This window comes from Ranitomeya variabilis, chromosome 2 (assembly GCF_051348905.1).
Source record: "Ranitomeya variabilis isolate aRanVar5 chromosome 2, aRanVar5.hap1, whole genome shotgun sequence".
Lineage (NCBI taxonomy): Eukaryota > Metazoa > Chordata > Amphibia > Anura > Dendrobatidae > Ranitomeya > Ranitomeya variabilis.
In genome coordinates, this window is record NC_135233.1 from 83,169,731 (window position 1) to 83,418,983 (window position 249,253).

Below are 249,253 nucleotides of genomic sequence, written 5' to 3' on the forward strand. Positions count from 1 at the left end.
ACAACAAGCACTTTTCGCATTAAAAAGTCGTATATGAATCTATACTAACCTATACTCGTCATCAATTGTTGGGTAGGTTTTGCTCATCACGATTGTACAAGTGTGTGCCATTTATTTTTTTAATTATTCAACCTAGTATTATTTATTATGCTTTGCTTATATAGCGCCATTATATTCCGTAGCACTTTATAGACATTATGATTACTGTCCCCATTGGGGATCACAATCTACATTCCCTATCAGTATGTCTTTGGAGAGTGGGAAGAAACCAGAGAACACGGAGGAAACCCACACAAACATGAGAAAATATACAAACTACTTGCAGATGTTGACCTTGGTGAGATTTGAATCCTGAACCCTAGCACTGCAAAGCAACAGTGCTAACCACTGAGCCACCATGCTGCCCAATAAGTAAGATCGCATAGCCAGAGGCAGAACTTGAAGCGTGCAGGACTCAGAGCAAAATTTCTAACAGGACCCCCAACTATCACAGTTCTTTAATAGTAATGGTCTTCTCAGAAGGGCTTTAGGAGCCCCTTTGGGGGCCACACTAGGCTGCTGGGACAAGGTGCACCTGCAACCCCTTTGCTCACTATAATGACAACATCTCTGTGCAGAATTAATTTCTTGGCCAATTTTCCAACTCTCAGTTCAGAATTTTGTCATAATGTATAAGAGAATGAAACTGGATGGTTAAACTAGAGGCGGCATCTAAGGTCTGGACTTCTGACAAAGCTTCAGAATATTTATCAATACATTTGGAGCCTAACATCCCTACAGTGCTCCAAGACAGATTGTATGGTGGTGATATTCTCCTCAAAGACACGACTGGTGTCTGAAAAACTGGATCCATAAGACATTTTACATTTGTATGCAGGGCAGAAATAAAGGACTGTGGAATCCCCAACACAAAGTGCTATGTGAGATCCCCTTTCATCTCATGAAAAAAAACAATATTGTCCAGTGATCCATCACCCATAGGTTCACATGATAACAAAAGGTGTGTGTAAAGCATAGCTTTTTTTGTGGATGGCTGTGACAGGTGTCTCTGACAGACGACATATTTTGTCCATTAACAACCTATTTACGCTCATGTAAAAAAAAATTTACTGTACACATTTTTACTGGCTGATACAAGATTGTATTGACTTGGTATAATGGCAAATTGTATTACTGTAAGAGGTTGGCCACTGCTACAGATCTGTCCTCCAATCTGTCCTCAACTCTGCTGCCCGTGTAATTGATCACTATCCTCATTACTCCTCCGCTTCTCCACTTTTCTAATCCCTTTATTGGTGTTGAAATTTCCCAGCGTATCCAGTTCAAACTAACACTGACCTACAAAGCCGGCCATAACCTGTCTCCTCCATATATCTCTGAACTAATCTCCCGATATCTTCCCTCACATCATCTCCGGTCCTCCCAAGACCTCCTTCTCTCCTCCACACTTATTCGTTCCTCACCCAATCACCTCCAAGACTTCTCCCGAATATCCCCCATCCTCTGGAATTCTGTTCCCAATACATCCGATTGTCCACCACATTAGGATCCTTCAGACGGAACCTGAAAACCCATCTCTTCAGAATAGCTGCAATGACCACGCTGCCACCTCAACACCATTGGAGCTACTGCAACCCCCGACCTACTGTCTCCTCCTCCCCATCATCCTGTACAATGTAAGGCCACAAAAATATGGTCCTCTTCCTCTGTACCGGTCTATCATTGCTAGTTTGTCTACTGTAAGTGACATTTGTATTTTGATGTAACCCCTTCTCATGTACGGCACCATGGAATTAATTGTGCTATATAAGGAATAATCCTTAAGAGAGACAATCCATATCTGATCAGCTGCTACTGGCACCGGCCCATAGTTCTCAGATACTGCCACTAGGAGAAGTTTGCTGCACACTGTACACACCGAAAACTCAATAATGCCCCAGTATACAGTAAGCTCCCCCTAGTGGTGGCTGTAAGCAGACAGAATATTGTCATTTATAAGATGATATATTAAACAATCCGTACGAAAAATTGAACCTACAAATAGAACAATGGTGTAAAGAAAAAACGGAAAGTGCACAATACTTACAGAAAAAGCCAAACAAAATCATCTGCAGAATGCGTCTGCATTTAGATGGCATATTTAGAACTTGCAGACACAACAGGGAGATGCTTAGTGTGCCATGCCTTGCCTTTTTCCCTCCTAGACCCCCTACTCTGGGTACATTTTGCCTGTTTTCAGCCGATGACCATGTAAGGGAGTCCATTTCTTGTATTACAAACCTGTCGTGTGTTTATTTCTTGCAAAGAAACACATTGTCTGCATTGTCTGCTTCCCGAGGCTGACAACCAGGACCAGCTGGTTTCCATTTGCTGCCAAATATATTTTGTTACGTAGTGTCACGCCAAGAAAATTGACAACTTTTTTTTTTTTTTAAATACTAAATATAAAAAATACCCCAAAATTATAACAGACTGCAGGCGACATTTATTGCAACTCATCTAATTTTCCCCGGCAAGAGAATTGACAGCATCAGAAAGTGACTAATTCAGTTTAATCAGAAGAATGTCAAACCATGGGATTGACAATAGACGGCTCCAAAATTCTTATGAATCCCAGATTGCAGAAGCGCCGGATGGCAGAGCTTCAGTCCCAATCAGCGCACAATGGAGCCACGTTCTCAGAGCTCTCCTCTGACCGATGTAAAAAGATTACATTAAATCTAACACAAATATCTGCACTTTATACAAATGGCTGATATGGGTTAGTAATAAAATCCTTGGCCCAAAGGACAGGAAAGCAGGAACTCATCCTGGTGGATTTTTCCAAAAGGATACGATAATCCTTTCATCTGCTGTTCCTACCTCTCTGGATTTGCACTATTGTGCAGTAATTAAAGGAGCTTTCTACCCCTTCATGATATTCGTGTCCCGGATTGCACAAACTCTCCTCTGAATAAATTATTTTCTTTTTTTACTTCTCTGATATGTTTTATATTGTTTGACATGTATTTATTTTCACAAAAGACATGTCCGCATTTCTAGAGGATATATAATTAGAGGCAGATCGCAATCTTTTAAGAAGCAGTGGAAATAAATAATTCCGCCATATGAGCCATGTAAATACATTACATTGACATATCTTATAATAACGCTGGCACAAAGGAAAATCTGGAGGTGGACATTTCCAAAGTCACTGAAGAATAGAATCATTGAATCATAGAATGGTAGAGTTGGAAGGGACCTCCTCCTGGGTCATGTTGGAAGTACAAAGTCACTGTGCAAGATGCAGGGGTGTGCTCCGATTTGTGTGAGACTTTAGGGAAAAAAAAGATAGCGAAAAAAGGTTCTGCTTTTTTTCTCCACTTTTTCCAGCTCATCCTCCAGAGCTGCCATTCATTCACTATAATAAACTTGCCAGTCCTGCAGGAGCATAAAATGCAGGTAGCTCCCAACAGCAGTGTAAAGCAAGGCGGTGGTGGGAGGTCTGTGCATCATGTTGACTTCTACTAAGTTTATATTAACAAGTGTCTAACGGCAGGTTCTGGTGGTCCCTTCCTTACTTCAGCAGCACAGCTGTGATTATCCTCCTGCACCCCCTGCTCATAGGAAGGGGAGCAAACCACAGAATATCTCTCACATATTCCTAAACAATGCCATAGTCCACACATGATGTGCTACACCACCAGGGATGTGCCCGTTAACCTTTCATTGCTTTTCACCTCCAGATATGCGCACAATAACCCCTTAAGGGTACTGTCACACAGTGCAATTTTCGTCGCTACGACGGCACGATCCGTGACGTCGCAGCGTCGTATGATTATCGCTCCAGCGTCGTAGACTGCGGTCACACTTTGCAATCACGGCGCTGGAGCGATGCCGAAGTCCCCGGGTAACCAGGGTAAACATCGGGTAACTAAGTGCAGGGCCGCGCTTAGTAACCCGATGTTTACCCTGGTTACCATCGTAAACGTTAAAAAAACAAACAGTACATACTTACATTCCGGTGTCTGTCCCCGGCGTCTCAGCTTCTCTCCACTGTGTAAGCACCATAGCCGGAAAGCAGAGCGGTGACGTCACCGCTGCGCTCGCTTTCCGGCCGGCAGGCGCTTACACAGTGCAGAGAAGCTGAGACGCCGGAGACAGACACCGGAATGTAAGTATGTACTGTTTGTTTTTTTAACGTTTACGCTGGTAATCAGGGTAAACATCGGGTTACTAAGCGCGGCCCTGCGCTTAGTTACCCGATGTTTACCCTGGTTACAAGCGAACACATCGCTGGATCGCTGTCACACACAACGATCCAGCGATGTCAGCGGGTGATCAAGCGACGAAAGAAAGTTCCACACGATCTGCTACGACGTACGATTCTCAGCAGGATCCCTGATCGCTGCTGCGTGTCAGACACTGCGATATCGTAACGATATCGCTAGAACGTCACGAATCGTACCGTCGTAGCGATCAAAATTGCACTGTGTGACAGTACCCTAACTTCTAGGAATCCATTCATTAACCCGATTATTAATGAAGAACTCCAGAATGCTGGAAAATGATAAAAGGAGTAAGGCCACGTTCACACGGTCAGTATTTGTAAGCCAAAACCAGGAGTGGAACAATCAGATGAAAAGTAAAAGGCTGTGTTTCCACGTTCAGTAAACGCTGCAGGTTTGACGCTGCATACAGCTGCATCAAACCCGCAGCGTCCAGATGTTACAGCATAGTGGAGGGGATTTCATGAAATCCCATCTCCACTATGTGTTCAGAGACGCAGGCGGCAGACCTGCGTAACCGGACATGCGGCACGTCTTTCCAGACCGCAGCATGTCTATTTACGATGCGGAGACGCTCAGTCCCCTCAGCCTAAATTTCCCATAGACTAACATTAGATGCGGTAAAACCGCATCTAATTATTAGTCGCATGCTTAATAACTGCGGAAATGCAGCTTGCTACATGTGTACTAATTTAATTATCTTACCTTGTGACCTCTGGAAGTTAGCGTCCACTGCAGTTCTCGCGATGATTGAGCTCACCACGAGAACTGCCGTGCACGTGACCTCCGGGATCTCCGGTCACTAGGCAAGTAAGTTCTGACGGTCAGCTGATCGTGAGAATTGCAGTGCAGATGACCACTAGAGAGTTATCACCGGCGGTCATCGACAAGTTCTGCTACATCTGGATGTCAGGCATTGCCAGGCATCCAGATGTAGCAGAGCTGAACTCATCGTGGGACACTCGTTATTTAGGACTACGTCTGAACAGGGAGTATTTGTGTTGGTTTAATTTTAATTTTTTTTTTTGCAGGAGATCGAGGGCGTCGCATGGATTAGCTGCATAATAAAGATGGGAAAACTGTGTAGTGTTTTATTTCATTAAAATACTTTATTCTGGCTGTGTCTTTATTTAACCTGTATCAACTATAGGATTAGTAATGGATAGGTATCACATTGACACTTCTCCATTACTAAGCCGGGCATGATGTCACCTTACAATACAAAGGTGACATTAACCCCACAACTATTACTCCACCTGCGACCGCTACAGGGCAAGTGGGAAAAGTGAGGCTAAGTGCCAGAATTGGCGCATCTTAGAGATGCACCATTTCTGGGGTGGCTGAGAGCTGGTGTTTGTGGCCAGGGGAGGCAATATACATGGTCCCTTCCTAGGCTATGAATATCAGCCCGCAGCTGTCTGCATAGCCTTTGCTGGCTATTAATTATAGGGGGACCCCACGTCATTTTTGGGGGGATTCCCCTATTTTCATAGCCAATAAAGACTAAATACACAGCTGTGGGCTGATACTAATAGCCTGGGAAGATCCATGGGTATGACCCCCTTCCCAGGCTGTAAACATCTGCCCCCAGTCTCTGGCTTTCCCTCTGCTGGATTAGAAAATTTTGCAGCATTATTTCTTAAATTATTTTAGTAAAAAAAAAGGAAAGGACAGTCTCCCTGCTTTCAGGAACTTCCTGTGTGGTTGATGTCACACTTGCGAGTGTGATGTGAGAAACCCGTGGGAGTCTCTTGCATCAACACCCGGCACTGCCGGGACCCGCGCTAGTTTCTCACATCACACTCGCAAGTGTGACCCCGGCCTGTCAAGGTATTTGCGGATGTGACACAACATTCAACATATGTAAATTAGTACACATGTGTAGTAAGCTGTGTTCCTGCAGTTATTATGCATGTGACAAAGAATTAGATGCAGTTTTACCGTATCTAATCTTAGACTATGGGAAATTTAAGATGCGGTGACTGAGCGTCTCCGCATCGTAGACATGCTGCTGTCTGGAAAGACGCGCCGCATGTCCGTTTACGCAGGTCTGCCGTCTGCATCTTTGAGCGCATAGTGGCAATGGGATTTCTTGAAGTCCCATCCACTATGCTGTAACATCTGGACGCTGCGGGTTGGACGCTGCGGATGTACGCAGCATCCAACCTGCAGCGTTTACTGACCGTGTGCACATACCCTATCTGCAAACAGGAAATCACTTTTTTTCCTTCCCAGAAACCAGCTGTCAATAAGCTTTATTTCAAGTGACAAAAGAAACACAATGAAAAACGCATGTAAAAAACGCATCAAAAATGCAGGTGTCTTGCCAGTGACCTCAGATGCAGATTTCACCTTTCAAATCCTGAGCAAATATTGAGCCAATCCTGACCGTGGAAACATACCCTAATAGAAACACGTCACCACTTCTGGATTTATCACCCACTCCTGGGTTTGGCTTACAAATACTGATGTAAAATACTATACTGACCAAATACTGAACGTGAGAATGTGGCCTTATACTCGCCTTACAAGTCACCTGCCATTCCCGTTCCAACGGTTCCTGTTCAGATCAGATAGGGGAGGCAATGACTGGTGTTATATGTGAGGGTCGCTATGTGTCCCCCAGGAAGTGTAAGGAAGCATAGCGAGGCCATGGGAGTGCATTGCAGTTACAGGCCTGTGATTGCAATGCAGAATAAAAGTGAGTGTTAATCTTGGGCAAGCTATGTGTCCAAGGCAGATTTTGGAAAACTTGCCATGGGATTTTATTTTTGAAACGAACTACAGGAAGGTAGTCTGGCGGTCCGTTTCTTCCCACGGCCTGGGTTTTCCATGTGGTCTGCGGCCACAAGTTCTTTGGTAAGAACCCCTGCAGCAGAGTGTTGGGTGTATCAGTTTTGGTATTGCAAGCGTGCAGAGCAGAAGGCTCTGCAGAGCTCAACCTGTGTGAGGCAACACAGGGCCAATCAGAGCCAAAAGGCCTGGTAACCTCAGAGTACACGGCAGTGCAGTCGCCCACGACAAGTCATGGACTGTCTTTGTTTTACCGGCTGCGATCCAGAGGAACAGATTTACTTTCTGTTTGTGAGTAGGCTGATCATTAAAAGAGACTTTACTTTGAACTTTTCCTGGGTCACTGCCTCATCACTTCACAGTGTGGACACCGCTGCACTACAGGGAGTATGGTGGGTTTTTTTTATTGTTTTTTTATATTACATTACAGCATTCACTGTGGGTTTTTGCCCCTTTCGTGCCCCAGATCATCAGAGAGGTGCCTGGTTGCCTCTTAAGCCAACAGATCTCCTAAGTATTGACCAATACCTGACTGATACTTTCTAGGGCTCAGTTCACACTTGTGTGAGTGACCAATGTCTTTAAAGAAACCTGGCAATTAGTTGGTTGCATCTGAAACAAAAATTACTATATTGCTCTTCCTATTACTTACAAGGGTTTTCCTCAACTCTTTTATTTTACATATGGTCCGACTGTCCTTTTAAAGCAGTAAGTTGCTCACCTATCTGTGACTATCTGATTGCTGACCGGAAAGATGGAAAACCTCTTTAAAATGATTTCACTGACAATATGGCCTCATTCACATGTTCCTGGTCAGGAAAACCCAGTACTGGTGAGATCCGTGGTCCGTCCATATGTGACATCTGTGTATCTGTTTGCTGTCCATGTGTCATCAGCGTGACACATACCGGTGTCTGGGAAAAGCAGTACAGTTTGCGCTGTTCCAAGGTGCCGGCTGATGAAGGCAGTTCTCAGCATTATTGCTCGGTCTCCCTGTGATCAGCGCGACCAGGCGACAATGATGGGAGTTGTATTCAGCACCTGCTGTGTACATTCTGTGTAAAATTAAGAATTAAATAACAAAAATGGCTTGGGCTTCTGCAAAAAATTTTTAACATGTTGATGTTGGTAGCCTGAAAGGGGGGTGGGGTGGGCAATATCTCTGGCCCCTTCCCAGGCTATTAAGATCAGCCCACAGCTGTCTGTTTAGCCTTTGCTGGTTTGAATTTATAGGGGGACCCAACGTCATTGTTTTTCTGTGGTCACCCGTAAATTCACCAAGAAAGGCTAAGCAAACCTGTGAGCTGTTATTAATAGCCTGAAAGCCTTATGGGGTATTGTCCCTTGCCCCAGATTATTAACATTAGCTTTCCCTCTGCTGGTTATGAAAATTACACGGTAGCCCACATATTTTTTTTTTAATTTAATTCTTAATTTTACACAGAATGTACACAGCGGACGCTGATTACATCTCCTATGATTGACACCTGGTAGCGCTAATCAAAGGGAGACCAAAAGCTATAATGATGAGAACTGCCTTCAGCAGCTGGCATTTGTGAACAGCGCAAACTGTACTGCTTTTCCCAGGCACCGATACGTGTCCCGCTGATGACACACAGAGGTCATGGGTCTGCACGGCTCGCATTTTGTCCACGCTGCGCAAAAAAAAATTACATGTCTGCCATCATATTCCAAAATAATTTGCAGATATGGTCATCGTTGTCCTATTGGGGCTTACAATTTAAATTCCCTATCAGCACGTCTTTGGAGTATGGGAGAAAATTAGAGACCCCAGAAGAAACCCACGTAAACACGGGGAGAACATACAAACTCCTTGCAGATGTTGTCCTCAGTGGGATTTGAACCCAGGACTCAGCAAAGCCACTGTGCTAACCACTGAGCCACTGTGCTGCCCCTTTTATTGATTAATCCTGAAATCAGGTTGCCGTTTTTTTTTCTTTTTCTTTGTCGAACAGTAAACGACACCAGCGGAGCTCACAAGTGACCATCAAGAGAAACAAAAACTGAGTGACTCCAGAGTGAATAGCACCTTAAAAAGTTATTTCATATATCAAGGTTATTTGGATTAGTTGTAATATTGGCTCATCAAAAAAACTAATGTCCCTAAAAGTTCCTTTTTATTAAGTATTTTAAAAAAACAAACAAAACCACAAAATTATATAGTGAAAAACAACCAAATAGAAAAAAAAAAATCTATTGCCGATCTGTGACCTCTAGTTGATACACAAACAGGGGTACTAAGAGCCTGTATGACCCTAATTTGACGTGACTGAACCCCTGCCTGACAGCGGAGGTTGGCACCCACGCAAACGGCGCCCCCACTCAAAGGCAGCTTGCCCTAAATTCCCTAGAAATCCCTATGATAGGGTAAGCCACTACAAACATATCACAATAATTACCAAACCAACAAAAAATATATTACAGTCCAGGGAATAGAGATGTTGGACTAAAAGGTAATAAGCCACCGTGACAAAAATAACACTAGGTACCAAAGAAAAAACCAAAGACTAGATAGATGTCTTAACAGTGGTGAGTTTATTATAGTTCATTAAGGGGAACCCAAGGAAGTGGGAGGGGGCTATATACTTCTTATCCTCCACAATCCCTATTTTCAGAGTCCCTTCCTGGCAGCGGAGGTTGGAACCCTATTCAGACACACTCAGTGGCGCCCCCGCTCAACGAAGACTCACCCTTTGTAACCCTGTAACTTTCCCTTTATTTACTACCCATAATACGGGGATATGAAGAAGGGAAAAAAAATGGGTTCAAGACAGTATATCCAGAATATATGTCTGTTCCCGGACTGTTGGTTGATAAACCCCTTATTCTCCCTCAGCCACTATAAATTATTTTCTATAAGGCATAGTATGGTGCAATTCTGATAAATTACTGTACATATGGCAAACCTACAGTACAGTACTCTTTATTGGTGCATAATCATAATGCTCAGTTGACTAGTGGCACTTATACAAGGGTTAAGTCTTGACCCAATCCCAACAATATGGGGGTTAGTCTATAATGTCACCACCCCCTTGGAACTCATTGACTGCACATCACTGCCACTGCGTATTTCCTATGCCAGCCCATACACATCATGCCTCTATTGCAAAATGCCCAAACAGATCAGCAATCTGATAATATCAATATAAAACTTAGCTTGAACATATTAGCTCAGCATTGCCTCGACGCGGTTCCCTCCCATGATGCAAGTTCCTCAGGAGGCCCATGGTAACTTCAGTGTTCATTCAGAACATCATGGATGTAGATGACGCCTGGATGCAGGTGCAAGCGAATTCCTGGTGCCATTATATGGACACCGGGTTTGTTAGGCCAAATTACAGGGCCTTAGCCACATACATAGACAGTACTCCATGTCCACCGAGGGAACATAACCTGAGATGACAACGACCTGTTTATATCTAGAGGACATTTTGCACATAATGATTAGTATCTCTGCTCATTCATTACGCCTCAGCTATGACCTGCAGGTGCGTACAATTTGTACATTGCTCCATGCTCCCCCATATTAGCATATATCACAGTCAGGGTGATAATGAATTCCAGAACATGCGGCACACACTATAATTATAGGATTACGTCCTGACTATTGTTTCCATAATACTCTATATAGGTATATAGAAATAGATATCCAGCCATCAGATGTTACATTAAAACCACTGCCAAGTGAAATAAATAACATTTATTATCTCGTGACAATGGCACCAGTCAATGGGTGGAATACATTAGAAAGCAAGAGAACAATCAATTCTCCCAGGTTAAAAAAGGGCAACATGGTAAGAAGACGAGTATGAGGAATGAAGGCTGGCATGTCTGAAATGCTCCCACAGAAGAACTAGTGTAACAAACTGATGAAAAAGCCAATGCTGGCTATGCCAAAAATCGAAAAAAAAACATTGAGCCAGAGCATATGTTGGTATCCGGCTACGTTCACAACGCAAACAAAAACGCAACAAAACGCATGCTAAAACGCTGCGCTTTGCGACGCATGCGTCCTTTTTTGCCGAAAGTTGGACGCAAAAAAAATGCAACTTGCTGCGTTTTCTGCGCCCAACGCTTGCGGCCAAAAAAACGCATGCGTCGCAAACCGCAGCACAACGCATGTCCATGCGCCCCCATGTTAAATATAGGGGCGCATGACGCATGCGGCGACGCTGCGGCGCCGAACGCTAATGTGAACGTAGACTCAGTGCAATGTATAGGTGTGCATTCACACTGTGGCCATTTAACAAGCAGAACCTAAGATAAAAACAAAATGAGCAAATACCCTGTAGGAAGAGAGATTAGGAATAGTGCATGTAAATAACATTGGGTACTTACGGTAGTTGTTTTGATAAACAATAATGTAAAAGCCATGCCACCATGACCAGGTGTACCCCAATCGGGATGGTACATGAACAGTCTGGACCCAGATCCTCCTCTGCCCTTATCTATTTTTACATCTGCTGACTATTGATGAGCGAGCGTGCTGCGATAAGGCGTTATATGACATGCTCGTGTGCTAACCGGGGTCTTCGGTGTGTTCGAAAAATATGTTCGAGTCCCCGCGGTTGCATGTCTCACTGCTGTTCGACAGCCACAACACAAGCAGGGATTGTCTAACAAACAGGCTATCCCTGCATGTGTTGCATGCAGCTGCGGCGACCCGAATACATTTTTGAAGCACGCCGAAGACACTCAGCACCCAAGCTGACACATAGTCAGGTGAACTACAAGAGATAGTTACTAAGAGGTAATGTTTCTCCCTGTGGAGAGTGACAAGCCAGGCCTGGCGTGTCAGAGTGAGGAGACTTAAATCCCATGCATGTTCTTCTGAAAAATTAAATATGCAAATGTGGCAAGGCTCGTTAAAGGGTTGATATTGACATTTAGGATTGCTACTTCCAATAGGTGGCGCTAGAGTTCTAATCCTCTTCCTCTCTGACGAGGCAATTTGCATATCACACTTATTTTCACATTAACGGGAAGGCCAGGTGTGTGCGTTAACTTATCCGGAAAAGAAAGGGCATCAGGATGCATTTTGGGAAAAGTACACGCTGCCAAAGGTAATGTGATCTGGGCAATGTTCTGCTGAAAAACTTTACGTCTTGACTTTTCTGGATGTTACTGTGACATGTACCACCCAGCCAAACATTGCTACAAACCAAGTACTTCTATTGTTGGCAGCGGTATTCCCAAATGGCAGTGGCACTTTTCAGCAGGATAATAGTGTTGCCGAATTGCAAAAATTTGCAAAAAAGAAAAAAAAAGTATTCAAGGTGTTAACGTGCCTCCAAATTTTCCAGATCAGAATCCTATTGAGCATCTTTGGGATGTACTGACAAAAGCAAATGAAATAGGTCCGAACCATACAGGTTGGACAAATACTAATATACTGTAAGTCATTAACTTTCTTCGCTTCCTTCTCTCCAAAACACAATACTGCTGATTAGATGTCCAGCTTATTCTGCTTTACCAACACAATCATAGCAGGCCCGGGGGGGGGGGAATAGATGGACGCATGAGATAGTGTGCCTTCAGGACTAGTAACTATCACTTCTGTTGAGAGGCAGATGATGGCTGTGTAACACAGTCATTATCTGCCAGAAATGACGCAGGCTCAGTATCTGAGCCTGCATCAAAGACAGGAAGTTACAGGATCTGCTGCTGTGTCGTCTTGGGAAGTCCAGATCTTGATGGGTCAGAGTTGTTTTAGAAGCACAAGGGGAATTCATAGTATTTAATATAAAAAAAGAAACTGGTCAAGATGCAAATTTTCTAATCAACCATATCTTGTCTGCCGCTATAACTTATCCAGTTATACCAATGTATATTTATATGGATGTAGTAACTGAGTGATTTCAGGTAAGTTCACGGTGTACTGTGCCGTAAGGCAAACCACACAGTGTCCTGAACTACATGGAAAGCCACCAGTGACAGACAGCAAGTAACACGGCGTCCGTACAGCAATATTTGTCCTCGAATGACGTTTCGCATTTTACTAACTTTTAGCACAGAGGAAACTTTGATGTTAGACCCGTTTGGCTGCTTTGTCTTGGTAAAATGCTAAGTAAACAAGCGTTTGTGTTGTGAATTTTAAGTTTCCACAAATACATTATAATATATATATATATATATATATATATATATATATATACACACACACGTACATACATACAGCATGCTATATATTGCAAGAAAGAACAGAGATGTAATAAATGTTTATTTAAAAAAAAAGTCAAAAAACGTAAAACAATAAGGCATCTGTCAGCAGACACAGCACTGCCCGGACCACGCAAGTCCATGGGTGTAGCCACCAAACATCCCATTCTCTGCTTGCCAAAGGTCAGGGGTGATTAACGTGGGGCATGGCAAAGTAATTAGGCTGAATAGGTCATCTCTCAGATCCACCAAAGCACAGGCATAACTTGAAGGTCCTCTATGTAACAAGGCGCCCCCTATAATCACGTCATTTACATTTCTACTTTCTGCACATGGGCCAGTGGAACACTTTTTGGCCCACTCATCCTTCAGGGTACCGACTCTATGAGGATCTCCTCAATGAGGATCAATGAGCAGGCCTAATGTATAATGAAAAGTTATTCATTTTTCAATATACACCATGTTAAAGTTATGTATTTGATGCCAATGGAAAAAAAAACTTGTCTTTTTTTTTTTTACTTAAATGTATCTATTTTTGGCTAAAACACATTTCTGCAATAGGGTTTCAATAAAGATTTTATACTGCTTTACTTCTACAGCCTCTATGTATCCCAATACATAGACAAATCTCTAACGAAAAGCTTTGCACAAGGGCCAGGGTTACAAAATTCAAATTGTTATTAATAATAAATATAAAAAATAATTTTCCATATATATACAAAATCATACAAAAGAAGTGAGACAAACCCCTGGTAAGGCACTAGGTGGGTACACCCAGAAAAGTATGTATAGCATCCAGTGTAATATGCATAATAGTTCCCAGTGCAAATGCAGCATACAATGATTTCCTAGAATAGACGTAAGGTGACAGGCACATAAGATTACCTCAACAGGAGCTTTGGGGACCCACCACACCTGAGGCGCGTTTCGCACTGATGCTTCGTCAAATATACACCAGGGACCCACACACCGGACACGTGTTTCACTCTGAAATGCTTTGTCCAAGGGTCAACCCTGGGATGAAGCATTTCAGTGCGAAACATGCGTCAGGTGTGGTGAGTCCCTGGTGTATATTTGATGAAGCATCAGTGCGAAACGCGCCTCAGGTGTGGTGGGTCCCCAAAGCTCCTATTGAGGTAATCTTATGTGCCTGTCACCTTACGTCTATTCTAGGAAATCATTGTATGCTGCATTTGCACTGGCACGAATATGAATATTACACTGGATGCTATATATACACCTTTATCTATTAGCCAGCCTCTCATTATTGACAACTCTGAAATTATTATTTGGCTGACATCGGTATTAATTTAGACATCAGCACAGATGATGGGGCATGGTTTAGTGATTTCCTGACTCATGCATTATGGTTTCTTGTGCAATAAGGTTTATTGTATGCATATAAGCAATCATTGAATATTGTTATTATATCCTGTTATACTCATATTAATTTACATATGGACTTGTTCTGTGAATGGTGGACAATGCATTTACAATGATTAGAAGCAATTAATATTGCGGCAATATTCTGCTATCAAGCACAAACCCATTTTTACTTATTCCGGGTGTATCCTCCTAGTGCCTTATCAGTGGGCTGTGTCAATTCTTTTGTATATATATGGAAAATTATTTTTTATATTTTTTAATAATCAAAATTTGAATTGTATAACCTTGACCCTTGCGTAAAGCTTTTCTTTGGAGATTTGTATGTAGTTTGCTTTATGTTTAGAGGATAATTAGTGTGGTGTATCCAATACATAGACAGCACAATTAGTTAACCCGTCTCAGACTCCGAGAATAAAGTTAAGGGTCACAGACCCGGCCAATAGACTGACCGTTCCACCACACTCATTCTGCAGTCAGCTATGTACTGTGATACAAGGATGTAGAAGACAAACAGTCAGACATATTTTGTCCAAATTTGGTGAAAGGGTTGATATAGAAAAAAAACTTTTTTTTTTCAAGCATCTTTTTCTTCAGGCATGTATGTGCTTAATATACAAATTTATGCTATGTTCACCTTCCAGCACAGGCCGCTCTGAAAGCGATGCCTACTCCATTCGGAGGTCAGAGGACCACTGCAGAGGTCATGTGACTGAGCAGCAGTCCTTTCGATTTCACATAGAGCGGGCATCGCTTCCGAAACCAGCCCAGACCACTGGGGCAGCAAGTTCTGGATCTGCAGGTGGGCTAGAAGGCGAGTTCTTTATTAGTTTAATTGCATACATGCCTGAAACATTTTTTTATTTGTCATTCCCCCCTGTAAAGACAACCTGTTGTGAGGATTGTCCACCTCAAACTAATGACATGTATGTACATGTGCTTACATACTGATCAAACCCAAACATTGATTATAGAAATCCGTTTAGCAGATTCTGAGAAATTCACACTAGAAGTAATATGCAAATGAGCCACAAGTTCTTCAGGGGTGGGACTTTGCATTTGCAGCTCTCTTCCCTCTCTCCTTACCCTTCGCCCGCCGCCTGCCTTATATGTGTGACTGACAGGTCACTGAAACAAGAGTGACAAGAGTTAGACATAAGAGGAAGGTGGAGGGCAAGGACTGGAGCTGCTAGTGTAAAGTCCCACCCCTGAAGAGCCGGAAGCTAACAGTTGAGAAGTGGTTCTTGCCAAGGCAATCTCCTGAACACAGAGTCAATACAATATGTGACCCACATGGATATATTGTAGCAATTCAGCAACAAATGAGAACAATTTACTGATGGAGAGGTTATATTAATGAGATACAATATGTACCAACCTCTCAGCTATGCGCTAATACAGTGTTCCCCAGCTCCAGCCCACATGAGCCAGCAACAGATCAGGTCTTCAGGATTTCCTTAGTATTTCCCAGATGTTATTTCGATCACTGGTGCAATACTAAGGAATTCCTGAAAACATGATCTGTTGGTGGCTTTCGTGGACTGGTGTTGGGGAACACTGTACTAAAATATTAGACAGGTTTATTAGCCTTTGGATATAAATAAAAATGTTTATATTCACTGACAACAAAAGATCTTGAAAATGGCGAGGACCTGAAACACAATATTAGACAGTTTTATAAACATCCATTACACAATAATTAAGCTTCAGTTGAAGAAACACCTATAATTCACATTAGTTGAGTAACTACATACAGTACATTACATACTTATTTGTACAGATCCCGGGTTACAGCCTAGAGCTGCATTCACAATACTGCAAACTTAAAGAGATTTTTCCACAAACAAAAGTTAATTTTAATCAATAGGTCTTGGAACAACAATCATTTCCACAATTGGATATGATTAAAAATAATGTTCCTGTGCTGAGATAATCTTATAAATGTGCCCCTGCTGTGTACTGTGTAATGGCGGTGTGTGACCGTGCAGGAACATGGTCTGATCATACCACAGCTCTTGGGCAGGGGAGGAAGCAAAAGAGGATACAGACATTACAGCACAGGATTGGAAATTATTCTTTCTTTGAAGTAAAACATAGTTAAAAACAGGCAGGGAAATACTAAAAAAAAAAAAAAAAAAAAAAAAAAAAAAAAAGAATCAGCTGTGATCCCATGCTGTAATGTCTGTACATTTTTTTTGCTTCCTCCCCTGCCCAGGAGCTGTGGTGTGATCAGACCATGTTCCTACATGGTCAGACACAGCCATTACACAGTACACAGCAGGGGCACATTTATAAGATTATCTCGGCACAGGAACATTTTTTTTTTAAAAAAACATCCAATTGTGGAAATTATTATTATTCTAAGATCTATTGATTAAAATGAACTTTTTTCATGGCAAAACCACTTTAAGAGCTGAAATCTGCAAGAATTACTTGCTCGGTCACTGGCTGCAAAGAGCATATTGATATGCATATGATAGAAAATGGATTTTCTATATACATTGTGAAGCACTGTATGCTTTTTTCTAGGATTTTATTTCTTTTTTGTGCCTAGCTCTAGTCACTATCAGGGTAGTTGGGTCTGAGTTTTCGTCTATTGAAAGGTTGGCTGGATCGGTGCAGGGATGCTCGGCAGTTTTGTTACCCCGTGTACTCCCACCAAACCTGGCGAGGGTCATCATGCAATATGTGCTGTATTGGTCAGCTTAAGTAATATTATAGGTTGTGCCAGCTCTCTCATTTTAGTCTTTAGGCCTCAGTCACACATCAGGGTTTTTTTTATACTTTTATGCCAAAAAGCACTCATTTTCATCAGTTTTGCATTACGTTTTTACCATTTTCCCTGTGCGAAAAAAACCACAAAACTTACGGAGGATCCCCAAGCTTCTTCTAACATTAGTCAGTAAATAATGGAGCTCAGACAATGGCATCCGTGTACTGCCCGTTATTTCTCACACCCATTTTAAAGAGTGCATTTCATACAAAAACTGGATGAAATTCAGACAGGTCTTCATTTTATGGTGGGTTTTTTCGCTTAGCGATATGTGAAAATGGCTACAGACTATAATGGGTACTTGTTCTATATGCAAAACAAAACAGAATGAGTACATGAAAATTGTATACATGAATGGGGCCTTATACGAAGCAGTCAATCTGATTACAGAAAAAAATGGCTGCATTGTCCTATAGCACGAAGATATCGACTTCTTAACAGAATCCAGTAGAATTGTGAATGCAGCTCTGGAAGTGACTAAACTTAATGTGCATTTTCTTTACATGTAAATGTTAAAATGGGATCTATATATATTTATATAAAAACTAAGAAAATCTATTACAAAACAGGAGGCTGTAAATAGTACCCTCGTCTATCTCTACTCTAAGGGAGGCAAATCAAGGTTTCTAACAATGTGACCAATGAGACTAACTCAAAGACTTTGAGGAGAAATGTTCATACACATAAGTAGAAATCTTGCTATGGGCCAACCATTATATATCAAAATAAAGGTTGACTTACCAGCTGCAGACTTTGGTTGAAGATTTTGTTCCGTCAACGCTTACATCAATTTTTAGCTAATAAATGGCAAAAGTTGTGAAAATTCACAGCACAAATTAACAAACTGTATATTTTAACTCTGACGCATCGGACAATTTCTGCTGCGGGTTTTCTCAAGATTTCTCCACCTGGAAAATCCTCTGCCTATCCGTCCCATGTGTACATATCCTAAGGGTTTTATACAATAAAGAACTGATGGTGAAAAGTGAAACATGTGGCTGGCTGTAGCATTTTAACAAAGGAGGATCGGCGTAATGCTCGTCCGGGTTGCCTAGAGTGAACATTTAAAAAGCGCCTTTCTATGTACAAAAGTTCCACTTCTATGACAAAGGTATGGAAGAGCACAGGGGAAGAATTTGAGTGAAGGGCATTTTGCATAAATCCTCTGGGGATCCATTTTGTAGGTATCGGGATCGATTTAGAATAAGTTTACACAGCGAAAAAAATCAGCTCCATAAGTTTGACCCAAATCCACAATAAATACGCATGTGTGATGTAGATTTTTCATCTTCATTGCAGATTTATCTCGTTATAGTAAAAGGCGTAAAATCTGTGGTGAAAATCCGCAACAGAAATTGACACGCTTTGAATAAAAATATCTGTATCACATGTCATTTTCCGTTACCAAAAAGTCTGCCTGGTACTGTAATCTGCAGAGGATTTTACTTATGCAAACTCTGTCCTGTGTAGACTTAAAGAGGTTGTCCACTTTTTTTTAGGATAGGACATCAAGTTTTGATTGGCTGGTGTCTGACATGCGGCATCCCCGCCAATCAGCTGTTATCGGCGGCTGGAAGTACTCACTTACCGAGCTGCTCCACCTACTTCTAGGGGCCATGGCTGGGTACTGCACATCCGCCTCCAAATCAAATCAATAGGGGGCGGATGTGCAGTGCCCTGTGGCGGCTACTGCAAGTAGATGGAGCAACTCGGCAAGTGAGGCTGCTACTACTGATAACAGCTGATGGGGTGGCGGACAATGGCCGATCAGACATTGATGACCTATCCTAACCAAAGTAGTGGACAACCTCTTAAATTTCAACTCATAACAAAAGGCCCCTGTACACATTAGACTAATGGAGAGTGTAGATAATATCGACACACATTAAGCTGACTTTAATGTGTATGGGGGCGCCAGTAAACTGATCATCGGGGGATGTCGATTGGATATGTACGATTTTGGACTGCCAATCGCTTTGTTCTCCAGGAGATAAACTCAGAGAGGTTTGTTGGAAGATTTTTCATAGAGAATGTACGGGCGTTTGGCTAAACAAGCGATCCTGTATATGGGAGATGGCTGTCGGTCAAGCAATCGTCTGAAGCATCACTCGGCCGACAGCCATCTAATGTGTACAGCCAGATCATGAAGCTCAATCAATGCAACTTTTTTGGCCTTTGGAGTTTTAATTTTCTAAGTTGGCCTTGTGTGGCCGTCGTATTCTCCTCGAGGTTTTTCTTTACAAGAGTGGCATCTGATGACTTGAGGAGCTTGCTGGCATCAGTGACAGCCACATGTTTAACTGTTTGTTCTACTGTTTGTCTTGCATCACCTACAGAAAACTCCTGAATACTAAGGCTCCTTAAAGCTGAAGGCACTAAAGGGTTTTCTATCGGCCTCATAAATGTATCATCCCTCAAGTCTGCTTTCTTACAGCTGAATGTCGAGCTCCTTTCCGAGCTGTGTCGTCTCCTCTTCTGTTGCATAATACTTGTTCGGAGGGATTGTTTTTGTTTTAACAGCGCTGACTCACAGATCCAGGAAAGAGCCTCGGTCGGGTCTTGTGTCTGTAACCACTCTGCAGATTGGGGTTTGTGCTGGCTGCTAGTCCTGCGGGGCTGTCTGCTATTAACATCATTTTCCACTTCGGCATCAGGAAGCTCCAAGTTGTTGTGAGTGGTATTTACGCAATCTTGAGCGTGATCCACACTCCTACACTGCGCTTCAGATGGGGTATTAATCTTGCTTCCTTTGTCAGAATCCCCTAGCCCAAGGCGAGGGCACGCTTTACAGTCCCTACCGGATTCAGGGCTGGAATCTTTTGTCTTTTTCGCTCTGTAATTTAGAAAACAAGGCTTGTTCTTCTCACTGCTCATGTAATTCATTACGAGTTTAATAGGCTCACAAAACATCCGTCCTGTAGAGCAACAAAGCTGCCATACAGACATCACCATGACAAGAAACATTGTTTGTGGGGAGGGAATGCTATCATACTTCATCCTCAACGGGCACGGATATACATATATACATGTTTAGTCACTTGGCTATGGAGAGGTTCGCAGTGTGCCGGCTAAATTCGTTACAGATGTTAAGGTCAATATTGCTTACGAGGATCGAGTTTCGAGTTTCAGTGGAGGCTGAATAAAATATTATAGCATAAATAGGGCTTTCTTAGGAATTCATCCCAAGGCACTTAATGATATTACTCAACAGCCAGTGCCATAATTTACATTGCGTATAGGAATGAAGAAGAAGCCTCTAGAGGCCTAGCCCATCAATCTAGGTTATCGAGAGAGTACGTCACATGCCAAACTCTTACATATCCTGAAAGAGGAGCCATGCAAATGAGTGGCGTCAAGACGTGATGGTGGGGGGAAAGCATGACGTCATCTGAGAACAGCTGTCCCCGTCTAGTTCCCTTTATATGACACAATGCAGCTTAGCATCGATCCCGTGCAGATCTGCCTGGCAAGCGTTAACTATGGTAGGCCCAAATTCAGACATCACCGTCACCTCATGATATCGTCACCTCAGAGGAGAGCTTACATGTTCTTCAGGGCGGCTTGCTTCTTCAGTGCAGAGGAGATGATGTTGTTTATTTCACATTTTCTGTGATCAGCAAAATACTCGGACGTTCCGCTGGAAGACTCCATCTACAAAATTGAAAAAGACAATAAAAACGGTAATAAAATTAGACATCACTTTGGAAGCAGACCCAGGAAATTCTATATGACAAGATGAAAGTTCAGCTCGCTGCGTCCAAGACTCACAGATGTTGCTTGTTGCATTGTTCAAAACTGCAGAAGGATGGACGCTTTTCAAGCCAATCCTGGTAGGGGTGAGGTAATACGCAGGCCTGATGCAAAACTGTCATGTATGCTAAGGGGGAGTTTTTAAATGACTATTGTGTTGTAGATTATATGACTGGAGGGGCACATGGGGTAACAATTTGCAGAAATAAAAATGTACTGCACTTTTTGTAGTATCTGCATAAATGCCTGAGTTTTTGTTGCAGATTTTGCAGTGTGCTAATTTCACAGATTTGACCGTATATACTACAAAGGGTTAAATCTGCGATTTAAAACCCTTTAAATTCGGCACCATAAATTGAAAATTTACACAGCACCTCTATTTCCATTTTTTTTTTTTTTTATGTGCAGCATTTGGATGAGATCTGTTAAAATCTCATCTGTTTCGCTGTGGAGTTTCCCCCAACATATTTACTCCACGTGAACATACCCCAAAAAGCCCCATGAGCAAATAACGCTCCGATAACAGAAGAAACTTCTAATAGCTGATTTCTTTTTTCTTTTTTTTTTAACTGATAGAAATCCAGCTTCTAAAAATTCCAGACTGTATTTGAAAAAGCTTTGAGAAAGAAGGTCGGAAGGGTGTTTGAAATGCGTTGCTCTATGCATAGATCACCACAACACTTGTTTCCATGGGCTTTTTTTTTATTTTTTCAAATAAAGTCTGAAATAAAGAAGCTGGATTTCTATTGTTTTTTCTGCATATAGCCGCACATATCCCTGTTTCTTCACCCCACGGGTTATTTCTACTTACCGTATATCACTGGCCCATTTCTTAGTCCTTCATTTGCGTTACATGATGTGTTCTTTTCAACAGTAATGGTTTAGCAAAAATTATCCAGTTTGGTAATTTGTAAAATCTTGTTAAAAGTGGTATTAAACTTTCATGGAATGACTATTACAATTTGGGAAAACATTAATTCTGCACCAGCGTGCCGTAGGGCCTCCACCTACAGTACCATAGGCCTTTATTAGTAGTGGTCTTCTCATTTGGATCAAAGGGACTTTTGGTCCCCCCAATAGACTCCAGTGTCGATTGCAACCCCCCACACCCACTATACTTATGCCCCTGTTCTGTACTACCTCTTTTCAGTCCAATTATAGTTTCTAAACGCTGACAACAGTGTCCTATACACAGAAAGTAAAATCAAATTTGTGGCTCACTCTCTGTATGCATCAGGACCTGCCTAGTTTAAAGGGGGTTGTTGTGGATTAGACGAAAGACTGCAGTCACTCCATATGCCGACAGACTTGTGAATCCTCACACCAAACACAGCGCGTGCTGTCAGGATTCTCCTGTGCCAGCGGTGAGACCACGTGGTCACGTGACCAGACGTATGCGATAGGTTTACGTCCGTATGCATATTGCGGTCACATGAGCACCCGCTCCTGGCGCCGGTACCAGAGAATCCTGACAGTGCACGCAGTCAGGATTTAGAAGTCTGCAGTCACATAGAGTCCATGCAGATTTTTGTGCTAGACCTGGACAACCACATTGAGGTTCCCTACACAATCGACAGTAGTCAGCCAAACAATAATTTGGCTGATCGTTCGGCCGCCAACTCTCCCATACACAGAAGCGCTAGCTCTGCTGATTGCTCATATGTTCTCCATGAGAAAGCTCCTGCCAGACTCCTCTTACCTGGCCGAGTACAAAAGGATTGAAATCAGACACACTGGTTCCTCATCAACCCCGATATCATGTCTTGGAATAAATTCCACTGAGCCGGTTAATATTGGCAGGTTTAACAGACGCCACAAAAGTGGTCATGTTAATAATGTTTTTTTAATCATTAAAATTCCTTGAGGAGCAAGCTTTTTTTTGTTGGATGATATCCGTTTATAAAATGGAGTGCCCATGTTCAATTAATACTTTTTGTATACTGTAATCACAAATGAAGGCCCAAATTATATAGATCGGGAATAGACCATTTTCATCAATCAGAGAGAATAGCTTTTGTTTGGTCTGAGAGTGCTCAACGAAGGGAAAGAGTTCACATACACACAATCCCTTTAAGAAACAGGAAGCTTTTCATGAACCCAAAGAGTGGAGAAGTGTAAACAAAGGTGATCTTTTTTTCTTCTCCTGTCTGTTATGTTGATTTTTATTTATTCTTTGATTAAAAAAGGTGTGACCGTCGTACATCCGCGCGTTAAGCATTTTACACTCTTGAGTTTCCATTCAGCTTTGGCGACTGCGGAGTTAAACTATAAGGCTCACATTTGGATGAGCACGGTTTGTGGTTGTTGGCTATACTTCCTCCATGGACCGCAGGAGATTTCATTTTGTCCACGCTAAAGAAGGGCATTACTGGAGAGTGTTTGTTTAGTGTGAGCCGAAAAAATACTACGAACGAAGCGTCTAATTTCACCCGGAGACAGACAGCCACTGGCTACATCGCAGATTTCAGTGTTGCAATAGTTTTATTAGCTTGCTCCACTTACTTGTTTACTTCAAAGAAACACGAAAAAAGCTTCATGGTCTCTGGGGCGTGTGTTACACAGGGCCACAAGCTTGTACTTCTGGTTAGTTGCTTCATGTAACACTTGGGCTACACAACATACATGGATTGTCCGTGGAGGACACAACACAGACACTACCGTTTGTCTTTGCTGTATGTTCAGAATTAAAGCTTTAACCCCTTAACGACCGCCACTACGCCTTAACCCCTTTACCCCCAAGGGTGGTTTGCACGTTAATGACCGGCCAATTTTTACAATTCTGACCACTGTCCCTTTAAGGTTATAACTCTGGAACCCTTCAACGGATCCTGATGATTCTGAGATTGTTTCTCATGACATATTGTACTTCATGATAGTGGTAAAATTTCTTTGATATTACCTGCATTTATTTGTGAAAAAAATGGAAATTTGGTGAAAATTTTGCAATTTTCCAACTTTGAATTTTTATGCCCTTAAATCACAGAGATATGTCACACACAATACTTAATAAGTAACATTTCCCACATGTCTACTTTACATCAGCACAATTTTGGAACCAAAATTTTTTTTGTCAGGGAGTTATAAGGGTTAAAAGTTGGCCAGCAATTTCTCATTTTTACAACACCTTTTTTTTTAGGGACCACATCTCATTTGAAGTCATTTTGAGGGGTCTATATGATAGAAAATACCCAAGTGTGACACCATTCTAAAAACTGCACCCCTCAAGGTGCTCAAAACCACATTCAAGAAGTTTATTAACCCTTCAGCTGTTTCACAGGAATTTTTGGAATGTGTAAAAAAATATTTCACAAAAATTATATTTTAGTATTTTCCCAAGGGTAACAGGAGAAATTGGACCCCAAAAGTTGTTTTCCAATTTGTCCTGAGTACGACGATACCCCATATGTGGGTGGGAACCACTGTTTGGGCGCATGACAGAGCTCGGAAGGGAAGGAGCGCCATTTGGAATGCAGACTTAGATGGATTGGTCTGCAGGCGTCATGTTGCATTTGCAGAGCCCCTGATGTACGTAAACAGTAGAAACCCCCCATAAGTGACCCCATATTGGAAACTAGAACCTCCAGGGAACTTATCTAGATGTGTTGTGAGAACTTTGAAGCCCCAAATGTTTCACTACAGATAATAACGCAGAGCCGTGAAAATAAAAAATCCTTTTTTTTTTCCACAAAAATTATATTTTAGCCCCCAGTTTTGTATTTTCCCAAGAGTAACAGGAGAAATTGGACCCCAAAAGTTGTTGTCCAATGTTTCCTGAGTACACGGATACCCCATATGTTGGGGTAAACCCGTTTGGGCGCACGGGAGAGCTCGGAAGGGAAGGAGCACTGTTTTACTTTTTCAATGCAGAATTGGCTGGAATTGAGATCGGACGCCATGTCGCGTTTGGAGAGCCCTGATGTGCCTAAACAGTGGAAACCCCCTAATTCTAACTGAAACCCTAACCAAACACACCCTTAACCCTAATCCCAACCATAACCCTAAACACACCTCTAACCCTGACACACCCCTAACCCTAAACCAACCCTAATCCCAACCGTAAATGTAATCCAAACCCTAACCCTAACTTTAGCCCCAACCCTAACTGTAGCCCAAACCCTAGCCCTAATGGGAAAATGGAAATAAATAAATTTTAAAAATGTTATTATTTTTCCCTAACTAAGGGGGTGATGAAGGGGGGTTTGATTTACTTTTATAGCGGGTTTTTTAGCGGATTTTTATGATTGGCAGCCTTCACACACTAAAAGACGTTGTTTATTGCAAAAAATAGTTTTTGCGTTACCACATTTTGAGAGCTATAATTTTTCCATATTTTGGTCCATAGAGTCATGTGAGGTCTTGTTTTTTGCGGGACAAGTTGACGTTTTTATTGGAACCATTTTCGGACATTTTTTGATCGCTTTTTAATCCGATTTTTGTGAGGCAGAACGACCAAAAACCAGCTAGTCATGAATTTCTTTTGGGGGGTTTGCCGTGTTTGGTAAAATTGATAAAGCAGTTTTATTCTTCGGGTCAGTACGATTACAGCGATACCTCATTTATATAAATTTTTTATGCTTTGTCGCTTTTATACGATAAAAACTATTTTATATAAAAAATAATTATTTTTGCATCGCTTTATTCTGAGGACTACAACTTTTTTAATTTTTCGCTGATGACGCTGTATGGCAGCTCGTTTTTTGCAGGACAAGATATCATTTTCAGCGGTACCATGGTTATTTATATTCGTCTTTTTGATCGCGTGTTATTCCACTTTTTGTTTGGCGGTATGATTATAAAGCGTTTTTTGCCTCTTTTTTTTACGGTGTTCACTGAAGGGGTTAACTTGTGGGACAGTTTTATAGGTCGGGTCGTTACGGACGCGGCGATACTAAATATGTGTACGTTTATTGTTTATTTTATTATTTAGATAAAGAAATGTATTTATTGGAACAATATTTTTTTTTTCTTTATTTAGGAATTTAATTTTTTTTTTTTTACACATGTAAATATTTTTTTATTTTTTACATTGCCCCAGGAGGGTACATCACACTATAGTGTCAGATTGCTGACAATTTGCACAGCACTGTGTCAGATCAGCGATCTGACAGGCAGTGCTCCTGGCTTACCAGTGCTTGCTCTGAGCAGGCGCTTGTAAGCCACGTCCCTGCAGGACCCGGAAGCAGCCCCGCGGCCATTTTGGATACGGGGCCTGCAGGGAGGAGGTAGGAGACCCTTGGAGCAACGCGATCACATCGCGTTGCTTTGAGGGTCTCAGGGAAGCATGCAGGGAGCCCCTGTGCCTCTGGAACGCTGCGATCATCTTTGATTGTAGTGTGCCGGGGGTTAATGTGTCAGGAGTGGTCCGTGACCACTCCTGGCACATAGTGCCGGATGTCAGCTGCGGTAGTCAGCTGACACACGGCCGCAATCGGCCGCGCTCCCCCGTGAGCGCGGCTGATCACGCTGGATGTACTATTCCGTCCATGGGAAGTAGGGCCCACCCCACATGGACGGAATAGTACGTCCAATAGTAGAAAGGGGTTAATCCTCAGCGCTGCATTTTAACAACCCTGAGAAATAAGTCAATAGCGCCCCCAAACGTAGAGGGTATTTGAGAACCTAGAGAACATGATCAGGGCCAGTTTTTCTTGTCCTCTGTCACGTGATCACCATTATTCACCGAATAACAGCAATCACGTTAAAAAAAAGTAAAGTCCGATTTAAAAATCATTTCTCTCTCCTCTGACATGATCTAACATGTAACAGGAGAGAGAAATTATGTCCCCAGGGCTTGGTACTGGCTACACTATCTCCTGGCTCTCCTCCTCATTTTAAAGTAAAATGGTGGGCGTATGCGCATTGCACCTGCCGAGATCTGCTGGCCGGCTCCCGGCAACAGCGGGGAGTTTTTCTAATGGTCCCTGACTTTTGATCACTGTGACCACAGTGATCAAATGCCAAATATTTGTAATCCCCCCCCCCCCCCAGGCAGATTAAAAAACATTTTCTTTTAGAATTTTTCTTTCTTTGCCTTTATTTAGGATTAGGGTTGGGCTTGTGTTAGGGATGGGTTTAGGGTTGGGCTTAAGGTTAGGGGTGAGCATAAGTTTGTGCATTAGGGTTAGGGTTCATGCCAAAGTAAAAAATATAAAAAAATGAAACAAAAGATTACTATTGTTACATTGGATCAAATAGTCTTAGATTAGGTTAGGCTTACTAGTGTTCGATTAGGTTTGTTTTTTTTTGTTAGGCATTCGTACAAATAAAAACAATGGCCCACATAACGTTTACCGCAGAGCAAGCATTCATCCTGCTTTGCTCCGGCAGTGAAACTGAATCTGCTTATGAAGCAGACAGTGACGACTCCTCTTCCTCCATGGGGTCCCACACCCTGATGGAAGTATGGCAGGTCCATGTTCCGCAGTCCCCCCCCCTCCATTGTGGTGTTCCGACAATGCATTTTCCCCTCAAATTCCGAGCTTCTTTGAGCACCTCTGTAATAAAATTAGATGTCACCAATTTTAGCCCATTTGAATTTTTACACATTTTTGTTATCCCACAAGTCCTAGAATGAATTGCCCACCAAACTACTTTATATGCCCTACAATGTATTTCCCTAAACCCCATATCTTTTCATTCCCGTTCATGGATCCCCACAAATGTCCCTGAAAGAAAATTTTGGGCCTTACCCTCAACATGGGTTTAGTAAAACAAATCCACTCTATGTTTTTATTGGGCAACAGAATTTGTCCACAGCACCCCTTTTATTTGCAGCTGTCATGTCCTGAGCCCACTATGAATCCCTAATGAGATTACTTCATTTTAGTGATAATTCCCAAGCCCTCCCCCCCAAAAAAATGACCCCAACTATGATCGCCTTAACAAATTGAGACCCCTAATTTTTCTCCTAAAAGATTAATTTCTAAATTCCTATTCCCCAGAGCAAAGTGTTGTAGTCGACGAGTCCCTCATGATTTTCAAGGGCCGTCTCTCATTCCACCAATTTATTCCTTCCAAGCGCGCCAAATACAGGTGTAATAGTATTCAAAATGTGCATGAGCACAACAGGGTACACGTGCAACTTTCAAAGTTATGAAGGTAGGGACCGCCAAATTAACCCACCAAACTGCCTCCAGACAATTGGCATCCTGAGTAACATTGTCTAGAATCTGATGATGCCATTTCTTCACCAATGGTACGACTTATACACAGACAATTACTGCAAACACTAGCGCAATAAAATTTGAGGTGTGTTCCTCAGAACGTACAAAAAAGATGAATGAAAGTGACAGTGGAAAAAAAAGGCAAATTGTGATTGTTCAAACTTGTGTTGCATCAACTGCATAAAAAATGGTGGAACAAAACTACTCGCTGCCTTCCTAGATAAATACTTTAGAAGGTAAAATTGACAAATAAGACATTTATGGGGTTTTATGTTGCTCCTGAACCACACGGGCTCTCCAAATATGACAATCTATTCCAAATAGAGCCAAATTTAAAATTGTGCCCCTTCTGTTTAGAGCTCTGCCCTTTGTCCAAACAGAACTTTTTGAAAGTGGGTAACAAATTGTGGGGTCCAATTTTGGTGGTATCCCTTGCAAAAGTGAGAAATTTGGGGCTAAAGAAAGATTTTTGTGAAAAAAAAAAGAACGTTTTCAAAGTAACGACTTAATGTTATCCAATTCTGTATAGTACCTGTGGTTTCAAAATGCTCACTGTACCTCTGGATAAAATCCTTGAGGGATGCAGTTTCCAAAATGGGGTCAGTTTTGGGGGGCTACTGCTGTTAAGGCACCTTAAGGACTTTGCAATTGTGACATGATGCCAGTCATCGCTTTCAGCCAAATTTGTGTTCCAAAAGTCAAATATTGCTCCTTCCGCTCCAAGCCCTGCCGTTTGTCCAAAGAGAACTTTTTCACTACATGTGGGGCATTGCCACGCTCATATAAAAGTGGGTAACAAACTGTGGGGTCCCCTTTTTGGTGTTAACTCTTGCAAAAGTGAGAAATTTTGGGCTAAAACAAGATTTTAGATGTAACATTTACATTTATTTTTTTTTTCATTCCACTTTGCATTAATTCCTGTGTAGCACCTGAAGGGTTAAAACATTTCCTGACAACAGTTTTGAAGTATTTGAAGGGTGCATTTTTTATTTAAATGGTATCACTTTTGGGGAGTTCTCAATATATAGGTCCCTTAAAGTCCACTGAAATCTGAATAGGTCCCTAAAAAAAAAATCGGTTTTGTAAATTTGCTGAAAAAATGAGAAATTGCTGCTAAAGGTTTAACCCCTTTAACATCCTACCCCAAAAAATTAATGTTCCAAAAATTGTGCTAATGTAAAGTAGACATATGGGAAATGTTATTAACTATTTTGTGTGGTATATCTATCTAATTTATGGGCATAAAAATGTAAAAGTTTGAAAATTGAAACATTCTCTAATTTTTTTTTTTTTTGTCAAATTTTCGATATTTTCATAAATCAACGCTAATCATATCGACCAAAATTTGTCACTAACAGGAATTACAATATGTCACAAAAAATGACCGAGATCCGTTCAAGCGTTCCAGAGTTATTACCACACAAAGTGACAGTGGTCAGATTTAAAAAATTTGGCCTGGTCATTAAGGTCAAAATTGGCTCGGTCACTAAGGGGTTAAGACCATGAGTCTTGGCTCAATATGAAATTTACAGTTGTTGTACAGGAAGTAACATATTGATGACCAACCTAAAGGTCATCAATATCCGATCATTAATATTGAATCAGTGGGGTCCTATGTGTGACACCCCCACAGATCTGCTGGCAGAGGGCGAATGTACATTGTATGAGGCTGAACAGATCCATAGTGTTTAGTAGCAGATCCCAGGTACTGCACTGCAGTTTCCATTCACTTGACAGTGACAGCAGCAATACACAGTGTACAGAGCCACGCCGCTCCAGCTCCATAGACTGTTTAAATAAGGCCGCTGGAGGAGCAAATAGCAGCTGATGGTGGGGGTGCTGGGTGCTGGACCCCAAAGACCCGATATTAATGACCTATCCATACAATAGGTCATCAATATGTTACTCTTAGACCATAGTATTAAAGGGAATCCGTCAGCAGCATTTCACACCCCAAACTATTTATATCCACATGTAGCTCTTTCAACAAGTACCTTTCCTTAGCCAGTCCTATCCTTATCTAGATCTGAAACCTCTGCCACTCCAACTCTATTCCTCACCCATCTTCTCCTGCTTGAATGAAAGCCTCTATGCTGTGTGACTTCAGGCAAAGTAGCTGTCAGTCAAATAGAAGGAGGCGGTGCTGGGCAGGGAATAGAGCTGGAGTGACAGAGGCTTCAGATCTACCATAGTCCTTCAGCCTCATTTACATATCAATTCAAATGCTGATTTCTCAGTAATGGAGGAACAGACTGACCATGTAAAGGTATTGTTGCACTTGTGGTTGAAATGTGCATATGAATAGTTTAGGAGGGTGGGGGATGAAATCCTGCTGACAGATTCCCTTTAATACACACTAAAGTATGTTCTCTCATGCAAAAGACTTGGGCAGATTATGCTAATGACAGTTGGCTTAAACTCTGTCTAAGTTTGAGTAGAGTGTCATTTGAGTGAGATCCGTTTCTGTCAGATGAGATAATCGCAGCACGGGTGTAGAGAACATGGAGAACATAATTTCTCCATCTTCTTCATTGTCTCTGTTAGCGTACATTGGACTGCACTCGGATAACATCTGAGTGCAGTCGGATGTTTCACACACACACACACCCAGACTTGTATGGATGAGTGTGATCCGACTATCGGAACCACTCACAGAATGCTGCGATTGTCATGCTGAATCAGCATGAGTAAATAATCGCAGATCAGCACTGCCCCATAGTATAACATTCGGCCAAGTGCTCTCCGATAACACATCAGATTGCACTCGGCTGTGTGATTGAGCCCTAACGGTGATATTACACTTCTCCTTTATGTAGGCTGTGCTCTAGCCAGCCAGCCTAAAGATAGCAGACATGAGATAACTGGTGACCACATATCAAATGTTAATGGTACTTGCACAGGTAGATGGTTTGCGGCAGATTTTCTACAGTGTATCTGGAGCAAAATCTTCCACAAATTTAATGCAAAATTTGTCAACAATCTGCCACTAATCTCTTATCCAATTAGCTAATTCAACACTACTGTGTATTTTCTGCAAGCAAAACCACTAAAAATACGCAGAGTACTTTTTTTTGTTAAAGATGACCATACACATTAGACAGAAGATCGGGTAATAGTTGAAAAGCCATTGAACAATGATCATTTGATGAACCATCATTGCACCAAAGCAGCCAAACACATTAGTGACCATTCACCATCTCAGTTGTTCCAATTGGCCGATGCGTGTACAGTGACTCCATGTGACAGGTAATAGATCTTTCCCAGGAACACCAGAGGACATTCCTTAATGGAAAGGTGGATGTTGAACTATCATTTATGATAATCAGATGGTAACGGTCTGTCAAATCATCTTTTACTGAAAAATTTCACCTGCCCAACAATTATGTTGGTTGAAATAGTCTGTTTCAATCAACTTTACACTAATTTACATGGTCACTGCTAAGGTGCTCATATAACTTTGTTACACCTTGCTGTAGACCAGGGGTGGGGAACCTCAAGCCCCAGTGCCATTTACGGCCCTTGATGACCTTTTATCAGGCCCTCGAGCAGATTCTCAGGGACCGCATTCTTGGGCAGGGAGCTGTATTTTGATTACAACCAGCGCATTAATTTCTTCTTGCTCTGTTAGCACACACACAGTGTTCACTACTGAACACTGAAGGGCATGCAATGAAAGATTACGTCCTGACGCCAGTGCCAGAGTCAGGATGTACTTTGTGGGTGGAGTTTGTACGGCGCCCGAAGGACGGTATAAATATCCAAATGGTCCTTGGCAGAAGAAAAAAAAAAGATTCCCTACCCCTCCTCTAGACCCACTATGATCTGAATATGGAGACTGGAGTATGACCCTGCAAAACCACTTTGGAGGCAACCTACTTACCCCGAAAACATAGGATCGATCATCTAGCAAACCAACTTACCCAAAGGAGAGTTGGAAAGTCCTCATACACATAGGACAGTCGTCTGGTCGATGTCCAACATTTTCTCATATATATGACCACTTTTTGCTAAACTTTCTTTCATCTGGGGCAAAGATTCAGTTTATTGCTGTAGTGTAAGGCTACGTTCACATTTGCGTTGTGCGTCGGCGCCGCAACGCACAACGCAAACAAAAACGCAGCAAAACGCATGCACAGCGCTGCGTTTTGCGCCGCATGCGTCCTTTTTTTCATTGATTTTGGACGCAGCAAAAAATGCAACTTGCTGCGTCCTCTGCGCCCGGACGCAGGCGCCGCAGGGACGCATGCGGCGCAAAACGCAAGTGCGACGCATGTCCATGCGCCCCCATGTTAAATATAGGGGCGCATGACGCATGCGGCGACGCATGCGGCGACGCTGCGGCGCCAACCGCAAATGTGAACGTAGCCTAATATCTAAATACCCAATGAAGGCAGAGTCTCTCGTTGGCAGCCCTTTTAGCACCTAGTCCGTGCCCTGTTCTCCCTCTTAGTTTCATATTCTTCATTATTTCCCAACAAACATGCACCTAGAGCAAATCTGGACAAGATCATATCACTTCTTTCAAAGGAGGATGGTAGATTATCTCTTGAATCCTGTGTGAATCTCAGCAGATTTCTCACAATGAACTGCTTCTCTAGCGACAAAAAGCCAACAAAATTCTGAATGTAACCTCCTAAGGACCATGGTAAATTTTGACCACACGAGCCACAATTAGTTTTGTTGATGCAGCAATAACAAATTTTTATTTAAACTTCTTGTAATTGGGGATTGCAGAAAAATGTGGATGGTTGAATCCTTCAAACAAACAAACTGACAAATGATTGCTCAGCCCCATTCTGGCCAATCACAGTCTTATGTGTATGGCCAAGTTAAAGGGTTTTCCGCTACACAGATTATTAAAGCATTGCAAAGTCTATGATAAATAAAGAAACTTCATAATTTACTTGCTGTTAAATTTCTGCTTGGTTCCTGCACTGTCACATGTGGTGATGTGACATCTGACTCTCTCTTTTCTACTACAGTCTATTCTAAGCACAGGGCAGAGATTTCCCTTCTGTGCTTTGAATGGCAGTGAGTGCTTAACAGTGATGTCATGGGGGCGTGGCTTGTGATCCAGAGCAAGATTACAGTGACTGGGGATGTGCACAGGGAGGAAGAGCACAGGCACAGGCTCAACACAGAGCAAGTAATCCTAATGTCAGCTAATGACAGTCGCCAGACGGGCTGCTGCTGGACGTTCCAGAATGATGGATTAAATTACATTAAATTACATGAATACATTGTATTACTCATTGCTCCCCTACGGTACACTGAGCCTGTGCGGTGCCAGTGTCATTACCGGTAACATTATTGTCTGTGGGAGAGTCTCAGGATAGCACATAATACATTAAATGGCAGGAATGTTAGAAGGAGGAAACAGTGTGCCCAGCGATTTATCCATCTTCAGACTTTACATGAGTCTCAAGATGGTGCTTTTTAGGCACAGAGGGTAGAAGTGTGTGAAAATGAGGCAGATAGAGTTCTGCCTCTTGGAAAATGCAGTCTAGAAGGGCACAAACGGATAACAATCTGCAAACAATAACCAACCACAAGGATGGCTGCAGGGGGCTCAAGGAGAGCCACGAGATGAAAACAGGCGACACGGTAGTTTAGGGACTCATTACAGGGCAGGCAATTCCTTTTTGTGACCCTTTACGGTATTGCCCTAACAGGCACTAACCTTAGCCAGGCCTTGGGGCAGTACCTAGACCCCACTATTAGGCTCTGTTCACATTTCTGTTTTGACATTCCATTGGTTCTGTTTTAGGTACAGACCATTGGAATAAGTGATCTGCTGCATCAGTCATGGAAGTGAAAGCTGACGGGCTCCATTGATTATTATGGCATCCATTTGGTGTCCCTCTTTTAGAATAGGGAAAAAAGTCATCCATTCTAAAAAGAGGAACCCAGACAGACCGCATAATAATCTATGGGGAGGCTTCTGCTTTCATTTTCATACCTGATGCAACAGATCACTTATTCCATTTCTCTATTCTTAAAATAAAAAAAAGGACAGTGACAATGTCTGAAAAGACAAGTTCTGCGCGATTATTGTGAATAATCGTAAGTAGGAATGCTCATTTCATGTCTAAACAACAAAACAAGCCCCCAATGAACGAGCAAAACACCTGATGATCGGGAGAAACGATCTATTGGTTTGCACAAAAGGTCATCATTCTCGGCAGCGATTCACCCTGTGTAAACAGGACCTACGCTGCCGAGAACACCGCAAGCCTTCGCGCACTGAACGATCCATTACTGATCGTAAAGTGCACATCTGACGCAAACTCGGCCCGTGTAATCCGGTTATTAAACGGCCACCAAGCAGGTTGCCAGCTGGCCTTCATTTCATGGAGCTCATGGTGGTATAAGAAAGGAAATCCCCTCTATTTCTTTACGGTCCTTATATATTTTGCTAAATTAAGTTTGTGGAGGCAACAAGCAAGTGATTTTATTGTAAAAAATGTAATATACACCCATTATATATACATATATTTTCATTAAATAGAAAAATGACGTTTGGGCAGAAAGAAAGTGATCTAGTAGTCAAATGGTTAAGTCCTGTGTACGCCGACCCCCAGACGCACTTGTGTAACCCAATAACCACTTCTGACACTTGTCTGACATGCCGCTCACCTCTTGTTCATTAGGACACAGCGGTAAATTCACCCAAAGCCTCGGCGAGACCTGCTGCAGCAGAGCCGCCTGCCAAGCTCCCACTGTTCCAGCATCTATGGTTACAGCATATTTACAAATAATTATAGGTGTCAATAGGTCTTTTCCTTTAATTAGTAAACTGTCCTGGAAACACTTTGCTTGTTATGTTGTCTTGAGGAAACAGATTATAAAAAAACGTATCATTGTTTTACAGGCTGCGTTACACATACTATAACCCGGTAATCCGATTATCGGCGCAATCATCTTATTATAACATCAGACGTTACATTAAAGTGTTAAACACGTGCAACAGTTACTCCAAATGGTCGAAGAAAAGAAATATGTGATAAAAAAAAGTGCAATATATTCACCAGTGTGATTCAATCCCATAAAGCCGAACTTTGCTCCTTTTTCCAAAATGGTCACTAATCTCCTAATTATTTGGGACAAAGACCGGCTACAGCCTCACAAATAAATATGGTTTACTCAGAAATTAAGTGCCGTATCTTTGTAAACTTTGTAAACTTTGTACAGGGGGTCTGGGGGGAGGCTGACAGGTTACAGGGGTTGGGTCCCTATTTGTTTCACCCCACCTGGCGCTGCTTGATTGACAGGTCTCTCCTTGTGGATATGGGGAGAGACCCAAGAAGACCGTGGAGGCCGCCCAAAAGGACTAGTCAGTTCAATCACCTTGTTCCAGGACCCCTGTTCAAAGTATGCTTTCTTTGAAACTCTGTGTTGTTTGAAGGGGACTCAAAGATATCTATGACTCTGACCCTTATCCAAGCAGGGAATAATGTGCAATCTGTCAAAAGGGAGATCTTGAGAGCTAGTAATGTCCTGTGATTACAGCAGCCTCAGCACAGTCTCTATAGAGTATGGGTGCATAGTTTGTGGCCTGCGATGCCATTGTTCGAGACCTACCGTATTTTTCGGACTATAAGACGCACCGGACTATAAGGCGCACCCAGGTTTTAGAGGTGGAAAATAGGGAAAAAAAATATTTGAAGCAAAAAAATGTGGTAAAATATTTAATAACATAAATAACATACTATTATATGTGGTGTTATTACATATAATAGTATGTTATTATGTTGGAAGCTGCAGGACCAGTGTGGTGTCTGTACAGTACTATATGAAGATGCTGGAGGGTGAGTATAAGAATGGGGGCACAGGGCTGATATTGAAAGCACCACTCCAGCACTGCAAAATCGCACTGGAGTGCTGCTTTAAAATCCCATGGGAGAACTATAACTCCCAGCATGTCCTGCAGATCCTATGACATGCTGGGAGTTATAGTTCACCACAGGAGTGGCAGAGTGCTTTATTGTGTATTGTAAAGACTAACCTCTTAATTGTGGCAGCCTGCCAGCCTGTGGTGAGGTAAAAGCATCCCATGACTGCACACAGAGCCCTCCCTCTTGTTGCCTCTCCACAGCACAGGTTTTGAGGAAGCCTGCAGATTCTAGTGGAGAGCCTGAAGGACCTGTGATGATGTCAAGAAGAGGGAGGGCTCTGAGCTGCCATGTGATGCTCCAGCCCGCCCAATCCTGACATCGCACAGGTCCTGTTTGTGCACAGCACTCGGCATCCAGGCATGGCAGGCAGGTATACAGCAATCTCCTCTCCGCTCTGGCCCCTGCTGCTGCTGCCTCCTCCCCAGGACACACAAATCTCCCTAGCTGCTGCAGCAATCAGCGCTGAGGGAGCCATGCGTGTCCCTGCTTAAGTGCAGTATTCATTTGCTGCTCCCGGCTCACCGCTCAGCTGATCGGTGGGCGGGGAGCCGCTAATGAATATTCACTGCACTTAATCATCGGGACCACATGGTTTTCCCAGCGCTGATTCTGGGCAGGGGAGACATCCTGAAGTGGGATAACAGTGCGATCCCACTCACTGCTGCCCCCCTCCCCACATGCTACATCCGTACCATAAGACGCACCCACACTTTCCTCCCAAATTTTGGGGAAAAAAGTGCGTCTTATGGTCCGAAAAATACGGTACCATCTGGACAATAACATGTATTTTTTTTATATAAGAGAGAACATTGTACACAAGACTCTGTATGTGCTAAGTCTTACTAATGCTGTGTCCATCTCTAAACTGGATGTTTTGACCATACATGTGAGCAACTGTTTGTTCACTGTATTTTTATGGCAGTAGAGAAACTCATATTTATTTTAGAAACTAACAAATTACACTGGCCAAGTCTACATGCACAGACTGATCTCTTCTAGAATGTGGACAAGGAAGGAGACCCTAATCTCCTAACCGATCAGTGAGAGACCTGGAAATTGAGCAAGGACAATATCAGACATTAAAGAGAACCTGTCACCCCCAAAATCCAAGATGAGCTAAGCCCACCGGCATCAGGGGCTTATCTACAGCATTCTGGAATGCTGTAGATAAGCCCCGATGTATCCTAAAAGATGAGAAAAAGAGGTTAGATTATACTCACCTATGGGGCAGTCCCGCTGCGGTCCGATCTGATGGGCGTCATGGTCCGGTCCAGCGCCTCCTATCTTCATCAGATGACATCCTCTTCTGGTCTTCATGCTGCAGCTCTGGGGCAGGCGTACTTTGTCTGCCCTGTACTGCGATGCGCAGGCGCCGTGAAAGGTCAGAGAGGCCCAGCGCCTGCGCACTACAGTACTTGGCTCTGCCCTCAACAGGGCAGATAAAGTACGCCTGTGCCGAAGCCGCAGCGCGAAGACCAGAAGAGGACGTCATCTGATGAAGATAGGAGGCGCCGGACCGGACTGCGACACCCATCAGACTGGACCAGCAGCGGGACCGCCCCTGGGTGAGTATAATATAACCTCTTTTTCTCATCTTTTAGGATACATCGGGGCTTATCTGCAGCATTCCAGAATCCTGTAGATAAGCCCCTGATGACGGTGGGGTTACCTCACCCTCAATTTTGGGGGTGACAGGTTCCCTTTAATGTCATGTACATGCCAACAAGTATCTGGTGGTGATACTCCTTTATGTTTCACTTTGACCTTTGAGAATAGCTCAATCCAATGATGCTAGTACCAGAACTATGATACAAGGTTGTTGTAGCAGATAAAAGGGCCTTCGAACATTGGCATTTAACGACATGTCAAAAAGAAATGTCATAAGGATCAATCATAAACTCTGTCATAAGAACGCTTTATTAACTTGGTGACAACCTAACTTCTATATACTTCAATGGAGGACAGCTTTCCAGGACTGCCCTTTACAAGTGCCCAGTAACCAATCGGTCTTGTTTTCATGGTGGTGGAATAACACCAGTGTTTTAAAACATACAATAAAATAATGTGGTGAAAAAACACTTTAAATTAAAAGTATAGGGAAAAAATGGGGCTTAAGGGGTATTGTCTTTCATTGTGGAGGGTAACATGCCTGACAGGCCAAGCCAGTGTAAGGAGACTTATAGGCCATGGAAATAAATTAAAATTCTTTTATTTTACCCACCCAATTTATTTTACTCAGAGTCCGGTAAGGTGCAGATTTCAGAGATTTTCCAACTACCGGTATATTATTTTTTGAAAATGAAACTGCAGTGCACAGAATGTTATCATGACTTACCCCATTAAATATATGACCCCTTACAGACCCATCACTGGAATGTATAATGAGAGTTGAGCTTAAAAAATACCCAAAACATTCCTTCCATGAACAAATCATGATTCAGAGGAGTAATATTTGATTAATACGATTGTCTGCATTGCCCTTTGAGTTACCCTTTAAAAAGAAAAAACCCTCAGGGTTATTCTGTAATCTTTGATAGGTTTTGACCACTGGTAATTTTTTTAGGCTTGGCCGGCTCTCCAGGTAAAGTGGCACTACCAGTATTGGATCATACTAAGGGTAGGTTCACACGACCGTATTAAAAAATCATCGTTTCATGCAGAAAAATGGGACAATATTTTTCTAACTTGTCTTCCTTGTGCAGTCCACATGGCATCCGTTTTTTTTACAGCAGCAGCTATTGTTCACAGGACCATTTATGGTTTCCTATGTTACAGAGTTGCAATGTAAAAATTGGATGCCATATTGGCCTCCGTATGACATGGGATGTTTTTTGCGCACCCATAGATTTGAATGGTTGAGTCTCATCCGATTTACGGGAAGAAATGAGTGCATGCCGCGATTATTTTCACATGTAGATTTGGTCAGTGAAAAAAACAATTGTTCATCTGCATAGCTCTATTGAATAACAGAAAAAGGATATACCGCACTCCTGGTAGAGCGTCTCTGGTGTTTTAGTAGGGTTCCAACCCGTAATCCAATAGTAGCAATAAACCTGGCAATCAAGATAGTTTGAACGCATATTAATTTATTTTTCAATTCACAAATTAACGTTTCGGTCTGTTTAGACCTTCATCAGAACTGATTGGCGTGTGGGAACTGTCAGAGAACGGCGCTGACAAGGGCAATCCGAGGACCTACTTTCTACAGTGATTCGGATTGCCCTCATCAGGGCTGTTCTCTGACAGTTCCCACAAGCCAATCAGTTCTGATGAAGGTCTCAACAGACTGAAACGCTAATTTGTAGATTTCCAAATAAATCTATTATACGTTCAAACTATCCTGAGTGTAGCGCCTCCATCCCGTTCCCGGTCCACTCCTCAGTCCTCACCTGTTGTCTTGGGCTTGTTCGCCGCTCTCTTGGGGTTCACCTCCCATGTCCCGTGCTGCCGGCTCCTGCTGCTGCTTACGGGATGCCACTAAGGGCACTCCCGGTTTCTTAAAAAGACAGCACACCATTTTCAAAGATACGTTTCGGCCAATGACTGAGTATCTCATACTATTTCAGGCACCTCTGCCCTTAGGGAGGTGCCTGAGCAACAAGTGCTTCCTGTTGCTAGTTCCCAGTGCCTGAGTGTTCTGCCCTGCTTGCACCTTGCTAATTCTGGTTTGTTTTCTCGGTGCACCTACCGAGCTTTCCCACGCCTACCGGGCCTACGCCTGTACCACCTGCCTCTCTCTGTGCCAGCTATCGCCTGCTACCCGCTTTAGCTGCTTATCTCTTGCCTGATTCTCTGCTAGAGTCAGCTGCCACGTACCCGGGGTCTACCTGGAGGTAGCACCTTACGTCCCCCGAACTTCCATTCTGGCCCTGTTTGAGGGGTCTTACTACGGGAGTCCGGAGTTTGCTTAGTCACACTCCCTTCAGAGCCCCCTGGGTAGTGGTCCCGTGGTTTCACGAAAATTTCAATAAACAAATGTGCACATCACCATCTGTGCCTCTGTTTCTATTCGTTACACCGAGTGCCAGGTTTATAACTACTACCCCATTGAGTAACATTGATTCGAGTGTGGTGCGGTATTTTTTAATGGATAGCACCATTAATACGGTAGTGTGCACGAACCCGAATACACCCTGTTGGTGTCCAGCTGCTGTGGAACATGGAATTCGGAGAAACTTACATCAGAAATCCCCTTTTGTGTATTTCTATAGTTGCCTTAAAGCTCATTGACAATGAGAAACCATAGCTGAATTTTTTTCTACATAACTTTGTAGGAGAAGGGAGGGGGAGATAAAAGAAGTAACCTGGTCTCTGCTCCCCTGCAGGCGAATACACATAACTCCATCCCTGACACCCGCACACGCTGTATCCCTGACACCTCATACCGCCGCTGGCATGTCCCCGGAGACTGACAGCGGTGAACAGTGCATGGGAAGGCAGTGGTGGAAGGTGGTACTTCAGCTTCAAGTTGTGTTTTTTAGTGGAAGCAAAACATGATTTATGTGTGAAACATTTCTGAACATGCCCTATAAGTACAGTAGACTTTCCTCTCTGGCCACACCCTCAAAGTGCTGAATTTCGAGAACAATTAACACAGACCGTGAGTCAGGCTTTTGAACAGCTCTGTGGGAACCAAAGTCTCAGCTATGTGCAGTGATGTAAACTCCCTAAGGCTTCCACAGCCTACAAGACAACTCAGAGACAGACGGAAAGAAAAAAGGCGAAGCGCTGCGTCCAGTCACATTGTGAGAGCGCCCCGGCGTCACGGGCTGCGCGCCCTTGTTTATCTGGAGCGCACATGTGGACTTTCCCTTCCACCGAGCAATGCATGAACGCGGGTACGAGAACCTAAACATGTTGAGGTATTCTATCAACAGTGGAAGAACAAAACCTTGCAACTAACAAGATGTCCTCTCCCCCGCCTCCCTTCCTTAAATTAAAAGCACATTTCTTGGCATATTTACACTTTTGTGAAGACTGGCCGGGCACGGCCCATTACCAAGCTTTTCCAGCCCGTGGACTGTCACTTCTCATTAGCCATTCGGAGCGCTGATTCCTTATTTTTGACTGAGAAAACATGTGCTCTTGGGAAGGGTTAAGGCCCTGACATCCCTGAGGGAAGGGAGATTAGGAGAAATGAGAAGGTCTCCATGATACCAAGAAACTTCTAAGTGATGTAAAAAGTCTGGAAGTCAATTATAAATGGTCTCTTGATAGATTGACGTATCACTGATACAGGAGACCAGACGAGTAAATCAGTGGCGTTGGCCTAGATGAGGCTTTATACACGACTGGCTGTTACTTAAAGGGGATCTCTGCTTCTGTGCAAATAATAATTATTAACATTCTAAGTGAAAATATCTACAACCTTCTAATTTACCGTGTATTGCAATTTCTCATCATTTTTAAGATATCTGATAATTAAATTCAGAGGCAGCAAACCTGTACGTAGACCCCTAAATACATCATACATCAGCAGAAACCGCTGTGCAGATATTCTCCTAGTTTGCTACAATGCGTCAGTCTGCAATCCAGGTTATTTGGCTTAAAGGGACTCTGTCGCACAGAATGACTGGTGAAGTCCCGGCGCTCGGTGCTTCATGGCACGGCCAATCATTTAACTACACCATCACACCAGCTTGTGGTTCCTCCATCTCCACCCCATCTCCTTTGATTGACAGCTCTGACTTCATAAAGCCAGAGAAGGTGGAGAGAAATGTAAACCAGGCAGGTGGAATGGTATAGTTAAATGATTGACCCCACCATGAACCACCGAGCGGCAGGACTCAGATTCAAGAGTCATTCTGTGCTCATAGAATGCTAGAGGTGGAAGGGACCTTCAGGGTCATCGTGTTCAACCCCCTTTTCTCAATGAAGGATTTACTAAACCATCTCAGACAGATGTCTGTCCAGCCTCTCTTTGAAGGCTTCCATCGAAGGAGAACTCACTAATTTTTGTGGCAGCCATTTCCACGCATTGATCACCCTGTGCTGACAGAGACCTTTTAATTGTGTGGACTGGAAACAACTGTACTTGATCTAGAGGAGATCGACCTATATAGCATATAAATGATAATATATAGTGTTTAAGCTATATTACACAAAAACAAAAATAGCCATCATTAAAAGTTTGGTAAAAATTGGGTTATTTGTTATATAAAAAAGAATATACGCTGACAGTCTCAAACAATATATGAAGTGTCAATCATCTCCCTCCCCGAACCACACCGTAATCCAGCTGAGGAAGTGATCCCAGGACTGACTCCCGAGGGTTACACGATCGTCTCGTATTATGGCCTGAGGCAAACTCTTCAGGACCGTTGTCCAGGTTCCCAGATGAGTCATGGTAATATCATCTCTTCTCACAGTCCTGAGCTAAGATATATGACAAGAGAGAGCGGCAGCCATCGGAATTTCTGCACTTGCACCTACCAGGACAAAAATCTCATCAGTAGATTACAACATGCACGTAGCCTACGGAAAGAAATATCTTCATACCTGCGATTAGAATACGGTTTTAGACAGCATAAATCACTTTCAACTTTATACATTTAATGCATTGATCAAAAAGTAACTAAGGGCCTGTGCACACGTTGCAGATTTATCCCAAAACCTGAAGGGTTTCCTGACACCAGCAGAGTGAATGCGATTCCTGAAGTCTCGGGCACACGTTGCTTTTAGTGATCTGCAGACTTGGTGCAGATTGTTATCTGCTGTCTGTCAATTCTTTCAGTGTTGGGGAAAATCAGCAGCAAAAAAAAACACTTCAGAAACGAATAAAACATTTTCTCTGCCAAGAGATGTAGAAATGGTTCAGATATTTCTGCACTAAACACTTTCCCTATGCACATACCCTAATCCTTAAAAAAAAAATCATCAATTACCATCTTGTTTGTCATAAATTTTTGACCCTTCACTGATTTTATGAGAAACAGATAATCAAATGGGGCCAAATCAGAACAAGGTGGATGGTCAACAACTACAAAGCCAATTTCTTTGAGTTTTTGCAGGGCTATATGATACTTATGGGTTGGCACATAAGGACAACCCTTGCAACTTGTCTTAAAGGGAATCTGTCAGCAGGCTGGTGTGACTCCATCTGAGAAAAGCATTATGTAGGGGTAGAGATCCTGATTCCAGTGATGTGTCGTTTACTGTGCTGCTTGCTGCAGTTTTAATAAACTCCCTGCTTTCTCTGATGTAGATGTAGCAGCGCTATGAATGCGGAGCTGTGTATAACTCCGCCCACACCCCTCATTGGCAGCTTCCTGTGTGCACTGTGGATTATCAGCAAGCTGCCAATCAGTGGTGGGGGCGGGGTTACACAGATTAGCTGGACTGTCTTGCATGTGACACCTAGTCCAGCAGTGATAATCTCCTGCTGATAAAACACTGATTATATTGAAACTACATCAAGCTGCAGAGCAAGTGACACATCCCTGGTATCAGACTCTCAGTCTCTACATCATGACACTCTGAGATTAAATGGCAAAACCCTGCTGACAGTTTCCCCTTAATCACAATTTCGAAATGACAGAAGCTTTTCAGCTAAACTTAGCACGTGTATTACCAAAGTTAATACTTGTTTCCACAACAATGGGATTTATTTTTGTCTGCCAAAAATACTCAAGGCCAAGTACGGTATATCAATAGCTCCTTGTACAGTGTATGTGTCACATGTGTTATAATCTACATGAGCTAATCTCCAATCCTTTATATACATACGCACTCATGGCATATCTCTCTAGGGTTGATGGTGATGGGACAGGATCATCGACTAATCCTTAAAATGGCGATAAACTTCATAGCATTATACGTAGAAATCACTCACAAAAGTCTGTGCCCCCAAGAGGCATCAAAAACAAATCCACGCTAAGTTAGAAAAGCCAATGATGGTGAGGTTCACATGTTGTGGATACGCTGCACTTACTTTCTAAAGCTAGTATACTTTGTGAAGTCTGCAGCAACACATCCAGCCCAAATCATGTGGAGCTGATTGCCAATTTCCCTACAGTGGCTTGCAAAAGTATTCACCCCCTTGGCTTTTTACCTATTTTGTTACATTACAATCTGTGTTTAGATATTTTTGAAATCCGATAAGTTAATAAAGTGAGAAAAATATAGGTATAAATTAAATTTACGGGATCAGATAGCAAAAAATTGGCATGTGCATAAGTATTCACCCCCTTTGCTATGAAACCCCTAAAAATTTCTGGAGCAACAATCCTCTTCATAAGTCACATGCTTAGTGAAAGGAAGTCCCCGTGTGACACATGGGCAGTCAGCATATACACTTTACCACAGGGCGTTTTTTTGCTGCTTTTTTTATGCTAATTTTCAGCTGCTTTTTACAATACCAGCAAAGCCTATGAGATTTCAGAAATCTCATGCACACACATTGGTTGTTTGATCAGTATTTTGTGCTTTGCTGCGTTTTTTGGACATAGGGCATGTCACTTCTTTCAGCGTTTTCGCTGCGTTTTTTCACCCATTGACTTGAATGGGTGTTGAGAAAAATGCAGCAAAAACGCAGGTATCATTATTTGCTGTGTTATTTGCCCTGAAAATTGAAGGACATTAGCATGGACAAAGAAACAAAACGCACCAAAAAAAGCATTAAAAAAACGCACCAAAAACGCACCTAAACCGACGTTTTTGACGCAGCTTCTTTCCTGCCAAGATGATCAGGTTTTGCTGCAGAAAAAAAAGCAACACAAACGCCCTGTGTGAACTTACCCTTAAACTGATTAACATAATACCTGGGGTGAAAAAAAAATCTGTCTTGTGGTTCTTGTGTAATCCATGTTAGAAGTTTTCAGTTAATGAGATTCTTGTGCTCTGGGTCGGGCCTGTGGGCAGAGTTTTATCTTCCTGCTGTAAGCCAGAGAAACCAAGGAGAGACCTGCCCACAAGCCGCCCAGAAGCACAAACATGTTCCTAATCATAGAGACAGAGAAAGACTGTTTGTGCTTCATGAAGCCTTACAGCAAGAGGCACCACTAACCAAACAGCACCATGAAGACCACGGATTATATCAGTGTTTTATCAGCAGGAGATTATCACTGCAGGACTAGGTGTTACATGCCTCCTGGTCACCCAGGCTCCAGCACTGACTAGTAGCTTTCTACCTCTCAATCTATACAAAAGCTGCCAATCAGTAGTATGGGCGGGGTTATAAACAGCTCGGCATTCAGAGAACTGCAAAATTGCAGCACCTAAAACAATGATTTTATCAAAACTGCAGCAAGCAGCCCAGTAAGTGATACTTCACTGGAGTCCGGGTCTCTGCCCCTACATTACAATGCTCTCAGAATACATAGTGTAACACCCGAGGGTCCTGGTTGTTACAGTGGCATTGCTTTCCTCACAGGGAGAGTGATGTCACGCTTGGAAGCAAGGGAAGATCTCTTCTATCAGGTAAACACAAACCTGCAACATGTTCGCACTCCAGGCCAGAAGGGGAGATCTGAACCTGGTTTTCTGGGGAACTGCCCTTGATATATATTCTGGCTGGAGGGGAAGTGAGTGAGTAGTCTGTCAGGAGGACAGAGAAGAGAGCAGTCAGACAGTGAGTGTCAGAAGGACTGAAGGGACCGTGCAACCAGAGTTGCTGCAGCTCCTGGGGAAAGAGAATTGAGAAAGAAGAACAACGTTTAGTGAGCGTGTAGGAGAGCGAAGCACAGGAGAGAGACACCTGGGGAGGATAGCTGAGACTGTGCTACCTCCCTGGCCAAGCGCAGATTCCGGTAGCCGGAGACAGAGGTTGTGTTGGACTCTAGGAGGCACAGTAGAAACCGGCAGGACAGCTGGATTACAAATCACCTGTCTGCCTTAATACCCAGGAGGCACAGTGGCACGTAGAGCCTGGGTCGTGATAGAGACCCTGTAAAAAGGCTCGAGCCACCTGTCATATGGGTTTGTGTCCCACCTTTATGGAGGACAGAGGGAAGTGTGAGGACCTTGCCAGAAGCCATAGGCAGTAAGGGACTACAATACCACCACCACGTGATGAGGAAGGCTTTCATCTCCACCTGGTAGAGGGAACTCTGGATTCGCTTCCAAGCCGGCCGGACCCTGCCTGTACCTGTGATCTGGTGCCCTGGACTGTGGCTGCTGAAGTCTTCAGTAAACAAGGTAAAGAGACTGCAAACCTGTGTCCTCATTCTTCACTGCCCTTCTCACCATCTTCCTTCTATACACTGGGAGCCCTGGGGATACACTTCACCTGTGGGAAGTTATACCATCTAGCTGCCATAACATCACCCCAGAGGACCACTTTAAGCAGCGTCGGTCCCCACTGACCGAATACCACAGGTGGCGTAACGAACACAAGCTATTCAAAAACCCCTCTAAAGACCTTTCTAATTGGGCGCCCAGGGCCACGGACCGGGTCGCAGGCACTGTGACATCCCCTTTTAGTACCGAACCTGGTACCGAGTACCCCACAGCCCTGGCGGGCGACTCACATAGCATAAACCTGGTGACAGATTCCCTTTAATATACGTAAAAATAAGATCCTGGTCAGAATTAAACTTAAAGGTTTGTGTCCACATAACATCTCAGCTGCAGAGCTCCTGCGGCGGTAACAGCAGCGGGATTTAGCACTATGTACAGTGTTGCAGAAATCTGCAATGGATCTCATGCACTATGCTGTAAATGTGTTTTTCCCCAAAAGAGAATACTGTATACAAAGAAAAATCCACTTTAACAATATAGGGATGTACCATAACACAGACTAAGTTAGCAATATTTTATACCTACAGCCTTACAACAGGATCAGCACCCACCCTCCTGGGAAAAGGCTAATTCCAGGCAATTTACTAGTCCTTTAAATTACAAATGTCTGTGCACAAATGAATATTCATGCCATTAATGGCTACCTGTCCCTGGTGAGAGAAAATGGTCTCCACATGTACTTCTACATATAATTAGGACTTCTGGTAGCATTCATGCCAAAACATATGTCTCCAACTTCTGAATATTTCTTGGCACTTTCCAAATGAGTGTGGTTAGCATAAGGGAAATCCAAATCGTCCTCCCCAGGGGGGAATAAGCAAACACCTCAATACAAGGGGATCAACTACAGGAGGGAAATCATTTGTAGCAACCACCTGAGCTACTGAGAATCCGTGTGGGAATCAGATTGTGTTAGTCTTACAGTCGTTATAGAATATCTAAAGTCTTTTGATTAAGTGATTGATGAAGGATGGATGAAAAGATATATGTAGAATTTAAAGTGAATTTCTCACCAGATTTCACAATTCTTACATTTCTTAGACCAGTTGTGACTGGTCTACTTATTTTGAAAATTTAATGTCAGAATGGCTGTATAATAATTTTTAAAAGTTTCCCTGCTTAATCAGAAATTGAGCATTTCATGAATGCAGCTCGTCAGAGAATCGCAACTAGAGGTTGTATCTCAGATCCAGCTGCTGTATCATTGGAGCGAACAGCCCTCTGCTGCTCCCTATGGTCCGGACAATTATGCGATTGACCCATGAACATCGGAGGAGGCCACAGACTGTTTCCAATAATAGGCCGGTTATTGGGAAGCTAACAGTGAGCATACGGTATATAAAACTCTGATTCCAATGTATGGAATATACGTATACGTATATCGACACCTAATTTCGTGTAACGTATGGCTTTGGGGCGCGGTTTACAGAACAAAAGGAACAGAACTATTACATTTTATATTTAATCCAAAACCCTCGAGGCAGTGTTTCTTAAAATTATACAAAAGATTTTACAAAGCGAACAAAACAATTCAGCATATACAGTTACATAAAATAAAATGGATGACACAAAAGAAACTTACTACACCGATCACAGATATGTTTCGGCCTAGCAAAGGAAGGCACTTTAGTTGAAGAGCATCCAGTGGAGGGGAATCTTGCAAACACAGAAGTGTATCTCTCTACACGAACCAAGACCATATTTTGGCTTGACCTTTTATCAGTACCTGAGTTACACCCCCCCTTAATAACCTCAGTTGGGAAAGCTTGTGAATTGTTCATAGCCCCTCAGGATTTATGAAATTCTCAACCTATGTGATAACTTCATTCCGGATGGTCGCAGAAGTTCGAGATCACATCATATTTTTTATTGGGATTTTACCATTACCCAGAGATCAAACATGACATGGCCACTATTGATTTGGAGCTTACAGGCAGGTGTCACAGTTATGAAAAAATATGCATATTATTTCCCTATTCACTCTGAAGCTCAAAATGTATGTCCCATGACAATCAGATTTATACAAACTCCAATTCTCATAATTTTCTTTCGAAAAAAGTTGAGTTGGTTATTGTAGCATTTCCCTTTCAGTAAACCACAGTGTCACTTAAATTCAAAATGCATTTCCTGGGGACAAAGACAGTTCCACTTTGCTATTATGTGTAAACACGGGTACCCTATTGCTGTCCTGCCCTTTGAATAGAATTCTCCTGTTTCAGCTACCTTTCCAAACTATTATCTCATCTATTAGGCAACTTGGATACTAGTCTATTCAGCAGGATTTACAAGGTTTTCCAAACCCTCGTGTCGCTTAGATTCATTTTCCAACGAATAAAGGGGTTTTCCCTGCTCATACCAGTGCTGTTATGCAGATTTATATTAGGTTTTCAATATCTTATGGCACTTTTTGGCCTATATTATTGTCCCATAGTCATGTGAAGATAAAGTTGTATAAGCAAGCGCCAATTAATGGTTTAACAGCTCTAAAAGCTATGTAGACCCTTGGAACAGGTTTTCAATGATTTTAGAACAGTTTGGGACTAAACTAGCAGAACAGAAAAGCATCTCTGCCTTTAATTCTGCTCCTCTGTCTCCAGCACGTACAGCACACCCCATGCATCTGTTGAGAACAGGCAGTGGATTTGGGCTCAGAAATGACCACTAGGAGCAATGAACCTCTCCGAAGACGAGTCCACAGCCGGCTGTTGGGTGGTCACACTCTGTTCATCCTCCCTTTCTTCCAGGCGTACTTCATTTTTCCCTATAGAAATGGGAGGATGAGTGCGGTTTAAGACCTGGCTTGCAGCATGCAAGCATAGCAGAGAAAAATGATCAGTTTCCCCCAGGTCCAAATCCACCCACGGCCAAGGATTCCTGCTGTAATTCCGCACGGCTGCTCTTGAAGTTCTCCATGGCAGGAGGCCACTGGTGTGTTTTTCAGTGATCATAGGATCCCATAAGGACTGATATGGTTACATATCTTTAAGGAAACCAACTGTGAATGTTCAAGGAGGAAATATCTCTGTGGCACGAGTCCAGCCTTATTCATGGAAAACACACAGGGCTCACTATAAATAAGGTGATGACATAAACAATAGAACATTCAGATGGTCGATTTAGAAAAATATTTTCTTAACTAAATTTTTGCAAAGGAGGAAAGAAATGTAGGCGGAAAGCCATTTTGGAACAGAATTTGAGGACGATTTCATCTCTGGAAAGAGCACAGCTACCTTTTTAATTATTATTGCGTGTCAGAAGAGGTGACGCTGGCATTTCTCCCATCCACAGTACTCGAATTGTGTCTGGATTCTGCTTTTTCACATTCCAAAACTACACAAATAACCTCCACTTCCACAAGGCTAATGGTCTCTAGTACGTTTCTCCGTGTGATACCAAACCATATTGAAAGAGTAGATGAAACGAGATAGACTTGTGACTGCTCTTTAGCTTTGTTTTATGCCATTTGTAATGGTACAAATGGTCCATAGTGGTTCTTCATTTTTAGGCTAGGACTACACGGTGACATTGGCCATGGTACACATCATGGGCCAAAGACTGAACTATGGCAATATAAGGACACGGAACATAGTCACATGCAATTCACGCATTACTGCAACCATAGCTGTCCTGGATTTCTCATGACTGGTATGTTGCGGTTGTGGCAACTGAGGGTCTCCGTTTTGGAAAAACCATGGCCACTTCTAAAGAATAATCCTGCTGTATTCACATCACATAGTGCTTTGTCCATGGGCCTTCACCATATGAGAGTCTTAAAAGGTAATGTTGATTTTTATTTAAGGGTTTATATCTTTTAAAGCACCTGTTCGCTTCTATCAGTCTCCAGCGAAAAGTGACCTGTCGGCAGCTCCATTGTTTCATGGAGCTGCGCTGAGGTCATTTTCAATACATCTCTATGAGAGCTCCATTCTGGCCTTGTTCTGACTTTCATAGACTTGCATTGAGAACTTGTGATGTAGCTTCTGACTTCCGTCCAGTCAGACGCTGTGCTAACCAAATGGCGTTGCTGGACTGGAGAGTAACTGAAAAACGGAGAAGACGCCGGAAGATGACTATATGCCCAGGGGGGCAGGGGGCTTATATTTAAAGAGTCACACCATTACTGGAAAAATACAAAATGCTGGAGTGGTGCTTTAAGGCTAGTTTAACACATCCATGAAACACAGACCATTTTCAGATTGGAAGACCGGGCTGACTGCCGGGTCTCCTGGTGGGAGAAAACTGCCTCATTGGCCTATATAAGGCAGATAGCTCAGGTCAGGAGACCCGGAGATCAGGTCTAGTTTTCCAGTCTGAGAACAGTCCATGTTTCAAAGACGTTTGAATCTGGCCTACAAGGTGAGCCTTTCCCTCATACAGGCATATCAACAGAAGAATAGAAAACTTATGGCTCTCGAAATCAGACAGTGGAAAAATTGCTTGGTCCTAATAAGGGTTACCTTATGAATAAAACTCATGGGAAATTCACAGCATAGGTTATAAAGGTTTGACAGGTGGTGGTTCCAGCAGTCAGACCCCCACCGATCCCAAGAAAGTGGGGACCGCGTCCAAAATGAATGGCGCATTAGTATGCATGCGTAATCACAACCTTCATAGACAATGAAAGAAGAAGTACTCCCGTTGCACACTACAACTCTATTCAGACATGGAACATGGCACTGCCATTTTCGTGATGAATGGGGGTCCAAAAATCGATATACTCACGGTCACTATCATTTATGCTGTGGGCAAGGTGGATAACCCTTTTAAAGGTCCAAGGCACAAAGTAGTAAGGAGTTAAAATAGAAATGCAAACTAAAACAGTGCCCTTATAATTTTCTTTGGATCTTGCCTTCCATAAAATTTCGGACAGATTACTAGTAAATATTTCTTTTAGAGTAATTTTAACTCTGGGTCTACCATTAAAGGTCTTCTTCCAAAACCAATATATAGGCATTAGAATTTCCCCGTGTGTAATCTACACTCACATTCGGCGCCTCTTTGCAACATTATCTGTCCACCTAATCAATTGCATACAGGAAAATTTTCACATAGCTATGCCTAAATCCCGCAAATTTGCTTAAATCCTGTTAGAAGTAAAGATCCATGTGTGGTGGAGTCTCCAAAAGATCAAGGCTAGTTTAGTAATCACATACTTACCGTACTGGAAGGTTTAACGGTGTCAGCGGCCCACGTGTTGGAATGAGGTTCGAGTTGACTTACACAGACCACAAATCTGTCTGGAAACACATACAGCTCTGTACAAAGATAAAGATTGAAGAAATTATTTACTAGTTCAACAAGCTTAAATGTTCCACTGGCGTTCTGCAGTTTCCTATATATCCTATGTCTGACGTGTCTTTGTTTACACAAGTAGATTCTATGGTTTGATCATTTTTTTTTGCCATTTCAAATACAAGATGGATCCATGTAATAAATGTAAGAGATACTACATTGTTTCATCTACGTAGACTGAAATTACGGCTTATGTTGAACATCTTATTAGGAACTGTGGGCGAAGGGGCATTTAAATTGTTAGATAATTGTAAATGAGTGTTGTTAAAAGAAATGCTCACAGTTATCTTTTTGAATAAACAGGATGAAATGATCTTTTGTGCAGCATAAAAGATCATCGTTCTCGGTGGTGCATCGACCTGTGTAAACCTGAGAACCTTGGCAGCCTAGGCAAATTGAGTGATCTATTATAGAAAGCTCAGTGCGCATTGTTTACTTGGGTCTGCCTGTGTAAACAGGTCACCAATCAGTAAATGTTTACCGATGGGCAGTCCTATCGTGCCACCGGTCAGAACCTGTAAACAGACTCAAACTTTAAGATTCTGTAGTCTAGGAGAAAGGAGAGGAGGGTGGTTGAATAAAGGGTGTTAAAAGGGGACTCAAGCCCTTGAAAAACATAGATGAGGGTACATTTGTTCTTTTATAGCCCGACTAGCTACCCAAAATATTAATGACCTCTGTGCCTTTATAACCGGAGGAAAACAAAGATTAGCTTACTGGATTAAGTTTTTAAAGATAGGAAAAGAATGAGCCCGACAATTGTAATCAATAGTACAGAATACGCACACTAGATGACCTACAGGGTCTACCAGAAGAGGTGCCTATGGCATCACTGGCACTACTCGTTTTCAGATCCCACATGTCTGAACAGATGAACTGGCGATAGCAAATGGTCCTGATACATTCCAACATTATGAGAAAAAGTAAAGACTAATCCATGTTAGACTTAAAATTGTATGAACCCCTCAATGAAGGATTAAAGGTTAGGGCATACGTTCTACATATTTAGCGGTGGTTAGCTTGGGTGTTTAAAGTGTGAAAAGCATAATATGAAGGCAACTTCTTCAACACTCAATGAGAAACAATAAACTAAAGAAGTGCACAGTCTCTTTGGAAGGCAATGGTAGACTCTCTTGTGCTTCGAGAACATCTACATTCAATTAGGTCATCGCTCTACTGGATGAGGATCACAATGGCGTACGACCCAGACCTGTATAAGCTGAATGCATTATTATCATTGATGCTGCATCATCACGTGATCATGAACGCCTCACAGAAGCCTGAGAAAAAAGACGATTCCCTTTGATAGCACCACCTAAAGTTGGTTTTGGGTTACGCCTGACCAATAATGACAACAATGTGGACTCGGGTTTCACCAGCTCGGAGCTTTGCTACAACATTAGTTAGATGCTGCTGTCCAGCTGATATAGCCTGAAGGCTGAAATGTATCTCAGGTGAAACTCAGCAAGAAATAGCTAAAGTTTTTACTGTTGTCTCCGTAAGCCAAATATCATTACATTACATATATGTCCATGTTGGCATTCTCATCTGTGGCCTGTCAAAACTGGTTCCCACCACATCTCATAAAAAACAATATCTCTGTCCCACGAAAAAATACAATTTATCAAATGTAATGGCATCTGTAGAGAGATTACATTACCGTAAGTTATTGTATGACAGCTCTGATATGACAGATGAGTGTAAAAATAACCAGCGAGAGCCGTATAATGTTTCACACACCAGTAAAGAATACTATTTATCAGCTACAAGTGGGAATAACATGGAAGACGCTAGATATTTATCGTGTGACAGTACATTGTAAGCGTTTCTACCAAGAGACCATTTTCATAGTTAGCATTTATAGAAAAAGCCATGTTTTTTTTGGTTACCGCTGGAACCCTCGTCTGCTTCCTGAACAGGAGTGAAGAGGTTACTCTCACTTACTCTCATCATTTATTTCAAATGGGAGCTTCGAAAAATGATCACCGTGCATAAACCTCCCCATTGGGAATACCTCTTTAACACCTTTTATTACCTATAAATATTAAATACTGTAAAGCAAATATAATTATGTGCCCCATCCAGATGTTCTTTTCAGTATTAATATCATTATTCATGAACTAAATATACATTTCCCAACACCATTCCTAACAATATAAAGATCCATATAAAACAGCTGGAGAACTTCATAATTTGATATCAGTCTGAGGGTGCAGTCAGTCATCGCAATGCTCGGACTGGCCGGCGGCTCTCCTGACCCAAGCATGACAGTGTGTATTTCTATGCAGCTGTAACTCCTGGGTCAGGAGAGCCACCGGCCAGTCCGAGGATCGCGATGAAATCGTCATCCGTGCTGTAACTGATTGTGCTCTAAAAAGTGGCCATACACCTCCAAAAGCTCTTGGTCAATGTTTGTTCTTGCTTACCACCTCACACACTTGTATGCACCATTTGACCACGCACCCATGCATTTTCAATGATCGGGGTAGAGGAAGACAGGGGCTGTTGTGGTTTTCTTATGTGAGAACAAAGGTATGTTCAAGTTGAAACTCAACAAAACTATTTTTTATCTGTGATATCTGCAAACACATGTCCAATTAGTGGTTCCCATGCCCCATTTCTGGCTCCGTGCCAACTCGGTGTGACCTCCCACTAGTTCCAAAAAACAAAAACCTCAAGAGATAAATTGGAATATACGTTGGAGTGCATGCAGTGTGCAAGCGCATGCTCACACTGGCCACTAAACAGACAAAACCTAAGATAAAAACAAAATAAGTAAATACCCAGCAGTAAATAAATTGCAACAGTGCATGAAAATAACATAGGGTACTTAGCTAATATAAAAAATTATTTAAAAAAAATGTAAAAGCCATCCCCATCACTTACTGGTGACCCTATTCGGGATGGTCCTAAACTCTGACATTACAACTTTAGCATATGTCCTATATCTTCAGTTTTGTCTGCTTAGGTTTCTTTCACACTTCTGTCTGCTGTCGAGCATCGCAATGCGTTGTTGTGACGTATCGACGGACATCGTGAAAGTAGGTAAAAACGTGAGCAACGCATTCAGTGTTTTGACGGATGCGTTGTTGCCTGAGTTCAATGGAGAAATTTCGGAGGAAGAGAGAGAGAGAGAAATGTGCGTGATTTTCCCGGACTTGAAAATCCTTCCGGGCATGCTCAGAGTGGAAAAACGGGATGAGTCGCTGGATTCCTGTTTTTCACAGTCAGCGACGCATCCTGCACCCATAGGCTTCCATTAAAGCCAGATGGTTTGGGGTGAGCTGGACCGCAGAGTGAAGGCAAAAGGGCCAACAAGTGCTAAGCAGCTCCGGGAACTCCTTCAAGATTGTTGGAAGACCATTCCCGGTGACTACCTCTTGAAGCTCATCAAGAGAATGCCAAGAGTGTGCAAAGTAGTCATCAAAGCTAGGATTCGCCTCCAGTGCAATTCCAGGACCACCAGGCACTTGAGAAAAACTGTATTTGAAAAGTCAAGCTGTCATTTATTTGCAACTTATACGTGTATTTAAGCAGCTCTTCCGCTCTCCTATTTACTCCTGACATCAGCAGTCAAAACTGCTGACAGCTTCCCTTTTATAATTTGGTATACCAAAGGTGGCTACTTTGAAGAACCTAGAATATAAGACATCATTTCAGTTGTTTCACACTTTTTTGTTAAGTATATAATTCCACATGTGTTAGTTCATAGTTTTGATGCCTTCAGTGTGAATTTACAATTTTCATAGTTATGAAAATACAGAAAAATCTTTAAATGAGAAGGGGTGTCCAAACTTTTGGTCTGTACTGTACATGCTGCATTCACACGCACTAACATTCCAATTTATCTCTTTTCGATTTTGTTTCAGGTTTTTTGCACTCTGTGTAAATAAGGGTGTTGCCTCCATTTTCCTTGAGCTGGACATTACATTCATATAGTTCCCCATGGCTGGGTGTCCATTAGCCGGGTCTCAGTAATTCTCAGCCCTTATTCACACTACGTCATATGACACATGGTAAGGTTTTAATACTAGCGGTTAGGACCGTCCCGAGTATGGTCACCATGACGGGGTAGGATGGCTTTTACAGGGTTGTTTTTTTTATCAAAATGATGCTAACTAAGTACCCTATCTTATTTTCATGCACTATTGCTATTTATTTACTGAAGGGTATTTGCTCATTTAGTTTTTATCTTAGGTTTTGTTAGATCCCAAAACAGTAGAAATCCCAGGGAATCTAGGGCACCAGAGACAGTTCGTATTTAGAAATAAAGGTAGCATTTATTCCATCCTTAAGATCACATACTGACAATACAAAAGTGGAGTAGACGATGCAACGTTTCGTGTCGGGCACAATTATGTTTTCAAACACATTAACATTCGAGGCATTGAAGCTCCTTGGAACGTTCTTACAATATGGATGATCATTGGGTAGGCTTCAATAGACGTATGAATGAATATAATTATAACGGCTAGTATTAATAGTTCATTAATGGGGATAAATCCCCTGATCATGGCCTTCTCACCATGGAAGACATTATATCCATGCATTCTATAGATACGCTATTGACTTCATCATACACTGCTTAATGACTTGTTATTGAAAAGTGAAATACCCAAAACTGAAAATTTTCATAGAAGACAAAAATATTTCAGATTTAAAAAAATAAAATAAAATATTTTTACTACTCCAGGTGAGAAAAATAATGATTACAAAATATGGGTCAGTGTACACTCATCGTGGAATTTTATGGAATTTCAGAGGCAGTAATAGCAAACCCATTAGTAGTACAATCATAACTTACCTCGATACTGATGTTGCGCCACACAGCGAAGATTTACCCATCTCTTAATAAAATAAGCTGCAATCCGCAACCGAGTTCCTAAAGAAAAACAACAAAATTACATTAAATTTTTGACACCTACATGTAGTAGGCTGAGAAAACAAAGCTGATGTTAAATTGACAGCTATTGTTAGAATGAATATTGCACAAGATGTGGGATGAACGTATGAGGGAAATCCGGTACGCAGTGGACAAGATGCGGCAGAGGACAACACTTCATTCTGATTTATAACTGCTCCTCTGAGAACGGCATGACATTTAATATGTGGGTATCAGGTGCAATGTACTGAGGACTAGGTAGGCATAAAAATATGGAATAGTACATACGATTTTAAGAAAATACTTCCCTACCCCCCCTTCAAAAAAATAAAATTCAGTTACTATAGTCATGGGTAGATGAATGATGAATGATGTCTTGATGAAGTGTGCAAACTGCCTCTTCCGAGAGGAAGAGGACTTAAACTCTAGCGCCACCCATCAGAAGGAGCAATCCTAAAAATGACTTCATCGACCCTTTAACAAGCCTTGTCACATGACATAGGATAAAATCCAAACCCAGCACTCTATTTGCATACACATGTTTCTGGGTGTTTGCCTCTTATCAGTGCAAAGCAAGAGGACTGATTTGGCCAGATGAGAGGCCTCTGATGGTAATCTAAGGAGTAATGTCTCTCCTAGTAGCGAGTGCCAAGCCAGAGTAAAAAGACTTATAGGCCATGCAAGGCTCCTCTGGGAAATTAAAGAGGTTGTCCACTACTTTTTCTGATCAGCCAGGGTCCGACACCCACGCTGATCAGCTGTTATCTGTGTCGGCGGCCAACGTCCGGAAGTACTCAATAGCAGAGTTGCTCTTTCTACTTATAGTGTCCGCCGCAGGGTACTAAACATCCACATCCTATTGATTTAAAAAGGAGGCAGATGTGTGCTACCAAGCCCTGGACACTACAAGTAGACTTCCTGCCACCGACATCAATAACATCTGATCAGCGGGGGTGCCGGGTGTCGTACCCCAGCTGATTAGATATTGATGCTCTATCCTAAGAACAGGTCATCAGTGAAAAAGTAGTGGACAACTTTACGATACGTCATCAATTTAAAAGTAGTGGATAACTTCTGCAAATGTATAAATTGTCTCTTCAGAGAGGAAGAGGACTAGAACTGTAATGTCACCTATTGGAAGTAGGAACGCCAATGTTTTACGGTGTTTTCCCCTCTTCCGTACAAAGCAAAACGTTCTGATTTGGCTGGATAAGAAGTTTCTAAGGGGTAATAACTCTCCTTGTGGAAATGGCGCTGGGCAGGAAATAGAGCTGAAGTGACCGAGGCTTCAGATCTACAAATAGCTCTTCAGCCTCATTTGCATATCAATTGAAACACTGATTTTTCACTATTTGGGAAAAGGACTGGCCATGTCATAGTATTGCTGGACTTGTCTTTGAAAGAGCTGCATGCCCATATGAAAAGTTTTGGGTGAAAACCTGCTGATAAATTATCCTTTTACTTTTCTATTTTGTAAGCAGTGGTAGGGAAAGCAATGTGTGAAAGGACTAGTTAAGGAGTAGCGCTTGAGATACACCGGACTCGCCCCCCGAAAAAGCTGTCACAGCAAAACTCAGGGTCGCTCAGGAGTCTGGCGTGCCACTAGGACTCTATACTTTTATATATATAACCATGTTTTTTCTTCTTGTTTGTGAGTATATGATAGTAAGTAATCCAGAGGTTACAGACTCCTGAGTTTCGCTGTCACAGCGTCTTCGGGGGTAAGTCTGCTATGTCTCAAGTGACACAACTTCATACAAGACAGAAATATTTTCATATTTTTGTGTAATTATATTCACATGGCCATCACGGAGGTTACCTCACTCAGGCTCTCTCTCTTACCCAAGAAAAAGGGTAACTTAAAGAGGTAACATTTAAAGGGATTGCACCCAGCATGGGTGTGCCCAGTACGGCAGCTCAGCATGATTTAGCAATGCAAAATAAAGGCGTGGATAAAATGGCACTGTTATACAGAATAAATTGATACCTTTAGGGAAGAAATCCAATTAGTGGATGTTCTTTAAACCTCATTTGAAGTTTTAAGGTAATAATCTTTAGGTGCATAGTGGCCGGACTATGGGGAGGGTTTTTGGCTCCAGCCCCAGCCCCTTCATCTGTGTCTGGTGTCTGTATGACAAGTCACTGCTTTGGGAATAACCTGCCTCCTTGAAATTTTGCATCGGCACTGTCCTTGCATGGGCGGCACTTGCGCAGATTGATCTCCCGGCAGTCTCCTTTAGAGATTTTATTCAGCCGAGATCTAAATCTGTGCATGCACCACCACCAGCGCCATTTTATTGAAGACTGCCGGGAGGTCAATTTGTGCACTCACTGCCGGCGGCAAGGACAGAGCAGCATGAAATTTCAAACTGGAGGCAGGCCATTCACAAAGGCAGTGACCTGCCATACAGACACCGGTGGCAGGCAGAGGGGCCGGAGCAGAAGCTGAAGACCCTACCCACAGTCCTGCCCATGAGCACCTAAAGCTTATAACCCAAAAACTTCAAATGCAGATTAAAGAACAACCACCATAAGGATTTATTCACTAAAAGGTATCTATTTAATCAGTCAGTATAACAGTGCCATAATGGCCATGCCTTTATTTTATATTGCTAAATCACACCAACAGGTCCTCTTTAAGTGAATGTGGTGGACAACAATACCATACACAGTCTATTGACAGGTGTGGTGCTGTTTCTCAAGGAGAGCAGCCATGTTTTTCTAATTCTTCACAACCCCATTAAGCATGTGCATTCCCCTAAGTGTTCTATGCGTCCCTTGATTGAGCATGGTAACTTTGAGGTTAGCAACTCTCATTTTGCAAGGTTCTTGATTCGAATGTGGTAAACGACAACATCAGCATGAAGATTGCATGTTCTCTCCTTGTTTAATTGGGTTTCTGGCTTCATCCTACATATCGCTAGATGGAAGAGTGTCAGGGAAATGAGAATGTCAAATACAAAAAATGAGGTTCTCGTAAAGGCATTAAGATCAACACGAGCTGCAGAAGAATTGGGGAAATAGCAATTATGACATGTGTACCCTGATTGACCAAGATGTTGAAGTTCAACCTGCTGGATCTATCTGTCTCTGGAGAATTGGGAAGCCACTATACACACTTAACTGTCAGCTGATCCACAGAAATTGTCTGGTTCGGCCGACTGTTCTCCAATGTGTATTGGGCTTTAGGTGTAGAGCGAGCAGCCTGACAGAGCAATGTGAACATTGGCCTTAACAAACAGCTGATTGGTGGTGGTGCCAAGAGTTGGATGACAACAACCCCTCGGCCTCTGTGCTTGATTGATGGCTGCAGTGGGCATTTGGTTGGCCACAGCAGCAATCAATCAAGCACAGAGGGAGAAGGGTTGGGGAGCGTGCATTACAGAGGCCAAAGTGCACTTGAGTGCTAGGATTCGCCTCCAGTGCAATTCCAGGACCACCAGGCACTTGAGAAAAACTGTATTTGAAAAGTCAAGCTGTCACTTATTTGCAACTTATCAGTGTATTTAAGCAGCTCTTCCACTCTCCTATTTACTCCTGCCATCAGCACAGTCAAAACTGCTGACAGCTTCCCTTTTATAATTTGGTATACCAAATCCTGTTCTTCGCCCTTCCATGTAGACACTTTGACTGCATACACACCATGTTTAAACTTGTTCCCGGTCTCGGCATGGCTCCACTAATGTGTTTCAGGTTGATACATTACAAACATTTAATAAATCGTCAGCTTTCCGGTGTTGCTGTTTATTTATAGATTATATGATTAAGTACGTCTGAGGACCTGTGAATATAGAGATGTTGTCCTTTCTTTATATAATAGCAAACTGTTTATTTTAGCATTAGTGGTTTTGATTCAAGTAGGATTCCCCTGCTAACTAATTTAAAAAGCACTTGACAGCTACTGCAAGCAGGATACACTTGTCTCAACGGAAATTCAACGTACAATAGCCAATTATGGCATCTAGGTGGCCATAAAGACAGGTTGATAGAAAACATTAGCAATCAGTGAGAATGGCAAATAATGAGATTGGCAACCAGTGGGAGTCACAGATTAAGATTTTTTGTCATGTCTCAAACTTGAGCAAATCTTCTTGACGGAGGTGAAGAATATCCTTCAGTTTTTCTCTTCAGCCTTCTTTGGGATAAAGCTTCAAATGCAATATTAGGACATTCTGTTAAGGCTCATTTAGACATCTTTGCGAATCGGTCCTAGAACAGACCACAAAGTACGGACTGGCCAACCAAGATGTGACAGTTTCAAGATTTCTTTGAGGCGGTCATGCTCTGTTCAGGATCCATCCATGCAGTTTAATAGCAGATCGATTTGCACAGATATCTGCATGAGCCTTTAATCAGAAGTTCTTGACCAGATTGCTGGATTATTTTTTATTTGCATTGGGCAGTGATTTCACTTATTCCAGTTTCATACATCCAACATTCATAGAACAAGTGTGCAACAAATAGTCAGGACTGGCCATGGGTCTCCTCACCCAAACGCAAAAGCCTCAGACATACCGATGAAACTGTGGAGTTCAGGTCAATCTGGAAATCGAAGTCCATATTTGGACCGTGAATTTCGGACTTGTGAAACTGACCTTACAGTAATAATAAAGTAGATGTAGACAAGATGAGTAGGAAAAATCAGAATCAGTCCATTCCCTGTGCTGGCCCTCATTCCTCATTACCAGGGCAGAAGGCTTGAAAACATAGTACATCGACTCCACCATCAATTTTTAGGATAGAAGGGCGACTTGACCATTTGGACTTTGTATGTTTATAGTATTTACTAAAGCTCCATTGTAGAGACTGGAAACCTTACAAAGGATCACGCAAAAGTGCTCGGATAAGGTGCTATCCGAGCATTCTCAGGTGCTTACCGAGTGTCTTCACCGGGCTCAAAAAATATGTTCCAGTCCCTGCGGCTGCATGTCTCACAGCTGTTTGACAGCCACAACACATGCAGGGATTTCCTGTTTGTTAGACAATCCCGGCAAGTGTTGCGGCTGTCTAACAGCCACGAGACATGCAACTGCAGGGACTCGAACATATTATCCGAGCACGACGAAGACATTTGGTTAGCACAACTTACCAACAATTTATCCAAGCAAGTTCGCTCATCACTAATCTCAAACTGTGATGGCGTTGGGGCAAACTCATGTTTGGGCACACAATATCTATAACACTAGTAGCAGCCACATTGATTGTCTAAGGTTTGCCCTTGAATATAAATTTTATCTAAAATATTCATCTTCTTTTGGGAGTATGATACAATCTGCCAGATGCGTCAAACCATTTCCATCAGAAAGTTAACCCAGGTCATTGTGATGATGTCATATTCACACAATTATGAAATAATGAAAAAAAGGCAAAAATTTCCCAAATCCCAGTCCAAATTCATATGTGCTGACAATAAAAAATATCTTTAAAATGATTGAGACAAAACCATAACATAAAACTAACATAAGTCTAGATTTATGGCCATTTCCTCTAATTGTGAAGCCCACGGTAAAAAGTGATTCATTGTCTGTGTATTCCGAAAAGAACAAAGAAGTGAGAGGAGCCTTTGCATGTGTGTAGACAGACATGGCTTTTCAGACAGTGCAAGGGCATCCAGACTTGGGATACAGCTCAGAGACCAAATGTCATAGTGCCGCCTTATGTCACACATTCAAACAAGGCATGGATAAAATGGCAACGCACTGTCAAAGCATCGGATTGTTTTATAGAAAACAAGATTCCTCTTGTGTCCACAATCTTGAATGGAATTAGAAGATTACGAATTGGCAAAGTAAAGAGGGGCACACAAAGAGGTCTTGGAAAAGAGCCGGACATCTAAGTTCCTCCAATTTCCCTACGGGAGGAAACGCCTACTAAATTATTAATGTGAGAACAGGTGAGCCTTGTTTCACTTATTCACATTTTGATATTTTCCATAGAAAAAGCTATTTAACCCTTTAATGCCACAGCCATTTTTCAGCCTAAGAACGTAAACAATCTATATGGTTTTTGCTTCCACAGCTTCAACACGTTTGTTCGGTTAGTAGTATGAAATGTATTTATGTGGATGAGTGGTATATTCTGGGGGCATAAATTTAATTTACACGTGAATTGGTATTTAATTTGCTTTTTGTTTTTTTTGTAAAGGTGAAGGAAACAAATCCCATAGATAAGTTGTAATTTCTGAGATGTGAATACCTCATTTAGAAGTTCTCCAGGGTAGATGATAAAGGTTGGATTGCTAGGCCTTAAAATCAGTGAGGCCAAATTACCATGTAAATTAAGCTTAATGAGAATATTCAACCATTGCTGTATTAAAAAGTATCTAAAGTTTTTTTCTTCATTTAATTTATCCTGCAGGCATTGCAAAGTTATGAGTTGTTATAATATATACTTTATTACCTTAATACAGCTCCTTCTGTACCAAACACTGGGCTGCACTGCTCTTATAATGCTCAATTTATGCTTCTTTAGAAGATACTTCCAACTGCTGCTTAGCAAGAATCCCCATAGAGCATCTTTGTACAGAACTTTCCCTCTTTAACCACGAGGAGAAACACAAGAAGCTCACAGATGAATGTCATGTAAACCGAGTGTTGGAATATACACTGTGTGCTCAATTACTAGGCAGGCAGGGAGTATTTTGCCTATATTCATTTTTATGTTTCCAACTCCGCGCTCCATAAACCTGAATGCTTGTTGAAAGAAGCAGATCAGGTGATGTGTATTGGTGTAATGAGGAGGGTGAGGCCTAAGGATACAATACCCTTTACCAAGCTGTGCAGAATTATTATGCAGCTTATTTTCATCAAGCAAAATCAGCCCCAAAAAAGAGTTTCATTTGACTCAAAAATTGCTACAAATCTTACAGAGCGACACAGAAGTGTTGAAATTGCTAAGATATTGGGGTGCGATTGCAAAACCATCAAAACTTATGTTGAATAGTCAAAACGGTTGCAAAATCATGTTGAATAAAAAAGATGCACATTAATTGGCAAAGATTTGAATCCTCCAGTGCTGTCATATTCCAGAAGTACAAGGTGTTCAGTGCTCAGAGACATGGCCGAGGTGAGGAGGCTGAAACCCGACCACCACTGATCAAGACACAGAAGGGGAAACGTCAAGACTGGGCCAAGAAATATCTGAAGCCAGATTCTTCAAAGGCTTTATGGACTCAGGAGATGATAGTGACTCTTGATGATGAGAGGAGAGTGATGGACCAGTTGGACGGGACTGTGGCTGGATTTAGTAATGGGCACAGACCTCCACTTCGACTAAGACACCAGCAATGTAGAGGTAGGGCACTGCTATGGGATGGTATTATTAAAGATGAGCTAGTTGGTCTTTATCAGTTTTAAGATGGACTCAAAATCAGCTTCCAAACCTACTGGTGCTTTTTAAAAGAAACGTTCTTCAAGCAGTGGTACAGGAAAAAGTCGGCATCTTTGAAGAAAAACTTTGATTTTTATGCAGGTCAATGCTTCATCCCATGCAACGAACTTCTCCACTGTTTGGAAAGACAGGAAAGGACTTAAGGATGAAGGAATAATGACCCTCCACCTTCCTCATCTGACCTAAACCCTCCCGAGAACTTGTGGACCCTTCTTAAATGAAACATGAAGGAAAAAGTCATCTCTCTGACCAGTGGTCTGGGAGGCTGTGGTTGGTGCTGACCAAAAAGTTGATCAAGAGATTAAGAAACTGACAACCTCAATGGCGGTTATTGAAAAGAACAGCGGCTATATTAGGCACTATTCTTTATTAAATGTCAGAAATGTCATTTTGCTTTGAGTTGTTTGGTGATTATTCTCACTTTAACAGATGAAGAGAAACAAATGAGATGAGAAAAATTATGTTTTTCACTTAGTTACATAATAATTCTGTACACTAATAGCTGCAAAATAATTCAGCAAACAGATATTCTCCTAAGAAAGACAAAACCGCACTTTTACTTTCCTCAATATTCAGGTTCAGATTAATTAATCTTTTGCATTTATGGCAGACTTGGCCCTCTCCTAGTTTATTTGAGATGGGTCGCTGCCATCAATTGATAAAGGAGTTTTGTTTTTTTTTTAAATTAAAAAGGAAGAATGTCCGACATTCACATTCTCATCTGCGGTCTATGGTTTGGTGTGAATAAAGTATAAAGCTATAAGACATTTCCAAATCACTGCACTCTTGATTTCTTTACATTTTACACAGCATCCCAACTTTTTTGGAATTGGGGTTGTACGTTAAAAGGCATCCTCACAAGATCACCTTGTGGCTTTACAGAGGTCCTCTGCTGAATTATTTTATATGTGATGGTTATCATAAAGTGACCTATTACACAAGGTTTATAGTCAACCGCAACTTTTCATGCCTCGAGCACTTTGGGCGTTGAGCTTAATGGTGCATGCAAGGTCACTATTTATCACATCCCTAATGGCGCTGAATACCTGTTATAGAAACTCCTACAATAAAAGGGTTTAGTTTACATCCATACTACAATAACTACTGCCATTACTGCAGCCAGGGAATTTTAATGGCAGATGTACAATCTTTATCTACACTACAGAATAAATCCTCAAGAAACCTAAAGGTGCTGTCTAAGATTAGAAAAAAATGTCTGCTTTTCCCCTCACCCGTGTCATGGGCTTATTATAGTTTTACAGCTCAGCTCCATTAAAAAAGGCAGATCTTTTTTCTAATCTCACATAAGCCCCTTAAAATCATAGCTGCAAGGATCCTAAAACAGGACGTATCTGAAAAGTGCAATCCCTTCTTGCATTCTAAAAGCAAGGGAACTTTAATTTAAGAATAAAAGGCGGAGACATGCTTACAAGTTTTATCTTTATGTTGACTGCGTCCAGAGCCACTGGTGTAAAGGATCATGTACTATATAGGTCTGGCATGTCAGTATGAGGAGACTTAAATGCCTTGCATGCTCCCCTGGGAAATTAAATATGCAAATAGTCTCTCCAGAGAGGAAGAGGAATTTTACTCTAGTGCCACCTATTGGAAGTAGCAATTCTACAAGTCATTATCGACCCTTTAATGAGACAATTGGCATATTTTATTGCCAAAGGAGCATGCAAGGCGTTTAAGTCTCCTCATACTGCCATGCCAAACCTGGCATGTCACTCTCCTCAAGGAGAAACCTTACCCCTGAGATCCCAGTCTTAGCCCCTCACACAGCCAAATCATATCTCATACTTTGTATAGACGAGGACCAATAGCCGAAACACCAGGTCAACAAATTGCGATTCTGATTTGTCTTTTATACTAAGTCATGCTTCAAAGTTCGATAATGACTTGTAGGATTGCTACTTCCAATAGGTGACACTAGAGTTCTAGTCCTCGTCCTCTCTGAAGAGACAATATTCATATTTAAATTTCCCAGAGGAGCATGCAAGGCTTTTAAGTCTCCTCATACTGGTGTGCCAGACCTGGCATGCCACTCTACACAAGGAGAAACCTTACCCCTTAGATATAGGATATATAATACATGATCCTTTACAATAGTGGATCTGGACGCAGTTGAATACGGAGCCATAAAAATAAAACTTGTAAGCAAGACAATTTCCATATATACCCTACAGGTACAGAGCTATTTATTTTCCATGGGAATCAGCTGCCACAATTTTCCTAGGGTCTGTTCACATATGTGAGACATCCGTATACAGTGGAAACTATGACGCGGCGACAGATTGGTGATACAATAAATCAGTACAGCACTTAATGGATCCCAATGACTTAGAATTAGGGATGAGTGAATACATTTGTAAGACCCACTCCATTGGGCAGGTCAGCATTCTGTGGCCAATGGACGGGAGTCCCGCAAACAACCTCCCATTTGTCGACATCATGTCTCCTCCCCAGATTAGCCAAGCTGGCATGATGTTGTGTGTGCCAGGCCACGGGAATGCGACTTGATTCGTTCACCTCTACTTCAAATTAAGTCTTTTAAGGTTTCCATAGTTTTGATTGGAAGGAGAGCTCTATATCCAGTGATATTATTGCAGTCAAAAATTGTGGCTGGATTTCCCAAACCGCCAAAAAGAAAGCTTAGTAGAGTTAAGCGAATTTATTTGGATTTGGTTGCCGAATCTGAATTTGCCATATTCCGGCCATATTCGAACCCTATTTGTGCCGAATGTATGTTTGATGATCGGTTCCGAACATATTTGGTAATTTCTACTCCCATTGACTCTAATGACGTTCAGCTGCGTTCAACGAATATTGCAAAGCAATATTCGATGCCGATCGTATTCAGAACCGAATCCAAACAAATTCACTCAACTCTAAAGATTAGAAATTTAGAAATACGATTATATGATATACTTCAGGGTGAGTGCCACGATAGTGAAGGAATCTCATTTGGGTCAATATAAAAATAATGTTACAGCCATGGCATGAGTGATTATCTATGAAAGTAAAATGCAACCTGAGCTCGAGACAGACATGTTCTAGAAAAGGACTTACTGAGTAGATTCATATATATTTTTGTTGTAAAAGACGTGATCTACTCTTATCAATTCCTGTTCATTCTGAGTTTTGGAGTCCACTGGGTGGTCTTACCCGCTCAATCACCATTAGGACCACCCACAGGACTCCTAAGCCCAGAAGGGAACTCAGCTCCTTCTGCCCTATAAATGCTGCATAAAGCTCAGCCGACCTGTTCAATGCTCAAGGTCTCTTCAAAGTCTTATTAATAAAAGATCTATCATATATATGATGGGATGGCCCAGCAGTATGACATATAATTAACAAATTTGCATTATGACATAATAGTGAAGTAGGTGCCCCAAAGCCAGGGGTCCAGTGTGTCACCACTGCAATCAATCATTGGCTGCAGGGGTCTTGCATGGACCATGCAGGAAAAGGAGAGAAGAACAGGAGTGTTACTGCCATAAGTGCAGAGAAGCAGCAAGGAAAGCTATATGTGTGCTTTTTATTACTGTTAGAGCACATTTGTGTCCTGGGCAGATCAGTATATATACATAAACCTATGCAAAGCTAAAGGGAGGAAAATGTGAAGACTGTGAGGAATCAGACTCTGCAGAACTTCTTTATACACAGATGATTAGTAAATGAGCAGCAAAGCTCCAGCTTGACATTTACAAATCTATTATAACACCTCGGAAAAATCATCAATAAAAAGATTAGGTGCATGTTCTGTAACCAAAATTAATTTAATTTCCATGGTTCTACAAGTATTATGTAAAAGAGTTTGTTGGTTTAATCTCAGTTTTGGACACTTTTCAAACAGAAAAACAAGGCCCGTAATTCCAAGTAAAACAGCGTAACACTCCACGGACAGTTAGCTAAGAGAATACCACACTGCAGCTCTGATTGTGAAAACGCTGCGACTGCCAAAACTACAACACTTTGGGTGGGCAAGCAAGCTAAGTGAACTCAAGGAGTGACTATAAAAGGCTGATCACTTTCAGATGCTCTGGATGACGGGATTCGCGGCCTTTCATGACTCACACAAGTGCGTACGTTGTAGGTAGTGACATTTCAATATATCCTATAATAATTGGGTTTAATTATGTGTAGGAAAGTGGGATCAGGCAATTGAAATTTGAATACTTGATATTTTTGTTTTCAGGGGAGATGAGCCACTGCCAGAGCCGTCTGGCCATGACTTTCTTTACTCCTCATTGAGAACACATTAACACTCTGCAGAGTCAAGTATTTGTGTATAGGGGAGTTGTGAGAGACAGCGGTCTATGCAATGAACCTTCGGCATATGCTAAACTGTCAGATGCTTTACAATCCAGAAGAGGAAGTCCTTGCACCTGAAAGGCTGGTAAGACAGTATCAACACACAGATTTCTGGCCAAGATCAATGTTGTAACGAGTCCATCTATGCTCATTCACGGCCCTTTTACACAGTACGATGCAAAGTGTATGGGGACCAGACAATTCTTTCTACAGTCATTCAGGTCTAATACAGCATGCATATGGCTGGCAGCACATCGTCTATACTGTGAGATGTGCTGCCGACAACGAAGAGTTTCAGGCTCACATAAACAATCCAATCAGCTTAACCAGTTAAATACAGGGCCATTTTCCCCCCATACAAGACCTAGCATATTTTCATACATAAAATCCATCTTTCGTTCGAAAGACCAGCACTTAAACATTTGAATACGTTCCTTAGTATTGCAGATTTCCTCTGTAACTGGGGCTGGCACATTTGTGACAGTTACAGAGCAAATTCAACTATTGAGTAACACTGTATAACCATCAAACTGATCTGGGGCTGCTGAGAGCTGGCAGCTTCTGCTCCCTCCTAGAGCCTGGCGATGACATGAGCACTAGGATGAGAGGAGTAAGAAATGGTAGTGTTTCCTAAACTTTATCTATAGAGCAGGTTAGTTCTCAGTATACAGCAATTAGGAAGACAGAGACAGAAATACACCATATCTGCCTTTTTTATGCAGAGTTCATCTGACAAATTGTGTCCACGCTGCTCCAGCTACACGATGTCACAGGGTTACCGCAACAGTTTGGAGCCAGAAGACTGCATCTGATTGCTCCTACTGAAATACGCATTTTATACAATAGAAAAACAGAACCTAATATTTCGTACAGAAACCTTTGTTTGCAATTACGTCTCCTGTAGTTCTTGATCAAGTTTTCGCACACTGTAGCAGGGATTTTGGCCCACTCCTCCATTGTCCAGATCTTTCAGGTTTTGGGGTTGTGACTGGGAAACATTGAGTTTCAGCTCCCTCCAAAGATTTTCTATTGCTTTCAGGTCTGGAGACCTTGAAATGCTTCTTACGGACCCACTCCTTAGTTGCCCTGGCTGTGTGTTTCAGCTCAAGACCCAGCCATGACCCATCTTCAATGCTCTTACTGAAGGAAGGAGGTTGTAGGTCAAAATCTCGCCATACATGACCCCATTCATCCTCCCTTCCTTCAATACGGTGCAGATGTCCTGTCCCCTTTGTGGAAAATCACCCCCAGAGTATGATGTTTCTCTCACAATGCTACACGGTTGGGACGGTGTTGTTGGGGTTGTACTCATTTTTCTTCTTTCTCAAACACCGAGTGGAGCTGACACCAAAAAGTTCTATTTTGGTCTCCTCTGATTACATGACCTTCTCCCATGCCTGCTCTGGATCATCCAGAGGGTCAATAGTGAACTTCAAACGGGTCTGGACATGTGCTAGCGTAAGTAGGGGGACATTTCATGCAGGATTTTAATCCATGATGGCGTAGTGTGTTACTAACAGTAATGTTTGAGACTGTGGTCCCAGCTCTCTTCAGGTCTCTGACTAGATCCTCCCGTGTTGTTCTGGACTGATTCCTGACCCTTCTCAGAATCATCCTTACACCATGAGGCAAGATCTTGTATGGAGCCCAAGACCGAGGAAGATTGACAGTCATCTTGTGTTTCTTCCATTTTCTAATAATTGGTGAGAAGTCAACAACTGTTGGCACAAACTGCTTGACTATTGTCCAGTAGCCCAGCTTTGTGCAGGTCTACAATTTTGTCCGCAGTGTTCTTAGACAACTTTTTGGTCTTGGCCATGGTGGAGAGGTTGGAGTGTGATTGACTGAGTGTGTGGACAGGTGTCTTTTATACAGGTCACACGTTCAAAAAAGTGCAATTAATACAGGTAATGAGTGTAGAGTAGGAGGGCTTCGTAAAGAAAAACTAACAGGTCTGTGAGAGCCAGAATTCCCACTGTTTAGTAAGTGATATATATACTTATTTCACGCAAGAAAATGCTATTTATTTATTTAAAAATTAGATTCTGTTTTTTTCCTTTTAGATTCTGACACTCACAGCTGAAGAGTACGGTAAAAATTACAGACCTCTTCATTCTCTGTAGGTGGGAAGACTTCCAAAATTGGCAGTGTATCAAATACTTATTTTCCCGTATGTATGTATTGTAAGATTGCACTTACTAAGTGTATTGGGGGACACTCGCTTGGCACGGGATTAACGTAGTCAGGCCCGGTTTTTCCAAACAAAACAGTCCATACGGTTTATTAAAGCCTCATAAACCGCACCGTAAGCCAGGTTACATCATCAACAGGATATCACAAAGGCCATAGAACTTTACACGTTATGGCTTTAACTCATTAGCCACACATTATCCATTTGCAGCAACTAATCACGCTGGTCCTCTCCTGACCAGTTGCCGTGGGTTACCACACAGTTCATAGAACATCACAAGCACCAACAGTCTGTATAGGTACCTGACGGGAGCTCCTGCTCCACCTGCTGACTCTTTGTCAGTCCTCTCTTCCGGGAAAGCTGCCTCACGGGGATCACCAACTTGCCTGGGCGGCACACCTTAGTCAGTCCAGACCCACCGAAGGACGGTAGCTTCCCCAACACAGACCATCCAGGTCCACAGTTTCACTGTGCGCTGCTCAGGGATCCGGTCCTACTCCCAGGACCTCCCAACACACAAGCATGTGGCCTGTCCAGGTGCTATTCAGGACTTCGTCCAACACCCCAGGCATGTGACCTGTCTGGGTGCTATTCAGGACGTTAGTCCAACACCCCAGGCCACCAGGTCCAAAGCCCCACCATGTGCTGTTCAGGAATCCTACTCCCAGGACTTCCAACACAGGCTTCTAGGACCTTGCACTTTGACCATTCAGATCCAAACACTGGAACCACACAGGAACATGTGACCCACACCTTTAACCACTCCCCTGGGTGGGAGTGTGGGTGTGTGGCTAGATTATCCCGCCCATCTCACATAACTAGCCCTGCCAGCCTCCCATGACTATTATACAACACTATACTTGTAGGACTACAGGTCCCAGAACACCACATCGCTTCAGGCTGGCATCGCAGAGTCTTCTCCTCTGCAACACACATATCGGCCATTCACCACAATGCCGGACTTTGTCTTATTACCACAGCCATGCATGCAACTGCCATGCACTCTCATGGCCTCAATACACCTCTGTGCGCATACTGGGGAGACCATGCAGCGCCCCCTACCTGTTACAGGGGTCACTGCATCACAGTATATATAAGTATTGTGGGCCTTTTTTTGGGACAAAGTAAGGTATAAATTGCCAAATATCTCTAGTAAGGGACACATTTCACCAGGCACGTCCTTTACCCATTCCTCATGTAATCTCTCTGTATACAGCTTACTCCTTTCAGACACTTCGCCGTGGACAACAGATGGAGAACAGAAGACAGTTTTCCTTTATGAAAGCTTGTATTTATATGTTAGCATTGAATGTTTCAGAATGAGTAATCGTTTGTAGGGAGTGGTAATCTGCCCTGCTTGTTATAATTCACGGTCCCAGGACAGTGAGAGGAAATATCAGAGACTAAGTTTTTGCTGTAAAATTATCCAGCAACACTTGTTTTCCAGTGCAGTCACAGCCAAGCTGACTCGATATTCCTCATGGCTGCCAAATCGAGTCTGTGGTACGGTGTAGAGCAGTGGAAAGCCCTCTCCCACGGCTATTAGTGACCATTCATTTTGGAGCCTGGGAAAGTGCCTCTGAGCTCGCAGCTATCTGGAGTTGCCTGACAGGTGCCTGCTTCTCACAAAATTCTGGCACCTGCTTAACCCTCTTGGAGCATAAAGTTAGGTCTTCCCAAAAGCCTGACCTTATTATGTCAGCCATTTTACATTTCTACGATGTGGGCCTACTGACGTACCATCCACGTGGTCAGGTAGCAGAGCGTGTACCCCAATGGGTACAATTACAAAGGCTATAACTAGATGGAAAGGGAACCTGTCACTATGAAAATGCAGTCTAATTTGTAGGCACCGTGTTATAGAGCAGGGAGAGCGGAGCAGATTGATATATAGTTTTGTCAGAAAAGATTCCGTAAAACCTGTGATTTAATCATGTAATCCTCTGCTCTTTCTGGGATTTTATGTCCAGTGGGCGATCCTACCAGTGACTGACAGCGATCTCTGCCTGTACATTTATACAAGGAAAACTGTCAGTCACTGATAGGACTGCCCACTAGACTGAAAATCTGAGAAAGAGCAGAAGTTTAAATAACTAAAAGGGGTAATCCAGAGGGCAAAGAAATTTCACTCTAAATTACTATTTGATGCCGTAATTTAAACTAATAATAATAATCATTTTTATATAGCGCTAACATTCTGCAGCGCTTTACAGTTTGCACACATTATCATCGCTGTCCCCAATGGGGCTCACAAGCTAAATTCCCTATCAGTATGTCTTTGGAGTGTGGGAGGAAACCGGAGTGTGGGAGGAAACCGGAGTTCCCGGAGGAAACCCACGCAAATACGGGGAGAACATACAACTAACTTATAGTATGCTTGCATGATAAGTTCCCTAACTACACTAACAGCTATCGTACTTTTTCCCGACTTTCTACTGCACTGGGATTCTCAAACGAAGCGTTACCCACAGGAAGTAGGGCAAAAAGTCAACAGCAGTTAGATAGTGTAGTTTGGGAACAATAGGGAATTTTTAATGCAAGCATATTAGAAATTAGTTTAGGTTACAGCATCAAACAAATAGGGATTTAGATTTTAATTTCTTTGGCCTCTGGACCACCCCTTTAACCTCTTCACCTCCGAGTCTGTTTGCACCTTCCTGACCAGGCCAAATTTTACAATTCTCCTTCTCTACTCCCCTCTTATCTCCTCTTCCCACAATCGCATACAAGATTTCTCTCGCATATCACCCCTACTCTGGAACCCTCTACCACAACACATCACACTCTCGCCTACCACCGAAATCTTCAAAAAGAACCTGAAGACCCACCTCTTTCGACAAGCCTACAACCTGCAGTAACCACCGATCAACCAAACCGCTGCATGACCAGCTCTATCCTCACCTACTGTATTCTCACCCATCCCTTGTAGATTGTGAGCCTTCGCGGGCAGGGTCCTCACTCCTCCTGTTTAAGATTATTGTACTTGTTTTTATTATGTATACCCCTCCTCAGATGTAAAGCGCCATGGAATAAATGGCGCTATAACAATAAATAATAATAATAATAATAATAATTCTGACCAGTGTCACCTTATGTGGTAATAGCTCTTCAAAGAATCCAACCGATACTGAGACTGTTCTTTCCTACTATTGTACTTTATGTAAGTGGTAAAATTAAGTCGAGTTTTTTTGTGATTACTTGTGAAGATATTGGAAGTTTGGCCAAAATTTTGAAAAATTTGAATTTTTCAAACAATTAATTTTCAGGCACTTAAATAAGAGTTATATCACACAAAATAGTAAATAAATAACATTTACCATGTCTATTTTACATCAGCGTCATTTTTTAAACAATTTTTTTTGTTAGGAAGTTAGAAGACCTTAACGTTTATCAGCAATTTCTAATTTTTCAACTAAATTTACAAAACAATTTTTTTTAGGGACCACAACACATTTGAAGTGACTTTGAATGGCCCATAATACAGAAAATACCCCCAAAATGAAACCATTTTAAAAACTACATCCCTCAAAGTGTTCAAAACCACATTCTAGAAGTTTATTAAACCTTTAAGTGCTTCACAGGAATTAAATTAAAGCAATGTGGAAGGACAAAATTAACATTTTGCTTTTTTTCCACAAAAATCTTGCTTTAGCCCCAAATGTAGCATTTTCACAAAAATGAGAAAATGGACCCCAAAATTTGTGTAATTTCTCCTCAGTACGCAGATACCCAATATGTGGTGGAAAACTACTGTTTAGGTTCACGCCAGGGCTCGGAAGCGAAGGAGCACCATTTGACTTTTGAAACACAAAATTGTCTGGAATCATTAGCAGACACCATGTCGCGTTCTCACAGCCCCTGATGTGCCTAAACAGTGGAAACCTCCATCAAGTGACACCATTTTGGTAACTAGACCCGTCAAGGAATTTATCTAGATGTGTGGTGAGCATCTTGAACCCCCAGGTACTTCCCGGAATTTTATGGCATTGAGCCGCGAAAATAAAAAATCTAATTTTTCCCACAAAAAAAATCACTTTAGCCCTAAATATTTTATTTTCAATAGGGTAACAGGAGATTACGGAAACTAAAATTTGTTGTGCAAATGCTTCTGATGAAGCCCATACCCCCATATGTGGTGGAAAACTACTTTGGGCGCAGGGCAGGGCTCGGAAGGGAAGGTGCACCATTTGACTTTTGGAGAGCATAAGTGGCTGGAATCGATAGAGGATGTCATGTAGTGTTTGCAGAGCCCCTAATGTGCCTGAACAGTAGAAACCCCCCACATGTGACCACATTTTAGAAACTATACCACTCAAGAAATTCACCTAGGTGATAAGTGAGCATTTTGAAACCTCAGGCGAGTCACAGATTTGTATAACATTGGGCTGTGAAAATGGAAAATTACTATGTTCTCCACTAAAATGCTGCATTTGTCCAAAGTTTTTAAATTTTCAGAAGAGGTAATAGGAGAAAACGAACATTACAATATGTTAAGCAATTTCTCCTGAAGTCACACTGGAAGAGCCCCTAAGGTGCCAGGACAGCAGAACCCCCCATATGTGACCTTATTTTACAAGCTACAGCTCTCAATGAATATATCTGCAGTGATCTTATGGACACCATGGGTGTGTCATAGAATTTTATAGAACTGGGTGGTGAAAAAACAATAATTACATTTTTACCACAAAAAAATTGTTTTAGCATCCAATTGTACATTTTCACATGGGAAAATGGGAAAAATGGCACCAAAATATGTGACACAATTTCAGCACAACGTGGCAATACCCCACATGTGGCTGTACAGTACGGCTTAGCCGCATGGGGAGACTCGAAAGAGAAGGAACAATATTTGACTCTTGTAGAACAAATTATGGTAGAATAGTTTGCAGACTCCATAAACAGAGCTCCTAAGTGCCAAAAGAGGAAAATTCCACCCTCAAGTGACCACATTTTGCAAATTACACCACTCTGAGAATTTATCTACAGGTGTAGTGACAATTTTGAATTCATGTATATTTTTCAGAAACAAGCAGCAACGGATGAAAATCTGCCATTGTAGTGTCCATACATTGTAGTGCACAGTACATTGTGACCAACTCGTGCTTCTGGAGACATAGACCCCATAAATGAAATGCCAAACATGTGGATGCTAAGTGCAATTTAGGCACACTGTGGGGCTCAGAAGAAAAGAGGCATTAGGATTTGGGAATGCAAAATTTGCTAGGTGAGGAGTAGTGATGAGCGAATATACTCGTTACTCGAGATTTCCCAAGCACGCTCGGGTGTCCTCCGAGTATTTTTTAGTGCTCGGAGATTTAGTTTCCATCGCTGCAGCTGAATGATTTACATCTGTTAGCCAGCATAAGTACATGTGGGAGTTGCCTGGTTGCTAGGTAATCCTCACATGTAATCAAGCTGGCTAGTAGCTGTAAATTATTCAGCTGAGGCGATGAAAACTAAATCTCCGAGCACTAAAAAATACTCGGAGGACACCCGAACGTGCTCGGGAAATCTCGAGCAATGAGTATATTGGCTCATCACTAGTGAGGAGCCATTTTGCTTTTCTAGAGCCTCTGAGTACCACCAACGTTGAAGCCCCCGAAATATCATGAAAGATGATGGACCTGAGTGGGGACTTGTTTTCTTTGTGGATTGAGCTGAAGCTTTTATTGGGAACATTTTACAAACAAATTTGGATCATGTTTATCCTGTTCTCTACGCTGATTACTTACATCGGGGTTTCCATCTAAATCTCCGAATTACGTGGTTCAGATGAAACCCCTGAGGGATCAATTCACTAAAATGATGATACAGTTACTGTGGACACCATCTGGCCTCTGTCCAGCAGTGATTTTCTTTTCAGAGGTGCACAAAACTGTAGACGACTGCGCTTTTGTGTATGTCTAAAAAAAGGACACCGCTAGATCATAGATCAGACTTCATCAACAGTGTCTCCATCTGCCTCATTATAGGGAATCTTCTGCTGGAGGTTCCGTCTAAATCACGTTTTCAGAGATTTACATGCAAATCCTTGTGTAAGTGCTCAGTGTAGAGCACAGAATAAATGTGAGCCGAGCCTTACTGCAATCTTTGGGAGGCAGAATGAACAAAGTAACAGCAGGTGAAGAATTGGATTTATTTTTACGCCATTCCTCCTGTGGCATAAGTGATTAGATGACTTTATTCTTCGAGTCGGTGCAATTACAGAGATATCAGATTTATCAGTTTTTTATGTTTTGCTTCTATCACAGACTAGATTTTTTTTTTTTTTTACTAAAACAGGTTTTTGTATCACCAAATTCTAAGAGCTATAATTTTTCTACATTTCTGCTGACAGTGATGTGAGGGATTGTTTTTCGCAGGATAAGTTGACGTTTTTATTGTTACCATGCTCTCAGCATGGTCTAACAGGCTTGGTGCGGCTGACAGACCTGGAAGTTGTCCTGACGACCTCAGGTTGCTGTGGCAACAATCAGGTCCTCTCGATGGCACTGTAAGGTCGCCAATTTTAAAGGAAGCGGGAGCCCTCTTCTAAATTTTACGATTTCAGTATTTAGTGGGTTAAATAGCCCGGGGTGGTGCGGGCACCGCTCCTGCCCGTGAGTGGGAGCTCAGCTATAACTTACCCAGAGCTCTCAGTGGCGACTGCGTGGGCACAGCACCTGTGCCCGCATGATAGCCATGAAGTTCACATCATAGGTCGTGAACCCCTATCTGACCATGACGTAAACTTATGTCAAAGGTCACAAAGAGGTTAAAATAAGCTATACTGAATCTTTTCTGACAAAACTACTATTTATATCAATCACCCCAGGTTCTTCTGCTCTAACAAGGTGCCTGCAGATTGAACTACATTTCCATGTTCATGGTGACAGGTTCCCTTTAAAACTTGTACGTCCATTTATAATTACAGCATTTTTGTTTCCTACTGAAGTTAACTGAAGAGCTCTAAAGCGATTTGGGCTTCTGTATGCTTTAAACCCATAGCTCAAAAAAAAAGAATAATAATTCTTTATAGCTCATCATAATTTTTAAAACATTTGCCAAGACTTCTCAAGCAGGTCTATACAAATATTAACATTTTTTTTTAGATTGAAAGAAAACATACATTTTTACAATTGTGCATTAATGCTGGGTCAGTCGCCCAATTCTCTCTTTGTAATTAGAGTTGAGCGAATTTGATCGGGTCAGGGCTTATTCGGCAAGCTATAGCACTTACCGAATAAGCTGCAGAGGGAACCTGATCGGCGCCGCAGCTACATGTGTCGCGGCTGTGACAGTCAGGGTTAGGGCTAGGGTTGGAGCTAGGGTTGGGGCTAGGGTTAGGGTTGGGGCTAGGGTTAGGATTACATTTACAGTTGGGATTAGGGTTAGGGGTGTGTCAGGGTTAGGGGTGTGGTTAGGGTTATGGTTGGGATAAGGGTTAGGGGTGTTTTGGAGTTAGGGGTGTGGTTAGGGTTGGGGTTAGGGGTGTGGTTGGGATTAGGGGTGTGTTTGAGTTAGAATTGGGGGTTTCCACTGTTTAGGCACATCAGGGCTCTCCAAACGCGACATGGGGTCCGATCTCAATTCCAGCCAATTCTGCGTTGAAAAAGTAAAACATTGCTCCTTCCCTTCCGAGCTCTCCCGTGCGCCCAAACAGGGGTACCAGCGTACTCGGAACAAATTGGACTACAACTTCTGGGGTCCAATTTCTCTTGTTACCCTTGGGAAAATAAAAATTTTGGGGGCTAAAAAAACATTTTTGTGGGACGGCTCTGCGTTGTAAACTGTAGTGAAATACTTGGGAGTTCAAAGTCCTCACAACACATCTAGATAAGTTTCTTGGGGGGTGTAGGTTCCAATATGGGGTCACCTTGGGGGGTTGTTACTGTTTATGTACATCAGGGGCTCTGCAAATGCAACATGACGCCTGCAGACCAAATAATCTAAGTCTGCATTCCAAATGGCGCTCCTTCCCTTCCGAGCTCTGCCATGCACCCAAACGGTGGTTACCCCCCACATATGGGGTATCAGCATACTCAGGACAAATTGCACAACAACTCGGGAAAATATAAAACTGGGGGCTAAAAAATAATTTTTGTGGGAAAAAAAAAATTATTTTCATGGCTCTGCGTTATAAACTGTAGTGAAACACTTGGGGGTTCAAAGCTCTCACAACACATCTAGATAAGATCTTTAGGGGGTCTACTTTCCAAAATGGTGTCACTTGTGGGGGGTTTCAATGTTTAGGCACATCAGGGGCTCTCCAAACGCAACATGGCGCCCCATCTCAATTCCAGCCAATTTTGCATTGAAAAGTCAAATGGCGCTCCTTCCTTTCCGAGCTCTCCCATGCACTCAAACAGTGGTTTACCCCCACATATGGGGTATCAGCGTACTCAGGATAAATTGCACAACAACTTTTGCAGTACAATTTCTTCTAGTACCCTTGGGAAAATAAAAAATTGGGGGCGAAAAGTTCATTTTTGTGAAAAAATATTTTTTATTTTTACGGCTCTACATTATAAACTTCTGTGAAGCACTTGGTGGGTCAAAGTGCTCACCACACCTCTAGATAAGTTCCTTCGGGGGTCTACTTTCCAAAATAGTGTCACTTGTGGGGGGTTTCAATGTTTAGGCACATCAGGGGCTCTCCAAACGCAACATGGCGTCCCATCTCAATTCCAGCCAATTTTGCATTGAAAAGTCAAATGGCGCTCCTTCCCTTCCGAGCTCTGCCATGCGCCCAAACAGTGGTTTACCCCCACATATGGGGTATCCGGGTACTCAGGACAAATTGTACAACAACTTTTGGGGTCCATTTTCTCCTGTTACCCTTGGTAAAATAAAACAAATTGGAGCTTAAATAAATTTTTTGTTTAAAAAATTAAATGTTCATTTTTTTTAAACATTCCAAAAATTCCAGTGAAACAACCGAAGGGTTAAAACTTCTTGAATGTGGTTTTGAGCACCTTGAGGGGTGCAGTTTTTAGAATGGTGTCACACTTGGGTATTTTCTATCATATAGACCCCCTCAAAATGATTTCAAATATGACGTGGTCCCTAAAAAAAAATGGTGTTGTAAAAATGAGAAATTGCTGGTCAACTTTTAACCCTTATAACTCCCTAACAAAAAAAAAATGTGTTTCCAAAATTGTGCTGATGTAAAGTAGACATGTGGGAAATGTTACTTATTAAGTATTTTGTGTAACATATCTCTTTGATTTAAGAGCAAAAAATTCAAAGTTGGAAAATTGCGAAATTTTCTAAATTTTCGCCAAATTTCCGTTTTTTTGAAAAATAAACCCAGGTGATATCAAAGAAATTTACCACTATCATGAAGTACAATATGTCTTGAGAAAACAGTGTCAGAATCACCGGGATCCGTTGAAGCGTTCCAGAGTTATAACCACATAAAGGGACAGTGGTCAGAATGGTAAAAATTGGCCCGGTCATCAACGTGCAAACCACCCTCGAGGCTTAAGGGGTTAATCTTTATTTTCAGTTTTGAGTTAATGAGAGTTTCGTGCTCTGGGGCGGCCTGTGGGGGGTCTTCATGTGGTGCTCTGATTAGATATTCATCTGTATGGCTGATGACAGGTCACTGATCCCTGACTGACCTGCCCCCTAGGTCACAGAATGAATATCTGTACATACTGCAAGGAAAGAAAACCCTTCTGCAGGAGGGGCGGCGGTGACACCTGCGCTGCAGCATAATTTCATGTTTACTGTGTTAATAAATGTGCTTGAGGTTATCCACAAGACGGATTTTATCAACCCAGGTATCATTGTAATCAGTATAACGGCGCTGACCTGACACTGTGTGCAGGTTACTGTGCACAATCCTGCTGGCAGCTTCCCCTTCTGTCTAGACAGAGGACAATTACCGGATATTTATTTTCCTCAGTACACGGCAGCTATGTAGCTCTGCTCCATTAGGGCGGAGCTGTGTCAGTGACTGCATCTTATATACAATGCCTACAAGGAGTCTGCGGTAGTCTGAGCCACGCCCCCTTGATCATCATTGGTTGATTGCTATTTCCCACCCGCTGCTGCTATAGTGTATAAACACAAGTGTTTCCGAGGCCCACCAACAACACAGACAGCGCTCAGAGGGCGGGTCGCTAAACCATCAGTGAGGCAAACACTATAATGAAGAATTTGCCATGCAAATATACTGAGGACAATGCGTCTTAGAATTGTGGAGCTTCAAGGGCCACTTTAAACAAAAACTTATTCTTGCACAGCTTCCTCTTTTTTTGTCTTACAAAATATTAGATGCAAGAAGCAGCGGCATTTATCTTTTCAATTCATTCATGTCCCACATTATTTACCTGGCATGTGTAATGTTTTGGCTCCTAATATGAGTCTTTCTCAAGTTTTAAAGTGGTCTTGTCATTTAGAAAATACATTTTCGTGCACCACTCTTGGTATTCAGAGTTAATAGATGGGGGTCTCATGTTAAAGGAAATCTATCAGTACGATCAACCCTCCTATTTGGGCACGTAGGTCATAGAAAGTTGAATACAATTATCACATGATATTTGCTATCCAATGTTTTATTTCTGAGAAATCCATGTTTTTCTTAATAGATAAATGAGCTGTTAAGATCTATGGGCCAGACACAGATCTATCTGAGAATCTAAGTGCATAGCTTACTTTGAATGAAAGGACGTGTTACCAGTGTGAGACATGTATAATGACAGACAGTCTGCTCTTCTGATCTCACTGCAGACCTGTGCCCGATTACAACTAACAGTACAGCAGAGTTGAACTTTGTCTCATTACAAACACATCTGCAGCTCACAGTGCTGTCAGCTCTGCTGTACTGCCCCTCGCTCCACACTGGCTGCCTGTGAGATGGAAGCTGAAGTGCTGATGGGACAACTGTAGCCTCAGATGTGTTTGTAATAAGACAACGTTCAGCTCTGCTGTACTACGTTATATGTAATCACATTAATGTCTGTTCTACTCCAGGCACTTTGTAATCACACTCAGCTTGTCAGTGAAATCAGGAGAGAAGTCTGTCAGCCATTACATATCACACTGGTTACACCCTCTTTCATTCAAAATAAGCTCTGGGGGAAGGTCTTAATATCCCCCGTGAGAATAGCACAGCAGTGATCATATGGGACCACTACGTGTCACAAAGAGACTTTAGACCTACTGTTCTGGTTGGGGGTCTCAGCAGTCGGACCCCATTAATCATACAATTATTTATCCTGTAATGGGATGTCTATGTAATACACAGATATACAAAATCCTCCAAAAAAAAAAGAAAAAGTCTCTTTGTTGCCACTTTGTGCTTCAAGTACTTGGTGAAGATTTTCAAAAAGGGACAGCTCACTCCATGACCTCAGAAAACATTAAAAAGGGCATTCAAAATGAGGTTTTATTACAGACAAGCCCTCCTAAATATAACCCATGTGCTGGATTATCTGAATATTAGAAAGGCATATCTATATTCCATACATATAATACTAAAAAGTAACATTAATATCTAATACCAGGTTCCCGGATGTCTACAAGGACTGCTCTCATAACAGCCAGTGTTTGATGTGCATACTTAGCAAAAGCATTTCGTTTGGAATCTTAAGCTCTTAATAAAGTGTGAAAGTGTGAGGTCATGACCCGCGGATCCCGGAGGACCTACCTATGTAACTGGAGGTAAGAGTAGGTACAATACCCTTGAAAGCAGGATGGCCCATATGTATACTGTAGTCTTTGTATATTTGGAAAAGGTTTTAGACTGGAATTCCTATCTAATCTCACAGTAAACCAATAACATTGATGACTCCAGAAGTCGAGGTATAATGACTATTAATTAACAAAGCCCTTAAAAATACCTTGAAGTATGATACGCCTTGGGGGAGTTTGTGTCTATTACATAAAGAATGGGCAGGGACAGTTCAGACTCTCTGGTGTCCACCATACTTTCAGTTTAATGCATAGATAACGCTGTCAATCAGGAATATGAGGACAATAAGGATACGCCTTCATCTACTCCACATCATTTAATCAGACTAGAAACCTTCCTTTCAGATTTTTAGTATTGGGACAAAACAGAAAAAAAACATTAATCTGAACGATTACAGAAGTTCATAGTAATTTGAGAAGACCACCCCTTATCCAACCAGAGAACACGGGATCGTATTTCCATTGCCCACATATTACTTCCACAGGGAGATATTTTGATAACACTTTTTACCCCCCCCCCAACTTATGAAAGTAAGTCCAAAGATTCAATAAGTGGGAACTAAAGAAGGCAGAAAGTAACAAAATTCAAATTCGGAAGATTCAGTAAAAGGTGGCAGGACAATTTGGTCAGCCTAGATTTTTTCTAGCAAGAGTCCAATTGAGTTTGAAAGAAGTTGGTTTTGCTTTGAGGATTTTCTTGACCTCAATCCATAATAAATGGAAGATCAATAATGAAAATTGAAAATAATAAAATATAATACTCTCCCTAGCCCTTCACCTGTCCTGCCACCGGAATGCCAGACTTCGTCCTCTGCTCGCTCCCATCTTACAGTGCTGACTCCTAGCCCTCTGGCACATCCCACACTGACTACGTGGTGCCATGGTCACGGGGCCACAGAGCAGGAGAGGGGCGTATAATATTTTATTTGTCAACCCCTTTTGAGCAAAATAGCAGTTCCAATTTTTTTTTTTTTTTTAATTGTCATTGAATAGATTTACTAAGACTTCTTATGCCTAATTCATACGTTCGCATACGTTCATCTGTATTTGCATAAAGATGTGACACGGATGACATCTATTTCAAATGCTGATCACATCAATTGGATTGACAACATTTGTCAGCAAATCAGACGTGTCCATTTTTTTCCTGGACCATTGATCCGAAAAAAAAACCCCGAAAAAACCCAAAGAAATGTGTCAACACCCAGACTATAATGCCAACATATAATAACCAAATCTGCACAAAAAGATCAATACTATTAATTACCAAAAATAGAAAAACACTTAAAGAGTACCCAATACAAAATTACAGTTAGGTCCATATATATTTGGACAGAGACAACATTTTTCTAGTTTTGGTTATAGACATTACCACAATGAATTTTAAACAAAACAATTTAGATGCAGTTGAAGTTCAGACTTTCAGCTTTCATTTGAGGGGATCCACATTATAATTGGACGAAGGGTTTAGGAGTTTCAGCTTCTTAACATGTGCCAACAAATATTGTCTCTGTCCAAATATATATGGACCTAACTGTACCTATAAATCATTCCCTAAATAAGACTAAAATAAGACTAAATGTCAATTTTTTATTAATATTAAATATAAATATATACACAATTACTTAAAGGGAATTGGTTACTTGATTTTTTTAAAACCTCATTTGAAAGCAACATGGTGTAGTAAAAGAGACTCCAATTCCAACGATGTATCACTCAGTTTACTGGGTGCAGCGGGTCTGACACAATCAGAGTTCTTAGATACAGAATGAAGCAGAGCTGAGAAAGCTAACCCCGCCCACACCAGGCTCTGTATGTACATTGTCTATTGACAGTGAGCTGCTTATCACAGGAGGGCGTGTAGTCGAACAACTGCTCATGAGCCAGATAGTCACAGAAATGATAATGTTCTAGTGATAAATCCTTCATTATAAATCAACAGCACACAGCTTGATAGGTGATATATCGCTGAATTCAGTGATTCAATCACTGCTAGTGATGAGTGAATGTGCTCAGATAACGTCTTAGGCTACTTTCACACTAGCGTCGTGCACTGCACGTTGCAATGCGTCGTTTTGTAGAAAAAACGCATCCTGCAAAAGTGCTTGCAGGATGCGTTTTTTCTCCATAGACTTGCATTAGCGACGCAGTGCGATGCATTGACACACGTCACAACCGTCGAGCGACGGTTGCGTCGGTCCGTCGCCACCAAAAAACGTTGCATCGAACTCTGCCCCCGCCTCCCCCCAGATCACAATGGGGCAGTGGATGCGTTGAAAAACAGCATCCGCTGCCCCCGTTGTGCGGCGCTTTCACTGCTTACGTCGGTACGTCGCAACGACGCAATTCGTCGTGCGTCATACGACGCTAGTGTGAAAGTAGCCTTATCCATGCATGCTCGCGATTTATCCGAGCTTCTGGGCGTGCTCGTATATTATGTTCGAGTCTCTGCAGCTGCATGATTTGCAGTTGTTAGACAGCCTGAACACATGTGGGGATAGCCTGTTTGTTAGGGAATCCTCACATGTGTTGAGGTTATCCAACAGCCGCAGGGACTGGAACATAATACACGAGCATGCCCAGATGGTCGGATAAAACACGCTATCTGAGCACATTTGCTCACCACTAATCCCTGCCTCATGCGGCCTCAGATTATCCCTACCTGCTGACAAATTCTCTTTAAAGAAAAATGTTTAAAACACCCCATAAAAGCCAGAAAAAAGGGTTAGTGTGGTCAGTGGTAGATCACACAATTCCTCAATTTTTTTATTTTTTATCAGTTTCATCAGTTTTTCTCGGATGAAAAAAAGTTTCTCAGGCTTCTCATAGCCTGAGAAAAATAGACAGTACAAGGATGGCTTCAGAGTGCGGTCTGATTTTTTTCATGGATCCATAGACTTGCATGCAGACTTGGATGCAGCATGGGTGAGACCGTCATGGCAAGGCGCCTCCAACAAAATTCTTCAAAAGTGAAGAGTGATGTAACTTACGCCAGAAATCTACTCCAGTCCCTGACTGGAGTAACATTTCTGGAGAAGTATATGGAGGTGCAGACCAGTGATACTGCGCACCTAATTCATTATGTGGCACCTCTTACGCCATCCCACCTCTTCATTATGACTGGCGTGTATAACAGCTGTCTTAATGAATCTGGCCCTTAGCGTATCTGTAGTATCTGAATGTAGTGGGGATATTCATCTGTATACAGGGAGAAGCTACAAAAAATGATTCCAATAGTCTCCCTAGGGCAGCGGTGCACAACGTTTATCAATCTGAGGGCCACATTATGAGACTGTACCACTCCCAAGGGCCACATTAAAATCTACAGGGGTATTCTCATTTCAGGGATACATTGACAGTACTGTATATTCCACACATCTAATAAGCTGGGGTGCAACTTATGGAATTTTGTGGACAAAAGGAGGCACTCTGTTCCTCTTTTAGGAGCTTAAAGAAAATATGTCTCTTGATTCATGCTGCTCAAACCACGGGCAGCATGAATCAGAGGCTTGGCTGCACGACTACAGCGAGGTGTAGCAAGAAGATTCGGCCAGAGACTAGTCCATTGCCACCTCTGTTTGGTTTCCACCTGCACTCTCTAGGTGATGGACAGGCTTCTCGCTATGAGATAGTGGTAAAACACCTGGAGTAATGCTGGGCTAAGCCGGCTGGGGACCATAGGGAGAGACAAGACTAGTCCGGATCTTCTAACTATACTTTTCCTGAGACACCAGAGCAGATCTTGTAGCCAGGCTCTGATTCACGCTGTAGTTGGTTTGGGCAACATGAGTTGAATGATAGGTTCTCTGTTAGAGATAAGGAGTAAGGGTTCCATAACCCAAACTCGCACTCCCATCTCCAAGACTTCTCGAGCTGCATCAGTTCTCTGGAATACACCGCCATAGACAAAGCGTAATTCCCAGTGTCCACAGTTTTAAGTGGGCTCTAAAAATACATATTTTTAGACAAGCCTATAACATCACTAATCTAACTTCTCAGTTCTCCCTTCCTGTATTTTCCACTTTCTATGATTAGTTTCCCACACTCCATGTACTTAGTAGAACTTTCTATCTAGACATATACTGATACCAGATGATGACCGGCTCGAAAAGCTTTACATTGATAACCTTATTATAAAAGATGACTGGACCATACAATACAAGCAAGATTTATCTTTGTGTCCCTGATATTTCCTTATAGACTGTAAGTTTGCGAGCAGGCCATCACTCCTCTTGCTTCACTTGCTGAATCATGATTTACTCGGTAATATATGATATTGTTTGTACATGTACTGTGTAGCACCGGTGTCCCTGCACGCTGCCCATCTCCCCCAGCAGGGATGCCAACTCACTCACTGCTGCTGTCCCCGTCCGGCTCTTCCTTCTTCCTTGTCTGCTGCCGCCCGAAATGCACAATGCAAAATGCCGCCACACAGCGTGCAAATCCCCAGGCATGGGCTTAGGGTGTGCGCTCCCCCTTCTTAAAGAAGCAACACGCGCAGTCCTAAAGTGTCCCCAGCCAATGGTGCCCATGCAATGTTAGTCTGTTCCTAAACACACTTGCTAATTCTAAGGTTCCAGTCTGCTAGTTCCCACTAGAGTCTGTCCGTCCCTAACCTTCTTGCCAGTACTTGCCTTGTCAGTCTGTGTATCAGCCGAACCTGCCTACACCAGTCGTGCCAGGTTGTATAGCAACCTGATCCGCCTGCACTTGCCGTGCCAAACTGTATCAACCGGACCCACCTGCACCAGCTGTGCCAGTCAGTATATCAGCTGGACTCGCCAGCACTTGCTGCGCCAACCTGCATAACAGCTGGACTCGACTGCATTTGCCGCGCCAACCCACATAATAGCCGTAAGCGCCAGCACCAGCCATGCCAGTCTGTATATCAGTCAGACATGCCGTGCCAGTAGTACCAGTCCACACCTGCCTGCATCAGCTGTTCTTTCCCTCTGGGCCGTTCCAGCTGCCAGTTCCTTGGGGGTCAGCTGCCGTGTGTCCGTCACCTGTCCTGGAGTAGCACCTGGTGTCCATCAGGAGCCAAGACTAACCCACCATCAGGGGCTCTAGTGAGGGACTCAGCTAGCCATGTCCCTCCAGGCTCTCCTCGGACCACGGCACAGTGGTTCCACCACTCCCATTATAGTTTGTATTGTACTGTACAGGGCTGTATTGAACATGGTGGACCGATCTAAGCTTGCACAAGATCGACCTTCCTACAGATCGCTCATCCATCAAGTCGCCATGGCTCGAGATCGCGCCGAAGGCCGTTAAATAATAAACTGTAAGCGTTGTAGCGTGGCTAAAGGTTGGATAGTCGACGAGAGGTATGTATCACAGAGAAGGCTTGTCGCTGTGATGTAACCCGGAGTGTTTTCTGTAATGCACATAAAGCAATAAGGAATTGTTTGGTATATTTGGGTCCGGGTTACGGGTAGCTATGAGAGATGGGAGGGTCTGGCTACCCATATACCTCACCCCTGGGTAAGGGGCATAACCATGCCTATCTATGTTTGTTTCAGGACCTGTGGTGATGTCAGAACCACATGTCTAATCATGTGACAGGTACCTGGGTGTGGTTTCAGGCTACATAATGGAGATGTGTTTGGCACATGGCTGTGAGTGTTTTGGGAGTCTGTGAGTGTGGACAGAGATCCCTGTGTCCAGGCGGGACACTACAGACAGGAGTCTGTGTGTGTGGAGGAGAAAGCCCCCACAGTGTGTTAAGGCTCCAGGACTGGGCCTGCGTGCTGGACATAGCACAGTCTGTGTGCCTACAGACCTGAGAGAGCGGAGCTCTGTTATGGACATTGAGATCTCATCCGTCTGATGTAAGACTGTTTACCCGTTGTTCATGTTGCTATGTGGTTTATGGAGCAATAAACCCGGTGAATTTTTAAAGGAACGTGTCTCCTGCGTGTCAGCCGTTGCACCTGAGCGAGTGAACCCCTACAGCGTCCAAACCCAATTGTGGAGATTTATAGAAACAGCCATGCCTTTAATATTCTTCATAAATTTTAATGAAAAGGGCCACAATAATGCATAACCATTTCTTCTTTTCTACCAGTACTGAACAACGAAGAGTCCTAAATATTAAGGGTGCCAATGGCCACAGCTCTGTTTTGATATTATATTCTACAAAAAAAATGTATATTTGCATTACTTTCAGAACCGTAGAGACCGGTGGGTCCATGCTTAGTATATACGAGCCACATTTCCATCTGTGTGGAAGACGGAGATTAATAAAAGTGAGCAGAATAAAATATTAAGAGATTGATATTTGTAGGTCATTGTTTGATAGTACAGTGAATTTCCCTTTTTTATTTAGCGGAGAGAGAACATCCTGTGAAAAGCATATATCTAGATGACACGTCACTCAGTGCTATCTGCTGGAATATAATTTCCTCAGGACATCCATATGCGGGAGAGTTATGGGTTCGGGGAATTTTTGCATTTATATGTGTGATAAGATAGTATTATTGAAACAGGGGTGGAGAGATAAAGAAAAGACTAAAGTTAATAACGAAGAGACTTCTCATGTTCAGAACGTGAACTCTTTGATCCGAGCGATAGGCGCACAATGAGATCTCATCCATTGAAAAGTGGAGGACTGGACGAGGTCTCAGGTTCTCACACTTTGGCTGAAGCCAACACAATGCATGGAGGAAATTGTGCCGCAGAAAGGTCGCAACATTTCATTTCCAGGTCCCACTTCTGGTTGCAATTATGTAAATTCTTATTTTTTAGTAATGGTCAGGTTTCACAAGGGCTTTGAGAAAAAAAAATACTTTCTTGATAATACTGCACTTATTGTGTGAGGATTTTAATAGCAATGATATAGAATTTGGAATCACGGGGACAATTTTTCAATCGACGGACTCGCAAGTTATTAGTTATGTCTGCCGAAATGGAAAGAGGAAATCCAGCTTGTCACAATATTGACATGAACAACAAACTTTTCTTTTTCTTTAATGCCCTAATGACTCGCACAAACTCCTTACTTTGGCTTCCAGTTGAACCTGTCAAGTCACAGCGTTCCATGTTAGCCGGAGAGAACGGCCAAATCTTTAAAAAAAATTTATGAGAATTGTTTAACACCGATTTACACGTGTTGTAGCATGTGCAAGAGAACAGTGCTTGGTATTGAGAATTTTTTTCAGCTTTTCCTATAAATTAAAGATTTAACTTTAATTCTTTCTATATTTACTTGTCTTCTTTGATACTCTTGAGCTGAAGACAAGTGAAAACTTTTGTTCCCCCAAACACTGGCGCGATTCCAAAGCCGCAATTTTTTAATGGGCTTACGTCTTTATAATGTTAACGGATGGAAAATAAAACACCCACAGATGTAATTGGACGTGCCGTAAAAACAAACAAAAGGAAGAAAAAGAAAAGGTTAATGAAATGTTTCTTCCACTACAAACTTTCATTAGATTCCCCATAATGAAGGGGAGTTCTCTGAAGACCTTCAAATCTATACAGGCCCTCGCATCACACCCAACAGATCATCAGTGGGGGATTAAACACATATTTCGCTATCCTGTGCCCATAGCGCTACTTTTTATCCACATACTATAAAACTCTGCATATAAATGTGCATTATAACTCCTAAAGTACAGTTAATTGTGTATTTGTGTATAGACCCACGGCGTAAATACGGGTTTTAAACTATCTGAGGTTTGCGGCTGTGAGTAGTTGAGTTTTATGTCACTTATTCTTGGGAACTGTGTCAAGTTTGTGCTCATATATGTTACTAATTAAAAGGTTATTCCTAAAATCCTAAATTATCCCCTATCCCTTTGGGTTATTCCCAAAATTGTAAGTTCACCACTGTCCATTGGGAACACCAATGTGTGCGTTTTCTGTAGCTGGCATTGACAACTTTGGTACATGATCATTTATTGATTTATTTAACACAATCAACTACTCCGGTGATATATGTGGTACATGTTTAGTGATGAGCGAATATACTCGTTGCTCGGGTTTTCCAGAGCACGCTCAGGTGTCCTCCGAGTATTTGTTAGTGTTCGGAGATTAAGTTTTCATCGCCTCAGCTGCATGATTTACAGGTATTAGCTAGGCTGAGTACATGTGGGGGTTGCCTGGTTGCTAGGGAATCCCCACATGTAATCAGGCTGGCTAGTAGCTGTAAATCATTCAGCTAAGGCTGAAAATTTAATCTCCGAACACTAACAAATACTCGGAGATCACCCGAGTGTGCTCGGGAAAACCCGAGCAACGAGTATACTCGCTCATCACTATACATGTTCAATTAAGATGGGGTACTTTTTTTTTCTTAGTCATAACAGTACCATGTTCTATTGGCAGTTTTTTCAAGTACATTTTGAATGAGCTCCAACACTCACACGAGGATGAACAAACCAGGGAAAATGTTAAACCTGCACTTCACAATTTAATATACAGACTAGGCAAATGTTTAACCTGACCCAGATTTGTCCCTACCTGACCGAGGAGGTTGGCAACCTAAAATTAAGCAATGGCACCCTCACTCAATGTCGGCTGACCCCGAGTGTCCTTAACTGCACCCTCAAATATACACAGAGTGTAACCCAAAACCACAACAACAGGACGTAGTGCAAGCAGACAGATGGTGAGACACAAAGCTAAAGACGTGTTCACACAGACATAGTAGAAAGACGGAAGAAAAAGAAAGGAACCCAAAGACACCTCCGGTATACGTGAAAACTCCTAGACCCTGAATGTAACAAAATGGAAAAAGTGCTGAGAAGGGGAACAAGCAAACAAACTGCCGGAAAAGCAATAGAGAAAACCACAGTAAGATAATCCTTGACTGGGGAGCTGGGACTCCAAACATCCATCTAGCTAGGAATATAGCCAGCAAAGACTGCATGTGCCTGGAGAGTACAAATAGTCCCTCCCAAGATGTGATAGGACAAACCAAACGAGGAAGAGAAAACACCTGCATAGAAGCAACACTGCAAAGCAAAGACAAGAGCATGATCAACCGTTGGAAAGATACAACACAGGCTGTGGTCAAACAGAGAGGGAAACCAACCCACAGTCAGAGGTCACTGAATCAAGCCTTGAAGTTGAGCCATAACAGGTACCAGGATTTCTATATAGTGATTTGGCTTCACATCAGACATTTGAGTTCCATTTTCAGACTACAGACTGCTGTAAACTGTCCTAGATTAACCGTGCAGCCAACTTTCTTGATCTCAACCCCATAGAAAACCTTGTTGAAAGTCCGTGTTGCCCAGCGACAGGCCCAAAACATCACTGCTCTAGAGGAGATCTGCATGGAGGAATGGGCCAACATACCACCAACAGTGTGTGCCAACCTTGTGAAGACTTACAGAAAACGTTTGACCTCTGTCATTGCTAACAAAGGATGTATAACAAAATATTGAGATTAACTTTTGTTAATGACCAAATACTTATTTTCCACCATAATTTGCAAAATAAATCTTCGCAAATCAGTCAAGGTGATTTTCTGGATTTGTTTTCTCATTTTGACTCTCATAGTTGTGGTCTATCTATGATGTCAATTACAGGCCTCTCTCCTCTTTTTAAGTGGGAGAACTTGCACAATTGGTGGCTGACTAAATACTTTTTTCCTCACTGTATCACTGTATGTGCTCAGAAAAACTGCCAGAAATCATTCTCTGTGAACACCATGTAAACCACGAATTCAAGTTAGAGCTCTACAGTAGCATGTAAAAGTTTGGGCACCCCTAGTTAAAATTACTATTAGTGTGAGCAGTTAAGAAAGTTGAAGATGAAGTGATCTCTAAAAAGCCTAAAATTAAAGATGACACATTTTCTTTGTGTTTCAGGCAAAAAGAAAAGAGTAATTTTTACATTTTAATAATTACAAAAAGGAAATTGGACAAATGCAAAAATTTGGGCACTCTTGGAGATTTGTGTACTCAGATAACTTTGACCAAAGTTTCAGACCTTAATTTGCCTGTTATGGTTATGGTTTGTTCACCATCATTGCTAGGAAAGTTCAGGTGATGCAAATTTCCCATCTTTATAAAAACCCATCCTCCTCTAACCTTATGCCAAAAAACAGCAGCCATGGGTTGTTTGAAGCAGCTGCCTAGCAATCTGAAAATGAAAATGGTGGAGGCTCACCAAGCAGGAGAAAGCTATAAGAAGATAAACCCCTTTTCTAGTTGCCCTTTCCTCAGTTTGAAATGTAATTAAGAAATGTCAGTTAACAAGAACAGTGAAAGTCAAGATAAGGTCTGGAAGACCAAACAAAATTTCAGTGAGAGCAGCTCTTGGGATTGCTGCAGAGGCAAATCAGAACCCCTGCTTGACTGCAAAAGACCTTCAGATAGATTTAGATTCTGGAAATGTGGTACATTGTTCTACTGTTTACAGATACCTGCACAAATATGGCGTTCACGGAAGAGTCCTCAGAAGAAAACCTCTCCTGCATCCTCATGATAAAATTCAGCATCAGAAGTATGCAAAAGAACATCTAAGCAAGCATGATGCATTTTGAAAACAAGCCTTGTGGATCAATGAGGTAATAATAGAACTCTATGGCCAAAATGATCAAAGGTATTTAGGTGTATCAATCATGCTTTGGGGTTATGTTGCAGCCAATGGCACGGTAACATTTAACAAGTAGAGGGAAGACTGAATTCAAAATCTGTGGCTAGACCTCAAAATAGCAGTCCCTGAAAAATGACCCAGGAATCTCACAGAACTGGAAGAATTTTCCAGGGAAGAATGGATAAAAAATCCCTCAGAGAAGAACTGAAAGACTCTTGGATGGCTACAAAAAAGTGTTTACAAGCTTTAATACTTTCAAAAGGGGGCGCTACTAGGTACTAACCATGCAGCATGCCCAAACTGTGAATTGGCACATTTTCCTTTTTATAATTTTTAACATATATATTTTTTTTTACTAAAATACAAAAGAAAAGCATCATTTTTAACTTTAAACCTTTTAGAGATCATTTCATCTTCAACTTAACTGTTCACAATAACTAATTTTGACAAGGGACGCACAAACTTTTACATGCAAATGCAGAGGTGTATCTAGTGTTTCTGGCACCCGGAGCAAGAATTCATTTTGGCGCCCCCCCCAAGGACATATGCCCCCCGTCAACCCCATCATTGTCCTCTCCTCCTCCACCATCCCCATCATTGCTCTCTCCCCGTCAGCCCCATCATTGCCCTCTCCTCCCCCCACACACACACCATTCACTTCTCTGCACATTCCCCTGTGTGCGATACACACACACACACACACACGCAATACTGAGCCACACACACACACATACACTCACACACACACACACACATTCACACACACCTCTCACCTCTCCTCGCACTCTGCCGCAGCAGCTCCATCGCCTTCCTCTGACACGGCCGGCCGCTGAATGATGACATCATCCAGCGGCGCGTCTGTGTGAGAGGAAGCAAGAGGAAGCAGGAAGACAGATCGCTGGGCAGCGGAGCTGCAGGGATTTCTCCCTGCTCGCCGCAGCCACTCTGCAGGGGCTCCCCTCCCCCTCTGCACACATTGGGAGCCGGCACTCTGCAGCTTCTCTGTGCCGGCTGTCAGCTTGACAGTTTGCACAGAGAACGGCTGACTCCCAGTGTGGGGGGAGGCAGAATGCAGCCACCGGGGGAGACACTGCAGACCGCCGAATTAGGCGGCCCGACTGCGCCCCCCTTCCGGCTGCGCCCGGGGCACATGCCCCGGCTGCCCCCCTAGATACGCCACTGTGCAAATGTACCATGCAAAGAAAAAGCCATATATAAAAACAAACCTGAAACACTGCCATTTTATCTGGACCAAAGCTCATTTAACCCCTGAGTGACAGAGCCAATTTGGTACTTAATGACCGAGCCAATTTTTACAATTCTGACCACTGTCACTTTATGAGGTTATAACTCTGGAACGCTTTAACAGATACCGCTGATTCTGAGACTGTTTTTTCGTGACATATTGTACTTCATGATAGTGGTAACATTTCTTTGATATTACTTGCGATTATTTATGAAAAAAACGGAAATATGGCAAACATTTTTAAAATTTTGCAATTTTCAAACTTTGTATTTTTATTCCCTTAAATTAGAGAGATACCGGTATGTCACAAAAAATAAATAACATTTCCCACATGTCTACTTACATCAGCTCAATTTTGTAAACAATTTTTTTTTTTGTTAGGGAGTTATAAGGGTTAAAAGTTGACCAGCAATTTCTAATTTTTACAATACCATTTTTTTTTAGGGACCACATCACATTTGAAGTCATTTAGAGGGGTCTATATGATAGAAAATAACCAAGTGTGACACCATTCTAAAAACTGCACCCCTCAAGGTGCTCAAAACCACAGTCAAGAAGTTTATTAACCCTTTACGTGCTTCACAGGAACTGAAACAATGTGGAAGGAAAAAATGAACATTTAACTTTTTTTTGCAAACATTTTATTTCAGAACCATTTTTTTTTATTTTCACAAGTGTAAAAACAGAAATGTAACCATAAATTTTGTTGTGCAATTTCTCCTGAATACGCCGATACCCCATATGTGGGGGTAAACCACTGTTTAGGCGCACCACAAAGCTTGGAAGAGAAGGAGCGCCGTTTGACCTTTTTCAATGCAGAATTGGCTGGAATTGAGATCGGATGCCATGTCATGTTTGGAGAGCCCCTGATGTGCCTAAACAGTGGAAACGCTCCACAAGTGACACCATTTTGGAAACTAGACCCCTTAAGGAACTTATCTAGATGTGTGGTGAGCACTTTGAGCCCCCAAGTGCTTCACAGAAGTTTATAAAGTAGAGCTGTGAAAATAAAAAATCGCATTTGTTTCACAAAAATGATCTTTTCGCCCACAAATTCTTATTTTCACAACGGTAAAAGGAGAAATTAGACCACAAAAGTTGTTGTGCAATTTCTCCTGGGTACGTCGATACCCCATATCTGGGGGTAAACCATTGTTTGGGCGCACCGCAGAGCTTGGAAGAGAAGGAGTGCCGTTTTACTCTATCAATGTAGAATTGGCTGGAATTGAGATCGGACGCCATGTCGCGTTTGGAGAGCCCCTGATGTGCCTAAACAGTGGAAACCCCCCCACAAGTGACACCATTTTGGAAACTAGACCCCTTAAGGAACTTAACTAGATGTGTGGTGACCACTTTAAACCCCCAGGTGCTTCACAGAAGTTTATAATGTAGAGCCGTGAAAATAAAAAAAATCGCATTTTTTCTACAAAAATGCTATTTTTGCCTCAAAATTTTTATTTTCACAAGGGTAACAGGAGAAATTAGACCACAAAAGTTGTTGTGCAATTTATCCCGAGTACGCTGATGCCCCATATGTGGGGGTAAACCACTGTTTGGGGGCACGGCGGAGCTCAGAAGGGAGGGAGCACCATTTGACTTTTTGAGCGCAGAATTGGCTGTGGCGTTTAGAGACCCCCCCTGATGTACCCCCTAACCCTAATCCCAACCCGATCCATAATCCTAATCACAACCCTAACGACAATCACAACCCTAACCCCAAAACAACCATAACCCTAATCAGAACCCTAAATCCAACACACCCCTAATCCTGATCTCAACCCTAACCTCAAACCTAACCCTAATCCCAATACACCCCTAACCCTAATACCAACCCTAACCTTAACCCTAATCCCAAACCTAACCCTAATCCCAAACGTAACCCTAATGCCAACCCTAATCCAAACCCTAACCCTAATCCGAACTCTAACCCTAACTTTAGCCGCAACCCTAGTCCTAAATTTAGCCCCAACACTAGCCCTAACTTTAGCCCCAACCCTAAATTTAGCCCCAACCCTAACCCTAGCCCTAACTTTAGCCCCAACCCTAATCCTAGCCCTAACTTTAGCCCCAACCCTAACCCTAAATTTAGCCCCAACCCTAACCCTAAATTTAGCCCTAACCCTAACCTAAACCCTAAATTTAGCCCCTAACCCTAACTTTGGCCCCAACCCTAACCCTAACTTTAGCCCCAACCCTAACCCTAATTTTAGCGCCAATTCCTCTATCTGCCGGCCGATCATGGCGGGCGCACTGCGCATGCACCCGCCATTGTCTTACCGGGGGAAGAAGCCGGCGGCCAGGAGGGGACACAGGTGGACCCAGGGACACCGGTAAGTATAACAAGGTCCCCGAATCCCCCTATTTCTCTGTCCTCTGATGTGCGATCACATCAGAGGACAGAGAATTACACATCACTTTTTTTTTTTGCGGTCACCGGTACACAGTTAATTACCAGCAATCGCAAAACAGGGGTCGGTAAAAACCGACCCCGATCATGTTCTTTGGGGTCTCGGCTACCCCTGGCAGCCGAGACCCCAAAGATCTTCTGGGTGCCGGCCGGCGGGCGCAGAGCATTTCTTGGCCAGAACAAGATGGCGGCGTCCATCGGGAGCCACGAGCACCGGGGGAGACAGGTGAGTATCGGGGGGCGATCGGGAACCCCATTTCTCTGTCCTCTGATGTGCGATCACACCGGAGGAAAGTGAAATTAGAATGGGAAATCGCTTTTTGGGGTTTTTTTTGCGAACGCCGGTAAACGGTTAATTACCGGTGATCGCAACCCGGGGTGTTGTGAAATTGGATTTTGGGCTCCCCCGGTGGCCACTGGTGGAATTGAACTGGTGTGCATCATCCTCTCTGTTCACCTGTTTCCATCAGGATGTGGGAGTCGCTATTTAGCCTTGCTCCTCTGTCACTTCCATGCCGGTCAACATTGTAATCAGAAGCCTTTCTGTGCATGTTCCTGCTGCTAGACAACTCCCAGCTAAGTTGGACTTAGTCCTTGTTTGTTTTTGCATTTTGTTCCAGTTCACAGCTGTAGTTTCGTTTCTGTGTCTGGAAAGCTCTTGTGATCTGAAATTGCCACTCTGATGTTATGAGTTAATACTAGAGTCTTAAAGTAATTTCAGGATGGTATTTTGATAGGGTTTTCAGCTGACCATGAAAGTGCCCTTTCTGTCTTCCTGCTATCTAGCGGACCTCAATTTTGCTAAACCTATTTTCATACTACGTTTGTCATTTCATCTAAAATCACCGCCAATATTTGTGGGGGCCTCTGTCTGCCTTTCGGGGAAATGTCTCTAGAGGTGAGCCAGGACTATATTTTCCTCTGCCAGGATTAGTTAGTCCTCCGGCCGGCGCTGGGCGTCTAGGGATAAAACGCAGGCTACGCTACCCGGCTACTGTTAGTTGTGCGGCAGGTTTAGTTCATGGTCAGTTTAGTTTCCATCCTTCCAAGAGCTAGTTCTTATGTTTGCTGGGCTATGTTCTCTTGCCATTGAGAACCATAACACCGGGGGTCAGTAAAAAAACCCCGAATGATGTTCTCTGGGGTCTCGGCTACCCCGGTAACCTAGACCCCAGAGAAAATCTGACTCTGGGGGGCGCTATTCACTTTTTCTACTTTTTAAGTACCCTTAACTGCCGCCGTTAAAAGGCGTATCGGCGGTCGTTAAGGGGTTAAAATGGACTGAGGCAAAATGGAAAACTGATCTGTAGTTGGACAAATTAAAATATGAAATGCTTTATGGAAATCACAGATGTTGTGGCCTGTGGACCCCAGAGGAGAGGGACCATCCAGCTTGTTATCAGTGTCCAGCTCAGAAGCCGGCATCTCGGATGGCATGGGGCTGCATTAGTGCCTTTGGCATGGGCAGCTTACACATGACAGGCATTATCAATGCTGAGCTTTAGCTTTATACAGGGTTTACAACATATGTTCCCATCCAGACACCATCTATATCAGGGAAGGCCTTGGATATTTCAGCAACACAATGCTAAACCACTTACTGCACCCATCACAACAGCGTGGCTTCACAGAAGAAGAATTGGGCGGAACCGGACGCCTGCAGTCCAGACCTTTCACCAATGGAAAGCATTTGTCACATGGAACAAAATGTCCGACAAAGAGCCAGGATTGAGGAGCAGCGAGAATCCTTCATCAGACAAGCATTGGACAACACTCCTCTCCCAACACTAAAGCACTTGGTCTTCACTTTTCAGACCTCTACAGACTGGTATAAAAAGAAAGGATGCTACACAATGGCAGACATGGCCTGTCCCATCATTTCTGAGATGTGTCGCTGCCATCAATTTGTAAGAGAGTTTCAAATTAAACTGAAAAATGTCCAACGTCCACCTTCTGATCTGTGATATGTTGTGTTGGGAGAGATTTCCAAATCATTGCATTTTACCCATCGGCCAAACTTTTTTGGAATTGGGATTTTATTGTTTTAAAAAAAATCTGTTAGTAATGATATGTTAAGAAAATGTTTTAAAAAAGACCTGCCGGAGTCTAGGATTAGAAAAACATGGCTGCATCCTTTCAGAAGTAGCACCACCCCTTATGATGGGTTGTGTCTGGTATTACAACTCAGCACCATGGAAGTGAATTCAGCCCAGTTGCAGTACCATACACAACCCATGCTCAGAGGTGGCGCTGTGTTATTCTAATCCTGGACATGCCCTTTGAGTTTCTCTTGAGTATTGTGAACAAACCTGCTAAACCTGTTATTTGCTAGACCTATGTAATATTGTATACTGCTAATAACAACTAAATGTATAGTAACCAGTGATGAGCGAACGTGCTGGGATACGGTGTTATCCGAGCATGCTCATGGGCAGGCCGAGTGGCTTCGGCGTGCTCGAATAATATATACGAGTCCCCACGGCTGTTCGACAGCAGCAATACATGCAGAGCTTGCTTAACAAACAGCCAATCCGTGTATGTGTAGCAGCTGTTGAACATCCGCGAGACATGCAGCCGCGGGGACCTGAACATAGTATTCGACCACGCCGAAGTCACTCGCCTAGCACACGAGCATGCTCAGATAACACCTTATCCCAGCACGTTGGCTCATCACTAATAGTAACCTGTAGGAAGATGCGATCTGGTGTAACTGGGCGTCTTAGATCTTTTCAATCATATGAAGTGCACTAGACTATATAAAAATAAAGATTATTATTATAATAACTGGATGAGTTCATCCCAAATCAATCTATCTGCTAAAGAATCTTCACTTAACTTCTTGAGGACAAAGACATTGTTCTTTTTTTCCTCCCATTATTCCAAGAGCCATAACTTTTTTCAATTTCTCTTCCATCGACACAGCCGTGTGAGGGCTTGTTTTTGCAGGGGAAGGGGAGGTGTATTTTTGAATGACACCATCCATTTTATCATGTGATGTACTGGAGAGCGGGAAAAAAAAAAATCTAAATTTGGCAAACTAGCAAAAAAAAGCCCCCACAATTCCGCAATAGCTTTTTGAATTTTTATTATTTATTATTATTGTTTTTATTATGTATACCCCTCCTCACTTGTAAAGCGCCATGGAATAAATGGCGCTATAACAATAAATAATAATAATAATAATTTTTTTATTTATAGCGTTCATTTTATGGTAACAATGGCCTGGCAAAATGATTCTACAGGTCAGGCCGGAGTCACACTACCGTATAATACGGACGAGTGCCATGTCATAAAAAAATAGGAATAGCACTCTGGCTAATCTATGGGGCAGCTCCTATCATCCATTTTTTTCCTGTCCGTATTATACGCGTGAGTGAAATCGCAGCATGCAGTGATTGTCAGCGTATCTCGGCCGAGACTCGCCAATGAAAGTCTATGGGAGCGAGAAAGACTCGCACACCACACAGACCATCACTGACTTGCGAGAAATACGCGCCGGTGTCCTTTAGGGTAAGTTCACACGGGGCAATTTTTGCTGCGTTTTTTTGCTGCTATTTTATGCTAATTTTTAGCTGCTTTTTCCATTACCAGCAAAGCCTATGAGATTTCAGAAATCTCATGCACACACATTGTTTTTTGTGTGATCAGTATGTCACTTCTTTCAGCATTTTACACGCATTGACTTGAATGGATGGTGAAAAAACACTGCAAACACGCAGGTTGACTTTTCTTGCAGCGTATTTGCTGCAGAACAGTCAAGGACAGCCGGATGTGACCTCACACTCGGCTCTGCTAAATCTAGATGGCAGGCTGCATGGTGCACCCATACAGCCTGTCATCCAGCAGAGCGGACCCAAACCTCATTCACTTGAATGGGGGGCCCGACAATACAGTGTTTGACACGCTGTCATATGCATGAAAGAACGGCAAACACCACTTGTGATCGGCGGGGAAATCCTCCCTGCCGGTCAGAGAACCGTGGTTCCCACGCTGTCAGAAAACATAGGGAGCGCTCAGCTGTGATCAGAGGTATAAACTTTACCTCCGGTCACTGGTGTCAGCTGATGGGACTACTGCTCCCATCATCTGACACCTGCTAATGCTAATTACACTGAGAGCAGGAGCGGCGGATGGGAGTATTCATCTGCCGCTCCTGCGATATAAAGAAATAATTTATTTTAAAAAAAAACCCGGCGTGGGCTCCCCCCTGATTTTGATAACCAGCCAGACAAAACTCACAGCTGGGGACTGCAACCCCGAGCTGTGAGCTTCAGCAAGGCTAGTTATCAAGAATAGAGGGGTCCTCAAGCTTTTTTTTTCTATTATTTAAATAAATAATTTAAAAAAACGGCGTGGGGTCCCCTCTATTTTTGACAACCAGCCTTGCTAAAGCTCACAGCAGGGGGCTGGTATGCTCAGGCTGGTAGGGGGCCATTGATATTGGCCCCCCAGCCTAAAAACAGCAGCCCGCAGCTGCTCAGAAAAGGCACATCTATTAGATGCGCCAATTCTGGTGCTTTGCCCGGCTCTTCCCACTTGCCCTGTAGCGGTGGCAAGCAGGGTAATGAGGGGTTAATGTCACCTTCCTATTGTAATGTGATATTAAGCCGGCTTAGTAATGGAGAGGCATCAATAGTAGTGATGAGCGAATACACTCGTTACTCGAGATTTCTCAAGCATGCTCGGGGGTCCTCCGAGTATTTTTTAGTGCTTGAAGATTTAGTTTTTATCACCGCAGCTGAATGATTTACATCTGTGAGCCAGCAAAGCAGTCATCAAAGGAAAAGGTGGCTACTTTGAAGAACCTAGAATATAAGACATATTTTCAGTTGTTTCACACTTTTTTGTTAAGTATATAATTCCACATGTGTTAATTCATTGTTTTGATGCCTTCAGTGTGAATTTACAATTTTCATAGTCATGAAAATACAGAAAAATCTTGAAATGAGAAGGTGTGTCCAAACTTTTGGTCTGTACTGTACTTATGCTGGCTAACAGATGTAAATCATTCAGCTGCGGCAAGAAAAACTAAATCTCCGAGCACTAAAAATACTTGGAGGTCACCCGAGCGTGCTCGAGAAATCTCGAGTAACGAGTATACTCGCTCATCACTAGTCAATAAGACACCTATCCATTACTAATCCTATAGCAGTTAAAGGGTTAAATAAACACACACACACATGCAGAAAAAAGTCTTTTAATGAAATAAAACACCACACAGTTTTACCATTTTATTATTCTGCCATTCCAAGCGAAGCCATCGATCTTCTGAAATAAAAATAAAATAATAAACCAACAGTATACTCCCTGATCCGTCGTAGTCCAATATATCAAGTGTTTCACACAGTATCTGGGGGAAATTAGCTAATAAAGCTTACAACCAGGAGTGCTGCTAATGCAACCGCTCCCGGCTGTAAGCGACTGGGGAATGAAGGAGACGCAGCGGGCGCAGGCTCCGTAAAGTGCAGTGATGGCACCGAGCCTGCGCTCCCTCACAGCCTGACCTGAGGTAACCTCTGCACCGTGGGAAAATGTCGGGGAAGAGGATACCGCAGGTAATGTATCTAGTCTATCTATCTATTCTATCTATAGGAAGTTGTTCTTTTTTTTCCCTCTGAGTGCACTCAACTTTATTGGCAGGCACAACGAGAAAAAAAAAAGCATGGAAAAAAAAACCACCAAAAATGTGGCAAAAAATGCCTCAAAAAACGCACCTAAACCTAAAGACACTATTGAGCCTCTAAGCCCACAGACCACCATAACTGAGCTCAACAAGTCGACCTGGTGTCATTAATACCATCCAGGTACGTCTATAGTGAGGAAAAGAGGTAAACTTGCAGTCTCCCATATCAATAGTTCAGGCACGCGCTGAGAGATTGTACAGCAAAGTCTGGTGCCCCCTACCGGTAGATTGATTTCTGAAGGTAATTATACTGGTACCATGGATTAAGGAGATTGCGGAGTGGCGACACTTGGTTACCTAGTAATAAGCATGTCTGGATTAACATTAACACCAGTTACAACTATATAATGATTCACTATTACAACACTACTGTGATGTTACCTGAATGCTCATCTCATGTCACAAAGCTTGATACTTTTGGCATAATATATAAGCCTTGGGGGCACTAGTCTGTAGTCACTGTGTGTGACTGTAGACTTGTAAATCCTCACAGCGCGTGCACTGCACACTAGGAGGATTCTCCGATGCTGGAGCCCGGTGGTCATGCAACGCAGGTTTGCGATTTACATATTTCCGGCCACATTACAACTAGACATGTTCAGACTCACTAAATGCACTGGCATTGAGTGTGGCAGCGCATGTCTAGTCGGCACATGACTGGACGTATGCAAATCACATACTTGCGGTCACGCACCGCCGCTCCTGACACCGGAGAATCCTCAGAGCGTACAGTGCGCGGGCTGTGAGGGTTCACAATTTTGTAGTCACATAGCGTCACGGCAGACATGCAGGCCAAAGACCACAATGCAATAAAACTCTGCAAAACTACCTCACTGAGGTGCCAATTCCATACCCAATTCCTTATTTCTGAATATTCTCATTTCACCTTTCTTGTATAAGATCAATTTCCAAAGTAATTTTAGATGTTCATCACAAGGATATTTTATTGGGGGGAAAAAGCTATTGCCTATTGCAACAAGATTTCTATTTAAAAGGGGTTGCCCACTATTTTAGACATTGATGGCTTACCCTTAAGGCTCATTCACACAACCGGATTATCAGTCCAAGTGCTAGCCATGAAAATAACAGACAGCACTCGGGCCAATGCTATTCAATGGGGCACTGCAGAGGAGTGATTTCTTTTCACTGACTGAATCTGTAGGTGAATATTTTTTTTCACGATTTTCATCCGAAAAATTGGATGAGGCTCACCCATTCAAGTCTATGGATGCAAGAAAAAAAAAATCAGATTCTGTACGGAACCACAGTCTAGAATTCGACTTTTACAGATACATTACAATTCTGTAACATAACAAACTGTAAATGGTTTTGTAAGTGATTAATAGCTGCTGCATTTAAACAGATTGCACGCGGATGACAAGTGAGAAATTATTTGTCCCACTTTTCTGGATAAAAATCATACAAATTGTTTACACCGTCATGTGACCCCATCCTTAATATAGGCAATTAAAGAAGCACTCCGCCTATCAAAGTTTTTATTTTCTTAATATATTGCGGTCACTATATTATATAGCACTGTGTACTTACAATTGCTCATTTTGCCTTTCTACCCAGCTATTATTCTCTTTGCTCTATGTAGAAAAAGGAAGTTTCTTTTCCCTACATTTATCATCTCCCTCTTCAACTCCTGACCCAGCTGCTCCCTCCCCTCCCTGCCAGGGACTTTTGCAGCTACTTCTGACTCATGCAGGGAAAATTGATCTCCTGTTTCTACACAGAGCTTAGGAGGATTCAGCTTGTCAGTTTTTAATCACGTGAGGTCATAGGCCTAATGGAAAAGAGACGACTTAGCTGGGTAGAAAGGCAAAATGAGCAATTGTAAGTACACAGTGCTGTATAATATGATGACTGCAGTATATTAAGAGGATAAAAGTCTTGATGGGAGGAGGAGGAGGAGTGCTTCTTTAATATCAGATCAGTGAGAGTTTGACAATCGGCTCATCCACTTAGCAGCTGTTTACATCCGCCCATCACTGGCGCTGTAAACAGTGTAGGGAGCCAAAAGAACACAGCTCCATACACCGAGTAGTGGCCGTTCTCTGGTACTGCAGCTCCGGACCGGAAAGGTTATCAATATCCAAGTAGTGGGCATCCCTTTTATTATCACAAATACCCCATTGTGGAGTCACAATCAGCTGCTCCCAACATAAAAGAAATAAAAGTGTACAGTTCTTTGATATAACATGTGCTGGACAATGTATATCAGGCTATCTAAACGTTGAACGTCTCAGGCATCAATAAAATTAAAAAAAAAAAGTCCTGTTCTTTGCTGTCCTTGGTCCCTTTCCTTTCCCACTTACGTCATCCCTTGGCACAGTTTGTGTCAGTCTGGTTCACAACCCATTGGAAGATCTTCATTGAGAGGTTAATGTAGCTTGAAGGAGAATTCCTGAACGCCGGGTATTGAATTCCAGTGTTAATAAATTCCTACGGGCAAATTCCTTGTAAACAAAGAAAAATGCTTAAACCGGTTCATTATATTATATTTGTACGTTTAATCGTTGATGTTGTCACAGCATTGTGTTTCCGTTTCGCTCTGGGCCGTACTGTAGCCAATGTGGCTCCCAAGTCAGGAATGACAGGAGCCTGAAGACTGTTCTCAGCCCCGGAGAGGAGCGTTCCTGCTCCGCGGTCCCACACTCCCAGTATCTAACACTTCTGTGCGCTGAGTGAGCAGAGATCTCATTACCCGGCTGGAGACCCAGCGTGCTGCTTAATGGCCTGATATCTGCATTAAAACAGCAGAGTAACGCTCACGGTACACAAACGGTTTTTGTGAGTTGCAATCTTTTTTTTTTTTTCAGTCCCACAGATGCCAATGAAATAGTTAATTGAAAAAAAAAGATGCATACATTTTACGTTTCTAAAGGTTACCTCCTCTCTAATTAAAATAAATATATAGCTCAATTAAAGGAAAGAAAAATTCTAAATCTTCAACACTAAAACATATCCAAAATAGGTTAAAGAGAATCTGTCAGTGGGTTTTTGCCACCCAATCTGATGCAGAGACAGAGATCCCGATTCCAGTTATGTGTCACTTATTGGGCTTCTTGCTGCAGTTTTGATAAAATCACTATTATCTGAAGCAGATCTACCAGTTCTCTAATAATAATAATAATAATAATCTTTAGTTCTCTAAATGTCAAGCAGTTTACAACCCCGCCCACACCACCAATTGGCAGCTTTCTGCCTATGCAGTGTATACAAAAGCTGCCAATCAGCGGTGGGGGTGTGGCTGGACTACCTGGCAGCAGGTTTACTAGCCCTCTAGTGATCTACATTATGCTGCTCTCAAATTAGGTAGCAAAACCCAGTGACATATTCCCTTATAAAAAAAAATGAAGGGGTGCACTGATTTTTTCACTCCAGTAAAAAAAGAAATAGAATTACAAGGCAGCAGTTTAAAATATGAAAATGAAATACAAAAGCATTTTCTTATTAGCAAGGGTGTAAGAATTAACAAGGCAACTTTTGTGTCCCTGAAAAGCAGACGCTGGGCCCAGGTTGGCTGCGGAGAACCTGTACATCTGAATCCTCTGGTGCTGAGAATTCATCAAAAAGGATGGAAAAGAAATGGGGGTCACCCAAGCACAGAGTTCTACTGTCCCAGATGGTTACTGGTGTGGTACTGGTAACCAGCATTACTGTATAAAGGGGCTCCATTATAATTCTGGCTATGGGGCCCTCATCGATATGTACACCCTTCCCCTTATGGAATGAAGGAGGATGAATGAATGAGATGCATAGTGTGCACAGAGAAGCGAGCCAATACATGTCACCTCAGTCCAGCATTGCCATGTCAGTGAAATTCTGGACAAAACCTCAAAGTTCACAGCATAGGACTGAATTTTGATGCATCTGTTGAATTGAACTATGGGGACCAGTAATATTTTGGTGGAATTCCCAAGGTAAATGAGACTTTCATATTTTAAGAATGAATGACTAAATACTGAGTGATGACATTCACATTTAGATTTTCAGTCTCAATCACTGACAGACAAACAGGCTTTGCTCAAGAATATCTCTGTATTTCGCACCATCCATCTTCCCCTTTACTCTGACCATTTTCTCTGTCCCTGATGCCGAAAAACATCCCTACAGAATGATGCTGCCACCACCATGTTTCACTGTATGGATGGTGTTCTTGGGGTGACGAGCTGTGTTGGTTTGGTGACAAACATAGCATTTACCTTTGTGGCCAAAAAGTTCAATTTTGGTCTCATCTGACCACAGCACCTTATTTGATCCCATGAATTTTTATTTATGCCCATATTTTTCCCACTTCACCAACTCAGACTATTTAGTGCTGATGCGTCACACATAAATCGGATTATAAAAATATTTAAAAACAGGTTGTAATGTAACAAAATAGGTAAAAAGCCAAAGGAGTGAATACTTTTGCAAGCCACTGTACATATACACCTTTTGTCTCTGCCGAGCGTGCATGTGTTGTCAAAAAGGAGGGGAGAAGAGGCCGCTGCCAAACAAGGATTGGGCCTGTTGAAGTACATCTACCTGATCCTTCTTTTTACAAACACATGTTGTCAAGGGAAAGCCAGGACTCTGCACACATTATTAGAAGGTTGATCAGTCCCACCGATACTGGAGAATTCATTGCAGATTGGTTTGCAGTGTATGGCCACCTACAGCCTCATCAGTCCTATGAACCAACAAATACTGTAGCATTCTGTACTACACTTTTTGAGGCCAGCAGCAAGTAGTAAGAGGGGCTTATTCTGCTGATGGTTCTTCCAAGAAACGGAAAGGGATTATTTTGGGAAATTTACAATATTTGAGAACAGAGTCTAAGTGATCTCTCTGAAGGCAAAGTGGGGAAGTACTGCCTGATCTACTGATTTCACACATCATCTAAAAAAAGAAGAAACTGCTGAATATAATAAATTGCCCCTACCATTGCCAAACAAGTTTCCTTCCCTATGAATTCTAGAAGTATTAGCAATATCAGTACTTGGAGAATTTAAAAAGCTTTATAAAGCATAAATTAAAAACAAAAAATCCATGCAAATATCTGTGTAATAAGTAATTATCAGTTTCGAAAATGTTTCAGCTACGAATATAGTTTACAAAATAGTTTAGTATTTCCCATTGTAAAAAGGAAAGAAAGGTCCCGCCACAAACATTAAGGGAGGAAATTATCTCTGTAATTACGGTCAAAGCCTCCAACTAAGTTTTGGGTTTCAGACTCCACAGGTCTCTATAGGTTGTCTGAATGGCAGAAAGTCCCGAGTTAGGTCATGTGCATAACTAATGACCCAGATGCCTTGGGCAATGATGTGGAACAAATGTATCATATGTTCCAAAGCCTCCTTCATGCAGTTTACCAACAAGGCCGAACTGCTCCCTTGGGTTGATTATTATATCAAACACATCAAGAGTGTTCATTTCATCGGTAAGAAAAAAAAAATGCTTATGGCTTTGTAGTCTGGTGCAAAGAAAGGGACCATCGTCCAGTCTATTCTTTGATATTGCGGCAACACATGTCAATAGCAAGGTCAAAAATCAAAAAGACCGCGAGGAAATCTTATATAACTATAAAATAATAGACAGCAGTTTCACATTTCAGTAGTCGCATCTATAGAAGCCGTCTCCGCTTCCTAATTAGCTTCTCAAATGGACAAAATCTTCAACTGCGCTAATAAATAGGCAAGTCAGAAACACAAATAGTAATAGCAAGTATGTTCTGTCATATCACGGATCGTCTATTAGGACATGCTGCATGCTTTTTATGGGTCAAGTTCTTCTAAAGTGGTTGGCCACTTTATTTCAATAAATGTGCTAAGAACGTGACTTTGTGGCAAGCTTGTATGTTCTCCCCTTGTTTTAGAGGGTTTCCTATGGGTCCTCCTGCCACGCTCCAAAGATAAACTGAAAGGCCGGGATCACACATATGCGAGATACGGCCGAGTCTCGCAGGTGAAATCCCAGCTCTGGCGCCGGCACTTCGGAGCGGAGCGTGCAGCCGCACAGCAATACATGGAGCTGCACGCTCCACTCCCAAGTGCCGGCGCCTGAGGAGGGATTTCACCTGCGAGACTCGGCCGTATCTCGCGTATGTGTGATCCCGGCCATAGAGAACTTAGATTGTGAGCCCCAATGGAGTTAATGGCGCTGTACACCAGTAGGCGAGTCAAATAAATAATAAATTTCCATATACCGTATATACTCGAGTATAAGCCGAGATTTTCAGCCCAAATTTTTGGGCTGAAAGTGCCCCTCTCGGCTTATACTCGAGTCACTGTCGGCGGCAGGGTCGGCGGGTGAGAGGGCGCTGAGGCATACTTACCTAGTCCCGGCGATCCTGGCGCTCCCCCTGCCCGTCCCACGGTCTCCGGGTGCCGCAGCTCTTCCCCTGTACAGCGGTCACGTGGGACCGCTCATTAGAGAAATGAATATGGACTCCACTCCCATAGGGGCGGAGCCGCCTATTCATTTCTCTAATCAGCGGTAACTGTGACCGCTGACAGAGGAAGAGGCTGCGGCACCGAAGACCAGCTGTCCAGGGGAAGGAGCCAGGGATGCCGGGAGCAGGTAAGTATTACATATTCACCTGTCCGCGCTCCACACGCCGGGCGCCGCTCTGTCTTCGCGTCCTCTTGCTCTGACTGTACAGGTCAGAGGGCGCGATGACGCATATAGTGTGCGCGCCGCCCTCTGCCTGATCAGTCAGTGCGGAGAGACGCCGGGACGGGACGCTGAGGACCTGCAAGCAAGAGAGGTGAGTATGTGTTTTATTATTTTTATTGCAGCAGCAGCAGCACAGCTTTCTATGGCACATCTATGGGGCAGTAATGAACGGTGCAGGGCATTGTATATGGGGCATCTATGGGGCAATAATGAACGGTGCAGAGCACTATATGGCACATCTATGGGGCAGTAATGAACGGTGCAGAGCACTATATGGCACAGCTATGGGGCAATAAGGAATGGTGCAGAGCACTATATGGCACAGCTATGGGGCAATAAGGAATGGTGCAGAGCACTATATGGCACATCTATGGGGCAATAATGAACGGTGCAGAGCACTATATGGCACAGCTATGGGGCAATAATGAACGGTGCAGAGCACTATATGGCACAGCTATGGGGCAATTATGAACGGTGCAGAGCACTATATGGCACAGCTATGGGGCAATTATGAACGGTGCAGCGCGCTATGGGGCAATTATGAACGGTGCACAGCTTTCTATTGCACAGCTATGGGGCAATTATGAACGGTGCAGAGCACTATATGGCACAGCTATGGGGCAATAATGAATGGTGCAGAGCAGTATATGGCACAGCTTTCTATGGTACGGCTATGGGGCAATAATGAATGGTGCAGAGCACTATATGGCACAGCTATGGGGCCATAATGAATGGTATGGAGCATCTATTTTTATTTTTGAAATTCACCGGTAGCTGCTGCATTTTCCACCCTAGGCTTATACTCGAGTCAATAAGTTTTCCCATTTTTTTGTGGCAAAATTAGGGGGGTCGGCTTATACTCGGGTCGGCTTATACTCGAGTATATACGGTACATTGTCTCGCACCATTCAGAAGGAGAAATGTTCCTCATTAAACTACAGGTTCTTCTCCTGTACTTGTTAGTGCCACCTTCCTCACTGCACAGTTCTCCTCCCTCCATACAGTGGAGGAGCATGTGACCAGGCCTGTCCATCTGCTTTCTCCATTAGGAAAACACTTCACATGGGAAACTGTTTTTCCATTGGAAGAGGCTGATGGTCTGATCACATGCTCTTCCACCAGCAGCCATTGTATGGAGGAGAACTGTGCAGTCTGTGAGGAACCAAGTACAGGAGGAGATCATGTGATACTTATACATTAGAAAGCGACAAAAAAATCATGTCCAAAATATACAAAGCAGCATCACAATGATCAGTAGGAGGAGTACGCCAACACTGCCCATTGATAAAGTGGCAGAGTGAAACCAGAGATGAAAGCTATATTGCCCATGTTACAGCTTTAACGTTCCCCACACATATTAGAAATCTATCTATCTATCTATCTATCTATCTATCTGTCCCAATTCCACCTTACACAACAAAAATGTTTGGCTCAACTGAGGGATCTTGTGTTTATTCTGGTAGAGAATTATCTTCCCACTGGAGAAAAGGGTCTTATATTTCTATTTCAACCAGGGGGAGTTGGGAGGCCCCCATACACAATAAAAGGTAGAACGAATCCGCCAAAATCAGCACGTTCGGCTGACTCTAATATGCATGAGGACCTTAAGACTGAATTTAATGATCTCAGAGGGGTGAGAGATTGCGCGAGTCATGTTCTGAAACAGATTTTGTCACCACGAGAACTTGTCTTCTCAGATACCCATAACCTGCATCTTTGGATGTGACTACATTCTCAACCATAATCAAGAAGATCAGGGAAATCTTTCACAAACTAAAATTTACCCAAACAAATTACCAGGAGAGAACTCTTTAAATTACTATGGCCCTAATAATAGTAAACTAATGAGGGTAAGTACACTGCTAAGCAAGGAAAGGAGAAAAATAAAGTGTGCAACACAAGGCAAGAAATATACAGCTCTGGCAAAAATTAAGAGACCACTGCAAAATTTTCAGTTTGTCTGATTTTTCTCTTTATAGGTATACTAGCTATTGAACCCGTTCTACGCCCGGGTGGAGAGCATTTATATTGGTATATGGTCTCCATCCTGGTATGTGCTGCTACCATCTTGCCCCCTCATCCTGTCATATGCTGCTCCCATCCTGCGCCCCCTTCCTGTCATGCGCAGCCCCCATCCTGCGCCCTCATCCTGTTTGTGCGCCCCCATCCTGTCATGTGGTGCTCCCATCCTGCACCTACAGCACCCCAGGTGACCAGTTGCTGCAGTGATGTTGCTTTACCTTAGGGGAGGGTAATGTCATGCTAAGATGCAATGGTGTTCTCTTCACCAGGTAAAACACATTCTGAATCCAGGCCAGAGAGGAGAGCTCAATACCCACATTCAGGGGAGCTTCCCTAGGCTTTATGTATCCTGACCTGGAGGAGGAGCTAGTTAGTTGTTCAGAGACACTGAAGTAGAACTGAGTGCAGACAGAGAGGCCTGGCAGCCACGAGGGAGCTGCAGCCTCTGGAAGGAGAGATAACCTGGAAGGTTGAATGTGGAGTAGCCAGAAGGGAAGGAGCACAGGAGAGGAAGAGAGCTCAGAGGGGAACTGTGACAGGGCACCCTCAGAGCTGAAGCGCAGTACCGGGAAACGGGAGACCGAGGCTTTTGTGGGACCCTAGGACACAGAGAAGAACCGGAGGGCACGACACTACACGTTAAATGCCCGCACCATGCCTGAGACGCAGCAGCACCTGAGGAGCCCGGGGCATGTTAGAGTCCCTGTAAAACTGCTCAACCTGCCCATCATGCAGGTACCTGTCCCAGGACAGGGGGGAAATTAGAGGACTCTTTAGGAATCTTCAGGCAGCAGGGACCTCACCTTTAACAGCGCTAGTTGGAAAGGCTCATGGACCTCTACTGGAACAAGGGAACTCTCTATTGCCTCTGAGCTGGCCGGACCACCATCATCCGTGCCTGGTACCCTGGGCTGTGACCAGCAACATACAGTAAACCAGGTAAAGACTTACAATTTGTCTCCTCTATTTATTCACCGACACATATCATCTTAGCCACACACCATAGGACCCCTGGGTACCCCACTTCACCTTTGGAAAGTGTAACATCTGTGCTGCCGCAACATACCCCAGGGGACTCCTTGAATGCAGCGTCGGTCCTACTACTGACTGAACTCCACAGGTGGCGTCATGACAAACTTTGAACATTTTCCCCTTTAATGTTGAGGCCCAGGGCCATGGACCGGGTCGCAGCCACCATGACATCCCCCTTGCGAATGGACCCGGTACCGAGTACCCTACTGCCCTGCAGGCGACTCACACCCCCATGCTGTCATGTGCTGCTCCCATCCTGCACCCCAATTCTGGTATGTGCTGCCCCCATCCTGCGCCCCATCCTGTCATGTGCTGCTCTCATTCTGCGCCCCCATCCTGTCATATACTGCTCCCATCCTGCACCCCCATTCTGTAATGTGCTGCTCCCATCCTGCATCCCCATTCTGTAATGTGCTGCACCCATTATGTGCCCCAATTCTGTCATATGGTGCGCCCATCCTGCACCCCCATCTTAACAAGCGCTGCTCCCATCCTGCGCCCCCATTCTGTAATGTGCTACTCCCATCCTATGCCCCCATTCTGTCATGTGCTGCCCCCATTCTGTCATGTGCTGCTCTCATCCTGCGCACCCATCCTGTCATATGCTGCTCCCATCCTGCGCCCCCATCATGTCATGTGCTGCTCCCTTCCTGTGCCCCCATCTTGTCATGTGCTCCTCCCATCCATATGCCCCGTATGCTGCTCCATAAAGGTTGATGGCCCCCATAAGATGCTCCATAGCATAGCAAACAGCAATAAAGGATAACATATTATGCAACCTGGGAAAACGGGGTCACAAAACAAAATTATCAAACACATAAAAACCCTAGATGGTGACCCCAGTGCATATATGGACAATTGCAGGACTAGCTGCATAATTCAACAAGACAGAAACAAAGCACCAAAAAGCAGTTTTTATAGTCCAAAGAGGTAGATAAAAAAATATAATTTATTTTTAATTGTAAAGCAAATTAAATTCACGGCGCAGGGTTTGAAGTTCACTGACTGTATGTTTACTACCAATTCTCCCTTTTAGTGACATCTTTTTTCTTTTCTACTGATGTGTTAGCGCATATACTTTGATGGAAGCCCACTGTAGGCTATGATATGCTTTGACTGCGTCTGATCTATATACTATTATTGGTGGAATTGGTTTGATATCTATGCATTTGATTGACTCCCTGTGCTGTTCAACTGCCCTGGTCTTTTTATATGCTGCTTTTTTGTGTGATTTTTTTCCTGCTATGCCTTTAATCTGTTTGCTATACAATTAAAAATAAATTATATTTTTTTATCTAACTCTTTGGACTTAAAAAACTGCTTTTTGGTGCTTTGTTTCTGTCCATAGCATAGCAGTATGCTGCTGCGAATTAAAAAAAATTGACACTCACCACTCTCGCTGGGCGCCTGGTCAGACGCCGCTCAATCAGCCAAACTACACCATGTTCCAAATTATTATGCAAATGACATTTTTCTCTGATTTTCCTAAATGGTCAGTGCAAATGACAGTCAGTCTAATAAAAGTCATCACCCGTTAGAATATACATCGAATTTTATTGAAGAAACCTCCCAATGATAACAGTATAATCTCCAAAATGAACAAAAACTTAAAATGCACTGTTCCAAATTATTAGGCACAGTAGAATTTCTAAACATTTGATATGTTTTAAAGAACTGAAAATGCTCATTTTTGGAATTTGCAGCATTAGGAGGTCACATTCACTGAACAAAAAAGCTACTTAACTCCAAAACATCCTAACAGGCCAAGTTATATGTTAACATAGGACCCTTCTTTGATATCACCTTCACAATTCTTGCATTAATTGAACTTGTGAGTTTTTGGAGAGTTTCTGCTTGTATTTCTTTGCATGAAGTCAGAATAGCCTCCCAGAGCTGCTGTTTTGATGTGAACTGCCTCCCACCCTCATAGATCTTTTGCTTGATGATACTCCAAAGGTTCTCTATAGGGTTGAGGTCAGGGGAAGATGGTGGCCACACCATGAGTTTATCTCCTTTTATGCCCATAGCGGCCAATGACTCAGAGGTATTCTTTGCAGCATGAGATGGTTTTCTCCTGAAGGCATGTTTCTGCTTTTTATACCATGGAAGAAAGTTGTCAGTCAGAAACTCTATATACTTTGCAGAGGTCATTTTCACACCTTCAGGAACCTTAAAGGGCCCTACCAGCTGTTTCTCCATGATTCCGTCCCAAAACATGACTCCTTCACCTCCTTGCTGACGTCGCAGCCTTGTTGGGACATGGTGACCATCCACCAACCATCCACTACTCCATCCATCTGGACCATCCAGGGTTGCTCGACACTCATCAGTAAACAAGACTGTTTGAAAATTAGTTTTCATGTATGTCTGGGCCCACTGCAACCGTTTCTGCTTGTGAACACTGTTTAGGGGTGGCCCAACAGTAGGTTTATGAACCACAGCAAGTCTTTGAAGGATCGTACACCTTGAGGTTCGAAGGACTCCAGAGGCACCAGCAGCTTCAAATAACTGTTTGCTGCTTTGTAATGGTATTTTGGCAGCTGCTCTCTTAATCCAATGAATTTGTCTGGCAGAAACCTTCCTCATTATGCCTTTATCTGCATGAACTCTGTCTGTGCTCGGTTTCAGTCACAAATATCTTCACAGTATGATGATCACTCTTAAGTTTTCGTGAAATATCTAATGTTTTCCTACCTTGTCCAAGGCATTGCACTTTTTAACGCTTTTCAGCAGCAGAGAGATCCTTTTTATTTCCAATATTGCTTGAAGCCTGGGGCCTGCTTAATAATGTGGAACATCATTTTTAAGTAGTTTTCCTTTAATTAGAATCACCTGGAAAACTAATTATCACATGTGTTTAAGATTGATTTCAGTGATCTATTGAGCCCTGAAACACAATACCATCCTCGAGTTTATTTGAAAAACAAAACAATTAAATCTTTATGACACTTAAATCCAATTTGCATAATAATTTGGAACATAGTGTAGATATCCACTTTGCACTGAGGAGGGGCAGTGCCCCGAAACACAGTGTCTGCAAATTGAGATTCTGGTTTGGCTTTTATTCTAAGTCATGTGACAAGGCTCGTTAAAGGGTCAACATTGACTGTTAGGATTGCTACTTCCAATAGGTGGCACTAGAGTTCTAGTCATCTTCCTCTCTGAAGAGACAATTTGCATATTTCCCAGAGGAGCATTGCGGCTTTAAGGCTCCTCACCTCGACATGCTCAACATGTCACTCTCCGCAAGGAGAAACAATACTTCTTGGATCCCATTTAATTGCATGAAATAAGTATTTGATACAAATGAAAAACAGAACCTTATATTTGGTACAGAAACCTTTGTTTTCAATTACAGACGTCAGACATTTCCTGTAGTTCTTGACCAAGTTTGCAAACACTGCAGCAGGGATTTTGGCCCACTCCTCCATACAGATCATCTCCAAATCTTTCAGGTTTCTGGGCTGTCGCTGGGCAACATTGAGTTTCAGCTCCCTCCAAAGATTTTCTATTGAGTTCAGGTCTGGAGACTGGCTAGGCCACTCTAGGACCTTGAAATGCTTCTTGCGGAGCCACTTCTTAGTTGCCCTGGCTGTGTGTTTTGGGTCATTGTCACGCTGGTAGACCCAGCCACAACCCATCTTCAATGATCTTACTGAGGGAAGGATGCTGTTGACCAAAATCTCACGATACTTGACCCCATCCATCCTCCCTTTAACAAGTCCCCTTTGCAGAAAAGCAGTTGCAAAGTATGATGTTTCCCTCACCATGTTTCACGGTTGGCACAGTGTTCCTGGGGTTGTACTCATCCTTCTTCTTCCTCCAAATACGACGAGTGGAGTTGATATCAAAAAGTTCTATTTTGGTATCATCTGACCACATGACCTTCTCCCATGCCTCCCCTGGAGCATCCTGATGGTCACTGGCGAACTTCAAATGGGCCTGGACATGTGCTGGCGTGAGCAGGGGGATCTTGTGTGCCCTGCAGGATTTTAATCCATGACAGCGTAGTGTGCTACTCACGGTAATGTTTGAGACTATAGTCCCATCTCTCCTCAGGTCATTGCCCAGGTCCTCCTGTATAGTTCTAGGCAGATTCCTGACCATTCTCAGAATCATCCTTACCCCACGAGGCGAGATTTTGCATGGAGCCCCAGACCAAGGAAGAGTGACAGTGATCTTGTTTTTCTTCCATTTTCTAATAATTGTGCAAACAGTTGTTGTCATCTCACCAAGCTGCTTCACTATTGTCCTGTAGCCCATACCAGCCATGTGCATGTATACAATTTCGTCCCAGGTGTCCTTAGACAGCTCTTAAGTCTTGGCCATGGTGGAGAGGTTGGAGTGTGATTTGTGCAGTCTATGGACAGGTGTCTATCATACAGGTAAGGAGATTAAACAGGGGCAATTAATACAGGTAAGAGTGTAGAGTAGGAGGGCTTCTTAAAGAAAAACTAACAGGTCTGTGAGGGCCAGAATTCTTGCTGGTTTGTATGTGATCAAATACTTATTTCATGCAATAAAATACAATTTAATTACAGTATGTAAAAATCAAACAATGTGATTTTCTGGATTCACAGTTGAAGTGTACTTACAATAAAAATGACACCTCTCCATTCTTGGTAGGTGGGAAAACTTGCAAAATCGCAGTGTATGAAATACTTACGGTATATTGCCCACTGTATATAATATGGCCCAGTGTGATACCAAAACGATTCTGACAACAACAGTAATGTAGGACTCCGAGTATGAGAATGGTTGTCACATTTCTAATCCCACCTTTTCTTCTTTTTACTAAATCTAAAATTACTATCTGCTGTTTTCAGCACAAAACGAGACAACAGACTGAGATCTTGACATAAATAGCCATGCATCTATGTGAGAACAATAATGTATTTATATGAATCAGAATATTGTGCAATTGTAGAAAATGTGGGAAAAAATATTCTTCCCCTCAAATATCCACCGTGAATAATTGTGTTTCTCACATTAACATTTAGCTTTTCTAGGAAAACGCCTTCTCGCACCCACATACGTGGGAAGGTTTTATTTTCTCTGCAGTTTCATAAGACACTTAATGCAAAAGACCATAGAAATAGAAAAAGTTGCAATAATATAAGAAAATATTCCTTTCTTAAGAGCAGCTGAAGTGATTAGAATTTACTGAGAAAATTACGCATATATTACAGAGGATCATCAGGCCACATTCAGGACCTCCCTCGCTCACACAAGGCACTTTACTGTACTTCGAAATCTCTCAGATATTACACCAATAACAGTACAAACTTTAGTGTAAAGATTTTTTTTTTTTTTACATAGTGACTTATTTACATACATTTTTTTTTTTTTTAACAAAGTACAAGGGAAAAAAAATCTACTGTGCTGGGTCATTTATATGAATACACTCATATGGAAATAACTCATGAAAGAATAAAGATACGTTAAAAGCAAGCACACCATTGTTTTTCTTGTGAAATTCTCAATAAGTTTGATGTGTCATATGACCCTCTTCCCATTGGAAAAAATAAAGTTGGATCCAAAATGGCCGACTTCAAAATGGCCGCCATGGTCACCACCCATTTTGAACAGTTTTCCCCCTTCCATATACTAATGTGCCACAAACAGGAAGTTGATATCACCAACCATTCCCAATTTATTTAGGTGTATCCATATAAATGGCCCACCCTGTACTGTTGATCACATATTAGATTTGATAAACGTCTCGATATGGCACTTTGAAAGGAACCACTCAGAAACCTTTACCAAGCCAATTTCTTGATTTGATTGTGTAATCCTTTAAAAGATAAGCCAGTTGATCCCTATATGCCCCCGAAGTGGTACTCCAGCAATGAGAATTTGCTTTTTGAAGTTGTGTCTGGAAGTGCATTTGGGTGTGACGGTGCACTTTTAGCTTCTCAGCCTCACATTGTATTCCCACCTAGCAGCACCCAACCCAGACTGATTGACAGGTCATGTGCTCTGCTGCACAACTACTAACTTGTCAATCAGTCAGGAGAGGGGTGCGGTTAGTTTGGGAATACAAAGCTGAGAAGCTTTAAGTGCATCGTCATACTAAATCCACTTCCAGACAACTTCAAAACACGCTTTCTCGCTGCAAGTGCAGTGCTTTGGGGTCACAGAGGGATAATGGCTCATCTTTTAAAGGGCTACACGGTCAAATGAATGATTTGGTGGGGGCAGGTTCCCTCTCAATAAAGAATGGCGCAATGCTTCAAACAGGTTGTGGCCCTTGTAGCCCCTTTTATTGCATCTCATGATTCGATTTGCCTGGCAGGCACGCTTCGTATTTTATGCAATTATATTCCAAGTCGTTTTCCTGGTGTCATCTCTATAATATTTCTTATCTTGACCAATAATCAGTAAAGAAGAATTCTCAGAATTTTTTTTCCCCACTAAAAACTTTCCTAATTAGGTATGTGAGGTAGTGCAAATTTATTCATATACTCACCAATCTCCATCTTCCCGGTTGCCAGCATTGCTCTGGTCCTCTTCTGGCCCACATGACCGCTCCACAGCTTTGCTAGGTCACACTGGGTGGAGCGATACTTTTTTTCCCTTGTGAGCCTATGCAAACTGGGACCTAAGGGGTAACGTTTCTCATTGTGGAGAGTGACATGCTAGGGTAAGAAGACTCATGAACCATGGGAAATTAAATATACAAGGAGGAAGTGGAGGAGGAGCATCGCACGGCTTATAAGTCTCCTTACTTTGGCGTGTCATTCTACGCAAGGAGAGACGTTACCCCTTAGACCCCAGTCAGAGTCCCCTCATACATCCAAATCGGATCTCATGTTTAGCACTGAGGAGGGGCAACACCCCCGAAGCACAAGTCTACAAATTGAGATTCTGGCTCTTATCCGAAGTCCTGTGTCAAGGCTCGTTAAAGGGTCGATATTAACTTTTAGGATTGCTAGTTCCTCTCTGAAAAGGCCATGTACTTCTATGAAAACTTCCATTGAGAAAGAGACTTCTGCTCCACACAAAAAAACACTGTGTGAGCCGGTTAGTCTATTTTCCGGTCAAGTGGGTGAGAAGAGGACAGGAGCAGCGCTGAAGACCAGAGAAGACTGCGATCGGTAAGTATTTTAATACATTTGCAATACATCACATAATTAACAAGGAGTAGGGGAAAAAAATTCAGAGACATCTTCTTTAATGTGGTCCATTTATTTCTGATTTTCTATTATTTAGTAACTGAACATATTTTCTCATCAGTCCCTAAATTCTCATTTCATGTAATAACAGCAGTAAACACTTTGCAAAAAATAAAAAAAATCTAAATTTCCAGTATTCGGTGACCCAGGTGAAGGCAAGCACGTACCTTTCAGAAAGAGCGGGCTGGCTGGCGTGTACTCCTTGTGCTTCACTTGGACTTGCTGCCTCCGGCTCTCAATATGCTGCGTCACTCTGGTATCGATTGTGTCTTTGAGTAACAGACAAACTTCCTGAGAAGCAAATCAATAAAGGTCTGATTTATACGTCTTACACCAGTAATGTGCTGCACGGAATGAAACAAGAAATGCCATGGTAAGGGCAACATATTTTACCGATACACACGGGGCTCGTTGCTGTCATTACGTCAATGTGCATTTGTTTATTTATTTTCTTCATTTTGAACTTTTATGCATTCTATTGCATTGTATTTTGCAATATTTGCTTTTAGTATATTATTTATGAGTTCTTTACACTGTTTCATTACTAAAAGGGATAGCCCAGTGAAGGTAATGTATGTTCATACACCCTACCAGGCCATATTGATATCTTAGGAAGGGGGTTTCCATATCAGGATACTTCTCTAGGAGCCATAACCGAGAGCGTTTCTGTACAATCTGTTGTTTAGAGGATGTAAGCCTTGTTGTAGCATACGGACAGACACTCATTGGAAAGGCTGTCTTGTTATACTACATTTTACCAAATGCCTGACTGATCCGTTGGTTGAAATCAGCTGTGAGAATTGCCTGAGAATTGGTGTGTGCCGCAATTAATTTGGTGCATCATATTTTTGCACATGCCTCATGAACAATGATTTATGAAACACCAGACTTAAAGAGGTTGTCCACTACTTTTTCATTGATTACCTATCCTTAGGAAAGGTTATCAGTGAGTGATCAGTCTGGGTCCGACACCCGGCACTCCTGCCAATCAGCTATTCTCAGTGTTGCCGGAAATGAACAACTGCAGAGCCGATCCATCTTCTGATAGTGGCCGCCAGGGCCAAACCTCCAACTCCTCAATTTCCATTGCACCGACTCCGACTCCACCAAAATGGGCTCCAACTCCACAGCCCTGGTGACTGCAACAGGGTACTACACATCCGATACATTCAAATCAATAGGAGGCAGATGTGCAGTACCCTGCCGCAGCCATTATCAGAAGATGGAGCAGTTCCGCAATCAAGCAGTTCTGGCCGGCAGACGCCGAGAACAGCTAATCGACTGGGGCACAGGGTGTTGGACCCCAACCAATCAGACATTAATGACCGATTCCAAGTATAGGTCACCAATGAAAAAGTAGTATACAATCTCTTTAATGAAAATACGTCTCATCTTTCTCTGTCTGCATATTTGTTTTGTACTTGCTCCTAAATATTTCCACGTTTTGGGAAGTGCCGACTTTCTACTCATTACCGGAGAATACAAATAAGCGCGAATCCTGAACTTAAAATAAGCAACTGCAAAAAGAAAAAACCCACTTCAATGACTAAATATCAGGACAGATTTTGGCTAGGGGGCTTCATCTGCAGGTACGACAGCCCTGCTGTATGGGTCATATCCACTGTAATAGGAGCAGTACCAATAGAGCCGTAAAGTCTGGTTCAAACACTAGGTTACTGTTCACACTGAGGTTTTTAAAGGTATTTTCCACTTTAAGAAAAGTGGACCCCAAACACATACACTACCGTTCAAAAGTTTAGGGTCACCCAGGCAATCTTGTGTTTTCCATGAAAACTCATACTTTTATTAGTCAAATGAGTTGCCAAATGAATTGAAAATCTAGTCCAGACATTGACAAGGTTCGAAAAAAAAGACGTTTATGTGAAATAATAATTTTCTCCTTCAAACTTTGCTTTTGTCAAAGAATGCTCCCTTTGCAGCAATTCCAGCATTGCAGCCCTTTGGTATTCTAGCAGTTCATTTGCTGAGGTAATCTGGAGAAATTTCACCCCATGCTTCCAGAAGCCCCTCCCACAAGTTGGTTTGGCTTGATGGGCACTTGTTACGTACCATACGGTCAAGCTGCTCCCACAACAGCTCAATGGGGTTGAGGTCTGGTGACTGCGCTGGCCACTCCATTACTTATAGAATACCAGCTGCCTGCTTCTACCCTAAATAGTTCTTGCATAATTTGGAGGTGTGCTTTGGGTCATTATCCTGTTGTAGGCAACAGCACCAAAAGCAACCCCAGACCATCACGTTACCTCCACCATGCTTGACAGATGGCGTCAGGCACTCTTCCAGCATCTTTTCAGTTGTTCTGTGTCTCACAAATGTTCTTCTGTGTGATCCAAACACCTCGAACTTGGATTCGTCTGTCCATAACACTTTTTTCCAATCTTCCTCTGTGCAATGTCTGTGTTCTTTTGCCCATATTAATCTTTTCCTTTTATTAGCCAGTCTCAGATATGGCTTTTTCTCTGCCACTCTGCCCTGAAGGCCAGCATCCCGGAGTCGCCTCTTCACTGTAGACGTTGGCACTGGCATTTTGCATGTACTATTTAATGAAGCTGCCAGTTGAGGACCTGTGAGGGGTCGATTTCTCAAACTACAGACTCTAATGTACTTGTCTTGTTGCTCAGTTGTGCAGCGCGGCCTCCCACTTCTCTTCCTACTCTCGTTAGAGCCTGTTTGTGCTCTCCTCTGAAGGGTACACACCGTTGTAGGAAATCTTCAGTTTCTTGGCAATTTTTTCTGGCCATTTTTAGAGTTTAATAGAACCAACAAATGTAATGCTCCAGATTCTCAACTAGCTCAAAGGAAGGTCAGGTTTATAGCTTCTCTAATCAGCCAAACTGTTTTCAGCTGTGCTAACATACTTGCACAAGGGTTTTCAAGGGTATTCTAACCATCCATTAGCCTTCTAACACAGTTAGCAAACACAAAGTACCATAAGAACACTGGAATGATGGTTGTTGGAAATGGGCCTCTATACACCTGAAGATATTGCATTACAAACCAGACGTTTGCAGCTAGAATAGTCATTTACCACATTACCAATGTATAGAGTGTATTTCTGAATCATTTAATGTTAGCTTAATTGGAAAAAACTGTGTTTTACTTTCAAAAATATGGAAATTTCTAAGTGACCCTAAACTTTTGAACGGTAGTGTATATTTAATACAACAAAATGAGCCATATATTTGAACACAAATCCCCTTCCCTGGTGCCATCTAAACAAAATTTTAAATCACTACTGCAGCCAATCACTGACCTCGGTGGCTAGTACTGTCTATATTGACACAGCTTCTGAATTCAGTGATTGACTACAGTGGTGATGAAATCTCTTGACGTGACATAACCGCTGCAGCCAAGCCACTGAGACTGGATCAGCAGTGGAGTGTCGAAAAGGGCAAATAGCTGGTCTATTATTTATGTCCCATACTGTATATAAAAAAAATTGGGGTCTTCTTTTCTTAAAGTGTAAATCTCCTTACAGCTGAGAGAAGCTAGGGGATTTCAGCACGAGAACAGGGAATCAGAAGATGCCCTGAGGACTGTACAGTGACACGGATGAGCTGGAGAGCTGAGCGGTGAATTGAGTATTCGTATCCGTATTATTTTATTTTTTACATATTACATTTATTATGTTATGGGATCCGGAACCCTTGAAAAGAATAAGGGACATTAACTTATCAAAGAATCATAATTCCCAGAAGAAAAAAAAAAGACATAAGCAGGCAAATTCTAATTTTGCTCGATCTGCTCATCTCTAGTTGACAAGATTTTCCCCTTCAGCTTCCATGTAAATCTTTGGCGGTGTTTGAAGAAGGAGCATACAAATCTGAGAAAATTAGTGACGTGGAGGTCATGAAGGGGGGCGAATAATTCGGAAACTGATGCAGTCATTAAAAAAGTGACATTAGGTGTTGGATTGGGAGAAGCCCTTTCTTATATTCGTTGCGTTTTGATATTTACATGGTTCTTGATTCATTGGTTTATTACAAATAGCAGAATGTTTGTATATTTTGGTAATAAACCTAATTTGGAATGGGGGGATGAATAATTTTCATTGCAAGTATCGTACATCTCTTTCTGAAAACACACGATCATTTGTTCATCTTGTAGAAGGTCCGGCTTTATTCGGATGACACAGTCTGCAGGATTCTTCGTTCAATATTTCTTGAATTATCATTCCATATGAAGACTTTTTTCGGTTGTCCCAATGGGCAATACACACGATGAGACCGAGCTACTCGGCTCTTAAGTCATATTATGGCGTCTGAAGAACCACTAATTATTGCGGCTAGCACCATTATAAAGCCACGGAAGACTTTGTTACTGGTGCTCCCGTCATCGTAGTCAAACTCAGAGTTTGCAGTAGACATTGAAAGGACTTTAGCACCTAATCATAAAACATGAACAAATCCTACATTCACTAAAAGTGTTTACTAATTCCCTTAAAACCAATAAAAGACGACAAATTGTAGGAAAACCGTGCACTTGTGTAAGGCAGGTAATTAGCCAACAGCTCCGAACGCCTCGTCTTATCTCAGACAAATTGACAGTTTAAAACGGATTATGAGGTCCATGGAATTATGAGACTCAGGAGGCAGCTGGAGGCAAGACAGTGAGACGACAAATACACCTCAGAATTGGCTGATTTCATGTCTAGATTAGCCACGGAGTACTATGACCTTCTTCCCTATCCCAAGAAGTCATCTTCTCATACACCGGTCTCAGCACCTGTCTGTGCTCCAGGCTGCAGACACATTGTAAGATGGCTGGGGTTTGCTGTGCAGAGTGCGCTCCAAGAGTTTGCTTTGTTTGTTTTGTGCCTTAGAGGGGTTTTCCCACAAACAAATCTTTGAATAATAATAATAATTTCCACAATTGGATGCATTTAAAAAAAAATGTTCCTGTGATGGGATAATCTAATAAATGCGACCCCTGCTGTGTACTGTGTAATGGCTGTGTCTTACCATACACGAACATAGTCTGATCCTACCACAGCTCCTGGGCGGGGGGAAGCCAAAGAGTATACAGACATTACAGCACAGGATCACAGCTGATTATTTTCGTGAGGTAAAACATTTCCCTGACTGTTTTTTAAAAATGTTTTACCTCACAGAAAAATCAGCCGTGATCCCCTTCTGTACTGTCTGTATCCTCTTTTTCGTCCTCCCCTGCCCAGAAGCTGTGGTATGATCAGACCATGTTCCTGTACGGTCAGACACGGCCATTACACAGTACACAGCAGGGACACATTTATAAGATTGTCTCAGCACAGGAACATTTTTTTAAAGACATCCAATTGTGGAAATTATTATTATTTCCAAATCTACTGTCCCCCAAATGGAATGCAGGGCACGGGGAAAAAAAGGACTTGCATACCCAGGCAGAATTTTAAAAAAAAGAAGGACCTGTCCTCCCCAGGGAATGCAGGTCACAGAAAGAAGAAAGACGTGACCTTCGCCAGGGAATGCAGGTCACAGAAAGAAGAAAGACCCGTCCTACCAAGGGACTGCAGGGCACAGAGAGAAGAAGGACGTGCCCTCCCCAGGGAATGGAGGTCACAGAGAGAAGAAAGACGTGCCCTCCCCAGGAAATGCAGGGCACAGAGAGCAGAAGGACCTGTCCTCCCCAGGGAGTGCCGGGCACAGAGAGAAGAAAGACGTGCCCTCCCCAGGGACTGCAGAGCACAGAGAGAAGAAAGACGTGCCCTCCCCAGGGAATGCTGGGCACAGAGAGAAGCAAGACGTGCCCTCCCCAGGGAATGGAGGTCACAGAGAGAAGAAAGACGTGCCCTCCCCAGGTAATGCAGGGCACAGAGAGAAGAAGGACCTGTCCTCCCCTGGGACTGCAGGGCACAGAGAGAAGAAAGACATGCCCTCCCCAGGGAATGGAGGTCACAGAGAGAAGAAGGACCTGTCCTCCCCAGGGAATGCTGGGCACAGAGAGAAGAAAGACTTGCCCTCCCCAGAGAATGAAGGTCACAGAGAGAAGAAAGACATTCCCTCCCCAGGGAATGCAATGCGGGTCACAGAGAGAAGAAAGACGTGCCCTCCCCAGGGAACGCAGGGCACAGAGAGAAGAAGGACCTGTCCTCCCCAGGGAATGCCGGGCACAGAGAGAAGGACCTGTCCTCCCCAGGGAATGCTGGGCACAGAGAGAAGAAAGACGTGCCCTCCCCAGGGACTGCAGGGCACAGAGAGAAGAAAGACGTGCCCTCCCCAGGAAATGCTGGGCACAGAGAGAAGCAAGACGTGCCTTCCCCAGGGAATGCTGGGCACAGAGAGAAGAAAGACGTGTCCTCCCCAGGGAATGCAGGGCACAGAGAGAAGGACCTGTCCTCCCCAGGTAATGCAGGGCACAGAGAGAAGAAGGACCTGTCCTCCCCTGGGACTGCAGGGCACAGAGAGAAGAAAGACATGCCCTCCCCAGGGAATCGAGGTCACAGAGAGAAGAAAGACCCGTCCTCCCCAGGGAATGCAGGTCACAGAGAGGAGAAAGATGTGCCCTCCCCAGGGACTGCAGGGCACAGAGAGAAGAAAGACATGCCCTCCCCAGGGAATGCAGGGCACAGAGAGAAGAAAGACCCGTCCTCCCCAGGGAATGCAGGTCACAGAGAGGAGAAAGACGTGCCCTCCCCAGGGACTGCAGGGCACAGAGAGAAGAAGGACCTGTCCTCCCCAGGGAATGCTGGGCACAGAGAGAAGGACCTGTCCTCCCCAGGGAATGCAGGGCACAGAGAGAAGAAAGACGTGCCCTCCCCAGGGACTGCAGGGCACAGAAAGAAGAAAGACGTGCCCTCCCCAAGGAATGCTGGGCACAGAGAGAAGCAAGATGTGCCCTCCCTAGGGAATGGAGGTCACAGAGAGAAGAAAGTCGTGCCCTCCCCAGGGAATGCAGGGCACAGAGAGAAGAAGGACCTGTCCTCCCCAGGTAATGCAGGGCACAGAGAGAAGAAGGACCTGTCCTCCCCTGGGACTGCAGGGCACAGAGAGAAGAAAGACATGCCCTCCCCAGGGAATGGAGGTCACAGAGAGAAGAAAGACCCGTCATCCCCAGGTAATGCAGGTCACAGAGAGAAGAAGGACCTGTCCTCCCCAGGGAATGCTGGGCACAGAGAGAAGAAAGACTTGCCCTCCCCAGAGAATGGAGGTCACAGAGAGAAGAAAGACATTCCCTCCCCAGGGAATGCGGGGCACAGAGAGAAGAAAGACGTGCCCTCTCCCCAGGGAATGGAGGTCACAGAGAGAAGAAAGACGTGCCCTCCCAACGAAATGCAGGGCACAGAGAGAAGGACCTGTCCTCACCAGGGAATGCAGGGCACAGAGAGAAGGACCTGTCCTCCCCAGGGAACGCAGGGCACAGAGAGAAGAAGGACATGTCCTCCCCAGGGAATGCTGGGCACAGAGAGAAGAAAGACGTGCCCTCCCCAGGGACTGCAGGGCACAGAGAGAAGAAAGACGTGCCCTCCCCAGGAAATGCTGGGCACAGAGAGAAGCAAGACGTGCCCTCCCCAGGGAATGCTGGGCACAGAGAGAAGCAAGACGTGCCCTCCCCAGGGAATGCTGGGCACAGAGAGAAGGACCTGTCCTCACCAGGAATGCAGGTCACAGAGAGAAGGACCTGTCCTCCCCAGGGAATGCAGGGCAAAGAGAGAAGGACCTGTCCTCCCCAGGAATGCTGGGCACAGAGAGAAGAAAGACGTGCCCTCCCCAGGAAATGCAGGGCACAGAGAGAAGGACCTGTCCTCACCAGGAATGCAGGGCACAGAGAGAAGGACCTGTCCTCCCCAGGGAATGCAGGGCAAAGAGAGAAGGACCTGTCCTCACCAGGGAATGCAGGGCACAGAGAGAAGGACCTGTCCTCCCCAGGAAATGCAGGGCACAGAGAGAAGAAGGACATGTCCTCCCCAGGGAATGCTGGGCACAGAGAGAAGAAAGACGTGCCCTCCCCAGGAAATGCTGGGCACAGAGAGCAGAAGGACCTGTCCTCCCCAGGGAATGCTGGGCACAGAGAGAAGAAAGACGTGCCCTCCCCAGGAAATGCTGGGCACAGAGAGAAGCAAGACGTGCCCTCCCCAGGGAATGGAGGTCACAGAGAGAAGAAAGACCCATCCTCCCCAGGGAATGTAGGGAACAGAGAGAAGAAGGACCCGTCCACTGGAGACTGGGGAAATGGGGAGGGGGCAGGAGATCTGGAAGTGCAGTGTCCGCCCCTTGCACTTGTAATAAAAACTTGAAAGTTGAATCTCTTTACAGTTTCCAAATAAAATCCTGCAAGCAACGTATGGATGTAATAAGCATTAAGGGCCTTAACACAAATGCCTTTAGTTAGGGGTCTACTATCCTGATGACAGGATCCCTTTAACATCTCAAATGGAGAAAAAAAAATCTGTGTTGTCAGGGATCTCAAATTATGATTTCAGCAGCAATCCAGTATTGAACTACCATTTTTTTTTTTTTTACAGATGACACAATATGGATATAAAACAGTGGCTTCTATAGAAACTTAAAGCGTATTTGTTACCAGAATTCCCAGTGCAAACTGTGCACATTATTAAATAGACTTGATGAAGCGGTAATACTTATTTTCAAACTCCACTGCACAAAGGCTGCATAATCCGTCTCCTGTCTGATATTGAAATGTGCATATTTTGTTATGTAAGAGATTTTCAAAGAGTAAGTGTACTGGCCTCACCAGGTGTAGGTGATCTATTTACTAAATGTATGCAGTTTATATTATAAAAGTAAGTGACAAAGCTACTTTACATGGAACCGGTCATGTCCCAAAACACTACATGACCTGCAGCTATAGGGCTAATTTGCCGGTAAATAGCGCTAAAATCCTGCTTGACTTACAGCCCGGCTTTAGGGAGAAAATAATTTTATATGCTCTCTGTAGCCATTCGCTTACAGTCATAGGGGCGGAGCAGGGAGCGGTTACAGTCACCGCAGCTGTAATCCCGCCCCAGCACATTGATTGACAGCCTGCTCTGCACACACAAACAGCACGCATGCGCTGCAGAGCAGGCTGTCAATCACAGTCCTGGGGAGTGATTATAGCTGTGGTGACTGTAACCACTCCCTGCTCCGCCCCTATGACTGGAACCAAGAGGCTACAGTGATCTAAGTTTATTTTCTACCTGTAGACGCTGCTCCGGTAAGGCTGCCACGAATGGTTTTAACATTATTTACCTGTATATTGCCATTATATCAGTAGGTGAATAGCAATTCTGAACAGGACAGGTTCCCTGTAAAAAAAAAGTCTTAATTCACTTATAATCAAGCTTAAAGGGATAATCCCATCACCAAGATCCTATCCCAATATGTAATAATAATAACATTAGCAAGTACATCCAATTAGAAATGTAGTCTAGTTCTTTCGATTTGCTATGTCTCTTACCTCATGTGCAGGGCATTACTTAGGTTTCCTTGATGATGACCACTCATATAGTGATAGCTAGTGGTCATAATAATGGATATCTAAGGCACTGGAAATGTCCTGCGACATAGTTAATCAGAAGAACTATACTACGTTTCTAATTGGAGGTATTTGCTAATAGTATTATTATTACACCTACTACATATTGGGATATGATCTTGGAGATGGGAATGCTATTAAAAGGTGATTTGTTCAAACCTTGATAGTATTTTGTTTTTTAAATTATTTCTAAAAATACGGTATGTGTTAAATTAAATAATAAGGAATATTTGACCTATAATTACATTATTTCTACATGAGCTGCACAGCAGCTTAACAAATCAGCCAGTATAACCCAGACAGAGGAATAACGCACTTATAAGAAAGGGCAGAATGAAAAAGTAAAGTAGAGAAAAGTCATTAAATGAAGGGAAACAGAACACATGTCTAATAGTCCCCTCGGAGCTGTTAAAGGTTAGTTATAATTCACAGTAGTCTCAGCGTAACAATGAAAATAAGATCTGAGCAGATCAGGCCAGCCCAATTTCTTCCCCGCAGCTACGGGCTTTTGAAGTAGGAATGGTTTTGTTGTACCTCCTTCTCATGGTCAGAAAACCAGCTGGAGTCTTTACTGGTGCCTTGAGGCAAAACATGAAGATCCACCAGAACAGCAAAGTTCCCACACTGCAAGACAAAAGATGAAATCCTTAGGATGTTGTAAGGCGTATGTATGGCACACAAAGAGGAAGCCACCATCGAGAGTCCCACCAAGCTCCCACCCCAGAAGGAGCACATCAAATTACAGGATTACTTGACCCACCGCTGGAAGCGCTACCTCGCTTGTTTAGTGACCATTGCTCCGACTTGTCAATTAAACCCATAAAATTAAGGGGCAATGAGAAAACCCATAAACCAAGCGTGTAGTGCCCGCCCGCACGTGTGGGGTCACGGGTCCATGTGGGCAGATGATCCTTGGTTCGGCATTTGGCAACACAAAAATATATTAAGTAAAATTAAACTTAGAAATCTAAACAGCCCAGGAAATATTCCATCTGAATATTGGATTTTTTATTACATTTTATTCACTTTTTAATACATTTTCTTATGGCAGCACAACTAGAGCTCCTTATTACATCTTCTTAGGTCTACAAGAAATGATACAAAGTTATAGTTTATTGATAAATGTATCATTAAATGGGTTGTCACACTATCTGGATAACCCCTTTTTACGTGAAGGACTCCCCCTTGTAAAATACACACACTATATACTCACCTGGCTCCGCTCTAGCAATGGCGGCGTCGGCTGTCCCAGGACCTATGAGACATTGTTATACCATGTGAGCCTGGCAGCCAATCAGCAGCAAGAGAAATGAGATCACAGCAGCCCAATAGTGTCTGCCAATTGGCTGCAAGGGCTCACGTGGCACAACAATGTCACGCATGTCCCAGCGCCATCAGTGCTGGAACGGCGCCAGTGCAGGAGGGGGATCAGTGAGTGAATGACAATATGGACTCTCATTGTAAGGGCTTGTGCAGATGACCGTATTATCAGTCCGAGTGCGATGTGACCAATGTTACTCTATGGGGCCGTACACAAGTCCAATTTCTTCCTTGGACCGAGCCAGTCCAGGGAAAAAATTGCAGCATGACCGAGTTTGTTGCAAAATTTGGAACGCATTTGGCCATGCAAGTCAATGTGATGCAGCGGACTGCACTTGGATGACAGCTGAGTGCAGTCCGATTTCCGTGGACTGACAGAATGCTCCCATAGACAGTGAATGTGCTGGGAGAATGTGGTGTGAAAACACCAAAAAGTTGCAAAAATTAAGGTGCAATTCGCCTAAAATGTGCAACTTTTCAAAGCTTTTTACACCACAATTCTGGCATGAAAGCTTTGATGAACTTGGCTCCCTTGTGTTTGCCTACAATCTGTAACCATGCATACACATAAGTCTGTGTAAGAGCTGTAGGCATCAACTAGTAAAGTTTGATTTTTTTTTTCCAAATTTAGCAAAGTTGATATTTTATTTATGTAGCGCCAACGCATTTCACCGTACAGAAATCATTATCGCTCACATCAGTCCCTGTCCTCACTGGATCTCACACTGTAAATTCCAGATTAAACGGAAGTTTTTTGGAGTAATGAAAAAAAAAAAAAAAACGAAAAATAGAAGTGAGAAGAGGGTATACATCCATTTTTTCCATACATCACTTCCACATTCTTTCATTACAGAAGAGATCTGTCAATCTTCCTCTTTGTGGGCCAGCATTTACAAACAGGACATCATTGCATTGGGGGAAAGAGAACATTAGCTTAATCACAGGTGAAATATAGAAAGGACAACACACAAGTCGACAGAGGAAAGTCAGTAATGATGACAGGTTTGCAAGTACGTTCTGGAATCAATTCCAACTCGAACATTCTTGTGGCTGCAGCTCAACTAGAGATCTCCTAGAAGCAACGTTTTCACACCAGAACTCCAAACTCCAAACATTTCCTTCCACCTCGCCATCGCAGCTTATTTTCTGGAGCGATCGAGCTAAGAAGATGAAACATCAGCAAAAACAAGGATTGCGATTTGGATTGGACATCGTGGACAAACTGATCTTAAAGGGTTTTGTGAGCTAATTCCAAGCACAATGGCCCTTACCGCGGAGATATTTGTCAACATGGCACATTAATTAAAGCAATTACATAGAGCGCAATGTGAGGCCTGTAATTAGCATTCTTACATGAGACAGCTTGTGGGAAGGACTGTTCAATGGCGACTTCAAGGAATTCGAAACCTAAAAATGAAGGTTTAAGGTAAAGAAGAAAAATAGTGGCCATAACTAACTTTTTGTTAGGCCGATTTCACGAGTGGGTTTTACTTTTTCTCATGTGTGAAAAATGATCCACTTCTTTTTCAGTGTTATCGATCCATTTTTGGTTTGTGCGGCGGTTTCTACATTTTTGTCATATGAAGAGAAAAAAATTCTTAGGTTCCCTTACCCATTAAGCCGTAACACGAGGAAAGCGCAAGGATGGGATACGCATTATTGTTTTATTTCTCTCAAGGAACTATTGACTTGCCTTAGGGTGTTTGATCCAAGCACAAATCTAAGTAGGACATCCATTGTGACCAGTGATGAGCGAACGTGCTGGAATAAGGCGTTATCTGAGCATGCTCGGGTGCTAACCGCGTGTCTTCGGCGTGCTGGAGAAATATGTTTGAGTCCCCGCGGCAGCTGCATGTCTCACGGCTGTTTGACAGTCACAACACATGCAGGGATCGCCTTACAAATAGACAATCCCTGAGATATGCAGCCGCGGGGACTAGAACATGGTATTCAAGCAAAGGTTGTTATTTTCATCTGTATTATTGATTTTGCAAATAAAAGTTAAAACGATGGTTGTTTTTAAGTTTAAGAATAAATTGACTACTGAGTTTAACCAGTTGGGGATATTTCTGTACCCAGTCTGGCATTGTCCAATCAAAGCTGACAGTACCAGATTGTGTAGGGAGGGACACACAGTTTTGCAAGGGGAATGGTAACACCCAATTGTTTATTCATACATTTCTAGGAGGGATAGCAGAGGTTCCAAGAAAAGATGTCCAAAAATTGAAATTTAATTGAGAATATGAGCATTTCATAAAATAGATATATGAAAAGACACGAAAATAAGTACCAAATACACGATGAAAAGGTTGTCCATCTGTGGCGACATAATCATTGTCATACAAAGTGCTCTTGGTATCCTTGGAATCTAGTTCCCCAAGAAGATAGTAAGAGAAGACGCTATTTACAAGAGGCTTGTAAAATCATGGGTTTCCCAATGAAAAATGATGGGAAAGGAGCAGAGACGAGCATTTTACATTTCAATGAATATATGAACAACAGAATTTACGGTAATTATTTTACCAATTTACAAAAAGTGGGTGGACTTCAACGTAGGGGATTATTTCTAAAGACAGATACCTCTGCAAAGTATACAAAAGCTTCCAATGATTATGCACAACAGCTATTAAGCATCTTATGTGGTTTCACATGTGGTATGAACAGTAAATTTCAGTAAATTCTTTTAGTCTTCGAAATCTCACCGATAGGCCAGAAACGGGACTGGGTCACACCCCACCGAGGAATGGTAATCAATAGACATGGGACAGAGGGCTGAGGTGGAGAAATGTGGTGGCTTCTGCGGTGGGATTTCTGACTAGGAACGCCAAGAAGAAGCAGTAGAATCCTGAGAAATAAATGCTGATGACAATACCAGATAAGGAATGAAACGCGCATAGTTCTTGGTAGATTTTTTTTGTAAGGATTATCGAGAGTAACCACAAAACATATCACTCCTCATCACAGATTTCTTGCTCAAGACAAACTTTTTTGTTCATTTACTAGAAGCATGCTACCCAGTACAATCTACCAGGAGACTCCTATTAATCATCGAATTTAACCTTAGCCCTAAAATCACCCCTTCGCCATGCAGTCTGCTTTTACTAGCAACTGTGAAAGAATTTGCTAAACAGATCACCGAGATCGAGAGTGGTCTAATAGGAGGCTTTCTAAATATTCTACCGTTACTTGTGACGGGTATGATTGAAAAGGAACCACAGCAGCTCAGACACGAAATGGAGACCACGTAAGGTCACCGAGCACTGAGGAGCTAAGGGCAGAAAAGTCACCAATGTTCTGCTGAGGCAATAATTGCAGAGTCCAAACCTTCTCTAGGACATGGCAGGTTCCCATCAGTGTAAAAAGACATTGATGAGTGATTACCTCTCCAGACAAAACGACTGGGGCTGGGTAGTTAAAACTATTCAGGAATTTACTTACAATTAAATTTCCTTTAGTTATTTCTTTTCCCAGAGAATCCTTTTAAACCTCCTTGAAGAGTAATGTGTAGGTGTCTCTATACTTTTGTCCATGTGTAGCACAGTACCAATTACAAACATTTTCCTGTTATAATGTCGGTATTCATTGTTGATCAGTGCGTCTTAGTATATGTGTTTGATCTATGCTCATTGTTGTGCTGGTATTAATTAATTACATGTCCAGCGAGGTGCTACCTAGGACCAATCACTTCTGCTAGGACTGATGTGTGAAGCCCAGGGACAAATGGCCTGAGCTAACTCATCAGTCTAAGGGTAAGTTCACATTGCGTTAGGGCGATCCGTTTAACGGATCCGTTACTTAGCGGCACTAACGCAATGTAACAGATCCGTTAACGCGCCCATAGACTTACATTATCATAACGCATCCCAAAGCATGTCAAAATCGGCATGCGTTAGCGATGATGCGTTACTTTATGACACACCCTCAAACGCGGTTTACAGCGTTTTCAGGGACATTAGGTCTAACGCACAGCGAACAGATGCATTCGCTGCGCATAGACCTCTATTGCTAACGCATGCCAATGGTACCATGCATTAGTGAAAGCGTTAGCGCGATTGTAGCAAAAAAGCGATTTTGGGCATCAGCGTTAGCGCATCTCTTTAACGGATCCATTAAACGGATGGCACTAACGCGATGTGAAACTAGCCTAAGGCTACGGTCACACAAGTGTATTATTTGTTATCCGAGAAAATCCGATCAATTATGCAAATGACACTCTGATCATAACCTGATCAGTTTCATCACAGTGTGAGAATAGTGTGTTTTGATTCTCTAAGATGAGGAGAAAATGGAGAAAAAATTTCTCCATCTTCTCCATTGTTACCGCGACGGAGAGGAGCCAGAAGACCGCAGTGTCTGATTGCTCCTACTCCTGCGTTGAAAAGAAGCAATTCCCCTTCTAATTAATCAATGCAAATTTCTTTCGGCAGTGCAGGAGTTCATTTTCTCTGTTGAGAGCTCTGGGCACTATGGCTCTCAGCTGTGCACTGTTAGTCACTCCTATCCCCTATATAATCTGGGTCCTGACCAGCACACATTGTCAGAACTAGCTTATGCTGCATGGCTGGGAGGCTAGAGATGGTTATTGGAGGAGGCGGTTGGTGGATTTATCTGTGACTGTTGCTTGGATTTGTGAGTGTGACAATTCCCTTTTTTCTTCTACTTTGGTTTTACACCATCCTCCACTCTCCGACGCATACCTCTGTCATTTGTGTGTGAATATTTGTATGCCTGGTATTTTTCATTTCCCCTGTTCGCATTACCTTGTTCGTCTGGTTAATGTACTATGGAACACTACTACTCCCGTCTTCCCTGTGTGGGGGAAGGGTACAGATGGAGGGTGGATTCAGGAGATAAGTCAAGATACGTGGCCCCAGCATCTTCACCTTCAGTTAACCCGGGGAACAGGGCGAGCTAGGGCGCCTCCTAGCATTAGGGACAAGGAAGGAGCCCCCTGGTCCTGGGTCACCTGACAACAGAGTTGTGACACCGTGTGTGAGTGCAGCCCGATGTCTCCCACACATACAATGACTTGCATGGCCAAGTGCAATACGAATATCGGATCAAACTTGGGCATACAGCAAAACTTTTCCTCAGACTGTCCAAGGAACAAAATGTGCACGGCCCCATAGAATAACACTGGTCTGCGTACGATCCGATATTTTGTCAGATCACACTCGGACCAATAATACAATTGTTTGCACAAGCCCTAAAATCGGGGCAGGAACAGAGATGCAGAGAAGATAAAATTTGTCTAAAGAAGTGAAAAGCCCAAGAGCACGGTATTGCCGCATGGTCACACACTAATTTCTTGTAGTAATAATAATAATAATAATTTTTATTTATATAGCGCCAACATATTCCGCAGCGCTTTACAACTTATAGAGGGGACTTGTACAGACAATAGACATTACAGCATAACAGAAATCACAGTTCAAAATAGATACCAAGAGGAGTGGGGGCCCTGCTCGAAAGCTTACAATCTATGAGGAAAAGGGGAGACACGAGAGGTGGATGGTAACAATTGCTTTAGTTATTTATTTAGTTATAGTATTTCTAGAATACATTTTGCAAATACTCATGGAGTCCATGAGAGAAAAAAATCTCTGCAAGGGATTATTGCAGGCAAGAAACCTCAGTTTTATGGAAGGTAAGGTAGCGCTTTGTTCGTGTTTGGCCGACAGTCTAACGTGTATCGCGGCCCTGGACAGATGATAGTCGGCGAAGATGTTGCCCGGATTTGTCCAATTTCTGACTGCCAATCGCTTAGCACTCCAGGATATGCGACAACTGGGGAATTTAGATGCCGGCTTCCTATGTGAGAACCTAACTGACCAAACAAGATGCCCTGGACCTTTTTTGGTGAGCAGGGTGCCATCATCACTGCGTTTAGTATCGTCCTATACATAGAAAAAGAAATCCTTCGCCATTCATTAAGCAAACACGATGACATGTCAATGGATCTTCACAGCTAATTTGTGAAGTTTGTCATTCACAGCTGATAGTCTCTATGAGGACCTACATAACACTGCCTCTTATCTTAGCCGATGCAGTTCTATTCTAAGCAGCCATCTATCCCTGTTAGGCTTGGTGTTATTCCAAGTGCATATCTTATAGGTTCAGATTAGATTGCTCAGTAATGATCATTGTTATCGAGGTGACTCAATGTCTACTAGTACTGGAGAAATACCTGTGAACACCAATTTTTTTTCTAAAGCAATGTCCACAATTCTGTTCATCATAAATTTTATAGGGGTTTGAGTTAACTTTTTATAATGTGGCGCTCCCTTGCCAGAATTATGGAGGTACATTTTATAATTCTGGCCCTTTGTAGCCATCCCTGGGGGAATCAGATGAGGATATTGCATATAATTTAAACATTCTGCTATAAATTGTATTTAGTATTCTATTATAAATTGGGGAGAACCCCAAGTAAACCCTCACTAGAAGACCATCAAATTTAACTTTTATTTATATTAATGAAAATAAAGTATATAGAAAGGGTATAAAACGTTTTGTCCCTAATCGGTCTCAAAATTCTGCAGTTATTTTATGCAGTGTTCCTGCTAATGAATATCTATTAAGTGTATAGCACCCAGTATTAGTGATGAGCGAGTATACTCGTTGCTCGGGTTTTCCCCGAGTATTTTAGGGTGCTCGGAGATTTTATTTTTGTCGATGCAGCTGCATGAGTTGTGGCTGCTAGACAGCCTGAATACATGTGAGAATTCCCTAACAAACAGGCAATCCACACATATATTCAGGCTGTATAGCAGCCGCAAACAAGCAGCTGTGTTGACAAAAACTAAATCTCCGAGCACGCCAAAATACTCGGAGGACAACCGAACATACTCGGGAAAAAACGAGTAACGCGTATACTCGCTCATCAGCACCCAGTATGTGAATACATATTGGCAGTATAGGGCAACCAATTTTAGCACCAGCATCCTCCCAACATGTTTCACCGTGCTAGCGGCATCATCAGGGCATGGGACAATTAATTAAGCCTATGTCCCATCCCCTGATGACACCTTTGGGGTCACTTTTCTATTGTCCGGTGACATCAAGCCACGGATTAGTAATGGTGTCTATAAGACACCTCTCCATTGCTAATCCTATAGTTGTATAGTTAAAAAAAAAACACAGCAAGTACAAAGTCTTATTTTAAATAAAAACAAAACACACTTTTCTTTTTTTATTAAAAAATAAACACAGTTATACTCACCTAAAGCCCATTCCGATAAAGCCCTCGTCTCCTGTAATAAAACAAAAATAAAAAACAACAATATCCCTCACCTGTCCAACGTTCTGTCCCACACCGTAATCCATGTTTGGGGATAAATACGGTAGTTTCCAACGTGAATGGTGCCAAGATGCGACCGTCTAGGGCCTAGGCTCTAGGCTGAGAACCACTGGAGAATGAGCTGCTGCAAGTGCAGAATCAGTGAACAGCGGTGACGTCATCAAGGTTACTGCAGGTCACTGAGGCTGCGTTCCCAGCCGGGCTGAACTGCGGTGACCTCAGCACCATGAGAAAAAGTCAGCAAGTTCACCGCAAATCACAGTGAGAAATTCCTTCCACACAAAGCCATGTCCTTTTTATGAATGCCACAACCTCTTAATTGGGAGAACCACAAGAGAACAAAACATATAATGTGGTGGAAGCCATGCAACTGCAAATTGCACTACAATTTAGGTGCATTTAGCACAGTAAATCTACACTCCCATGTTTTAAACAGAGTATAAACCACACTATAGCACATCTATTACAGGCAAGTAATCTCACCTTTGCTTTCCAGTGAGATAGATTCTTGTGCCAGCCCAGGTATAGAATTTCCAGAGCTTCTGACACTAAGTATGCAAATACAAACCGTTTATTGTACTTGTAAAAAGCAGCTGGAGAGTTGGTGAAACTCAAATTCACCCGACTCAGTCCAGTGGACACAACTATAATCTCTGGCCATTGGAAGGGAGCCCTGAGAACTGTCCCTTACAGGACAGCATCTGCAGCACTAGTTTTAATTAGCCAGCCTGGCGCAACATCACATATGCATCATACCACAATGATGGTGTTGCATCAGGCCGGCTATTCAAAAGAAAAGAGGTGAATGCCATCAGGTAAGGGGTGGTTCTCATCGACCAGGTCCAGTGACCAGGGATTACTGTAGCTGTCAATGGACCAGTTGGGCAAATTAGGTTTCTAGATGACTTCTGACAAATTTAAAAAAACGTAATAAAACATAAACACAGTGCGTTTCGGCTGTCTAGCCTTCATCAGGTGTATGACCTGGATCCTTGATGCATCTGAGTGGAAGCGCCTTATTGCCTAGTCTTCTGTTTCTTTGCTCTATCTCCATCCAATATCCAACAAGAGATAACATTTGTCAAAAATGTATTAGAAAATCTTTTATCGTTGACTAAGCGTGCGTGGATGCCAGAAATGCGGCAGGTTTTTACATTTTTGGAATCAATGTTTTTAAAGATTTTCGAAAAATGTTTTTACAAATTCGATATATTGTTGGATGGATGTGCCAATTTTCTTTTCTTCCTGCTCACAGTTCAATTACTTGGCTGAACTTCACCAGCGGCACCAGCACCCTCCATACGGATTTCAACCTCCGGTTAGGTGAGCTTCATACTGCCCTCTCCTCATACTTTCTAAATAGTCTTCAATAACAAATGTTGATGCTGCAGAGTGTCTGTATGTAATTTACCTACATGCTCTCCAAAAAAAAAGTTCAAATCTGTCGAAGCTCTTGGTCTTGTCAGCTTTGTCTTCTCCTCTTCCTCTTTCTCAGTGTTAGAGATAGCAGGAAGGAATGATCATACACCGCTGTGCAGTGGAGAGAAGGGAAAGAGTCTAACATTTTATGGAACGCAAAGAAAACAGGTTACAGACAAGGATCAAAACACTTGGAAAAGAAAGAAGTGTAGTTCAAGAGCTGTACTGATACATGAAAGTAAGTGAAGACAGCAGCTCCCTGTATACACACAGATCTCACTTCCAGCCTGTATTACTAAGAGGGACACTCCCACAAGAGACAAATCTGAAACTTGAATCAGACTGCAAACTGCATATCAGATGGTTGCAAATTGAAACCTGAAAAAAAGTGACCACTAGTGGAAGTCAGTACTGGCGGACTACAGTTTAAGTTCACTGCTAGCTCTTTTTTTCCCCCGGTCAAACATGTGAACTAAAACCCATCTTTCTCTAGTAAGTCTCTCTTCTCTTTTCCTTTGAAGTGAGCCTCCCCATGTGCTGTTTTTCTAGTCTGTATAGGGAAACCATGCCCACAGAGCACTTGCCCAAGATTATGAGATCAAGGGGCAGAAAGGCAAGGGGCTTCTCCGAAATGCTGAGCAGCAGGACTGGCCTATTTACTAAGTGAAGAGAAGACCACCAGGGGCAGAAGAATAAAAAACAGAGGAAGATGGTTTTGTAGACATATTTGAGCATATGCCAGTATGTTATCAGAAATTAGGAAAGTACTGGGACTATTGATTAAAAAAAACTTGTGACATGTACATTATTTGTAAAATATTGGTTGGGATGTGCCTTTTGGGAAAAAAAATTTGTTCCAATGTCATATAACCACCATTAAACAAATTTAATAAGATCACAAAGCAAAAACAAACAGTAAACCAAAGACTAACGGATGACATTTTACACAGCACTTAACGAAAGGTTATTCTGATGCACAAAACCAATGAGGGCTCGTTGCTGAAATCTTTATGGAATAACAAATCATCGAGTAATAACTCAAATCATGTTAGAAGTCTAAATGATGGAAAAACAAGTGCCAACGCAAGCAAGACTGAGCTCCTTAAATCAGCACTCTCTAATGAATGTGCGCTGTTTGACGGGGAAATGCTGAAATTCTATTTTTATTCCTAATCATTAAGCAAATAATTTCAGCCCCTTCTTAACACAAGGTTCCCGATTACCTCCCTGGTCTACATCATTCTCAGTTCTCCAGTGACTTAAACCGGTCCTTATCTTCACTTCAGTTTCCCACTGTCAGATGCTATATTTTTCCAGTTCGACAGCAAAAGCAGAGATGAGAAATGTTGCTTAACACCTCCTTGCCCTTTGGCACTGCTGTCACCTCAGGATTTCCTTTGACATAAGAATTTGTGAATTTATTTGTGATATGGCCGGTGCTGACAGCTATCGTAAATCACAAGGAAATCTCATCCTATAGAGTTCTGTTTTGCAATTAACCATGTCTATGTGCCGTAAAACTCAACATTATCAGGCTGAGGAGCTTCATGACCCCAAATGACTCTTACAATTAAAAAGAAGAGACAAAATATTGGGTACTTTTGCCAAGAAATCCATTCACGGGCATCTTTCAACACATGTTGCATGATGGCATTGGAGAAGACGCTCAAGGTCGTCTTGCTTCCATGGCGAAGCTATGATCCCTTTGAAAGCTGCCAGCATAGATAACCATGTGTACAGTGCGCTCATTGTCAATAAGACAAAGATAGAAATGAAGAAAAAAACCTGTAATACAGTAGTGGAGCTTCAGCTATTCATCCTAGAATGCCTTTGATTCGTTCCTCTTCCTTTAGCTGAACAATGTTCTCTTGCTTGGGCCAAGTTCGGCCAAACGTGCTACGAAGAAAAGTAGAGGAATCACGGTGGAAGTCCCAGTTTGGATCTGAGCCAATATGGCAATTATTATTCAAATGATTTATGTGGTAGTGTTTAGAAGGAAACGTTGGGGAATTCTGGAAATCACAGGATAGACTTGTTAATGATAGGCAATTGATTAAAAAATTTTTAAACAATTTTAAAACATCTCAATTCATTCAGTATCAAGTATGAGTGTCACGAGCAGAAATCAACACACTAAGGGTATGTGCACACGTTGCGCATTTGGCTGCCGATCCGCAGCGGACTGGCCCCTGCGGATTAGCAGCAGTTTTCCATGCGGTTTACAGTACCATATAAACCTATGGAAAACCAAATCCGCAGTGCACATGCTGCGGAAAATACTGTGCGGAAACGCTGCGGTTTATTTTCCGCAGCATGTCAATTCTTTGTGCGGATTCCACAGCGTTTTACACCTGCTCCATAATTGGAATCCGCACGTGTCAAAACGCATGTGAAAACAGCACAAAAACCTCTGTAAATCCACAGGTAATCCGCAAGTAAAACGCAACGTTTTACCTGCAGATTTTTCAGAATCTACGTGGAAAAATCTGCACACAAATCCGCAACGTGGGCACATACCCTTAAAGGGACTCTATCAGCTCAAATTGGCGGGATATTAAAATGATTTCTTACCGGTCAGATGGGCGGCGTATCCTCTTTATTTCTCCACCCCGTCCGTCCCTGTTTTCCGAATTATTTTCGGGAATAAGAGTATGCGCGCGCCATAGTTGGCGCGTGCGCCATGCAGTCTTCGGTGGCGCATGCACAGTATGCTTTGCCCTACTGCGGGCAAAGCCGAAAAGCATTACTGTGCATGCGCCTGCGCACTATGCCCCGGAAGTATTTCGCTGTGGTCCGGGACATAGTGCGCGGGCGCATGCGCAGTAATGCTTTTCGGCTTTGCCCGCAGTAGGGCAAAGCATGCTGCGCGTGCGCCACCGAAGACTGCATGGCGCACGCGCCAACTATGGCGCACGCATACCCTTATTCCCGAAAATAATGCAGAAAACAGGGACGGACGGGGTAGAGAAATAAAGAGGATACGCCGCTCATCTGACCGGTCAGAAATCATTTTAATATCCCACCAATTTGAGCTGACAGAGTCCCTTTAAACGCCTTAGCTGCTATCAAAGAGGTTAATAAAAGTTGTCTGAGGACGTTCTGCCACGTTGAATAAACTTGAGCTCGCAAATCAACAAGATCCACTGCTGGCAGCTTCCTTTGTACATACCAACTAATGATGTCCCAGATGTGCTTGATGGGACACAAGTCCAGAGATGCTGTAGGCCACGGTTTCACGTTTAGGCTACTCACAGTAGCATGAGCAGCACATGGCATGGAGTTGTTGTGTTTATAACCTACTCTGGAGACACTTTGGAGAAAAGGCTGCAACATTGGTTCCATGACCAAATTAACATCATGCTGTTAGTGAATCTGGAATGAAGGTTACGGGGGGTCCGATTTCTGTACATTATGCCACCCCACACCAGGTTCACACTGAGCACATGTGACAGACGTGACAGAGTCTGGAGATGCCGTGGAGAGCAATCTGCTACCTGCAACATCCTAAGCATGACCGGTCTGGCAGTGGTCAGTAATGGTGTGGGGTGGCATTTCTTTGGAGGGCCGCACAGCCCTCCATGTGCTCGCCTGAGGTAGCCTGACTGCCATTAGATACCGAGAGGAGATCCTCAGACCCCTTGTGAGACCATATACTGGTGCGGTTGGCCCCGAGTTCCTCCTAATGCAGGACAATGCAAGACCTAATGTGGCTGGAGTGTGTCAGCAGCTCCTGCAAGATGAAGGCAGTGAAGCTATGGACTGGCCCACCCGATTTCCAGACCTGAATCCAATTGAACACATCTGGGACATCATGTCTCGCACCATCCACAAACGTCACGTTGCACAATAGACTGTCCAGGAATTGGCGGATGCTTTAGTCCAGGTCTGGGAGGGGATCACTCAGGAGACCTTCCGCTGTCTCATCAGGAGCAGGCCCAGGTGTTGTAGGGAGCTCATACAGGCACGTAGAGGCCACACACACTACTGAGCATCATTTACTTGTCTTGAGGCATTTCCACTGAAGTTGGATCAGCCTGTAAGTTAATTTTCCACTTTGATTTTGAGCATCATTCCAACTCCAGACCTCCGTGGGAGGTATGTTGTGATTTACTTTGATCATTTTTAGGTTTTATTGTTCTCAACACATTCCACTATGTAATGAATAAAGATTTACAACTGGAATATTTCATTCAGTGATATCTAGGATGTGGGATTTTAGTATTCCCTTTATTTTTTTTGAGCAGTGTATTTATATCAGATCCTGTGGATATTCCATAAATGTGTAAGATGGAAATACTTATTTAATGGAAACACTGGGCCTACTTATCTTAACACATAGTCTGTATTTCAGCAGTCATCTTTCCTTCTGGGTTATGAATAGTGATGAGCGAATGTGATCGGATAATGTGTTACCAGAGTATCTTGGGCGTGCTTGGATAATATGTTCGAATCCCTGCGGCTGCATGTCTCGCATTTGTTAGACAGCCACAACACATGCGTGGATTGCCTAACAAACATGCAGCCACGGGGACTCGAACATATTATTCGAGCATGCCCAAGATACTTGGCTAACACCCAAGCATGCTTAGACAATACCTTATCTGAATTCATTCGCTCATCACTAGTTATTAAATTTATGAAAATTTAAGAAAAATAAAAAATTTAAAAAAGAAATAACGCAAATCTTAAAATAACACAGAAACCCAAGTACTGATTTGCAATAAATGTCTGCTTTATCAAACAGTATATAATCTTGTTTTTCATGTTATGGCTAACATTTTACAGCTCCTTACATTACTGGAATTATTATAAGGTCCCTTGCCTAGTAACGTTTCTCCTTATAGCTGAAAGATACTGATATTTTTTCCAGACTTGTTATACAGAAGCCAAAACCTTGTTGATACAGTTGTGTACCAAACTATGCTGGGCTCTCGTAATATGCTGATCGAGCAAGTGTAGAAAAATATATGTATATACATATATTTCTAAGTTCTGTAAGAAAGCCAGACTGTTTACATGCTCAAGTGGCTGGAGACTTTACTGTGTGTGTGGTCGAACAACTTAATATCTCAGCTACGAAGAAGCTTGCCACATTTCAACTGCAGCAGCCGTAGTCGTGAAACTCTCCACATGAATGACAGCTCTGACAAGGCTACTTCCTTAAATAGGAATTTCAGACAGACAGAATTAATAAAATATACTAAGAATGCCAGAGCACACAGAAAAAAAAATTATTACCAGGAAGGGCTTTAGCTATCTAGTACGACCATAAAATCTATGATATAGGCCCATGATCTCCAGGTCAGGTGTTCTCCAATGTTTCCTATTAAGTAGTATATGTCATTTAGGGAAGGTTCCTCCAGATCTGGTGTAACTATACATGTATAGATCCATAAATTTCCCCAGGTCAAGTGTTTTCTTTCTTGTGAAATACCCATTTGTGTATGTTGATTTACATCAGGTCTACTAGGCCGTTGTTCTCCTTGTGTTGACTTCTGGTTCAGGCAATGCTCCCTGGGAAAAATATAAGCAAATTATCGTTCCTCCAGAAAGGAGAAAGTTAGCTCTCTAGTGCCACCTATTGGAAGAAGCCACCCTATAAAACAGTGTTTCCCAAACTCCGGTTCTCATGGCCTCCAACAGGTCATGTTCTCAGGATTTCCTTAGTATTCCACAAGTGATGGAAGGGTCATCAAAGCATGAGGAATTCTCTCACCTGCTCAACACTATCAAAATCCTAAAAACATGACCTCTTGGGGGATGGGGGGGGGGGTGAGGACTGCAGGTCGGAAAACATTGCTGTAACACAATGTGTAAACCTTTAACCCCTTTCTGACATATGACGTACTATCCCGTCGAGGTGGTATGGGCCCATATGACCACCGACGGGATAGTACGTCATTTCCGATCAGCCGCGCTGACGGGGGAGCACAGCCGATCTGGGCCAGGTGTCAGCTGTCTATCGCAGCTAACATCCGTAACTAAGTGCCAGGAGCGGTGACGGACCGCTCCCGGCACATTGCGATCAAAGATGATTACAGCGTTGCGGCGGCACAGGGAAGCATCGCGTAGGGAAGGGACACCCTGCGTGCTTCCCTGAGACCCTCGGAGCAACATGATGTGATATAATTACTCGAGAGGGTCTCCTACCTCCTCCTCCTTGCAGGCCCGGATCCAAAATGGCCGTGGGGGGCCTTCCGGGTCCTGCAGGGAGGTGGCTTCCAAGTGCCTGCTCAGAGCAGGCGCCGGGAAGCCTCCCTGCTGTGCCTGTGTGATCGCTGATCTGACACAGTGCACAGCAAAGTGTCAGATCAGCGATCTGCCACTTTACTGTGATGTCCTTCCCTGGGGCAAAGTAAAAAAGTAAAAAAATATATATATATTTACATGTGTAAAAAAAAAAAAAAAATTCCAAAATAAAGAAAAAAATATATATATTGTTCCAATAAATACATTACTTTATCTAAAAAAAAACAAAAAAAACACAAACCACAATAAAAGTACACATATTTAGTATCGCCGCGTCCGTAACGACCCGGCCTATAAAACTGTCCCACTAGTTAAACCCTTCAGTGAACACCGCAAAAAAACAAATGAGGCAGAAAACGACGCTTTATTATCATACCGTCAAACAAAAAGTGGAATAACACACGATCAAAAAGACGGATATAAATAACCATGGTACCGCTGAAAACGTCATCTTGTCCCGCAAAAAACGAGCTGCCAAACAGAGTCATCAATTAAAAAATAAAAAAGTTATGGTCCTCAGAATAAAGCGATGCAAAATAATTATTTTTTATATAAAATAGTTTTTATCGTATAAAAGCGCCAAAACATAAAAAAATGATATAAATGAGGTATCGCTGTAATCGTACTGACCCGAAGAATAAAACTGCTTTATCCATTTTACCAAACGTGCAACGGTATAAGCGCCCCCCCAAAAGAAATTCATGAATAGCTGGTTTTTGTTCATTCTACCTCACAAAAATCGGAATAAAAAGCGATCAAAAAATGTCACATGCCTGAAAATGGTACCAATAAAAACGTCAACTCGTCCCGCAAAAATCAAGACCTCACATGACTCTGTGAACCAAAATATGGAAAAATTATAGCTCTCAAAATGTGGAGACGCAAAAACTATTTTTTGCAATAAAAAGCGTCTTTTAGTGTGTGACAGCTGCCAATCATAAAAATCCACCAAAAAAAAAACCCGCTATAAAAGTAAATCAAAACCCCCTTTATCAACCCCTTAGTTTGGGAAAAATAATATAATTTTAAAAAATGTATTTATTTCCATTTTGCCATCAGGGTTAGGGTTGGGGCTAAAGTTAGGGTTAGGGTTGGGGCTAAAGTTAGGGTTTGGATTACATTTACGGTTGGGGTTAGGGTTGGGATTAGGGTTAGGGGTGTGTTAGGGTTTCAGTTAGAATTGGGGGGTTTCCACTGTATAGGCACATCAGGGACTCTCCAAACACGACATGGGGTCCGATCTCAATTCCAGCCAATTCTGCGTTGAAAAAGTAAAACAGTGCTCCTTCCCTTCCCAGCTCTCCCATGCGCCCAAACAGGGGTTTATCCAAACATATGGGGTATCAGCGTACTCAGGACAAATTGGAAAACAACTTTTGGGGTCCAATTTCTCCTGTTACCCTTGGGAAAATACAAAACCGGGGGCTAAAAAATAATTTTTGTGGAACAAAAAATATTTTTTATTTTCACGGCTCTGTGTTATAAACTGTAGTGAAACACTTAGGGGATCAAAGTTCTCACAACACATCTAGATAAGTTCCTTGGGGGGTCTAGTTTCCAATATGGAGTCACTTGTGGGGGGGTTCTACTGTTTAGGTACATCTGGAGCTCTGCAAATGCTACGTGACGCCTGCAGGCCAATCCATCTAAGTTTGCAATCCAAACGGCACTCCTTCCCTTCCGAGCTCTGCCATGCGCCCAAACGGTGGTTCCCCCCCACATATGGGGTATCGGCGTACTCAGGACAAATTGGACAACAACTTTTGGGGTCCAATTTCTCCTGTTACCCTTGGGAAAATACAAAATACCAAACCGGGGGCTAAAAAATAATTTTTGTGGAAAAAAAAAAGAATTTTTATTTTCACGGCTCTGCGTTATAAACTGTAGTGAAACACTTGGAGGTTCAAAGTTTTCACAACACATCTAGATAAGTTTCTTAGGGGGTCTTCTTTCCAAAATGGTGCCACTTATGGGGGGTTTCAATGTTTAGGCACATCAGGGGCTCTCCAAACGCGACATGGCATCCCATCTCAATTCCAGTCAATTTTGCATTGAAAAGTCAAATGGCGCTCCTTCCCTTCCGAGCTCTGCCATGCGCCCAAACAGTGGTTTACCCCCACATATGGGGTATCAGCGTACTCAGGACAAATTGGACAACAACTTTTGGTTGTGCTGATGTAAAGTAGACATGTGGGAAATGTTACTTATTAAGTATTTTGTGTGATATATCTCTGTGATTTAAGGGCATAAAAATTCAAGGTTGTAAAATTGCAAAATTTTCAAATTTTAGCCATATTTCCATTTTTTTTGCAGGTAATATCAAAGAAATTTTACCGATATCATGAAGTACAATATGTCACAAGAAAACAATGTCAGAATCATCAAGATCCGTTGAAGCATTCCAGAGTTATAACCTCATAAAGGGACAGTGGTCAGAATTGTAAAAATTGGCCCGGTCATTAAAGTGCAAACCACCCTTGGGGGTAAAGGGGTTAAGGGACTAAACCAAAAGGTTTTCTAAAAGTCAAAAGGTCCTCGAAAATGTAAAATATTTCTGCTAAACTTTTAAAATGTCTAATGTCCCCCTAAAAAATAAATTAAATATGACAGCATTTGGAAAATTTAAAAATTATTGACTGTTCATTGTGTTATGACTACCTGGTATAAGAGCAGACACATTAAAAGTTTGAAAAACTACTTTTTCTTTTTTAAATCTTTGCAAATTTCTAGTTTGTTTAATAATTTCAAAACATCAGTCTAAATTTACTATTAATGTAAAGCACAATGTCGTGGAAAAAAACAGCCTCAGGATTATGGGCATACGTAAAGGCATTCCAAATATGTAAAGTGACACATGCCAGGTTTGAATGTTCCCATGTATAAACAGATTTTTGATCCCTTCAGTTCTGATGATTCTATAAAAATGTATAAAATATAGTCGGAAGAGGTGGTATGTATGGACTCTGAACAAGGGATTACTACCACCCCACTGTTCCTGAGCCAAGCCATAACAAGCCCAGCTCCTTTGTGAACCCTCTGGGCACCGTTGCCAGCCCAAAGAAATGGGCTCTGAAGTAAAAAGTGATCTTGGATGACTGAAGCAAATAAATTAATGATGGGACAGAAAGATAGGTACATAAAGATAGGCATCCTGAATGACTATCGAGGACAGAAACTCTCCGGCCTCCATGGATGTCACGACTGACTGGAGAGACTCCATCTTAAAGTGATGCAGCCGCACCCATTTGTTCAGCCGTTGTAGATCCAGAATCGGTCATACTGAACCATCCTTCTTGGGAATGACAAATGGGATTAAGCAAAACCCTCTGAAGTGTTCTGAAAGAGGAACGATCATGATTACACCTGCTTGAAGCAGGGATTCTATCGATTAACCTCAAACTGGCCGTTCTAATGGGGATACTGGGTGGACGAGATTTGAAAAAAACAATCTCGTGGAAGAGCAACAAACTTTGTTCTGTAGCCATAGGAGATGACCTCTCTTGACTCATAAATCACTGACTACCATGACTCCTTGAAGAGGAGAAGACGGCCACCACACAAGAGGAATCTGCGAGTGCCGTCCCTCAGATATTTACTCTTCTGCTGCCTCTGGAATCAGAGGGCTTACCACATGATCCGAATAGAACGCCCGGCGAGTGTAGGTTTAAAGGATGATCTCCTTGACTTCTAGGAGACTATGGGTCTGACCTGACGGCCGTAATCTTCCAGTGCTGTAATCTGACGAAAGAGGAGGAACTCCAAAGTCCCCCCATCTCTGAAATGGACAGACAGGTCTGGCTTAGGGAAGCAAGGTGCTTCTGCCACCTGTGGCATCAGCAATGATCTTGTCCAATTTAGTACTGAACAGGCAAAATCCCTGAAAAGGTAAATTCGTAAGAGACTTCTTCAAGGCCAAATCTGCACTCCAAACTTTGAGCCATACAATGCCACATATGGCCTCACAAATGCTTGCCTCCTGGGCAGAACATTCACCCACATTTAATGATGTTGAACGTAGCTATCTGCCTGCCTGCCTGCACGATCTGATCCACAATATCTGCTAACTCCACCTCCTGGGAAAAAGCCTGACTAATGAACCGTAAGTGCTTCGCCCAAGCAGCACCTGACTTGGGTACCCAAGTAGCAGCAAAAGCAGGGCAGAGGGCAAAGCATGCTGCTTCAAATGCGGACTCCATATGTCTGTCTGTGGGGTCTTGAAGTGCTGCTACCTCAGCAAGACAGGCGAGATTCAGGAGTATCTATCAAAGGCAGGGTGGATCAGGATGCCACTAACACGGCTGGAAATGGGTATAACACCTCCATACGACTGTTTTTGAAAACGCCTGTGAGGGTGTTCCAATGCCTTCGGTAGGACTTCCACAAACTCCTCTCGGTTCAAAAAAGATCTAGCCAAGTGGTTGCCTCCCCTAAAGAAACTTCTTTTTTTAGTGGAGGTTGAGGGATCCTCTGACAATACCCTTGAGCTGGACATAGAGTCTGAGCATTGGGGGAGTGTACTTCCTGTGAGGGGCAAAAGATAATCTGTGAGAAAAACCTGGAGGATGGAAGGTTTGACTCACTCGCAGCAGTGACCGGAACTCCCGGGTGGCAGCTGCTATTGGCAAACACTCCACAACGGTAACCAGTGCCCTAGACACCCTGGTTAGTTTGGCTACCGATTGAGCTAGATCACGGGCCTAAGCAGGCACGGCTATACTTTCTTCCGACATTACAGAGGTCACTTGAGCAGGTATAGGTAGGGAACATGGAGAAGTACAGTACATAAGGTACAGTAGGCCACAAACTTATTATTACAGGCCACGCATGTATAATAAATGACTAGTGCAGGTTGTGCAGATGGGCATGCACAGTCTTCTCTAGAATCTGACCGTATAAGGGCAAAAAAGCAGGGAAAAAAACACAGTGAGCAGTGCTTTAAGAAAAGTTGCTTTTCTTAGTACCAATAATCAGCCCACAGATATCAACAGCCTAAACTGTCCGTGGCCCCAGAAGAGCACCAATGGTGTCCGTTACTCTCTGGGGAGTGCCAGAAGCAGAACAGCGCGAGTGATAATCCCACGCAGGCATGGTATTTACAACACTGCTGTGTGATATAGCGCCAATGCTTGAAAAGTATGGGGCAATCCTGGCACCATAGGTCTGCTTCTTCCCCATGCTACCGGGACCCAGTCCTAGACTTACTCGCCCTCCCAAGTTACCCTAAGAAAAAGTGAGCAGGTTGGAAGAAACAGTAAAGGAGGAGGAGGGGGAAAAGTGGTGGAAGAGGGGAGAGTTGCAACATGGGAGCTATGTGGGGCAGGCGGGCAGGAGCTGGCTGGCTTATGGACCACCGCCACAGTACCTGACCACAGACTGCACAAATACAGGATGTACTCTCCGTGACTGTCGGTGGTACAGAGTGCACAATTACACCCTGTTACACTGAACATGATGACGAGGTATAGTCTGCAGGGGGGAGCCAATATTCATTTAGAATATATTACTAGCGGCAGACTAACCCATGGTTCTCTGCATCGCCCAATGAAATGACCGAGAAAAACTATTGTCAACAGATGTATTTTTTGGTATCCAAAAACTGAGCTTGATGTAACTAATATATGGGAAGCAATCCTTACAAGTAAGGGATTGTCGAATGCAGAGAACCCTTCTAAGCAGATATTTTAGTTTATTGTGGACCTGTGGCTGATTTCCTTAAAATGTTCCCAGGTATCTAATGTTATGAATGCTTTAAAAAGCTAACAATAGCCATAGACTGTCAAACTATCTATGCCCTAGGTCAAGTGCAGATAGAAAAGCAACCCATAAAATAGCAAGGTCTATCTTTTCCCATGGAGCTGGGAAAAGCATCTCGGTATCAGGATAATGTCATCTGACATCTGAGGATAATAATTATCCCTGTTTAAAATTTAGTGAGCTGAAGAAGGCTTTGAGGCTTTAGAAAAATGCCTTAGCCCTTCTGACAGAGACAAATGGAAGCTGGTACTGATAACAATGCCTTTAAGAAAGTATGCGCGGTATTTTTCAAGGTAGCAGCTTATAAAAACTCACACCACTATAACATTCAAGGATGATCGTAGCTACACATCAACATCTAGTTTATCAGTCTTAGAAAAACACTTTGTACTATTACAATCATCATTAGTAACACAGTCACCTAAATGGGTACTGGTGTGTGTGTGTGTGTGTGTGTGTGTGTGTGTGTGTGTGTGTGTGTGTGTGTGTGTGTGTGTGTGTGTGTGTGTGTGTGTGTGTGTGATTTCCAAATCATGATATTCTTCTTTCTTTACATTTTACAGAGCATCAACATAACTCCTTATAAAGATCCATGTACTGTACAATCATATGGATGCACTTAATAAATTGAGTCCCCTGAGGAAGCAGGGTGAAACACACATTGAGATTCAGAACATGTGGGTCTGCCAACTTGTAAAGAAGGGTTAGCAGCTATTCAGAGCACTGGCGGACACAGACAGAAAAAGGCCCCTGTGCAAGAGCAATATATGGACACTTTGCAGCCCAAGAGCTCCTAAAATGCAAAATTACACTGGCTTTGGAGGTAGAAATGTGCCCCCTCACATCTTGGGCCTCTGTGCAGCCACACAGGTTGAAAAAATGATATGTTCGCTCCTGATTCAGAGGATTTATGCACTTGCACTTTATTTTGACATCACCTCTCACCTAGCCAAATCAGTTCTCATGCTTCGCACTGACGAGGGCCAACAGCCCGAAACACCGTGTCTGCGAATTGAGATACTGATTTGGCTTTTATCCTAAGTCATATTGCACGACTCGTTAGAGGGTTGATTGTGACTTGTAGGATCGCTACTTCCAACAGGTGGCGCTATAGAGTTAAGTCCTCTTTTTCTCAGAAGAGGCAATTTGCATATTTAATTTCCCAGAGGAGCATTGTACGGCAAATAAGCCTCCTTACCTTGACAAGCCAGAGATGGTATGTCACTCTCCATAAGGAGAAACGATACCCCTTAGACCCCAGTCCAGAGCCTCTCACCTAGCCAAATCAGTTCTCATGCTTCGCACTGATGAGGGCCAACAGCCCGAAACACCGTGTCTGCGAATTGAGATACTGATTTGGCTTTTATCCTAAGTCATATTGCACGACTCGTTAAAGGGTTGATTGTGACTTGTAGGATCGCTACTTCCCGCCCCCCACCACATTACCACACACAATCCCGCCCCCCCACCACATTACCACACACAATCCCACCCCCCCGGCCGCATTACCACACACAATCCCGCCCCCCACCACATTACCACACACAATCCCGCCCCCCGGCCGCATTACCACACACAATCCCGCCCCCCACCACATTACCACACACAATCCCGCCCCCCACCACATTACCACACACAATCCCGCCCCCCCACCACATCACCACACACAATCCCGCCCCCCCACCACATCACCACACACAATCCCGCCCCCCCCACCACATCACCACACATAATCCCGCCCCCCCACCGCATTACCACCCATAATCCCGCCCCCTGCACAGTAGCTCTGCCCCCCACCACCACATAATCCCGCCCCTCACCACATTACCACACATAATCCTGCCCCCCATTATCACACATAATCCCGCCCCCCATTACCACACAAGGCTCCGTCCCCACACATTACCACACGAGGCTCCGTCCCCACACATTACCACACGAGGCTCCGTCCCCACACATTACCACACGAGGCTGCGTCCCCACACATTACCACACGAGGCTCTGTCCCCACACATTATCACACGAGGCTCCGTCCCCACACATTATCACACGAGGCTCCGTCCCCACACATTACCACAGGAGGCTGCGTCCCCACACATTACCACACGAGGCTGCGTCCCCACACATTACCACACGAGGCTGCGTCCCCACACATTACCACACGAGGCTGCGTCCCCACACATTACCACACGAGGCTGCGTCCCCACACATTACCACACGAGGCTGCGTCCCCACACATTACCACACGAGGCTCCATCCCCACACATTACCACACGAGGCTCCGTCCCCACACATTACCACACGAGGCTCCATCCCCACACATTACCACACGAGGCTCCGTCCCCACACATTACCACACGAGTCTGCGTCCCCACACATTACCACACGAATCCAGTTTGCTTTTGATTTTACACTGTGAATAAAATGTATTAGTATTATTCTGATTTTTAATTATTATTACTGTTATTAACTTAATTTTAAGTTAATTTACCACCTGCGTAAGCGCTATTGAATGTTGTCATTATTTACTTTAGTTTAATCACTAGCAGCGTTAATTAGATAGCAATGAGCATGCCGAGCGTTAGCTGGCTTGAAACAGCTAGTATATATATATATATATATATATATATATATATATATATATATATATATATATATATATATATATATATATATATATATATATATATATACACAGTGGGGCAAAAAAGTATTTAGTCATTCAGCAATAGTGCAAGTTCCACCACTTAAAAAGATGAGAGGCGTCTGTAATTTACATCATAGGTAGACCTCAACTATAGGAGACAAACTGAGAAAAAAAAATCCAGAAAATCACATTGTCTGTTTTTTTATCATTTTATTTGCATATTATGGTGGAAAATAAGTATTTGGTCAGAAACAAAATTTCATCTCAACACTTTGTAATATATCCTTTGTTGGCAATGACAGAGGTCAAACGTTTTCTGTAAGTCTTCACAAGGTTGCCACACACTGTTGTTGGTATGTTGGCCCATTCCTCCATGCAGATCTCCTCTAGAGCAGGGATGTTTTTGGCTTTTCGCTTGGCAACACGGACTTTCAACTCCCTCCAAAGGTTTTCTATAGGGTTGAGATCTGGAGACTGGCTAGGCCACTCCAGGACCTTGAAATGCTTCTTACGAAGCCACTCCTTCGTTGCCCTGGCGGTGTGCTTTGGATCATTGTCATGTTGAAAGACCCAGCCACGTTTCATCTTCAATGCCCTTGCTGATGGAAGGAGGTTTGCACTCAAAATCTCACGATACATGGCCCCATTCATTCTTTCATGTACCCGGATCAGTCGTCCTGGCCCCTTTGCAGAGAAACAGCCCCAAAGCATGATGTTTCCACCACCATGCTTTACAGTAGGTATGGTGTTTGATGGATGCAACTCAGTATTCTTTTTCCTCCAAACAAGACAAGTTGTGTTTCTACCAAACAGTTCCAGTTTGGTTTCATCAGACCATAGGACATTCTCCCAAAACACCTCTGGATCATCCAAATGCTCTCTAGCAAACTTCAGATGGGCCCGGACATGGGCTTAAGCAGTGGGACACGTCTGGCACTGCAGGATCTGAGTCCATGGTGGCGTAGTGTGTTACTTATGGTAGGCCTTGTTACATTGGTCCCAGCTCTCTGCAGTTCATTCACTAGGTCCCCCCGCGTGGTTCTGGGATTTTTGCTCACCGTTCTTGTGATCATTCTGACCCCACGGGGTGGGATTTTGCGTGGAGCCCCAGATCGAGGGAGATTATCAGTGGTCTTGAATGTCTTCCATTTTCTAATTATTGCTCCCACTGTTGATTTCTTCACTCCAAGCTGGTTGGCTATTGCAGATTCAGTCTTCCCAGCCTGGTGCAGGGCTACAATTTTGTTTCTGGTGTCCTTTGACAGCTCTTTGGTCTTAACCATAGTGGAGTTTGGAGTCAGACTGTTTGAGGGTGTGCACAGGTGTCTTTTTATACTGATAACAAGTTTAAACAGGTGCCATTACTACAGGTAATGAGTGGAGGAAAGAGGAGACTCTTAAAGAAGAAGTTACAGGTCTGTGAGAGCCAGAAATCTTGATTGTTTGTTTCTGACCAAATACTTATTTTCCACCAGAATATGCAAATAAAATGATAAAAAAAACAGACAATGTGATTTTCTGGATTTTTATTTCTCAGTTTGTCTCCCATAGTTGAGGTCTACCTATGATGTAAATTACAGACGCCTCTCATCTTTTTAAGTGGTGGAACTTGCACTATTGCTGAATGACTAAATACTTTTTTGCCCCACTGTAGATGTATATATAGATATATATATATATATATATATATATATACACACACACCGTATATACTCGAGTATAAGCCGAGATTTTCAGCCCATTTTTTGGGGCTGAAAGTCCCCCTCTCGGCTTATACTCGAGCCATACCCACGGGTTCGGCAGGGGAGGGGGAGTGGGGGCTGTCTAATAATACGCCTGCTCCTGGCACGGTCCCTACAGGTCTCTGGTTCCCTGGCGTCCAGCTTCTTCCTGTACTGAGCGGTCACATGGTACCGCTCATTACAGTAATTAATATGCGGCTCCACCTCCCATAGGGGTGGAACCGCATATTCATTACTGTAATGAGCGGTAACGGTGACCGCTCAGTACAGGAAGAAGCTGCAGCGCCGGGGAACCAGGGACTGCACCGCGCCACGAGCAGGTGAGTATAACGGGGAGGGGAGCGCTGCGCTGCGTGATATTCACCTGCTCTTCGCTCCAGGCACCTGTCCGTCGTCAGCGTCTTCTGCAGTGATGCTCAGGTCAGAGGGCGCGATGACGCGGTTAGTGCACGCCCTCTGCCCGAGTGTCAGTGCAGAAGACGCTGAAGATGGAGCGGCACCGGAACTAGGAGCAGGTGAATATTGAAAGTGCCGGGGGCCTGAGCGACGGAGAGTTCAGTATGTGATTTTTTTTTTATAGCAGCAACAGCAAATGGGGCAAGTGTCTGTATGGAGCATCTTATGGGGCCATAACGTTTGAGCAGCACTATATGAGGCAAGTGTCTGTATGGGGCCATAATCAACGTTTGTGCAGCACTATATGGGGCAAATATCTTTATTGAGCATCTTATGGGGCCATAATCAACATTTGTGCAGCATTATATTGGGCAAATGTGTCTATGGAGCATCTTATGGGGCCATTATTAACCTTTATGCAGGATTATATGGGGCATATTTTAATATGGAGCATCTTATGGGGCCATCATAAACTTTATGGAGCATTATATGGAGGTCCTGATTCAATATGGATATTCAAAAACACTTAACCTACTGATGTCTCAATTAATTTTACTTTTATTGCTATCTATTTTTACTTTTAACATTTACCGATAGCTGCTGCATTTCCCACCCTAGGCTTATACTCGAGTCATTAAGTTTTCACAGTTTTTTGTGGCAAAATTAGGGGGGTCGGCTTATACTCGAGTATATACGAGAGATATATATATGTACAATTGTCATATCTCCTGTATGTGAGCAGCGATTGCATAAATTAGCAGGAACGAAGATCGCACTGCTGGGGCATCTATTATATGCTGTATACACACAGTATACGCCAGTGCCTAAAGCAGTATACAGCATACACTTTCATATGATTGATATATAACTAATATATAAAATACATTCACAGATACATAAATATAAACAAGCAAAAGTCTGTAGAGCAATAAAAACACTACAATAGCTATATTGTGGCACATATCCTACATATATGTAGCAAATGGTCGTATAACAACATTTAAATAGCTTGGAAACCAAGCTCCCTTGTATTATATGAAATCAGTAAAATGTAATTCACCTAAAAGGCTTGGTGAATGCAGAAAGCCATAAAACTACACCATTAGATCATTTATAGGTGTTTCAAAGGGTTTTATAACGTGCAAGAGCTTTAAGGAATCTGTCGTTCATTTTTTGTCACAATTGTCATCTTATTAGCGGACATTAACTCTTCAGGTAACACTGATAAGGGCGCACATAAAACATCACTGTCCTCCAAGTGACTCTCAATTATCAGGTTTATAGATAAGCTAGGCCTTACATACCGGGGCCTTCATGCCTTCTTTGAGAACTAAGATCTAGCTGAAATCCACCACAAGAAAGTTACCAAAAGCCACAAAGTTGGCATTTTCAGCTAGGATAAAAAAAGTTTATAAACGATTCTCCAACCACTTACACAAGTTTAGAGGCAAACTGCAGCAATAAAACCTTCTATGTATAACGGGTCTCAAAAGTTCACTGAACACATGCAGAGCAGGCCAGCCACCGAAACAAAAGGGTCTATAGAAATAAATACACATAAAACGGCTGAACATATGCAAGCCCTAGGTTTCTAATATCCTTATTGTTTAGAGGCACTTTCTAAACTATAATCTTGAGAGGGATGATTTGATGGTGTGGCCCACCAGAGAAAATGATCGACAGCCCACATGCCAAACACATAGAAAAAACACGGTTCTACGTTAATAGAATTTCAATCTCAACTGATTTACCCCCTGTGTAGACGAGACTATCATGTTATAGCCAGTGCAAACCAGTGGTGATTAAACTCCCCTAGTAGGCAATTCTAATCCTGGCTTCAGGCAAAAAAGAAAAAAAATACTTACCTCACTTCCTGGTCCCCTTCTTTCCACCGCCGTCACATCTCCGGCCTCCTGACTATAGGCTGCACCAAGGCAAAATATCATCAATGTCGCAACCTTATAATGTGTAGTGTCGCAGCCAGAAGTCCTGGTCTATAGTGAAGATGAGATGTGCAATGACGGAAAGAAAAGGACTGGACCGCGGGCATTGAGGCATCAGGACAGATAAGCAACAAGGTAAGTATTGGTAGAAGAAAAAACAAACTAATACCTCTCAAACCGCCTCGCTGTCTGCCATCTGTTACTCTTCTCTCTGGCGTCGGGCACCACATCTCTGGTCTGTTCATTACAGGCAGGACGTCTGGCTGCGTCAAGGCCTCGGAGGTCACTTTGTATCATAAGAACGTGCAGCACGTCTTGATGTCATTACGTTGGAAACTTACAACAGGCAGTAGTCTCCGAGACGTGGACAGACTCCTGTACTTTAGTGAAGAGGTCAGAGCTCTTAGATGGAAAAAAGACGACCAGATGGCAGGCAGTGAGCATTGGCGTGGCCAGAGAAGTAGAGATGAGGTATTAGTTTGTTTTCTTTTTTCAAACTTGCATACAAATTTGGGTTGCGAACAAACCTACAGAACCTATCTAGTTTGTAACCCGGGGACTGCCTGTAATATATGAATGTGTTTTCTCCATGTGGACAATATAAAAGTCCACGTGGATATTAGTGTGAGTTGGTAGTGGGTCTGTTGTATCTGTCAGCCGAGGTCTCCAGAACGGAATATATATTTTTATTAATAAAATTTATTAACTTGTCAACTTATCTAAATTCCTATGAAAGTTAATAAATTAACTAACCAATATTATTAATGGATATTTGTATTTAATGGTAAAGTTAGTACATTCCTACCATTTCCAACTCCATTAAAAATCTAGCTTCGACTCTACAGCCCTGGCCGGCAAACACCATCAATTTCTGTAGGACTAGCTGACTAAATTAGCTGTATTCTTGCCTCCTTACAGTTAAGGTCGGGGTAATGGAAGAGCAAGCATTTTGAGTTCTAACGCCTCTTCCTTTTATTTACAGGGGAGATAGGCCACTGCCAGAGGTGTCTGACAGTGGCTTACTTAACTCTCTAATTAAAAACACATGCATGCTCGGCCAAGCTAGAGTATAGGCGTTGAGAGGAAAAGCTGTCAGCCAACGACATTTAAAGGTGCATGGGCACCTATAGGCCACGTGCACACGTTGACTTTTTGGTCACTATTTTACGTCAATATTTGTAAGCCAAAACCAGGAGTGGGTAAAAAAAATTCAGAAGTGGTGCATGTGTTTCCATTATACCTTTCCTCTGACTGTTCCACTCCTGGTTTTGGCTTGCAAATACTGAGGTAAAAAAAAAATCACCAATTACTCAACATGTACATGAGACCTTAAAGCTAGGGCTTCTTGGAGTGGACTTAAAGCTGTGTTATGGTTAGTCATACCTTAAAGAGGTTGTCTACTACTTTTTAAATTGATGAACTAGCCTTAGGACAGGTCATCAACGTTTGATCGGCCGGGTCCGACACACCCGCCGATCAGCTGTTCTCGAAAGTGCTCACTTGTGGAGCTGGTCGTTTTCTGGTAGTGGCCGCCACAGGGTGTAACGAGACCAGAGGCTGCAAGGTTCTAGGAGACTCAGTCAGCCCTGTTATGTAGGTAGGAGACTGGGCTTAATTTACCAGACCCTGTAACAGGGAAAATCAACAAGAAAAATATTAAATTAATATGTTCAAATGCCCCACAAATGGTCTTTTAAGGGGGTGCATTGGCACATTATGTAAAGTAAATGAAAAAAATTTGAGCAAAAAAATAAAAATAAAAAAAACACCAATCTAAATTGGGGGCACAATTTAAAGGGACTCTGTCACCTGAATTTGGAGGGAACAATTTTCAGCCATAGGGGCGGGGTTTTCGGGTGTTTGATTCACCCTTTCCTTACCCGCTGGCTGCATGCTGGCTGCAATATTGGATTGAAGTTCATTCTCTGTCCTCCATAGTACACGCCTGCGTAAGGCAAGATTGCCTTGTACAGGCATGTACTACGGAGGACAGAGAATGAACTTCAATCCAATATTGCAGCCAGCGGGTAAGGAAAGGGTGAATCAAACACCCGAAAACCCCGCCCCTATGGCTGAAAATTGTTCCCTCCAAATTCAGGTGACAGAGTCCCTTTAAAAATATTTTATTTTCCTAGATGACAAAAATACACACATTTCCTATTTTTCTTTACATTTTCCCCTAATATCAGAAAAAAATATAAAAAAAATACATAAAAATTAAGTCTTACCGTATATACTCGAGTATAAGCCGAGATTTTCAGCCCAAATTTTTGGGCTGAAAGTGCCCCTCTCGGCTTATACTCGAGTCACGGTCTGAGGCAGGGTCGGCGGGTGAGGGGGAGAGGGCGCTGAGGCATACTTGTACCTAGTCCCGGCGATCCTGACGCTCCCCCTGCCCGTCACACTGTCTTCGGGTGCCGCAGCTCTTCCCCTGTACAGCGGTCACGTGGGACCGCTCATTAGAGAAATGAATATTCATTTCTATAATCAGCGGTGCCGGTGACCGCTGATAGAGGAAGAGGCTGGGGCACCCGGAGACCAGCTGTCCGGGGGAAGGAGCGGGACGCCGGGAGCAGGTAAGTATCGCATATTTACCTGTCCACGATCCACACGCCGGGCGCCGCTCCATCTTCCCGGCGTCTCTCCGCACTGACTGTGCAGGTCAGAGGGCGCGATGACGCATATAGTGTGCGCGGCGCCCTCTGCCTGAGCAGTCAGTGCGGAGAGACGCCGGGACCGGACGCTGGGGAGCTGCAAGCAAGAGAGGTATGTGTTTTGTTTTTTTTATTGCAGCAGCAGCAGCGTTATATATGGCACAGATTTATGTGGAGCATCTATGGGGCCAAACTGAACGCTGCAGAGCATATATGGCACAGCTATATAATGAGCATCTATGGGGCCAAACTGAACGGTGCAGAGCATATATGGCACAGATTTATATGGAGCATCTATGGGGCCATAATGAACGGTGCAGAGCATTATATATGGCACAGCTTTATGTGGAGCATCTATGGCACCATAATGAACGGTGCAGAGCATTATATAGGGCACAGCTTTATATGGAGCATCTATGGGGCCATAATGAACGGTGCAGAGCATTATATATGGCACAGCTTTATGTGGAGCATCTATGGCACCATAATGAACGGTGCAGAGCATATAGGGCACAGCTTTATATGGAGCATCTATGGGGCCATAATGAACGGTGCAGAGCATATATGGCACAGCTTTATAAGGAGCATCTATGGGGCCAAACTGAACAGTGCAGAGCATATATGGCACAGCTTTATGTGGAGCATCTATGGGGCCAAACTGAACGGTGCAGAGCATATATGGAGCATCTATAGGTCCATAATGAACGGTGCAGAGCATTCTATATGGCACAGCTATATATGGATAATATATGGGGCAATAATCAATGGTATGGAGCATTATATATGGCACAGCTTTATATGGAGCATCTATGGGGCAATAATCAATGGTATGGAGCATCTATTTTTATTTTTGAAATTCACCGGTAGCTGCTGCATTTTCCACCCTAGGCTTATACTCGAGTCAATAAGTTTTCCCAGTTTTTTGTGGCAAAATTAGGGGGGTCGGCTTATACTCGGGTCGGCTTATACTCGAGTATATACGGTATGTATTATGAAAAAAATCTATAAAAATAATTTATTAAATAAATCTGAAAATGTGCCTGGCCCGGTCCTGAACTGGTTAAAGGAAACTGTCTTTCAACATACTTTACATAAATCAATAGTTCATGTGAACATAAGAAACTTTGTAATATGTCTTATCAGATAAATTTGCTTCCTTCCACACTTATCAGACACTTTTTCCTCCCCACCGGCCTCCTGAACGTGTCATCTAGTGTGAAAAAACTACGCAAATCAGTCTTGCTCAGACAACATGGACTACTAACATCCCGTGGCATCATGTGACACAGCTTGATATACTCTATGGGGAGGAGAGGAGGGAGGAGAAGAGAAAAACAGTGAGAAAATAGACAGAGGAAGACACAAACAGTGAGTAACATTTTAACAAGACTTTTACCTCAAGCCGCAGCTAGATTCACATCCACACTGCTCAGTACTACTGCAAAATTTCCTCTATTCAGGGTTTGCTACTTTTCTCTATCCGTTAAATAAATGAACCAGCAGAAATCACTCATGTCTATGAGTACTTTCTATAAGAAAAGTCATAGCATCTAGTATCTGCCTACTATCTCAGAGTCAACTGCAAATCTGTCACACACAGTGTAGGAAAGACTAAGTGCAACATGATGTGATAAGGGGAAGGGAACCCAACACTAGGGAAGGGGGAGTGGAGACCCCTAGGCAGATCTAATGTCGCCCTGTCTGCCCTCAGCATCCTTATATAGGTTCCACGCATATCGCCGAGCAGGATACTTAAACCCTGCCTGACCCTGGCGATGAGCCCTGCAGAGGGAAGGACAGGGTTTGCACTAGTCAATCCCCACTACCACTAAAGACAAAAGAGGATAGACAAACAAGGGGAAAACTTAGCTTGAGTAGACTCAGAGAGAAATACAGACTTCCTACAGCAGCACCAAAATGGAAGATAGCCGACTGCTATAGCTCCAAGCCTTAACAGGGAAAAGGAAATATCACCTTCCACTCCCAGTGGCAAGCTGGGAGTTATAAACACCCCTGTCCAGGTGTGTCAACTAGAGCTGGGGGAAGGTTGCCACTGGGTCCTAGAGTCAGAAGGACCAGGAAGAAGTCGGCAAAACAAACTGCTGAGACCTTCTGCAATCAGATGCAGTGTGACGGTCTGCAGCCTCTGACACACCCGTGACAAAATCAGAGAAAGAATCCACACAGAGGGAAAACTGGAGAAAATGCTGTATACAAATTCATATAATCGCCAGATACAGTGGTATATGTCATGTACACAGGACAGCTTATTTTAAAAAGTTACCTGAAAGTACAGTTACCCTATAAAAAAAAGCAAAGGTCGACAATGTTGAAGAAAAATGCAATTTCTACATTTCTATTTTAGGATCGTTTCAATGTGCAATTTAAAAACCATTGGGAAAAAAAAAGTTGAACTTGAAAAAAAAAAAAAAAAAAAAGATTTTTTTTATTATTTAATACAATAAGAGGCCAATATGGTTAAAAAAAATTAAGTATTGATAAAAAACGTAACGTCATTTTTGTCCCAAAAAAACAAAGTAGAAATATTTTCAAAATGTTAAAAAATAAAACTGGCAACAGCAGTTTGACCAGGACATGCAAACACTCACTCTTTCGAATTGTACCACTGTGCAATTTTTGGGCCCAAACTCAATAGGCCTATTAATTATTATTATTGCTATGACTTCTTTATGTACATACAATGGGTCTTAGAATAATTTTTTTTTTATTTTAAACCTGATGAAAATGATATTGACCTGGGGAATACACATATAATGTTCAGGTTGCTGGTCTTTTCTCCAGGTCCCTGAAACCCTGTGTGGGGTAGATGGTGCTACACATGTATTAGTGGTGTAAACAATTCTCCTGTTTCTTCACTATTAACAAGCTTCCTCACATGAAAGGTAGAAGTTTGCCTTCCATTAAGATACCGATGATAAAAAGCAAGTAATAAGATAGAGGCGGTATATCAGTGACAGGGCTGATAGTGGAGTCCATTTAAGGCTGTTAGTTTATCAAGATGTTGTCCTGATGAGTCCATCTAGTCACTCACGGGTAGAAGACTAAAGCCAACTCTAATCTATAGCGGAAAGAGAGAGGGTGATGCGCAAATCTACATGAAGTTCTCACTATAGAAACTCCAAACTGATTGTTCTTAAAGCGTCTACTCAGACTAACCACACTAGTATTTCCACCCCATCCTGATGACCCGAAAGCATAAGAAACAATTTTGACATCTTCTGTTGCATGCCGCATTATGGAGATATCCTCCTACAGAAGTATTGCTCCTTGTTGTGAGTGTCTTCAATATTTGACACCCCACGATGTGTGACATTGGGGCTACGAGAACCTTCTTGAGCCGTACAGTCTATATATTCTAACTGCATTCGCATAACAATCATAAAAATACATTTGTATGAACCCAAAGATCACTTCCAAAAACTTGTCCCGCAAACAAGGCCCTAAACTACTATGTAAACGTGAAAACAAAAAAAAGTTGTGATAAAATGTTGTAAGGCAGAAATAATTCTGTGGTCCTAAATGTCAAAACTGACTCGGTCCTTAACTTTGTTCACCTTGCACTTGTCATCAGTCACTAATACCAGACCTATACTAAGATTAGGAGGCATCTACAGTTAGGTCCAGAAATAATTTGGACAGTGGTCGAACCTTCGCGATTTTGGCTCTGTATGCCAATATTATGGATTTAAAATTAAACAAATGAGATGCAACAGGAGTGCAGGGTTTTTTTACAACGTCTAATCTGTCCTTTCTCTTTTTAAGGCCGATTAATGGTTGGCACCTTGTGATGAACCCTCTGTATTTGCCCTCGTGAAGTCTTCTCTTTATGGTAGACTTAGATACTGAAACACCTACATCTTGGAGAGTGTTCTTCACTTCGATGGATATTGTGAAGGGGTTTTTCTTCACTATGGACAGAATCTTATAATCATCCACCACTGTTGTCTTCCATGGACGTCCAGGCTTTTTTGATTTTCCTAGCTCACTAGTGCTTTTTTTTTTTTTTTTCCGAAGAATGTACCAAACTTGAGCACTCTTAACATTTCTGTGGTCTCTCGAATGGATTTCTTCTTTTTTCAGCCTAATGATGGTCTGTTTTTTTTCCATTGAGAATTCCTTTGATCACATGTTTTGGGTTCACAGCAACAGCTTCAAACTAGAAATACCACACCTGGAATCAGCTCCAGACCTTTTACCTGCTTAAATGATGATGCATCAACGAGGGAATAGCGCATGGAGACCATTCATAAGCTTTTGAAATAATTGTCTAATTACATTTTCTCTCAATTAGGATGAGAATACCTGGAAATCAAAGTCAAGAGTCTGCACTTAATATGATAATATATCTGTACCTCGAATATCTTTTGGTAAATGGTTAAAATACCAAAACTTGTGTCAGTATCCAGATATTTCTGGACCTAACTGTATGTGATATTTGTCTACAGTACATGTTTAAAGGGAAGCCATCACATGAAAAAAAAACCCTACTAACCTGTAGGTATGGGCTAATCTGCAGATTAATAGCGTTGTGAACTTGCCTGGTGCCCACACTAACACCCCTGCTGTCAGGATGACATCAACTTCATTCCTCCCTGTGAGTTTCAGTCACAGTGGCGGCGCCAACGCGGGTTCAGTTTCAATCATCACTCTATGTATAGAGCACAGCAGTTGTAACCGCGCCGGCACTGACGGACAGCAAGCTCAGCATTAGACGTGGCTCTCAGTCAGTGCCAGGGGCAGCCACCGCTCATTATACACAAAGCAGTGACTGAACTCACGTTGGCGCCGCCACCGTGATTCAAACCTGAATGCTACCGGGAGGAATAAAGTGCAATTCCTCCTGTCAGTAGGTGTCTGAGTGCTGGCACATGGCAAGTTCAGAATTCAGGTTCAAAATTAGACCTACCCCTATATATGTATATGTATATATATATATATATATATATATATATATATATATATATATATATATACACACTCACCGGCCACTTTATTAGGTACACCATGCTAGTAACGGGTTGGACCCCTTTTGCCTTCAGAACTGCCTCAATTCTTCGTGGCATAGATTCAACAAGGTGCTGGAAGAATTCCTCAGAGATTTTGGTCCATATTGACATGATGGCATCACACAGTTGCCGCAGATTTGTCGGCTGCACATCCCTGATGCGAATCTCCCGTTCCACCACATCCCAAAGATTTCGTGTTGTTTACGCCAAATTCTGACCCTACCATGTCGCAGCAGAAATCGAGACTCATCAGACCAAGCAACGTTTTTCCAATCTTCTACTGTCCAATTTCGATGAGCTTGTGCAAATTGTAGCCTCAGTTTCCTGTTCTTAGCTGAAAGGAGTGGTACCCGGTGTGGTCTTCTGCTGCTGTAGCCCATCTGCCTCAAAGTTCGACGCACTGTGCGTTCAGAGATGCTCTTAGGCCTACCTTGGTTGTAACGGGTGGCGATTTGAGTCACTGTTGCCTTTCTATCAGCTCGAACCAGTCTGCCCATTCTCCTCTGACCTCTGGCATCAACAAGGCATTTCCGCCCACAGAACTGCCGCTCACTGGATTTTTTTTCTTTTTCGGACCATTCTCTGTAAACCCTAGAGATGGTTGTGCGTGAAAATCCCAGTAGATCAGCAGTTTCTGAAATACTCAGACCAGCCCTTCTGGCACCAACAACCATGCCACGTTCAAAGGCACTCAAATCACCTTTCTTCCCCATACTGATGCTCGGTTTGAACTGCAGGAGATTGTCTTGACCATGTCTACATGCCTAAATGCACTGAGTCGCCGCCATGTGATTGGCTGATTAGAAATTAAGTGTTAACAATAAGTTGGACAGGTGTACCTAATAAAGTGGCCAGTGAGTGTATATATATATATAACATCAGTTTTCCAATTCAGTCAGGAAGAAAAGCAATCGTGTGCATGAGATTTCTGAAATCTCATATCTTTTGTTAGTATTGTTAAAAGCAGCTTTCCATTTGCATAAAAAATGTTGCAAAAAAGCAACATGCGAGCACAGCTGTCAGCCTGCATACAGAAAATACACTATGAGAGCCAACTCAGAAACTGCTGTATTGTATTTAACCTGGAATAAAATGCATGAAACCACTTCTTGTCATAAGTCGGAGCCAGTGACCCACAGAATTATAAATTTTGCTGTTGACTATCAGACTGCACGGTGAATTAGAGGGTGAACGCTTGAGGTGACGCGTCTCCCCTGATCCTGGTAACAGTATGTACAACTACTAACTACAATTTGTCTCGGATTTACTTTCCAAATGTTTTCTACTTTTCACCACTTTTTAACAACTGACTGACATTATTTTATTAGCTACCAACTGGCTACTTGAGACAACGCGAGCCGGAGTACAACCTTCCATAAAAAAGAGACCCTGCATTACAAGTCACCAACTGAAACAAGACACTGCCCTGGAACTTTATGGTAACAGATACACATGCCGTCATAATCGTAAAAAATCACAACAGCACTGGGTATAGGCAGGCAAGTAGATGTGCGCATCATCGAGTAAAATCCAACATCGCTCAGTAAGCCAGCAGATATTGGGATCAATACATTGTCCATGAAAAGTTCATGTTCTCAACGGGTAATCAAACTTTTTAAAAAGTTTGGATATTTTATAGCCAGTATTTAGTAATGGGACTTAGCGTTCTGATACCCCTACCGGAAGCTAAAGAGAAAAGGAAGCAGCGCTCAGGCAGTCCTCAATGCGCGAGCAGAACCATATACTCACTTTTCCTTTAGGGAATCTGTCAGCAGGTTTTTGCTATATAATTTGACAGCAGCATGAAGTAGGGACAGAGACCCTGATTCCAGTGATGTAGCACTTAGTTTACTGGGTGCAGCAGTTGTGATAGTTTTCTCTGCTGCAAATCTAGCAGCGCTCTGAATGCCGAGCCCTGTATAACCCGCCCACATCACTGCTTTCTGTGTACATTGTATAGAGAAAGAGAGCTGCTAATCAGTGCTGGGGGTGTGGTTGGACTAGGAGGCACAAGCAGCATCGGACTGGAGCACCTTGGGCCCACCAGAGAAAATCATTCTTGGGGCCCACTATGTAGCTACATAGAAATAGATACAAGACCACCAATTGTGCGGTAAAAAGCGCTAATATCAGGGTATAATATAATGTAGTTCACGTCTTAATTATGTAGCAAGGGTTGGAGTAGCCCCCTCACAGAATATAATTTAGCCCCCTCACAGAATATAATTTAGCCCCCTCATAAAATATAACACAGTCCCCTTTCATAGAATATAATGCAGCACCCCACAAAATATAATGCAACCCCCCAGGTATAACGCAGTCCCCACCATAGAAAATAATGTAGCACCCTCATAGGGTATAATGCAACCCCCCTCATATAGTATAATGCAGACCACCATAGAATATAATGTAGCACCCTCATAGGGTATAATGCAGCCCCCTCACATAGTATAATGCAGCCACCACAGAATATAATGTAGTCAACTGAGAGAATGCAGCCCCACCACAGAAAATAATGCAGTCCCCCATAGAGTATACTGTAGCCCCCTCACATAGTATGATGTAGCCCCCATAATATAATGAAGTCCCCTGAGAATAATGCAGTCCCCCCACAGAATATAATGTCGCCCCCTCATAAAGTATAATGCAGCCCCTCTCCACCCCCATCATTGTCCTCATCACCAACTCCATCATTGCCTTCTCCCCACCACCTCCATCACTGCCCATTCCACCACCTGCATCATTGCCTTCTCCCCCACAATTTTCTAATTCATCACCTCCATCATTGCCTCCCCCCACCACCATCATTGCCCATCACCTTCATCATTGCCTCCCCACCATCATTGCCCATCACTTCCATCATTGCCTCCCCCCACCACCATCATTGCCCATTTCATCACCTCCATCACTGCCTCCCACCTCCACCATTGCCCATCACCTCCATCACTGCCTTTCCCCCACCACCATCACTGCCCATCACCTCCATCATTGCCTCCCACCACGATTGCCCATTTCATCACCTCCATCATTGCCTCCAACCACCACCATTGCCTATCACCTCCATCATTGCCTCCCATACCATCATTACCTATCACCTCAATCATTGCCTCCCCCACCATCATTGCCTCCCCTCACCCTCATTGCCCATCACCTCCATCATTCCCTCCCTCATCATGATTGCCCATCGCCTCCATCATTGTCTCCCTCACCATCATTGCCCATCACTTCCATCATTGCCTCCCCTCACCTCCATCATTGCCTCCCCACCACCACCATCATTGCCCATCACCTCCATCATTGTCTTCCCTCCCACCATCATTGCCCATCACCTCTATCTTTGTCTCCCCCCACCACCATCATTGCCCATCACCTCCAACATTGTCTCCCCCCACCAATATCATTGTCCTTCACCACACACACACAGCTCACCGCAGCAGCAGCTCATCACACACACACACTCTCTCACACACACACTCTCTCACACACACACACACACTCTCACACACACACACACACACACACACACACAGGCACGCAGCACAGCTCACCTCCCCGCAGCAGCTCATTCCAGCAGCCTCTTCCTCGCTGGATTCCTGGAAGCTTTCTGACTGAGACAGCAGCACGCTGGATGATGATGTCATCCAGCTGGGCAGTCTCAGACAGGAAGCAGGACGCCGGAAGGTGAGCTGCTCTGTGAGTCTGTGTGCCTGCGTGTGTGTGTATGTGTGCGGTGCAGCGCTGAGTGTGTGTGGTGTGGCTTTACATGCGGGCAGTGTTAGCTGTACCCTGCGGCTAACGCTGCCCGCTATTAAAGAGAAATGGTATTCACGCCTCTCCACGCCCATAGGGGCATGGGGAAGCGTGAATATTCATTTGGCTTTAGCAGCGGGGACAGGATCCTGTCTCCAGCTTGTGCTACTGGCACAGGGTGGGCCCCCTTGACTCAGGGGCCCTATAGCCACTGGCAAGGGGCCCCTGGAGCAGTGGGGGCCCTAGGCAGCTGCTAGCCAGTATGCCAGCAGGTGTCAGTGCCTGGGCCCACCGGAGAATCCTCCGGTGGGCCAGTCCGAGCCTGGGCACAAGGACAGTTGTCCTCTAGTATTAATCTCCTGCTGATAAAAAACTGATTGTATTAAAAACAGCAAGACACAACCCAGTGAGTGACATATCCCTGGAATCAGGGTCTCTGCTAACACATTATGGTGCTCTCAGATTACATAGCAAAACCCTTTTGACACATTCCGTTATAATCTATGGAGTCTGAAGACATGGATTCCCACCAATCACAACTAGGGTTGAGCGACCTTTAGTTTTTTAGGGTCGAGTCGGGTTTTGTGAAACCCCACTGTCTTAAAAGTCGAGTCGAGTGTAATCGGCCGACCACCGTGAAAAGTCGGGTTTCGGCCGAAACACGAAACCCAATGAAGAAATTTTTTTAATATTATTTTTTAAATCTCTCTCTCTCTCTCTCCCCCTAAACGCTGATTTTCCACATCGCTCCCAGAACGCTCATTTTACACTTTGCACATCGCTGTAATGCACGCGAAAAAAAATGCCTGTTGTTGTGTACGCCCCCTAACACCTACGTCAGCACTCTACCGCTCCTTCATTGGCTGCAAAAATGGCGCTAAACGCGTCATATGAAACGCGACTTTCGCCTAGATCGCGTACCGCATGGCCGACCCCACACAGGGATCGGGTCGGGTTTCATGAGACGCCGACTTTGCCAAAAGTCGGCGACTTATGAAAATGAACGACCTGTTTCGCTCAACCCTAATCACAACTACTAAAAAGGAGCAACCACATATCAAAACTGTTAAAAAGTTTGGTTACCCTTTTGTAAATGACATATAGTTGATGATCTGGAAGAGGGGGTATAAATTCTTGCACTAAGTTAAAAAGACTCCCGGCTCTGTGATTCTGAGATCATCTCACTTCAGTTTTAGGGCTAATTCACCCATGCGTATGAAAATATGAAGGTGTACTATAGATGATTTTTATTCACTGCTGGTTCTGTTTTTATTTCATTTTGTGTTCGGTCTTGTTTGATCATCTGTACTACTTTCTTTTTATTGTTAATTCCTTAATTATTTTTGCTGTTTATATAATGTAAAAATATGGATATAATACAAAAAGAAAAAGAACAGTATTTATTAAATTCAACCCATCTTTTGAATAAAGTAGTTCCCACGTGTACTCACTAGAACATGCGTATAGAAGAATAAAAATGCTAATGAAAACATTTTAATGTATTGGCCACAAAGTTACAATGAAAAAAAAAAAAAGAATGGTATCACTACTGATAATGTGCAAGTCTGGATGAGCCCTTGCACGGTCATACATTTAGAAGTCTTGCATCAAAGGGAAACGGCGCCCCTGATGGTGCACTTGAAGTGGTGCAAAAATAAACTTTTGCCTTCAGTTTCATTGTATGTTTGGGCCAAGACAGTTCATGAAGTTTCTTCCCTCCTAAATATTACACCATCATCTGTAAGTGGGATTAATGAAAAGTGGAAGGAACCGCAGCAACTCAGCCATAAAGTTATAGACTGAGGTCACCAAGAGGTGAAGAGCAGACTTCTTAATGTCGTCAATATTTTGCTGACTCAACTTCAGAATCCAAATCTCACCTAGCATTAACACCAGCATGAAAACTATACCCTCACCAAGAGCTCCATGGGGTGGGTTACCACGGCCGAGCTAATTCAAGCAGGCCTTACATCACCAAGCACAATACAAGTCATTATCTAGAGTGGTGTAAAGCCACCAGTACTGGACTCTGAAGGAGTGGAAACATGTTCTCTGGAGCAATGGATCACATTTCTCCATCTGGTAATTTTCTGGAGGAGTGGCCTTGCTAAATTCCAGATCGACTGCATGACGCGGCTTGGTGCAAACCATAAAATTTAGTGGAGGAGTGATAATGCGATGTGGTTGTTTCTCAGGGGTTGTCCATGGCCCTTAGTTCCAGTGAAGGGAAATCTTGATACTTCAAGACATTTTGGACAATTGTAACTTCCAGCTTTGTGGAATGGTTTGAGAAAGGCCCTGTTCTGTTCAAAGTCCATCAAGGCATGGTTGGTGAGCTTTGCGTGGAAGGACTTGACCTCAACCTCATCCGACACCTATGAGATGAAATACAACGGAGCTTGCAAGCCAGGACTTCTCATCCATCAGTGTCTAACCTCACAAATGCTCTTCTCAGTATTATTATTATTACTATTATTGCTTAGCTTATACAGCGCCTTCATATTCCATAATGTTTAACATACATCATCATCTCTATCCCCATTAGGGCTCACAATCTAAATTCCCTATCAGTAGGTGTTTGGAGTGTGGAAAGAAACCAGAGAACCCGGAGGAAACCCACGCAAACACGGGGAGAACATACAAACTCCCTGAAGATGTTGTCCTTGGTGGGACTTGATCCAAGAACCAAACCAACAGTGTTAAACACTGAGCCACCATGCTCTTCTGGATGAATGGCCAAAAATTCCCACAAACACCTACAAAATGTTGTCCAAAACCTTCCCAGAATAATGGAAGCTGTTGCACCTGCACAGTAGGGAGCCATATGAAAGGGAATCTGTCACTTCCAGGACATATATGACCTATTAATATGGGCATACAGGTAACAGAAATGTTACACTAGTCCTACCTGTATGCCTCATATTAATGGTCTTGATGCTGAGAAATGTTATATTCTGTCTTTATGTTAAGGATTTTGTCCAGGCTCTGGGGCGTGCGGTGCCTGGAAGAAATCCCTGCCTCCTCTCCTCATTAAAATACTACATCCCTCCCATGCACGTCAGTTACGCCCCTGGAATCCTGCGCCTTCGCCCTGCATGTATTAGAAATACATACCTTATCCTCCCTTCTGTGGGCACTGCATTCAGGGATCTTCTGCGCAGGCGCCAGTGAGTCACTGTGACCTCCGGTGTGTGCGTCGATAAGGTGCTCTCCCCACTTCCTAGCTGCATAGTCATCGCTAGGAACCATGTGTACATAGGGATGACTATGCAGGGAGGATGTGGGGAGAGCACCTTATCGATGCGCACATCGGAGGTCACTGGAGCGCAAGGCGCCAGCGCCTGCGCAGAAGATCCCTGAATGCAGCACCCACAGAAGGATGAGGTATGTATTTCTAAAACAGTGCAGGGCTCAGGCGCAGGATTCCAGGGCCATAACTGACGCTTAAGGGAGGGGGTAGGATTACAATGAGGAGAAGAGGCAGGGATTTCTTCCAGGCACTGCACACCCCGGAGCCTGGAAGAAAGCAAAAGAGAAAGAATATAACATCTTTCCACAACAAGACCATTAATATGAGGCATACAGGTAGGACTAGTGTAACATTTCTATCACCCGTATGCCCATATTAATAGGTCACATACGTCCTGGGGAGGGGTGACAGATTCCCTTTAATGCCTATGGATTTATAAAAGTTGCTGTACGAGTACGGTGTGCAGGTGTCTCAATACTTTGGTCCATACAGTATATAGGATCATGAGTCATTCATGACGTGTACAGGACAAATTCTGACCCTCCAAAAGAGAAGAAAAAAAACAACAAAGTTTCCATTCAGTGACAGAACATAGATCACAAACAGTAACAGAAATGGATGCACTGAGTAAATTGGACAACATCAGAACATTTGCATGAAATTCTGACAGTCATCATGAGCTCATCAGCAGGGAGGTCGTTTCAATTGGGAATTACCGTACATGCAGCAAGAACATGACATCAATTCTGCCAAATTCCATGAATTCACTTTTGAAATGTTCCAAAAAAAGGACAATAGTCATTATCAGCGCATGAGAAAGCATTGTTACTAATTGTCAGACAACTAAAAATAAATGATTTTTGCACAAAATGGAGAAGTAAACAGTCGCGTAAAACTGCAGAATCATTCTGTGCGTGTACATTTATTAATGTTAGCTCATGTTATGACTCCTAAATCATAAGACCTGTAAGCTCTACATGGTTTCCAAGGAGATGAAAAAGACAATGACTTTTTTTTAACCTCTTTTCAGTTATGTTTTTTTCTTCCTTATTAATTTTACATTTTAATGTGCTGAAAATATACAGAAAAAAATCTTTATAGGGTATAATGAAAAGAAGAAAAAAAACAAAAACAAATCAGTGACATGTTAACTGTTTTTTTTGGGGGGGTCAGTACTACAGCTACACCTTATTTATACTTTTTGAATGTTTTTTGGGGGGCAAGCTGCAGTTTTTATTTGCACCATTTTGAGATTACCTTCTGATCCCACTCTCAGCCCTGTATCCCCCACCGGTCTTGTGACCGCTGCAAACATTTAATTTTCGTGGAGCATGTGTGTAATGAATCAAGAGGGAGTTAATATACGGACTTGCTAAATCTTTTTTACGGACAGGGAAAAAAAGTGCCTTATTTTTACGGACTAGAATTTCTGGATGGTCAGCAGCCCTGTGAAGTCCTCAATATCTATCCTCAAGGCCATTGAATGGACATGAGGATAGATTGGTCGGGTCCAACACTCGGATGCCCCCGCTAATCAGCTATTGTCAGTGACAGTGGCTGGATCTGCGCCATCTTTTTGTAGTGGCCATGGCTGGGCACTGCACATCTGACTCTTATTCAAATCAATAGCCCAAAACAGATCTGTGGCATAACTAATGCAGACACAAGCAGAGAAACCACACTGATTATTATGGGGTTGGATGTGGGTTCTATTACATCTCAGTTTGGATGGGAAAAAAAAAGTTCTGCTTGATGCACTTTTTCTAAAATATTAGAAGGCGGCAGCACGTCAAGACCACAAAAAAAATTAACGGAACTTCGACAGATACCTTAAGGCCGGGGTCACACTTGCGAGTGCAATGCGAGAAACTCGTGCGAGTGTCTCACATCAAGACCCGGCACTGCCGCCAGCACTCGGGACCGGAGTGTGCGGCTGCATGTATTTCTATGCCGCTCCCGAGTGCCGGCAGCAGGGTAATGATGCAAGTTTCACGCATTGCACTCGCAAGTGTGACCCCGGCCTAAAAGTCAATAGCGCCCGTCTGCTTCCATTTACATCAGTGATTTAACTCATTGGATTTGGGCATGAATTACATTTTCTGTTCCAAAAAAAAAAAAAAGTGAAGGACTTCCACTTTCCAGAAAAGTCAATTTTGGAAAGTACTTATGCAAATTGCCTCTTCTGAGAAAAGAGGACTTAACTCTATAGCGCCACCTGTTGGAAGTAGCGATCCTACAAGTCACAATCAACCCTTTAACGAGTCGTGCAATATGACTAAAGGTACCTTCACACTGAACAACTTAACAACGATAACGATAGCGATCCGTGACGTTGCAGCGTCCTGGATAGCGATCTCGTTGTGTTTGACACGCAGCAGCGATCAGGATCCTGCTGTGACATCGTTGGTCGGAGCTAGAAGGCCAGCACCTTATTTCGTCGCTGGATCACCCGCTGACATCGCTGAGTCGGTGTGTGTGACGCGGATTCAGCGATGTCTTCACTGGTAACCAGGGTAAACATCGGGTTACTAAGCGCAGGGCCGCGCTCAGTAACCCGATGTTTACCTTGTTTACCATTGTAAATGTAAAAAAAAAAACACTACATACTTACATTCCGGTGTCTGTCGGGTCCCCCGGCGTCCGCTTCCCTGCACTGTGTCAGCGCCGGCCGGCCATAAAGCAGAGCACAGCGGTGACGTCACCGCTCTGCTTTAAGGCCGGCGCTTACACAGTGCAGGGAAGCAGACGCCGGGGGACCCGACAGACACCGGAATGTAAGTATGTAGTGTTTGTTTTTTTTTACATTTACACTGGTAAACAAGGTAAACATCGGGTTACTGAGCGCGGCCCTGCGCTTAGTAACCCGATGTTTACCCTGGTTACCCGGGGACTTCGGCATCATTGGTCGCTGGAGAGCTGTCTGTGTGACAGCTCTCCAGCGACCACACAACGACGAAACAGCGACGCTGCAGCGATCGGCATTTTTGTCTATATCGCTGCAGCGTCGCTTAATGTGACGGTATCTTTAGGATAAAAGCCAGATCAGTATCTCAATTCGCAGACACGGTGTTTCGGGCTGTTGGCCCTCATCAGTGCGAAGCATGAGAACTGATTTGGCTAGGTGAGAGGCTCTGGACTGGGGTCTAAGGGGTAACGTTTCTCCTTATGGAGAGTGACATACCAGCTGGTTTGTCAAGGTAAAAGTCATCTTTTCTCAGAAGAGGCAATTTGCATATTTAATTTCCCAGAGGCGCATTGCACGGCGAATAAGCCTCCTTACCTTGACAAGCCAGCTGGTATGTCACTCTCCATAAGAGGAAAGTACTTATAAATTTTCCAAAAAAATGACAATTCTGGAGAATCTTTAGAACTCGTTATTATTTTGCCTCCTAAAAATGTATGAATAAACTGACAGCTGGGCGATACCAGTTTTCAGTGTGTCCCTGCATAGGCTAGTTTCACACTAGCGTTTAACTGATCTGCGGCGGGCTGCGGACTTCCTCCGTGAAGCCCCGCCCCCGCCGCACCTCCGCCGCTAGCTCCGCCTACTTCTGCATGCGGCCTGTGTACCTATATTTAACATTAGGTACGCAGGTCCTGCCGCAGTATGCGGATGGTGCCGCATGCGGCGTTTTGACGCTGCAGATTAAAAAAAAAAATGCTACAGGCTGCGTCCTACGCTGGTAGCTGCAGCGTCAAAACGCCGCATGCGGCAGCCTCCGCATACAGCCGCACGACCTGCGTACCTAATGTTAAATATTGGTACACAGGCCGCATGCCGGCCGCATGCAGAAGTAGGCGGAGCTAGCGGCGGAGGGCGGGGCTTCACGGAGGAAGTCCACAGCCCTCCGCAGCTTGCTCCATACGCAAGTGTGAAACCGGCCATAGTCTTACACTGTCCAACCAGTGCTGTGACTATCAGGCCGCATGCACACTGAGTATTTGGTCAGTTTTTTACCTCAGTATTTGTAAGCCAAAACCAGGAGTGGAACAATTAGAGGAAAAGTATAATAGAAACATGTCACCACTTCTGTAGTTATCACCCACTCCTGGTATTCGCTTACTTCTGAGGTAAAAAAAACTCACCAAATACTGAGAAGTGTAATAATAATTTAATAATAATTTTATTTATATAGCGCCAACATATTCCGCAGCGTTTTACAAATTATAGAGGGGACTTGTACAGACAATAGACAAAGTTTAGATGTTTTTCCACGTTGGTGGTGTTCTCCATTAGTAGATGATATTATATCCCCTGGTTTTTCCTGGGCCCCCTCCTCAGTGATTTGCTGGCACACTGGCACATTACAGGACACAATGGATCGGCGCTGTGCACAAGAGCCTCATTTATGAAGCCAAAGCTATTCATTATTTACAGGCCCTTGTAAAACATGCCTTATAAAAACATGCTTCATTTGCTTGGAAATACCCTGGAACGGACAGCAGTCACATAGATCCTGAGTGTTTAGGCCTCGCAGTAAGAGGAGGAGAGCGGTTACAGGGTCTGTATGTCGTCGGCTGTATGGTGGTTACAGTCCGTGCAGGTTGTTCCCCACAGGAGCATGACTAAGTAAAATCTGTCATACATGATAAAGACCACAGGAAAGGACATTTCCCCATTCCTCATCTCTGAAATAAAGAGGTGGCCTTCCGTCCTCATGCACACAGGTTGTATTAGACCGGTAGTATGGCAACGTATAGAAGTCTATGGGTTCATGCTGTCCCTATGATTTCATACATAGGCATTAAAAAATTAATTCTCATGGATTCAGAATTCGCCATAAATATTTTTCAGGAGAGTAAAACTATTTTTCTACATGAAATTCCCAAGCTGCAAGAAAAAGAAAACAAAATACCCCTGTGTTCTCCTCTTTTATCATTTTATAATAGATTATACTGAAAAAGACAGCATAGTGGTTGTGACAGTACACAGAGGAAACCCGCCAGAGCCATGATTGCATTTATAGCGGAATTCTTATCCAGTAAGATGAGAACAGAGGGACATCACAGTGCCCCCAGCGACTCGGCTGTGCCAGACACCACAGTGCCCCCGGCGACTCGGCTGTGCCAGACACCACAGTGCCCCCCGGCGACTCGGCTGTTCCAGACACCACAGTGCCCCCCGGCGACTCGGCTGTGCCAGACACCACAGTGCCCCCCGGCGACTCGGCTGTGCCAGACACTACAGTGCCCCTGGCGACTCGGCTGTGCCAGACACCACAGTGCCCCTGGCGACTTGGCCGTGCCAGAAACCACAGTGCCCCCAGTGACTCGGCTGTGCCAGACACCACAGTGCCCCCAGCGACTTGGCCGTGCCAGACACCACAGTGCCCCTGGCGACTCGGCCGTGCCAAACAGCACAGTGTCTCCAGTGACCTGGCCGTGCCAGACACCACAGTGCCCCCAGCGACTCGGCCGTGCCAGACATCACAGTGCCCCCAGTGACCTGGCCGTGCCAGACACCACAGTGCCCCTAGCGACTCAGCCGTGCCAGACACCACAGTGCCCCCAGTGACCTGGCCGTGCCAGACACCACAGTGCCCCCAGCGACTCGGCCGTGCCAGACATCACAGTGCCCCCAGTGACCTGGCCGTGCCAGACACCACAGTGCCCCTAGCGACTCGGTCGTGCCAGACACCACAGTGCCCCCGGCGATTCGGCCGTGCCAAACAGCACAGTGTCTCCAGCGACTCGGCCGTGCCAAACAGCACAGTGTCTCCAGCGACTCAGCCGTGCCAGACACCACAGTGCCCCTGGCGACTCGGTCGTGCCAGACACCACAGTGCCCCCGGCGACTCGGCCGTGCCAGACACCACAGTGTCTCCAGCGACTCGGCCGTGCCAAACAGCACAGTGTCTCCAGCGACTCGGCCGTGCCAGACACCACAGTGCCCCTGGCGACTTGGCCGTGCCAGACACCACAGTGCCCCCGGCGACTCGGCCGTGCCAGACACCACAGTGCCCCCGGCGACTCGGCTGTGCCAGACACCACAGTGCCCCCGGCGACTCGGCCGTGCCAAACAGCACAGTGTCTCCAGCGACTCGGCCGTGCCAGACACCACAGTGCCCCCAGCGACTCGGCCGTGCCAGACACCACAGTGCCCCCAGCGACTCGGCCGTGCCAGACACCACAGTGTCCCCTCCCCTCCACAGTATAAAGAGTAGTAGAAAAGAAAAAATAGCTCAATAACTTCGGCACAGATGCCACTCTTAGTCCAGGGATCCCACCTTGACTTGGTGTATAATGTTGGACCCCTGTGATGATCCATTTTCTCAGGGTAAAAGTCCAACTTAATTAAATGCTCAGTTTAAAAAAAACAAAACAAAAACACAGAAGATCCATATCTGATCCTTACCAGGGTGTCCAGATTATACTTTACTTCGGATACTTATGGACAGTTTAGGAACTTTTCAATTTATATATCAGTAGGGAAACTTACAGGGGCTGAAAGTGGGGGAACAGAAAAAAAAAAACTGCTCTCCTTTCAGGGAGAGTAGGGACATAAACATATGGGGGCGGTTTTACTTTCTTTTCACCATCCCAACCCACCTGTACACAAGCATGCTCAAATTGGCCAAGTGTGCATGTATTTAAAATGGGGACAAGGGAACAAGTGTCTGAAAGAAACCTCTGACTGAGTCTTAAAGGATAAGGCATGCTGACAATCAAGATGTCCAATCATTCTCTCTCTCTAATATATCTGCTTTCTAGGGAGAGTGCGGACACCTCATACACATTCTGAGGCTGATATTGTCACGTTCAGCCAATGTTCATCTAGTACATGTGGTCACCTTCAGCCTGTCCTGAAATCATACCAATATCCTACAAACCTGAGTATTCTGATCTGTGAGTCTCCTGCCATGACTCCGACACCGCACATAAGTAATAAACATGGGACCCACTACACCCAGATCACAAGGTCACATAGTGAACGCGGCCATATTACTGCACGTGGCGTGATGCAACCGCAGCAGACAGTTGTGGAAAATCCAAACCTGCTGGAAAAGTCAACAGAAAGCAATATGAAACGTGCGACTGCGAGTTAGTGACTTGTTTTTTAAGTTTGTATTGCAAATCTTAAAATCAGTCATCATTGCCAAATGGCACCTTAAAAATAATCCGGCAACTTTACTGCAAGTTGTAGGCGGATCTGGAAGCCTTGAAGCCCTGGACTAAAAAGAAGTCTGTGAGATTCCCTCATACATGTTGTTATTAAAATACATATATTTTAGTAGTGAGCAATGTAATAAGTGTTAAGACCCCCTGATAAAGTGCGAGGGCCCTGATCACAGTGGGAATAGAGTTCCTGCGCTGGTACACGCAACGGGAGGCCTTTCCATGAGACATCGGTTCAGCATAACCCAATAGCTTCTTCTGGTGTAAGGACCCTGCTATTCTATAACCAGAGCCTGAGCTCAGCAAAGGGGGCGCCGAAGTATAGATAAACACTGCCATCTAGTGGTTGTGCCTTACTACGGGTCCACTATCCGATCAGCCAAAAACAGCACAGTCCTCCGTGTAGTGTTCCATCAGTGACTGGTTTGGGGACTTCGCCATATTCAGATGATCGCACTGATCGCCAAAAGCAACGAACACGAGTATCGCTAAAATGGAGCGATACAGCAGAAAACAGAAATAAGGGGCAGAAATGGGGGGAGCACAGGAATTTGTACAATCTACAGCACTCAATTTTTTCGAGCAAGTGATAGATCCTCTAAAATTTTCATCTAAAAACAACAAAAAAAAGACACCCTGAAAAAAAAAAAAATCGATGAGAAAATAAAGTAGAGGCTCTCATTATGTATTGACACACAAATTACATTTTTTTTTTTAAACATGGGTTTTTCGTGCCAAAATTTTTAAAAAATTACATATCTGGCATCAACATGTTTGTACAGACTCATGGGAATAAGGTTAACTTGCTCTTTGAAGGGGAAACGAAATATCAATGGTTGAATTGGTAATTTTCAGCACTCCAAATGAGAAATTAACATAGAAATAGGGAGAAAGGGTTTAAAAAAATGTGTAAAATAAACCATAATGTATTAAAGACGAGCACATTTTTTTTACTGAAGCTCTGAGTGCAGAACATTATGCGGCAAATGTGTTATGCCAAGTCCTGCATTTTCATAGATTTCACATCATCACATGAGGACGATTTATGCAGCTTGTAACACCAATCTCATCAAGTACATTGGAATTGTTAAATGGATATAGGCCCCTGTTTTTTCTATTAGAAAAAACAAACAAACAAACACTCTACCCCCCTAATCAATTCTCCCCACTTTTCTTCAAGTGCTGCCCGGATCTCCATTCGCTGGCTGTAATAATGTCCTATTTCTCACTTCTGTGGGCAGCAATTGGCTGCTATAGTCACATGTCCAGAAGACACCAGCAGGGACCTGAGCAGCAGGGCTGGAACAGGAGCATTAGGGACCTGAGCAGCGTTGGAACAGGAGCAGCAGGGACCTGAGCAGCACTGGAACAGGAGCAGCAGGGACCTGAGCAGCGCTGGAACAGGAGCAGCAGGGACCTGAGCAGCGCTGGAAAAGGAGCAGCAGGGACCTGAGCAGCGCTGGAAAAGGAGCAGCAGGGACCTGAGCAGCGCTGGAACAGGAGCAGCAGGGACCTGAGCAGCGCTGGAACAGGAGCAGCAGGGACCTGAGCAGCGCTGGAACAGGAGCAGCAGGGACCTGAGCAGCGCTGGAACAGGAGCAGCAGGGACCTGAGCAGCGCTGGAACAGGAGCAGCAGGGACCTGAGCAGCGCTGGAAAAGGAGCAACAGGGACCTGAGCAGCGCTGGAACAGGAGCAGCAGGGACCTGAGCAGCGCTGGGAAAGGAGCAGCAGGGACCTGAGTAGCGCTGGGAAAGGTGCAGCAGGGACTTGAGCAGCGCTGGGAAAGGAGCAGAAGGGACTTGAGCAGCACTGGGAAAGGAGCAGCAGGGACCTGAGCAGCACTGGAAAAGGAGCAGCACGGACCTGAGCAGCACTGGAAAAGGAGGAGCACGGACCTGAGCAGCACTGGAAAAGGAGCAGCAGGGACCTGAGCAGAACTGGAGCAGGAGCAGCAGGGACCTGAGCAGCGCTGGGAAAGCAGCAGCAGGGACCTGAGCAGCGCTGGGAAAGGAGCAGCAGGGACCTGAGCAGCGCTGGAAAAGGAACAGCACGGACCTGAGCTACACTAGAAAAGGAGCAGCAGGGACCTGAGCAGCATTGGAACAGGAGCAGCGGTGATATGCGCAGCGCTGGAACAGGAGCAGCGGTGTCCTGAGCAGCGCTGGAAGATGAGCCGCGGGGACCTGAGCAGTGCTGAAAGATGAGCCGCGGGGACCTGAGCAGCGCTGAAAGATGACCCGCGGGGACCTGAGCAGCGCTGAAAGATGAGCCGCGGGGACCTGAGCAGCGCTGAAAGATGAGCCGCGGGGACCTGAGCAGTGCTGAAAGATGACCCGCGGGGCCTGAGTAGCGCTGAAAGATGAGCCGCGGGGACCTGAGCAGCGCTGAAAGATGAGCCGCGGGGACCTGAGCAGCGCTGAAAGATGAGCCGCGGGGACCTGAGCAGAGTTGGAAGATGAGCAGCGTGGAAAGATGAGCAGTGGGGAATTGAACAGTATGCATCTTTTTTTCTTTTAAGCAATTCTGGGCTGTTTTTCCTAATCTATAGTAAAGGTTATTCCTTGGATATGAGGATAACTTACCGATAGTTGGAGATGCGGCCTCTAGGACCCCTGTGAACCTGAGAACATGGCTCTGGAATGCGAGAAGCTATCTTGGATGTAAGCCAAGTAGCTTAGGTATCCATGGTTACGACTATTCATATAGTGAGTTAGTTGTTAGTGAACTTAACCATGGATACCTAATGTACTGAAATGCCTGCACTTGTGGTAAGCGACATAGCTCATCAGAAGAACTGTACAACATTTCTAATTGGAGGTATTTGATAATATTGTCATTATTACACCAACTACATATTGGGAAAGGATCTTGAAGATGGGAATACCCCTTTAAAGACACTGTGCACACAGCCATTGGTTGTTATTCTAGCAGCTGAAAGGGTTGTAACACAGCTTTCCTGGCCTCCTGAAAAGTAAATGTGTTTACATCTACAGTCCTATGAAGCAATGCAGCTTTCAGGAGCGCCTTCTCTGACCGCTAAGAATAAAGCACTTCCAGAGAAAGATTTTGTTCCAAAATGCGAACCCCCCTGAAGAGAACGTTATCTTTCTCTAAGATTCCTGTACTTAGAGGTTGATCTGATGACTCTTGATGACTATGGAGGATCTGTACATTACCCTTAGGTATCACCGCCAGGGCAAATCACACAATTCATAAAGTATTCACCCCCTGGGCCAGATGTGGACAGAGATTCATGCAATGACTAGTTCCTACCTTGACAACCAGTTTGGAAGACATCACGTCACGTCGTCCAGATACGAGACCTGTAACGATCAGCAAAGAATGAGATTGGTTACTGGAGGAGAAGTCATACTCCGTGACTCTGCAGAACATGGCAGGACAAGCAGAGGACGCCAGAGGGGGATAATCCACACATTGCCCCAGCTGGGCAGATACCAAGAGATACACACATGGTTAAAATTGTTGGTACCCCTCGTTTAGTGACAGAAAACCCCACAATGGTCACAGAAATAACTTAAATCTAACAAAAGTAATAACAAATAAAAGATCTATGAAAATAAACAAATGGAAGTCAGACATTGCTTTTCAGACATTGCTGCCACAGAATTTTAAAAAATAAAACTCATGAAATAGGCCTGGACAGAAATGATGGTACCCCTGAAAATAATGTGACAAAATGGACATGTTAAATCACGTTGTGTCCACTAACTAGCATCACAGGTGTCTACAATCTTGGAATCAGTGAGTGGCCTGTATATAGGGCTACAGGTTCTCACTGTGCTGTTTGGTGACATGGTGTGTATCACACTCAGCATGGACCAGAGGAAGCGAAGGAAAGAGTTGTCTCAGGAGATTAGAAAGAAAATTATAGACAAACATGTTAAAGGTAAAAGTTATAAGACCATCTCCAAGCAGCTTGATGTTCCTGTGACTACAGTTGCACATATTATTCAGAAATGTAAGATCCATAGGACTGTAACCAACCTCCCTGGACGTGGCGGCAGGAGGAAAACTGATGACAAATCAAAGAGACGGACAATATGAATGGTAACAAAAGAACCCAGAAAACTTCTAACAGATTAAAGGTGAACAGCAAGCTCAAGGAACATTAGTGTCAGATCGCACCATCCGTTGTTGTAAGAGCCAAAGTGGACTTCATGGGAGACGACCAAGGAGGACACCATTGTTGAAAAAAAAAAATCATAAAAAAGCCTGACTGGAATTTGCCAAACTTGACAAGCCACAAAGCTTCTGGGAGAATGTCCTATGGACAAATGAGACAAAAATTGGACTTTTTGGCAAGGTACATCAGCTCTATGTTCATAGACGGAAAAATGAAGCATATCAAGAAAAGAACACTGTCCCTACTGTGAAACATGGAGGAGGCTCTGATATGTTCTGGGGCTGCTTTGCTCCATCTGGCACACGGTGTCTAGAATCTGTGCGGGCTACAATGAAATCTCAAGACTATCAAGGGATTGTAGAGAGAAATGTGCTGCCCAGTGTCAGAAAGCTTGGTCTCAGTCACGGGTCATGGGTCTTACAACAGGATAATGACCCAAAACACACAGCTAAAAACACCCAAGAATGGCTGAGAGGAAAAGATTGGACTATTCTGAAGTGACCTTCTATGAGCCCTGACCTAAATCCTATTGAGCATCTTTGGAAAGAGCTGGAACATGCCGTCTGGAAAAGGCAACCTTCACACACGAGACAACTGGAGCAGTTTGCCCTTGAGGAGTGGGCCAAAATACCTGTCGAGAAGTGCAGAAGTCTCATTGACAGTTACAGGAATCGTTTGATTGCAGTGATTGCCTCAAAAGGTTGTGCAACAAAATATTAAGTTAAGGGAATCTTCCTTTCTGTCCAGACCTATTTCATGAGTTTTATTTTTTATTTACATGCTGGGGAAGCATGGTTGAAAAGCAATGTCTGAAGTTCATTTGTTCATTTTCATAGATTTTTTATTTATTATTACTTTTCTCAGATTCAAGTTATTTCTGTGACCATTGTGGGTTTTTCTGTCATTAAACGAGAGGTACCAACAATTTTGACTAAGTGTGTAAGTATGTACTGATCCCCAGAGGACACCTATCTCGCTGTGCTGTCATATTACAGTTTACTGATGCAATTTTATGGTAATAAATGGTGATTTGACAGCACTCATGCACAAACACTGCATGTATGCTACATACGTATATACCATATACTGTATAGAGACCATTCAATATTTGCTCTAGGTTTTAAAGGTTATTCCCGTCTTAGAAAGCCATCCCCCTAACTACACCGCCCGGACCCTGACTGATCCGGATGGGCTCCACTGATCCTGGGAACAGGGCTCGGAAGTGCCCGTTGTCCTGGAGCGATGGCCGACCATGCGACCCCCACTCTATTTATTGCCACTGGGACTGTTGGAGGACGCCGATCACTGTGACGATCTCCAGCCGTCCCATATGCAATAAATATTGCAGTGACGCTCAAGTGTTACTTTCCCTTCACTCAGATGGGACACTACAGAGCCCCCCTCTCAGCATCGGTGGGGTCCCACTCTACAACCAATGGGCAGAGTGATGGTGGGCAGGTGGGAACATTGCTCTATTCAAATTCAACTTCTTGCCTCATTCTTGGGATCAGTGAAGGTCACAGCGGTCGAACACCCCCAAGAAATCGGCACGGTATCCCTTATCCTGTGGGCAGGTGAAACATTTTTGAGATGGGAATATCGCTTTAAGGTAACAAGTCGCCGCAGGTTTTAGTGGAAATTCATAGGCTGCAAATTTCGTTGCTTAAAGTTCTGTAATCGCCCATTTACGAGACACCACCCAATTCTCCTGAATGGAAGGGATATTCAGACACAGACATGACAGCTGCAAAATCTGCAACGTGGGACTTGACCCTTACACTGTGAGTTAAGCACCAGAAGAAAATGCTGCAAAACGCAATGGAGTGGGGGCAGGGGATTTATTAAAGGATTATTCCCCAAAACCAAGTTAGACCCTTTTTATAGGAAAGGGAATAACTTGCTGATCACTGTGGGTTCGACCACTGCTGGCTCCAATCAGCAGCAATGAGCTGGCAGGAGAGTGCACTGTCAGTGTACAGTGTGAGAATACCTGGCGTGCATACACCGGCGACATCACTTATGGAGTTGGTGCTGGTCTCTGCACACCGGGTATTCTGTCAACGCACCCTGACAGCGTGCTTTCCTACCGGCTCGTTACTGCTGATCTGAGTCAGTGAGAGAGTGCACTGTCAGTGCACGGTGTGAGAATACCTGGCGTACATACACCGGCGACATCACTTATGGGGTTGGTGCTGGTCTCTGCACACCAGGTATTCTGACAACGCACCCCGACAGCGTGCTTTCCTACCGGCTCGTTACTGCTGATCTGAGCCAGTTAGAGAGCGCACTGTCCGTGCACGGTGTGAGAATACCTAGCGTGCAGATACCAGTGACATCACTTACGGGAACGGTGGGTATTCTGACAACGAGCACTAAGAGTGTGCTCTGCTGCCAGCTTGTTACTGCTGATCTGAGCCAGCGAGAGAGCGCACTGTCACTGTGCATATTGCGCAGGAACTAGCCCAACCCCAGAAACAAAGGTCACTGAGTGATGACACCTCATTCCATTTCAGGGCAGAGGCTGCAGCTGCGACCATGGCACCTGCCCCCTGATGATACTTTTTTTCAGTATCCAAGCATGCACTGGGATTCTGAAACAAAGCATCATAAAAAAAAGTGAAAAAAAAATACAAATAAAAGAAGTTAGTGTAGTTACGGAAGGATAGGGAATTTTTAATTAAGATATTAGAAAATAACTTAGATTATAGCACCAAATAGGCATTAAGAATGACTATCGCTTTGTATGTCAGACCACCCCTTTAACCTCAGCCCCCTGTGCCATGCACCAGCTGCATAATACAAATGAACCTGCAGTAAATTCAGCATGTATTACCTCGGAATGGCCACCAGGTGGCAACATAACCCCGGATTATATAACTGACCCGCTTTACTTTCTGGCTCGTACGCGCGAGTCACACACAGTTCACGTTACTGATAATCATAAAGAAGACGACACAAACTCATCTATTCTACAGCTAGTTGTTACCTCTCTCTCTCTATCATACTCGGGCGCCCAACTACAGCAGGGACCACAAGGAGATCTGAAATCGGCGGCAAGGAAATGGACAAGTAAGGGCAACAGCTCGCCTTGAGCACTATACATTGCCCAAATCAAATATGGCTGCTGAACTACGGCGTCTGTGGAGGGACAAAAATGCAGAATGCGACCGCGAATAATATAAGTATGATAGTGCAGTGGAAGGCAAAGTATGAGGCGTCATGTGAGCGAGAGCTTTGTATTTTTAAAGGTTGTTTAGCTCATTTAGATTTTTACCTCAAAAATGGCAGCTGACTGAAAAAAGAGGGTGTTATTATGATCCTTGGGGTCTTAAATTGTGATTGTGGAAAGGGGATGATATGATGGCACAGCCACTTAAAGGGGCATACAGGGAGATAGAATTTATGGCCAGATGATAACTGTAGATCGATGGGTCTGAATGTTATGAGCGAGCGCGCTCAGGTGTTATCCGCGTATGTTGGGCATGCTCGATTAATGTGTTTGCATCCCTGCATCTGCATTATTCGCGGCTGTTCGCTTCAACACGTTAGGATTCCCTAACAAACATGTAAGCCCACATGTGTTGCTGCTGTCGAACAGCAGACGCAGGGACTCGAACATAATATACGAGCACACCCAAGATACACGGATAACACCGCTCTCTCATCACCAATGCCCACTGATCACCACAAAGGATCCCTTTAAATCCTGTTACCATATAGTGGCAGTGCACATACAGTACAGCCCAAAAGTTTGGACACACCTTCTCATTTAAAGATTTTTCTGTATTTTCATGACTATGAAAATTGTAAATTCACACTGAAGGCATCAAAACTATGAATTAACACATGTGGAATTATATACTTAACAAAAAAGTGTGAAACAACTGAAATTATGTCTTATATTCTAGGTTCTTCAAAGTAGCCACCTTTTGCTTTGATGACTGCTTTGCACACTCTTGGCATTCTCTTGATGAGTTTCAAGAGGTAGTCACCGGGAATGGTTTTCACTTCACAGGTGTGCCCTGTCAGGTTTAATAAGTGTGATTTCTTGCCTTAGACCAGCGTCACACTAGCGAGTTTTACGGACGTATGAGCGCAGAAAATACGTCCGTAAAATACGCACTACACATGGCCCAATGACTCTCTATGGGGCTGCTCCTGTCAGCCGTATATTACGCATCCGTAATATACGGTATTGTACGGCCGTAGAAAATCGCAGCATGCTGTGTTTCTCAGCGTATTGCGCAAAAAATACACCAATGCAAGTCTATGAGGGTGAGAAAAATAAGGATTACACACGGACCAGCAGTGTGTCTTGCGAGAAATACGCAGCGGTGTTCTATATAAAAGCCGGTAATTCAATTGCCGGCTTTTCCTCTCTCCTTCACAAACCAGACATGATATGAGACATGGTTTACATACAGTAAACCATCTCATATCTCTTTTTTGCATATTCCACACTACCAATGTTAGTAGTGTGTATGTGCAAAATTTGGGCGCTCTAGCTTGTAAAATAAAGGGTTAAATCGCGGAAAAATTGGCGTGGGCTCCCGCGCAATTTTCTCCGACAGAGTAGTAAAGCCAGTGACTGAGGGCAGATATTAATAGCCTAGAGAGGATCCATGGTTATTGGCCCCCCCTGGCTAAAAACATCTGCCTCCAGCCACCCCAGAAAAGGCACATCTGGAAGATGCGCCTATTCTGGCACTTGGCCTCTTCCCATTCCCGTGTAGTGGTGGGATATGGGGTAATGAAGGGTTAATGTCACCTTGCTATTGTAAGGTGACATTAAGCCAGATTAATAATGGAGAGGCATCAATAAGACACCTATCCATTATTAATCCAATAGTACGAAATGGTTAATCAAACACACACACATTATTAAAAAGTATTTTAATGAAATAAAGACACAGGGTGCTGTAATATTTTATTATACTCTTAATCCACCTGAAGACCCTCGTTCTGTAAAAAAGGAAAAATGAAAAATCACCACTATCACATACCTTCCGTCGTTCAGTCACGTCCCACGAGGTAACTACAGGACATTCCCCTGCATTCCATTCATTCACCAAATTTTACAGACAGGAGCACAGCTGCATTAGCAGAGCTCCTGGGTGTAAAATGATTTAACCCCTTCAGATGGATTTACATCGTGGGACGTGACTGAACGACGGAAGGTATGCGATATTGGTGATTTTTTTTTTTCCTTTTTTACGGAACAAGGGTCTTCAGGTGGATTAAGAGTATAATAAAATTATTACAACACCCTGTGTCTTTATTTCATTAAAATACTTTTTAATAATGTGTGTGTGTTTGATTAACCATTTCGTACTATTGGATTAATAATGGATAGGTGTCATAATTGACGCCTCTCCATTATTAACCTGGCTTAATGTCACCTTACAATAGCAAGGTGACATTAACCCTTCATTACCCCATATCCCACTGCTACACAGGAATGGGAAGAGAGAGGCCAAGTGCCAGAATAGGCGCATCTTCCAGATGTGCCTTTTCTGGGGTGGCTGGGGGCAGATGTTTTTAGCCACGGGGGGGCCAATAACCATGGACCCTCTCTAGGCTATTAATATCTGCCCTCAGTCACTGGCTTTACCACTCTGGCGGAGAAAATTGCACGGGAGCCCACGCCAATTTTTTCTGCGTTTTAACCCTTTATTTTACCAGCTAGAGCGCCCAAATTTTGCACATACACACTACTAACATTAGTAGTGTGGAATATGCAAAAAAAAAAAGGTATATGAGATGGTTTACTGTATGTAAACCATGTCTCATATCATGTCGGGTTTGTGAAGGAGATAGCAAAAGCCGGCAATTGAATTACCGGCTTTTGTGCTATCTCGTGCTGAATTAAATATAAATACAGCCCATAAATCCATTAGATGTCGGTTTTGCAAGCCTGCAAGAAAATAGCGCAGTACGGATGCCATACGGATTACATACGGAGGATGCCATGCGCAAAATACGCTGCCACACCCTGCCTACGGATGACATACGGATCACTATTTAGGGAACATTTCTGCGCATTACAGCCGTAAAAAACGGACCGTATTGTCTTACGCCTAGTGTGACGCCGGCCTTATAAATGGGGTTGGAACCATCAGTTGTGTTGAGCAGAAGTCTGGTGGATACACAGCTGATAGTCCTACTGAATAGACTGTTAGAATTTGTATTATGGCAAGAAAAAAGCAGCTAAGTAAAGACAAACGAGTGACCATCATTACTTTAAGAAATGAAGGTCAGTCAGTCTGAAAAATTGGGAAACTTTGAAAGTGTCCCCAAGTGCAGTGGCAAAAACCATCAAGCGCTACAAAGAAACTGGCACACATGAGGACCGCCCCAGGAAAGGAAGACCAAGAGTCACCTCTGCTTCTGAGGATAAGTGTATCCGAGTCACCAGCCTCAGAAATTGCAGGTTAACAACAGCTCAGATTAGAGACCAGGTCAATGCCACACAGAGTTCTAGCAGCGGACACATCTCTACAACAACTGTTAAGAGCAGACTTTTTGCAGCAGGCCTTCATGGTAAAATAGCTGCTAGGAAACCACTGCTAAGGACAGGCAACAAGCAGAAGAGACTTGGGGAGTGAGTCCCAGCCTTCCTGCACTGCACCATGACGGGTAATGTTATCTGACTTTACATTTGTACTTGTCGTCTTTTGTGCCATCAGTTTATACTTTATATCTAGAGATGGGTAGCCAGGTATATGAGCGACAGGGGGGTTTCTTTATGCATTAGCCGTTGGTAGCTGTCAGCACCTGCGAGATTGTTATTACAAGCCGGTTTGTCTCCTCCTGGCTGCATTAACCCATTACTATCCAGTCATACTATTTAGGTGACGGTAGCAAAGACCTTACATACCCTAGGTGCACTGCATGTTCGCTGGTACTCACTATCTTGGGAGTCTTTTCGTCACTGACCCTATATATTTATTAGCCTATTTGATTGCTCTATACTTTGCTTTTTAAACTGGGATTTTTGTATGGTGTGTTTAACTTGGCTTCAATAAAATTGTTGTGTATTTTCCTAAAATCTAGCTATGACTCAGTTCTTTTTTGTATAACAAGCAGAAGAGACTTGTTTGGGCTAAAGAACACAAGGAATGGACATTAGACCAGTGGAGATCTGTGCTTTGGGCAGATGAGTCCAAATTTGAGATCTTTGGTTCCAACCACAGTGTCTTTGTGCGATGCAGAAAAGGTGAACGGATGGACTCTACATGCCTGGTTCCCACCGTGAAGCATGGAGGAGGAGCTGTGATGGTGTGGGGGTGCTTTGCTGGTGACACTGGTGGGGATTTATTCTAAATTGAAGGCATACTGAACCAGCATGGCTACCACAGCATCTTGCAGCAGCATGCTATTCCATCTGGTTTGCGTTTAGTTGGACCATCATTTATTTTTCAACAGCACAATGACCCCAAACACACCTACAGGCTGTGTAAGGGCTATTTGGCCAAGAAGGAGAGTGATGGGGTGCTACGCCAGATGACCTGGCCTCCACAGTCACCAGAACTGAACCCAATCGAGATGGTTTGGGGTGAGCTGGACCGCAGAGTGAAGGCAAAAGGGCCAACAAGTGCTAAGCATCTCTGGGAACTCCTTCACGATTGTTGGAAGACCATTCCCGGTGACTACCTCTTGAAGCTCATCAAATGGAAAATGACAGGAATAAAAGGGGCCCCTTCTGGTGATAGTTTTTTCAAACTAGAATGCCCATTTAAGGCCAGGGTTACACGGCGAGATGTGTCGCCCAGCAGTGACATCACAGTGTTGGAAGCATCTAATGATTTAATATGGCGTCGCACTGTGGCAAACGTTTCCAAATGTGTTGCATTTTCTGTTGCAAGCTGCAAAGTTGCTGTAGACTTTAATGCAAATCACACGCTGAGGTCACTTATTGGCTGAAGGGTCATGTGACTGATAAGCAGGATGTCAGGACCCCGGAGGGCTCGGGTAGGGATTTCTGTAAGGACCTGTGATACTCTACCAGGTGAGGGGATTAATGTTAGCACTCTTGTGGTCCACAGTGAGGGGATGTAGAGGTTTTTTTCTGCGCAGATTTCGTTGCATTTTCCAGCAGATTTTACCACAACAGATTTGAAATCTGATTCAAAAGTCAAATGTCGCATACTAAAACCGTTTCTTCTAGGAAATCACGAAGGGTAAACTCGGATCGGGCGCGTCCACGTCCAGCAGTTTAAACATTAATCACAGTTTTTTCCACAAGTAAAATCTGCCATCTGAATGTACAGTAAGGGGTCACATATAGATGATCTTCAATACCTGGGGTCAGCCGCTTTCCTGGATTCAGCTCATCAGTTTTGATTGTATGAAAGCAAATGAGTAGAAGCAACAGAGCTGGATGGGATGTCAGTCATGTGAGCTGCCCGGTCAACGTGAGGCGATGAGCCCTGAAACTCTCCCATCTGTGTGATGCAAATGGTCATTGGTTTTCACAGTTTGGCAGCAGCACTTTATTCACCCTTGCAATGTTTCAGCACAACTACAAGGCCTTTATCTTGTAGACCACGTAGTCTTTTTCCAAGGCAAAAACTAAAAGGTGGCCGCACCTCTTTAGAACATTATTAATCTGCAGGATTTCTCTATATCTGTAGATTAATAGCGTTTTTTTACATGACAGATTCCCTTTAAATCAGGGATGTCAAACAAATATACAGAGGGCCAAAATTAAAATCTTGGACAAAGTCAAATAGTGATGCTGCTTCAATAAGATGACCGGCGACATAGCGACACTGCTTCAATAAGATGACAGGTGACATAGTGACACTTCTTCAATAATATGACAGGCGACATAGCGAAGCTGCTTCAGTAAGATGACAGGCGACAGTGACGCTGCTTCAGTAAGATGACAGGCGACATAGTGACGCTGCTTCAGTAAGATGACAGGCGACATAGTGACGCTGCTTCAGTAAGATGACAGGCGACATAGCGACACTGCTTCAATAAGATGACAGGTGACATAGTGACACTTCTTCAATAATATGACAGGCGACATAGCAAAGCTGCTTCAGTAAGATGACAGGCGACATAGCGACGCTTCTTCAATAAGATGACAGGCGACATAGTGACGCTGCTTCAGTAAGATGACAGGCGACATAGTGACGCTTCTTCAGTAAGATGACAGGCGACATAGTGACGCTTCTTCAGTAAGATGACAGGCGACATAGTGACGCTTCTTCAGTAAGATGACAGGCGACATAGTGACACTGCTTCAGTAAGATGACAGGCGACATAGTGACGCTTCTTCAGTAAGATGACAGGTGACATAGTGACACTTCTTCAGTAAGATGACAGGCGACATAGTGACGCTGCTTCAGTAAGATGACAGGCGACATAGCGACACTGCTTCAATAAGATGACAGGTGACATAGTGACACTTCTTCAATAATATGACAGGCGACATAGCGACGCTGCTTCAGTAAGATGACAGGCGACATAGTGACGCTACTTCAGTAAGATGACAGGCGACATAGTGACGCTGCTTCAGTAAGATGACAGGCGACATAGCGACACTGCTTCAATAAGATGACAGGTGACATAGTGACACTTCTTCAATAATATGACAGGCGACATAGCGACGCTGCTTCAGTAAGATGACAGGCGACATAGTGACGCTTCTTCAGTAAGATGACAGGCGACATAGTGACGCTGCTTCAGTAAGATGACAGGCGGCATAGTGACGCTGTTTAGGAAACCAAGATGGAACACCATGCTTTGTATGAACAGTAGCACGGCATTTATATTGGATCCAGTGGGAAGGGTATTGGGAGACATTTTTCACACAATTTTTAACATGGAAAATGTTCTTTCCACTCAAAAAACCCCCCCAAAAAACCCCAAACCGTGACCATACCAACAGGGTCTGCGCCAGCATGTGCTTCCTGTGCATCAGCAGAACCATTAGCGCGCACGTTCCAGACACGTACACCGATACACCACACGTCTGACACGGACTCCAATTACACAACAGAAATACACCTGTTTTATTTTTAGAATAGTTGGGATTGGAAATCTGATATTGGCTTTGACTGATCATCTACCAATCTGAAAAAAATAATAGAAAGATTTCACGGCATTTGTGCAAAATCTAAATTATTTATTGAATCAGGAGTGAAAGCATAGGCAGAGATTTCCCGCATTACATAACGCTTGCCGCCGCCATGTTTTTGTAGCCCGTCTCCTTCTAGCTTTTCCCACTCTCCTGAAGTAGCGGTTACAATAACAACCAATGGGAGCGCACGTATCATAGAATGTTACGAAACACAAGTGAGAGTCGCGCTCCTATTGGTGGACGGTTGGCAGCGGGATTACAGGCACAGAAGGTGACCTGTGCGCAGTGTATTTCCGGTGCTGAACCTCCTGCGCCACAGCCGGCTGCTGTGTACGGTACAGGTGAGGCGGAGCTACGGGGAATGGTGACATAACGTATGACACTCGGTGGGAACCTGCAGCCGACCACAGATAATGGGGGTGTCACGTGGTGTGGAAAGGTGTAGCCTAGAACTCGCTGCACATGTATCACTGTGGCTGCTCAGGCTCCAGGGGCAAATGGTTTGAAAATAAAAATGGTAACAATGAGGCCGAACAGCTGGGAACACAACCAAGGTAGAAGGGCGCTTACATGTAAAGGTGGAGGTGCGCAAGGCTGGTTGCTAGGGGCAACAGTTCTGTTTTGGCATGAGTCTTGATTAGGGATGAGTAGTAGTCCGGGTTTTGTTACCGGAGCCGAGCTTGATTCCAAGGTTTGGTCGTGGTACCAGAACTGTTCCCAAACTCCAGGAACAGGAGCACAAGTAGGTAGATAGATGGCACTTCCCCCTCACCCCGACGCACGTTTCACCGGCACCCTCGGGTGCCAGCCGGTGTTGTGTGATCACATTCAGACTGTATGAGCCCTAAATAAGCGCCTTTAAGGAGTCTTTTTTTTTTTTAATCTATGCCAAACAAGCTCAAATTTTGTAATCTCATAAGAGTGGATTTCCATCCCATGTAGTAATTTAGTTTATTCCTGATTTGAAGTTTGGGGAAAAAAAACAAAAACCGTTCCTACTTTTGCACTTGCTCCTTGCATATAATCTTTTTAGACGCCAGGGCACTCACTGATTTTATCCAGGTGAAGCAGATTCATGACACCGCAAGCGATTATTTTCCTGAAGTGGATTCACCAGGGTTTTTCCACCATTTATTCAGGTGCCTCCGCTCTGTACTTTCAAGTGTAGACAGCTGGTGACTTCCCTGCTGAAGAAAGAGCTTGTTATTTCTTTTAACCAGTTTCCAAACCCTGAAGTGGTGAAAAGTAATGATGAGCGAGTATACTCGTTGCTCGGGTTTTGCCGAGCACACTCGGGTGATCTCCAAGTATTTGTTAGTGTTGGGAGATTAAGTTTTCATCGCCTCAGCTGAATGATTTACAGCTACTAGCCTGCTTGATTACATGTGGGGATTCCCTAGCAGCTAGGCAACCCCCACATGTACTCAGCCTGGCTAGTAGCTGTAAATCATTCAGCTGAGGCGATGAAAACTAAATCTCCAAACACTAACAAATACTTGGAGGTCACCCGAGCGTGCTCGAGAAAACCCGAGCAACGAGTATACTCGCTCATCACTAGTGAGAAGATGTGACGTAAACTGAAACGTGAAAAAAGAGCTCACCGACACAAAAAGAGGACTTAGAAATCCTACAAAGATTTTCAAAAACACCAGAATAAAAGGCAGAGACGCTTACCTGCCCAGGCCTCCAAACAAATGCACTATCAGGGTGCAGTTCACCCAATTAAAGATGGCTGCAACACAGGTGCAGCAATGCCGATGAAACAGCCACTCTCAATCAATGGAGGGGTGGCTGTTTGGTATATTCGTGCACAAAAGATACAAATCTGTTTGCAGCATTATTCACAGCATTAATTACAGCATGCACTTGTTCACATTCGGAGATGCTGGTCAGGTTTTTCAGTATATCTAAGGCTACTTTCACACTGATCCGTCGGTACGGGCCCGTCGCAATGTGTGGTGCCGACGTACCGACGGACGCTGTGAAAAACTGCAAGACGTGGGCAGCGGATGCAGTTTTACAACGCATCCGCTGCCCATTCTGCAGTCCGGGGAGGAGGGGGCGGAGTTTCGGCCGCGCATGCGCTGTCGAAAATGGCGGACGCGACACACAAAAAAAGTTACATGGAGCTTTTTTTGTGCCGACGGTCCGCCAAAACACGACGCATCCGTCGTGTGACGGATGCGTCGTGTGGCAATCCGTCGCAGTGCGTCTATGGAGAAAAAACGCATCCTGCGGGCAACTTTGCAGGATGCATTTTTTTTCTCCAAAACGACGCATTGCGACGTACGTCACACGACGCTAGTGTGAAAGTAGCCTAACTATTGGTAACTATTGGATGTTGGCTGCCTCCAACCTGATCTTGCACTCCTCCCATCGACCTGCAGGTGACCATAATCAGCTCTACCTGCCCATAAATTGTAGGCTTAGCCTGGAAGTGACATGAATGTCCATGAGTTGTAGGTTGATAGCTCAAGAGAGGCATGTACAGTAGAGCAGGGACCCATCATACGGAGGTCACTTGCCGTGGTTGATGGGCATACATGAATTGGCCAGTTTGTGCAACAAGAACCTTCATTTTTCATTCATAACCGAAAGTTAAAGGGAACCTCCAAAATCCGCATCAAATCCGCACGGATTTTTACCTGCGTTTTCTGCCAAGAGATGCAGAATCTGCACAGAAAATTCCACAGGCAAATCTGCAACGTGTGCACATACCCTAAATGCATTTATATATTTAAAATAACAAACAGAGCATGTACCTTCCTGATGCTTTCCTGGGTCTCAATGTTTTGGCTGCAGTGGTGCATCATGTTGACAGGTCACTTTACCGCTACAGCCAATCATTGAGCTCAGCGGCAGTCACAAGTAATAACAGCAGGTGAATATGTGAAAAAAAAATACCAACCATCTCACGGAGGGAAGAGAAAATGGTATTGTGTGCGGAATAGAAGCTGTACTGATAAGAGCAATGAATACGGCCACATCCTGGGTGCTCGCATACCCTATGTTCAGCCTATATAACTGGGAGGGTCAATCCCAAAAGAGAAAGTTCTGAAGCTTGGATCAGGCAGCAAAAAGCATTTCAGGGGTTTTGAAAGTGAATAATGGAATGAAGATTGCTGGCTGAAACTTTGTACCTGTGTACCTAACGTATATCAAACACATGTTTCATGTCAGGGGTTTCCATAACCTTTTTGAGGACTAAATTTGAGTTTTCTTTGGGCATTCTTGGTCTTGCTTGTACTCATACATGCGTCTTTCTCCAGGCCCTGCTGTGTTATTTCCGATTTGTAGCATTTTTCTTATATATATTTTTTGTTTTTGTGTAGATTGATCCAAGTGATGGGACTAAAATCAATATGGAAGAGCTACAAAGTTTTGATTGTTATGGGAACAAGTCTTGGAGTAATACACTGGGGCTGGATTAACATGCAGTCAAACCCAATATTTCATCCTGAGGGTCAAGGTCGATTACCATCCATTTTTCGGTTTCTTTCAAGTAAAGAAACGGATCCCAAAGACAAATAATGGTGTGATTGTGGTCCTTTAGGTAGGTGTATATTCTATCCATCTGTATTTCCAGCTTTTACATACCATGCTCCAAAACTAAATATCAGGGCATTCGTTTGCACATTTTCTATGTTTAACATTGACAAATCTGTAATAAAGCTGCATGTGCATGGCCATATTACAGCTCATTATGGACATACTTGGAAAAAGGCACCCATAGAGATTTTACTGTACCTGCATATACATATTAAGTTTTTTATTCTGTCAATTAAATATGTACAAATTGTGACATCAGCCTTATGTAAGATACTATTCTCATATTTCAGCATTCGTACTAGGAGAGAATAGCTCCGAACATACGACAGCACATGGTGAAGCCTCCTCCAAACAACTCTGCCTTTTGCATGAGGCATCAAGTCCTTCTGTTAAACTGTTAAAAATAATGTTTATTATAATTTGTTTATTGAAATCCAATTGACAATTTATCTGGCTCCCAGATCCGCTTCCGAATTGTTGCCTCACTTTCACTCACTCCTTAAATGGGTTCTCCAGGAATGTAATAAAACTGTCCCCATCCCATAACTCCATCGGCAGCGTCTTCTAGTCACGTGTCAGGACGAGCTGCAATCTGAAGAAACACAGCTCCCGAGACCTGTGTCTCAACTGACAGAGGAGCTTTATTGTAAACACACGTTCCTGCGTGAGACCAGGAGAAAAAATAAATATCTACTCGGCTCATTGTGCACAGAGGACTGAGACTGGGGAAAAAGAACGTTTGTGATCAGTTAGCTGAGGAGAAGAATTACTTCTTCTGTCATAGAGCTCCTCTGTCAGCTGAGGCACAAGTCTCAAGAGCTGTTTTTCTTAATACTACAGCCTGTCCTGACATGTTACTAGGATGGGCTGCCCCCTGTCGTCGTTGATGTGCGCACTAGGATGAATGACAAATCTATGTATAATACATAAATATTACTTTAAGCCTTTTTTTGGGGGGGATGCTTTGCTGTAAAGGAATACACAGCCCAGGAAAGGCACATGCCTGCCAAACGGAGACCAAAAGGACGGTTGGCTTCTTTCTAGTGGATGGGAATACTGGGAAAAACTCCTGATGTTTCCTTGACAAAGCGCACTTAACTTTAAAGGTGCAGTCAGACGGCCATATAAATCAGATTGCAATGCCCGGACTGGCCGACACTCTCCCGGCCCGAGCATAACCGCTTCATAGAAATATATGCAGTTGTCGCTTGGGTTGGGAGAGCCACTGGCCAGTCTGTGCACTGCGTTCCCATCTCTATACGGCCTTTTGACTGCGCCCTTACTCTGCTTTTCCTATGTAGTGCCTATAATGTATACCTGCCTACATCTTATCCTCGCCATACCAGCTGATGGCTAGGGGGTTTAGCCGCTTTCTGCAGGGTGCCCCATAATACAGGCCTTGTAATTGTTATTCATTTAAGTTCACTAATTTTATAAAAGACCCCAGTAGTTACTGGCATATAATACTTTTCTTTCAAGGGATCTTCCAATCTATAAAATGTATGCACATCATTGACTATTCCATCACTTATAATAATAATAATATGATAATAATTTTTATTTATATAGCGCCAACATATTCCGCAGCGCTTTACAACTTATAGAGGGGACTTGTACAGACAATAGACATTACAGCATAACAGAAATCACAGTTCAAAACAGATACCAGGAGGAATGAGGGCCCTGCTCGCAAGCTTACAATCTATGAGGAAAAGGGGAGACACGAGAGGTGGATGGTAACAATTGCTTTAGTTATTTGGACCAGCCATAGTGTAAGGCTCGGGTGTTCATGTAAAGCTGCATGATCACTTTGATTGTTATGGGTCCTGCGCTGACCTCGAAAATAAATCTGCCGCTGTTATAATAAAGTGCCTCAGCCCCCTTTACAGGTTTCTGTGGCGAGCAGCACCTTCCATTCTAGTGAATAGCCTGGTGTGCCGCTCTACAGAAAATCAGGGTGAACGTTCCATAGTGAAAGTCAGCGTTGCAGCTTTTTGTATTTTTAGAATCATTGGGGTCCCAGAGATCAGATCTCCATAATGCTTTATCCTAGTGATCATTGTACAAACTCCTTTAAAGCACCACTCCGGCGGTTTTTCTTTTTCAGCACTGGAGTGGCGCTTTTCATGTGAGCACCCTGCCCCCCCATTCTTATACTCACCCTCTGGCAGCTTAAACTTTTACAAGCGCTTCTTCGGTCCCACGGCGCCCTCTTGTGGGCTCAGCTTCTGATTGGCTGGAAGTCAATGCAAGTCTGAGAGCCAGAACCAGTCTGTCATTGACTTGTATTGAAAAGTGGCCTCCAGTTCTCTCCATGAAACCCTGGAGCATCCGTCAGCTCACTTTTCGCAGGACAGCAATGCTGGAAAAGGATGAAGGCGGCAGCAGATATGAGGCAGGAGACTTGCATTTAAAGCACCACTCCACGGTGCAATAAAAAACCCTCTGGAGTGGTGCTTTAAACAAAATGTACAATAGTTTCCGTATTTCAGAATGAAATTGAATGTAATTGCCTCTTCTTTTCTTTTCCCCCAGATTTTTTAAAATCTGCTCTCCTTGACCTGGAAGCCGAGGTGCCATGAAGCCGAAATCATTTTTGCGGAGGAACTGGTTCTGGGTCGCTGGGATATCCTTTCTAGGCATTCACTTTGGGACGTATTTTATTCAAAGAATTGCAAAAAGTTCTGCTAGAGAAACTGTGGCCATCAGAGATGCTAAAAGCAGCGACTGACCAGACTACCCCCTACACGACCGTGCCACTGGATAACTCACAAGCCCCCAATGTTCGTGCTATCAGTGCTTGCCAGCGTACATCCGTCACACATTTCCCCCTTGTTGGTGTAAGATTAATAAATTATATGATTTTTAAATCCTAAACTGATTTAATTTTCTTGAGGAATAGGAATTTTACATAATGGAAAGAGTTGAACAGAAAAAGCAGTCGTCGTGTACAGCCGGACCCCTAACCAGTGCATCGCTCAGGCAGGCAGTGAGTGTGATGCAGATGATGGTGGCATCCTGCTATGGCCCGTATGGAAGACTGAAGCAGATCCATAATAATAGTGGCGGGTACGTTACCACGACCTCACAGTCCGCTGCCTTACTCGGTGGGATTTCGGTCACTCATCCTGCACTACAGTTACTAGTCGCCTCCATCCGTAATCATACCTCCGCCTTCAGTGATTGTGGACTCTTCGCAGCAATTCTTTGTTGCAGCTTGATTGACAGGTGCCTGAGATTACCGGTCTCTACCCACAAGGTGGTTAAGGCACACCAGAGTCTTACGGACATGTGTTTGAGTTACCTGAAGTCGGAGGACTGTGCTTGCAAAATCAATGTGGATTTTACCAGCAGCAAATCGCTGCTTGCCCTGACCCACTCCGTGCTGTGCAGCAAGCCGGCATGCATGATGACCAGAACAGAAGTAGATTATGTCAGTGTACTGATCGTTAAAGCTTTTCTCTACAAAGTACCCAACGTGACCGCTACCAGTCACCTCTTAGGAAGAACCGTGGTCGTGGCTGTGGAAGGCGCAAGCGTTATGGACTCTGCCTTCATCCCTGGCATGCTCATTGAGGTGCCAGCCTGCGGTTGGAGCAGAACGATGCCTTCCTCCAGACTGCCCCCATCCAACATTAAGTTAGCCTTGTTTTCCGGATCGTTGTGTGGAGAGTTTAGTGATTCAGGAGATGGCACAGTGGAAGTTACGGCTGGGGTAGATCCAGAAAAGGTCATGTTGGACCAGTTGATAGATTTAGGACAACAGTTAGTGGATGATGATGTGCAAATACTTTTGTGTCAAAAAGTGATCCACCCGTCCCTGAAACAGTATCTGAAGGAGCACGATGTCTGTGCCTTGGACAGATTAGGAGCAGCTCTGATGGAACCATTAAGTGAACTGACAGGTAATAACATAGTGATGTACTGGTATAAAATGAGCTCCTACTGTAGTGCTTCCAGCTGTCAAGGATTTCTGACGATGCCAGACATTATAGTATTGGTGTCCACTAATTATTCAGTAGTTTTTCTACACAAGATATTCATATTTTCAAAAATAATGAGGAGTTTGTTTGTTTTGGTTTTTGTTTTTTTTTGGGGGGGGGGGGGATTGCATTAAATTTGTTGTACAAGATTGGAAAAACCTTGCTAAAAACCAGTGCCATTCATAGCCACAGATCTATGCTTGACTTCATGGGCAAACACCCCTCAAAGCCAGGCAAGCCTGCTGATAGACTAGCTTTAAAGAACATAAGCTACCATTTAAAACTTTGTTCACACATTGCTTTTTTCCCCCCTTTTAATGTTTGGCTTAAAAATAGCCACATGTTTTTAGTCGATTTAGCATTTTTGATTATGGCCATCTTTCAAGTCCAGTAGCAAAGCCTGTAGTAAAATTGCTCACAGAAATGCCATACAAACGGGAGGAGGGAGAATTTGTCTTACGTTTTTTTTAAAGGAAACCTGTCGGGAGATCCGGATGGGCTGCCCAAGCAACGGTAAACCTATATCAGCCACTTGTAAAAGCGGACGGGGAGAACGCTGCTAGGCTGACTAGTCCAAGATACAGTTCCCAGTCGACTCCTTGCTATCCCGCTTCTCTTGATTGACAGGTCTTTCACTACACACACATACAGGGGGAGGCTTGCGATTTTAGGGCAATGGGGTTGGGAGAGGCCACCAGGGTACTACATCTTGGACTAGTCATCCCAGATACATGGTATGAGACAATTTTTCAAAATGTTTTCAGAATAACACATACACATCTGCAATCATGTCGCCAGTGCCTGATTCTTCTGTCTGTGTTCGGCCAGAATGAGTCTGCGGTCAGGTTCGCCTGTTTAGTCCCAAGTATACCTGTGTAATGCAATGCATTGTCATAGTAATAATAATAGGAGTACTAATGTAGAAAACACTCCTACCACGACAACCCCTAAGCGCACTGCAGTCTTCGAAGGGAGGGTGTGATAGTGCAATGGTGTGACACCGAGTCCTTCTTTTTGTCTAACTGCTTGGACTCTGATCTTAATTGGCCACACCATCTACGGGGTTAAACCATTACATAGAATGGTAGAGTTGGAAGGGTCCTCCAGGGTCATTGTGTCCAACCCCCTGCTCAACGCAGGATTCACTGAATCATCTCGGATGTCTGTCCAGCCTCTGATTGAAGACTTCCATGGAAGGAGAACTCGCCACCTCTCGTGGCCGCCTGTTCCACTCATTGATCATCCTCATTGTCAATACGTTTTTTCTAATATCTAATCTGTGTCTCCTCCCATTCAGTTTCATCCCATTACTTCTAGTCTTGTGCAAATGAGAATAAGGATGATCCTTCTACAATGTGACAGCCCTTGATATATTTGTAGACCGCTATTAAGTCTCCTCTTAGTTTTATTTTTTGCAAGTTAAACATTCCCAAATCCTGTAACCGATCCTCACAGGACATGGTTTGCAGAACCGTCACCATTCTGGTCCCTCTTCTCTGAACTTGCTCCAGTTTGTTGATGTCTGGAGCAAGTTCAGAGAAGACTGACAGGCTGGTGTAGGCTTTATAACCATGCCAGCAGCCCCTATGGACCATGCTAATGTGATTAGCTAACATAGTATTGCCTAGACTGCATGCAATTCTATCCACCTTCCAGTTGTGCTAATAATTAGGTCTAGTTTTCATTGTCTTAATTGTTTTTGAGAGGTACTGATTCTCCTTGCAGAAGTTCAGCTCATATTTGGAGTTTCGCATGCAATGCTTCCTCCTGGGGAAAAAAAACGATGCAAATTAGGTCTGCTGCAGAGAGTGAACTCCCCAGTGCCACCTACAGACAGCTCCCCTGTATGACAATGAAACGTGACTAGGAGTATCTCTGGGGTGGAGTGAAATAATTTACAATCCTCTGACTTGTACGTGATTCAGCGAGTAACTGGTGCAGTAAATGTATACGTGGCACAATGTGTACGATTCTGTGTTTTACACCATTGTCTTTTTTCCTCCTATTCTCACAGGTGCACAGCCTGTAGCTTCTCTCTGCCCGGTGTCCTCTGCTTCTTATGGCCGCCTCCAGCAGATCAGTAAAGTGTCCTATAGTAATAAGCAGTACCTGCATCTTCTTCCCGACACCACTACTGTGTGCAGTATTGTGCTCTGCAACCGGAATGAGACCTCCCTAAAAGAGCTTATGGTAAATCCGTTACTAAGGGAACTAGAGGAGAACATATCCATCTGATCCGGGTGGTACCTATGAGGCAAAGTGATCAGGTCACCCCCTTGTCACATCACGCCATTGCACCTGGGCAGATCCCCAAGGGTGATTATTGATCAGTGGACCCTCCATTACCCCCAAAATGTCCTAAGATTGTGTAATGTTTTACAAACCCTTTAAGCTAAGGATTCCTATAGGAATCTACTACTTTTAGAGGGGGGTGTCTAGGGAATAAAACGCTTGGTAAGGGACTCAGAGTGGTGTTAAAAACAGTTGTATAAGTGATACCTTCACCTCTTCCCTGCAGCTGTTGTTCTGATGGATTACCCGGTCTCGTCAGTCCCTACTGCCTGGTCCTATATCGGCACAACAGTGAGCCAATCACCACAGCGGAGATCCTCATCAGCCTGTGATTGGCTGGTCGGCTTTTCTGGAGTGTCCAGATGGGATCAGGATGTAGAGACCAGTGGGGTCAGGGTAACCTTCGAGTGGTCAGAGAGGGGATTGTCCCTCTTATTTATTTTTTTTACATATTTTTTATCACCACGACGTCCCTATTAATTGATGTGCAATTTGCCTTTTGTAGTGAGGAACAGTTTTTCGATTTCCTAATTTTTCATTCATGTTCTCTTTCTAGCGAACGTGTCAGACGGCTGAACGCTCTTTAAATCATCTTCTTAAAGAACCCTGGCTCCTGCTCGGTGGGGGATGCACTGAAGCACACGTGGCTGCTTACATCCGTTATCAGGTATATGGTTAGAAATGGAAGAACAGCTTATTACTAGTGAGGAGCGAGCATGCTCAGGTAAGGTGTTATCTGAGCATGCTCGTGTGCTAATACAGTATTTTCAGCGTGTTCGAATAATATGTTCAAGTCCCAACGGCTGTATGTCTCACGGCTGTTCGACAGCTACAACACATGGAGGGATTGACTGACAAACAGGTAATCCCTCCATGTGTTGCGTCTGCCAAAACAGCAGTGAGACATGCAGCTGCGGGGACTCGAATGTATTTTTCGAGCACACCAAAGACACTCTGTTAGCACCTGAGCATGCTCAGAGAACACCTTATCCCAGCACATTCACTCATCACTACTTATTACAATTTGGCATGTTATTATAATGCTGAGTTGTCATTTAGTATTTAAAGGGATTGTTTAGCTTTAGCCTAAATCTCTTTTTCATATACCTTATTAAGGGTTAACAAAAAGTAGTCCTCTGTTCAGGATCCTCACCTCTTGCATAGAGAGAGTGGCTACAAACTGCATAGGGCTGAGTTCAGCAATTTGTTATGTGGCAGAGCTGGACAGCACTGAAGACATTTGGTGCACACAACTTATGCCCCCAGCTACAAAAATGTTTTGGTTCTGTATTGCTGTTTTTTTTTTTTTTCCATTACACTGTACAGGACTTATATAAAGTATGGAAAATCGGTCCTGTCTTGTAATACTTGAAGGAAAGGTGCCACGATCTTTATTTTTGTATTACTCATTATATGATTAGTGATGAGTGAGTGTACTTGTTGCTTGGATTTTCCTGAGCACGCTCAGGTGATCTCCAAGTATTTGTTAGTGTTCGGAGATTTAGTTTTCATCACTGCAGCTGAATGATTTACAGCTATTAGCCAGGCTGAGTACATGTGGGGGTTGCCTGGTTGCTAGGGAATCCCCACATGTAATCAGCCTGGCTAGTAGCTGTAAATCATTCAGCTGTGGAGGTGAAAACTAAATCTCCGAACACCAACAAATACTCGGAGACCACCCGAGCGTGCTAGGGAAAAACCCGAGCAACGAGTATACTCACTCATCACTAATAATCATTTATTATACAAAATTAAATTCGCTGCTTAAATAGTTTTTAATTTATTAATATTTTCATTAGCCACAGGGAGCTGCCATTTGCATTTGGGGAGGTGTAAGTGTCTGAACAGGACACTTTAACACCTCAAATACTTCAGTCCCTGGGCATAAGAGACTGGTCGCTCTTGTATTGTGGCTGCGTTAGTTGTGACCTGGGCATGCTCCCTGGGCTGTCCAGGGCACAGCTCTGGGAGGAGATCATGGACATTTCTGTGGAGCCCGGAGTGTATTCTGCGGGCTGCACATTCCCCCTCTCATCGCACACTCTGCTCTTTGTGTGCAATGACAGCTGCTAGGGAGCAGAGGTCCTGGGTTAGGTTAGTATCATGATCAGCAGCCTGGGATTAGTAGTACATGACCAGATCGCTGATCATCACTATGACCGAAATTTAATAATCACCCTGATGTGCCCTGTTCTCGGACATAGCTCTGCTATGGAACTGTTACGCCTTAGAAAGAGGCATACACTGCCATAGCAGAGCTGTGTATGTAATGTCATCTTTACACCCGACAAACAACTTGAATAAAAATAGGAGGACACGTTACTTACATGGCATGCAGCATCTTCCATCTCTCTGTAAGCAGCGGTGCCTCTAGTGTCAGATCAGCCAGGTTGGGGAGGAGCGGGACTCACAAGACATCCGGAGAGCAGCAGTGCCAGATGAGAGCACTTCTATCTGTTGTGTGTGGTGCCCTCTGCCCAGCACACTCCAGGTAACCTGTGCAGCTGCTTTCCATCCAATTTTTCTGTGTTGGATATGAAGAAGGGGGATTTTGACAAATTGACCATTGCAGGTTAGAGAGTGTGTATTTTCCTATGTCTATGACCATGCATGTCTATTTTTTCCTGTATGTATTAGCATGCATGTCTATTTTTGTGTGTATGTTGCGTGCATGTGTGTGTGAATTTTTCTGTCTATTTTCCTAGGAGCGTGCATGTGTATTTTACTATGTATAGTAGAGGAGATCAGATGGTCATAGCTTCAAGTAAGAAATACAGTATAAAGTGGAAAGTTATCTAATCCCATCATGCGTGATACACCCCAGACCGCTGTATCTAATCCCATCATACGCAATACTCTCCAGACTGGTGTATCTAATCCCATCATGCACGATACTCCAAAGACCAGTGTGTCTAATCCCATCTATAATCCTCAGTCCCTGAAGCCCTGCTCTGTGTAGCACAGGTGATCAGATGATCACAGCTTCTAGTCTCCCATGGAGACTATTGAAGCATGTAAAAAAATAAAAAGTTTTTAAAAACATAAAAAATATAAATGTTTAAATCACCCCCCCCCCCCTTTTTGCCCCATTCAAAATGAATAAAGAAACATATATTTGGTATTGTTGCGTTCAGAATTTCTCGATCTATCAATATGTAAAAAGAATTCATCTGATTGGTAAACAGCGTATCAAGAAGAAAATCAAAAAGCCAGAATTACGTATTTTTGGTTGCTGTGACATTGCACTAAAATGCAATAAAGGTTGATCAAAAAAACGTATCTGCACCAAAATGGAATTGATAAAATCATCAGTTCGGCACCCAAAAAAATAAGCCCTCACCCAGTCCCATGTCACAAAAAATGGAGATGCTACAGGTCTCGGAAAATTGCGCCATTTTATTTTTTACTAACTTTGGATTTTTTTTTCACCACTTAAGTAAAAAGAACCTGCACATGTTTAGTGTCTGTGAACTTGTAATGACCTGGAGAATCAGTTTTAGCATTTAATGAACATGGTAAAAAAAAAAAAAAAATCTATGAAATTGCACTTTTTATCAGTTTCACCGCACTTTGAATTTTTTTCCTGTTTCCCTGTACATTATATGGTAAAACTAATGATGTTGTTCAAAAGTACAACTTGTCCTGCAAAAAACAAGCCCTCACATGGCCATATTAACAAAAAAAGCAAATAGTTATGGCTCTGGGAAGGAGGGGAACAAAAAGCAAAAACTCCAAAATGGAAAAACCCAAGGTGGTAAAAGGGATGTTTGGTCTTCTGATGGTGTCAGAAGTCTCTGGTATTGCCGTTGAGAGTGAGCTATGTGATTTGCATACGACTAGACCTGCTCAGCCTTGCATACTTCACTTGTAATGGGCGAGACAAAGCACGTCTAGTCGAGATGTGCCTGCAAATATGTAGTCACATGACCGCCTGCTCTCGCCAGAAATACTGATGGCCATATTATGAGGATTCACACTTTTATCAGAAGACCAGACAACCCCTTCAGAAAGGAATCTGTCCTCCCAAAATGCAGGTTAAACTAATTAAACCGTTCTATGGGGAGCCTAGCCCTTATAGAGAAACTCATATTAGCTGTGTATATTTCATTGCTTTAACTATTTTAAAAACTTGTTTTATTCCACATGGCAATGAAGGAGCTTCGGTGCCCCCTTGGTGTGGCCAACAGTCCAGGGCAGTGTTCTTCCTCCCTCAGTTTGCATGCTGAGTAGTCCCTTGACTCTGACTGACAGCGCTCGCTTGGGTAGAGCCGACTGCTGCCCGAGCCCTGACAGCGGCCGCCGCTCAGTACACGGATACACCCAGAAGAGTAACAATGGCCTCAGACAGGACGGAGAGGATCAGTTGTGTTCCCTTTATGGTCAGTGCTTCACAGAATAGGGTAAGACCCCTGAGATTAACCTATTCTGCGCTGCACTCGTATCTGAGCCTCTGTTTAATTAGCATTTTACTCCCTGTAATTTCCCCTGTGGTGGCGCTGCAGGTTTCTGTAGAGATCACAGTGGATTGCTGGAGGTCCCATCTTGGAGACACTTGATGATCACTACTTAGAAGTTGACATTGTGGAAAGTGTACAGAGCTCCTTAGGTGTGAACATGACTTGGTTATTATCGTATATGTGAGGTAAATTTAGCATTTGTTATATTCCCAGGTTTCCAGTCTTCCCGGCAGCCATCTTGAAGAGCTGAGGTGCACAGCGGCTGAGTATAAACTGGCGGCTGACTGCTTCTGCTCCGCATTGGAGGCCACTGCTCGAAGTTTGGAACATGATGGCGGTGAAATCCTTACAGATTTCCAGGATGGACACGTCTGGTCTGTACCCCCTGAGGCCAGTGGTGGTGAATACGCAGGAGCCGGGCATACGTGTGGCTGTCGGCTGCTCCACAACAGAGATGATCTACAGTGGGCTGTGCTCGGGAGCCCGTCCCCGCCATTCAGCCCCCGGACTCGCACAGAGGTCCCCCCAGTCTTACTAGCCAAAGAGACTCTGATTTTAGATGGCTTCTCTGCAAAATGTAATGGTATAAGGGTGGCTGTGGACACGGCGGGGCTCATCTTGGATCTGGCATATGTTGTTAAAGATACAAATTAATATAAACAATTAAAACTGTTTTCATCCCATTCTATGAGAACAAATCCATGAGTGATCAATGAATCCACTTGTATCTGGACAAAGATACAAGCTCCTTAAAGGGCTTTTCCAGCCTTGTGATATTGGGATAGGACACAATTTCATATTGATGAGTGGCGGCCAAATGTAAATGGGGGAACAGCTAACATGGAGCTGTGCTCTAGTTCTTGGCATCGGCCATTACACAGTGAATGGAGCCTGTGCTGTCAGCTATCATAGATGAGTGTTAAGTCCCCAAATAATTCAACAAATAACTTGCTGGAAATCCACAGTGAATTCATGGCAATTCCATATGTGTTTAGATAATTGCTATCGTTTTTATGTATTTCACTGAAGGCTGTGGATTCACATTCACCAAATCTGAACTTTGCCCCTTGCTAACCCCCCAGGGGCAAATCTTTGTATTTTACATTTTCTCTTTACATGTTGTACTCCTGTTTTCTGACTAAAAAACATCTCTGCGAAAGTGATCTCGTCCTCTAAGCGAGAACACTAGTGATGAGCGAGTATACTCGTTGCTCGGGTTTTCCCGAGCACACTCAGGTGACCTCCGAGTATTTGTTAGTGTTCGGAGATTTCGTTTTCATTGCGGCAGCTGAATGTTTTATGGCTACCAGCCAGCCCGAGTAATAGCTGTAAATCATTCAGCTGCGGTGATGAAAACTAAATCTCCGAACACTAACAAATACTCGGAGGTCACCTGAGCGTGCTCGGGAAAACCCGAGCAACGAGTATATTCGCTCATCACTAGAGAACACATTTAAATAGCTCTGAAATCCTACTATTTCTGTGTTAACAATCAAGTATTTTCCAAAATAATGGACAGAAAGCTAAGATGTCACTTGTCTAAAGTTTTATTTACTATAAAAACCTGAAAACCAAATTTTCAGCTAGTAAGGGCAACGTAATACTGCTGTCTCTTAAAGGGAATATGTCATCAAAAAACAACCAGTTGTTTAAACCAGATTTTATCTTAATTGGACTTATTCTTATTTTTTGTGCTTTTATTTTCAGATTTCTTTATCACTATCTATACTACAAAAACTATACTCCCAGACACATTCCAACTAGATGGATGGAGCCGTGCTCACATATATACATATCAGCACCTGCACCACAGAATCCATCGCAGCTCGCCATGTGAGGACTCAAAAGTCTACAGTTACATAGTCTTGGGGATTTTTGCTGACCAAGGGGTCTGCAACAAATCGAGGTGACATGTTCAATATTGATTCAAGTTTTGGATAAAGATTGCCAATGCAAGTCTATGGGCCTGTGAAAAAGTCTGACAGCACTCAGATGCCATCGTTTTTCATGGACTGGTTGAAAGGAGAAGCCTCTTAATTTGTGTAAGAATAACTGATGAAACGCTGATGGTAAAAACTGACACTGACCAAACTGATGAAAAGTGAAATATTTCTGCATTCAAGATAAATGACTGAATGAAATCTAAATCAATTTTTTGGGTTCTAATTTTGGCAAGTGTGGAATATGTAAGACCTCATTCAGACAACAGTAATTTTTCTTCTGCGCAAAAAAATTTAATCATGTTTTGGATTACCGTATATACTCGAGTATAAGCCGAGATTTTCAGCCCACTTTTTAGGGCTGAAAGTCCCCCTCTCGGCTTATACTCGAGTCATACCCAGGGGTCGGCAGGGGAGGGGGAGCAGGGGCTGTCTAATAATACTCACCTACTCCTGGCGCGGTCCCTGCTTCCTAGGGCTGCAGTTTCTTCCTGTAGTGAGCGGTCACATGGTACCACTCATTACAGTAATGAATATGTGGCTCCACCTCCCATAGGGGTGGTGCCACATATTAATTACTGTAATGAGCGGTAACGGTGACCGCTCAGTACAGGAAGAAAATGCGGCGCCAGGAAACAGACATGCAGCGACGGCGCCAGGAGCATTTAAGTATGACGGGGAGCAGTGCGCAATATTCACCTGGTCCTCGTTCCACCGTCGGCGCCGCTGTGTCTTCCGCAGTGACGCTCAGGTCAGAGGGCGCGGTGACGCGATTAGTGCGCGCCGCCCTCTTTCTGAACGTCGGTACAGAGGATGGGAAGACACAGCGGCGGTCAGCGGTGGAACTGGGAGCAGGTTACTATAGCAAGTGCCAGGGGCTGGAGAGGTGAGTATGTAATTTTTTTATTTTTTTAATCGCAGCAACAGCATATGGGGCAAATATCTGTATGGAGCATCTTATGTGGCCATGTGCAGCATGATATGGGGGCAAATATCTGTATGGGGCATCTTATGTGGCCATGTGCAGCATGATATGGGGGCAAATATCTGTATGGGGCCATGTGCAGCATTATATGGGGCCCTGTGCAGCATTATATGGGTCCGTGTGCAGCATGATATGGGGGCAAATATTTGTATGGCGCATCTGTATGTGGCCATGTGCAGCACGATATGGGGGCAAATATCTGTATGGAGCATCTTATGGGGTCATAATCAACATTTGTGCAGGATTATATGGGGCATATTTTAATATGGAGCATCTTATGGAGCCCATCATAAACTTTATGGAGCATTATATGGGGCTCCTGATTCAATATGGATATTCAAAAACACTTAACCTACTGATGTCTCAATTAATTTTACTTTTATTGGTAACTATTTTTATTTTTGACATTTACCGGCAGCTGCTGCATTTCCCACCCTAGGCTTATACTCGAGTCATTAGGTTTTCCCAGTTTTTTTGTGCCAAAATTAGGGGGGTCGGCTTATACTCGGGTCGGCTTATACTCGAGTATATACGGTAGATTTTCGTCAGTGACTGGTTAGTTTTTACCATCAGAGTTTCATGAATTTTTCTATATGCAAAATATCCTGATGGTAGTTTATCAAGCTTCTATCAAACACTCAGTGAAAAATGGATGGCATGTTTGGTTTTTTTACGGACTTGCAATGGTGAGTTCATCTGTGACTTGGATCAAAATCAGACATGTCTCCATGTTTTGGTGCGAACCTGTCAATCCACAAAAAAAAAGGGCATATGGACAGCACCTTAAACGATAATGGATATGTGTTGTATCCGTAAAACACGGACATAACTAGCATGTAAAAACACTGACGCCTGAATGTGCTCTTAGCAGAAGTCCGTTATTAGGCTGAGTGACCAGAGTAAGATGTGCTATTTTTTTTTTATTATTATTATTATTATAGAGATATGAAACATTAGTCAATTTTTGTTAATATATTTAACATGAAAATGTAATTTAAACAATAATTTTCTAATGACATTCCCTATAAGAGAAACAAAAACAGTGAAATAATCTTTACAAAGCGTTAATGCAGACTCATTTAAATAATTCTGATCATAACTAGGCAGTCACTAAAAAAAGCTAGAAGTGCAGCAAAATTGATAAGATTTTGAAGGCTTCAGTGACGAGGAACAATTAAAATATTAAAGGGTTTTAACCCCCTTTCATTTATACCGAAGTTTACAAATACTCACCGATCCTATCTCGATTTGTGGGACATTTTCCAATGGATAACTGGTGCAAGTCACTTCGTAAATTCTCCCGAGTCTTTAAAAGAAGAGAAGGTACGGATGGTAAGTCCAAAATTATAAATGAGCGTTGGGGAAAAAAATATTGGAGCAGATTCGTTAACATTTTAAGACAGCTATTAGGTGTCAATCCATAACAAAAATAAGGCATCCAAGCCAAACCCCATATGTGATACTCTTTCTACAGTGTACTTACACATCTAAAAGAAACAGGTGTGGGACTACAAAGATCAGCTGAGTGCTACTCATTTATCAAATGTTTGTTGTTGTTTTTTAACACTTTCCACTCTAAAAAGTGATGAGGAAAGAACATTTATTTCACTTTTAGGGAGGAATGCAGTGCAATGGGTAACATTTTCTGCACAAATTTGTAACTGCGTACTTTGCAAATTATTATTATATAGTCTGTGAATGGAGGCAGTTATAATACTATTCACTTAGATTATAATGTCCTTATAAATGAAAGTCTACATTATATACAGTTAGGTCCATATATATTTGGACAGAGACAACATTTTTCTTATTTTGGTTATAGACATTACCACAATGAATTTTAAACAAAACAATTCAGATGCAGTTGAAGTTCAGACTTTCAGCATTCATTTGAGGGTATCCACATTAAAATTGGATGAAGGGTTTAGGAGTTTCAGCTCCTTAACATTTACCACCCTGTTTTTAAAGGGATCAAAAGTAATTGGACAATTGGCTCCAAGGCTATTTCATGGACAGGTGTGGGTAATCCCTTCGTTATGTCATTCTCAATTAAGCAGATAAAAGGTCTGGAGTTGATTTGAGGTGTGGTGTTTGCATTTGGAAGGTTTTGCTGTGAAGAAAACATGCGGTCAAAGGAGCTCTCCATGCAGGTGAAACAAGCCATCCTTAAGCTGCGAAAACAGAAAAAACCCATCCGAGAAATTGCTACAATATTAAGAGTGGCAAAATCTACAGTTTGGTACATCCTGAGAAAGAAAGAAAGCACTGGTGAACTCATCAATGCAAAAAGACCTGGGAGCCCACGGAAGACAACAGTGGTGGGTGATCGCAGAATAATCTCCATGGTGAAGAGAAACCCCTTCACAACAGTCAACCAAGTGACCAACACTCTCCAGGAGGTCGGCGTATCAATATCCAAATCTACCATAAAGAGAAGACTGCATGAAAGTAAATACAGAGGGTTCACTGTACGGTGCAAGCCACTCATAAGCATCAAGAAGAAAAAGGCTAAAAAACATCTATAAAAGCCAGCACAGTTCTGGAAGAACATTCTTTGGACACATGAAACCAAGATCAACCTCTACCAGAATGATGGGAAGAGAAAAGAATGGAGAAGGCGTGGTACAGCTCATGATCCAAAGCATACCACATCATCTGTAAAACACGGCGGAGGCAGTGTGATGGCTTGGGCATGCCTGGCTGCCAGTGGCACTGGGTCACTAGTGTTTATTGATGATGTGACACAGGACAGAAGCAGCCGAATGAATTCTGAGGTATTCAGAGCCGCCATACTGTGTGCTCAGATCCAGCCAAATGCAGCCAAACTGATAGGTCGTCGTTTCATACTACAGATGGACAGTGACCCAAAACATAAAGCCAAAGCAACCCAGGAGTTTATTAAAGCAAAGAAGTGGAATGTTCTTGAATGGCCAAGTCACTTACCTGATCTCAACCCCATTGAGCAGCATTTCGCTTGTTAAAGACTAAACTTCAGACAGAAAGGCCCACAAACAAACAGCAACTGTAAACCACAGCAGTGAAGGCCTGGCAGAGCATCAAAAAGGAGGAAACACAGCGTCTGGTGATGTCCATGAGTTCAAGACTTCAGGCAGTCATTGCCAAAAAAGGGTTTTCAACCAAGTACTAGAAATGAACATTTTATTTAAAATTATTTAATCTGTCCAATTACTTTTGGTCCCTTTAAAAACAGGGTGGCACATGTTAAGGAGCTGAAACTCCTAAACCCTTCATCCAATTTTAATGTGGATACCCCCAAATGAAAGCTAAAAGTCTGAACTTCAACTGCATCTGAATTGTTTTGTTTAAAATTCATTGTGGTAATGTCTATGACCAAAATTAGAAAAATGTTGTCTCTGTCCAAATATATATGGACTTAACTGTACATATGAACATAACCATCACCGTATATCGTATGTGATGCAGGCAACACTTTCACCTGACTAGTCCGGCTCCATCCATTTCCGAAGTCTTGAGTATATGCAATGTCTTACCTGTTTGGGCAGGCCTGAGCAAAGTGCAGATTAAGGGGCTGTATACACTGGCGTCCCAAACCGCGCAATTGCCCCCTGCCCGGGGTCTCAATTTCACCAGTACCTGTATCCTCAGGATGCTGATACCAGTGAATACAACAATGGAGGAGAGAGCCGCTGGCTCCAACGTCCACCCTGTACAGTCGCTCAGCTCAACAGGCGCGATCACCTCACTACATTGTTCCTGCTGCTGTTAGAGCAATAAAGGGAATGTGAATAGATGAGTATTTTTATTTTAATGCCAGTACTTGTGTGGGGTGTAATGTGGAGACCACCATTCTGTATGGGGGATTCTCGTTCATTGGGTGAAATGATTTCTCGTGCAGCGACAAAAGATCGTTGCTCTCATCGGTGCATCTTGCTCGCGCTGTCGAGAACTATGGCGGCCTACGCACACTGCGCCATCTATGACAGGTCCTTCAGTGCACATTGTTTACAGCGCTCTGCCTGTGTCGTTTTCTGCCACCAGTTGGACTGTGTAATGGCCGCCAAGCCTTAGGGCTTAGTCAGATACCAGTTTTTTACTCGTACAAGAAAAACGGTCTGATCATTCTGATCAGAGTGTGGTCCAATTGTCATCGGTTTTTCTCATAACTATAGAGAAAAAAAATATAGTTTCTCCACCTACTCCCTTCTGACTGTGGAAATCGGACAGCATTTAGATGTCATCAGTGTGCAGTCTGTTTTTTTTTTTTTTTTTTATGGACTCACAGACTTGCATTGCTCTCGGATCAAAATCGGACATGTCTCCGATATTTTCTGTGGTCCACTTGGCCCGAAGAAAAAAAACGGTCTTGTGCACAGCCCCATAGAATATCATAGATGGCAGTACTATCTGTAAAAACCACGGATAGCACTCGTGAGAGAAAATCGGACATGGGAACGAGCCTTTATTTCGACCCTTCATTTCGACCCTTCTTCCTTTGTATCCCACGTTACACTATAATTTATAGCCAGTAACTTCCAAACATATACAGAAGGTGGCACCTCGGAGTCTTGTAACTTCTTACCTATTTATTGTGGACACATCGAATACCTTGTTCATTTTCAGGATGTTATACAAAATCTTCTGTACAGTTATCTTGGAATTGGGTGAGAAGAGTAATTTAGGTGCATTGGTGAAGACATTGCCATAGTGGCGGTTACGTCAGAGCCAACAATGGAACAAGCAGAGACCTGATTGTAGGGCAGGATAAAATCTGATCCTGTGGGTAGAGAATTTTGGAGCGAGTCCTGTGCGGGATCCAAAAAAAATGCAGTTCGTGCCCCTCACCTTATTATACGTATGAGACAAACTAACATTTGATTAAAAGCAAATACCATAAAGTGAAAAACAGGATGGCGGTAATGCCAAACTATTTCATATTCCAGTTTGGCCAAATGAGCTAAGATCAAGGATGAGCCATTTCTGCATCTGCAGTGACATAGGGCTTATATTTGAAACCATTTTTAACCTACAGTAATATTCAATAGAAACAGAAATGATACTTCAGACCAAGAGCCAAATTTGTTGCAACAAAGAATAGCAAACTAAACAATTCTATAAACAAAGCATCTACATTATTGTGACTGATTTGTAACTTCTTTCCTAGCTGGAAATAAGTAGTTGGCCCAGGTTATCTTTGAGATCCTCCAAGTCGTACCACGCAGTATTACATTTGTCTATACTTTAGAAGAGATGTATTTGTCTATGCCCATTTGGTGACAGGGATCCCGATCACTAAAATTGGAAGTGGGCCGGGAACCTTCTTGCTATGCCATGCTTTCATACTAAAGGGGTTGAACCAACTGAGCAAGTGATCACGTATCCACTGTACAGTTCCAGTCTAAATGATACGCCCTCTGCTGGATGAACTCATATGAACTCGAGCCTGGGAACTTTTCAGAATATTTTCCCACGCTCGAGTTCATATGAGTTCATCCAGCAGAGGGCGCATCACCGCGACTCGAGGTAACTACAGTACATTCCCCTGCATTCCATTCATTCACCAAGTTTTACAGACAGGAGCACAGCTGCATTAGCACAGCTCCTGGGTGTAAAATGATTTAACCCCTTCAGATGGATTTACAGCGTGGGACAAGACTGTAACAACGGAAGGTATGGAATATTGTTGTTTGCTTTTTAACTTTATTTCAGGTGACAAGGGTCTTCAGGTGGATTAAGAGTATAATAAAATATTAAAACACCATGTGTCTTTATTTTATTAAAGTACTTTTTAATAATGTGTGTGTGTTTTATTAACCATTTCATACTATTGGATTAATAATGGATAGGTGTCATAATTTACGCCTCTCCATTATTAACCTGGCTTAATGTCACCTTACAATAGCAAGGTGGCATTAACCCTTCATTACCCCATATCCCACCACTACAGGGGAGTGGAAAGAGAATGGCCAAGTGCCAGAATAGGCGCATCTTCCAGATGTGCCTTTTCTGGGGTGGCTGGGGGCAGATGTTTTTAGCCAGGGGGGTGGCCAATAACCATGGTCCCTCTCTAGGCTATTACTATCTGCCCTTAGTCACTGGCTTTCCCACTCTGGCGGAGAAAATTGCGCGGGAGCCCACGCCAATTTTTTTCTGGGATTTAACACTTTAATTGAATAGCTAGAGCCCCCAAATTTGACACAGACACTTGTTACATTAGTGAAGAGGAATATGTAATAAAAGAAGGGATATGAGATGGTTTACTGTATGTAAACCATGTCTCATATCCTGTCGGGTGTGTGAAGGAGATAGGAAAAGCCGGCAATTTAATTACCGGCTTTTCTGCTATCTATCGCTCTATTAAATATAAATATATATATATATATATATATATATATGTCTCACTGGTGTATGTATGTGTGTGTATATATATGTATATATATACTGTTTCCAGCCAGCTAACGCTCAGCATGCTCATTGCTATCTAATTAACGCTGCTAGTGATTAAACTAAAGTAAATAATGACAACATTCAATAGCGCTTACGCAGGTGGTAAATTAACTTAAAATGAAGTTAATAATAATAATAATTAAAAATCAGAATAATACTAATACATTTTATTCACAGTGTAAAATCAAAAGTAAACTGGATTTGTGTGGTAATGTGTGAGGACAGAGGCTCGTGTGGTAATGTGTGGGGACGGAGCCTCGTGTGGTAATGTGTGGGGACGGAGCCTCATGTGGTAATGTGTGGGGACGGAGCCTCGTGTGGTAATGTGGGGGCGGGATTATGTGTGGTAATGTGGGGGGCGGGATTATGTGGTAATCTGGTGGGGGCGGGATTATGTGTGATAATGTGGTGGGGGGCGGGATTGTGTGCGGTGATGTGGTGGGGGGCGGGATTGTGTGGTGATGTGGGGGGCGGGATTGTGTGCGATGATGTGGTGGGGGGGCCGGATTGTGTGGTGGGGGGGCGGGATTGTGTGTAATAATGGTGTGGGGGCGGGATTATGTATGGGGGCGGAGCTACTGTGCAGGGGGTGGGATTAGCGAGTAATCACGATGCCTCATATATATATATATAGATATGTATATATATATATATGTGTGTGTGTGTATATATATATATATATGTGTGTGTATATATAACTATATATGTTTTTAAGCCGATTTGAGCCGATGGATCCATGATATGTCCATTTTGCAAGCCTGCGAGAAAAAAATCGCCATACGGATGACACACGGATAAATTTGTGCGTAAAAATCGCATCCTCGCATTGAATACGGAACAGTGTTTTGGGACAATTACTGCGTATTACGGCCGTAAAAAACGGACCGTATTTTCATACGCCTAGTGTGACACCGGCCTAAGGGTTTTTTTTTTTTCCACTCAGTGTTTCACTCACCTTCCTTCAACCTTCAGGGTATGTGCACACATTCAGGAATTTTCGGATTTTTTGTGCGTTTTTTCGCGATAAAAACGCATACATATGCATCCTATCATTTAGAATGCATTCCGCAATTTTTGTGCACATGATGCGTTTTTTTCCGCAAAAAAAAACGCATTGCGGGAAAAGAAGCATCATGTTCATTATTTTATGCGGATTTCCCATTGTTTTGGAGTGTCCGGAAAAAAACGCAAACATCTGCATAAAATACGCAAAATCTGCGTGAAAAAAAGCATGCAGAATTCCTGCAGAAAACATCAGGATTATCTCAGGAAAATTCTGCATGCATTCCGGACGTGTGCACATACCTTCAAAGTGAACAGAAATCATACATCCCAGATTCACGATTTGCTACCACCACTTATTGAATATGGGCGATAAATCCTAACACCGCACACTGCTGTCTAGCATTCACAGGGTTAAAGGAGCGTTCTCATCTCCAAGATCCTATCCCAATATGTAGTAGGTGTAATAATAATATTCGCAAACATCTCCAGATCGAAATGTATAGTTTTTCTGATTCACTTACCACGTGTGCAGGGCATTGCATGAGCTTAGATAGCCATGGTTACGACCAGTCATATAGTGACAGTTGTTAGTGGTCGTAACCATGGATACCTAAGCTACTGTAATGCCCTGCACATGGGGTAAGTGACAGAAGAGCTATACTACATTTCTAACTGAAGGTATTTGCTGTTATTATTATTACAGCTACTACATATTGGGATAGGAACTTGGAGATGTGAATACCACTTTAAGCACTCTGGAAAGGGTTATGAATTATTTAGAGAATAAAAAAGACTGAACTTAATATATTTATGTTTTAATGGAAAAGGTACAACAAAAATACAAAGCAAAACAAAATAAGATAACCTACAAAAAACAAGGAAAACCGCTCCAACAGAGATGCCTAATACTCTCAGTTCTTCGAGCCTCATCTCGTACAGTACGTCCCTTATATCCTTACACCTCTGCCCGGCATGCAGCCATGATGCCCAGGATCAGCGCTCAAAGGCTACGTTTGAACAGAAGGAACGCTACAAAGTTCAGATTGGTTTGTGTCTTCCCGAAGAACCTCTTTGTGTTTTTTGTTGTTAATAAGGACTAATATATAATAAAAGGAACGATGGTAGAAAGAAACCAAAGGAGATCTTAATCCCTTCCAAGGATGGGAAAGGAAAAAAAAATTAAAATGTTGTGATACAGATTGGGGCTCCGGCTTCTGTTTCTACATCAGACGCAGAATTTCTTCTGTGTTCTATTATTCATCGGCAGTTGACAGAACAAAGACAAATGAGTAGATTTGCATTGGATTGTATGGAATGAAGCACCAATATTTCTCAGCTTCAGAAGGTGTAACTGGGTCATGAAGATCTTTTTCATTGCTTGAAATTCTTGACAGAGTTTCCTTCCAGCAGAGAATGCATTGAATACCAATGAGCGGAGTGTAATCGGCAGGCAGAAGAAAGCGTCGTACGAACTGGTGAACATTTCTTCCTGTCTTGTAGGTTGGACTGAAATATCACGGTCTAGACTGGACGGTCACACGTCATCTTGTCTTCTGCTCATATGCTGCAGGTCTATGGGGTCTCTCATATTGGATGTGCAGACCGCGAGGCAGAAAGTTCTACAAAATCAATATAATAATTATAAAATTTACCTTCTTTTATTTGGGGTTCGATGAAAAAATAAAATTCAATCCCACCATTGTTTTTCAAGATTTTTTTTGTACTGTTCACTATAACATAACATAGTAACTTTATTATATGGTTCATTATTAGTGATGAGCGAATATACTCGTTACTCGAGCATGCTCAGGGTCCTCCGAGTATTTTTTTTTAGATTTCCTAGCAACCAGGCCATCCCCACATGTACTTATGCTGGCTAACAGATGTAAATCATTCAGCTGCGGCAAGAAAAACTAAATCTCCGAGCACTAAAAAATACTCGGAGGACCCCCGAGCATGCTTGAGTAACGAGTATATTCGCGCATCACTATTCATTATGATTACAACAATTCCAACTATGAATGTTTTCTATTACGTTTGCACATAGAGCACTGTGCAAAAGTTTTAGGCAGGTGGTGAAAAATGCTGCAAAGTATGCTTTCAAAAATGTAAATGTTAGGCTATGTTCACAAGTGTTTTTGCTGCAGTTTTTTTGCTGCTTTTTTAATGGAAAGTTAAGCTGCATTTTACAGTACCAGCAAAAGATATGAGGTTTCAGGAATCTCAAACACACATATTGTTTGCTTTTTCCTGAGTGAATTGGAAAACCAGTGCTTTTTTGTGAACTGCAGCAAAAAGCAATGAGTAAGTGAAAAGCGCAGGTATCAGTTTTGCAGGAAGTTCATGGGGTTTTTTATGCACTAAACTTTATCAGCATGCAAAAAAGAAAAATGTACTTGATAAAAAAAGCAAAAACAAAGTAAAACCTGCGTTTTGTAAGTGGCTTCTTTACTGCTAAGAGAGCATCTTTTGCCTGCAGAAAATGCAACATGGGAACAGAACCTGAAAGGGAATCGGTCACCAGGTTTTTGCTACCTCATTTCAGAGCAGCATAATGTAGGAAAAGAGACCCTGATTCCAGCGATGTGTCACTTACTTTATCTTTCTGATTGTGGATTGGTGGAGTCCATAGTCTTTATAGGTGAACATCAAAAACTTCTTTTGAGGTCCTCCGAAATCACTTTTGTTTTTGTCATGGTAAACTTCCACAAACGTGTTGTAGATCTTTGTTTTTTTAAATAAAAAAGGTCGCCCACTTAAACCTGATTTTCATCCCACTGATTAAAAACATCTGACTTTGATTTCACCTTCAAATAATCTGCTTAAGTTAAAGGTTTACTTACATTTTTCACTCATAGATGTGATATTGGACAGTTTTCCAATAGTCTAAAGTTTTTCACTCATTTAGTTGATTTCGTTCTCTTTATCTACTTTTAGGACTTGTTTGAAAATGTGATGTAGTTTTAGGTCAAATTTATGCAGAAATGTGGAAAATTGTGAACTGTTTAGAAATTTTTAGACATCACTGTAAGGACATATTCTGTTTAGTTGTACGTACCTTTTTCTTAGACCAACAGAGCCGTGTCTTTAAAATAACAGGACAAAATCTCATGGATCTGTATCCTAAAACTGAACGAAGATCTCAAGGACAGGACCATCAGCAAGGAGGATTGTTAATTTACACGCTGATCAGAGTAGTGGCCTGCAGTGTATGGATGCTAGATTCAGCGTCGGACCTTGGGCCCTCCAGAGATATTCATTCTTGGGGCCCACTATGTAGCTACATAGAAATAAATACAAGAGCACCAATTGTGCGGTAAAACACGCTAATATCGGGGTGTAATATAAGGTAGTACACATCTTAATTATGTAGCAGGGGTTGGGGTAGCCCCCTCATAGAATATAATGAAGCCCCCTCATAGAATGTAATGCAGCCCCCTCATAGAATATAATGCAGCCCTTATATAGTATAATGTAGCCCCCCCTCATTACCCTCTCCACCACCTCCATCATTGTTCTCCCCCTTCCACCCCATCATTGCCCTTTCCACCACCTCCATCATTGCCTTCTCACCCACCACCCCATCATTGCCCTTTCCACCACCTCCATAATTGCCTTCTCCCCCTCACCCCATCATTGCCCTTTCCACCTCCTCTATCCTTGCTTTCTCCCCCATCATTGCCCTTTCCACCACCTCCATGATTGCCTTCTCCCCCACCACGCCATCATTGCCCTTTCCACCTCTTTTATCATTGCTTTCTCTCCCACCATTGCCCTCTCCTGTTGTGAATTCTGCTCTTGGGCTCCCTCCGGTGGTTATAAGTGGTAGCGCTGCTGTCTTTGAATCGCTGCATTTATCAGGTGTGTTCACTTATTGCAATTTTGACTGGGCTATTTAGTCTTGCTTGACCCTTTAGTCAGTGCCAGTTGTCCATTGTTCCTGGAGGATTCACATCCCTGCCTGGTCTCTCCTGCTTTGCTATTCTTTTCAACAAAGATAAGTTCTGGCTTTGTTTTTTGCAGTCCACATGCTGTGGGCTTTATTGTTCAGTTCTTTTCCATGTTTTTGTCTTGTCCAGCTTGGTCTGCATAAGGATTTGTTCAGCCAAGCTGGTATCTCTGGAGATGCAGATATACCCTCCATATCTTTAGTTAGATGTGGAGATTTTGTATTTTCTGTCGTGGATATTTTCTAGTGTGTTAATACTGACCGCATAGTACTCTGTCCTATCCTTTCTATTTAGCTAGAGTGGCCTCCTTTGCTAAATCCTGATTTCAGTCTGCGTATGTTATTTCCCTCTCCTCTCACAGTCAATATTTGTGGGGGGCTGTCTATCCTTTGGGGATTTTCTCTGAGGCAAGATAGTTTTCCCTTTTCTATCTCTAGGGGTATTTAGTCCTCCGGCTGTGTCGAGATGTCTAGGGAGTGTTAGGTACATTCCATGGCTACTTCTAGTTGCGGTGTTAAGTTCAGGGTCTGCGGTCAGTACAGGTACCACCTTCTCCAGAGTACGTCTCATGCTGCTCCTAGGCCACCAGATCATAACAGTACAACTGGCCAACAATGAGTTAATCGCATCTCAGAAGAAGGGAAGGAAAGTGCTGAGCCATTTTTTTTTCTGTAGTCTGTTGTGTCTTTTCTTCCCTCTTTACCTCTGGGTGGCTCAGGAGTTTGGCGCTGGCATGGATGTTCAGGGATTGGCTTCTCGTGTGGATCAACTTGCTGCTAGAGTACAGGATATTTCCGATTATATCGTTCAGATTCCGGTTTTAGAGCCTAGAATTCCAACTCCTGATTTGTTTTTTGGTGACAGGTCCAAATTTTTGAGCTTTAAAAATAACTGTAAACTGTTTTTTGCTCTGAAACCCCATTCCTCTGGTGATCCCACCCAGCAGGTTAAAATAGTCATCTCTCTGCTGCGTGGTGATCCTCAGGATTGGGCATTTTCCCTGGAATCTGGGAATCCTGCTTTGCTTAATGTAGACACCTTTTTTCAAGCGCTAGGGTTATTGTATGATGAACCTAATTCACTGGATCATGCTGAGAAGACCTTGTTGGCCCTGTGTCAGGGTCAAGAAGCGGCAGAATCGTATTGCCAGAAATTTAGAAAATGGTCTGTGCTGACTAAATGGAATGAGGATGCCTTGGCGGCAATTTTCAGAAAGGGTCTTTCTGAATCTGTTAAAGATGTTATGGTGGGGTTCCCCATGCCTGCTGGTCTGAGTGATTCTATGTCTCTGGCCATTTAGATTGATCGGCGCTTGCGCGAGCGCAGAGTTGTGCACACTATGGCGTTGTTTTCCGAGCGGAGTCCTGAGCCTATGCAGTGTGATAGGATTGTGTCTAGAGCTGAACGACAAGGATTCAGACGTCAGAATAGGTTGTGTTTTTACTGCGGCGATTCTGCTCATGTTATTTCTGATTGCCCTAAGCGTACCAAGAGAATCGCAAGTTCCGTTACCATCAGTACTGTACAACCCAAATTTCTGTTATCTGTGACCCTGATCTGCTCATTATCGTAATTTTCTGTCATGGCATTTGTGGATTCAGGCGCCGCTTTAAACTTAATGGACTTAGAATTTGCCAGACGTTGTGGTTTCCCCTTGCAGCCTTTGCAGAGTCCTATTCCTTTGAGGGGCATTGATGCTACACCGTTGGCTAAAAATAAACCTCAGTTTTGGACACAGCTGACCATGTGCATGGCGCCAGCCCATCAGGAAGATTGTCATTTTCTGGTGTTGCATAATTTGCATGATGTTGTTGTACTGGGTTTTCCATGGTTACAGGGACATAATCCTGTGCTGGATTGGAAATCTATGTCTGTGACTAGTTGGGGTTGTCAAGGGGTACATAGTGACGTTCCTTTGATGTCAATTTCCTCTTCCCCCTCTTCTGAAGTTCCTGAGTTTTTGTCGGCTTTCCAGGATGTATTTGATGAGCCCAAGTCCAGTTCCCTTCCTCCACATAGGGACTGTGATTGTGCTATTAACTTGATTCCTGGCTGTAAGTTCCCTAAGGGCCGACTTTTCAACCTGTCTGTGCCAGAACATGCCGCCATGCGGAGTTATGTTAAGGAGTCTTTGGAGAAGGGGCATATTCGGCCATCTTCTTCACCATTGGGAGCAGGTTTTTTTTTTGTTGCCAAAAAGGATGGCTCCTTGAGACCCTGTATTGATTATCGCCTCTTGAATAAGATCACGGTCAAATTCCAATACCCTTTGCCTTTGCTTTCTGATTTGTTTGCTAGGATTAAGGGGGCTAGTTGGTTTACTAAGATTGACCTTCGAGGGGCATATAATCTTGTTCGTATTAAGCAGGGTGACGAATGGAAAACTGCGTTTAATACGCCCGAAGGCCATTTTGAATACCTTGTGATGCCATTCGGACTCTCTAATGCTCCATCTGTGTTTCAGTCCTTCATGCATGATATATTTCGGAATTATCTTGATAAATTCATGATTGTATATTTGGATGATATTTTGATTTTTTCGGATGATTGGGAGTCTCATGTGAAACAAGTCAGGATGGTATTTCAGATCCTTCGTGATAATGCCTTGTTTGTGAAGGGGTCCAAGTGCCTCTTTGGAGTACAGAAGGTTTCTTTTTTGGGCTTCATTTTTTCTCCCTCATCTATAGAAATGGATCCGGTTAAGGTTCAGGCCATTCATGATTGGATCCAGCCCACATCCGTGAAGAGCCTTCAGAAATTTTTCGGCTTTGCTAATTTTTATCGCCGTTTCATTGCCAACTTCTCCAGTGTGGTTAAACCCCTGACCGATTTGACGAAGAAAGGCGCTGATGTGACAAATTGGTCCTCTGCGGCTGTTTCTGCCTTTCAGGAGCTTAAACGCCGATTTACTTCTGCCCCTGTGTTGCTTCAGCCGGATGTTTCTCTTCCTTTTCAGGTGGAGGTTGACGCTTCTGAGATTGGGGCAGGGGCCGTTTTGTCTCAGAGGAATTCTGATGGTTCCTTTATGAAACCGTGTGCCTTCTTTTCTCGAAAGTTTTCGCCTGCGGAACGCAATTATGATGTCGGCAATCGTGAGTTGTTGGCTATGAAGTGGGCATTTGAGGAGTGGCGACATTGGCTTGAGGGGGCCAAGCACCGTATTGTGGTCTTGACCGATCATAAGAATCTGATTTACCTCGAGTCTGCCAAACGGCTGAATCCTAGACAGGCCCGATGGTCCCTGTTTTTCTCCCGTTTTGATTTTGTGGTCTCGTATCTTCCGGGTTCTAAGAATGTTAAGGCTGATGCCCTCTCTAGGAGCTTTTTGCCTGATTTCCCTGGGGTCCTTGAGCCGGTCGGCATTCTGAAGGAAGTGGTGATTCTTTCTGCCATCTCCCCTGATTTACGACGGGTTCTTCAGGAATTTCAGGCTGATAAACCTGACCGCTGTCCAGTGGGGAAACTGTTTGTTCCTGACAGATGGACTAGTAAAGTGATTTCTGAGGTTCATTGTTCTGTGTTGGCTGGCCATCCTGGGATATTTGGTACCAGAGATTTGGTTGGTAGGTCCTTTTGGTGGCCTTCTTTGTCACGGGATGTGCGTTCTTTTGTGCAGTCCTGTGGGACTTGTGCACGGGCCAAGCCTTGCTGTTCCCGCGCTAGTGGGTTGCTTTTGCCTTTGCCGGTCCCTGAGAGGCCTTGGACGCATATTTCTATGGATTTTATTTCAGATCTTCCGGTTTCCCAGGGGATGTCGGTTATCTGGGTGGTTTGTGACCTGTTTTCTAAGATGGTTCATTTGGTACCTTTGCCTAAATTGCCTTCCTCTTCTGATTTGGTTCCGTTGTTTTTCCAGCATGTGGTTCGTTTGCATGGCATTCCGGAGAATATTGTGTCCAATAGAGGTTCCCAGTTTGTTTCTAGGTTTTGGCGGGCCTTTTGTGCTAGGCTGGGCATTGATTTGTCTTTTTCTTCTGCATTTCATCCTCAGACAAATGGCCAAACCGAGCGAACTAACCAGACTTTGGAAACTTATTTGAGATTCTTTGTGTCTGCTGATCAGGATGATTGGGTGGCTTTCTTGCCATTGGCCGAGTTTGCCCTTAATAATCGGGCTAGTTCTGCTACCTTGGTTTCACCCTTCTTTTGTAATTCTGGTTTTCATCCTTGTTTTTCTTCAGGGCAGATTGAGCCTTCTGATTGTCCTGGGGTGGACTCTGTGGTTGACTGGTTGCAGCAAATTTGGGCTGATGTTGTGGACTATTTGGTGTTGTCTCAGGAGGAGGCTCAGCATTTTGCTCACCGTCGTCGGTGTGTTGGTTCCCGGCTTCGGGTTGGGGATTTGGTCTGGTTGTCTTCCTGTCATGTTCCTATGAAGGTTTCTTCCCCTAAGTTCAAGCCTCGGTTTATTGGTCCTTATAGGATTTCTGAGATTATCAATCCTGTGTCTTTTCGTTTGGCCCTTCCAGCATCTTTTTCCATCCATAATGTTTTTCATAGATCTTTGTTGCGGAAATATGTGGTGCCCGTTGTTCCCTCTGTTGATCCTCCTGCCCCGGTGTTGATTGATGGGGAGTTGGAGTATGTGGTTGAGAAGATTTTGGATTCTCGTATTTCAAGGCGGAAGCTTCAGTATCTTGTCAAATGGAAGGGTTATGGCCAGGAGGATAATTCTTGGGTTGTTGCCTCCGATGTTCATGCTGATGATTTGGTTCGTGCCTTTCATTTGGCTCGTCCTGATCGGCCTGGGGGCTTTGGTGAGGGTTCGGTGACCCCCTCCTCAAGGGGGGGGGGTACTGTTGTGAATTCTGCTCTTGGGCTCCCTCCGGTGGTTATAAGTGGTAGCGCTGCTGTCTTTGGATCGCTGCATTTATCAGGTGTGTTCACTTATTGCAATTCTGACTGGGCTATTTAGTCTTGCTTGACCCTTTAGTCAGTGCCAGTTGTCCATTGTTCCTGGAGGATTCACATCCCTGCGTGGTCTCTCCTGCTTTGCTGTTCTTTTCAACAAATATAAGTTCTGGCTTTGTTTTTTGCAGTCCACATGCTGTGGGCTTTATTGTTCAGTTCTTTTCCATGTTTTTGTCTTGTCCAGCTTGGTCTGCATAAGGATTTGTTCAGCCAAGCTGGTATCTCTGGAGATACAGATATACCCTCCATATCTTTAGTCAGATGTGGAGATTTTGTATTTTCTGTGGTGGATATTTTCTAGTGTGTTGATACTGACCGCATAGTACTCTGTCCTATCCTTTCTATTTAGCTAGAGTGGCCTCCTTTGCTAAATCCTGATTTCAGTCTGCGTATGTTATTTCCCTCTCCTCTCACAGTCAATATTTGTGGGGGGCTGTCTATCCTTTGGGGATTTTCTCTGAGGCAAGATAGTTTTCCCTTTTCTATCTCTAGGGGTATTTAGTCCTCCGGCTGTGTCGAGATGTCTAGGGAGTGTTAGGTACATTCCACGGCTACTTCTAGTTGCGGTGTTAAGTTCAGGGTCTGCGGTCAGTACAGGTACCACCTTCTCCAGAGTACGTCTCATGCTGCTCCTAGGCCACCAGATCATAACACTCTCCATCTCCATCATTGCCTTCTTCCCCACCACCTCTATCATTGCCTTCTCCCCCAGCACCCCCATCATTGCTCTTTCCACTACCTCTATGAGGTGTCAGTGCCTGGGCCCACCGGAGAATCCTCCAATTCTCCGGTGGGCCAGTCCGACCCTGGCTAGATGCATATTGGGGTTAATAATACCAATGCCTCCATATATCTACAATAGGAACGTGAATGTAGTGTGACCAAGAGGTTACCAATATAGTACCAAAATGCAACATAATGTAAATCTCAAATTTGGAGGACATTGCGGGGCCCAAAGGGAAGAAATCTAAATAGGACTTCTTTTCTGTTTGCTTTTTCCACTCACGTGTTTTAAACTATGCAAATGAGATAAAACCACTGTATGGAATAATAAAAACGTGGAAATGTTCCTCATTATGGCCTCTGTGCTGAATGAGGTAAACATTCTAGAAAAAGCAATCTTACCCGCTGCTGATCTAGCTGCAGTAGCTGGGGAATAGCTCAGCAGTCATGAGTATTTTTCTATCACTTGACAAATGATGATACATATCTTTGCTTGACCTTGAGCTTCAGGGCAGGCAAATCTCACCTAATTTACAGTAAGCAATACCAAGACGTCACACAACTGGGAAACAATCTACAAACCTTTCTTGATTAATGTATATTAAAGGAGAATTTTCTTAAATAACTTAGATATAGTGACCTTAAATAGTTGAGATACAGAATGTATTTAAAGCATCTCACCACATTTAACAATGCAAACAGTATACATAATTAAATAGATTTTTTAGACCTGATATTATAGGTATAGTTGCAACAAACATCAATTTCCTTAATATTAAGAAGAGCATTTTGAGTCCCGCTATAGAATTAAATTGCTCATGAGTCCTAGTGTATTTAGTCTTTGCCCACTAAGCCTGACTGTCAGCTGCAGCTTGTCCTGAGCAGTGTGAGATCTCAGCAGGGAATAAGAACACTGAGGAGCTGTCAGTCAAGGTATGAGGACTATTAAGATTGAGTTAATCTTTTATAAAGTAGTATAAAGGCATTCCGACATGGATTAGTAATATTACATCTTTATCGGGTCTAGGGGGTTTATTTAGTAATGTATGCAGTTTGTATTGTGAAATCTGGTGACACATCCTCATTAAGGATCTGCTACATGCAATGTGTTGGATATCTGTTACAATTAATATTTTTTTTGCATCTCTATGAGCTTGATTGGTCAATTGCTTTACACAGAATAACCCTGAAAATACTCCCAGCAGTAAGATCCTAAGGCCGTCTAACAGTGTACTTATGGCACGCTTGTGCTCCCCGCTTCCGAAATGCCCACCAGCCAATAGCTGGGAGACATCACATATTTAAGGCACCCTCCCCTATAATGAGGTGATGGAGCAACTTTAGCCATTTAGTGTTTACACGTCCATCTTAGTAGTAAGGTCCCTGTATCCATCCTGCCTGAACCTGACCCTGACCATCCTGTCTGAACCTCTTCCTAAACTTGTCCTTCCTGTACCCAGACCTGATACTGAGCCGCTTAGTCCTCTCCTGTTCCGCTACCCTCTCACCCTCTCCTGTCCAATCTGAACCAGAACCTGTGATCCCATACCAGAGTTCGTCCTGCGTTCCTGAACCTTTCCAGTTTGTACCTGTTCCAATAGCCTCTCGTTAACGAGTTTCTGGCCAGCCTGACTCTACAAGTCGTTCCCTGCTCCTTTGGGGTCAGATGATGTGGCTCTGGTGTCTGTCCTGGAGTGGTACCTGGCATCCACCTGTGGTCAAGTCTAACTGCACCATCAAAGGCTCTAGCGAGAAACCAGGTGGTCACTTAGTTACACCCCTAGAGGCTCTCCCAGGTCCGTGGCACATTGGTTCCACAACCAGAAAAATGTAAAACATGTCCATTTATAATGACCACGGACAAGATAAAGATCCCCAACTCACATCAGGACTACAAGATACTAGATACTTTCAGCTGCATCACATCTAATGTCGTGTACCTAATTATAAGTACCAAATGTCCATCTGGGGGTCTGTATGTTGGGGAGACAGGGCAAAAACTTAGAACAAGGATCAATTCTCATCGCCACACAATTAAAGAAAAAAATTAGATCTGTGGCCAAATGGTAACTTAAAATCTCTGAGAGCGACAGAAGAGTCTGGGAGTACAAACTTATGATGATCTGTCACGGGGATACTCGGTAGACTAAGGCTGGTTACCCGGGCCCTGCGATATCCCTCAGACTAGGGAAAACCCTGTCTGTCCCTCTCCCAGAATTTACACTAATGGTGTGCTTGTCTGGGCCACCAGGCCTGACCCTGACTCCTGTTTCAGCCCTATGCTGAAACCACCACCCGCCACCCAGTGATTAGACCACACACCAACCCCCACAGAAAGCACAGACAGGGAAAACTAAAAACGCACCACGCCGCAAACACTCAGGAAAACACAATAATGTGCACAGGGCAAAACAAATACAAATATAGGAAGGAGAAATATGACAAAGGATAATACACCACCAGATACGATATTTCTACTCCAAGACCACCACTCTGTTGTGAATTCCGCTCTTGGGCTCCCTCCGGTGGTTGTAAGTGGCACTTTTGTGAGTTCTGCTCTTGGGCTCCCTCCGGTGGATTTAAGTGGAACTGCTGCTCCTTGGATTTAGCAGTCAGCAGCTGCTTCCACTGATCGTCTATTCTGGCTCGGCTATTTATCCTGGCTCTATCCTTCAGCCTGTGCCAGTTGTCAATGGTTCCTGCTTGTATTCACATCTCTCTTGGATTTCCCTGATATTCTGACCAGTTCAGCAAAGATAAGTCCTTGCTTTGTTCTTTTGCTTTCCACTTGTTGTGGACTTAATCGTTCAGCACATTCTATGTTTTTTCTAGTCCAGCTTGTCAGTATGGATTTATTCAGTAAAGCTGGAAGCTCTGGGAAGCAGATTTACCCTCCGCACCTTTAGTCAGGTGTGGAGATTTTTGTAAACTCTGTGGTGGATTTTTCTAGTTTTTAATACTGACCGCACAGTATTCTGTCCTGTTCTATCTATCTAGCTAGATTGGCCTCCTTTGCTACATCCTAGTTTCATTCTGTGTATGTCATTTCCCTCTCCACTCACAGTCAATATTTGTGGGGGGCTGTCTGTCCTTTGGGAATTTTCTCTGAGGCAAGATAGCTTTCCTGTTTCTATCTTTAGGGGTAGTTAGTTCTCCGGCTGTGATGAGGTGTCTAGGGAGTGACAGGAACATCCCACGGCTACTTCTAGTGTTGTGTTAAGCTCAGGAACTGCGGTCAGTACAGGTACCACCTCCTCCAGAGCACGTCCCATGTTGCTCCTAAACCACCAGTTCATAACACCACTCCAGACCGGGATCATTAGGCACGAGGCACAAGCTATAATCGGCGACGCCCAAAGTCCAGCAGAACTATTTAAAGGCAGTGGGCGTGACCCAGCCTCCAACCTGAGTACCAGCTAAATTAACCCCGGACACCCAAGATAAAATCTAGTAGGCGCCACTGAGCATATAGTGGATGAAAGCGGAATTACCGCTGTCTGTCGGACGCCCTAGTGTGAATAGCATCCGACATGACAGTACCCCGCCTTCTACGAGACCCCAGGGCCCTCACAACTTATAGGACCCGGCTTGTCCGGATGGCGGCGGTGAAACATACTGACCAGCCGGTCCGCATGAATGTCCGAGGCTGGTACCCAAGACCTCTCCTCCGGCCCATAACCACGCCAGTGTACCAGGTATTGTAATGTGCGGCACACTACACGAGAGTCAACCACCTTGGAGACTTCAAATTCCAAATTGCCATCCACCAAAACTGGAGATGGCGTCGGTGTCGCGTCCACGGAACCCACCACCTTTTCTAATAACGATCTGTGGAACACGTTGTGTTTCTTATAAACCGTAGGAAGCTCCAATTGGTAGGCTACCGGGTTAATGATGGCGGCGACCCTAAATGGACCAATAAACCTTGGACCTAATTTCAGGGATGGTATTTTGAGTTTTATGTTTTTTGTGGACAACCACACCCAGTCACCCACACTCAGGTCCGGACCTGGCACCCGTCTACTGTCAGCCACACGTTTGTACCTAGCACCCACACTCAGCAAGCGCTGTTTCACTCTCCTCCAGACAGATGACAGTTGTGCTCCTAACTGGTCCTCCGGGACTCCAGCAGAGCCCCCCTGACGCAGAGTACAAAATTGAGGATGAGGCCCGTAAACACGAAAGAACGGGGACTCCCCAGACGATTCCTGGCGGTGATTATTTATGGCAAACTCCGCCAAAGGAAGGAACGTCGACCACTCCTCCTGATTGTCAGAAACAAAGCAGCGTAAATACTGCTCCAAATTCTGGTTCATACGCTCGGTCTAACCATTCGACTGAGGATGAAACGCCGAAGAATGCGATAACTTGATCCCCAGCCGTGAGCAAAATGCTTTCCAAAATTTTGCCACAAACTGAGTACCTCTATCAGACACGATGTCAGACGGAACCCCGTGAAGTCTGACCACCTCCTGCACAAATACCTGAGCCAGAGTCTTCGCGTTAGGCAACGAAGGCAAGGACACAAAGTGCGACATCTTTGAGAACCGATCAACAACCACCAAGATGACCGTGTTCCCAACTGTGGAGGGCAGGTCTGTAATAAAATCCATGGAGATCTCCATCCATGGCCTACTTGGTACCCCTAGAGGATGTAATGTGCCAGCAGGACAGGAGCCAGGCTTCTTAGCCCTAGCACACGTGGTACATGCTGATACGTACGAGACCACATCCTGACGGATTTTGGGCCACCAAAACCGACGTGACACCAACTCCAAGGTACCCCTAACCCCTGGATGGCCAGCCAGAACAGTATCATGATGCTCACCCAACACCTTTAGGTGAAGATGGAGAGGTACAAACGATTTGTTAATGGGAAGCTCTGGTGGTACATCCTCCTGAGTCTCGGCAATCTTAGCCTCAACCTCGGTCGTGAGAGCCGAGACCACTACACCCTTTTGGAGGATGGGCACCGGATCTTCCCGAGGTTCTCCCCCTGGAAAACACCTGCATAAAGCATCTGCCTTAGTGTTCTTAGACCCCGGTCGGTAAGAAACAAAAAAGTTGAACCGCGTGAAAAACAGCGCCCAGCGAGCCTGCCTGGGGGACAGACGCTTGGCTGACTCTAAATAAAGCAGATTTATATGGTCGGTGATAACTGTAACCTGGTGGACCGACCGCTCAAACTTGATAGCCAACATCTCCCTGTTGCCGATATCGTAGTTACGTTCGGCGGGCGACAGCTTCTTGGAAAAGTAGGCGCATGGACACAACTCGCCCAAGGATGAGCCTTGTGACAGCACCGCCCCCACTCCAACCTCAGACGCATCGACTTCCATGGTAAATGGTTTTGATACGTCCGGTTGCACCAGAATGGCGGCCGAAGCAAAACTGTTCTTCAGAAATTTGAATGCGCGCACAGCAGCCTCAGACCAGGCAGAGAAATTGGTACCCTTTTTCGTCATGTCAGTAAGCGGATTAGCAATGGTAGAAAAATCTTTGATAAACTTTCTATAACAGTTAGAAAACCCAAAGAACCGCTGAAGCGCTTTTAGGTTATCAGGCTGTTCCCAAACGCAGCACCGCTTGCACCTTAGCGGCGTCCATTTTAAACCCTGAAGCAGACACAATATAACCCAAGAAAGGCAACTCCTGAACCGAAAATACACATTTCTTAAGTTTTGCATAGAGCTTATTCTCTCTGAGTAGCTGTAACACCTGCCTCACATGCTCTAAATGAGTATCACGGTCGCATGAATAAATGAGAATGTCATCTAGGTACACAATAACGAATTTCCCCAGGACATGCAAGAACACATCATTTATGAAATGTTGAAATACTGCAGGCGTGTTTATCAACCCAAATGGCATCACCAAATTTTCAAAATAATAATCTTTATTTTTATATAGCGCTAACATATTCCGCAGCGCTTTACACACATTATCATCGCTGTCCCTGATGGGGCTCACAAACTAAATTCCCTATCAGTATGTCTTTGGAATGTGGGAGGAAACCGGAGAACCCGGAGAAAACCCACGCAAACACGGGGAGAACATACAAACTCCTTGCAGATGTTGTCCAAGGTGGGATTAGAACCCAGGACTCCAGCGCTGCAGAGCTATCCACTGAGCCACCGTGCTGACCCTCAGGAGTATTAAAAGCCGTCTTCCACTCATCATCTTGACGGACTCTTATGAGGTTGTACGCCCCCCTGAGGTCAAGCTTGGAGAACCACTTAGCACCTGCCACCTGGTTGAACAAATCAGGTATCAGCGGCATAGGGTATGGATCACTAACCGTAATCTGGTTTAACTCCCTGAAATCCAGACACGGGCGTAGTCCGCCATCTTTCTTCTTAACGAAGAAGAACCCCGCTGCCACCGGCGAGGACGAAGGCCTGATGTGCCCTTTGTTCAAACTCTCAGCAATGTAGTCTTTTAAAGCTTGCCTCTCAGGACCAGAGATGTTAAACATCCTTTCTTTCAGCAATTTGGCCCCTGGTTTAAACCTAATAGTACAGTCATAGGGGCGATGTGGTGGCAATTCTGAGCAACCCTTCTCTGAGAACACATCCGCAAAATCCAGCAGTGACTCAGGAATGCTAGGAGTCACGGCGGACACACATGTGGCCAGGCAATTCTCCTGGCAGAATCCGCTCCACTGGATTATGTCCTGAGTTTTCCAGTCAATCACCGGGTTGTGCATAGATAACCATGGAAAACCCAGAAACATTTGTGCAGGAAGATTACTGAGTACCCTACATGTAACCTGCTCGACATGTAGGACCCCAATATGGAGTTTCACCTCAGCCACAAACTCAGTAATCTCCACCTGTGGGAGAGGAGCAGAATTGATGGTGACCACCCGGATAGGATGAGGCAGTTTTTCGACCGTGAACCCGGCCGTGCGCGCAAACTCCTCATCAATGAGATTAGTGGCCGAACCACTATCCACAAAAACAGTGATTGGCAGCTCTCTGCCAGCGACCATAACTCTGGCAGGGAGCATGCATTGAGAGACCACAACGGAAGATATGCATAAGCTCAGATTAGCCTCTTCCACACCCTCTGAGCTTAGTAGTTTTCCGCCGTTGCGCTTTTCTTAGATAACAGAGGACAAGCATTTACATAATGCCCATTTTTACCACAGCAAAAACAGGCTCCCTGCTTCCTGAGCGAGGAGGCTCGATGATGTGACACCCCTGCGATTTGCATAGGCTCCGTGGGCTCATCTGCAGCAACCTCACGTGCACCTACGCCCTCCCCCATAGGCGGCGTCTCTTGCACCCCCTGATGCAAACGGCGATCAATGCGGACAACAAGACTCATAGCAGACTCTAGAGAAGCAGGAGTCTCATACATAAGGAGGGCTTGTTTAACCCTTCTCGAAACCCCATGAACAAACTGACTCTGCAGCGCTGCGTCATTCCATTGTGTGTCCACCGCCCAGCGGTAAAATTCAGAACTGTAATCCTCCTCCATTCGCTCCCCTTGGCGGAGAGCGCGAATTTTAGATTCTGCTAGAGCCAATCTGTCAGGATCATCATAAATGAGCTAAAGAGCAGAAAAAAACTCTCCACTGAGTTAAATGCAGCTGAATCAGATGGTAAAGAAAATGCCCAAGCTTGGGGGTCTCCGTTCAGTAAGGACAATACCAGGCCCACACGCTGAGCCTCATTACCTGAGGAAATCGGGCGCATACGAAAAATAATTTGCAAGCTTCACGAAAAACAACAAATTTACTGCGTTCCCCAGCAAACCTCTCAGGTAAAGGGATCTTTGGCTCTGCAACTCTACCTGCAGTTTCAGCTTGCACATTAGATACTACTAGACCCTGTTGCTGAACCACCCCCTTCAACTCAGTGACCTGTAAGGACAGCGCCTCCAACTGGCGGGTTATGGAAGTCATGGGATCCATGGAATACAACATTTTGGGGCCGATTATAATGTCACGCGGGTATTGGGTAGACTAAGGCTGGTTACCCGGGCCCCTGCGATATCCCTCAGACTAGGGAAAACCCTGTCTGTCCCTCTCCCAGAATTTACACTAATGGTGTGCTTGTCTGGGCCGCCAGGCCTGACCCTGACTCCTGTTTCAGCCCTATGCTGAAACCACCACCCGCCACCCAGTGATTAGACCACACACCAACCCCCACAGAAAGCACAGACAGGGAAAACTAAAAACGCACCATGCCCCAGACACACAGGAAAACACTATAATGTGCACAGGGCAAAACAAATACAAATATAGGAAGGAGAACTATGACAAAGGATAATACACCACCAGATACGATATTTATTCTCCTAGACCACCACTCCAGACCGGAATCACTAGGCACGAGGCACAAGCTATAATCGGCGACGCCCAAAGTGCAGCAGAACTATTTAAAGGCAGTGGGCGTGACCCAGCCTCCAACCCGATTACCAGCTAGATTAACCCCGGACAACCTAGATAAAATCTAGTAGGCGCCACTGAGCGTATAGTGGACGAATGCGGAATTACCGCTGTCTGTCGGACGCCCTAGTGTGAATAGCGTCCGACATGACATGATCTTTGACACATCTATAACAGAAATGTATGTGTTGCATGGATTTAAGGCTTTTTAAACAATTAAAGAATGTGCTTCTCCTTTGGGGCCTCATGACCCTGGAGCAGACCTCAATCAGGGGAAAATAAAACTTTCAAACTCCTTATGTATGAACTGCTCCAAATGTTTCTCCCTCTCCCGTACTGATAGTTCTGCTTCACATCACTTGTCTTATTTACTGCATTATTCTTGTGTCCTGTTGTGTGTAAATTTGTGACTCTTCAGCTGAAAAAGGGGTCGGAGTGACTCTGAAATGCATTGACAATAAACCAACATAGCTCGTCCTATATTCAGCAGCGCAGGTTACTCCCATTACCTGTGGCATTTTTCAGTACTATTCCTTGGAAGCTGCCACGGTTAGAATCTATGCTATTTTTGTGGTTATGTCACACACAACCCTACAAGGAGAGCAAAACGACCCTTTGATTCTCTTTCACCACTTGGATAAGACCTTATTGCACTTTTGCATCTTTTACTTAAAGATAATAGCATGGAAGAACTTACATAGCATCAGGACCGGGACAAAGGGTAGGAAAAACTAGGCACTTGGCTGGAGCGCCATTCAACTTCAATAGTATGTGGGAACAATATAAAGAAATATAATATGCACTGTGCAGAATGGTATTTGCTGCTCCTCCACCTCCCCACTCCATAGAGTATAATAGGAAGTTTAACATAACACCTCGCTATGCTGGAAGTCCACTACATTTTGACTATTTTTATCCACAGTAGTTCAGGAGTCAGAGAGGTGCGGAGGAGGTGGTGCATAAGTGGAGAAAGAAGCAGAATTCTCTGTTAAGATATTTTAAAAAGTTTCATTATCATTTATGGATTGTTTTTTTTTTATAGCCCCCATCATATTCCACAGCACTTTACAGACATTGTCATCACTGTCCCCATTGGGGCTCACAGTCTACATTTAATGTCTTTTGAAGAGTGGGAGTAAATCAGAGACCCCGAAGGAAACCCACACGGACACGGGGAGAACATACAAACTCCATACAGATGTTGTCCTTGGTGGGGTTTGAAGTCAGAATCTCAGGGCTGCAAAGCCACAGTGCTAACCACTGAGCCACCGTGCTGCCTGTGCATTGTTTTTTAAGCAACCATGACCACTTACCCTGACTATGCTTTGAATACAATTTTGGCCACCATTCTGTTTCTAACCTTGCTTAATTACACTTCTTGCCTAAATTCTCTCCACCGACCAGAAGCTACTCTGTGGATGCGACCCCAGGGACTATGCAACTACGGGTCTGTCTACACCGTGTGATGCACATTTTGAATGCTCCATGACTCGCAATGTGCCTGCTGATGGGTGATCATTTAGCAGCCTGTGTACACATGCTGACATTGCTTCCGATGCACGCTGAAGATCTGTAATAGATCATTCCATACACATAACCTGCCATCATTCTCGGCCACACAAATCCTGTTTACACGGGATGATGCACTTCTGAGAGTGATGATCTTTTGTGCAAAACAATAGATTATTTCACCCAAAGAAGGAGCAATTTGCTCGTTCTTTGGTTGATCGTCAGCCTGTTTAGGCTGCATGTTTATTGTGAAATGAATACTCCTAAAAATGCTCATTCACGATAATCATGCAGAATAAATGGAACTGAAGGCGACATTCCCTGTATAACAATGAATAGATGAACACCAGGGAGGCCTAGGGTCCTGCTGAGCAGAGTGGCTAATGCCAAGACGGTCCTTGGTAGTCCTTTTGAGTTTACAGATACAAACATAACATTTACTTTACACTGGTGTTATCCTGCTTATCTTCTCTCCAGCAGTGCCATAGGACTCAGGATTGTCTATTATCACTCTGCCCTCTAGTGGTAGAGAAAGAAAGCTTTATTTAAAAAGCGCTGCAGCAACTTATCTATTTACTTATTTATTTTGCTTGAATAATGTGGTGTAGCTTGTGTATGTCTGTGTTGCTGTCCCATTTCTGTTTTTGTTCCATCTTGATTTCTTCTTTCTCCTGATATTGTTCCTCTGGCTTTGTAGAATGGGTTCAGTATCATTATAATATTCTTGATTTTTATCTACCAGAAGCCAGTAATAGATCTGTGAAATTGCTGCTGTCATCTGATGTATATAGCCGTCTCAATGTATACTGTGTGATGTACTGTATTGTACGGACTATAAAATGCACTTTTTCCTCCAAAATTTTGGAGGAAAGTTTGTGTGTGTGTGTGTGTGTGTGTGTGTGTGTGTGTGTGTGTGGGGGGGGGTGTCTTATAGTCTGGAACTACCTTATAGTGTGGCTGTGGATGAGGGTGGGAGAGCGGCATCGGCGGAGCAGCGGGTCACAGGAGGCAGGAGCAGACTGCTGTAACTGACACATGATCCGGCTGTTAAAGAGAATGAATATTCACTGCTCCCCACGCCCATGGTTCCAGCAGTCTCAGTGCATCCTATGTAATATATACAGCAGTCTCAGTGTATTCTATGGGATGTATACACAGCAGTCTCAGTGCATTCTATGGGATATATACACAGCAGTCTCAGTGTATATGATGTGATGTATACACAGCAGTCTTAGTGTATTCTATGTGATGTATACACAGCAGTCTCAGTGTATTCTATGGGATATATACACAGCAGTCTCAGTGTATTCTATGGGATGTATACACAGCAGTCTCAGCGTATTCTATGTGATGTATACACAGCAGTCTCAGCGTATTCTATGTCATGCATACACAGCAGTCTCAGTGTATTCTATGTGATGCATACACAGCAGTCTCAGTGTATATGATGTGATGTATATACAGCAGTCTCAGTGTATCCTATGTGATGTATACACAGCAGTCTCAGTGTTTTCTATGGGATGTATACACAGCAGTCTCAGCGTATTCTATGTGATGTATACACAGCAGTCTCAGCGTATTCTATGTGATGTATATGTAGCGCCCCCACCGCCGCAGGGCCGAGGGGTACCCGGTACCGGGCCTCTGAGTCTCTGCCCTGGGGTTGTCACGGTGGCTAGGCCCGGTCCGTGACCCTGCTGGTGGGGAGGCGACGTACCGTGAATGTTAGATGTGGGGTGGATAGTGGTGGTGGTGCGGTGCAGTCAATAACGAGGACACCAGGTTGCAGTCTCTTTACCTCTTTACTGAAGATCTCTGGGTCCTCAGTCCGGAATCCGGATAACCAGGCTGCGCAAGTCCGGCCGGTCCAATGGCACCTCCAGAGTTCTCTTTGCAGGTGGAAATCTGTGCCTTCCTTCTAGCGCTATGTGTTGCGGTCCTTCCCTGCTGTGCTTACGGAAAGTCCCCACAACTGTTGTGTCTGTTTCTTAAGTTCCCTCACAACACGATTAGTTGATGTTCTGCTAATCTTCCGTCCCTCCCTGTTGTTACGGTTAGGACGGCACCCTTTTGACGGGTAGGCTCGGAGCTCTTCCGGGACCCTAGAGTCGCCCCTCTCCACAAGTTGCCCCCCAAGACTGCATAGGTGATTTAGGTGAGACAGCCCGCCTGAGACTGACTGTCCTGCCGTAGGTTCGAAGTATTGCCTGAAGCTGTATATAGAAATACTTCCTTCGGCGTTCCGGCCACCGGTTGTTTGCGCCTCAGTAGGATGTTGCCTCGGTCTTACAGCACGACTCCTACTGGTATTCTCCTTCTTGCTTTGATCTCGTTTCTCACTCAGCACAATCTATCTCGCTTCTAATCCTTCCTTGGGCACCGCCGCTATGCTGAGCAGGCACGGTCCCGTTACGTTCTTTCCTGTAGCCAGGCCTCTGTCAGGATCCCACACCTGACAGGGACCCTACCGAATCTTCCCCCACAACACCCTCTGCCACAAGGTGTTGCCTGGTTCCAACCCAGTCAGCTTTCTGTCTAACTTCCTGCCTGACCCCCAGTTTTACCAGTGTGTGGAGAGTGGCCTAGTAAATAGAACCCTTAGCTCCCCCTGGAGGCCCGGCGGTGAAATGTATTGGTGTCTGTGATACCTGATCAGATGAACTCCTTCAGTGCCATCAGACGTACCATAGCTCCCCTTAGTGGCGGAGCCACAGTACTGCAACGACCAGGACTCTGGGGCGCTGCACTTACACAGCAGTCTCAGTGTATTCTATGTGATGCATACACAGCAGTCTCAGTGTATATGATGTGATGTATAACAGCAGTCTCAGTGTATCCTATGTGATGTATACACAGCAGTCTCAGTGTATCCTATGTGATGTATACACAGCAGTCTTAGTATATTCAATCTGATGTATACACAGCAGTCTTAGTGTATTCTATGTGATGTATACACAGCAGTCTCAGTGTATTCTATGTGATGTATACACAGCAGTCTCAGTGTATATGATGTGATGTATATACAGCAGTCTCAGTGTATCCTATGTCATGTATACACAGCAGTCTCAGTGTATCCTATGTGATGTATACACAGCAGTCTCAGTGTATATGTGATGTATATACAGCAGTCTCAGTGTATCTGATGTGATGTATACACAGCAGTCTCAGTGTATCCTATGTTATGTATACACAGCAGTCTTAGTATATTCAATCTGATGTATACACAGCAGTCTTAGTGTATTCTATGTGATGTATACACAGCAGTCTTAGTGTATTCTATGTGATGTATACACAGCAGTCTCAGTGTATTCTATGTGATGTATACACAGCAGTCTCAGTGTATCCTATGTGATGTATACACAGCAGTCTCAGTGTATCCTATGTGATGTATACACAGCAGTCTCAGTGTATTCTATGTGATGTATACACAGCAGTCTCAGTGTATCCTATGTGATGTATGCACAGCAGTCTCAGTGTATCCTATGTGATGTATACACAGCAGTCTCAGTGTATCTGATGTGATGTATACTGTCAGCTTTTAGTTATGAAGATGCATTTCAATAAATACATTGAAAATTCCATTCCTCTTTCTCTTGCTTCAGCTGCTGCCCGGGGTCTATTCATGGCGCGCAGACTCCTGGGCATTGTGCTTATGGTGCGTGCTCATGCTCCCTCTAGCCCGCACCTGCCAGTGCCTATCTGCATACCAGCTGTACCCGTCAGCATCTGTGGTTCTGTGTGCCTGCTGTACTCTTCTACCGGGTCTATCCCTTGGGGACCAGCTGCCATGCGTTTGAGGTCTGTCCGGCAGTAGCACCTTGTGTCCATTGGTAACCGAGCCTAACTCCACCATCAGGGGATCTAGTGAAGAGTCAGGTGCTCGCCTAGTCACACCCCTCCAGGTTCTCCTCGGACGATGGCACAGTGGTTCCACCACTCCCGTCACATAAATGTTGGTTTAAACAAAATATTGTTTTCTTTTCTTATTGTTAATGATGATGGCAAACCGCATTATTTAAGGAAGAAGTGAATGTGAGACAATACTAGAGAGTAATTACAGTACATCTAGGATACTTGGCATCAGTTCATATTTGTCCTTTACAGTAGGACACTAATCATAAAACACGATACATCAATTTTCAGGTGCTCCCACAGATGAACCTGCGCCTCATGCCTCTCCCCGAGAGCAACAGATCAATACGTGTGCAAGTAAAAAGCCTTCTCCATTACATTCTACGCTCGGATTCTTATCAGACCTGCTTAGCGGGCTATATTGGATTTGTGGCCACGGCTAGGATGATAGGATGCAACTCTTATGGATAGTCAGCAAGTGCTGAATATATCTGCGCACTAAGAAGCTGTGGATGATATTCTGCTGTGACAAGCATTCCCCTGCTCCTCATATGGGACCCAAATACAGACCAAGCTGTTGTTACTTGAGAACCCACTGTATCTTTTCTAGATTTTTCTATTGCTTTCTAGAAGTCTTTTTCTGAAATACAATACATGCACTCGCATCTGCTGTGTTCTCAGTATTGTAGTGTGTTATTGGTGGTTTTACATAGGACTGCTGATAAACCTACTAAATGTCATTAACAAACTAATCGCGATCTGTTATTTGCAAGAAAAAAATATTTGGGTGAAAACATCTTGAAAATAAGTGTCCTGTATCTGTATGTCGGAGTCTTTTTACAGCACAGTGAATAACAATTCTAGCTCTCGTCTTCTTTGTGGTTCTTAGTGCCCAGGGCTGGAGATAACTGGGATGACATGATGTATTTCCTCCCATCATTTTTATGTATTCAGTTTATAGGTAACAATGATCTAATTGGTACCTACACCAGTAACGTTAACGGTAAAGAAACATAAATATTCGATTTCAGCAGCAGAATGAGTAATGAGAGATCGAGTAAAATGAAAATAATGAGAGGTGTGAAAAGTTGGGCTTGTTTAGATTAGAAAAAAAATCCTCAGAGGAGATCTCATCTCATGTGTGGCCAATACAAAGGACTGGCCCATGACTTATTCCTTCCAAGGACCTTATAAAGGACCATTCATTATGTTTCCAGAGAAGGTGATTCCTGCATATAAACAGGAAAGTGTTCTTTACAGTTAGAGCAGTCAGACTGTGGAATGCCGACCACAAGAGCTAGTAATGGCAGACACTATAACCGCTTTTAGAAAGGAGCTGGATGCTTTTGTAATAATTAATGACATTGTGGGTTATAAATAGAGATAATATCCTTCAAAAGAATTGTGCAATAAAGACAAAGTAATGAAATATATTGAGTAACGCTTTATTTGTCTTCACTTACTCACTCTATCCTCGTCCTGAGTGGAACCTTTCCACGTGTGTATGGCCATGAGTGGTCTTCCAGACTAGTATTGGGGACAGGCTGTTCATCCACACAAGGATGGATGGGAACCTGGGCTTGAAATGAACATCTGTTGATATCACCTTTATATATACTAGAAGCTTGAGGAACATCTGAAATTCAGTGGATCAACTATTTGTATGTAAATGCTATGACATAACGATCCTATTATTATACATTGACTTCTATCCATAGCGCCACCAAGGGTTTTTCCCCGTTTGCTACTTTCTTTTTCATGTAAAATGTAAGACCCCCAGCACATTCATGTTACTATCATAGAATCATAGAATGTTAGAGTTGGGAGTGTCCTCCAGGGTCATCGTGTCCTACCCCCTGCCCAATGCAGGATTCACTAAACCATCTCAGACAGATGTCTGTCCAGCCTCTGTTTGAAGACTTCCATTGAAGAAGAACTCACCACTAGTGATGGGCGAGTGTGCTCGTTACTCGGGTTTTCCGAGCATGCTCGGGTGCTCTCCGAGTATTTATGGTGTGCTCGGAGATTATGTTTGAGTCACCGCAGCTGCATGATTTGCAGCTGCTAGACAGCCTGAATACATGTGGGGATTTCCTAACAGGCAACCCCCACATGTATTCAGGCTGTCTAGCAGCCGCAAATCATGCAGCTGCGGTGACTCAAACATAATCTCCTAGCACGCCATAAATACTCGGAGAGCACCCGAGCATGCTCGGAAAACCTGAGTAACGAGTATGCTCGCTCATCACTACTCATTTCTCGTGGCCGCCTGTTCCACTCATTGATCCCCCTCACTGTTAAAAAGTTTTTTCTAATATCTAATCTGTATCTTCTCCCTTTCAGTTTCATTCCATTGCTTCTGGTGTTTCCATGTGCAAATGAGAATAATTATGATTCCTCTACACTGTGACAGCCCTTCAGATATTTGTAGACAGCTATTATACACATTTTACATTTTTTAATGAATAATAAAATAATAAAGTGGGAGGTTTTTAACATGTTTCTGCGACTCCCCACTCTAGCGCCGGCTCCCCCGCTCATATTCTGCATCAGGCAGCTCCTACTGTTCACCTGGGTGGCAGATTATCATGGTAACATGTCGCACACTTCCGAGGTCATTCTTCTCCACTCTGCATCGGTGCTGGACCCTGCTACATCACAGTGAGGGACCTGACATACTCAGCTCTGCTACATTGCTGGGCTCTGCTGCATAATCAGTAAGTCTCCTGACATACTCAACTTTGCTACATCGGTGAACTGTCTCTACTCCATCGCTGCATAGTTTCCTCACCTATTAACCCTTCTGCATCACTGAACTCTGCTGCATTGCTACAGAGTCTCCTAATTTACCAGGCTATGCTGCTTTGCTGGGTGCTGCTACATCAATGTGTTTTATCTGCCGGCCATTTTTCTGACTCTGTTTCCTTCACTGAATTTCTGACAAACCATTACAGTCTCTATTGCTACAGGTTGTCCACCTCGCTGCGGCACCGTCACCACCTGTCCGTGCTGCTCAAAAATCGCCCACCTGGTACATTGGGAATCCACTTCACCAGGTGAGACATAACAGTTTCTTCTTGCAAGTCTTCATAAATGGTTGACTGATTTGTTAAGCTGGATTTACACATGCTGACCAATCAAAGCCATCTTACAGGTGAGACTGATCATCCGTATACCCATCTGTTGTGATCGTGCTATTATGAGGCCATTGTAACCAACATCCGCATCAATAAATAGTGATATGTAAGAACTGTCCCTCCCCCAAGGAACATATAAAAAGGTGGAACTTACACAAATCTCACAGCTTTTTATCCCAAGCCATGCCTGAGGTTTAGTCCATGAAAATTCAGGACAGTCCTGGCAATTCGGAACAGTTGGCAAATACGATATATCTTCTCTACTCCCTGTCATGGATTGCCTTTCAGATGTTTTATATGGTACAATCACTGATTGGCAGCCTCCTGACAGCTCCTTTACTGTGCGACTTCAAGAAGACAAAGGAGCTGTCAGACAAGCCGGAGGAAACGGCGCTGGGCGAGGATTAGAGCTGGAGTGACACAGGCTTGGAAACAGCTTCAACACAACTAAAGCACTTCAGCTCATTTGCATACCCTACATTAAAACACTGATTTTTCAGGAACAGAAGAACGGACTGACCGTGTAAAGGTATTGCTGGACTTGTCTTTCAAAGAGCTACTTGTGACTATAAATAGTTTGGTCAGTGAAATCCAGCTGACAGTTTCTCTTTAAGCCGTTTTCTAGCAGACGAGATATATTTCCGTCAGATAATCGATGACTTACACACAGAGGTTTGATTCGTTGTTTGCATTTTCATTGTATACAGTGGGATTATTTTGTGAAAGTTTTTCTGTCCACAGCTTTTTATATGGCGCACTATCGTCACATAAATGTGATTCTTCATTTGTCTACGGAGAGATCTTGTATCTTGTCATACTTTTAATATATGCCATTCTATAAGGATTGATCTTGGCCACTGCTCAGTAGACAATGGTGTTATGTAGAGTCCCCGTCTGGAAAAGCTTAGAATTATTCAATCCTCAGAGGAAGCTATAATATTACTCCACATATTTTACCTTGAAGATCCATGAATATAATAATGTGACTAGGATATGGAGTGATATTGGATTATCCAACTGCTAAATTAGTAAATCCATAGCTGTGAAATTGAACTCCAGAATATCCACATGTTCACAGCTCCAGTTTTAATTGAAGTTGGCCCAAGAATTAGATGTTCAACACGGGTCCTACAGCGGAAGGAAGTTTCGGGCGGCAATTTATTTCCCCTGTGGGGTCACATTATGGGAAATGTCTTATAGGAAGGTCCAATGAATGGCTGACTGTGTAACTCATGAGCACTGTGGATTCACCGGAGCTGGGGATTACCATACCGGTGGTAGAATGTCTACAAGATCTAATAGGGTACGTCAAATGGGTTAATTACCGTAATTACTATTCTTTACTTATACCTTAAAGGGGGTTAAGAAAATCAAAGAATTAGAAAATCATGTCTGCTTTGCTTCAAAAACATCACCACACGTCAGTAAGGCTTTATGTGGTATTGCACCTAACTATATGACAATGACACAAAAGATGTGATCAGCTCATCCATCCACGAGCGCGCAGGATCCCAAATCCAGCGAAAGGCAATCCATACTGTAAGAAGAAGAAAGCTGATCCAGCACTTCAAAAATACAAAATTTTATTCCGTCAGTAAAAACATAATTCAAGAGAAATTCCACATCCGTAAAATGGATAAATTATGTTACGATTAAGAAGTATCACTTCGAAACACGTCAACCAGGACTCGGATATTTTCTCCTGGGACTTTCTCCTCGGATAATACATTTATCCATTTGGAGGATGTAGATTTTCTCTTGAATTATGTTTTTACTGATGGAAGGCGAATGGAATAAATTTTGTATTTTTGAAGTGCTGGATCAACGTTCTTCTTCTAATGGACTACGTAACTATATGGCTAACACCCTCTACAAACCTTATCCATATGCATCTATAATACTAAGCAACTGCCTCCCCATGGGAGTTATTACTCCTCAAGGGGTTAACTAGTTTGGAAAATACATTCTTATATACTCTGTTAAGGAAATTTTGGTTAATAGAAATCCTTCGTTCAGGATTCTCTCCGACCCAAAAATAAGTCTCTTTTTCTGGATAACCTGTCCTGTTCTGCATTACACCATCAGCTCAATGATTTTAGTGGAGAACTGAGTAATATTTCATTTTCTCTTTCGATGGTCGTGCCGGAAAATTGAACATTTATTGCCTGATTTCCCATAAACAAACTCTGATCTCATGATCACTGCGATTCAAGTAGAAGGCCACCTTGTGATTAACGTATTATCAAGGAAACCTTCTAATGGACACCACCTTTTAACAAATAAACCTTTGCACGTCAATTACACAATTTTGGATTGTCTGCAAATACTGAAAGTTATAGATGGAATATGTAACAGAATATTTTGTATATTGGGCTGTTATAATAAGCCATACCAACTTATATAATGTATAAATTCTGCTCAAAAATGTATATAACCCCTGTACAGTTAGGAACTATAAGAGTTTGTGAATCACCGTCACCTGCTTTGGTGAAAATTAAAGTGAGAACAGATATCCTGGAGAGGAACAGCAAGACAACCCCCTAAAATGGAATGGTTTTGATGGTTGTGACCTAAGACAGTTAGTTACTTTGTCATTACCTTTTCTCACCTATTCTGCTCTAGAGTTTTGCATTTTGTTAGTGACTTTGTCACTACTGATGACATTCAGGCTACACAAGTAGTCCAGCTCCTAAAGGATGACACATCCATACATGCTGCGACAAAAAGGTTTGCTGTGTTTACCAGCATAGTCTCAAGACAATGGAGCAGATACCAGAACATGGACATTTGCCAGAGAATTAGCAGGACTGTCAATGGCACCTTCAAAGATGTGAGGAGGTTCATGCTTAGGACGTGATGCACATGAGAGAGTCGGCATAGTAAACTTTATGCCGCCTGCAACATCATCCAGCATGACCGATTTGGCGGAGGATTAGTAATGATCTGGGGAGGCATACGGTATCTTTGCAGGGTCAAAAAAACTTCCACAGCCAATGGTACCCTGACTATCGTTAGGTACCGCGATGAAATCCTCAGCCTTTGTCACTCCTTACTCTGGTGCTGTAGGATCTGGGTTCCTCCTAGTGCAGGACAATGTTCAGAAATACCAAGAAATGACTAATGTAGTTCTACAATTTGTGGAAAGGAGCAAGTTGCTAAATTCATAATCGTGTAAGACTGTTTTATAACAATATACACTGCTAAGAAAAAGAATGAAGAAAATACTTATATCTCACATTGGATTTTGATGGACGAAAGGTTCAAGTTGAAAATATTTATTGACATAAACTGTGGAATTCATGGAGCACAAAATTACATATCAACAATCAATGGAAACCAAAGCTGTCAACCATATGAGGCTTGATTCCAAATCAAAGTAAAATAAATGAGATCACAGATTTGATTTTGGTCTGGGAAATGTGGCCCAAATGTTAATGAAATTCCATTGACTGGGCCTCACATTCACCAGAATGTCTCAATCTAATTGAGAACTTATGGGACTTAAGGAATCAGTGTGAAGGGGGACACCAAGTAGTACCACAAACTGTCCTGGAGCTCCCTGATGTCCTGACCCAGCTCTGGAAGAAGATCACCTAGGCCATTATCTGCCGTCTCATGAAGAGCATTCCCTTCCCAGATGTTGTCAGAACTGCATTCAGGCGCATTTCATTTATTTTACTTTGATTTTTGGGTGATTTGGAACCAAGCCCTCAATTGGTTGACGATCTTGACTTCCATTGCCCGTTGATACGTACTCAAAGAACCACATCTATCTATATAATCGTCTAAGGGTCACTTCCGTCTGTTAGTCTGTCATGGAAATCCCGAGTCGCGAATTCGCCCTTCCCTACTCCCCTCCAGTCAGTGCTCTCTCCATACTCCCCTCCAGTCAGTGCCCCCATAGCGGTTTAGCAGTCCGTTAAACGGACTGCGTTACACCGCGGCATAATGCGGTGTAACGCAGTCCGTTAACGCTGCTATTAACCCTGTGTGACCAACTTTTTATTATTGATGCTGCCTATGCAGCATCAATAGTAAAAATATCTAATGTTAAAAATAATAAAAAAAAAAAAAATCATTATATTCTCACCTTCCGATGCCTTTCCCGCTCCTTGCGACGCTCAGGTTCCAAGAATGCATTTTGGCAATGATCGGAGATGATGTAGCGGTCTCTCGAGACTGCTACATCATCACGTGTTATTGCCGCAATGCATTCTTGGGACCGGAGCATCGCGAGGAGCATCGCTAAATGCCTGGGCTGGATCCGGGGGCCGCCGGAAGGTGAGTATATAACTATTTTTTATTTTAATTATTTTTTTTAACAGGGATATGGTGTCCACATTGCTATATATATTACGTGGGCTGTGTTAGATACTACGTGGGTTGTGTTATATACTGCATGGCCTGTGTTATATACTGCATGGCCTGTGTTATATACTACGTCTCTGTGCTATATACTACGTGGGCTGTGCTATATACTACGTGGCTGTGTTATATACTACATGGGATGTGTTATATACTACATGGGCTGTGCTATATACTACATGACTTTGCTATATACTACGTGGGCTGTGTTATATACTGCGTGGGCTGTGCTATATACTACGTGGGCTGTGCTATATACTACGTGAGCTGTGTTATATACTACGTGGGCTGTGTTATACTACGTGGGCTGTGCTATATACTACGTGGGCTGTGTTATATACTGTGTGGGCTGTATAATATACTTCATGGGCTGTGCTATATACTACTATACATATTCTAGAATACCCGATGCGTTAGAATTGGGCCACCATCTAGTAGTTTATATCAGTAAAGATTTTCAACTTAAACCTCTGGTTCTTCGAAATCCAATGTGAAATTGAAAAGTTTTC

At 43.4% G+C, this 249,253-nt stretch overlaps 4 protein-coding genes across 7 annotated transcripts; 3 read left to right on the forward strand and 1 right to left on the reverse strand.

Annotated features, from left to right (window-relative positions):
* Positions 1 to 19,065: 19,065 nt before the first annotated feature.
* Positions 19,066 to 194,492, reverse strand: SLX4IP (SLX4 interacting protein). 3 transcript variants are annotated; one of them, XM_077282602.1, is made up of 8 exons: positions 194,315 to 194,492; positions 182,305 to 182,354; positions 128,997 to 129,086; positions 119,138 to 119,261; positions 56,538 to 56,615; positions 51,599 to 51,696; positions 20,942 to 21,048; positions 19,066 to 20,230 (listed from the first exon to the last, which is right to left on the reverse strand). In XM_077282602.1, the coding sequence occupies exons 1-8, from the start codon at positions 194,340 to 194,342 to the stop codon at positions 19,552 to 19,554; spliced, it is 1,254 nt and encodes a 417-aa protein (XP_077138717.1). In that variant the 5' UTR covers positions 194,343 to 194,492; the 3' UTR covers positions 19,066 to 19,551. The 3 variants fall into 3 exon arrangements, with proteins under 3 accessions (XP_077138717.1, XP_077138719.1, XP_077138718.1); XM_077282604.1 differs by lacking the exon at positions 194,315 to 194,492 and adding an exon at positions 186,162 to 186,234; XM_077282603.1 differs by lacking the exons at positions 182,305 to 182,354; positions 194,315 to 194,492 and adding an exon at positions 137,076 to 137,192.
* LOC143804478 (uncharacterized) lies at positions 193,667 to 196,796 on the forward strand. Of its 2 annotated transcripts, none has more exons than XM_077282605.1 (2): positions 193,667 to 193,819; positions 196,598 to 196,796. In XM_077282605.1, exons 1-2 carry the CDS (start codon positions 193,728 to 193,730, stop codon positions 196,794 to 196,796), a joined length of 291 nt encoding a protein of 96 aa, XP_077138720.1. In that variant the 5' UTR covers positions 193,667 to 193,727. The 2 variants fall into 2 exon arrangements, with proteins under 2 accessions (XP_077138720.1, XP_077138721.1); XM_077282606.1 differs by lacking the exon at positions 193,667 to 193,819 and adding an exon at positions 193,984 to 194,007.
* A 2,596-nt stretch (positions 196,797 to 199,392) lies between these two features.
* LOC143804479 (uncharacterized) lies at positions 199,393 to 199,691 on the forward strand. Its single transcript, XM_077282607.1, has one exon. It carries the CDS (start codon positions 199,393 to 199,395, stop codon positions 199,543 to 199,545), a length of 153 nt encoding a protein of 50 aa, XP_077138722.1. The 3' UTR covers positions 199,546 to 199,691.
* A 34-nt stretch (positions 199,692 to 199,725) lies between these two features.
* Positions 199,726 to 209,994, forward strand: MKKS (MKKS centrosomal shuttling protein). Its single transcript, XM_077282601.1, has 4 exons — positions 199,726 to 200,719; positions 202,812 to 202,987; positions 203,646 to 203,756; positions 207,760 to 209,994. The coding sequence occupies exons 1-4, from the start codon at positions 199,729 to 199,731 to the stop codon at positions 208,198 to 208,200; spliced, it is 1,719 nt and encodes a 572-aa protein (XP_077138716.1). The 5' UTR covers positions 199,726 to 199,728; the 3' UTR covers positions 208,201 to 209,994.
* The last annotated feature ends 39,259 nt before the right edge of the window (positions 209,995 to 249,253 follow it).

Coding starts and splice junctions, on each gene's coding strand:
- LOC143804478 (XM_077282605.1), top strand. CDS start 193,728: ATGTATCACTGTGGCTGCTCAGGCTCCAGGGGCAAATGGTTTGAAAAT. Junction 193,820..196,597: donor CAGCTGGGAACACAACCAAG/GTAGAAGGGCGC, acceptor GTTTTTGTGTAG/ATTGATCCAAGTGATGGGAC.
- SLX4IP (XM_077282602.1), bottom strand. CDS start 194,342: ATGAATCTGCTTCACCTGGATAAAATCA. Junction 129,087..182,304: donor CTTCCAAACTGGTTGTCAAG/GTAGGAACTAGT, acceptor TTTGTCTTGCAG/TGTGGGAACTTTGCTGTTCT. Junction 119,262..128,996: donor TTTCTGACCATGAGAAGGAG/GTACAACAAAAC, acceptor TTTGCTTCTCAG/GAAGTTTGTCTGTTACTCAA.
- LOC143804479 (XM_077282607.1), top strand. CDS start 199,393: ATGAAGCCGAAATCATTTTTGCGGAGGAACTGGTTCTGGGTCGCTGGG.
- MKKS (XM_077282601.1), top strand. CDS start 199,729: ATGGAAAGAGTTGAACAGAAAAAGCAGTCGTCGTGTACAGCCGGACCC. Junction 200,720..202,811: donor ACCATTAAGTGAACTGACAG/GTAATAACATAG, acceptor CTATTCTCACAG/GTGCACAGCCTGTAGCTTCT. Junction 203,757..207,759: donor CTGCTTACATCCGTTATCAG/GTATATGGTTAG, acceptor TTATATTCCCAG/GTTTCCAGTCTTCCCGGCAG.